This window comes from Podarcis bocagei (assembly GCF_964188305.1).
Source record: "Podarcis bocagei genome assembly, chromosome: 3".
Lineage (NCBI taxonomy): Eukaryota > Metazoa > Chordata > Lepidosauria > Squamata > Lacertidae > Podarcis > Podarcis bocagei.
In genome coordinates, this window is record NC_138127.1 from 40,344,979 (window position 1) to 40,583,679 (window position 238,701).

The 238,701-nt window shown below is 42.9% G+C and overlaps 1 protein-coding gene across 1 annotated transcript; it reads left to right on the top strand.

The window, feature by feature from the left end:
• The first annotated feature begins 12,639 nt into the window (after positions 1-12,639).
• On the top strand, positions 12,640-226,178 carry SLC35F1 (solute carrier family 35 member F1). The gene is made up of 8 exons (XM_081187763.1): positions 12,640-13,386; positions 120,772-120,947; positions 178,707-178,834; positions 193,884-194,043; positions 195,562-195,718; positions 199,224-199,276; positions 202,972-203,126; positions 220,190-226,178. Exons 1-8 carry the CDS (start codon positions 13,232-13,234, stop codon positions 220,412-220,414), a joined length of 1,209 nt encoding a protein of 402 aa, XP_081043889.1. The 5' UTR covers positions 12,640-13,231; the 3' UTR covers positions 220,415-226,178.
• Positions 226,179-238,701: the final 12,523 nt, after the last annotated feature.

Sequence of the window (238,701 nt, forward strand, 5' to 3'; positions counted from 1 at the left end):
CCAGACCATTTGTCCATCTAGCTCAGTATTGTCCATACTGATTGTCAGTGGCTCTCCAGGATTCAGTCAGAAGTCTTTTCCAAGCTTACCTGGAAATGCCAAGGATTGAATCTGAGACCTTCTGCAGGCAAAGTAGATGCTTTGCTACTGAGCTATAGCCCTCCCCTGACAAGTTTTCCTTGGAAACTACAACTAATCCAGAAAGCAGCAGCTAGACTGGTGACTGGGAGCGGCCACCGAGACCACATAACACTGGTCCTGAAAGACCTACATTGGCTCCCAGTACGTTTCCAAGCACTATTCAAAGTATTGGTGCTGACCTTTAAAGCCCTAAACAGCTTTAGCCCAGTATACCTGAAGGAATGTCTCCACCCCCATTGTTTCGCCCGGATACTGAGCTCCAGCACCGAGGGCCTTCTGCCGGTTCCCTCACTGTGAGAAGCAAAGCTACAGGGAACCAGGCAGAGGGTCTTCTCGGTGGTGGTGCCCGCCCTGTGGAATGCCCTCCCATCAGATGTCAAGGAAATAAACTACTACCCGACTTTTAGAAGACATTTGAAGGCAGCCCTGTTCAGGGAAGTTTTTAATGTTTAATGTTTTATCATGTTTTTAATGTTCTGTTGGAAACCCAGCCAGATGGGCGCGGTAGAAATAATAAATTACTACTACTGCTGCTGCTGCTGCTGCCTAGTGTTTTATCTTTCTGGTACTGGTTAACAGAGTGTGTGGCACATGGCTTGGATCCTCTGGCCATTAGGTTGAAGACCTGGGATGGCCAACGTGGTGGCCTCCTGATGCGTTGGACTACAGCTCCCATTCACCCCAGGCAGCAAGATAATGGTCAGAGTCAGGATGATGGGAGTTGTAGTGCAAAATTTCCCCTGTGGTAATGAGTAGACTGTGCATGACCTGGCAAACTATGGTTGCATCCAACAAGTGATGTTGTCTCCATTCCCATCAACAAGTGCATACAGCAACTTGACTCCCACAGCTGATAACCCCATGCCTATAAATGCCCGATAGTCGCATACCTTCCAAGATTCCTCAGATGAAAATAGGGACATACCTCACTCCCCCACAACTGACCCCCCTTTTTGTGTCCCCCCCACTTACTGCAAAACATTTCCTATCAGAAGAAAGGTGAGTGCCACCAATACCTCACCAATGGGACACAGCACGCATACCCTCCGCCATCCGAAGAAAACCCCTCAATCCTGATTTTATTTTATTTTATTCTTTGGTAGGTTTACAAAAAGAAACACCCACAAATCACACTAATAAATACTGCACTTACTCAATTGTAATTCACCCTTTTTTTGGCCGAATTACATCGTGAAAATTAGGGTGTGCATTAGATTTGATGGCGCATTCACATTCGCCAGCAGATACTTTTTGGGTTTCAAGGTTTTGAAATTTGAGGTGCGCATTAGATTCAATGGTGCATTAGATTTGCGTAAATACGGCAGGTTTCAGAAACAAAGCATTTTTAAAATAAAAATAAAGACTCCTTGCGCTCCACAACCCTTTCTTCCCGCCTAGGGTGACCCCGCCCTTTGCTTGCCCCTCAGAACCAGTGCGTCATGCCAGTCTGGGCCTCAGTGATGGCAGCCTCTCGTCCTTTGGTTCCTTTGTCTAGCACATGAGAAAAAGCGAGCTAAGGGTTCTGAGCCTCAGCAATATAATAATCCTATACTACAACACGAACCAGCCCATAGTGCCAGCAGTAGGGTTAGAAATCACTTAACAGTTATTGTCTCATATGTTCCTCTTGTGGTAAGTAAATACTGTACAAGGAAAAATGAAAAAGAACCGTCTTGCAAACTTTCTAGAAAGAAAGGGAACGGGGCATTTTTTTCTGGGAAGAAGTGTTGCTACACTCTCAAGTACACTCTGACATTTACTTGTTTATTTTGAAATGCAAATGCTGCAAACATATGCAGAATTTTTTGTGGTCGCTTACTGTCTTATTAGTGATCGTGCTGATAAGCTGCATTCCTGAAATGTTGTTGCTTAGCAATACAACTTCAGGCGTGTAATGAGGCTTTATAGTGGCTACTTGAAGACGGAGGAAATTATCTCAACTTCACAGGTTCTTTGATCATCAGCCCCATTTATAATGCTTGGGTAATAAAATATTTTTTTCAGCAAGCGCCCCCACCCCCGCCCTTACAGATAATTTTGTTGCTATTCAGCAATTGTGTACAGGTTGCAATGACATCAAAAGCAAAGCAGTGTATGGAAAAGGTTTTCATTTTATTTTACTTTAAAATATGCCTGTCCCACCTCCCATTGAAATAATATCCAGCTGGCATACAATACGACAATTCAGTAGAAAGCAACAATTCAAATCCAAAATATAACAAAAATAAAAACAACAGGGTGTTTCCTAACTACTGCTCTCTGCAGCTGCAGAAGGAACCTCTGTGGTGATGGTGGACCATCTAGTGGACGAGGACTCCATCTTTATAACCAACCTAATTTGCACTTTCCAAAATAATACGAGAACCAAACCATAGCCAGAATTTGTGCCTCTCTGAATTGTGCAATGCAGTTCTCCAGTCCAGTACTGTGAACAAAAATGCATAGACTGGGGTCAAGTGTTCATGAAAACGCATATATCTGGCTTTGAAAAAAAATGTGAGTATTAGACAAACTTGCATAGAAACTTTGTTTTCTGCTTTTTCTGCTTCCATTTATAAATACCTGTAATACCTCTTTCTCTTTACTCCAAAATAAGTCCCATTGATTTCAGTGCTGCTTATTCCCAGGCGAGTGGGCAAATCTACCCCTTCCTTCTGCTATCCCCTTTGCACAGTGATGCAATTTTGATTTAAATAAGGTTTTACTATTATATATTTGCTCTGCCAGGCAATAGGTTTAATATATCCTTTTCAGTCACCCATTTCCAAAATCTAAAGCTCTTTTGTGCATGAATAATACATACTAAGCAGGCATCCTGTTCCTTTTTAAATTAAAAGTGGCTTTCAGTTTTGCTTCTGAAATGTCTCCCCATTAATGGAAGCTTTTCTGTTAATTAGGGTGGCCACTTGTGTGTAGCTGAAAAGAAGGGCACAGATTTGCATACATGCATAGATGGAAATTTTGAAATAATTATTTTTATTTAACATACATCTCACCGCAGTGTGGAAGGCTATGACCAGGTGACCTATGCCTGTATGTGTTGTTGATGGGCCTCTTGTGATCTTCTTGCTTGATTTTATGCCAGACTTGGACTACACAGCCCTCCAATCAGAGGACACCTTCAGAGAGACAGTAATGTATAGTGGTTAGAGTGTCTAGGACCTGGGAGGCAAGGGTTCAAATCCCAACTAACCATGAAGCTCTCAGGGTGACCCTGGGTAAGTCACTGTCTCTCAGCCTAACCTACCTCACAGGGGATTAAAGGAGAAAAACCATGTATGTCACCTTCAGCTCCTTGGAGCAAAAAGGTGCGGTATAAATGCAATAATAAACATTTACTTATTTATTTAAATATTTATAACCCTCACTTTCATAACGTGTATCAAGGCAGGATAAAATATACAAAATATAATGAAATCAGTCCATAAACATACATAAACCATGATTAAAAATGTCAGGAGGTACTGATTTTTGTCCTCTGTAAAATGGGATACTTAGTCACCCAAGTATGCATGTTATTCTGTTTTGTTTTCTTCTTGCAACTGCATAGTAAACAACAACAAATGGGGGTGGGGGACAATGGCCGTAAGTGAAAAATACACTTGCATATATGCCCAAGAGAAACATTCTCTGTCATTTTGTTAAGATTTTAAGTGCACTTCAAACATTATTGTAAGAACACCGAGTGCCTAAACAGAGCGTTTCATTCACGCATCACAAAGGATCCTAAGAAATATAATTGTTTTCTAGTCTTGTCAAAGATCAGAATGAAATTGCTAAAAGTGCCACTTAACTTGGTCTTTGGGAAATGTAACTTTGCAAAATGAGAGGAAGGCACTCATGGATGAAAAGGATCCATGACACAAACACAAACAAAAAAACCCATCTCTCAGTTTGGATCTAAAAACAAGCCTTTTCCCAGATGTATGATGAATTACATATGTGAAGTATATCTTTGAGAGAGAGAGAGATTTTTTTTTCCAGCATTCATAGCTGTTTCACATATTGTTTCTTCTTAGTAATGTTTATAGCAATTCTTCCAGGTTGGTTTGCATTATTCCTTTCCTGTAGCGGATGGGACAGGGGTGGGGAGGCAGGCTTCAGCAGAGGTAATGATTGAACTAGAGATTTCCTCATATACTTTGCAATCCAAGCATCCTTACACACAAGTAAGCTCTGCTGTGTTCAGTGGGACTTACACACAGGTAAACTCAGTTATACCCTTTAAGAAGGACATTGACAATGTGTGCAGAGCACAGCAACCAAGATGATCAAGGGTCTGCTGTGAGTTTGGATACATAATCTTGTGTTGGATGGAACAATGGTCTGATCTAGCACAAGGCAGCTTCCTAATAAGGGGGACTTCTCTATGATAGGATCCAATTCTAATAAATATGAATCTAAATGAAGGAATTGTCATCCACCTTCTTTTAACCATACATTATGATCATGAGGCCTAAAATGCCACTTGAATGAAATGTTTTCATATCTGTTTGGGAAGAATAATCACACCAGCAAAATATTGCTTGTCTTCTGAAGGTAAAAGCTATGAATGAATTACTGTATCACTATAAATACTTGCAGTGGTGCTTACTTTGTATTTTCATTTTCTTTTCCAGACAGAATGAAAGTCACTTAGTCAATGCTTTTCACAGCTTCAGACACAATGTGGTATTCCTTCTATCCGTCGCTGTTCAAAGCATTATTTTAAATGTTATACACTAAACAAATAGTAAGTGCAACTGTGCCCTCCAGAAAGTACCTGCAGAGATAAAGTGTAGTAAAGGAAATAAATAAAAAATGATTTACTTACAAACTGTTCAATGGTCTGGTTCACTGGCGGAGGAAGAGGAGTGTGGAGGGAGCGCACCGCCCATGGCAGCATGATCCCGGTGGGGTGCTATTGCTGCTTCCCTCCCCCCCGCCCGTGCTTGGCACCATGCCCCCGCAGGCGTGCCACACCCTCAGGATGTGTGTCACATCCCTGCGGGCAGCATGTCACGCCCCTGGGATGTGTGCCAGCCCTCCCCCCCCCCCGGTGCCAGAGCATGAAGCTCCACCACTGTTCTGGTTCACATGCTTTTCACTCAGAAAAAGCTGCACAGGTAGTAAAACTTGGTTTAGTTACAGCAATGAAAGTTCCTATCCTATTGGTGTAGGAACTCAAGCATGGCTGATGAGAGCCACGTGGTCTGAGCTGCAACAACCAGCTCAGGCCTCCTCACACACTGAGTTTCTCAGACAGTCTGGGGTAAGGGGGAGACAAAAGTTTGTTTACCTAGTCCCTCCCAAGGTATGCTAGGCCTGGCAAGACAGCTTACTCTATGGCCTTAACCCCTTCATGCATTAATTAGACTAATGTTGGTTATATAAGGGGCTTCATATACAGTATGTAGTCTAAACAGGGAGTTACTGGGTCATGAGTAACTACAGCCAAGCTATCTTAATCTGTTTAAGCAATGATATGCAGCTGTTACGAGTCTTAGATGATAAAAGGCATTTTGAAACACAGTCACTTAAGAACGTAAGAACTACCTGCTGGATCTAGTCCCACATTCTGTTCTCACAGTAGCCAACCAGATGCTTGTGGGAAACCCATCTGAGAGTGAGAGCACCTGTGATTCCTAGGAATTGGTATTCAGAAATGTACTGCCTCCACCAGTGAGATAGAAACACAGCCATCATGACTAGCAGCCACTGATACTGATAGCCGCATCTGCTGTTGAGGCTGATTTGTTTAATCCTCTTCTGCAGCCTTTGACTGGCACTTTTTGGCCAGTGTCTGGGGAGAGCAGCCTTTTCACTCAACATTGTCCTTCTCTAGTGATGAATCTCAGTCAGTATAATTGCTGCTGAAGAACACAAATAGTTACACTACAGCCCTTGACTGAAATGACTCAAGGTGTTTTGTTGCAAAGATTAATCCACATTATCAACAAGGGGGGAAGTGCCAAGGTTATTGATATTATCCCAGGCCAAATCTCAGCAATTAGATGAAATCAGCCAAGGCTTTGCATACTTTCAAACCACGGACTCTGTATGAATGCAAATGCTGGTGGTTTCATCTAAGGCACAAAGCTGGTCCCTATTTCTTGCTTTCAAAGCAAGCCACAACACTGAGTGAGATTCCATGCTGATAATAAATCAGCACAATTCCAAGGAAATTGTCATTCGGTTTCTACCAGCAGAAGCCCCAGCCAAATATTTTTTATACTGTGAGTTAACAGAGAGATCAAAGCTGCTTTTGTGACCAAAACTCTGGTAGCAGCAGATGAACTGCAGAAAACATACTAGGCTGCTCATGTCCTTTTGCAAAGTGTATGTTTTCTATACAACAGGCAGAAGGCTTTGTGCAATGCAACCAGGAGGACAGGCAGGGCAATCTACCAACATGAAGCACAGAAGGCAAATAAAAGTGTCTGGGTCTGCTGTGGAGAGGAGAATCATTAGAGCTTTCAAGTGAGGAAGAAATTGCTGTTCCCTGCTGTGTGTCATAGGAGTAGGATGGCTAAAAAAGGAGGAAATGTACCACCACCACTAAAGAAAGGGGGAAAACAGAGATGGTGCTGATTTGCATACAATTGGCATATGTCAATTTGTACGTACCACTGCAAATTTATAAAATTGAAGGCAACAGTGCATCTCACCATAGTGGGGGAGACTGTGACCAACAGTGTCTTTCTCTCTTAAGAAAGAGTGGAACACCTCTGGCCCTGTCCCTTGCCAGCTCTGCCATATGGCCCCCAACAAATTCCCTCCAAGACAAAGTGGCCCTCAGGAGGGTGATCTGTCAACTCCTGCTTTATAGAAAGAAAAAAGTTCCCCATCCCTTAACCAGGCTATGGCTGTGCCTAGGATTGCCAGATGGCCATAAAAAAACCAGCTTGACCTCACTTGTACTCCTAATAGCTGTTGCCAGGCAGAAACCAGCAGGTGAAGCTTTTCATGCCATGGAGACGTCTGCTTATTGCTGCAGGTCAGTTGGCACTGAAGGCGCAGTTACAGGGGCCAGTCTAAAAGCTACAGTGCCAGTTCCAAGATGGTGCTCTTGTACTCAAGCCAGCTTAGCCCTGTTGGTGTCAGTGGAACCAAATTGGCTTGGAGCACAAGTCCTCTAGCTTAAGTAGCTTGAGTGTTGTTGTTTATTAATTAATTAAATTTGTATACTACCCTTCATCCAAAGATCACAGGGCGGTTCGCAGCATAAAAATACAAAATGAAAATACATTATCATAATTGCAACAACAAAGCCCCATACTCCCTCTCCCACAAACACATTTAAAAGGCCATAGATAATTTTAGATCAGCTGGGTTTTTGGGCCTGTGTTACAGTGCAGGCATAAATACAGATATTAATCTGGAAGACTCTCTTCCTATCAGAGTTGTCCGGAGACCTTTGAATGAGAACCTGCATACAGGGCCTTGTTTTTGGTGAGCTGGAAGAGAAAATCTCTTCCAGCTCAGCATGTAGAATGAGCCATAATGTCGGAGTGGAGCAGGTTCACTGCATGATAGCAGGTGGTGAGCGGTACACATCGTTAATACACCACAGCTAGCAAGAATCAGGCTGACAGTGGAGTCTGGATGATGACACCTTGAGCTACTGCTCCACTATCTCAAGCAACCTTTGGAGTCCCAATTCAGGGGCAGTGAAGTATTAGGAACATATAAAATCCTGCTCCCAGCAATAAGAGAGCTGAAAGAGCTAACATATTCTGCAGGTGTGGGTCCTTAGGTTGCCAAAACAACACCATCCATGCACAAGAGGGGTGTATCAGCAGATTGGAGGAACCCCAGGGTTCACACAAAAACCATTTTTTATATAAAAAGAAACTTTCAAGCAAGTGGGAAGGAGACCCCATTAAGGACTGAGTATGCACAGCGGGTGGTGCTGTGGTCTAAACCACAGAGCCTAGGGCTTGCTGATCAGAAGGTCGGCGGTTCAAATCCCCATGACTGGGTGAGCTCCCATTGCTCCTGCCCACCTAGCAGTTTGAAAGCACATCAAGTGCAAGTAGATAAATAGGTACCGCTCTGGTGGGAAGGTAGACGGCATTTCTGTGCGCTGCTCTGGTTTGCCAGAAGCGGCTTAGTCATGCTGGCCACATAACCCAGAAGCTGTATGCCAGCTCCCTCGTCCAGTAAAGCGAGATGAGCGCCGCAACCCCAGAGTCATCCGCGACTGGACCTAATGGTCAGGGGTCCCTTTACCTTTATGCTCAACAGGAACAGTATGCTGTCTGGCTGTTAACAGGGGGGGGTGGGGGACAGAAAGTCCCAGAAAAGAGGGTGGCTGGCTGACTGATACCCTGAATAAAAGCAACCACCCTCCGCATGGCAACATACTATTACACGGCACACTTGTCTCACGTCTGTCTCCTGACATTGCTAGTAAAGTAGGAAGCAGAGAAGTTTGGCACTGAGAGGGCGTGTCCTTAAAAGCCAGAATGCTGCAGGGAGAGGTACATGGTGTTCCCCTGAGATTCAGCAGCGTCAGAACAGGCTGATAGTGTTTGAGCATTTTGATGGCAGTTCAGCAGTGTAGTTAATCAGTAAGAACTTAAGAAGAGCCCTGTTGGATCAGGCCAATGACCTATCTAGTTCAGCATCCTTTTGTCACAGTAGCCAACCAGAAATCTTTGGGAAGACCCGCAAGCAGCACCTGAGCACAACAGCACTCACCCCACTAGTGATTCCCAGCAAATGGCATTCAGAGGCATGCTGGATAAATTTCTACCATCACCAGAAATTTGGGTTTGTGCAGTTAAAGTGCCCTGTTGCTCAGCTGCATCAAACTTGTTTTTCAAATAATGGACTTTTTGCAGCAAGCACACCAGCAGGGATGCTGAATTGGCTCTACCAGTGTGTTGGTACCACGTTGACCTCCCTGCTGCCTCTCCTTTATCCCATCCCTTCCTGGTAAATAGATGTTCCCCACCTTGGGGGAAGCTAGCACCATGCCTCTGCCCCACCAGACAAGCCAGTTCTAGTGCCAAACCCTGGGTGTGTTCATCATACAACCAGGTGCACTGGGCCTTGGTCTATAATCTGTGACCCATAAGTAGGTGTATTTAAGTGAGTGGGATTTTTGTGGTCTGACCTTGGCTACTGTCTTCTCCCCAGCAAGGCACAATGAGGTAATAGCTATAATATACCTCACATCTTCTGTCTTTCTTCATCACCTAATTAAATGCCAGTCAGAAGAACCTCTTGAGTCAATAACGATTTTGTTGGCGCTTGCTCAGTAATAGTAAGGTGGGTTCTTGTGTTTTTTAACGAAAAAGTAATCAGGCAGCAATAATTCTTCTCAGCTCATCAGTGCTCAGCAATCACAGACAAATGGGAACAATCATAAAACATGCCAGTTAGGAATTAAAGAAATAAATACAGAGGAAATCAATCTGTCTCCCAGGAAGATTACTCCATTTTTAATTATTTATAGACTTTAAAGTTAAAGGCACATGGTGAATAGTCCCTTATGCTGATGTCCCTATTGTGGCTCTTCCATACGCAAGTAGCCCCACTAGGATTGCAAACCTAAACAATTTACCTTGGACAAAGTCTCACAGGGCACAATACTTCTGAGCAAACATTGCACCACATATGTCCATCACTCCATGCTTCACCACTTCAGTTTGAGATACTGCAAGGGGATATAGAACATTCCTGGCTGGAATGTTTTGATCAACAATGTCTGCTTCACACCTGTGAGTCAACACTAGAAGTTGCAGTTGCCGAATGATTAGTCTGCATGTGTAACTTGTGGCAGGTCTTTTCCTTGTACAAAAGCAGAAACAGAGCAAGTGATACCATGGCTTTATTTGGACTAAAGCAATGTCCAGACTTTTGAGTCTCACAGGACTCTTCCTCAAACTTACACATTCAGAGATATAAAAGAAATAATGATGAAATGGATCTTACTTTGTTAGGCTGATACTATCTAACCATGTCTGCTCTCCTCTCATGATAACAAATTCAGAAATTATGTAACACAGATGTCTTTAGATTAAAGCTAAGCTGTGCTGGTAAAATTCAAGCTGCACAATAAATCATTCTGAAAGCAGAGAGAAAAAGAAAATGGAGTTTCTCTGAAATTGTAGCAAAGAAGTGTAAGATACACCTGTAACTCCAGATGATCTTTTTCATGCTGGCTCTAACAGGACAGCAGGGCCTATGTGTGTATCATGTAACACACTCACCCCATAACTGCATCTACCCTGCAATCAACTATGGGAAGGATCCCAATTACTTTTTATATGTTGATATTACATATTGTGGTTTAAAAAAATTATGTTGATGCTACCTGGAAAGATTTGTTTGCCATAGGAAACATTTTAAAAGTGAAAGGCAGAGATGTATCCTTTGGGGTTAATGGTTGTTGTCGTTAATGTGGTAGAGTGTGATTGAGGAGATTTGAATTAAAATCCCTTCTTGAGCCTGAAGCTCATTGAAGGAGTTTGGGACAGTCATTATTTCTCAGCCTAGCCTACCTCACAGGACTGTTGTAAGGACAAAATGTTATGGAGAAACCCTGTACGCTTTCTTGAACTTGTTAGAAGAGAGGCACAATAAAAACATAAAACAAGCATATGCTGGGCATGCTATTTGATGTTTACCTTGCCTCCAGAAACATTTTACTTCTTTCCCTCACACTTTACCTTTATATGCACAGAGAGAGACACCAAGAAACACTGGACAAAACTGCAATTCTAAGAGCAGCTCCACACTTTAACGGAGGAATTCTGTCTGCAGTGCTTACCATAATAAACATTTAAAGTGTGATGGGGAGCTGCCTCCAGTAGTGATGTATGGAAGTGAAAGCTGGACCATAAAGAAGGCTGATCGCCGAAGAATTGATGCTTTTGAATTATGGTGCTGGAGGAGACTCTTGAGAGTCCCATGGACTGCAAGAAGATCAAACTTATCCATTCTTAAGGAAATCAGCCCTGAGTGCTCACTGGAAGGACAGATCGTGAAGCTGAGGCTCCAATACTTTGGCCACCTCATGAAAAGAGAAAACTCCCTGGAAAAGACCCTGATGTTTGGAAAGATGAAGGGCACAAGGAGAAGGGGATGACAGAGGACGAGATGGTTGGACAGTGTTCTCGAAGCTACCAACATGAGTTTGACCAAACTGCAGGAGGCAGTGGAAGACAGGAGTGCCTGGCGTGCTCTGGTCCATGGGGTCACGAAGAGTCGGACACAACTAAATGACTAAACAACAACAAGGGGAGCTGCCTGAAAAGAGACATTTGGGGACCCACAGCAGAAAGCCCTGGACTTCCTTCATGTGTGCCCGTGGCACATTTAGGAAAGTGGGTCTTTCACTCACACTTTTCTGTTCAGGGTGGGAACATGGATGCAGTTGTAACCAACATGGCTGGCATGTTGAGTGCAAGGTTCTCCTGCATATTAGCTTAATGCTTTAGCCAGTCATGGATATAATAATAATAATAGTAATAGTAATAATAATAATATTTTTTTATTTATACCCCGCCCTCCCCAGCCAAGGCCGGGCTCAGCGCGGCTTACAAGCAATAAGCAATATCCATTTGTGGCCCTCCAAGATGTTGCTGGACTACACCTCCCATCATCCCTAACCATTGGCCACGTTGGCTGGAACTGATGGGAATCAGATCCTAACAACCACACATTCTCCATTCCTGGAACACTGTGTCCCACAACCCTCTTGAATTTATACATTATTTGCCACTAATGCATGCTCTGTATTGGCTTGCATTCAGGGAGGACACCAAGGAGTAGGAAGGGGTAGTGGGCACCCCCCCAAAAAAAATCCCTGGTATGTAGGAAAAGGGGCATAGCTCAGTGGCAGAGCACACAGTTTGCATGCACAAAGTCCTAGGCAGTGCTTTTTTTTTTTTTTTTTTGCACCAAAAGGTGCAGGAACGCACTTCAGAAGATCCACCCCAATACGATATCTTTGGGCTGGGGGAGGGTCTCCTCAAGAACCAGAGACGGTATCCTGGCCAGGACAGCTTTCCTTTAAAACCTTCTGGGCTTGATGAGGCACGTGACCCTCACCTGCCCTGAGCCTCCAGCTGAGGAGAATCACACACTTCCTCTTCAAGCTTGCGAGCCCCACCTGGGCTGTGGTTCTTTGTCTTCCCTCAGAACTGACAGCTGTAAATTCTGCAATCCTGAGATCAGGATTATTATTTTTTGCCACTTGAGGCCAGACAGAAAGTGCCACCTTGCTCTGCCACACCACCTTTTCAGAATCAAGTATTTGAGGTGCTGCAGCAAGACATGAGCTTTCCCCTTATTTTTGGCGCCAGATCTGTGGGGTTTGCTCAGCCCGAGTTGCAAGCGAGCTTCCGGTGCTTGCCGCTGTCCAAGGCCGGGTGGTTCTGAAGCTAATCAGGCGTCTGAAGGGAAACACCTGGAAGATGGAGAAACTACAACTCCCGGCAGACAATTGAGAGAGAGAGAGAGAGAGAGAGAGAAGCCGACACGGGGGAGGGGTCGGTGGGCGGATGGATGGCCGGCCTGGGAGAGGCTTGCCAGCACGTGCTCCCTCTGGTGGGCGCGATTCGAGGAGGGGAGGGGGCGTGGGGCTGCTTCGCTTCTCCCCTCGCTCTTTCTCCCTCTCTTCTCCGGCTGCTGCACTTCTGCGTTGCTCAGCGCGCGCGCGCACAGGCAGCCCCCTTGGCCGGACTGGGCGGCCAGCTCGCGGCAGGCGCTGCACCTGACCGCAGCGCTGTGAGGAGAGCAGGCAGAGGCGCCGGACGGGGCTGAGGGGAGACAAAAGAGGAGCCGCGAAGCCACCAACACGAGGCAGCCGCTTCTCCGGGCTGCCTCAGACGGAAGCCCCGCCACCCCCCGCTGCTGGCGGACACTTGCTGCTGCCTGCGAAGGAGGAGGAGGAGTCGGCCCCTCGCTTCATGGCTGAGCAGCACTGAGGAGGCGGCGGCGGCGGCTGGAGCTGGAGCCTCGAGGAGCAGCGCTCAAGCCCGGCGCGCAGCCTCTCCCGCGGCTGCTGCTCCTGGATCCCCCGCGGGATTCTCGCCTGGGCGGCCGGGCGGCGCACGATGCGCCCTGCTGCTCGCTTCTGAGCGCCAGCCCCGCCGCGATGATCTCTCCGGAGCAGCAGCAGCAGCCCAACCATGTCGTGGCCACCATCGAGAACCTGCCGCCCGAGGGCAGCGGCGGCGGCAGCGGCAGAAGCAGCATCTCCGCCCCCTCGGCTTCCAGCGTGCGCCAGAGGATCCGGAAAGTGTTTAACAGGTGAGCTGCTGCTGCCCACGCCCTTCGCCGCCTCTCGCTCGCCCCCCACCCCTCCTCCAGTCGCCTTGCGGGGAGAGCGCAGAGCCAGGCTGCAGGAGCGGGATCTCCTGCGGGAGAGAAAAGGCAAACGCCAACACCCGCCGGCTTAAGATCCCTTCTTCCGGTCCATTGCTGGAGAGCCAGGCGGAACGAAAGAAGGGCGCTCTGCACATGCTCAGCCGGGCTCTTTTTTTTTAAGTCGAAGGTGGATCTCTCTGACCTGAGCGGTCCAGCCACGGTTCTTAAGTCCTGGCTCCGAGTTGCACCCAGAGCCCCAACAGACGCTCCTCATAGGGATCGCTCTAGAAAAGTCTTGCTCGGTTGCCTAGAGTTTCTGCGGGTATAAAGAAAGGGCCATCCATTTTGTTCGATTGGGTGGTTTTGAATGCAGGGGCATCCCGCTCCCATATATGGAGCAGTGGCTAGTGCCATGGGAGACTTCTGAAAGCTTCCCTAGGGCTAATGGTGATTGGGGGGCAAAATGGATGCTTTGCATTTGTAGAGGCGGCAGCAGGTGGTACACTAACATGGTGGGTAGAGGATGCGTTGCCCCAAAACGAGAGAGAACTGCAGCCTGTGTGAGAGATGCAAAATGCTGACCTGCTCTCCTTTGGCATTTCTCACCCACACGCTTAACCTGAGTTAAGGGAGGGAAGAGGTGTAAAAGCCATCTTTTGAAAACTAAACTGCTGCTGCCCCCTCCCTTGCCCTCAGTGACTGCCTGCTTCTCTCATTCAAGCGAGCACATTCATTCCATAAAGTGCCAAATCGGAGGGGATGGCACGGCCCCGATCCAGGAGACAGGGCAGCAAACCACAGAGTTGGAGTTGATGCTCAAGTAGAGCAACCCTTGAGTAGTGGGGGGAGGAGGAGAGCAGTGATGGAGGCAAAGGCAGCCCTTTCACAAAAGGACCCAAGTGTCTTAATTCTGCCACGAGGTTTGGTTGGGGGAGGATGGTGTTTGGGTACCCCTGTCATGGTGCAGTTAACTCTCTAAGAAAGGCCATTTTAAACAATGCTTTGTATAGACCCAGGACTCTCTCCAGCTGCTCTCGCTCTGCGGATCTGGAAGAGGCTGGTTTTTGTTTGCACCTTTTCCTATGGAATTCACCAGCAAGGAGAAACCATTTATACTATGCGGTTTCAAATCTTAATACTGAAATGTTCATACCCAGTGTGGATTCCTTGAATGATGGGCATGAAGTAGGGAGGATTTAGAAATGCAGTTGAGATTAGTCTATTCTTTATTCGCATGAGGAGGTATTGTGTGTGTGTGTGTGTATGTGTGTGTGTTTGCATTTGCAATATTCCCAAACAAACAAAGCCTAAAGTCTCCTGGGATTTTCAGTGGGTTTGGATTAGCACAAGCTTGCCTGCTGGTGATGATAGGGAAAGTTCCCATTGTAAAGATGATACGGCTTCTTCACACAAGGGCTGGGGAATGTTGGCGAGGGGAAATCAGGATTGCCTTTACAGGTGGTCTGTATTTATTTTTTAAAAGATTTGAAAAGGATAAATAAGAGTCTGCCAGAAAAGCCTATGACTCAAAATCCATTTATTTCATAACTGTATTCCTATATAAATGGTAAATCCCTAGTTTTATTTTCTCCAGATCTGATTAACTTGTATACTCTGCTAAATGTGTTGGCAAGCCAGGCTCCTGTAGAGTGAGAAATTGACTTCCGTCTGAGTTTCCTCATGAAAGACCCACTGTGCCTCTTGCTATTGTATGGGTCTGCAACCTTGCTGCTCTCATAAAGAGTACGTGCAGGGCCTCTCACCCTTGAAAAACAGAGGGACCCACCTATTAGTGCTCCCAGGCCAGGGTGCAAGTGTGCCTGTTGAGCGTTTGAGCCATTTGTGAAGAGAGATGCAAACTTGATCAGTGCTTGCTTACTTACTTTTATAAAAGATAACTGAAGCTGCAACTTAGTGCTGTTTGTCATTTTGGCCCAGGAGTCACCAGCATGGAACCTGTGGCTGCACGTACACCCACACAGACCTTTCCTGGGCTTGAAAGAAGCCATCTGTTGTAGCCAGTAGAACAAGGTTGAGGCATGTGCTTGTTTGCGATCTCTACTTGGTCTCTCCACTTTGCAAATGTTCTCACTGAAACCCCCCCACTCCCCCCCTAAAGGTTTGCCTATTGGGAGCATACAGCAGCCTTGTGTGGGATGTCCTCCTCCTCCTCCCCTCTCGTGTGCCAATTCCCTCATCCACTTCATGGTTTATAGTAGCTTTAATTTGCCTCGCTGCCAGAAATGGGTATGTGATAGTCACTAAGCACAGCTTATCTCCAAACCACATAAAATATTCAGTTTGAAGTGGTTTTAAAAAGAAGAACACTGATTTGAACACAGTATTCAACTAAATTTTACTCTGAGTAAGGTAAAGGTAAAGGACGGTTAAGTCCAGTTGAATTTGACTATGGGGTGCAGTGCTCGTCTCCGCTTTCAGGTTGATGGAGCCGGCATTTGTCTGCAGACAGCTTTCTGGGTCATGTGGCCAGCATGACTAAACTGCTGGGGGTGTAACGGGACACCGTGACAGAAGCCAGAGCACACAGAATGCCGTTTACCTTCCCACCACAGCAGTACCTATTTATCTACTTGCACTGGTATGCTGTGTAACTGCTAGTTTGGCAGAGTAAGGCTAATACTCAGAGCAGAGGTTTTCAACCTTTTTGGGTCCATGGCTCCCTTAACCAACTACATTCTTTCTGCAGCACCCTTGTTGCACTCAGGATCCGAGTTATGTCATCCCTTGCCTGCAGCCGCATCAGTGCCCCTGGTCTCTGAGATGCCCCCCCTCCCCCAAAGAGAGGTGCCTGGGAAGCAACCCCTGGTCTGCCCCAGAGGCACCATTCACCTGGGGAGCTTGTAGCCAGGGCTGCTGCAACAAACAGCTGTGCAAGCCTTTGGGAGGCAGAGACACGAGAGGGCATCAGAGGAGGGAGGGAAGGAAAGAGGGACAGAGGCCAGTGTTGCCCACGGCACCCCTGACCATCATTCAAGGAACCCCAGGGTGCCACGCCACACTAGTTGAAAACCACTGACTCAGAGTAAGTCTATTGAAATGAGTGGACCTAACTCAGGCATGCTAATTAATTTCAGTGTGTCTACTCTGAGTAATACTGAGTTGAATGCCACCTAAGATATGGCTGGTGGTTACCATTTGTATGCATGATTTGGCTCTTGTGGCTAATGATAGTAAGCAAGAAGGTGGAAGCAAAAAGGTGTAGAGATAGGAGGATGCAAAGGGTCCCCAGCAGATGAACATTTTGGAGGGGTGGGCAGAGGTGCTTTTGTATATGTTTTTCTTGGTGATTGCTTGACATATTCCAAATCTCAACCATGGAATTTATTTCAAGACAGATCCATAATTAAGCCCTGCTTGTAGATGAAAGGTGGTGAGATATGGGAGTGCATTTTAATTTTTCAAGCTTTTCTGAATTTGGAGCTGATTATTTTAACCACCAACCCTGATGATGTTTTCTGTAATTCTTAGAGCAATGTCACTGCCAGTCCTCAAGTAATGTCACTGCTATCATTTTAATGAGTTCTTCTCACTCCAGGAACATCCTGAAAGCCTGTCGGAGATGGAAAACGTTTTTTACTTAATTGGTCATAGAAACAGATACCCTTGAAGCAACTCTAATGTTATGATGTGAAGCAAATAGCAACTCTTGTCTTGAAGGTGTTGTGGTGAATTCTGTCCAGGATCTCAGCCCCAAATGGCATTCGATATAGGAAGGGCACTTTCCCTTCTTTTTCTCTGTAGATTTGTTTTTGGGGATCAACTCATGAGTGGTGTTAGGTGCTATGAAATGTCAGGAAGAACAAGAAGCACAAATACCTCCTGCTTCTAGTCCATCATTCCTCTCTTAAGTTTCATAACAGCATACGCTGCTTCCATTTCTGAGAGAGAGAGAGAACACTGTTGAGAGACAGTAAAGAATGTCTAGAGAAATGATCCCTTAACCCACCTACAATGCAAGTGCACTAATTGGTGAAGATGGGGGGGGAGCGAGTCAGAGGGGACTTCTAGGACAATGATGACTGTTGGCTTTTGAGTGTGTTGTGAGACTTCCCAGGGAGGCATGGACTTTGGCCACAGCAGGTTCAGAGTGCAGTCTGCACTTCAGCATCCATAAATCAGTGCAAAACAAGAAACTGGATGCTCATCTCTTGGCATGTTCTTAACCTTAGTCAGTTCAGTGCAGGACAAGGCAACTAAGTTGAACCTCCATATGCGGTTCTGTTTCAGGGTTCCATCACCCCATTCCACTCCCCCACCCCCAACATATATCTCCCCTCCAATAGGCATTCAGGACTCAGTGCCCACTGAGCAAGTCTAGTTTGCATTGCACTGTTTTTAGGATTTTAGGTGGGTTGGGTGGACACACCAGTGCTCAGTGCTGGCTATGTTAAAATCTTGGACATCTTCATTGAGTTCTATGGTCCTCTCTTGTCCTAGGATCATTTCTCATTGTGAACCAGAAAATGACCCATCCAAACAATGGGATGGTTGTTCTTTTTATGGGGGGGTGTGTGTATGATTCTCTCTCTCTCTCTCTCTCTCTCTCTCTCTCTCTCTCTCTCTCTCTCTCTCTGCTGCCTTGCTTTCAAACAACTGATGTACCCATTTGTTGGCTCCTAAAGTTCTGTTTCCTTGTTAGAACTATCATTTTTAAATCAAATTTAATAACAAGTAATTTATAAATTTATAAATAAAAGACTCATTCTAAACTCTTCCCTCCTGACGGTGGGGCTTTGAGGAGTGATGGGGTCACCACAGCATCCACTCTCAGGGCTGCTCATGTTGGCCACGGTGGAAGGTGGTGGTGGGGAACAAGTGAACCCACATTGGGGCCAATGCAGTCACATGTTGGCAGTGAGACTGGCTCTAAGCCACTTTAGTCCCTCTCTACCCTCAGAATGCTCCATTTTGGGGCTTTCTGCTGGCTCCTGCTAGTTGGCCTCATAGCTGCCCCATGTTTGGTGGAAAGATAGGAGAGGTCATCAACAATCACTGGAGACTATCCTAGCCAAGATAGTTGAGCAGAAGGACACTTCCACTAACTTCAACCCTCTCCTCTCCTCCTCCTTGCACAAGGGAGGGCAGGATGCTCTGTAAACGGGCTTATAGAAGAAAATATACTGTGAGTCTTCTACACATGAAACTTCTCCAAATTCTCCCATAAGTTGTTTTTAATTTGTTAGCTGCTTTTCAAAATGTAGTATTTCTCCAAGGTATTGGAAATATGACTTCAAAACAAGAAGTCATCTGTTTTAGGGTCCTACAATTTTCTAATTGAAACTACCAAAATACAGAAAGCCCACAACTTAACGTGGGGGGTTGTGCTACAGGGATTGCACCTAAAGCCAAAATTGTGCATAGTCAAAACACACTGGGTTCAGTGGCGGGTGGAATTGCCTAAGTTATTTCCTCCAGAATCCTGCCGTCTTTCTGCCCCCTTTTAATTTAATTTTTTAAAAAAAATTACCATGCGCGTAAAGTTGAATGAACACAAGTTAAATGTGCATAAGTTATGGGCTTACTCTACGCAGCTTAGTTTAAAAATGTAGAGGAAAACCACTTTGAAGTCAGGCCAAATACAAGATGATGATGATGATGTACGGTAAATAAAATAGTTTGAGAAATATTCTGCCACCCTAAACCAGCAGGTTCATCTGAGTTGCATGATTAAAGAGGCAAATTATGGCATTTCTGCTATTAATTAAAATAAACCTGAAGATCCAATGTATTTGACTTTGCAAGTCTTACAGAATGAATTCTCGTAACCTTGAACACTTGAGCTTTCTTGTGCAGAACAAAAGAACTATCCTGTGGGATTTTGTATAAAGAGAAACAAAGAGCTATTTAATTTCTCTTAACATAAGGGCAGTGGAAAAAGTATGAATCCGAAGGTTCTTTTTCACTGCATTACTCCCCCCCGCTTCACCTTTGGGAAGAAAAACAGTGTCATCAAAGGTTATGTTTGTAGTTAAAATATTAATCCATACAGAGTTAATATGACTAAGTGATGGTTCAGTGATTGTGACCTCAGTAGTTGTAGTTGGCAACCATGGTGCAAACTGGAACAATGAGACACAACTCCTGGTTTAGCTTTATGTCTGAACAGGGATCATGGTTTGTTTCTCCTTAAACAAACCATGACATGATGCCTGATTAATTGAGTGAAACAAACCACGACTCCCAATTCTGACATAGAGCTAAGCCAGGGATTGTGGTTTGCCATTTCTGCTCATACTAAATGATAAGCAAAGCAGGAGCCATCTGCATATCAACAATAAACTGTTAACCATGGTTTCCCACAGGGGTGGGAAACCTCAGGCCTGGGTGCCAACTCTGGTCCTCCAGGCCTTTCTGTTAGGAACTCAGGACTCTCCCTAGGCCACTCCCCCTCTCCCTAGGCCACACCTCTCACCAGCTTTGCTTTGTGCCCTCTTTGAGGGCTTTTGATTGCCTGGAATATGTCCTTGATGATGCCTCCTGCATGCCAGGATATATGTGGGCATGGCAATCTCTGTTATCAGGTCTTTATTTAAAGTTTGGGGTTTACTCAATGTTTAGTGGGGTATATTCCCAGCTGAGCATCTGACTCTTGCTCTAGTTTCCTTCTCAGGGTGAAGGACCAGCATCAAAGATTCAAGCTGTTCTATGCTTAGCTGTTTTATCATTGCTGCTTCCCTTCCCTTGTTTTTATGCTATTTTTGTGAAAATGTGCTTGTTGTTATTTATTTTGTTCTACCCCACCCAACCCTGGGATTGTTTAGTGGTGGTGAAGGGACACGCTTAAAATATTCCTAAAGAAATACATATTTGCTCTTCCTGACCTGATGCCCACTAGGCTCCACCCCGGGGTACCAGGCTTAGTTAGGCTCATACCTTGACTGGCCAAGTACTCTCCTCTGGGCTTTCCAGGCACCATTAGGCCCTGCCCTATCTCCACTCCCTGATATGTCAGACATTCCCAGCTACTTTCACCATTGGTGGTAGGATGCCTCTGAATACCAGTTTGTTGGGAAATGCAGGTTGGGAGATTGTGATTGTGCAGGCAATATAAGCCTGCGAGGTTTGCTGAGGTGGATGGCGGTGGCAGGAGTGCAGAGGGTTTCCCGGGAGGCAGCCTGGCCTTTGGCCAGTGATCTCCATGCAGCTCCGGAGTTCCCTTGTGACTTTTCTCCCTTTCCTATCATTTCCCAGGCAAGCTCCAAGCAGGAAGTGGCAATAGAGAGCAGCGGTGCACACATGTGGAACCTGACGCCATGACGTCACATTGCACATGCGCTGCGGGGCACCCGCAGGCCGGGACCCAAGTCGGCACCCTTGGAGGGAATAGCTCTCCAAATTTAATGAAGGCGCTATAAGTTGGATGTATTGAAGCTGCCGAGAAAACAATTGGTGATTGAATCAATGATGCAGACATCCTGGTTGTTGTTTTTTAAAGGAACAGGGAGAAGCAAATGCTGAACTATAGTGTCTGCTTCCAGGGAGCAGCTCCCTTCTCTTCCTAGGATTAGTTGTGATGGTGAATTGGAATCTCCAAATTCATAAGGAGTATTCCTCTGAATATCAGTTGTTGGGGGAATGGCAGGAAAGTATCACAGAATCATAGAACTCTAGAGCTGGAAGGGACCATGAGGGTCCTCTAGTCCAACGCCCTGTAATGCTTTTTGCCCAAGGTGGGCCCAGAACCCTGAGATTGAGTCTCATGCTCTACCAACTGAGCCAGCCAGCCTCTGCAATTGTTTTCTGGGCAGCAAGTTCATGCAGTTGTCTTCTTGCCACTGTGGGGAACAGGATGCCAGAGAAGGTCATAAGATGAGCCTGCTCTCACAGCAGCCCAACAGATGCCTGTGAGAAGCACGTAAACTGGATGTGAGCACAGCAGCCCTCTGCCCACCTGCAATTCCAGGCAACTGGTATTTAGAGCCATGGTGCTTCTGACAGTGGAGATAGAACATGACTGTTGTTGTTTCCAATTGGATGCTCCCCAGATGTTGGACTCCAACTCCCAAGCCAGTCATTATAAATGATGTGGGTTGCAGTTTAAAACATCCTGAGGGCACCAGGTTTGGGGATGTCTGGACTATATGGATTGACAGGTGTCTTCTTTCAAATGGAAGTCTAGTCACAGGACAGGATGAGATAGGGAAACGGGAGAGTATATTTTCCCACACTTGTTGGAGTGGGTTGAGGTAACATATTAAAGTGTAGGGAAAAGCAGAAGAATCATTTCAGAGTGGTGCTGATATGAAGGAAGATTCCCAAGTGATCTTTAAAATGCACCTGCAGTTTGGGTCACAGACTTCAATGCATTTAAACTTGGAGGCTTTTTCCTCCCTTCCCTCTTCCTATATACCTGGCATGCACTTAATTTAGCATATTCAGAAATGAATATTCACAGTACAGTAAATTAATAATGCAAAAGCCTATGTAATGAGCTGCATTCTTAACTTGTGAAAAATCTCACAAATAGAATTGGGGTGAAAGGAGGAGATACATTTTCTCATGAGGCATAAATTGGCAAGTCTCCCCCTGGGAATATATGTATGCCGCTTAACTTGGACATTTGGGAGATCTGTGCTTTCTGGGTACCTGTTGTATGCATAAGATATTACCCCCCCCCCCCCCGTTTGTAACTTGGGCTTTGGGAAAGGGGTTAGCTAGTGCCTCTTGAACTGGGGAGGTTTCCAAAGAGCAGAAGCATAAATGGCTCCATAGACAACTCTGGAGAATGGACAGAGTAGCTCTGATAGAATGGACAGAGCAGCTTTAATGTGCTAATGAGGGGAAGACCAGATGCCAGAAGTGATCAGAGGAGCTCTTTGTGATTCTGTCTCTTTTGAGATGGCTGAAGCCTCTGTCCTTATCACTGCCACTACTGCTCACAGGCAGGGGGGAGACAGTGGTGCTCTTAGAGAGAGGTGTTCGTTTCCTTTAGATCAGCAAGTAACCTTAAAAATCAGCACCCGAATGCTGATTAGGGTAAAATTGCCAGGAGAGATTAGGGGAGGCAAACAGCCTGGATGGGATACTTTAAAAAAATAAAAATAAACTACTCTATTCAGGTTGTGTGTGTTGGATTCTTGCAGCCTCTCAAAAGGTGGCACAGACAATTGCACCTGTCTTTTTTTGTTTTGGAGAATGTTCTCCTTATTTTTGTGTGTGGCTGCTACTTTGCTTCCAGTATCGTAGCCAATTTGCTGAGGTTCATAAATGGGAGAGTGCTATTGCTTGCATATCCTGCTTGTGGGCTTCCTATAGACATTTGGTCGGTCACACTGAGTACGGAATAATGAACTGGACCTGCCCACTGAGCAATGGCTTCAGAGATTCATCTTGCAGCTATGCGGAGGAGGGCTTTCATGGTGGTGGCACCCACCACATAGAATGATCTCCCTTTTGAAGCATGCACTAATTATGTTGTCTTTTTGGCTTAACGCATACTTTTCTTTACTGCATAGGCATTTTCTGGCCATTAACTTTGCTTTCACAGACGGCCAGTTCCTTTGGCTGTTGTGCTATTGTTTTGAGATTTTGTAAAATGTAAAGTGACAGAGCAGTGCATTAAACAAATAAATGCCTGGGTCTTCAGTCTGATGCAGCAGGGCAGGTTTTACATTCCTATGAACCCAATGGCATTATCTGCTGCAAGCCAATTAAGCAGCACATATCTGCTTCAAACAAATTTTAGTTAATTCAAAGGCAGCCATCTATTTTAAGTGGTTTATCAGCAATTACCTCTCATCTGGCTTCATATGTGGTAAATAGGGGAAGGGAATTAAAATGGATAGTATTGGAACTCAATTTACTCCTCAGGAAGTGAGAACATGACATCACCTTGATTTAAATGTATATTGTTCTCTCTGTCCTCTGTTGTCTCCCAGGTATGACTTGATTCAGGGACATTCGTAGACCTGACATGCTTGAGCAGCCTTTTGAGTGGCATCTTTTCACTTCTGAAATGCCTTTTTTGTTCTTCATCTGATATGGGTGCCACAAGGGCTTTTTTTCAGTCAGAACTCACTGGAACCAGTGGCGTAGCGTGGGGGGTGCAGGGGGGCCGGCCGCACCGGCGCAACATCTGGGGGTTAGGGTGCACAAATCCACGGGTTAGGGGGCGCAAATCCACGGGTTAGGGGGTGCAAATTACTTGCCTTGCCCCGGGTGCTGACAACCCACACTACGCCACTGACTGGAACTGAGTTCTGTCACCTCTTCGTTGCATTCCGACATCCCTGTAGTGTTGTGGCATGGCTCCATGGTGCTTGTGGCTACGCAATAGCATGCCAATCTGTGTGGTGCACCGGAGGGCGGCAGCATAAGAGGAGAAGGGCGATCTTTCCTTTAAAAAGCTCAATAACTTTGAGCACTGATTTTTTTAGGAAAAAAGCCGTAGGTGCCACTATGCTGTTTGACAATGTCTTCCAGAAAGGTCTAGTCAGTATTGTTTTTCCTGGAAAAAGAGGTACTGAACTCACCATGAACATCTCCCTTGTTCTCTTATAATGGCCCAAGCGAGTTATTCTGAAGGCGTTGGACAGGTCTGCTTAATGGTCAGGTTGAGCTCAACATGAAGCATCGACTTTGGTGAGCGAGTGCCAATAGGCTCACAAGGCATATCAGACTTTAAGGATTTCATTTACAAAATTGCTCTACAGTGGCAAGTGGATCGCTTTGGCGCTAATGCTGATAAATAGGCTCATTTGTGTCCAATAACAAGACCCTAATTATTGCCTCCCCAGCACCCAAGTTAATTGCAACCTGTAAGGCAATATTGGCTGGTGACAGAGGGAAAGCATTGCTCAAGCCATTTATATCATTGGTCATTAGACCTCGCAGCCTGGATGTTCATTTGTCAAAGGAGGACATTCCTTCAGCTTATCTGGAAACCTGCGTGAGCATGTGTTCTATTGTGCTGCAGGGATTTTCTTTTCTTTTAAATATATATATATATATATATATATATATACATCTCAACAGCCTACACCCCAAAATACAATTCACTATGGAAATAGAAGCCAACAACCAACTTCCCTTCCTTGACGTCCTAATCTACAAAAAACCTGATGGCTCCCTAGGACACACTATCTACCGGAAAAAAACACACACCAACCGCTACTTACATGCACAATCACACCACCACCCTGCACAAATAAACTCCGTAGCCAAGACTCTCATCTCCAGAACCAAACGCCTGGCTGACAAAGACCACTTGACAACTGAGTTACAGAATCTCTCAAATGTGTTAATCGCCAACGGATACCAGCAAAACAGGGTTACGAAGCTAATCCAAAAAGAAACACCCCCCAAAAACCAAGACACAGAAGAAAACAATGGCATGGCCCTCCTTCCTTATATCAAGGGCACTACAGATAAAATTAGCAAAATCCTCCATAAACACAATATCAAAACAGCCTTTTGCACCAACCAAAAAATAGCCAATATCCTCAGAAACCCAAAAGATAAAATCCAGTTAGAAAACCAAGGGGTCTATGAAATACCCTGCAAAGTCTGCCCAGCCACGTACATTGGACAAACAAACAGACGAATAAATGCACGTATCGCAGAACACAAGAATGCCGTCAAAAAAGAAGAAAAAACTTCCTCTCTTTACCAACACATGAAAGAAACAGGACACGAAATTAATTTTGCAGATTCCAAATTGCTCTTTAACATGGAACATCACCACAAGAGAATAATCATGGAAGCCATCGAGATAGAGAAACACCCTCACAACATGAACAAGCGTGACGACACGTCCCGCCTGCCAGACATCTGGAAATTAGCCCTCCCCACAAAAACCGACACCAGAACCAGAGGCACACAGAACGCCATCTCCAATCAACCACACCAGACCCAAACCCAGACCCTCTCCACAGATAAATTACAGACACCATCCAGTAGCCAAACCATAGTGGCACCTCCGGATGCTGCACCCCCCTGCAATCCCTACACAGATCTGGCTGGCACAGGGCACAAAACCACAGCTCGCCCCTATACACGAAGCCAAGCCAGAGCACAACTAAGTGCAGTACAGCCATCTTCTCAGAAAAACTCTTCACAAGGTCAAGAGGTCAAGACACGAAAGCTTTAGCAACTAATCCACACCTAATGACCCTCCTAAGTGGTACTCAGAATATCACTCAAGTAATCACTCAAGATATCCCTCAAGTAATTAATGAACAAAAGAAGAAAAGGCACATTAACCTAGGAACTTCCTCTCTGCCCAGAACGTTGGAGGCTATACACCACACCCCCTCAACAGTATTTATAGGAACTCAAACACTGAGATCCTGCTCTGTTCTAGTAACAAGAAGCCGAAAGCACCAGCCTGAAGATGACGAGTGAGACCTCGTCGAAACGTCGCCTAGACACCCCAACTCTTACACGGGAAGACACCCGAAGACACCAAAACCTACATATATATATATATATATATATATTCATATTCAAAGTTGTATTACTTTTTTGAACCTTCAGCAAAACTGTCTCTCATGGTCCAGGACATGGCCAAGCATATCAGCACAGCAACTTTTCTCTGAATTTACAACACAAGAGTTATATTGGATGTCAAAAGTCCTAAGCATACTGTTGTTTATTCTGTGTTGTGTTACTCCTGCATAACATTTAGGAATGTAATGCAATTTACTACTCCTCTATGGTTGGTGTGACTTTTTGTAAAAAAAAATATAGGGCGGTAGTGTGAGCCATCCTTCACATTCAGTGACATAAATATCCCAGCTCCTGCCTCTTCCTCTTTGGATAGCACCAAATGTGCCTTCGAGAAGGCTAGCAATTAAAATCAGATAACTACGAGTATGTCCATATTTTCCTTAAGCTAAGTTGAATGGGAACACATGCAGCTGGGTTTACAAAACCATATCCATGCAATCTAGTACTGCATACTCTAACTGACAGTCCAATCTCAAAAGAAGCTGTCTTTCCCAGCCATCTGTCAGAGATCCTTTTAAATGGAGATCACAGGGTTTCATCTTGATGCCTTCTGCATGTTAAGCGTGGCTTGGTACCCAATGGCGCTCCAACAGTAGGTGGAGCTCACTCCACAGCCAATGACAGGCAGAGCCAACTAATTTAGTCCCCGTCCCCCCCCCCCCGCCTGCTGAGTTCTACTTGGCAACACCAAGACTCAGGAGGAGGAAGCCAACACAGGCAGCGCCACCTCCTAGACTGGCTGTATGTAAGAAGGCAGGTAGGTGGAGGCTGGCTGAGGGCAGACTGCAGTTGGTGGGGCAAGTGTCCATTTGCAACACTGGATCAGCCTCCACTGTATATCTCTATTACAAATCTGTGGCTCTTCTCCAAAGGCCACACCCGGTGGAATCTTTTCAAGTAGGATTTTAAGGATTGGAAAATGGAAAGATTCCAAGGCATGAATTATTCTGAGTGAGCAATGGAAATCTACACACAGATTGCTTTGCATTGCTGTCTCAATCTTTTTTCAGAACTCCAATGCAGAAAGAGGCCTTTCTTGGTACTACAGCCATGTCCACTCTGTGTTGCGGATGACATGAAGCTGATCGCACTGTGGGAATACAGAGAAATACATGAGTTGCTTGCCAGAATACTGGAACATTTTGCCACTTCCTTTATGACTGGAACATACAAAATGACATACACCCCCCCCCACTCAGAATAACAGAAAGCTTGAAGTATTCTAAGAGATTCATGTCATCAGAAGAGAAACCATACAATTGAAGGAAACCATACCATTTATTTTGTTGTTATCATACAGCTACAGCAACACACCCAACCATTTTTTACTTATTTTTGGGACTCATGCATGTCATCCCCACCTCCAACTCTTTGGTTAGGTGTTGGTTGACACTTGGTTTGAGACAGTGCTGAATGAAGGGATATTCCAAAACCTGGTACTGTGAGGTAACCAAAAGTGCAACAGTTATTTGGCAGGCTTCACAAGAAGGGCTGTATTTATATCCAGCCAATAAAGATATGAAGCTGTAGCTGACTATACTGGAGTGAAACTGACAAAAATGGGACTGAAAGGCTTTGTAGAGCTATATCATCTGTAGCCTTTAGGTTCCTGTTATGAGAAGCTGGCATCCCTTTGGGATGTGTGGGCTTGTGATGGTTTGGTGTCTAGTCCTTTTGTAGGGCGACTGTTGTTCAAAGAGGAGGCATGTGACGGTTGAATCATGTCCTTCCTCTCTCTCTCTGCACAAAAGTCACACGGATCCCTTTTCAAGTGGGCAGGAACTCTTTCCCCTTTTTGGAGAAAAGCCTTGTGTGTTTTCCCTTCTCTGCCCCCCCAGCCCCCAGAATTCCCTGCTATATTGTCTTATTCTTTTGAACCTTGGCTCCATCTGTTGGCACGGCAACACTTCTGCATGGATCTGCAAAATCTTGTGAATAAGCCAGTCATCAGCAGTTCATTAACACAACTTCTGGATAGATTTTTTTTTTTTTTAAGCACAGGGCACATTAAAGGATCATGCAATTCAGATTAAGGTTCCCTGTGGCGTTTCCCATAGTACGTTTTGCATCAGCTTTTGATTGGAATTGCAGCACACAGAGCCTCATTGAAAAAAATATTCTGGACAATTAAACTCCTGCCTGCAGAACCTAAAAGATAATTGGCCTTTGAAAATACTTAGGGTTAGATGTTCAAAATGTGCACTCCACCGTTCTGTATTGTCTAGTTACACCTGTGCAACAGGGGTGTGTCTTTTCAGGTGTACTTTCTTTGTATCAAGGACTGCAGCATATTTTTAAGTGTTACTTATTTGGCTGCTACCTGTTCTATTTATTATTAAATTTATATCCTGTCCTTCCTCCCAAAGATGCTCAGGGCCCCCAAACAGCAAAAGAATTAAATACATCTTTTTAATTTTTTTTACAAAATCCATTACAGATGCAGACTGGGAAAGAGCTCATTTTAAACAGTTTGTTGGGAGACAGAGAACTTCACAGGCTCTGAAAAGACAGCAGGGATGGCACCTGACTAATATTTAAGGGAAGGGGACTCCCAAGGGCAGATGCCACAACTTTAAAGACCCAATTCCTATATTGTGCAGAATGGACCTCCTGATAGGATGGTATCTGCAGGAGGCTTTCACCTGCAAAGTGCAGTGATCAGTTGGCTAAATAAAGGGAGAGGCGATCTTTTAGGTATCCTGATCTCAAGCTGTATAGGGTTGCATACACCTTGAATTTAGCTCAGTAGCTAATTGGCAGACAGGGTTCCAGCAAATGTTGCTGGTATACACAAACAGCCAACTTTGGAGTGGAGGTTCAGGGGTAGGAGAAAGGGAGAAAGTTTGAATGCACAAGTGGAAGACCTTGCACAGGGCTTCCACTGACAGAGTTGGGTGAATCCCACCTGAAGTCTATTTTAGAAGCATAATATAGCTATGGAGAATTCCTTTTTTTCTATTTGGGGGTAACCGGTTGGGGGTTGCATGCCAGTGGCAAGTGTGATTGAAGCCAGTAGTGAATGGGGTCATAGCCAGAGGTAGACAGGTTCCTTGTTGCTCTTTGCCCATTTCCTCAGGTGGGGAGGACTGGAGCTTTGAAGAAAGCTGTTGCTTCAGCTTTGTCTGGAGGCTCCATCCCTTCCTGACTGCCAACCAGACCCCTCATCAGGTCCTGAAGCTCCTGGCTGGCTGTCCATCTCCTCTTCTCCTAGTGGTAGGCGCTGCTCATTGGGCAGAAGGCAGAGTGACCAACAGTAGAGAGAGAGTAGAGAGAGCCAGAGCCAATGACAGGTGAAGCCATCTTCCTCTGAACATAATAATAGCTTGCTGGATCAAGCTAATGACCCAACTAGTCCACCATCCTTTTCTCACAGTGGCCAACTAGATGCCTTTGGGAAGCATGCACATAAGACCTGAGTGCAACTGGCTTCCCTTAAAATACCTGTTGTTATCATCTACTGACTTGAACAGAGAGAGCTGTAGGACTCTCTCTTTATATCATTGCTCAGGTTCATCTGTGTACCAGGCACATGGGAAAAAGATCTATTTCCCTGAGAATCCATCTAGACCAGAACACAGTTAAAGCATAAATATATACAGTATTTAATTAAGGAACATGACGTTCAGAACAAGTAGTTTTCATACACAGAACTATGTAAGCACAGAATCCCACTGCCCATCTAAAGTACGGTAATTGTTTCATAACAGCTATAAATATATACTTTTCCTAACTCCCTTATATCATCCCCCCCCCCAAATATGTCGTGCTCGGAAGGATTGCAGGGGGCTTCTACTTCTATGTACTTGATTACAGGAAGATTCCTCCGTACCGCTAGGATGTGCATTGAAGTGAAAGTGACTTAGAAGCCCCCTGCAGACTGTACAATATGGAGAAGGTCAAGGACTAAGGTGTATGCGAGATGCATACAAGGAAATGTGCACCCCTGTTTCAAGTCCACACTTTGAACATCCACATGTTCTGGCAAAGGTCTGGACATGCCTTCAGTTTCATCCCTTGCCATGTAATATAAGAACATTTATACTGGCTTACAGAGGCTTAGTTCAAAAGAAGTGTGAAGAACTGCTTCTGCTCATGCATGCAGACTTTTTATTCTGTCTTCCACTGGCCGTGCCCACACCTCCAATCTCACTGCCCATGCACCATGAATGGCTGTAGCTGGGTGGCAAATCAGCTGTCTCCATGTGTCTCTGGATCCAACCCATGGTCTTGTAAGTGTTGCCGAGAAAATGCAAGGCACTTTGGCAATCATAATTACGGAGAGAACTATACCAAAGAGAAGCTAGAAGGCCATAGAACTTAATGAATTAAAAGTCTCACATGATTTATTTGGTCACCTAGTCAATTCTCCTCTCATTATTTAATGGTTTCTTATGATGTTATAAGTAGGTTAATCCTTACAAATGTCTCCCTCTCATTTGTATTGTGGTCACAAGAACAAAGTACCTGAACACACCAGGCCTTCATTTTAGAGTTGCTGGAATCTTTTGTGACCTTAGGAAAGGGATGGGGACAAATTAACTTTAGAGCTGCTTTTAAATCTGCCAATGAAAGAGCACACTATGGATTTTCTGAAGGGAATCTGGAGAGGCAGAAAACTGCCAGGAGAATAGACTTTTATGCTAGGGACCTTTGAGGAAAGATGAAACTGCTTTTATCCATTCCTCTTTCCCCCTTCCTCCCCTCCACAAACTTCCACTGCTTTTCTTTTGTTCTTTTTCTAGTGAAAGTTGCTGTATCCTATTCAACACAGCACATTGCAAGCCTAAGCAAAGTGCAATTTGTGCTTGGTGCATTGATTGTTACAGACACTAATTGTAGCTGCAGCTCAGGGTTGGAAGGATCACATTTTTTAAACTGATTTTGTCCTCAACTAGGCTTCTGTTTCACCTCTGAAGTCTTCTTGTGTAGAAAATATGGTGACGCAGTCAAACATGACTTGATCGCATTCTTTAGCCAGGAAGATTCCAAAGATCTAGAACAGTGTTTCCCAACCGGTGTTCCGCGGCACACTAGTGTGCCGCGAGACGTTGCCTGGTGTGCTGTGGGAGGGAGGCGGGCGAGTTGGGCAGCGAGAGGCGGGGCGGTGACGGCGAGGAGAGGCTGCCCAGCGCGGGGCTCTCGCTGTCTGCCTGCCTGGCTGCCTGCGTGGCACTGACGTCACGGGGCTGTAACGTGCCCCACATAGGCACACGCGGGGCGGCGAGCGAGCTCCCTCCCACATCCCATCGCCGCTCGCTTCGGCCGGCCTACTGGGCTGTCGCAGGCGGAAGGCCTGCGCATGCGCGAGGTTTTCGCGCCTTCGGGATTCCCTTCACGCCTTCCTCCTCCCGGGTCCTTGAGAGCGCGGGAAGCGGCAGCGCGAGACCGGCGTTGAGCCTGGTAGGTATTGCGCTTGCCAAGGCAGTCATTTGGGAAATGAAAACTTGCAAAGCAAGCAACCAGTTCAATCTGAAGTACGTGTATGCTTAATATCCTGTATCTGAAACCTGTTCTGCCCCTCCCCCACACTTGGTGCCATTTTCATCTACACATGCAGCAGAGTAAGTTGACCCAGAATAGTACCAATTCAGATGGCAGATGGGAGAATGACAGTGCTGAATGCTTTCCCATGTAGAACAGTCCCTGCAAATAAAAACCTAGCATATTTGGAAGAGGGATGCTAGCCTAACCATTACCTTCTATGCTGTTACTATTTTTTTTTTTTTTTTACATAAGTAAAAAGTGACCTTTCCCCATCTGGCATGGTGGTGTGCCTCGAGATTTTTTTCATGAAACAAGTGTGCCTTTGCCCAAAAAAGGTTGGGAAACACTGATCTAGAAAATGCTGTTGTTTTGTCTTGGTAGTATGCAACATTTCAGTCATAGCAATACAATTTTGATGGGATGTTTTGGAAGCCATGCTGATATGAATGGAAGTGAAGCAGTTCTAATGGTGTACTGCAGGGGTGGCTGACCCATGGTTCCTGTCCCGCATCTAGTCCTTCAAGGACTCTCTGCCAAAAAATTTGTCTCTTTTTTAAAAAAATAAACAAGTTTCTTTTTGTTTTGCTGCACCTATGGATCCCCTGCTATGATGCCAAAAGGTTTTTTTGCTGCCCATTTTTCAATTAAACAAAAGACACAAATGGCACATTCTAATACTCCCCAAATTTAAAATTGACTTCTTAAATCATCATACATTAAAACCCTGAAGTTGTATTCAGCTAAGTCCTACTCAGATTAGATTCACTGAAATTAATGAACCTTAGTCAGGTACATTCACTTCAATGGGTCTACTCTCAATAGGACTGCAGTTGAATACCACCCATAATATATATTGGTGTCCTTTGAAAAATAAATAAAAATTGACCACACCCACCTTTCCACTTTGTCCGTGTCCTCATTGACATGTGTCCCCCCAGAGTGTTGCCACTGGGTCATTGTGGCCCTCAGCCTGAAATAGGTTAACTATCCATAGGGTTCAGGATAGTCTTTTAAAGGTTTATTTCCATTTTTTTTCCCATAGAGAAGACCCTTTAGATCAGATATTAACTTGCTTGTTGGTGCCAGGCATGATGGCAAATGATGGCTAGTTAACTAAAATGATGTCATACGTATTCTTCCACCATTTCCTTCTGCCTACACTCCCACCTGTTTTCTTTATTCCCCTTGTGTCTGTCTTTTAGCTCCTAAGGCCTTTGGGGGCTTGTCAAAATTGTAAAGTGCCATGTGCATACAAACAATAAAGAATAGCATAAAAGCAAGAGGGAAGTGAAGATCTTCAGAAATGCAGAAACATCAAGAGGCCTCCTCTTTGCAGCCGTTTCCTTTGTGCAGGTCCTTGGCTCCTGCTGCTGACCTGTGCAGACCTCTTTGTTTCCAGCTGTGGGACCCCCGTGCCATTTCCCACCCACAACCATGTGCCGCCTCTAAGCTAAAAAGCTTGTGTAGATACGACTCTCCATCTCAGCTATGAGCAACAGAGTTTAAATAAGTGCCTGCCTACACCACCCACAGCCTGTTCAAAACCATCGTGGGCACCTCATCTTTATGACCATTCCTTTCAGTTGGCAGGGAAAAGAAAGCGAGTGAAAATATTTTCCTGCACATTTGCTTTTCTTTTTAAAGCTGGGATCAGAGGCCGCTACCACAGAAGCAAACAAACGAGAAGCACTTGTGACGCACAGCGCAGATGTCAATAACTTCTCAATTCTGGATTGTTGAGCTCTGTGACTCTCAGGTTCTCTTGGTGTAATGGGGAAAAGGGCTGTGGCTCAATGGCAGTGTGTCTGCCTACATACAGAAGATCCCCGTTTCATTCTCCAGGTAAGGCTGAGAATGTTCCCTGTTTGAAACCCTGGAGACTTGGTGCAAGTCAGTGTGAACAGTCCTGAGCTAGGTAGAAGAATGCCCTGACTTGGTGTAAGGCCTCTTTCTGCGTTTCTGTCACCAAGAACACAGTTAGTTCAGCTGAATTTTAGGAAAAAGCCAGAATTTTCAACTGTCGTTTCTAATGGAAGGGCACCACCTGCTCTAGCGCCAATCTAATAGCCTTGCAGCTACGGGTGTCCTGTACTGTTCTTACTCTGCAGTCACCTCCTCACCTTGGGCAAGACATACAGGACTCAGAGTAGGAAAGCAGAGAGCTGAATTCCAAATCTCCTTACTGGCACTGTGCGTCTGTCTCCTCTCTTGTTGTCCCAGTCAGGTTACCAGTAGCATGGCTCAAATGGTCTAAGCCAGCCTTTCTCAACCCTGAGTCCCCAAGTGCAAGTCCTAGTCTGCCAATGGTCAAGGATGATGGGAATCACAAGGGTCTCTCTCTTTTTTTAGAGGGAAGCATTCTAGGGACAGTGACTGGGAGAGTGTCTGTGCTGCTGTTGCAGTTATTCCCAACTTTTAAAGTTTCAATATTTTCCCAAAAGAGACAACGGTTGTGAATCATAGAATTGTAGTGTTGGAAGGACAAGGGTCATCTAGTCCAACCCCCTGCAATGCAGGGATCTTTGGCCCAGTGTGGGGCATGACCCTGATATTATAGCTACCAATTGAGCTATAATATGCCCTCCCTCCACCCCCAATTTGTCTATATTTACTAGGGATTTTGTGCATTAATGTTAGATTCCTTCAGGCTTTCAGCTCTGCTTAAGACCTTCTGCAGCCATGTAAGGAGTTCTTCATACAAAATGACCTATTAAAAATAATTAATTGCTCCCAAGCAATATGGACTCTTAAGCAATTCACACAATCCTTTTGATGTGCACCTTTCCATAAGATGCTGCAGTACACAGTCACTCTTGTATGCAATGTAATGTAGTGGTTCCTAGAGTAATTAATAGATTATTTTTTTTTAATGGAAGAGCATAGAATACCAATTTGTGTAACATTTCCAGAACACTAGCTTGAACTGCCTTCTGCAGATCTTTGTTTTATAATTTATCAACAGAGGTGACTTGGAGGTTCACTTCATTTGATGAAAAGTCAAATTTATATTGTTAATTTGCATTGACAGCAGTGGCAGTGCTGTCCATTTCCTTGCTACCACTTTGCCACCACCTCCTCACTGCCTCTGTGCCTTGCTCTGAAGGAGAGCCAAAGGGGTCCTTCTTCAGAGCAAGGCATTGCAGGTAGCTTCATAGCTGTCAACTTTCAGAAAGTAAGCGATCAGCAGCCTCGAAAATAAGGGATCAGAAGACTCACATGTCCCAGGCACTCCTGTCTTCCACTGCCTCCCGCAGTTTGGTCAAACTCATGCTGGTAGCTTTGAGAACACTGTCCAACCATCTCGTCCTCATGGTTCAATGTTACTAGTGAGCAAAGTTACCCAGTCAGGATTTGAATCTTGGTCCTAACTTTTGGGGTAAAGTTTCTATTTAGCTGTCCATTAATACTGACAAACTGTATCTCCCATTCATCTCTCAGATCCCCTTGTAAATCTAAAGTACTGATCTCACCACATCCTCCAGTAAAAATATCCCCCAAGTTAATTACACATTGTGTGAAGGTAAGTTTGAGAAGCTACAGCATTCCTACTATCAGCTTAAGTGACATGTTCACGCTCACACACACACACACACACACACACACACAGAGAGAGAGAGAGAGAGAGAGAGAGAGTAGAGCCCCTCTGAGCCAAAGGCAGAAAGCCCAGCCAGCAGCCAAACAAAGCCTCAAGCCGTGGTTCCCACAGCGCAGCAACGCGGCAAAGGGATACAGAAGCAAGGAAAACCACACCGTCACCTCTCTGCTGGGAAGCGCTGAAGCAAAGGCGAGTCCCCAGGCAACGCGGCCGATTTGATCAGCACAAGGCATGCAAGCTCCACCCCCCCAGTCGTTCTCAGACTCCTTATTGGTGAGCAATGCAGCTGAGCAACGCAATTGTGGCAGTTGAGCCCAGGGACGCGGACTTATAAAAAATATTGGGGGGGCCCGGGAAAGCTCATGAATAATAAATAAGCTCATGAATATGCAAATAAAGTGGCGCCGCCTCCTCGTGAGCGAATAGGGGAGAGCGTGCTGCGCCTATTAATCAGCACCGGAGCGGAAATTGGGTGGAGCTTTTGCTCGGGAGGGAGGGCAGGAGGCATGCAGCCCGACCCTGTGCATTTTGGGCTGGGGGAGGGGCAGTGATGGCGCTCTGCTGGAGGGGCGCCGGAGATTATTTGGGGGCGGAGCCCCCCCAAACGAATTTTTGAGGGGGCTCGGGCCCCCTCAAGCCCCATGGAGTCGGCGCCTATGGTTGAGCCTCCCTGGCCGTCAGGGAGGAGGGAGAGGAGCTGTTTCCTTTGAAATCCAGGAAATTTACGGGATATCAACAATCCGGGATAGCAGCGGGAAACGGCGCTGGAATAAGGGAGTTTCCTGCCAAATAAGGGAAGGTTGACCGCTATGGGTAGCTTAGCTGATGTTGGAGTTCCTGTGCTGCTGTGGTTTTCCGCTGAAAGTTATTTCACCTTAGGAAAAGATGTAAGCTTGCTTTAACACAGACTTTAAGGCTTTCTAAGTTTCTTAACAGCCCTTCTCTACTGTGGCAAATCAGAGGGTGGCCTAGTCACTGTGCCCAGGAGGAACACTCTTCTGGCCACCATGCCCATAATGCATCAGTCTGAGGATGGACTGTTCTTGGCTGTTCTTCAGATGATGGCACTGAGGCAGAGCAGAGAAGGTGCTTCATTGAGTAAGTGGGTAGTCAGGCAGTAAGTGATGCCAGCAGCAGCAACAGCAACAGCAACCAATAATGGAGTAAGTTGGCGAGGGCAGGGCAGGCCATTTAGCCACTGTTCATGCCCACCATATGAGAATTGTCTCATTGTGCCCCATGATCCGACTGGCCCTGGGGAAAAGGGCATGCAGGTTATATTTGCAGGGAAAGCTCCAGTTTGAATTTTACTTCTGGCTATTACTGCACTGTGGTCTAAACCACAGAGCCTAGAGCTTGCTGATCAGAAGGTCGGCGGTTCGAATCCCCGCGATGGGGTGAGCTCCTGTTGCTCAGTCCCTGCTCCTGCCAACCTAGCAGTTTGAACCCACGCAGTGCAAGTAGATCAATAGGTACCACTCTGGTGGGAAGGTAAACGGTGTTTCCGTGCACTGCTCTGGTTCACCAGAAGCGGCTTAGTCATGCTAGCCACATGACCCAGAAGCTGTACACTGGCTCCCTTGGCCAATAAAGTGAGATGAGCGTGCAACCCCAGAGTCATCCGTGACTGGACGTAATGGTCAGGGGTCCCTTTATCTTTTTATTACTGCACCAGCAAAGCCCCTCATTTGTATTATGGGGATAACGCTATGCTACCTTATGAGTCCATTGCAAGGATTACTGACACAATGTGCGTGGAGCTCTTCAAACACTTGAAATGTGCTAATGCTAAGTATTATTTTTCTCATCATTGGAGAAAAACTAGGATAACAAGACTGTGTTCCACTAGGATATAAAGAATGGCTGCTGGATTGTTGTAACATGATCCTTGATGTAACCTAATCTTCCTCTGAGCAAGGAAATTGCTTATTGGATCACCATCCATGGTGTAGGCTACAAAGGGTGTCTTTTTAAAAGGAGCAAGCAAGATGACTGAATCATGCACAGCATTTTGTTCTTCCCATCTGCTCATGGGAGCCATGGCTATCTTACCGTCTGGGTCCTTCACCTGCTATTCAATAGAGATTGTCCTCGGGCAGAAGGATTGCGCCAGCTAATTACCATAGCTATGTGACTATCCATGGTTTGGCCTTCCTTTTCTGCCCCCCCCCCGCACTGTGCCTAACAGTTGCATAACTTTACAGATGACAATGGAACGAGATTGATGAGGTGTGAGGTGTGTTGTACTTGCCATGCCGAATCTTAAATGCTCTGTATTGATCTGTACCTCCTTACATAACAAGTTGTTCCATGTTGCTGTAGATTCAAGCCCTGATAATTTTCTGTTCTCTTTGCCACTGCTTGCAGGTATGATGCAACATCCATTCCTGTTGAACAACAGTGAAGTGTTTGTGTGTGCGCGCACACACCATTTAATGAAAACCTATTGATTTCAGCTTTAAAGCTGCAGTGCTAATCTACTTACCGAAGAGTAAGACCCACTGAATGCAATAGGACTTACTTCTGAATAGATATGGTTAGGAAGGCACTGTAAATGTGCTTTTAATTCTCCCACTGAAATCTATTGAGTTGTAACATCATGAGATTTGACTGAGTTGTACCATAACTGAATAGATTGGGATAAACATATTAAAAGTAATTCCAGGGGATTTCTTCCAACGTCACTGGGCCAAACAGAAGTACATGTGTCAGTAAGCATCAATACATTAACTGCTCCACCCACTTTTGCATCTGGCCCTGTCCACCATTGGTATGTGGCCCTGGGAAAGCTGCAAAGAAGGGAATGTGTCCCTCTGCCTAAGAAAGATTCCCTACCACTATTCTAAGTCTTAGACTATAAAGGCTAGTTTTTCTTTTTTTTAAAAAAGCACTAATAGATTAACGCCCAGCTTCTTAAAACATGTTAAAGAGTTATGAAGTGGATGTAGCCCAGGCTGTCCACCCAGCATTCCACCAATGTGGTGTTGTATACTCCTGCAGTTCATTTGCCTTTGTTCCATTTTGGTTGGTGGGCACAACAATCTCTCAGTTTTTGCAAATGACTCCGCAGTTCTTCGCAGTGCTGTGCTGCCATGTGTATAAACTTGACTAGGCTTGTTGTAGACGCCTCTGAGAGCACACAAAGTTCCCTGAAGCCAGCCTTCTGTTTCGTATCTGCAGAGGCTCCTTTCCTCAAGCCCCATTTTTAAATGTAGGGGGATCTATAGAAAAGCTTTGCGGGAGGGAATATCTTGTCGTGTCTCCCCCTGGGATTAGCGCACACGAGCGCGCACACAAGGTGCTCCTCTTCTGTTAAAGATGCAGGCGGTGACAGTGAGAGGACTTGCTGAACGGACCATCCCTAAATTTGTCCATTAGATGCGAGGGGGATCTCCTGCTAAGTGGCACTCTCAGGAATGTGGGGAGATTGAATGGAACAGTAAAAGTGCAGCTGCGCCTGAATGCTGCCAGTGAGGTTGCTGCCAGCTGGTGGCCCTGCGTCATGCTGCTCCCTGTCTGCCACGCAGCCATCTGCTGTGGCTTTAATGAATGAATCCTTGCCTTCTCTTTTTTGGACAGAACAATGGCTTTGGAATTGTGATCTGCATTCCAATGGACATGTGCTCCCAGGCGCGCACACACATGCACACACACACACACACACACACACACACACACACAGAGTCTCCTGCATAGGGTGATGGGGGCTGGGTTGGTGTTTAGGACCCAACTTTTCTTCTAATGCCTCGTTAAGTAATGGTAAGCTGTCCTTCCCCCTCTGTTTGGCGTAAATGGACAATGCTTCCATTCCCTGTCCTTTCTGCCCTTTGGGTGGTTTTTATATATATATAAATTAATATTATATTAATTAATATATTTATATATATATAAATATATAAATTAAAAATTCTGGTTTCTCTTCAGATTGTATAAATCTTTACTTTTTTAATTAATTAAAAAAACACCCTTCCCTTGATAGGTCACTCTTTCCCCCTCCCGCTTTCAATATGAACATTGTCCCCACTCTAAGGAATAATGCGTGTAAACCTCTTTCTCATTCAAGAGCAATAAGTGACAAAAATACAGTGGTACCCCTGGTTAAGAACTTAATTCATTCCGGAGGTCCGTTCTTAACCTGAAACTGTTCTTAACCTGAGGTACCACTTTAGCTAATGGGGCCTCCCGCTGCCGCCACACGATTTCTGTTCTCATCCTGAAGCAAAGTTCTTAACCCGAGGTATTATTTCTGGGTTAGTGGAGTCTGTAACCTGAAGCTCCTGTAACCTGAGGCATCACTGTAATGCAATCCACTTTAAGGTGATATTAGCATGATTTTGCTTGGAAGCAAACCCTTTGGGGCTTTATTCCCTGCAGGCATGCAGGCATGCAGCGTTTTGCTTTAATTCTTGGGGTTTTGCTCCATTTCATAATGGGCTGAGGTGGAGCCAAATGGAGTTCAGCACTGTGGTTCAATTTCATTTGGTATGATTAAATGTTTCCGTTTCCAATTAGCTATATTGAGAGGCTGTGTGGCGTTGTTAACACAGTTAAAACTCAGGCATGAAGCTTGCTATGTGACTTTGGGCTAGCTACAGTCTCTCAGCCTAATCTACCCCACAGGTTGTTTTGAGGATAACATGGAATTCGTAGGAGAACCATGTTGAACTCCTCAGAGGAAAAGTGGGGAATGAATGTAAGAATAAAAACGATATATAAAATTGTGTATGTAGAAATACATTTATCAGTACAGATCTGTATTTATTTATATTTTATGTCCTTATATTACTTTTGGAGCATTCGCCACCCCTAAATTCACATAGTTGCTTCCAAACTATTATGGCTTACATGCTTAACTTTTATGTATTAAAATCATGGCAGTAGAAGAGACACTGCAGGCGTAGTGCCAAGGGATGACATGGATCTGTCTAAATGCCAGCATCTCCCACCCACCCACCCACAAGCAGATTTTGGATGTTGGTGTTTGATATCTGAATCTTACTAATTTGAGCCTTTCTGAAGTAACACAGACCATCTTGAAATTCTCTCCATCTGACAATTTAGAAAAAGAAAGGCAGCAGATCACACACAAATCCTACTTACAGTATCTCTAAGCAAACCTCACAGAATGTTAATCACATGTAATTTACTCACGGGAACCAATGAGTCATCTAGGGCAAATTGTGGAATACAAGACTGTAAAGTTACTGCAGGGTCACAGCTAGATTTGAAATACATTAAATAAGCTTTTTATTGGCTTTCGGAATACCAAAGGCTAATTTGGTTCATGCTGGTCTTCAAGCCTGGATAGCTGAAAACTGCCCACAAAACCAATTATGGCTATCAGCCTACAGTCTTCGGTAGGTAAGCCAATTAATCTTTGTGTCAAGATAGCTCTCTTTAGTTCCTTGCAGATGTTGATTTGACTTCATGCATCCAATATTTGCAGTAGTACAATCACTAGCGGACAAAGGTGGGGAGGGGGAGTGGTCCACCCCGGGTGCCATCCCTGGCGGCGTGCCATCGTGGCCGCCCCCTGGGACATGTGTCACGCATCTCCGGGATGCAAGCCATGTCCTCACAGGCGGTGCGCCATGCCCTCGGGACACGTGCCAGCCATGTGCCAGCCTGTTCTCCACTCCCGGTGCCAGAGCATGTAGCTCCATCACTGAGCTCAATGAGAGCGCTTCATGGCTGCAGCCCCCCGGCCATCTCAGGGGGATTTGCTTCCCCTTTCTCCCTTCATGTTGACTCATCGGTTTTGCATCCAGTGTCCCCTTTCTGAGAGCTATAGTGTAGTGACTTTTCAAGGCACACTTCTGCTCCCCTTTTGTTGTATAGCATTTGGCAATCGCAGTAGTACAGATGATGGACAAGACTTGGCATATCAGTGGTGAAGTAATGCAATGCAAAACTGCAAACAGCCTTAAACAAACGCACACGCACAGGTTTTCACATAGAGGAAAAGATGATAGGATGGTTTAACTCTTTCCTAGTTTTGAATTCTACAATTTTTAATAAACCCTTTATCAAAAGGGCTTCGCGGCCATTAAGCTGTGGATGAAGGATTTAAAATCAGGCTCCTGGCTTGTTAACATCATTACACCATGCTACTTTCTAATTGTTTTATTCAATAAAGGGCTATAATTCATCCCACCCTCCATCCTTCTAAACAAATGAGGCATTAGATTATGAGCAGCATGAGGTCCAAGATGGGTCAGTGCAAACCCCTCCCTCCAGCTCTTTATTTCCAATGACAGGAATGAACCCTGGGATGCCTGCTGGTTGTGCCCACGACTGCAGAGGATCTGGATTTCCCAGGAGGAGAGCTGCCCTGATAGCTCAAGAAGAGTTTTGGACACTCCCCCCCCCTTTTTTGCTTTGATGTGCTGCTCAGTTGCTCTGCTCAGGGAAGCATTCCAGAACCTTCCTTTGTAACATGAATGCTGTGATTAAATCCTCAATGAGTGCCCCTTTACTAGGCAACAGGGGAACAGAGGCTGGAATCTGGTCACTTCATTGATAAAACTTGCAGCTGAAAGCATGGCTATTCCTTTGTGTTGAAGCAATCCAGCCCCTTTTAATGGGCTGCAGCCAATCTCTGACCATCTGAGTTGGCTGTCGCCTAACTGGAGGCATTTGAGGCTCACCTTCAAAAGCCCACTATTTGTTTATTTAAAGCATTTTTTAAAAAACACTAGGCTCTTCAGTTAAAAAAAAAGTCTTCTCAGAGTGGCTTACAAGTATCCTTGAATAGGCAGCCATTGCCCTCAGGCTTATATCACAGAAAAGGGAAAGAGTTGGGAGAGAGGCACTAGTTCTTAACTGCATCCTTCTTGGATTGAAAATATTTGGAAATGGGTGAACCAAAAGTTGCTAGTCTTTCAGCAGAGGTGGTGGAAAGTCCATACAGTCCTGTCGCCTGCAGCTGATGGAATGGCTGCTGTCAGGTGACAGTTGAGGAAGGAGCCAGTGGAAGCTGGTCTTTCAGCAAAGCTGATGTAGAGGCCCTGTCGCCCCATCTCTCTCTCTCTCTCTCTCTCTCTCTCTCTCTCTCTCTCTCTCTTTTACAATGGGTGGAATGGGACACTAAGAACCTTCTTAACTCTGGGCAAGATATTTTAGTGCTCAAACCTTGCCTTCATGATGACACACTTGGTTTATGGACCCCTGGTGAACAATCAGGACTAGTGGAATGTTTCCAAGCACAATTTGAAGCAGGACTGGTTCCAGGCAGCATCCTTGGTGGGTCCAAGCTTCCACTAATGGTCCAGCATTCCTAGTAGTGCCAGGTGCCTGGGTTAGGAGCCAGTCCTTCTGCCTTGGCTGGTATGAAAAGCAGGGAGTCAAATGCAGTGGTGGTTCCACCTTGGACCCATTTAGGATTGCTCTGTATGTTGTCTCCAAAGGAAATCCCATATCATTTGGGCCCCATGGGATGCTCAGTGTTATGAGAACATATTTGTGGAATGACATCATAGCTGAAATTTGCATTGCATCCACTGTATTCCTTAACTGGTGATCAGATTGGTTCAGTTCCCTGTTTTGCCTGAGCTAGGTTTGGACAACCTACAACCCCTCACGGAAGAGTCAAGTAGCAATGGTAGCCAGTGTGGTCCAGTGGAAAGAAAGCTGAACTTCACAGAGATCTGAGATAGGAGCTCAGTTTGTACCTCTGCTAGAAACTCATGATGTGGTCTTAAGCAAGGAACATTATCCCACCCAGCTTTGCTATAAAATAGATAATAGTGACCTGCCTTACAGGACTGTTGTGAGGATAAGCATAATACAGCTTGTAGATGTTGTAAATTTAGAGTGCAATATAAAGGGAAAGTGCAGCATTAATGTGTGCTGCACTTGATAACCACCTATGTTGTTTTGAGTTTGGTATGTACACCCCCCCCCCAAGAAGGTTTTGTTAACGCCAGCAACTGAACCCAGGAAATAGTTCTCTAAATGCCCCAATTTTGTGTTTTACATTTTCCTAAAGAAATTGATCTTGACCCCATTACTATAGAATTCTCTTCCAGAATTAGTTGCACTGTCAGTTGATCCCCAAATGTGTGATCTGCCAACACCTATGCAGCCAATTGGCAAAAGAGCAAGAAGAAGATTGGTGCTTTTGTATATGACTATTAACTGCCTTGAATATGTTGTTTTAAATCTGCTTTTTAGAGCCTCCTAATTATCTCTTTGCCGCTAGCAATTATATGAAAGAGACAGCTGTTCAGAAAGGCCTTTAAATGGCAGCGATGCATGTTATGGCTGTATTAGATGCATGGTGTTTGGTTTTCTTTCTTCCCTTTTTAATAGCTGTCAGTTTCCCTCCTGGCCTTGACTCCCTCTTACTACAATTACATCCTCGCCTATTTCTAGTAACTTGTTTATCCCTCCTGACTTAAACATTGCAAAATGTAGCCAGGATTGAAAACAGGAATCCAACCTTCCTAGGGACATAACTGTTGCAAAATCGGTCAGAATGTGGTGGGCCTTGGACACAGCCAGGCAAAATACGGTGCGTCCTTGGGGGAACCTGGCCAATAGCAAAAGAACAACACCTTTGTTAAACAAGCTCTGATATTTACTAGCTCCATATTATCCCATACATAATATGCCTCCGTGCATGGGCTATAAACCAGTGGTGGCCAAACTTGGCCCTCCAGCTGTTTTTGGACTACAACTCCCATCATCCCTATCTAACAGGACCAGTGGTCAGGAATGATGGGGACTGTAGTCCCAAAACAGTTGGCGGGCCAAGTTTGGCCGTCACTGCTATAAACGGTGTGGAAGGAGTAGGACTGTGTCCTGCCACAACATCTGTGCACTGACTGGAACATGGTAAAGGGACTACCTAAGCGTGCTCACTTGTGCATGCTCCATGCAGTTGGGATGCCCCCATTATTGTATAGACTGATTATGCGGAGCATTCATGCACATGCAACTGCATGCCTGTTTGTGTTCTTCTCAAGCCATCCTGCTCTGTGTGTGACTATCTGGGTTATGGGTGTCTCAGTGAGGCGCACTGCTACTCTTCTGAATGGTTATGAGTTTAACATGTAACAGCTTATTTGGTCTACACAGAGAGACATGTGTGTTGAGTAGCTTCACTTCAACAGTAGGAGCTTCTTCTCTGTTTAGCTCTTCTACAAGGACATCGCAGAGCGAAACATTTTATAGAAAATAAGCACAGTGCAGAGCAAGTCTTCTATTGCTAAATGTGCTTAATGGCCTCCTCACCTTTCTGAATACATTTGCGGTTGAGATCTTTTCATTTGCATACATCTGTGGTCCTACCTGTTCATTACGTTCTGTCTTGCAGTGCTTAACCGTAGAAAGTTTATTCCAGTCATATTTTGGATTTGATTCTTCCCTATATTCTTCCCTGGATCGTGTGCATGTGACAAAATTCTAAGCCTTTCTTGACTTTGGATTGCCTGGTGAGATCTTTCTTGCATTCTTAGGCTAATTCTGATAGGCTGCTTTGTCATTTGCATTCAATAGAAGGTGACTAAGCAAAGAGGAGGAGCTATAGGGGAAGCAACAGCCCTGCTGCAGAGGCTTCCTGCAGTTGGCTTGTTCTATAGGCTGGTTTCTTTGGGGGACGCAGGTGGTGCTGTGGGTGCCTAGGGCTTGATGATCAGAATGTCGGTGGTTCGAATTCCCGCAACAGGGTGAGCTCCCGTTGTTCGGTCCCTTCTCCTGCCAACCTAGCAGTTCAAAAGCACATCAAAGTGCAAGTAGATAAATAGGTACTGCTGCAGCGGGAAGGTAAACTGCATTTTCGTGCGCTGCTCTGGTTCGCCAGAAGCGGCTTAGTCATGCTGTCCACATGACCCAGAAGGTGTACGCCGGCTCCCTCGGCCAGTAAAGCGAGATGAGTGCCGCAACCCCAGAGTCGTCCGTGACTGGGCCTAATGGTCAGGGGTCCCTTTGCCTTTTTAAGCAAAGAGGAGGAGCCATAGGGGGAGCCAACAGCCATGCTGCAGAGACATCCTGCTGGTTTCTTTTGGATCTGAGAGGAAATTTCTCATAAATATTGGCCTGTGAGGACCTACTCATGAGCCAGGAAATTAGCATGACTGAATAGCTGTATACCAGGAATGGGCAACCTGTAGTCCTTCAGATGTTTCTGGACAACAACACCCATCACCTATGACCAGCTTTTAACTACAGTTCCATTACTCCTGACCATTGGCCATGCTGGCTGGAGCTTTTGGGAGTTTGTATCCAGTGACATCTGAAGCACCACAGGTCCTGTATCCTTGCCATTGAGACATGAAAAAGTAACATTTATGAATGCTATTTTAATATTTCCTAGCTTTGTGTACGCTGTGTCTTTATAATGTTGCCACTAAGCCAAATATGCTATTATCCCACAAAACCCCATGCAGTCATAGCCATTTTGCAACAAATTATTATACATATTGTGTATATTCACTCCTCATCTCCATTGCATGGAGTTGAAATGGGGTATGGACATATTTGCAAGGAACTTTAATAGAGTGGCCAATTATGCATTGCCAAAACAGAAAATAAAAATCCCCATTTCAGTGACTGAGGTAATCCCCAGAAATCATGCAGAAGTGATTTGATATGCAAGGCGGCCAGTTAGAGGAAAAATGATGGGATGGATTTGCTTAAGATTTACATATGCTGATTTAAATGTATAGATACAAAGTTTTAAATTACCACTCAAAATACAAGGCAACTCACCATAGTGGGGAAAGCTGTGGCCAAGGGACTTGTGTGTCTGCTCAGGCTGTTGTCCGGGTGCTAACTGTGGATGGGCAACTTCAAAGTCTCTTTTTATGGTTCTTTGCCTATAAACTGAACTTGGGATCAGACAGAACTATTCTCAGACAGCCCTTTCAAATACAGCACTGTCCTCTATAAAGCAGCACATGATGTCATCTTATATCACGAGAGCTGACGTTGACTGGTATAGCAGGTAGTGAATGAGGCCACTTTTTTGTGAGTGTTCCACTAATTATTTCAATACATTGTGAATCTCTCCCAACCATTTTCGAATCCTCTTGCTCCCTAATTAGGCTCAATGTGCAAAAGAAGTTATATTCCCAAACTTTCTCATCCAGGAGGTTGTAAAATATGTTTAAGCCCTATGCCTATAAATTCATTATGACTTCCCCTCTCAGCCCCAAAAAGATCTTACAGATTTTGTGTGTGTGAAATGTTTAGCTAAGATGAATGAAGTAAGTATTTTGCAAATAGGACCATGCACACCATTTGCAGAGGGTGCAGCAGCTGTGAGAAAGACCAGTTCCACTCTAGGAATCATTAGGAAAGAAACTGGAAATGAAACTGCCAATATCATAATGTTGTTACACAAATCTATGGTGTGGAAGCATTTGGAATATTGTGTACATACTTCTGGCTCCTCACCTTGACAAGAATGTAGCAGAGTTGGAAGAGGTTCAGAAAAGGGCAAACAAAATTTATTTATTTATTTTCAGAAGGTGTGTATCTACTACTTGATGTAATAAATCCTTAGAGTGGTTTACAAAAAGAATAAAACAACACAACGATCAGTTATAGAAAAAAAGTTACAATGTTCAAGGGGGTGGAAAAACTCCATTCTGAGGAAAGGTTGCAGAATTTGGGACTTTTTAGTTGAGAGAGAGAAGGCAAGTTTGAGGTGACATGGTAGCAGGCATGTATGCCATGGAAAAAGTGGTAAGAGAAAGTTTTTCTCCCTCTCTCATAACGCTAAAACTCAGGGCCATCCACTGAAGCTGAATGTTGAAAAATAAAGAAAAGTACTTTTCCATGCAGGACATAGTTAAACTATGGCATTCATTCCCACAGGAGACAACCAGCTTCGATGGCTTTAAAAGAGGATCAGACAATTCCCATAGTTCCGCGAGGAGAGGAATTATTGTTAAACTATTCTGGGAATGGTAGCTTTGTGAGAGGGAGAGTGGTCTCTCAACAACGCTCAGCATCCTGAACAAACTACATTCCCTAAGGTTATCTGGAGGAAGCCATGACTGTAGTGGCATAATACCGCTTTAAATCTAGAGTACAGATGGGGCCAATATTGTCAATCTGCAGGGAGGGCCTTTGTTTTTCATTTCCATACCAACTTAAATACATTTCTCTACTACAAAAATAAATAATAAGTAGAACCCTGTATTGGAAAGCTGGCATGTGTGATGCCGCCCAAGTCATTTAATCAAACCTGAGAGTGATTTGTTGAGTCACATTGTCTAAAGTGTTGTTGTTGTTTAGTCGTTTAGTCGTGTCCGACTCTTCATGACCCCATGGATCAGAGCACGCCAGGCACTCCTGTCTTCCACTGCCTCCCGCAGTTTGGTCAAACTCATGCTGGTAGCTTTGAGAACACTGTCCAACCATCTCGTCCTCTGTCATCCCCTTCTCCTTGTGCCCTCCATCTTTCCCAACATCAGGGTCTTTTCCAGGGAGTCTTTTCTTCTCATGAGGTGGCCAAAGTATTGGAGCCTCAGCTTCAGGATCTGTCCTTCCAGTGAGCACTCAGAGCTGATTTCTTTCAGAATGGATAGGTTTGATCTTCTTGCAGTCCATGGGACTCTCAAGAGTCTCCTCCAGCACCATAATTCAAAAGCATCAATTCTTTGGCGATCAGCCCCCTTTATGGTCCAGCTCTCACTTCCATACAGTACATCACTACTGGGAAAACCAAAGCTTTAACTATACCGACCTTTGTTGGCAAGGTGATGTCTCTGCTTTTTAAGATGCTGTCTAGGTTTGTCATTGCTTTTCTCCTAAGAAGCAGGCATCTTTTAATTTCATGACTGCTGTCTAAAGTAGGGGTAGCCAAACATGGTGCTCAGCTTGGTCAGTGCTCAGGGATGAAGGGAGTCCAGTAACACCTGGAGGATATGATGTTGGCTACTCCCGGTCTAAAGTTACCACTCTGTGGGGCAGAGGGTTTTTACCCCCTTGGGTAAACCATTTACATAAATTTCAGGAGTAATGCAACATTTGAGAGCTAACCTGGAAGTGTATTACCTGCAAGAAACCTTCAAAACACTGAACTAAATTCTGCTGTAGATCTGGATTTGCATCTGTGTTCCCATCTGAAAACTTACTTATTTGCTTTTATATTAGTAATTCAAGGGAACCAGTAAAAGAGAAATCTGTTCAGAGCTGGTTTCTCATATGTTGCTTTGGAGTAGAACACAAAGGAAGCAGATAGTTTGAAGAGTAACAGCTACATATGCTGGTGGAAAAGTTATCTTAACATGACTAAGCCGTTCTTTAGATATCAGGTCACGTATCTTTATACTCCAGTAGTTTTGCAGTAAACTGTCAGCTACATATTTGATAAATCTTAATGTTAGCAATTATAAGGCTATACCTTGAGGTACATGCACCTCCTTAGCCTGCCATAATTCAGCTAATTCTAATCAGGGTTTGTGAACTTCCCAAATCCATTTAGCAAAGAATTTCCATAGCACATTAAATTCTCTCAATCCAATTAAGTATAGTCATCAATTTGAGAGTAGGATGGTTGGATGGTTTAGCACTATGAAAACGAGCCTCGTTTTCCCCCAGGCTCACGTTCTTCTTCTTCCCTCCCTACTGTATGCCTGAGAGAAAGAGGTGGAGGCTTTTTCCTCTATTTTTTTTATTATTTGCAGCTTGCTGTGTTGTCTGGACTGGGGACTCAGCTAGACTGGTCAAGAAAAAAATAATGTATATGCATTGTCTATGCGATACAACATTGTGCCACCAAATGGCAACGTGGAGTCCCGTTTTTCTCTACCTGTTTTCCCTGTTTAAATATACAACGCTTTAAACTGGAACACTTCTTTGATGTGTCTAGATCCAACCTGGAACAAAATGGTTAAACTTATCTGTTGTCAGTGGAAACCAAACCAACTTCAAATTACGAAGTTGGCTTGCTTCTACTAGCCATAAATTAAGATTAACCACAGTTCAGGATTTTATTGGCACACTAAACTATGGTTAATCTAAAATGGCAAGAGAAGCTTCTGATCGTGTCCTTATGGCCACATTGAAGGAGGAAAACAAGCATGCATGCCTCAGAGGAGGCTGGGTCCATTCTCATAATACTCAAGCATGGATTAGAAATACAGCCAAACAGAGCCAGTATTTTTCTCTTCTCGTCTGTTTTAGAAGCTGTAAACCAAAGTAAATTGTGGGCACGGAAGCTAGGAAATCATATTATGGCTGGCCTGAACTCAGTTCTTCTCTGTCTGGCTTTTTAGAAAATAAATAGTTTTGTACATAGATGTTTAGCAGATAAGCATCTGATGGAGATAGGATGATGTGCCTTTCTGCTTTAACAGCTTTATATTTTCTGGGGAAGAGAAGAAATGTTCCCATATCATATGCAGTACATTGTTATACACTGTAAATTTTGAATTTATGTAGCTTTTGGTAGCCCAGGGTATTTGAGACACATCTTACATTCTGTGCATTTGCATTTATATTCTCTTTGAGGGAAAATGATATCCTTGCTGTGGACAAGGTTGTAAAACTTCCTTAAAATCAGTTGAAATATCTACCTCAGTATTGTCTACTCTACCCTGACTATCCAGGGCAGGCACCCCCAAACTCGGCCCTCCAGCTGTTTTGGGACTACAACTCCCATCATCCCTAGCTAACAGGACCAGTGGTCAGCAATGATGGGAATTGTAGTCCCAAAACATCTGGAGGGCCGAGTTTGGGGATGCCTGGTCCAGGGTATCAGACAAGGGTCTTTCCAAGCCACACTTGGAGATGTTTGGGACTGAAACTTCCACATGCAAGCAATGAGGTAGCATTTGAAATGGAAGACCAGTATGTGGGGCGGGGGGGGCGGGGAGAGATTAGCAACTTCTAACATTTTCCGTTTGCGCTGTTTTTCAATTGAAAATCACTCAAGTGCACAGAAAATAAGAGCCTGGAGACCAAGCATGGATAGGTGGTTCAAGTACTGCTCTTTTTTCAGGCTTAAATATGTTGGATTTTACTCTGCTGTCATGCAGCTGACAAAGTGTGCTCCAGCCCACGAGAGCTTATAGCACAATAAATTTGCTGTTCCTTAAGATTCTGCAGGAGTCTAACTTTCTGCCGTACAGTATTTGTTACAGCAGACGATAATGGCCATATTTCTAGAAGGGATTTCTACTATAACATTTCAACAAGGTACTACATTAATTTCAAGCTATTTGACAGCAACTGTTGGGGAATATTAGCAATGGATTTTTTATTTTATTTTTTGAGAGACAGAATAAAATAACACCTGTCTTTTTATTTCTTCTTCTCTCACTTTGCCATTTTATGTGTTTATTCAGTGTTCTGTATTTCATTGTACATTTTATAGCTGCGTTTGAATGGGAAGGTTTTGAGAAAGATGGGATATATGGAGAGGCACATAAAAGTCAACATTTACTAAAGATCAGATCTGTAGATATGTTATTTCTGTAAAGCAGAATTCTCTTCATTGTACCAGTTCAGTGCCACCTCATTATGAAATTGATCTGGAAAGTTGTATGCTAGGTATGTGTGGGAGGGGACATAAACATATTTTGGTTATTAGATCCAGTCTAAAGGATTTCAAGGAAGCCCCTCCTAAACACACACACACCCACACACCCTGAATTTTTGGCGCACACAGTAAACCAGCACTTTACTCTTCACAGAGATCAGTCCATTTCAAACATTTGCCTGTTTGAACATTTGACTTCCTGGGCACCCACATTCCTTCCATGTGGAGTCTCTCTGACTCTCGGCCTCAGAAGAGTGCTGATCTATTTTTAATTTCACTTTCCTCGGGAAAGCTGCATTCTTTCACAACATAAAATACGTATTGCCAAGAAAGCTTCTCCTAGAACAAAATTTAATTGGTTGTCAGGACCATTTCCTTCAGGCACATATATGATCACAGCTTGGACTTGAATACACCAGAGTCTTCAAGCAGATAAGACAATATTTCCATTTTAATTGGGAAACGGTGTGTCCTATAATTTTTTTTCTTAGGTACATTTTAACATTTATGTTGTTTATCTTCATAACTGTGGTTTGGCTTGCCCATTCCTTTACATGGGTTTTAAAATGTAGCCGTATCATAATTTTTTAATGAATGCTTTTATGCTGGGTGGATGCGGAACAAAACAAGGGAATGGATGGTTTCTTCCTAGAGGAAAAGTTAAATATTTTATGCTGACATCAAAATAACCTGTGCTTCATAAAAGTGATTCAACTGGGGGTGTCTCATCTGGTCTTTCTGTGATTTTCTTGAAGCTTTGGGTAAAAGCAAGGGGTAAAGATTGTGTTTTTATCACTCAAAGTGTCACCTTCCCTTATGGCTAACCTTCCAGGGTCACAAGTCATTGGTGGATGGGACCAAAAAGTTTTTACACACACATAAAGTGTTTTTCCGAGCCTAATTGCCAGTGGTGGGCCATGATCTTTACTGAGATCACAGGACATTGGTGCGTTGGGTTAACCCTTCCCATATGTAAGCGACACAAAGTCTCCCCTGCCCATGGAGTAGAAGTCTAGTTGCAATGCAGGAAGTGATTTTCAGCAAGGGGGAGGTCACAGTGCACAGGGAGGGGAGGGTTAACATTTCCGTCCCCAGCTGTGACACACACACACCCTGAAAATGTTTCCCCACAATAATTAGGCTTTTAAAAGATCTTCTGTCTGGCACCAGTAGAAGCTTTTTCAAAATCAGAAAAATGAGCCTTAAAAACAAACAAACCCCAAGCTGATGGCTGAATCAGCACAGGGGGCAATGTGGACAAGGGGCACATCTGGCCAACTATAGCATTAAAAAAAAAATTGCCAGTAGCTATCCAAGGGTAAAATACAAATGAGCCCAGGGTGCTGAAGATAGCTTTGACTTCATAAATGTGATTTAAGCTGGGTTTTTTGACATAATTTATATTAACGTTTTTATCAAAGCTATTAAAATGTTTGGGTCAAACAATGCAGTAAGCACAGGAGTATAATGGGGTGAAAAACATGCCTGTGGTCACATCCATCTATTTTAGAATTAATTTTAACAAATACGACTATAGAAGAGAGGTATCTTCATTACATTTCCGAAACCGGTGAGCAAGGCTGCCCTATGCTTATTGACTTGGAATTAATCATGTTTTAGGCTGCTGGTGAAATTAGTAGCTCTCACTTGAAGCCTAGAATTACAGAAACATATTCCCTGTAAATATGCACGTAAGGAGGGCTGGTCAACAATATGCTATGAGCATAGTCTAACAACAACAAACCCTGTGACTTAGCATCACCTTTCTATTACCTTTGCCTGCTGCTGTCCCCCCAATGGAAAGTTTCAACTACTTGCTTGCACATGAAAGTCATAGAACCATAGGACTGTAAAGTTGGAAGGGACTATGAGGGTCATCTAGTCCAACTCCCAGCAATGCAGGAATCTTTTGCCCAACGTGGGGCTTGAACCCACAACCCTGAGATTAAGAGGTTCGTGCTCTACTGACTGAGCTATCCAGGATATGATCAAGGACAGGTCTTTTGGTAGTTGTTTGCCCAGGCATGGGCGTGGTTCATATATCACTTTCAAGCCATAGTGATACGGTGGCTTGTATCCTGAGGTAGGCAAGTCACTGATGCTGCATTAACCTACCCAACTGTCCCAAAAAGCTTCCAGGCCATTTGGTCCTGTGATTCTTAAGAGCATCCTGGGAAGCTTCTGGTCTCCTCACAACCATGCTGGAGGAAGAAAGGGAAGTACATGAAGATAGGGCTCACTCACATTATGCTAAACTGTAGTTTAGTGTTACATTCACACAAGGCCACTGTTTTATTTTTAGGTTGATATTCCACTTTGCTGGTTTTGTTGGGTGTGTTTAGATACTGCTTACACTCCCTGAGGGAGGGGGTGGGGAGGTTGCATCATAAAAATAAAGATCAGACGTGTCTAGTTTCTGATGCTGAAAGCTTATTCCTGTCTTGTCTCCATCACAGTCAATTGGAAAAGAATAAGGGCATAAATAATTCCCATCATCTTTAGCAACTGCACCCGGGTCAGATGTTTGCCGCTAGTGTAGTATGATAAATTGACAGTTAACTTGAACAGAACTCATGGAGAGTCGAGGACAATGAGAAGCTCTGAGGAAATAATTATTTTGCTGCCAGGAGTTCATGCATCTCAAATTGTTGGAGCAGCCAGCCAGCCTTCCACTTCTTGGATGTGGTTCAGAGCTGGAACTGCTGACTGCATGATTGCACGAGAGCATAATCATTGAGGTTTTCTCATAGGACTTCACAGAAAGAGTGGAGAGTGGCAAAGGTCAAATTCAAACCATTTCTGTTTGCATGCAAAGAGCAGCAGTAAAGGCTGAAAACCTGAGTTAAGTGATACATTGCTTCCTTTTAGATAAAGTTGAGAAACCTCTGCAGGATCCATTCTTAAGGCCCCATCTGCAATGTACATTTATAGCAGTGCTTTAAACAGTCATGGCTCCCCTCAAAGAAACTGGGGAACTGTAGTCTGTTAAGTATTGTTAAGAGACCAGAGTTCCCCACACAGAGCTACAATTCCCAGAGTTCCAAAGGAAGGATTGACTTCTAAACCACCCTAAAAATTGTAGCTCTGTGAGGGGAATTGGGGCCTCCTAAACATTGCTCAGCACCGTTAACAAATTTCTGTTCCCAAGATTCTTGGGAGGAAGCTCCGACTGTTTAAAGTTGTATGTTACTGCTTTAAATATATAGTATGGATATGACCTAACTTATTACTGCCTTACTGTGTATGGCAACTCTTCTGTAGGCTGACAGACAGTTTAATGGAAGCTACAGTATATTCTATTTCTGGGGTGGGGAATCTCAAGCTCTGGGTCCAAATGTGGCTACCCAGGCCCCTTTGTCTGGCCTTTGGGACTCTACCCTGGTCATGCCTGCTCCTCTTAAGCCACACTCCATCATCACCACCACCCATGGCATGTCCCCTTTTTTTGGCTTGTCTGGATGGAAGATAAAGAGGGATGTGTGTAGAAACCAGCCTACTGTTCAAAAGGTAAAATTCACATTTGTTCCTTCTCTCATGTTTGCCCCTGGCCCCATCCATCCTGGACATGTGTCGTCATCTCCCCCCCCAGTTGCTCAGAAGGAAATGTGGCCCTTGAGCTGTGAAAGGTTCCTCATTCCTTTTGTATTTGGCAGAGTCTAGGGGAGCAATTCAATGTCACACTCTTCTGATTGTTCTGTCAGCACAAGCATTTTGGCTTGACAGACGACAGACTTTCCCTCCCTTCTTTTCCCTGTGTGTGGTGTTCCAGGGGCTCTCCTGACCCACACCTCAGACCCAATTTGGGCAGTGTGGGGGAGAGAGAAGGAGGAACTCCACTGCACAAGCAGAAGACCTTGTGCAGGCCTTCTGATGACAGGACTCATTAGTTGAATCCCACCCTAGGTTTGTCCAGAAAGAATATAACTAGTGTAACCAATTAAGAGAACTTTTGGTTTCTTTTACAGTGGTGCCTCGCAAGACGAAAATAATCCGTTCCGCGAGTCTCTTCGTCTAGCGGTTTTTTCGTCTTGCGAAGCAACCCTATTAGCGGATTAGCGCTATTAGCGGTTTAGCGGCTATTAAAGGCTTAGCGGCTAAAAGGCTATTAGCGGCTTAGTGGCTTAGAAAAAGGGGGGGAAAGCGAAAAAAATCGCAAGACTCGCAAGACGTTTTCGTCTTGTGAAGCAAGCCCATAGGGAAATTCGTCTTGCGAAGTGCATCGAAAAACGGAAAACCCTTTCGTCTAGCGGGTTTTTCGTCTTGTGAGGCATTCGCCTTGCGGGGCACCACTGTATCAGTTCAGTGTGTTTCTTAATGGTTCATATTTTCATTACTAGAGCATAACAACTTTTCTTCCCCATTTTGCAAAGCTACATCTGCTGACAAATTAGCCATATTAGCCTGTACCAGCAGATATAAAAATAAAGCACTGAATTTGTGGCATCTTAAAATGACTAATGATGAAGTGAACTCTACTCCATGATGCTGATGCCACAGTAAATACATTAGTCTTTACAGTGCCATAAGTCTTTGTTTTTATTACTGTGTTTACTGTAACTCCAAAAATTGGCAACTCCAAAAATTGGTTTGGTTTGATTTCCCCATGACTTTTCAACTACATCACCCTGTTGAAGGGGTAAAAGGATTCCCCCACACATCTGGTGCAGCTGTGTGATAGCTCGCCTAGCAATGTAGTTGTGTCCTCTCAGATCACCAGCTTACAAAGTGGATTAATGGGCGCCGCCATTTAGCATAATGCTGGTGAATGAAGTATGAGCACAGGAAAGTTCTCCTAAAAACATGTGACATCTTCTAGCCTAGCAAAAGTACTGCGGAAACTTAACTGATTTGCCTATATGGGGAAGAAGCTTTGAAAAGCAGCTGAGTTGAAGGAGGTGTTTATGCTGGTAGAGAGCCCAAATGTCTCCTTGCATTTGTTCACAACGGTAGCAGCAAAGCTTTATATCAGTGTTTCGACCATTGTCCTCATTGACTTTAGAAGCCAGTTGACTACATACTAAGCAGTACTTTCTATATTAAGTGCTGTGGAAACATCCTGGTGTGCTTTCCAGATCTGGAGAGCACTTTAGTCACAGCAGGAAAATATAAGCAGAGTGAAAATAAGGGCTTTGAGTAATGTGTGGGTACAGCCTGGGCTTTAAAAATAAGCAATAATTAAAATAAGCCATTTACCTTCCTCTTTCCTTTTGGCAGTCACTAGAATAGTGCCTCCACCAAACAGTGGCCAGTTTGCAAAGGAGTGTCTGCAAAAACCTAAAACGAAGAGGTGAATGTGGGCAAACGGTTGTGCATTAGGATGCCTTGCATGTATGTGTGCCTGTCATGTTCTTCATTTGGGTTTTCTGTTTATAAACTGTTCGTATTTGTGGCATTGATGAGGGAGAATAATAGACGTGCCCCTCATTTCTCTCCCATACATTTGAGCTGAGTTTATAACACACACAGATAGACATAGGTCCTTGATGCTTCTCTAAAGAAATGATATTTAGTTAAGGTTATGATAAACATTATCATAAAGAGATCTCCAACTAACCCATACTCAAAGTAGACTGATTAAAATCAACCCGCTTGTTACTTAAACCCGTTGGTTTCAATTGATCTATTCTGAGTATGACTAACATTGGCCATCACCCCTAGTAAGCTATTGTTACTTATTATTTGGCAGCTGTCTATTGTCTCTCGGCACTGTGTAAATCTCCTGACTTGAAATTGCCCCTCGGTCTCACTGAAGACAGCACTATATATGCAATTCCTCCACCATAGTGACCCAGAATACATTAGGGGCTGGGTAGTTCAGAGAATAGCAGATGGCTGATAAAAAGCAGAGTGTACCATTTGACATTTCATTGTTTGTGTCTGAGAGGGTATTAACATGAATACATTGTAATTTTAAAATATCATTCAAGTAAATTTATTATTAATGCAACCTGATCCCCACAGATGGTTTGGCAGATGTGGGCCCTGAATTGGGATTTTTTTTTTGGGGGGGGGTGTCTTAAAAAAACATGAGCTGCTATTCTCTCATTCTACAACTGTGCACATGCAATGAGGAGTTGCTAAGTGTTTTGTGGCATTTTAGCATTTATATTTACATTTTTCACTGGTCACTTACAGAGCCATGTATATTTGAGCATGCTTATATTTCCTATGAATTAAAATAAAATCATACCAGAGAGAGGGAGAAGACAAAGGAGTGTTTTACCTAAAAGATGCTTTAAAAGCAGGTGGCATCTGAAAATATACCTTACATAGCTGGGATTGCATTTGTTTATTGGAACAGGAAGGCAAAAATTAACTGAACATTAAAATTAAATAGTGGCATTGTCAAGGACTGCTATTTGAATTCTAATCTTTGCTGCTGATTGTTAAAAGCAGATTTTAATTCTAGGGGTGCTCCTGAACATGGCTTCACTCCTGGGTGCCCAGGGAGTGGCTGTGCCCAGGAGTGCTTCAGTAACCAAGGCTGGTGTACCAACTGCACCCTTTTCTAGAGAACGCAGATTTAGCCATGGTGACATGTGCCTTCGTTATATCAAGATTGGATTACTACAGCACACTGTGCTTGGGGATGCCTGAGACCAAGAAAACTCAGCTGGTCCAAAATACCAGGGACCAGAACCAGGAGCATGTGGCTCTCTTTTATACTGCCTTTACTGGAATATACACTTAGGTGGGATTATGTCCCATTTGAACTTGGTGAACCTACTTCTGAGTAAACATGCATTAAACTGAGTTATTAATTCATGCATTAGAATGCGTTATACATGCAAATTCAATATTTATTCAAAGTCCTTTGTGCTTGGAAATCTAAAAACGCAATTTGTCTTTATGTGCAAAAACCAGATAAAAGACTGTAAATGATTTTGCCCATTCAAGGTCTTCTACAAGCCATAATTTAGAATAATTAAGCCATGCAGACAGAATATGAATGTGCACAGACAAACACTCATACGCATTTCTGTTAACTTCAGAGCAAACAACACAAACACACACATTCTTTCTTTTGACTTCAGAGTGAACAGAATTGGCAGATAATCACAGCTACTGGCTCAATATTTGTTTAGGCCATATTATAATATCTGCATACAATTAGAATACATTTCAAATTTCTTTTTGCAAGTACAATTTTAAGAGCAGTTTTATGCCTGGTAGTTTAGATCACTATATTTTTTCCTGATAAAAAAATTCAGGGTGTGGGTCAAGATTATTTCTCTAATTGCTGCAGTAAAAATGCCAGAACAGATTAAAAGAAGGGGCAATTTTAATAAGCAATTAATTTTTAATAATTTTATAATAAATTTTTAATGTTCAGACTGTTAAAACTATCTGTCATTGCCAGGTGAAAAGGCTTTGTTGCTGTTGCCTGTATGTTGCAGTCCATCCTGAGGTCCTAATTAAAAAAAAAAAAAGACTTGAAATTAATTTTGCATATGTTTCTGGTCTATGCTTCAGTTCCTTAATTCCAGTGAAGGAATGACCTGTCCATTCAGGAAAAATAACAGGCGCCCAAGAACAGCCATACATTATGATCACCCTGGTTGTATAGGAACATCTTGTTCTACAGTAATTAGACAATGTTGCTTCTGAGGGAGCAGAAGGCCACCTCCTCTTAGTCTGATGAGTTGACATGTAAATTGGTTGTGCATGTGGTTGCTTGGCTTGATTCCAAGATAGCAAGTTGACAGCCATAGCTACAGGATCATAGATAAAACAGTGAAAACAGTTTTGACTTATTAACATCCCAAAATGTTTTGAGAGTCTGCTACCAAAATGTAAGTGGCCCGACATAATGGGTTGTTGTTACTGCTTGGATGGAGGGCGATTTACATGAGCAGGACAACTTCCACAATGGAAATTTCCTCCCCTCTTCACCCCCCCCCCATCAAATCTGCTCCTGGTTTCCCCACAACCCTCTGGCAAAGGATATGGCTGGTTTCATAATGTAGTTCCCCTCTTCATTTTCCTGCTCCACCATCTCGCGGCCATGCAATGTGAAACCCAACAGTGCATCCGTGGGGCTGATTACAGATACGGCATTGTCGGGCCCTGCTGCTGGGTGCCAAAGCACATTGGATGCTTAATTGTGTCAGACTTCTGAGTGAGAACTGTTTGATGAAGCCAGAGTTGGCAATGCAGTTTGAGGTTAGGAAAGAGGAGAAGGACAATGCATTCCCTTATTGCAAGCCAGCAATTATATGTGCCTGCGTGTGTCTACACAACAGTTAATTGTGTACAATAGATCTCATTAGCCTTGTCTTTTTATTGAAAGGTATTTTTTTATCACTATTACTTATTTATTATCTGCCTTTCACCATAAGGTCTCAGGGCAAGTTGCAATGTAAAAAAATAAAAATAAAATCAGTTACAACCATTTATAGTACCCCATTAAGTCACTTTGTGCCTAAAAGGGGAAGGATCCCTCTTACACCTTCTGAAAATCTTATTTGCCAGGAGTCCATGGTCTCTATGGTTGCAGTCCTAGGCACACTTTGTAGAGAGTGGGTCACTTTGGACAAAGAGGAACGTACATTCCAAGAATCCATGCATAGCACAAAAACAGTCCTATTAAATTATTTCAACTTGCTTTATAGACATTTGATGGAAGAAGAACCTGGCTTTCCTCATACAGGTTTCCCTCTTGCACTTTAGCTCAATCCCGCCTTTGTTTTATGGGAAATACCCTTCTCTGAATCATCCCACACTGCCTTGGAAGTAAAGTTAGTAAGAATCCTTATCTGCAGGATAAGTCACAGAGGCTGTTAGCTGACTGCACCTGCAGTTCTTTGTCATTGCTGCACGTTGCCAAGGCATAAGATTTTACTGCCCCTGCAAACTTACCAAGGCACCAGTCTTGTTGCAAATTTGTATATCATCATTGTCTGGGGGGAAAGACAAAAAGCTACTTTGTGCAGGCAATTCCTATTCTCCCTCCTGAATTTATTCCCACTCTTTAGAAAAGCAGTTTGTTATCTCTTTAAGTTCCTTCTCATTTCCGGAGGCATATTTGTGTACTGACACCAGTAGAACAGGGCAAAGCATTATAAGTGTCTGCTCATGCTTATCTCACTCTCTGTTGGCTGGTGCATGCTGCTAAGATAAAACGAAGATCCATGGGAAAGAAACGTACTTCCTCTAGGCTGCAGAGGCTCATGTGTGGTCATAATGAAGCTTTTTAAGAGCAGAAAATAAAACAGTTTGTGCCTCTAAGGGTGCAATGAAGACAGTAAAATGGCACTAGAACTAATGGCATACCAACAAGTTGATTACGTCTCATCAGTTCGGGGGCAAATCCCATTAATGCCAATTGAGCTTCCCTATAAGTAGGAATGTCAAAAAATTCCCAAAGAAAGCAGAAATGGGAGCAGAAATTGCTGGTGTTCATTTATTCATCATATGTGCAGAACGGAAATCAATCCAGCTAATACAATCAGTATTCACTGTTGTTGTCGTTGCTGCTGCTGCTTTCAGTCTGCAAATGAAATGTAATTGATGACATTCCCCTCCCCATTTGCATTATGTTTCATTTACATGGAAATAAGTGTGGTGGAATAAACTAACAACAACATAGCACATGTAATTTTCATAATTAATTATGTAAGCTGTGTAATTTTGGCACAGCGAACAGTGAGACGAATAACATAGTTCGGGGCAGAAGATGAATTGCAGTGGTATGGAAACTGCTTGCAACAAATGCAGAGTATAATGGAAAACAATGCATCTCTACCTACAAGTAAATGGGCTTCCACTTGTTACCTATGGTAGATAGAGGTTACTTCAGCCCTTCTAGTCAGTCACAGTTTTCTCCAGCTGAGAGTACCTAGGCGCCAGGCAAAAGCAACCCTCTTCATCTAGGCCTTTGGCTAATAAAACAATCTATGGCCTTTTAAATGTGTCTGGGGTGTATTTTGTTTGTTATGATGTTACATATTTAGTGTTTTTATACTGTAAACCACCCTGTGGTCTTTGGATGAAATTTAATACATAATAATATCCACTAATATACACTGTGATATCACAACAGCAGTTTTTGATATCTCCCCAACTGTCGTAGAGCAGCTTTGTCTCAGATGGCATGATAGTTGTACAGACACACTCTGAATTTTCTGGAAGCGCTGCCAAACTTTGGACTGCCTACCCTCCAACATTTCTCCAATGAAAATAGGGACATCCCATTCCACAATGATAATTTTACTATTTATACCTCACACATCTTACTGGGTTGCCCCAGCCACTCTGGGTGGCTTTCAACATATGTAAAAGCATAATAAAACAATAAACATAAAAAACCTCCCTATACAGGATTGCCTTCGGACGGTTCAGGGGTTGGTTAGTCTCATACCCACCAACCTTTCTCCAATGAAAATTGTTGTTGTTTAGTCGTGTCCGACTCTTTGTGACTCCATGGACCAGAGCACGCCAGGCACTCCTGTCTTCCACTGCCTCCCGCAGTTTGGTCAAACTCATGCTGGTAGCTTTGAGAACACTGTCCAACCATCTCGTCCTCTGTCATCCCCTTCTCCTTGTTGAAAATAGGAATGCCCTAAGAAAAAGTGGGACATTCTGGGATCAAATCAGAAACTGGGACAGCTTCTCTAAATCCCTGGAAAACAGGGACATTTGGAGGGTCTGGGAAATGGCTATTAAATAGCTGAGGTAAAATAGAGTATTTTACATGGATTTGTGGACAATATACATACGGATTGTGGGCTTCACACACAAGCAGGTGGGAGCACACTGGAGCTGGAATAAATGATAATGTGTGCAGCCTCAGTTCAGACTGGGATGCCACCACCCAGCCTTTCAAGACCATGGCTTTCAGGGTGGTTGTAGAGATCTCTCTAGCTACAATTTCAGACCCGAGCTACAATTTCAAATCTTTCATGTGGGGTTTCTGCATTCCTTGTGTGTATATCTGGTTTTGTTTCTGAGAGACTCCTGCTCAGTATGATTGGAAAGAAATGAACAACAACAACTGAATGCCTCAGGCTAGCTATTCCCTGATGTGGCTTGCAAGTCTAGGCTCATGGATGTATGAATAAGCTTGCATTGTTCCAAGTTTTATTGCGGTAACTAACTGTGTGTACAAGAGATGTTAGCTTATCTAAGTCTCTCTCCCATCTCCTTGGAATTTTCATGGCACATTCTTTTAGGGAACAATTTATTCATTAGCCCAGCAGTAATCATGGAAGTGGGTCACAGCCTTTTTGGAGTTAAATTGTTCAAATCCCCACCGAGAGCAACACTTAAATAGTAATTGTGGAGCTGCAAAACTTAGCAGCTATTTCCCTGTTTTTCTGCAGCTCAGTGAGCAGGATTTTTTGTTTAAAAAAATTCAAATGTGGACCCTAATGCATTTCAGATGAATGGTGGTGATTGTGAGAAAATGATCTCATTTTAACTCGCAGTGCCCTACTTGGAGCAAATAATAGTTTTTGCTATCATTTGATGAGCGCATCCAACTCTGCACTTTTGGAAGACTTTGATGCTTCTCCACGTTCTTCCTCCTGCAATGTAAGACATACCAGATGAGGTGTTAGGAGAAAAAGCTGGGTTGAAAGCCATGTCAAATAAAGCTATGAAATGTGAATATATAGACTCTGTATCCTGAAGTTTTATTGGGTGAAGGCACCATAATGACTTCCATGTATGCATCATTGCTATGTAGACCCTGCCCTCTGCCCTAGGTATTCTTGAACTATCTCAAGGTGATACATCTGCTTTGAGGATTTTTATTGAGTGAAAAGTGTTACAGATTAGTAAAACCTTCTATTCCCCCCCTTATTATTCATTATGTAACTAAGGCTCCATCTGTGGTATGTATTTAAAGCTGTGTCATGCCATTTTAAACAGAAACAGAATCCTGGGAAATGTAGTTTGTTCAGAGTGCTGGCAGGTGTTAGGAGAACCCTGTTTCCCTCCAGAGTTCCCTGATGAGAGGAATCGATTGTTAAACCACTCTGAGAATTGCAGTTCTGTGAGGGGAATCGGGGTCCCCCTTACAAAGTGTGGTTCCTAGAACTCTTTGGGTGTTGGGGCAAATTCATGTCTTCTTAAAGTGGCACAATACTGCTTTAACTTAACTGTACAGTGGTACCTCGGGTTAAGTACTTAATTCGTTCCGGAGGTCCATTCTTAACCTGAAACTGTTCTTAACCTGAAGCACCACTTTAGCTAATGGGGCCTCCTGCTGCTGCCGCACCGCCGGAGCACGATTTCTGTTCTTATCTTGAAGCAAAGTTCTTAACCTGAAGCACTATTTCTGTGTAACCTGAAGCGTATGTAATTTGAGGTACCACTGTATAGTGCAGAAGGAAGATGAACTTCTTTAAAACAGCAGTGCACTATTGATTTATAGGGGCATATAAGTTTATGAAGCATCACTGTCCTTTTGAATGTAAAGAAATAAATAATTGAATGCAGCTTTCTCTAGAATTTTCCCTCATGGATTCTATTTAATCCTGCCTCCCCCCCCCCCATGTTTTAAAGGGGAAACTGGTCAGTGTTGTCCTGTTTAAATGTAAGTCATGGAAGCATCTTGAAGGAAGTTGCAGTGGCAAGTATTGGACTGGGACAGGAAAGGATTTTTGCGGGGCTGGGCTGGGCTCATGATGTGGTGTAGATAAGGTCTTATTATACTTTTATCAGCTGCTTTGTGTTAAGGTAGAGATAAAGGTGAGGTGGCTTTTAGTGTGGCCCTTTTTTGCTTACCCTCCTTCTCCCATCATTATCCATTGACAACATGTCATCTTCTTTTCCTTCTGTGTGCTATGAAAACTCACATCTAGGAAAAGATACACTTGGAAGTGATGGATTCTCCTTCAAAGTTATGCTGGTGCAGTTCAGCAGATTGTGACATTATGCCAGCACACACAGTGGGTGTGGAAAACCACCCTGGGTCCTTATTTGGTGGGTCTTCAGTGTGAGACATTTAGACAGGGGAAAAAATGCCCACAGTAAGAATTCTGTAACACACCTGCATGCCTGTTTTCCTGTTCAAGTGTCAGTTGTGTTTTTTTAAGTGTTGGGAGTCAACACACTGAGGGTTATTTCTAACAAAATGTGTAGCCTGGTGGCACCGGCCATAGATGGTTCTGTTCACCTTTCCCAAATCATATCTTTATTATAGATCTTGAGGTATGTAGTGAACCAATAGCGGTGACAGAATTAAAGCTGCTAAGAAAGAACCCTCTTAACTGAATAGTGGTAATAATAATAATAATAATAATAATAATAATAATAATAATAATAATAATAATAATAATAATCAGGGTCCTTCTTAAAGCAAGTAAGAAAGAAAAATAAAATATTGCTCAGAGATTACTCTTTGCCAGGGTCCACATATACATAAAAAATTCATGGGTGATGTTATCAAAGGCAGCTGACAGATCAGAACGAAACAGCATGGAGACCTGGGTTTTGTCTGCTCCCAACGGGGAATCATTGTTATGATCTTTCATGTTCCAAAGTAAAAAGACTCTGTAGGGAATAGAAAAGGCAACTTTGTGAAGCACAAAGGGATGAAAATATTCAGTGTATATTTTAAGCTTTAGGAAGCTAAGACAAAACAGAATAGTACATACCATGCATATATACTTTAAAAATCAGCAAGTGTGTGTTGTATTTTAAATTACTCTTGAGGATTTTTTTTAAAAAGAAAAGTCTCTCCAATGCTTACCATCATCATCATCGTCATACAGAGTGTTAGTTATATCCTGTTTACTCCTTCCCAATTTAGCCTTGACAAATACTAGTTTGACTTGTTTCTTATTTCTGTAATTAGAATTGCTTTGTAAAGGATCCACAACTTACAAATATTGAATTTGGAACTGTCTTAGGTTTCAGAAAATGGTTCATTTCATGGAAACCTTCCAAGCCGTTTTTGAGTTTTTGGGGCATTCATTTAGTTTTTTACTTGATGCAGAAGGATCTGAGATTAGGGAGCAACTATTGGTTCATTAGCATTGACTGATTCACCAGGTGCAACCTTACCTAGAGAGATAGTTTGGCCACAATTATGCATGTCCTGGCATTTAGACCATTGCAACCCACTGAAATGTGGGCCTGCATTTTGGTTGGTCTGAAATAGGACAGCAAGATTGTTAATTGGGATTGTACTATGACTTTCTCAGCTGCGCTAGCTCCCAGTCAGTTTCTAGACCCATTTTAAACTGCTTGTTTTAACCTTTAAATTGCTTGGGAATAGGTTACTTGAAATACCTTCTTTCATATGTATCCCAAAAAGAAGTGCATATAGCACTCTGCACATGATCCTATGTGCACCTGTGGGAATAAGGTTTTGTAGTGGAAAAACTCACTACTATGTATACATATGAAGGCATGTACATTTGTATATCCACAATGTGCAGACATGTGTACAAACTCTCTAAGCTTGTACTTGCCTCAGGCATGTGGCAAAACAATAAATATTATAATAGCAAATTGGCTAAAGAAGTACATTAATTATGCCCTAACTAATATCTATGGTAGGGTATTATTTTTTTGTTTGACTCTTGTACTTAGCCTGTAGAATGTGCTTATCAGGCAAAGTGCTTGAGATTAAGTTCTTTTCATGTTATTTTGTTAGGACCATTATTGGTAAGAGTTAGGGAGACAGAAAGACTCAATTGACATTGACATTTTGGATGAGATTTGGTGAATATAATCTTGTTCACAGGTGAAATTTGGATCCTCAAGGTACCTCTCTAGAGATGTCAGTAAAAGTTCTCACAAGCCGTATTGTGAGAAGAAGTTGGGGGTGGGGTAATGAAAGCCTGCTTAAAAGGAAGGGTGAGCTTTAAGTGGAGAGGTAGTTTTTTGAACCTTGAATTGTTCTGTGGAATGATTAGAGCTCCTTCCTTAAAATAAAAATGCTTCTGATGATATTCATGTCAATCTCAGGCAAGTAGAGAAAAGTGCCCATCTCCAGGTTTAAAGCATTTCAGAGGCATGGTGTGGGATCTGGTATGGCTTTTTACTACATACAGTAGTTGCAAACAATGCAAACTACAGCCCTCTGTTAGCATCAGATATTGAGTACGGTTGGTCTATATAACCAAGATGTAAGAATGCATCACATCACATGATCAGTTTATAAAATAGGCATTCAACCCGTGTTGTGCATCTCCTGAATTATGAGCCATTTCCCTTAGTTAGAAACATAATATTCATAATATTTCACAGAAGATATGTACTATACTCTAGTATAGCAAAAGTACTGACTTAGGCAATTGCTGACAAATTCTATAGTCTTTATTTTATTTTTATTTTTTCTTTACTAGTATTTGCAGATGCCTAGGATCTGAAAGCTCATTTTAGACAATGGCATAATTTTCTTTCTGGCTTTTGCACTACTTTCATTTGAGCTTGCAAGGCAGTTTTATCAGTAATTCTGTATTTGTTGTGCAACTTAAATAGGTGGTTTCAAATTCTGAGTGGACTGGGGGGATTTCAAATAGTCTCCTACCACTCATTTTACACTTCTTTGCTGTGTATGATTTCTTTCAATGCCTGCTATAGCTATTTGTAGAATATTGACGTAGATAATTCCGTTTTGCTGCTTCTAACCAAATGTTTCAGGTCCCATAGGATTGCTGCAGTATGTGTTCTGTCCTCTCTGCTGTTTTATTTCTCTCTTTTTTTGCTAAGAAGCACAATGAATGTTGTTTATGCAGTAGACAAATCAAACAATTAAATGAAGCAATTCTAAAGCTGCTCAATTTTTTTACTTTGTTCACTGAGTAAGTTTGTAGTTCCCCGCTGTTCGGACGTTTGAGCAAAAAGTATATTAAGAAAATGGAGGACTGTGCAGGATAACAATCCTGTTCAGAAGGAATGTTTTTCACAAATTGACAATGAATTCCTTTTATTGGGACCGGAAGCCATAAACAGTGAATCAGTTTTGTAAGAGTTATGACAAATTTTGCCAGTTCCGAACAAAGAAATAGTTAGTCAAATAAAGCCTTAGACAAATACATTTTTCTGCCTAAGCCTTAACCCTGCTTTCCTGCGAGAGTTAATCCCTGTTGAGCCCCATTATAGACATGCACGGGCTAGTACAAGGTGCAGTGAAGTTTTAAAATGCTGTATACATTTTGACACCCCAGAGAAAACTAATTTTGGCACACACCCTGAAGATGCTGTTACATATGCAGGCATTTTAGACCAAAGCAAAGTTTATTTCTTTATTATGCATATTTATAACCCATATTGCACCTTACAGCCCCAGGATGGGGTGCATACTAAGTCATAGAATCATGGAATTGTATAAATTGGATGCGACCCTGAGGGGCATCTAGTCCAACCCCCTGGAATGCAGGAATCTCCACTAAAGCATCCTTGGCAGGTGGCCACCTAGCCTCTGCTTAAAAGCCTCCAATGAAGGAGAGTCCACCCCAGCCCTTACCTTCAGAAAGTTACTCCTGAACATAGCTGTCAACGTTTCCCTTTTTTAAAGGGAAATTCCCTTATTCCGAATAGGATTCCTCACAAGAAAAGGGAAAAGTTGACAGCTATGTTCCTGAACTTGAAGCCATTAGTTTGGGTCCTACCCTCTGGAGCCGAAGAAAACAAGCTTGCTCCATATTCTATGCCACAGCTCTTTAAATATTTGAAGATGGCTACCATATCTCCTGGGATAGCTCAGTCGGTAGAGCATGAGCTATCTTAATCTCAGGGTTGTGGGTTCAAGCACCATGTTAGGCAAAAGATTTAATGTGACGTGAACCCGGCCAGTTTATAATACAATAATAACAACAATTCTGCTACTAATAGGGCAGGATTTTATTAATGAGTCCCATCAGTGGAAGCCCTTTACAAGGACTTCGGCTTGCACAATGGGGCTTTACCCCTCTCTCTTTCCCCTGTGCCCCCCAAAAATGGGTTCTGAGGGTCCACAGGACAATCCCCAGAACAGTGTGCAGTGGAAGGGGGGGATCGTTCCATCTGGCAAGCAGAAATGTATGCCCTGAGTGCAATGTTGAATTCCTCTCTATGGGTTGCTCATTGCTAACTATGCAATGATAGGTATAGGTACTGGAAAGATGAGGCAATTTCACATGCAGGCTCATATCTTGCAATGTGGGTTTCTAAACTTTAAGGTATCTTGCGTATCAGGTTTAAAAAAACAAAAACAAAATAATAATTGTGCAACTAGAGAAGAGAAGATCGAAGTATAATTCCTCATCTCCATGTACATGTGGGGTTTTTGTTTAGGTGTGTTTGGCATGTTTGGGTTGCTTTTATTGATTTTGTGTGTCACACTGCAATGGAGCTGGATTCAGCCTTCAAAATGCTGACGTGGCCTTTGGGCTTCTGCTCATCTGGGGCATGGGCGGGCTGTGTGTTTCTGCTTGGTTGCTGCATTTAAACACTGAGCAAAGGAGAATAACTGGAGTCAGCACAATGCAGTGCAGTGGTGGCGGCAGAATATCGAAGGAGAGAAAAAACGTTCTCACAGGTGCGCATAAATGTTTGAAGCTGGCTTCCTGGGGAGGGAATAAATTTTTGTAAAGGGAATTGACCAGAAGGTATATAGTTTTGGCAGACGTGTTATTCTGCCCAGTGGGTCGTTATGAAATGCCTATACTAATAGTGACAATAATGTTGATACAAGAAATTGCTTTCCTTCATTAAACTAGGACCCACTATAAACTAGATTAAACTAGTTATGGCCAGCCATATCTATCTTGAGGCTCCAAAACAGGGCCTAAAGATGACCCTCATTCCCCTGTCCTTTGTCTCCAGCACCTGATATTTGGCAGTATAATGCCACGGAATGTGGAGGCTCCATTCCCAGCCATCATAGCTAATAGCTGCTGAAAGGCTTCTGGCATTCTCCATTAATTTATCTAATCTAAATGGTATTGCAACAGGTTATAATTCCATAACAGTCATTGCTAATGTGTTCAGCGCTACCCCCCGATGTCTATTGCTTCAACATCAATCACCCATCCCCAGTCTCATGACTAGTAATTTGATGATAGCCAAAAGTGCCTGGCTTTCCCTTTCTATTATTATTATTATTAGTAGTAGTCGTTGTTGTTATCGTATTAGTAATACACCTCCCATCTGACTGGGTTGCCCCAGCCACTTTGGGCGGCTTCCAGCATAAATCAAAACATAATAAAACAACACATTAAAAAGGTTTCCTCCATCATCAAAAGTCAGAGTATAACATTATTGGGATGAGGTCCTGTCTCTTACTTCCACGTTGAGCGATGGTGCCATATAAATCATAATAAATAGACATAGTGTGCAGCTTGCCATCATGCCTTGCTTGTATGCCTCTCCTGTATGGCCTCCACTTCTCAGTGCAATCCTAGGCAGCCTTCCTATGTCTTTCTAAAACATGGCCAAGATGGGGACAGACTATTTTAGTGCACAAAAAAGGCAGTTGGTACAGCTTGCGGACTGGGTGAAACCAAATTACTGAAAAACACAGAGCTATACTGTAATTTTTGCTGTTCTGTTATGGAGATGTGAAGGCCTGGCAGCAGCGAGTGTATAGGGAACCCACTCTGTTTCCCTTGTTTCCCCCCGCCCCATCTACAAGAAACAGACAATGAAGTGCTGGAAAACACGCAAGGAAGTTTGTCCAGGGCTGTTGTTGAGATAGTGGAAAATACCCATTACTCAATAAAGCATGGAAAGAGAAACAAGGAATTTGATTTTGACAACTCAACATCCTCTGAAGGTTTCCTGCCTACCTTTCGTATTATGCCATAAATTTTATTTTTATTCAAACACATGGCTGGCAATGGTTCCTAAAGCTGTAATGTGTGCTTTTGTTGGGATTCAGGATGACACATTCATATCTTCATTGCTTTGTGCTTTCAGAAATAGATTTGAGGATGAAATGGACCAAATGAACCCTTACAAAAGTGTGTGCATTACCTGTGCTTGCTCCATCACCCATGTATTGTGATCCTGTCTTATTGGATAGGATCCTGTCTTATTTTTATTTTTCTTGAGAACCATTCCCCCATTTTATTATTTTACAAAACAAGCAACATACAATATTGAAATGAAAAATTATGAACAAAAAATAGGGAAGTTAAAAATGTAATTGGAAATATTGAACATTATAACATTTCATATATTTTGGATCTTGTCATGTGAATAAATGGTGTCCAATTCTGTCTAAATATACTAAGTTTCCTCCTTTCATTCTTATATAGCTTGTATGTTTTGCCAAACAACTTGTTCATACAATTTTGCTTCTGTTTCTATTACTGGTGACAATTGAATAATTGTCACAGTATTTAGCAGAATCCAGTATTGCTTCTACAATCCTCTCAGACATCAGTTACTTTGTTGTACAGTCCCTTTTTTGGAATTAGCAAAAATAAAACTCAGTCTGATTGTACTTTTGTTATTATCTCTATTCTGTTCCTTATTTGTTTGGCCAGCATTCCTTTGCTTTGCTACACAGTTGCTGTGTATGAATATAACTTCTAATACTCAGTTCCAGCACTAATCATCCAAATTGCCATTGATCTAATACAGTGTTTCCCAAACACACATCTCCAACTGTTGTTGGACTACAACTCCCATCATCCCTAGCTAGCAAGACCAGTGGTCAAGGATGATGGGAATTGTAGTCCGAAAACAGCTGGAGACCAAAGTTTGGGAAACACTGATCTAATATACAGTTTTTTCAGGGATCATGGATCACCATGACCTTGTAGCAATTTTCATGAATAGCAGCTATTACCAGTTCTCCAGACATACTCTCAGAAACTAAATATTACTGAAGGTCCTGAATCCTGAACCCACTGCAATACAGTATATGCCAGTTGAAAAGAATACTCCAGCAATTTGTATCCTAGCATATCAGGTGTTTCAACTCTCATTGACCCTCCAGGTTGAGCTGGCAGCCCATTCTTTGTTGACTTCTAAATGTGACGTTATAGCAGCAGTGGGGATCCTGTCTCTGGTCCTCCAGCTGTTTTGAACTAGAATTCCTATTAACATTAGCCACTCATGACCAGAGATGTGGTCAGAGATGTTCAGAGCAACATCTGGAGGACCCCAGATTCTCCATTACTGCTTTATACAAATGTAGGTTTCTTGTTTTTGTGTGAGCAAAGGCTCTACTACTCAGTAAAATTAATGGCTCTTACTCAGTTATCTCCTTGAAAAACTTTCTGTTCAGAAAGCAGTTCTCAAGTTTAAGCAAGTTAGCTGAGGCGACACAATCAATTTTCAACATGTGGCAATCTGCAATAGACAGATTTGCCCTAGAAGCTTATATTGATTTTATATCAGTTCAACTATTGTAGCATCCTCCCACCCCACCCCACCCCCCGGATTTGTGGTTGGTTGGGGGTGCTGAGAATTCTTTGTTTAAGATCCCTAGCATTCCTCACAGAACTTAAGTTCCCAGACTTCCATGGGGAGAGGGTATTGACATAAATACCAGCTTCAGTCTGTGGTGTCAGTGAGTTCAGATAGTCATTAATATGTCTGCTTCTTTGTGCCAAGTAACTGCTGATTTCCTATTGTGATTTTCACCATTTGAGGGCATCTGCTTCTTAGAAAATGCTGGCACTGACATGGCTGAGCATTCGGTGCCAGGTAAGGACTTGGTTATTCACCCAGGTGGGACATAATGCCACAGCTGATGCTTTCAGGGTTATAATTATCTGTCATTTTAAAGATGGCGTATACTTTTTAATGTTCAATTTTATGCTAATCTATATGCTATTGTTATCTGCACTGGAATTGCTTTTTGCAATGAAGAGCAGGTGTGAGAAATGCTTTAAAACAAATCAACAAATTAGGTAATGAGTTGAGAAGAAAGAACAAGCCTTGACAGTTGGCTCCATGATCAATCAGTCCACGAGTTGCGTGACAGCTTCATTTCCTAAACCTGAAACTCTTGGCTTCTTCCTCACCAATTGTTTTGAATTCAGCAAGTCCTATCCAGCTGTGGGTTGTGCTGTTCCACAGCATCAGGTTTCCTATTGCTAAACTGAGCCTTGTGTCATTTATGGCTTTCTTTACATTGCCCAATCAGTGGCAAAAATATAATTCCCTGTGGCTAACTCCATACGCAGTGCTTTGTGCCTGCCATATGTGCCAGTTCTCCAGGGCCCATCACTTTCCAGTGTGGATTTCTGAGTCTTACTGTATCATTGTCTCTTGAAGTCCTGAGCTTAAGGAAGCAGAACAGATGGCCTTTTTATGCACAATCTATTCATTTGTTATGAGTCTAGCAATGGTGTGCCACAACTGTTGGCTTTCCTTTATCTCTAGATGATGCTGTGGACTCAGGAGCCACTGTTGTGGTTCGAGGACCCGACCCCCGTGTGGTGAAATAAAGACACAAGGACACGTGATATATGGTTAATGGGCAAGAAAAGGCCACAACTTTATTGGTTACAGCAATGGAAAAGGTATTGGCTTAGGCATTGGACGATGGGTTATTCAACCAGTAGGTGGAGCCTGTCGATGCTGATCCGACTCTAGGCTCACCCCTGTTGTCACCGAGGGTCGTGCCAAGGCCTCCCGCCAAGCAGGCATCGGACGGATACACGACCCCCAGATTCCTTTAACGGAATACCCCTAAAAAATTGAAGGCATAGGCGATGGCCACACCTAGCACTTCGACACACCACAACACATTATTCCAATGCCTAACCTACCCACCAATACCGCAAAAAGTTGTGACGATTGCTACGAGGTAGGCGAAAAAACCAAATAGCCTAGTGCCAAGTGGAAAAACTCCTACCAGGCCCCCCAAGCAACTGGGGCGACCAACCTAAGGTCCATAGCAAGGCCAAAAAACCTAAGCCCTGACTAATAGGGAGTGGAGGGTGGGTGACTTCCCGAAGAGGCGACGACGGAGAATGAGGCCGGGGAAAGGCTGTCGCTGCAGCAAAAGCTGCTGAACACGCCCCCTCAGTGGCACCTGGTTGGGTGGCCCTCCGAGGGGGCGTGAGCGCCAGCCAGGTGAGCTGAAGGCAGGGGGCTACGCCCCCTGCTAGGCGGGGCTCAGGCTCCCGACCACAACCCCTCCCCTCTCTTTCAGGGAGGAGAGTCTTTGTGGTTCGAGGACCCGACCCCCGTGTGGTGAAATAAAGACACAAGGACACGTGATATATGGTTAATGGGCAAGAAAAGGCCACAACTTTATTGGTTACAGCAATGGAAAAGGTATTGGCTTAGGCATTGGACGATGGGTTATTCAACCAGTAGGTGGAGCCTGTCGATGCTGATCCGACTCTAGGCTCACCCCTGTTGTCACCGAGGGTCGTGCCAAGGCCTCCCGCCAAGCAGGCATCGGACGGATACACGACCCCCAGATTCCTTTAACGGAATACCCCTAAAAAATTGAAGGCATAGGCGATGGCCACACCTAGCACTTCGACACACCACAACACATTATTCCAATGCCTAACCGCCACCCGAGCCAAAGGCTCGCCGCCAATACCCTCACTGCTGCAACCAATCCCAGATGCTTTTGCTGACACTAGCTAGCCAAATGTCGCTCCCCAAGTCCGATAAGTGGACACCATCATTCCGGTATAGCGCTTGGTCGCTAATACGAATATGATCATGCCGGATGACACGGCCAGACATAAAGCGCACCCAACGGGCTACCGCCCGATTTACGAGTTTCCTGGTTCTTTCAATGGCCAAACAATTTTGCGCTCCGCGCCACTCGAGTCTTTTCATGCCGGATGACACGGCCAGACATAAAGCGCACCCAACGGGCTACCGCCCGATTTACGAGTTTCCTGGTTCTTTCAATGGCCAAACAATTTTGCGCTCCGCGCCACTCGAGTCTTTTCAGGAAGGAGGACCAGAACACCATCGTTCTGGGGCACAAGGCTGCCAAAGTATTCAAGTCTCTTTTAATGCTCCCCAATAAGTCCACACTCTTTCTGCTGGTTAGGTCATTCCGATGGCGTCGGGAGGGCCACAATTGGCTACTTTCTCCCGGAGCAAGGGCATCAGCTCCTCCCATCGCATGCCTCTTCTCGCAAACCAGGAAACTCATTTGGGAGGCCAAGGTTAGGTGCCAGGCCGCAACTTGCTGCACGTACGCGGGCCCAATGAACAATACTGTGGCCGCAGATCCACACATTTCTTCTGAGCAACACTAGGAGTAAAGACAGAAAGACGGCAGGTGAGTGGGGCCCAGCGACTGGAGGCGTACTAGCGAATGTAAGACTTATAAGCATTTGATCTCCAACGGCCCATTTCTTTGATCCTATCCGCCGGTAGCCCTAAGTGCGCAGCCGTGGTTGCGGCACCAATCCTAAAAGAGTGAGCAGCGTACTCCTGGGCAGATAGCCCACAGGCCTCAATCGCCTTGCGCAGCACCCTGGTGAATTGGTATCTCGACATGGGCAACCCATCCTCATGAATCAAAAACGGACCTGGGCCAGGTGGCCTAAGGTCGAGATACCGCCTAGTGTCCTTTACCGGACATGGGCCCTGCTGTGTTGACGCTGAGAGTTTGACCAGGACACCCTTGCCAGCCTGATCGGTCTTGGACTGTCATATGAGCACTGACACAGAAGAGCTAGACAGCTGCACATCCTCGCACTGGAGTCCGCGGTTTGAACCCCGTGCACTAACTTCAAACACAACCTCCCCAACCCTTAGTGTGCCGAAAAAGGCGATAGAATATGCCGCAGAAAAAAGGCGTGCTTCGAACCTGGACCAGCAAATCAACCTGAGTTTTTTGCGAATTTGGGACAACAACCCGTAGGAAATCGGCTTACGGCCTTCGTCCCTGGGAGGCTGTAACCTGCTCCAACCCTCGATAGCCCTACGTATCATGAAGTCGCTACACGGGTCATGAGCAAATGTAGCTTTTGAAAAGAAACTGATAGCTGCTACATGAATCTTTAAAGTTTTTGGGGCACGTCCCAAGTCGTCGAGATGCGAAAGATACTGTAAAACGTCGTCTGTGGTGGGAGGCACATTATATGAGAGCCCGGATAACCTAAACCTGAAACCCATGAAATCACTCCAGGCCTTCTTGTATGACCTGAGCGTAGAAGGTGCTACGGACGCTAATACTCCCTGTATCACTTCGCGTCTCCAACGTTCCACAGGTACTCCGGAAAGGGTTCGGGCAACCGTTGTGCTCCAGGTGCAAGCGACCGGAAGCGAGGAATCTGGAATCGAGACAAGGCATCGGCTATATCATTATTGGCTCCAGGTACAAATTTGGCTGAAAATATTATATTGTACTCAATGCAACGGAGGACGAAGGCCCGCAAAAGGGAGGAAACCCTCTCAGACCGAGATGACTGCCTGGCAAGAATGTTCACCACCGCCAGGTTGTCGGTCCTGAAGCACACACGGTGGTCCCGGAACTCCTCCGTCCAAATGTGAACGGCCACCACTATAGGAAAGAACTCAAGAAAGGTGAGATCCCGTGTGATGGCCTGGCCTAACCAAGCCGTCGGCCAACGCTGAGCACACCAACGCCCCTTGAAGTACAGGCCGAAGCCTATGGATCCGGCCGCGTCCGATTGTACCTGGAAGTCTGAGGACAGATTTAAAACGTCCTGCCATAGAGATACCCCATTGTAATTTTCTAGGAAGGCCAGGAAGTCACTGCATGGATCGGAGAACGTGACCGTAGCAAAGAAGCTAATGGCGGCTACATGTATTTTTAATGTTTTAGGTGTGCGCCCTAGGTCATCAAGGTGTGAAAGGTATTGCAAAAACGTCATTGGTGGTGGGAGGTGCGCTAGCAGAAAGCCCCGAAGATCCAAACCTGAAGCCCAAGAAATCGCACCAGGCCTTCTTGTAAGACCTGAGGGTGGAGGGTGCGACAGACGCTAATACTCCCTTAATCACCAGCGTCCCCTAAAGAATAAACTGAAGCCCAAGGACCCAGCGGCATCAGTGAACCTGGCAATTTGAGGACAGGTTGAGGATTTCCTGCCATAAGGAGACTACATTGAAGCGTTGCAGAAACGTGATCCAGATCTCAAGGTCTGTCTTAACTGATTTTGGGAGTCTTACCCTGTGGTGCGGTTTGTTTGTTTGTTGTGGCACCTGGTTGGGTGGCCCTCCGAGGGGGCGTGAGCGCCAGCCAGGTGAGCTGAAGGCAGGGGGCTACGCCCCCTGCTAGGCGGGGCTCAGGCTCCCGACCACAACCCCTCCCCTCTCTTTCAGGGAGGAGAGTCTTTGTCAGAAAAAAAAAACTTTCAGTGCCAACCATGGAAAAACTGCACCCTAGCAAATTTCCTTTCTTCTTGTGACTTCCCAGCTTTTATCTTTTAATCACAATCTCAGGGATTGTTTTCAATCCATGTGCTCGTGTTGTCAGAAAAAAAAAACTTTCAGTGCCAACCATGGAAAAACTGCACCCTAGCAAATTTCCTTTCTTCTTGTGACTTCCCAGCTTTTATCTTTTAATCACAATCTCAGGGATTGTTTTCAATCCATGTGCTCCTCCAGATATGAATAATTCATCCCACCCACATATTACAATTTCTTCTGTTTCGTCTGGATAGGAATGGGTGTGGTTACAGTCAATAGAGTTCTCTTGATCACAGTGTGTATATGTATATGTATATGTATATGTATATGTATATGTATATGTATATGTATATGTATGTGTATGTGTATGTGTATATGTATATGTATATGTATATTAAACTTGTTTGGCTGTCTTTATTTGTTCTTGGTTTGAAGCAGTACAAATCTAATACAAACAGCTGTCTTTCATAGTCTCTTAAAACTGAATCCATGACAACTGTCAATCACACTAGGCACTTATAGAATTCGGCTGCAAAAATTTTTTAAACCTAGGTTGTGGTTTTTTAATCATCTTTCCTGTGTGGTATCTGATCAGACAAGACGTTATCCACCAATGCCTTTTTATAAGAGAAATTTCCTGAATTTTGAACTACATGCTCCTCCAGCAAACAGTAATCTATGAAGTTTCTCTTTGTAGTTGTACTTTGAACAGACAGAAAAACAATCTCTTAAAATGTGAGAGAAGTTGTATGAATAGCATGGAACTAGTGATGTTCACATTTTGGCAGCAGTGGCATGTGGGGGGTGGGTGGAAAGCAAAGGCATCCTCCCAGTTGTGATGTTGTGTTTACCAGAAATAGGTGAGGTGTGGCAGCAGCAAGGTTGTGAGTGTAGGGGGGGGGACTCTTGGTTGACAGCATGAGTGCCTCACACATGTGCAGGATGCCAGCAACATGAGCCAAGAGGTCCTCTGAGCTCACCTTGCCCTGCCCGTTTTAGCAAATGCAGTACTCCTGGAAGAAGTACATGTCTGGCCCCTGATGCTCCAATGGTTTCTGGCATGTTATTTGCAGTGCAACACATTTTATCTTCCATATGACAGACAGAATCTGTCTTTTTGCTGGATTGGCATTCATTTTTCATGACAAAGCAATTAAAAAACTCCTTTCAGTGCATACCTTTTCAGTGCACAAATCTACAGGTTTGTTTGTTTACACAGTTTTAGTCACCTTTTCAGTGAATGTTCTCAACATGACATGAATGAAAATGACAATAAAAACAACCTTGGAACTATATGAAATGAACTTACAAAGGCTGCACATGTTTTATTTATTCTCCTCAGAGAAAAGGTTTTTCAACTACAGAGCTCTTTTAGAGCAACATTTTCATGGAAAACAATTATTTTGATTGGTAACTATAAAACTACTTTTATCCTTGTTGATTACAAATCTGGATGGAAAGTAGGCATCATCACATGCATATATGCATGCATACTTTTACATTTTAAAAAATAAAATGATACATTGCAGGCAAGAAGACCTATTGTACTTTCAAAGGAGAATATTAAAACATACCCTATATCTAAAGAACTAGTTTAGTATGCTGGGGGTGGGACTTGACTATGGAGTTGTTTTTCTTAAATTGTACCCCCTTTGCATACAATGCCTTATGGCAAAATTAAGTTTGAAAACAAGTGCTATTCCAAAAGCAGTTGGTAATATGGCTTGCGCAGAAGAAGATAGTCTGCTGAAAAGATTTTTGTAAAAATCCCCAGGGGAGCATGCAAGTCCTTCAGTGTGCTTAAAGTAGTGTGTATTACTATACAAAGCTGAGTTAGGAATAACATGGTGCTTAATGAAGCATAGTGTAAATAATTCTGCTATGAAAATGTACTCGACCTGAGAGACACTGAGTAAGGTCATCACTGCACTTGAGGGTTTTGGCGTTGTTGTTTTGAAACAAATTGATGGAAAACAGGATAGGACATTGTAAAGTGCTCTGAATGCAAGAATAAATTACAAGGGCATTCTAGTTAATTGCTTTCCATTGACATCCATGTTAAACTCCAAATAATGTGTGGGCATTCAGGAACAAAAGTTGCACCTCCAAGAGTGTAGATGTGCTGTAGTGAGAAAGATTTTTTTAAAAAATCTGACCTTCACGTGATTCGGATCTTAATCATTCTTCATGCAAACCATGGATTCTGGGCAATTAGGCCTGCCATTTTCCTCCAGTATTTCTAATGGCCTGCTAGTTGACATTGCATTGTTCTGTTTTAAGAATCAAACAGCTGGGCTCAAATGATGGGCCTTCCAGGTCTTTGGAGGGTATGTATCAGGAAGGTCCACAATAAACTTTTTAGCAATGCCTGATTGATACAGTGAAGTACCGGTAACTCTAGGGGCAGTGAAGGAGAAATGGCACCCTCCCAGCAATAAACAGGCAAATCTGTTACCTCAGAGGAACAACAGTTATTAAAGACCCCGAAGCTTCCTAAAAGTTGGTAACAACAACAACAACAACAACAACAACAACAACAACAACAACAACAACAAGACTTCCACCAGTTGGTTTCTTTTAATTACTCTTGTTTTCTCAGTGCAAAGCCAGAAATCAAGGAGATTGATGTCCATCAGCAAACACACCCAAAATGGTAGGGAAATGCAGCCAAGTTGGGACCTACCATCAATCCAAATGAAGGACAAAGTGATTGAGAACTTAAGGCAAGTGTAAGCAGTTCTAATGTTGTGAGGGAAGAGGTTGCAAGTTGATTCCTTGAAAGAATAGTTCCTCTCTTTGACAGAGTTGGAGTGTACGGAGCATAGGATTGATGATGCTTGTGACATGGCAACAGAGCCTCAAGAGACAGGTGAAACTGCATGAAAGACAGGGGGGAAACCTACTCTTAAAGCTGGATGACTCTGAAAACAGGGACTGCTGAAATAACATTCAACTCAGAATATTTAGGGATCATATAGAAGAATCTAATGTAGAATTATTCTTATGAACCTGGTTAGCTGCAGTGTTGTTTCCTGATATAGAGGCCTATATGCTACCTACTGACAGCACTCAGACTGTGCTGCCCACCAAAATTAAAGTGGAACCCTGAGACAGAGCGCACCAAATACATATTCTCAGGCAGGCAGAAGTTTGCATTTTAGGGAACTAGAATATACCTTTTATTTGATTTATCAGGTGAGACACTGAGGCAGAGGAATTGCAAACAATTGATATTAAGCACTCCTGAGGATTCCCCTTCAAACTCCAGTCGCCAAGGACAGAAAAACACAGCACAAAACACATTGGTGAGAAGGCTTCTAGCTTCTTGAGGAACTGAACAAGCAATTCTGAGGGATGTGACTCAGATTCAGAAAATGGATTGGGAGGGTGGCAGCTCACCGCCAGTGGAGAAACCATGGCAGAAAAGGCAATTCTAAAGAGCAACATGATCTTTGTATCCTTACCCAAAGCTGAAGAAAACAGAGGGAGTGTAAATAAAAAATTCCTTCCAGTAGCACCTTAAAGACCAACTAAGTTAGTTCTTGGTATGAGCTTTCGTGTGCATGCACACTTCTTCAAGTGCATGCACACTTCTTCAGAGGGAGTGTATTTACTCATGCATGGAACACCATGGGTTTAAATCTGAAATGCACTTGTTGACAAGTCATAACAGCAGTAACAGCTTTTGATTCTCACATCATCCTGAGAAGGTTGTGGGGTGTTTGTATACTATAAAATGAAATGGTGTAGGGTGACTGGGAAATACACATGGGGGAGCATAGCATAAGCTCTGGGGTTTCTGCACGCACTTGGTGTGGAAAAAGGGGGAAACGAGGGAAGGTTGGGGAACAAGGATTTATCTGACCTTGAAGAAGGTGGGGCTGCAATTTCTTACCACTGCCGCCCCAGTTTTTCCCCCTTACCTACCTCATTTCACTGGCAGGGATGAAAATCATCCACTGGGGCAGTAATGCCAGTGGATTATGAGAAACTCTTTGATTGTGTGGAATGGGAGTATGCTACCGTCTTTTAAAAATAGGCTTTAGCCCTAATATTTGCAAGGCAATATGTGCAGAATTGAAGCTTCCCAAAGGTAGGGTGGCAGCAGATAATCAACTCTCAAGGCAGGGGAGATTGCACTCCTCTTTGTTTTTCTGCTAGTTATAACACCCAAATAAATGGTCTAAGGGATGAGGGCAAGGTGACCTTGTATGCAGATTATTTTATTATTTGGGCCTTTTCACATTTGGTTTCAGAATTTACCAGCTTTGTGGAAAAACGTAGGCTATAAAATGAATCTCAACAAGACTGAGAATAAACATTTCCACTAAAAATAAAAGGGCGTGGGAGAAATCTAACTTGCAACACACCTTTCCATTGGGCTGCTGTGACAAGCCTTGACTATACCTTAGTCTACTTATGACAGCCAGTCATCGAGAGTTGAATAGAATTAATTGCAGCAAGCTTCCCGTAATTAAAAAAAGATCTAAATAGTTGGTCTCTGAAAACTTCATGCTGATTTTCAATTATAATATCACCAAGGCAACTATCTGTAAACAAACATTAAAAAGGTAAAGGGACCCCTGATCATTAGGTCCAGTCGTGACCGACTTTGCGGTTGGGAGGGAGCCAGCATACAGCCTCCAGGTCATGTGGCCAGCATGACTAAGACACTTCTGGCGAACCAGAGCAATGCACGGAAACACCGTTTACCTTCCCGCCGGAACGGTACCTATTTCTCTACTTGCACTTTGACATGCTTTCGAACTGCTAGGTTGGCAGGAGCAGGGACCGAGCAACGGGAGCTCACACCATCGCAGGGATTCAAACCGCCAACCTTCTGATCGGCAAGTCCTAGGCTCTGTGGTTTAACCCACAGCGCCACCCACGTCCCTAAACAAACATTAAACGTCCATAAAAATGGCAAAAGTAGTTTCTTTCCCAAATAGGTTTTGTATTAAACGATTGCAAACATAGTAAATACAGAGTTCACTTGTCAGTGGTTCAGTGCTCATTTCTTATCTTCTCAAAATAGATTTTATCTTGAACAATTGCAAACGCAGTAATAAAGAATCCACTGGTGATATACCAGTGGTTCAGTGCTCGGACGTCGTTCCGGTAATCAGACGTTTCGTTGCTAAAGAGCTTCATCATCGAGCTTTGTCATAAATAATATACAAGAGAAGAAAGTATGTAAATGACTTCAAGCAGGGGTATATCTGTCCCCATCTGCATGTTTCCATCAGGAAGAGCATAAAAAGAGAATGATTTGTTTATTGTTTGTTTGCCTTGGTGATATTATCTTGTGTCGATTGCAGTAGTCATTGTATCACCACCCTGTTCATTGTTTTATTGATTTTCAATGATGGCAAGAATTGAAATAAACATCTCGTGAATAGTACTGTTTCTTCCTTGTGTGTTGACAGTAAATTAATAAAATGGCAGAAAATGCTGGTATCTTTGGTGTGGGTCCATAAAAAGCTACACTGCAAAGTTCTGAGTTAAAGGAGGATTGGCCAGCCCTGACTTGCAAAGCTCTTATCCGGCTGCCTGACATAGTCAGATACGAACAAAAAAATATGTACATTGGTAGCAAATTGAGCAAGTTGAATTCTGCCCAGAGCCACTGGAGGTTTCTGTAGCCAAGGTATGTTGCTAAGATTAGGCCATAATTGACTACACAACACCCTGTGCTCTTTGATACTTTTTAAATGCATGGAAGAAATGCAGGGGACAAAAACAGCTTCTGATCTTAGTCCTATGAGTATTAGCTTTAATTTAAGGCTCACAGGAGTTCAGAAGATTTCCAAACTGAATATTTCATGACATCTAATAAAGCCCAAGTCAGTGTTGTCATTCAAGGATATCCCCAAAGATCTGGTGAAATTAATGTTCTGTTGTATCAATATGTGTGGTTAAAACCCTTCCTTTAGCAGTCTTATTTCAAATAAGTATCAAAGGACTTCATACAAACTGAATGCTTATTGCAGCGGGACACAGCTAATATAAAAAAGGGTTGTTTCATCAATATATAAGATTTTACTTACCAAAAGTTCTTCTATAAAGCCATCATTCCTCCTAGCTTGAGACCTGGCTCTGAGTGACCAAAAATAAACTGAATCACAAGAGGGTATGGCAAAAAATATTTTTTGATTTGATTTTAACATTTGTGCTCATTTTCAGAACACTCAAATTAATGTCCAGGTGGTACATCACACCAGCCAAAACACACAGAATTAATGCAACATATCCCTCAAAATGCTGGTCAGGTTATAAAAATGCTTGAAGGTGTAGGAACTATGGGGTCACAATATCAGAAAAATGCAGCATTATGTAGTTTAGAAAAAGATACCAAACTCTTCCCTATTTCGAATTATCAAGATGGACAATGTCATCTCTTAACATAGGGACATATCCAGTCTTTACCTTGCTGCTAAAACTGTGTGGGTGAGTTAGCAGAAAAACACAGTGATCCCATCCTGCAGATACTGGGTTAATAAAACAAGAGAGCTCATGGTCCTGTCCAAGTCTGTGGATGCAACTCCCCAAGTGGCTCTGATTGTTTCCACAATATGTGGTTTCCCTTCTTTTTTGTCGAGTCTCTTGGGGCAGGTAAATTGGGCCCAGAGCAGTTGAAATGCCTACCCTTGTACTGAATATGGTGAACTATTTTGTTTTGCTGTTGATTATGTAACCTTTTATATTATGCTATCATTCTCTTTGTGTGCGTCTGTTGCATTTGTTATTTCTAAAAATTGAATAAACCTAATGTTAATGTATTCTTAACATTGGTGATATTCTTAATATTGATGATAGTGTTTCGTTTCTATACTTGTGAGTTACACTGAAATTGAGCCTTGCTTAAAAGATATATGAAAAGGATAAGGCTTCTCTGAGGGAATGCCCTGTTCCTGCACTGTGTGATTTTTGACCTTCTGTTCTAAGAACAGTGTTCCTTCACTCCCCACCAGCACTTCTCAGACATGCTTCACCAAAGAGAGAGCAATTCATTATGGAGAGTTCTTCTGACCTCATTAGTTAGCAAGCCATGGGTGCCTTTGAAACATGGATGCTGCAATACAGTGGGACTATTGTTTTACTTGAGTGCAGAACCAGAAGCCTGACTACGAGGGATTTGACCTTCAGCACCCTTGGGACAGGGTTGCATTGCACACACCAGGAGGATGCCATATGATGGAATCTTAGAGGGCAGTAATGATGGTTGCTTCCCAAATGGCTCTTTTAAGGGGCTTCATTCATTTAGCCATTCCAACACTGCTTTGCTTTTATTCTTCCAACTTGGAATCCTTTTCTCCCCAAAGCCACAGTCAGATGTTGGAATTAGTTGCCTATTTTACCATAGAGCAACTGAGCTTCAGTAAATTCTGTGTTTTCCAGATGTCCCGGAGTGGGGTGGGGTAAATGATATGAAACAGCTTGATGATATTGCCTTAAATGATATTTATGACACTCCAGGGGTTTTTTTAATCCAAAAAGCTGTATTTGTGGTAGTAAAAACAACACGCAACCCAGCTAATCATTACTGTAGAAAAGGGGATTTGCAACAAATCTGCCTTAAGCAGCACAGACACTTTGAAATTCCTGGTCAGTTGTAAACTCCTCAGGTGTCTTTAGTCAAGTTGTCAACCCAACTATGATTTCCCATGTGTAAAGTAAAAGGATAATAGACCTCTGAGGCTTCTAGTGAGAATGAATGCCATGCACAGTGATGGAGGGTTTCTATCCCTTGGCCTAATGAAGGCACACACCAGAGAAGGAGCCCATCAGGTGTCACTGGCCCATGCCATGCAGTTACCTGTTCCAGGAGTCACATTTCCAGCATGCCCACCTCTATGCCAATGTTAAATATTAAATAGGTCACAATATTATTTAAAAGCAAAGGAACATTGAAAATATGGGATGGAGAGGGCTGAGCCAAATGATAGGCAAGCTTAACTGCATCTCATAACAGGCCTGCACCAAATATTCCTACCAAGTGGAAGACTGGAAAATTGGCTGTTGAGTGTGGGGCATCTGATGTGGGCATAGTATTGGATATATACATGGCTTACTTGCACAGGAATCTCTTTCATGCGGAATTCCACCTGGCTTACTATGGGCCTCTAATGTCTTCATATTAGAAATAGACACCTAGAGGACTGCCCATCAAGTTTTCATCTGTACTATGTTCCCATCTGTACTATGCATTGTATCTGTGTCACAGCTTTTGAAATTTGCAGGGTCCTTGTAGCTGCAATTTCATTTCCTTGTACCTGGTTCTCCCCCTTTTTTCCTTTTTTAAGATATGCAGCCCTTGTACCACTCATTCTGCTTCGTTCACCCACTGTACTGCCATGGCTGCAGATTACAGTCATACCTCATGTTATGTTTGCTTCATGATACGTTTTTTCATGTTACGTCCTGCGGCGACCTGGAAGTACCGGAAAGGGTTACTTCCGGGTTTCGCTGCTCGCGCATGCGCAGATACAGGTTGCGTTCTTTTCATGTTGTGAACGGGCCTCCGGAACGGATCCAGTTCACAACCAGAGGTACCACTGTATTGATTAATATTGATAAGTGGTCTGACCCCGGAACTTTCCTCCTATCTGGTTGTTGGACTCACAATTTCCATCAGCCCCAGTCAGCGTGTCCAATAGTCAGAAACACCTATTGGGCACTGTATCAATAAAAGATTGCATGGAATGCTTCCCTAGGCAAGGAGTTCCTCAGGCACACAGAAGGCCCCCTCCTGCATCCCATCCAAATGCTACTTTGATATTGGTGGGGTGTGAAGGAGAGTCTCTTCAGCAGATCTTAATGAGCTGGCAGGCTCATATGCATGGCTGACGTGATGCACAACTTGATGATTAGTGGGTGGCAGTGGTGTTGCCAAGGACACTGTGGAACTGGCTGTTGGTGTTGCTATGTTAGCCCTTGTTTTGACAGCTATTCCCATGCTTTCTGCTCTGCTGATGTCACGTGCATGTGATTGCATCAATACTGTGCTAGTGTTGGTGCCAGTGTAACAACCACCTGGGAAAGTGAGACCAGGAGACCACCTGCCCACAAGCATCACAGCTAAACTTCAAAATGTACCAGTTTGTTTCTGCAGCGATGCTTCCTTCTCTAATCATGTTCTCGCTTTGCTATTTTCCTGCCAGCCTCTGGCCATGTTTCTATTTTGCTCTAAGTGCAAAGGCGGTATCTTAAAATAGAAAGTCATCCTTAGCTAACATTGTGATCAGTTTTCTTTTAATTTTAACTGCAATGAAAATGCATGAGCACCAAAAATATTATTTTTTGTTTTGTTTTTTTTAAAAAGAAACTGTTGATGTACAGAAGCTGGGGTTGAGTCTGTAAGAGCTGTAACTAATAGCAAGCTCTCTGCACACTGTAATAGTTCATGTCAGTTCCAGGTAGGACCTTTGTTTGTGAATCTTACTAAGCCTCCAAATGTAATTTTCAGAAATTTAGTGAGTTTCTGACATTTAAGGTGTATAGTAGATGAATTTGTATTTGTTTATGTATTTATGCAAGTACTTCTGTACTGCCATATCATAAAATATCAAGGCGATGTACACTGCTAAATTTAAAATCTAAAAATGCTGATATGGTGTCTTTCAGCACAGTGGCCCAGTCTGCACATAACACTAAGCCAAACATGAATCAGTAAGATTGAGCAAATGTATGTGTTCCTGGAGAGACAACTAGGGCTGCTTTGCTCCTCTCTGGGCCTTCTACTGCTGTGCTGCTGTGATCTAAGCCATGGTTTGGCTGAGCGTTATGTCCAAACTCAGGCCCATGGTTTATCTCCCTAAGCCAAACCACAAGTGATAAGCCATAGAACAGACTTTCACTGCAGATTGTGGTTTGCCTGGATTGAGACTCCACATTATGTTTGAGCCAGGTCAAAGAAGCAAAGAAGTACAATAATAACAATACAGATCATATAAACGTATATAGCAGATAACCTGTGGTCTTCTAGATGTTGCTGGACTGCAGCTCCCATAATCTTGAGCATTGGCCATATTGGCTGGAGCTCATGGGAGCTGGAGTTCAACAACATATGGAGAGTTGCATGTCTTCCACACTTGTAATTCTTACCTGGATGCACCTGGCCCTCAAGGTGATTGGAGCAGCAAAACCACCACCATTGCTGAAGACTTGCTCAGCTACTGCTAGTAAATTGTAGGACATTATCCCTCCACCACACCATAGTTTTTCCACTGGAGAATTGAGATTCATTTTCTACGTATATGTTACCATTTTCTAGATCAGGCTGTTGTTGATAAAGGTTTTTTTGTTGACTACTGCCCCTGCCATTCGAGGCTAGCAAGAGCCCAAAGATCCAGGAGGGCATTGCATTGACTACCCTGATGTATTAGGTGCACAGGTGCTGTTGCTCAAATTTAGCATTTATTCATTGATTCAGAAACAAAAACAAAAGAACTAGAACAGGCAGTTCAGGGATGGGAAACTTGCATATGGGGAAAGTATTGGATTGGTGATATCCTTTAGGGATAGTGTAGGATGTAAGAATGACTTGAAAAATGTGAGATGAGCACTGATGCAGAATCCTTGCCCAGCAAGCCTTTTTGTATCTCTCTCTCTCTCTTTTGACACAGCCTTAGGTCACTAAAATCCACTTTAATTGCTTTCTGAAAAACAGAATTTTCTCATTCACTCAACTAACCCGATGACTTGCCATGCAAAGGGCACTGTGCATTTGGCTCTTATCGTAATGAACTTCACTGGTTTTATTTTGTCGTTTCGTTTAATTTTAGCTTGTCTATTACTCAGTCCCTTGAACCTGAACAGAAATGTTTTAAGTCTCTCAGGATTTAATCACTGAAGCTTTCAAAAATCTTAATATACTGTTACTACATAAGATGGTTATTAAGATTTTTTTTAGGGAGGGGCGAGCAACTTTTTGGCATTGCTTTATCTTTCTAAGCTTCATCGCTGCGGTGGGTGGATTGTTAGGATCATGGCTGTGCTCTTGATGAAAGTTGCCACCCCCCATGTCTGTAATTAAATTTAAAATGTTGGCATAGCTCATAATGACACCTATAGCATCAAATGTCATTCGGCTCTAACGGAGTCAAAATAAGCAAATTAATGATAAGGCTTGGATTCTGAGAAGCTCCGACAGAAGGACACCTACAGAAGGAGACTTCCCTGTCCTCTTCTCTCCTGTCAGCCAAAAAGCCTGCTCCCAAAAAAGCCTCTCTTGTGGGATAGGGGACCCTTCTGAATGGCATGGGCCATGGCACTCAGGACTGAGAGTGGAAGGAGGTCTTCCAAGATTGGGCACAGGCTCCTTCTGTGAGGAAGCTTTTTGAGGGGAATGCTGGCATGGGGAGGAGAGGGCAGAGAGGCTGCCCAGTGTCAGCCCCTTGTCAGCCCCAGTGTCAGTCCCAGTCAAAATGAACAGCTTGCACAGGGATCCATTGTTTGTGTCGGGCCAGTGGCATATTGCCACTGATGGGCCAGTGCCTCACTCCATGGCCACAGCCATGCAGTGCTTTTTCCTGCTGCCACCACAACCACAATAACAAGACCACCATCCCTCGACGACCCTTCCAGATGACATTTTAGTGTTGTTGGGTGAGTGGCAGCACCATTTTAAAATGGATACCGAGCTTAGCTCCTATCTGTTGTGGCCACTCACCATCATAGTATACCCCAGATGCAATGCCATGGCTTGTAGACCTGTGTAACTTTTTGATCTATAGGTTTTGTAGATCAGTAGGCTTTGGCATTGCACTTTGGGTAAATTAAGATGGCAGATGGCCATTGGCTGGAAACCAAGCTTTGCTTCCATTCAGAAGTGGCACTTCCACCTGGGCTTCAGTGGGGGTGAGGTGGTGAGTGGTGGTCATGGCACAGATGGATCTGGGTCCTTGAAGGGTCCTACTGAGCTCCTGGGGCCCTCAGCAAGTGCCCTACCTGGCTGACTGCTAGCTTCAGGCCTGGATTGTACACAGCAGTGAAAGACAAACATCCTTCAAACAGTCCCATTAAACTTCTAGGCATTCACAACTAGTATGGAGTTTAAAAGGGATGTTACCATCCTATAGATTATTTTCCAAAGCGGAGCATGGAGAGATGAAAGGGAACCAGCCTTGTATTCTACAGTGGCTGGAGGCTTGTATAATTTACATGGAATTGCTTTTCTTCCCATGCATCAACTGAAATTGCCATTGCATAGCAATTAGATTTAATGGAATGGAGCTAGTGATAGCTCAGGCATGCCAACAGCCCTTCAGCTTATTATTTTAAAGGGAATAAATTACACAACCTGGGTGGGTCTTTTTTTAATACTGTTTTTTCATGTTTGTTTGCCGGCTTTCAGAAATAATGTGGATTATTTCTAACACTTGCTGGTTTTCAGACAAACAAAAGCCATTCAAAGAAAACAGAATTTTCCCCCTTTTGATCTTGTGGTTATTTTAAGTCTTGTTACAGTTTTAAGTCCGCAGTCATTACCACCAGTGTAGAAAGAAAAATCTGCTGAAAGTTGAACTCGAAATGTTCTGTTTGCATCAGCGTCTTCTCGTGTACTTTTTAAAATAAAAAGCCCCCATCTTTATACGAGCCTAGCTATTGCTGGAAACGAAGTGGGGGGGAATCAGTGTTCCTCACAGTTCTAATGTTCTAATTCATTAGGCTGCTTAATGGTTTATATTTAGTATCTGAGGCGGGGGGTCTTTTTGCAGTTATTTTTGGAAATCCACAACAATCTGTTGTAGCAGATTCAAGCAAAATTGAATTCTGGCTTCTTGCAGGTGCAGGGGAGAAAACTCTGGCTGCAAGACTAGCAACTGAAACTCTTGCATATACTGTTGAAATACATTTTGCCCATTATGACATTTGAATGAGAGCATCAGTGTACAGTGGTACCTCGGGTTACATATGCTTCAGGTTACATACACTTCAGGTTACAGACTCCGCTAACTCAGAAATAGTACAGTGGTGCCTCGCAAGACGAAAATAATCCGTTCTGCGAGTCTCTTCGTCTAGCGGTTTTTTCGTCTTGCGAAGCAACCCTATTAGCGGCTTAGCGGATTAGTGCTATTAGCGGCTTAGCGGTGTTTAGCGGCTATTAGCGGCTTAGCGGCTAAAAGGCTATTAGCGGCTTGGAAAAAGGGGGGGGAGCGAAAAAAATCGCAAGACTCGCAAGACGTTTTCGTCTTGCGAAGCAAGCCCATAGGGAAATTCGTCTTGCGAAGCGCATCGAAAAACGGAAAACCCTTTCGTCTAGCGGGTTTTTCGTCTTGCGAGGCATTCGTCTTGCGGGGCACCACTGTACCTCGGGTTAAGAACTTTGCTTCAGGATGAGAACAGAAATCGTGCTCCGGTGGTGCGGTGGTAGCAGGAGGCCCCATTAGCTAAAGTGGTGCTTCAGGTTAAGAACAGTTTCAGGTTAAGTACGGACCTCCAGAATGAATTAAGTACTTAACCTGAGGTACCACTGTATTTGCCCCTAGACCAAGGTCCGTCCATGTCTTACAGCCTGTTTATATGCATGTAGTCGAAAGCAAGTGGTGAAGCTTTTCCTGAATTTGCCACTTTACATGGCAAACGGGGTGTCGTGTGTGTTAATGTTCTTTTGCACATGTCTCTTTACACATAGTATATAGGGGGTAACCTTCCCTCATGCAGACATGCAGTTGGAAGTTGTTTAATGTTCAGTCATGCAGCTACTAACAGGTACTGTCTAGGAAAAGTTTGAATGCTTAGCTGCTGTTCAGGTTTAAAAGGCTGATACAATTGTGAGAAATCATAGAATTGCAGAGTTGGAAGGGACCCCAAGAGGCATCTACTCCAAGGCCCTGAAGTGCAAGAATTGCAGCTAAAGAATCCATGACAAATGGCCATCCAACCTCTAGTTTAAACCCCCCAATGAAGGAGAGCCTGAGAGATGCACTAACTGGCCCTACGTGCTCCGCATGCCCATTGCTTGGCTCATTTAGGTTCCCATGTCATTTAGATCCTGGATCATGCAGGTTGCTAAAGTGTGGAGAGCTTGCTGCAGACCTTCTCCAACATGTGGAAGGCAGCAGAGGCTGAGCTAGTCAGTCCTTCTCTTCCTCCCCCTCCCTTGTATTCCTCACACAAATTTGTCCACTTGAAAGCTTTAACACTTGAGGAGGGCTCTCGAGTCTTCCAAAAGAATTAATTGGCCATTACATCCTTGAGAAGATGAGACAATTTATACAGGATAGCTCAGTTGGTAGAGCTTGGTGCTGATAGTGCCAAAGTTGCAGGTTTGATCCCCGTAAGGAGCAGCTGCATACTCCTGCATTGCAGGAGGTTGTACTAGACCAGGCTTCCTCAACCTCGGCCCTCCAGATGTTTTTGGCCTACAACTCCCATGATCCCTAGCTAGCAGGACCAGTGGTCAGGGATGATGGGAATTGTAGTCTCAAAACATCTGGAGGCCCGAGGTTGAGGAAGCCTGTACTAGATAATCCTCAGGGTCCCTTCCAACTCTATGATTCTATGATGTGCCAGAGGGTAACACTGCTAAAGAACTTGTTCGTTGAAATGACTGAGGTGCCTTGAATTAACTGCATGGATCTCTTTGTTATCTGAAAAAGCAGCAGTCCTATTTGCCCAGACGTTCAGAGCTTCTGTAAACCTGACTTACAAAAATCTTACAATCTAATTGAAGATGATAATGCAGCAACACATTTCTTGAATGGATTACAAAAGTCCAATAGGAAGGTTCTGCACTTTCCTTGTATCGTAAGAGAAATGTGTGGCCTGAACAAAATAAATCAACCAATTGTCAGATAATTCACACTAACTTAAAACACACGTTTTGGGATCAGGCTGGAAATGAGGGAGCTGCTGACGATGTCAACGCTTTCTTTGCATAGGGTTAGATTCAGAGAACAGCAAGCGGAATTCCATTCATCAAATAGGTTTTTTTAAGCTCCTCCTACCCCTTAAAGCCCCTCTGTGCTCCTCACAAACTACTCTTGAAGGTCAAGCAGCACTCAGCAACAACATAGGAAGGGGCATGGAGGATGGGTCTGCAGCAGGAAAGAGAAATCCAAAGAATTGGGATGCACTGCCTTGCACAAGCAGAAATTGAACTGCCGCTTTGCAGCTCCATCAGCTTAATGCTTTATTCACCTCAGCCTTATGCTGAGCTTTCTGCAAGTTGTTGCTGAAATAGCTCAAGTATAGCAGCAGTGATGGCTTGAATCCAGAGGTGTCTTGTGCAAGCAGAAAGGCATTCTTTCCTACTATATTTTTAGAAATCAGATGGAATGAATGAATAAGTACCTTCAGAAAAACAGCCTAAGAATCTCAACTGTCTAAGCAATTGAATGAAGGGTAAGCAAAAGCACAGGAATGGTGAAGGAAGGGCAAATGATAGAGTATCTGGAGAAAACAATTACGTTACTTAATGAAAGGAAATGTCTCGGTTTTGGAGGTGTGTGGGAGAGGTTGGAGCAGAATGACTGAATTGCTTTCATCTACTTGGAGCAGTCATTAGAGAAGATTGTGTGGCTAGGCATTCTTCAGATAAAATGGAGATTCTTTTTTTAAGGCTCAAGAAGCCAAAAATGACTGAAATACAAAGTGTGGTTGGAAATCAAGGTAGCTAGAATTGTGCAGGTTTTCTCCAGTTTTCAAACTAGATGGAGAGAAGAGAGGGAAATCTAGAATAAGCTTTCACGTCAGTTTCCAGATAGTGGGAGTGATGCTACTGGAAGGCCCAATAAAAGAGTCAACATGTGTTATGATATAGTCCTTCTAGGATTGTACCAGGTTGGAATGTGGGCTGGGGTGTGGATTGTCTGCCTGAGTTTGCCATATTTTCTATTTCTTTCTCCTTCAAAAAGCAAAACAAAAACCAAACCTTATCCTCCCTGCATGTAGAAAACTGTTAATGAAACAGGAACAAGTCTTGTCCAGAACACTTATCTGACAGGCTACTTTTCTATAGGAAGAAAGGGTGTTCTTACATTAAAGGAGATGTCAGATGTCTCATCTGCATTCTGAAATGATGTAGTCACAGGAACATTGTATCATGTGATTTCCCCCACAAAAGGTAAACATTGCGGGGGTGGGGGGCAGGTTGTTTATTTGGTTTTGCTGTTCCAAGCAGACTGTGCTCACACATCTCCCTTTTAACAGCAGCAGCAGCAACAACAATTATTCTTATTCATATTTTTCATAGTTCAGAGTTGTTGTCCCATCCCTTGATCCCCTTCCCAAAAGCTATTAACCTGTTTCACATTAGCGTTTTCCTTCCTTTCTGTCAATAATCACACATCAAAGGGTGTAATTTAATCAGTGTATGTTAAATAGTTAATTGAGTAAGGATTAGAGAGAACAAGTAGTAACATTGAATTGTGTAGTCAGGTGAGTAAAAGGTGAGTTGGAAATGGTCCAATTTCTGCGCTGGCTTGCTCGAAAGCTTGTATTTTTATTGAGTTTGTTAAAGAAATGAGATTTTCTCATGAACTGCTAGTTGTAAAAGGTCCTACATCCAAGTTTCTGTGATTGGTGCGACTTCAGATTTCTCCCTTTTAAAAGGGAATAAGCTTCATCATCCTAAAGTGGGAAGACATCTTGAGCAATATGATCTAAGAAATTAAATAAAAGGGACGAAATGCTCCCTGTGAACCAAGTATGGCTAACCTGCAAACCTCCAGATGTTGCTGAAGACCAGCTCCCATCATCTGTGGCGTGTCATGGCCATGCTGGCTGGGATCCGGCAACCAACAAGCTCTGGAAGGCTACTGGTTAGTCACCTGCTTTGGTCCGAACATAGAAAGAACCCTGCTAGTTCATGCCAAAGGCCCATCTATCCCAGCATCTTGTTCTCACACGGGATGTCTATGGGAAGCCTTCAAGCAGGGCCCATGTGCAACAGAGAACTTGTGGTTCCCAGAAAAGGGTATTCAGAAGCATTCTGCCTCTGACAGTGGACATAGCCATCAGGGCCAGTAGCTGTTGGCAGGCTTATTCAACATGAATATGACTAATCCTTTTAACAATCCATCCAGGTTGGTGGCCACCACTATAACTTGTAGGAGGACACACCATATTTCAACTATAGGCCAAGTGAGGAAGTACTTTGGTTTGTCCTGAATCTTCCAGTATTCAGCTTCATTGCAATGCCCCCAATTTCTAGTGTTATGAGAGAGGCAGAAAAACAGCCACAGTGGAGCCAGAAGTTTCTTTTGACCTCACATACCATGAGAAGTGAGCCCAATCAATTTCCTTTTGCTTTCTAGTACAAAGAGATGCTTCATTCTGCTGATAGTAATGCAAATAGTTGAAAAATTAGAACTGGCACATTTTCAAATTGATTTTGACTTTAAAGGGGCTATCTATCCATTGTTAATAGTTGCAATTGGTCCTAGAATGGGCTTCCTCATAGCAGCTTTAACAAAGCAGCAATTGCTGTGAAGCAAGTACTTATTCCTGATTGCAAGGGGAAATGGAACGCTACTCAGTTAAAAATTTTATGCAGTGCACTAGAAAATATTATTGAAAGCTATACTCTTAGGAGCTGGTATAGAATTGTATTTAGGAATATGAGAAATGAGCATACAAATCCCTTGCTCAAATTTCAGACTGGTCAGTAACTAATGGGGTGACTTTTACCTGGGCCATTATCTCTGATTCTCAGTTCTCTTTCCATAACATGGGACTAATAATAATGCTCTGTCTTAAAAGATGATTGGGTTTCTCTGTGTAAAGCACTTGGTAGCACTTAAGGGAAGGACTAGATACACTATAATTGTTGATTTCTACACAGGAAACTAGATTTCAAGTTTCATGACTACAGTAGGGACATGTTAGAAAATTCTAATAAAAACATTAAAGTAACTACTGCTGTAATAAAGTATACAAATACTGCCAACAGCAAATGGCCGGTGTATATGCTTGTTTATATATAAGTCTTATTTATTTCCATGTCTGACTGCAGGAAGTCCCAGACTTAAGGTTTTACAACCCAGCATCTTGAATTTGCCATATGGCACCTGCTGTTTGGACCCATTGCATCCCTAGAATGTTGTAGAGTATGACTGACTTGTTTTATATACTCAACCCCACTCCTTGTCCAGTGAGGCTCTAATCTGAATACTTTCTTATTCAGAACACACGATTAAGAATTATTTGGAGAATCTATTTTTTTTGGAAAAAGAAGTACAAAATAGGGGTATTTTTTATACATTTAAATTTGTTGCAACTCATTTGGCCTAAAAAGAAAAAGACCAGTCTACCACAAGCTTCTCCCTCCTTCCTTTGAAGGGGCTGGTGGGAGGAAGGAGACAAAGAAGCCAACTCAGTTCTAGCAACACAGAGGAGGACTGACCTCTGACCTAGGTGTATGTCCCTGACCTGGGAGTAAGAAGTATAAAGAAGGCGTTCTATGTTGGGTGATGGGGAGCTGTCCAGGGTTCTGATGACTTGTACTTAGTAAATAACCAAAAGCTTTGACCAAGTCCCCATTACATCCATATTTAGAATCCACAACTCTCAGGACTGAAAACCCAATTTGTTTTCCAACCAGCCATTCTCTTTTGTTTATTTATTTCTATATAAAAGTATGTAAGTTATCAAGATTGTTTATGCTTACTGTTGGGAGTTAATTAAAACTAAATTCTGCATCAAATACCGGATTATATGCTGGTATTGTGATCCTTTGCATATGGAGTTCAAGTGGCATGTATGTAATCCATAACAAATATATATTCTCTAAAAGGACAGCATTTACCTTTTTGGAATTATCTTCCAGATATTTAAGTGTGGCAGTTTTACAGGCATGTAAACATCAGAAATGAATTCTAATTTTACCATCTAGCTTGGAGCATATTTTACTGTTTGCATTATGAATCACTGGCATTGCTTTAATTGCACGCTCAACATGCTAACTAAGTGAAAGAGCCACAAGGGGATGTATTGGTGGTAGCAATGAGATTTTGAAAGTCTTTGACACTGCTTTTAAGTAAAAGTTATTAAACCTTCTTCCAACACAATAGGGTAAAATCAACACTGGGTGTACTTTTGTTGTTGCTGCAATGTGCTCCTTCTAATATATTGTCACTTGCACAATAGAAAGCAATGACCCCAAATTTCAGCTACTTACTATTTACAGATGTTCCTTCCTTCCTTCTTTTGGGGAAAAAATGCCCAATGAAATCTTAATTTTTGCCCCTGTCCCAACCAATGTTAACATATCAGGGTAAAAAAAAACAACAGCCCAGGGAAGCATCCTTCTGACACAGCCTTTTGGGATATATTAGCTCCCTGAGATATGTCCCCAAAGTTTCCTTGTCAGTTTCTTAGTTTCTGTGTAAGAAATTTATAACCTAAAGGGAAATAGTAGGATCATTTTGACATGGCCTTGTTTGATTCTTTAAAAAGTGTTTAAAGAATTTGTACTCTGCTTTGTGTATTACGGTATATATGTTTGAATATGAGAGTGTTTTACCTAAACTATCAGTGATAAGGTGTTTGCGTTTGTGCGTGCGTGCACGTGCGCACACACACACACACACACACACACACTTGTATGTGAGCAATTTCATATACCTGGACACTAAATGCTTCATTTTCTACATGTGTGCAACACATTGAGTATGTCAGAATTTTGGAACTCATTTTATAGACGATCTTGGCATAATTTTGGATGTGGAGAAGCTACCTAGTCAAAAACCACAGTGAAATTCTGAAGGGATGCATGTGTTGTTTAATTTGTGGGTCTTGGCACAAGTCTTAAGGTATATTACTGTTCATCCAATAACCCGAGGCTAGTTCCTATGAGGCTTAAGTGCGACCACGTGATTTTAAAATTCACAAAGTGTGTGTCGATTATGAACCATACATATGTGTATTTTTAGCCCTGTTCCTCTTTTAATTCCATGTCTTCTGGCACATGTTTTTTAAAGGGGGATAGGGCTAAAATAGGTTTGTAAAAATGATGTGCCTTCACAGTAAAAACCCAGGTGCATATTCATTTCTGAGGGTGTTCAAGAGATAGTGGGAAATTAGAAGTGAAAGTGCTGGTGTGTTTTATATCTTCCCCATCCTCCCTACACAAGATTTTGGATTTCCAGGTGGTGGGGGTGGGGTGATAATATCCCAACTGAGTTCAGTTTTGTGGTGAAGGAGAAACTGGAAATGTTCCAATCTCTAATATTGTTCCACTGGGGTGGCTAGGCTGTGGCTTTCCAGATGTTGTTGGACTTCATCAGCCCTAGCCAGTCAGGGATGATTGGGAGCTGAGTTCCAGCAACATCTCTGACTTCCGGTCGGTGCCAGCGCTTAATGGCGGTCCTACCTCCGAGCTCCGGAGAAGGACTGCTTCGCAAGTTCGGGTCTTACCCGCTACGGCAAGCGGGGGACCCCTAAAATCCCAGGCGCTGAAGCCTGAGAACAAGGAGACTCGGTGGGCACCTTTGCGCCCCCCGGTACCGTGAAAGAGCCTTTTTAAAGGCTACGGATCGACATCGGGAGTGAGCGCGGTGCTGAGAGTCGCTACCCAGCCTGCGAAGTGAAGCCGCGTCGCCATAAGCGGAGAGCGCCGATTCCTTCCTGAAAAGAAATTCGGACTGATTCCCCGTGAGTAAGAACTGAAAAATAACTGGGACTTTTCTTAATTTTAAAAATTGGGCTAAAAACGGGGGAGATTTAAACAAAGGAAGTCTGCCTCCCCCCGACCGCATGAAAGTGAAAGCAACGGAGCTCTAAACCTGCATCCGTTTAAATTCATCCTTTGATCAGCTAAACCGGACATTTAAACCTTTGATCTCCCCTCTAGCAAGCAGGGCAGAGGGGAGGCGAATTTGACCATTAACTGCATGACTTATTTGAAGGAAAAAACCTCTGCTATCTCATCTACTTGAAAGTCTGAAACGGTCTGCCTTCTTAGTACATTGAGCTGACTTTTCCCTGTGAAGTGACACCTTGATACAAAGTTTCCACAGTGCCTGACTTTTGTACATTTTAAGAAGAAACAGTATAAACAGTATACTGGGCAACTGTGGCAATTGGAAGCTATAAGACTTTAGTAACATTGATTTTGACTGGGTTAATCTCCTTTCTTTCTACATCTTGGATGGTCTCCTTTGTTCATGTATTTTGAAATTTCCTTCTATGGCCATTTTGATTTGCTCCCTCTAGAGGATAAAGTGAAGTTCAGCACGGCCTAAGACAGTGGAATTTTCCAAGGGAGAATAAATCCCGTGGGAATTGACCTTGACATGAGTGGGCCACAAGAAGAGATAACTACAAGAGCCAAGACCAAGCAACAACAACAGCAACAGCTGCAGCTGCAACAAGCAAAGAGAAGAGGTTCGATCTTAGGCGTAACAGCCGGACTAGCTGGAACAACAGGACAGGACAAAGGAGCAGCCGTTTCTATGGAAGCTGTGACAGAAGCTTTGCTTAAGATAAACCAGACTCTGGAGTCTTTGACAAAACAGACTTCAGAGAACACACAAAAATTAACAGAAATATCAACAAGATTAAACCAGAATACAGAATCTATAAATAAATTGGTCGAGGAAAATGCCACCACGCGTCAAATTGCCGAAGAGGCCAAAGCCACAGCTGGAGAGACGCAGGAGAAATTAGAGCCACTTGCCAAGAAGGTCTATGAGCATGATGCAACCTTGGCCTTGTGGGAGTTACAGAGGAAAGAGAGAAACTTAAAATTAAGACTGATTCCGGAGAATGAAAGTGACAACCTTGTGGAATATTTGACACGGGAGTTTGCGGATTGCTGGGACCTGGAGGAAGACGATTTTAAAATCACAACTGCCTTTAGACTCGGCAAAAAGCAAGATAGAAAGACACCAAGAGATTGTTTGATCACACTCAGATCTAAGGAGGAAAGAGATAAAATTTTAGGACTACACTTTGGAAAAGCCCTCCAAATTGGAAATTCAGCAGTACAGATCTTTAAAGACATACCAAAATATATCTTGGACTTAAGAAACTTCTACAAGGATTTGGTGCTTTTGTTAAAGAAAAATCAGATCCGCTTCAGGTGGGAATTCCCACAAGGACTGTCATTCGACTACAAGGCAAAGAAAGTGAAAATAAAGACAATTCAAGATAAAGACAAATTTCTGGCAAGATATCAGGAGGACCTACAGAAGGGGACTGTGGACGTACTTGCAGAACAGAGGAGAGCACTGGATATCCTGAATCTCTCGTTTGGACAAAAACCACCACCGTCAGAAGAAGAGCAACAACTTGGAGCTGTTGGAGGAGCCTTAAGAAAATAACAAGATGGCTCTGCAATTCCTCAGTTGGAATTGTAATGGACTGAATGGGCCTTTGAAGAGAAGACAAGTATTTCACATTTTGAACAGAGAACAATTGGATTTGATATGTTTACAAGAAACTCACATAACTAGAGCCCACAGGAGATTACTCACAAATAAAAGGTTAGGACAAGAATTTGTCTCATCAGACAAAGTTAAGAAGAGGGGAGTGGTAATATATGTGAAGGAGAAATGGGCTCCAAAAATGATATTTAAAGATGAACAAGGGAGATATCTGGCTGTGGAGATACAAGTACAAGGAGAAAAACTTTTAGTTGTTGGAATTTATGCACCAAATGAAGGCAAATCTGACTTCTTTAAGGGACTTCATGAAACTTTGACGGACTATCTGGATTATAATATGATAATCATGGGAGACATGAATGGCGTGGTCTCCACTAATATGGACAAGGCACAAAGACTAACAGTCACTAAAGAAGGGAGACTCCCCAAGACTTTTTTCGAAATGACAGAAAACATGGACTTGATAGACATTTGGAGAACAAGGAACCCTCTGGAGAGAGAGGGAACCTTCTTCTCCCAAGCAATGATGACCTGGACCAGAATTGACCAAATCTGGGTTACTAGTGGATTGGCTCCAAAGATTAAGAAAGTGGAAATCTGCCCAAAAACTTGCTCCGACCATAACGCCGTGAAGATGGAGATGAAACTCACAATAACCGGTCAATTTAGATGGAGAATGAATGACACCCTCTTTCGAGATAAGGAGATTCTCACGAAGGCCCAAAAGACCTTAAAAGACTATTTTGAAATAAATTTGAGGACTGACGTGGAGAAAAGAGTGATCTGGGACGCAAGTAAAGCTGTTATGAGAGGATTTTTGATTCAACAAAATTCAATAAAGAGGAAAAAACAAAATGAGAAAAAAGAGAAGATCTTGGAAATGATAAAGGAAGGAGAGAGGAAACTAAGAACAAAACCAAAGTCTCAGGACATTTTAAGAGAGATTAAGTTATATCAAACTCAATATATGGAATTGATGAACCAAGAGATTGAATGGAAGATAAAGCAAATGAAACAAAAGACTTTTGAATCAGCAAATAAATGCGGTAAACTTTTGGCATGGCAATTGAAGAAAAGGCAGAAACTAAATACAGTTACAAGCCTAGAGGTTGATGGAAAGAGTATATTTAAACCTAATGAAATTAGAAATTGCTTTCTAAGTTACTTCAAAAAACTTTACACCCAAGGCCCGCAAAATGAAGAAGATATAGACAAATTCCTTGGAAGATATGGATTACAAAATATCTCTCAGCAAAGTAAGATGGATTTGAACCAGAGAATCTCAGAACAAGAGGTAGAGGCTGCCATTCAGAATATGCAACTGGGCAAATCTCCGGGACCAGATGGACTGACTTCTAGATACTACAAATCGTTGAAGGAATGGTTGATTCAACCATTAAGAGAAGTTTGTAATGAGATCCTTGAAGGAAAAAGGGCACCTGAATCGTGGAAAGAGGCATATATCTCACTCATACCAAAGTCAGAGACTGAAAAGACCCAACTCAAGAACTACCGCCCGATATCACTCCTTAATGTGGATTACAAAATTTTTGCAGACATTTTGGCAAAAAGACTTAAAAGAGTTTTGATGGAGAAGATTCATAAAGACCAAGCAGGCTTTCTCCCTAAAAGACACCTAGCGGACAATGTAAGGAATGTAATAGACATTTTGGAAAAGCTGGAGGTGAATATAAACACTAAAGCAGTATTGATCTTTGTGGACGCGGAGAAAGCCTTTGATAATATCTCTTGGAGTTTTATGAGGAAGAATCTTCATGGGATGGGGGTAGGCCAGGGTTTTGAGAATGGTATGGCTGCAATATATTCCGAACAAAAAGCTAAGCTGATTGTAAATAATGTTGTGACTGAGGAACTTAAGATAGAAAAAGGAACTCGGCAGGGGTGCCCAATTTCCCCATTACTTTTCATTTCGGTTCTGGAGGTGTTGCTGAATATGATAAGAAATGACCAGCAGGTCAAAGGTGTGCAGGTCGGAGCTAAACACTACAAGTTAAGAGCGTATGCAGATGACCTAGTATTGACTTTGCAAGAGCCAAACACTAGTACGAAAAGGGTTTTAGAAATAATTCAACAATTTGGCCAGGTGGCTGGATTTAAGTTGAATAAGCAAAAAACTAAAGTCTTAGGGAAAAACCTAACAGATATGGAAAAGGAGAAGTTTCAGGAGGAAACAGGTTTGACAGTGGTTAAGAAAGTCAAATACCTAGGGGTTTATTTAACACCTAAGAATGTTAATTTGTATAAGGACAATTATGAAAAATGTTGGTCAGAGATTAAAAAAGATCTAGAAATATGGTCAAATCTGAAACTGTCAATGTTAGGCCGAATTGCAGTAATTAAAATGAATGTATTGCCTAGAATGTTATTTTTGTTTCAGACCTTGCAGATTCTTGATAAGATGGAATGTTTTAAGAGGTGGCACAAAGACATTTCGAAATTTGTCTGGCAGGGCAAAAAGCCCCGAATTAAATTCAAAATACTGACTGACGCTAAAGAAAGAGGGGGTTTTGCCCTGCCGGACCTAAAATTGTACTATGAGGCAGCAGCGTTTTGCTGGCTGAAAGAATGGATGCTCCTCGAGAATACAGACATCTTGGATCTGGAAGGCTTCAATAATGCTTTTGGTTGGCATGCATATCTTTGGTATGACAAGGTTAACAGTACCTTTAAAAATCACATTGTTAGAAAAGCATTATTTAATGTCTGGATAAGATACAAAGACTTATTGGAAAATAAAACCCCTAGATGGGTGTCACCAGTGGAGGCTAAAGCAGTGAAGAAACTCAATATGGAGGTCGGATGGCCGAAGTATTGGGAAATTTTAGAACAGGATGGAGACAAGGTTAAACTACAAAGTCAGGAGAAATTGAAGCACAAAGTAGAAAATTGGTTTCAATATCGCCAAATAATGGAAATTTTTAAACAGGATAGGAAAATCGGTTTCCAAGTGGAGAAATCAAAACTAGAGACCGAATTGCTAGAACCCAATACTAAGAATTTATCTAGAATGTATAACTTGCTGTTGAAATGGAACACACAGGATGAAACAGTTAAATCTGCTATGATTAAGTGGGCGCAGGATGTTGGACACAACATTATGTCAGATGACTGGGAATGGTTATGGAACACCGGTATCAAATTTACGGCATGTAATGCCTTAAAGGAAAACATTATGAAAATGGTATACAGGTGGTACATGACCCCAGTCAAGTTGGCAAAAATCTATCATTTGCCCGATAATAAATGTTGGAAATGTAAAGAGACTGAAGGTACTTTTTACCACCTTTGGTGGACATGCCCGAAGATAAAGGCCTTCTGGGAAATGATCTATAATGAAATGAAAAAGGTACTTAAATGTACATTTTCCAAAAAACCAGAGGCCTTTCTCTTGGGCATTGTCGGCCAATTGGTGACAAAGAAAGATAGAAATTTCTTTATGTATGCCACAACAGCAGCAAGAATACTCATCGCAAAGTATTGGAAGACACAAGATTTACCTACTCTGGAAGAATGGCAGATGAAAGTGATGGACTATATGACACTGGCTGAGATGACAGGCAGAATCCGTGACCAACGTAAAGAGATGGTGGAAGAAGAATGGAAAAAATTTAAGAGCTATCTTAAGGACTACTACAAACTCAACGAATGTTAAAATGTTGTGGTTGCTAGAAGTAACAGGGTACAGGGATACAAGGTTAGATAATAAAGGAGGACTAAGATGACAGAGATTAGAAAGTAACAACTGGGAGTTGCTAGTTCAAATATGGACACTGAGATGCAGAGAGGGGGGGTATGGGGAAGTCCAAGAAAAGAGGTTTATGAAAATATCTTTGAAAGTATTTTGTATGTTTGTTTTGTTTTGTGTTTGTTTGTTCCTTTTAAAAAATGCTGTAAAACCAATAAAAATTTATTAAAAAAAAAAATGAGTTCCAGCAACATCTGGAGGGCTGTAGGTTTCCCAAGCCATGGCTTTATATAGCAATCCTTCTTTGCTATCTCAAGATGCAGGCATGTGCACAGGGCAAAAAAAGAATCCTGCTTGCTTGAGGAGTCTTGTTTGCTCACACTGAATTCATGTCACACGGTAGCTTGCAGGGAAATACCAGCCATTACACAAAGCTGTCAAGATGTACAGCTCCTCTGCTGCCTCACTTGCAGTGCCATCTGTTCCCTGGCTTGTTTAATTTCTCTGAAGGCTTTCTTAAAAACAGTGACAAAGCTTTCTTAAGCTTTTGTGTCACTTTGAGGGGAGCTTGATATAGTATTACTCTGATGAGTAGAATGAGCAGCTGACAAACATGAACGCTCATAGTTCTGTTTAATTTAACTCTCTAACCTCATAACTTTGTTACGTGTCATCAGAACAACTGAAACCAAAGAACTCTCATCAGATCCTGTTTCTTCCTTAATACCACCAAGACTGAATTATGAGCACCGCTGCAGGCGTGTGATTTTAAAGAAAAGCAGTATAGTATATACAATTTTCTGTTGTGAAACTGCCATCTTTATAAAAGGAATCATTGTTAGCAAGTGGAAGGAAGTCAAACAACAGTCTCTAATTTGAGATATATTCTTGTGTCATTGCATCATCACTGTGTGTGTGTATGTATATTTTACACACTACGGACTGTGCCCCTGCTCGCTCCACCTGCCCTGTCTTTTATAACCCCCCTCAGTCCTTTATCCTTGAAATTTTGCTCTGTAGAACCTTTCCTTCTACATTAAGTTAATCTTCCAACAGCGTTGATAATTTTCCTTATGGGGTGTGGCACTCTGTAAACAAAGTGTCATGCACAGTTAGATTGACTTATCAAGAAAAGCTTATTAACATACAAAATATCATTTCAGACAGGTATTTGACTGGCAACAGGAAACATCAATAATGCCATGCTAGGAATACTTTAATTAAGCAAAGCGCACCAATCTGGGACAGTTAATTACACCTTTACCAACTGTCTTTGAGCAATCACTGTTTGTCCAATAGTGCTTGCAAGGAGTGTTTCAGGGAACTCTCTGTTCTAGATCTTGTTTCATAGATTATGCTATCTCCAGTGATACTTGGCAAGAAGACGCAAGCCTCACAGTGCATCAGTAGATGTGTATGCTCCCTTTTATCTGCGCATGACCTAGGCCTCATCTGCACTATATATTTAAAGCCGTATTGTACCACTTTAAACACTTTTGGCTTCCTCCAAAGAATCCCCAAAACTATAGTTTGTTAAGGCTGCTTAGAGTTGTAAGGAGACCCCTATTCTCCTCATAGAGCTACAGGGCTCAGAGTTGCCTGGGAAGAGAGATGGATTGTGAGACCACTCTGCAAATTGTAGCTCTGGCTGGATCTACACACATGAAAAAAACACACGCTATATATAAGTCATAAATTAGATCGTTATAACAAAAGGGGGAGGGAACCCCTATGAAAAATTGTACAGACAAAGTTTTTTGCTCTACAGCGCCATTTGGTGTCGCATCTTTACAACAGAATTACAACGATATAACTGACTGAGTATAGCTGAGTCCTCTGTGAGGGGAATAGGACTGGAGTGTGAGGGTGAATGGTAATGCTGTCCTTTACGTTGCACAGATCCTTTGATACAAGGGCCACATTTCCAGTCCTTCTCATCCCAGTGGGGAGGGATGGAGATGCTGAGTGTGTGCGCATGTCCATATTTGTTTGTGTGAAACAGTATATATATGTGTGTACGACTGCATGTGTGAGAGAAGGAGAGAATGCTGGATAGCTGCATGCCTGGTGAGCCTATGCCCTTCTGCCTGTTGAATGTTTGTGCTGTTTACACGTGCACGCACATATATTGGCCTGTGGCCCTCAAAAAATGTGGCATGGGGTCTCTCAAGTGGTCGCTGACCAGCAATTTAGCCCTCGGACTGAAGAAGGTTAGCCATCCCTGTTGCACAATTACCCATGTATACCTTCTGCCCTTTGTTGTAATGCTCAAAAATACTCTCAAGTTGCATTAATTAATCAATTGATTCGGTCTTAAAATAAGACCAGATTCTGAAGATGGAGGCTGTTTAGAGAGGAATTTTGCTTCTGAAGGGTTTTTGTAGCACACACACACACTCCGCCGCCACTTCAGAGAGTCAGCAAAATCTGCTGAACGGACAGAAAATTAGCTTAGCTGGCAGAAGATACACATAGCACCTTTGAGGTGAAACACGATGTGATGAATCGATTCAACAACCATAGATTCAAAATATGAACCTTAATTTGATTTTAGACGTAATGTGAATCTGAAAGTGTTTTCACTCACTACACACACCTTGATTCACATTTCTAGTTGATTTGGCAAACAATGAATGATTTGCCTCTGCTGCTTATTTAACAGACACTCAAAATACTTAACAGAATCTCAGAATATTGACCTGTAACGAGGCAATTTATTGCTTGGTCATTTAATTGATAACCTGTTAAAAAGACAGTGAATCAATTGATGTGGCAGAGCATCTGTTTTCCATGCAGAAGATCCCAGGGTCAGTCCCCAGCATTTTCAGGTAGGGCTGGCATGCGTCCGTTGTCAGAAATCCTGGAGAGCCACTGTCAGTCAGTATAGACAACTTTGAGCTAGATGGACAGGTTCTGACTTGGTATCAGGCAGCTTCCTAAGTTTCTAAGGTATGTTAATCTGTTGTTTCACACACACACACACTTTTTTAAATCAGAGCTTTACCTAGCACAGAACTGCATATTTTGTACATGCTGTCACATTTCACCAGGGGAACATGTGTCACAGCTAGTGCGTTTGACATTTCTGCAGACTGGACACTAGCACAGCTTGAACACCAAGAACAGATAAAACAGTGCTCCCTGGTGGCATCTGCCATGAGTGTCACTGCAGATCACCATGCTCATGGAACTCCATTGCTAGGTGTCTTCCCCATCAAAAAACAAGCAGAAAAGGGCCTGGACTAGCTCCTTGCACATCTCCTTTGTGCATATTACATTTCCAAATGATAGCTACTTATTTAAAAGTTGCATTCTTCTCTGTTCAGTAAATAAGGGGTATGTGTTGATCTCTAAAGCCATAGCAGCTTAAGACCTGAATACCTGAAAGAACACGTCTTCCTGTACCAGCCTGTTGATGCCTTAAGATCCTCAGAGGGGGCTCTTCTCTGCGTTCCACCACTAGAGCAAAAGCACTATATGCACAAAAGAGCCTTTTCTGTAGAATGCCCCCGTCTATGAAATGGCCTCCCAACTTAGTGGCGTGGCTGCCACCAACGTTATTCTCATTTTCTTACAGGTGAAAGCATATTTATGTGTCCAGACATGTTAAGGGTTTCACTCTTAGACCCATTCAGTTTATATTCTTGTTTGTTTTTAGCTGTATCTATTAATTCTGTTTTTTTTTTAAAAAATAATTGTCACTTTATTGCATGGTCCATTGCAATTTTATATTGCACCCTGCCCTGGTGTCTCTGCCATAGGTGTCAATTTTGTATTGTCTTTGAATTCATCTTCTGGGTTGTTGTTTTTGTGCTGTCTTTAATTGCATTGTAGTTTATTTATTGTATTTTGTATAACACCTTGAGATATACATGGAAGGAAATTCACAGTAGCATCAGCAACAGCCATAATATAGATGAATGGCATGTTATACATTTTTAAAGTTTTTTATTGTTTTTTGAAAAATGCAGAGTAAATGATATATAGCCAAAATGTACAAAAAACTGAGGAATTTATAGCAAAAGAAACATAATAGAATAATTCTACTATTAGCAGGTAATATAAAATAAACTAGGATTGTCAGAGTGAACTTGATAAGTTATTTTTAACACATATTGATGAATAATGATGATCCATGAATAAACCCAAGGGGCTAGGATCCCATGTACATGAACAGCCACATGACAAGCTGACATTTCTAAGGGCTTTGATTTTCCACCAATTCTGCCTTCGAAGGCTGTGAAGGAAACGGCAGACAATCTTTTCCCAGCAAGGTGCACGGAATGTCACATAGCCCATGACTCAGTACTGTAGCCATAAAATCTTCTCTCCCACTTCAGAGTGCTGGCTAATGAGCATGGGATTCAAGTGGCACGAGAAGGGAGAAGGGTGCGGAGGGGAGCCTGCCTTGCTGCTAAGCTCCTCAAGCCTCGTCGTATAATTCGGAGTACATTTGCTTAAGGCGAGCTGAAAATGGGAAGCCTGAGATGGAAATTGAAGATAGGTTGTGAATTGTTATGCCTTGAAAATGAGGCAAAGCTAACATGATAAAGTAATCCTGGGCGATATCGTGGTGTGCTTACCCATGTAGGGAGCTCACGTAATTAATTTTAATGGGGACACTGCTGAGCAAATATGCACGCTATGTGTCGGTATTTGCATATTATGTTAAAAGCATGTCTTGTCATATTATTATCCAATGCAGTATTTTCCTGTGTTGTTCCCCCCTTGGGTTTGTTCAAATATTAACATATTTACTCAGCATGCCAAATATGAATATAGAAATTGTAGGCCAGCACACGTTAAAATATTGAAATGCATTTAAATCCACAGTGGGCTTGATAAAGAGCAGAAATATTAACAGTTGACTTCTGTGGGAATAAGGAATGGTGGTATGATCCACTCTCCCAAGTTGTGTCTTGGAGCAAGGGGGTGAACTTTAGGAGTGTCCTGGCCCTTGCCCTAACTGGTAAGCTACAATTCAGAAAGACACAGGAATAGGTAAATAGCAGGTAAGAGAAGGAAAAAGCTTGAATTTTGTTTCAGGTGTTCTGGCACACTTACATAAGCATTTAATCTGTCTGGGAACATGGTACAATCCAGCAAAAATCCCATTTATGTATTTAACCACCAAGTTAGTTCAATGAGATTTAGGTGTGCCTGCTGTTCATTTGATTATTCTCAGGGTATGTAATAATCTGTTGGCCGAAGGAAATGTGCAGTTATCCTGGAATACACTAAAAGGTCACAGAAGACGCTTAATTTTAGATATCCAGTACTCTGGCAATTCAGCTCAGGGGGGAGATTTAAAATGGCTTTCCTCTGTTTTTGCTATGGGGAAGGGGGAAAGAAAAGAAACAGAAAGAATCATTGTTCTCTAAAATTACTAGTTTGTTTCGAGTGAAGTGGAAGCCAAGCCCCATGCATTGATTTCTTTCTTTCTTATATTCTGCTGATCTGTGCCCAGCCTTTAATTTTGCTTCCATTGTGCCAAGTGTGTCAAGTGATGTGCTATAATTAAGAAATAAGGCATGTCAAGCGTCATATTTCTGGGTATTACAGCTTACCCTGGGTGGCGTTATAAAGATTTAGATTTTCACCTCCTCATAATTGTTATGATGTCCTGCCCTGAATGCCTTTAATGGAAGTTACGAAATGGAAATTTCAAGCCAGCTAAGAACAGTGTGTGGAAAGTCACAAGGCAATGTCAGGTGTGGGGTGGAAGCATTTGAAGGAGGGAAGGAGGCATACTAAATGATGGTGAGGTCCCAGTTTGAGGCTGTTTGGAGAAATCCTGATTGTTGGGCAATAAAGATGTTAGAATGGGTGAAATCCAGGCACTTCTGCTCAGGAGCAGCAACAACTCCTTCCATTTCCTGAGCTTGACAAGAAGCTTTTCAGTCGGCTTGTGGTCTCTGCAGGGCACTCATGCAGGCTGGGATCCTGGACAGGTTGGGTACCCTGACATCTGAGCACAGGCATCTCTTAATGCAAAAGAAAAAAGATATACACATAGCTGGGTTATGACAAAGAGTACAATGGAACCAGTATATAATGCAGGCATAGGGGACTTGCGCCTCTCTAGATGTTGTTGGATTAGAACCCCTCTCATCCCTGCCTGTTGTCCAGCTGTGTCGGAGTTGAACAGCACCTGAAGAGCCACAGGTTCCCCATCCCAGCCATAATAGAGCACCTCATTACATACCATCAATGTCAAACTGATCTGGTTTACTAGATCATGCCGGTTAAAGTTCTTGGGTAGGGAGAGGCAAAATTCAGAATCTGGGGGACAGACTGCAGACTTTTAAAAATATATATAGGCCTTGGAACTAGAAATAACAATATAAGAATTCTGTATTTCCTCAGCCACAACTGCTTGCAAGGTATGAGATCCAGGCTCATGTCCTCATAAAACCGTGAAGTGCACTTGGGTATGTCACAGTGGGTCAGCCTAACTTACTTCAAGCGGTTGTTTTCAAGGCTAATTGTGAAACTTAGCACATGGGAAATGCTATATAAATGGCCAAGAATACTCTTTAATTTGCACTTCAGTGGCATGTTTTTGTGGATGTTGCCTATTTTAACAGCTCAATGAGCTTTCATTGTGTGATGGGATTCCACGACAATGACGTTTTGTAGGGACAGCAGCTGCTCTGCATGGGTGGAGCTCTTTCCCCTATTCTCTTCTATGCAACAATGAATACTACATGCCTGCAAAGGGGAACTCTTTGGGCATATGCCGTTTCCATGAACAGAAGAAAATGGGATGCTTCAGTATGAGCTGCTGAATATGCCTCTTAGCTTTTTTTTGTTTGCTACAATTTGCACTTCTTCATCTAGCCACCATGACGTTTGTGCAAGAATGTGTTATGCTGGCTATCTTGAACATCTAGGATGGTTCAAAATGTGCATGTAGTTCAACACTGCACTGCATAAAGCTGCCAAAACCCTCCCTTTGTGGTTGTGGGTGTGTTAGAGAGTGAGATGTACAAAGTGAAAGCCAAATGTACCTTTCATCTTTCCCCAAACATTTAGTAGAAGTGATATCCCCCAGGGTCAATTGCTGTTTCAAGAAAAAATGGGAAAGTATAATTTTCAAGCTGGTGGAAGACAAGATAGTCCAGTTAATTGAGTGCATCATTTATAAACATAGGGCAATCAGGTCTAACAATGTGGCCAGTAGTGTCAGAGTTTATAAACTGTAACAAGGATAATGCACAGTATGTTTAGTTTTCAGTTTATAAATGCACTTTCACTGTCTGTTAACTTTGTATCTTAGGATGACCAGACATGCCATAATTTGCTCATGAGCAATGAGTTTTAGCACTATTTTGATAAACTAGTACATCTTCAGATCCCAATCTAACTGTATCGGGAAGTTTTTAATGTTTGATGTTTTAGTATGTTCTGATATGTGCTGTGAGCTGCCCACAGTGGCTGGGGAAACCCAGTCTGATGGGTGGGGTATTAATAATAATAATAATAATAATAATAATAATAATAATAATAATATTTTGCTTCCTGGATAGAATAAAGACAGGCCAACAAATAGAACCATAATTTCCTCTCCTGTAGCAAGCTGTGTTCTGAGAGTGATCTGGCTGTAACATCTGCCCTCCCATTGATCAGGGTTGCTTTGGCTGATACGACTGTAGAGACAGAAATCCCTTTTGTCCCTCATGTGCTCCATGAAAGCCAAGGGAAGGCTCCATAACTTAATGACCACACACATAATTTGCATACCATATGTTCCAAATTGAATTCCTTGCCTCCTCAGTTATAAGAGTCAGGTAGCAAGGAATGTGAAAGTCTTCTGTCTGAGATCCTGGAAAGCCACGGCCAGTCAGGATAGTCAATATAGAAAGGCAAATACAGTGGTATCTCGGGTTAAGTACTTAGTTCATTCCGGAGGTCCGTTCTTAACCTGAAACTGTTCTTAACCTGAAGCACCACTTTAGCTAATGGGGCCTCCTGCTGCTGCCGCGCCGCCGGAGCACAATTTCTGTTCTCATCCTGAAGCAAAGTTCTTAACATGAAGCACTATTTTTGAGTTAGCGGAGTCTGTAACCTGAAGCGTATGTAACCCAAGGTACCACTGTAGGCTGGTTTCATAAAAGGCAACTTCCTATGTAAGTTCCCGTTATTAGCCAAGGGAATGCAAGGGGATTTTATTTCTCCTTTAAGGGATAGATGGAATTTCAGAGTCCCTTGTATGAGGTTAGGTAATCATCTACAATGCTCATAAATATACATTGCTTATTTAAACCATACATCAGACCCTTCTTCTTTTTTAATTAAAAAGAAATTACTGTTTTTTAACCAGCAAAAAACAACAGCAACAAATTCCCTCTTTTCCAAATCTATGGCAATCACCACTAGCTGGCAATCATAACTAGAAGCAACTTTTTTTTCATTTTTCTACCCCATTCAAACCCAGTGCTAGTGCTATTGTAAACTTGATCACTACCACCACCATTCCACCTCTGTAGCAAAATACAAAATATATATTAAATTCCACAAGGAAGAATTGCTGCAGAACTCTGAGATGCAGATTAAGGAAATTTGTATAATTTCCCTATAACACTGAGCTACAACTTTTCCTCTAGTGGGAGCATCCAGAAATTGAGCTGTCCACAATGTGTTACTAAGCTTTTGCTACAAAATCTGTATTTGATTACAGAATGTGAACCATTTTGTGCATTATTCATTTCATTGTTGTGGCCATTCAGAAATGGAGATACAACAGGCTGGATTTTTCAATAGAAATTCTGCTTGGCATTTGTTTGAGGGCCATTTCACACATGGAATCTCCATAAATATGTATTCCTATTACTTGTAAATCATAGTAGGAGGGGGGGAATGACAACCACAACCGGAGCTTCAAATATAAACACACACACCCCTACTCTGCCCCTCTGGCTATATTCTGAACTGGCTGCAAGGCCTTTGGGAATTAAGCTTTCGCTTCTGTGAAACTGATTTACTGTTCCCATCAGAGCCTGTGAAGAAGAGAAACATTCTATTTCAAAGTAGGTTTTTTCATGTAATAGATAACACTCTAAGGAAATAGCAAAAGCTGATAAACGAGCTCCTTTAAAAATGCTGAAGGGTGACATTTTGCATTGGTTTTACGTCTGAGGAAAAGTTGCGATGCTGCAGCGTTCCAGTATAAAAGAGAAAAAAGTTAATATGGCAGATTTGCTCTCTTGATTACATTGTTTTATAGCTTTTAAAGTCCTTTCTCTCAGTGCCCCCACCCAGTACACAAATTTGAAATGCATCGCTAGGCTGTAATCCTAAACCAATTTTTTAGTCCCATTGAATTACTTCCATGTAGGCTTAGTTAAGAATGTGCTGTAAACTATCATTGTTATTGATGCTATTATTGCCCCTTGTTGTGGAACTGGTTTTACACACAGACCCTTTTTCTGGAAAATTGTATGAATCGTTTATTACCAGGGGAGCAGATTGGAGACTAAGGATGTTTAGCAACTTTTAGGCTCATTATCCTTCATAGTTTTTGGTGCCCTTTGCAGGAGCCAAATCATCCCTTTGGATCCCAACCATTGTTTATAATATACCATTCCTGTGTCCATGTAGCTCCACTGAAATAAAGCTTTTACTGACTGCTTATGGATTTGAGGTTGGGGGGGGCATTTGCAACACTTCTTATGATACCTTTTATCATCAGCTTTTAAGGTGTATCATCAGTCTTTTCTCACCTGATTGATTGCCTCTGGGTAACTTCCTTCCAATTTTGAGGGTGTGAGAGAGGGATCAGAAGAACCTGTTCTGAAAATGTGCAAGATACAGCAGCAGGTGGTTATTCAAGAAAGCAAGTGCGATGTGACCTTGGGCAGTAAAGTTGCATTATAGCAAATAGGTGTCGTCTTCAACTCCATGCGGGCAACACTAGGAAGGAAAATGTACCTTCTGGGTGTGCCAAATAAAAAATTGAATGGTATCTAATTACTTCCTAGTGAAAAACACTAGATGACGTGTGCAAGGGTCAATAGCAAAGTTGTTTCCCTTATCGAAATATTTTCCTGAGGACAATGATGTGGGCTCTTGTGGGAATGCTGGAGTTTGACCTTGCTATGCCTGTCATGGGGTCGTTTGCTTTGGGGCAGGAGCCTGGTAGGAATTTTGTCCATTTGGCGGATTGGCTGGTGCCATTTGGTTTTTGCCTACTGCGTAGCAAATCGTCACAACTTGTAAGGTTGCGGTTAGGCATTGGTTAATTTTTTGGTTGGTGGAGGGGATGTGGTTGCCTGCCCCTCCAATGCTGCTGCTGCAAGGGGATTCCGTTAAAGGAATCCAGGGGCTCGCCATGCTTTCGTCCAAATCCCTGGCGTGGGGCTTAGGCCGCGCAAGCCCCTGGGAGCATGCGGGGAGAGGTGAGGGTCTGGTGCCTGGCTCTATTTTCTCCCCAATATTGTTTTCCCTTACTGGCTTTCGCTGGAATCTGGAAGTCAGTTCTGTCCCTGGCCGGAGACAGATAGTCATAACCAATGCCTAAGCAACCACTCACATTTATGTATTTTAATAAAGTTATGGCCAAAATTATGCCAAAAACCTTAAACAAAAATTCTGTGTGAATTGTGATTTATTTGGGGGGTGGCTTGGGGACCTCAACACGCAATAACATTTGTGCAACCTCTGCTGTTTGCTTCCTGATCCTGACTTGAGGTGTTTGGGTGTTTTCATCTGCTCACCCATATGAGTGTTTAAAACCTGTAACAAGTTGAGTAATTTATGAGGGAGGTTTCCCTTTTACTGCTTTCACGCCATCATAATATAAAAGCATCAAAGTGGTATTTAGCAGTGTAATACTAAACTGGGAATTGGATTGCATCATACTGAAAAGCCGGAATGAGAGATGACAATAAGGCTCTAGTCATAAGCACTCTGAACCAGGGAATATGGCCAACTGGGTACAGTAGAGTTTACTTCCAAGAAAACATGTACAGTATGGGATTGTGCTGCCTGTTAATCTGGGACAGGACATAGCAAATTGGAGAAGACAGGACTCAGTAAAGCAGTAGTGGCGAAGGGGTAGGGGGTCATTAACTGGTAGAACAAAGTAGACAAAATACATTAGTATGTTGGTTGGGATGGATGGGAGTTGTGGTCAAAAACATCCAGAGGGCACCATCTAGCTCAGTGTGGAGAGCAGGGGCTCTCCATTGTTTCACGCTGGGTTCTCTCCCAGCCCTACCTTAAGATGTAGGGGATTGAACCTGGGACCTTGGGCACGTAAGGCGGATTCTCTGCCTCTGAGCTATGATCCTTCCCACAGGAAGATGGCTGCAGGATGGATTAAATTCAGCCATCAGTAGCATCTAGCCCCTGAACCAGGCGCTTCCCAGGTGAGGTCAAACCTAATTAACCAGTTAAACATTGACATTTGTGTGACAGGCCACAACACATGGTTTATGGCTTGCATTTTGATTGATGGGTCACAAGTTCTTCTGGCCTGTCTTCAGTACTTTAAAAAAAAAGTTTTTTATTCGATTAGCATGTCCAAATAGATTACAGGGTGTGTTTTTTTTAAAAAAAGTAAAAAGATCGTTATTTGAATACAAAAGAAAGCACACATAGCAGAAGATTGTACAGTGCTACCTCGGGTTACAGACGCTTCAGGTTACGTGATTTCAGGTTGCGCACCACGCCAAACCTGGAAGTACCGGAACGGGTTACTTCTGGGTTTCGGCGCTTGCGCATGCGAACGCTGCAGGTTGCGAATGTGTCTCCCGCATGGATCATGTTGACAACCCGAGGTTCTACTGTACAGAGGCTGCAATTAAAGGCCAATCTTAGGAACATTTTAAAGATAACCAGCTACTTTTCCTTTATTGCATCCCCCCCCCAAATATTCAAAGGCAGGATTGCTTCCTTTAAAGCGGGAGGTGGAACCATCTGATGTTGCTTCTTTAAGAAGAGGGGGGTGGAGAGCATTTAATTGTGGCATAATTTCCTTCTTTTATACTGAGACAAAGATTCTATGAGTCTACTTGACTTGGAGAAATAATCAGTCCACTTGATTATGGATTGGAACTAAACTGCAATAGAAGATAGGAAGAATGCTGAAAGCCATCCTTCTTGCATATATGTTGACTCAAGGCCCAAATCACATTTTAATCTCCTTGCGGGTATTTAATAAGACTTGAAGCGCCAAATAATATGCATGCCAGTCTTCTGTCAGGGTTGACTCTCCATGTAACAGATTATCCTAGGGATGGAGGCATATAGAACAGCTAAAGTAATCCTAAAAGTCTGCGCAGATGTAATTGTTTCCCTCTTTGTTCCAGCTCACAGCACTGATGAGTTAAACATGGCCTTACAAACTCATTTGTTCCATTAAAATATTGATTTTTGGTAACAAAGGAATCTGGAGTTCCTAGCCTTTATAGCTGAAGAGAACAATTTCAGATGTAATGATGGTGAAACTAGAGGACAGGATAGACTATGAAGCATCCAAGATGAAATTTACATTTTTTAAAAGTAATTTTTATTCATTTTTTAACAAGTACAACAAACACCACAAAGATATATTTACATGATATCATGTAAATATATCATTTTTTGTCCATCTTGTGAAGACACTAGGCTTTTTCTTTTTAAAAAAAGCACCGCACATACTAAATTTTTCATCCTGTGCTAGGCCTCATTGAATGCTGTGGGTTTCCTCAAATGCTGTTTGACTTGTCTCACACTCAGACTTACTTTAGCTGAGGCAAATAAAGTAAACTGTGAGTGCTTTACAATATATTCATATTCATGACCTATTGGCAATAAATCCCATTGAGTACAATGACGCTTCCTCCCAGGTTAGTGGGTATAGGATTGTAGTTATAGGCCTGTCCGCCATCGTAGCACTTTTGAAAAAAACTTAAATTCATGGCATGTTGTTGAATCTGATCTTTAATCAATTTTCTGGCCCTAGCTGTAGAAAGCCACCACTGAGATTTCCTCCTGTCTAAGTCTTAAGCATCTGCGTGTATGGATTTCATCTTTTTGAAAATAATATTTGATCTCTGCATCGGAACACTAAGCAGCAAAATCAACATTTCAATGAGGTTCAGTAAAAGGAGAGTTTCCTTGAGGTGGAAATCCATTGATGACTTTTGGAGGTCAACAGTGTATGCTGTTAGTCTCAACTTCTTTTCAGCATGAATGTTATTCACTCCATGGACTTTTCCCTGCCAGTGTTATGGGGTTAATTCCTGAGTTTTTAAGGAGTGTTGACTTTGAAAAAGAGACACAGAGGCCTGGTTTGCATGCCATGGTAAAGCAAACTATGGTTTCCATCGATATCACAGAGATACTGTACATGGTCTGCCATGTAGAAATGCAGGAGGCTGCTTCCTTGGGGAGGAACCTTTTAATTACTCGGATAATGAATTATCTGTACACTTAATTCTCTTGCAGCACAGTAGCACACTCCTTTGCACAGTTTGGGAATTAACTGTGACAGCCGGCAGGATTTAGTGGAGGGGTAGGCAACCTAAGGCCCATGGGCCGGATGCGGCCCAATCGCCTTCTCAATCCAGCTCGTGGACAGTCCGGGAATAGCGTGCTTTTACATGAGTAGAATGTGTGCTTTTATTTAATATGCATCTCTGGGTTATTTGTGGGACATAGGAATTCGTTCATATATTTTTTTCCAAAATATAATCCGGCCCACCACATGGTCTGAGGAACAGTGGACCGGCTCATGGCTAAAAAAGGTTGCTGACCCCTGATTTATTGCTTAAAAGCTGGACTAGTATTGAGGAGACCTGGTTGATTGTAACAAAACCTCTAAGATATTTTCAAGAAATATTTGCATTATCAATGAAAACAGTTAAAAACAAGAAATCAACAAAGGCTTAGATTCTCCCAGCTGGACTTTACCAGCTCTGATAGGTATATGGATGCAGCTTGAGAGTGGTTGCCCTCATAATCACAAGACTACAGTCCTTCCATCTATGGGCTATGCAGAAATTGTTCTAGATATACACGACAAAACAGGATCTTGAGTTGTTCACCCAGCAGCCCTTAAGTTGATCAGAACGGTTTTCATCTGCAGACAAATGGCAAATTTGAAACTGAAGTCTTGCAGTCTAGCATTTATTTAGCTAAATTTATTGCTTGATTGCTTTTAAAAAATGAAACAAAACCCTAAGTGGCTTTCAAGAAATATTAGAATTGCCAATAAAAACAGTTAAAAACAAATAAAAACCTTTTTAAAACAATTAAAATCAGCACTGAACAAAAACATATCAATATATGTGTGTCTGGACTGACTTGCCTAAACAGAAATGTTTTAAGCAGGCACCAAAATGTGCTTGACTGCAGAGTGAAAGTGTTGTGGCTACATGGAGGATGGCAGGATGGGTTTCAACTCTCAATTTGGTCATGAAATTCATGGAGCCAGTCATCGACTCTCATCCTATTTTACAAGAACACTGTGGGCATAAATGGAAGGTGGGGTTTCTCAGAAAATGCAGGTACACCGCCTTCAGCTTCCTGAAGGAAGTATGATGCGATAATAGTGTAAGGAACAAATAGTAATTATAAGTTGCTGCAGCAATTAGTTTCTAAAACTTTCCACAATTTGTAACATAATAGGCTGACATATAGCTTGTGCAATAATATTTCTAATAAAATTTGCATAAATATGTTTCACAGAATATTGAATGAGTCAGGGATCTTAATCCTGTTTTATTTCCCAGTGGAAATCTTGCCTTTTTGAATTAGAAATTAATGCCATCTGCAGTAACTCCTTAGACATCACTAAAGGATCAAATGGTCCATACTGCCTTTTTCACCATTTACAGTGAGTCGTGTGCTGCAAAGTGGCAACTTCCCTACTGAAACAACTTGAACCACCTACAAGTGTTTCAAAAAGTGTGAGTTGAATCTGGACTTAAACCATATTTAGAATAGACCATTGAAATCAACTGGACTTAAATAAGTTGCTGTTGTTGGCATCCATCTTTCTCGAGAGAGAATGGAGTATGATCTGGGGGTGAAGTCAAACCACTGGGTTAGCAGCACCAAAGTTATCTCCCTGGGGAAGAAGTCTGGGAAGTGTGTGGCGGTCTTGGGCTGCCGTGATGGCAAGACTCAGCCTCACTAATATGATCCAAAGAAAAGTAGAGCAATATGTTTGAGGCCAGCTTAACTGCAGGAGTTGTCAGAAGGAGGCGTATAAGTGTCGTCCAACTGTCTTAAGGACATCCCAAAGATATCCTGCAAGGCAGCAGAGTTTTAGAACCAGAGTTTTCCTTCTAGATGGGCAGCAGTGTTGGGAGTTATATGCAAAATTCTGTTAAAATAAGCAACAGTCATTACATGTTTCCAGTAAGCGTCCTCAAAAGTCTGCTTTGGTTTGAAAAACAGGAGAAAATACAGGTAAATCTTCATAAAACGGTTGCAAAGAAAGTTGAAAGATTCTTGGAAGAATTTAGGATCAATAGGCACAATAATTCCCCAATGCCTGACAAGATTGCACCTTGCAACACAGAGATGGTCACAGGGATGTAGAGTAGAACATTTTCCAAGAATTTATTTTTCCACATAAAATTTTACATTTCATAAGTTCATTAGTAACAACGAATGGATGCAGACTGAAATTAAATATAATGTACGCTTGGTAGTTTCCAAGTTTTTAGTGTTTTTTACTAAATATTTATAAACTAAGCACATAACTCTTCAGGGCATTGGAAAAATTTCTGATACAAATTGGGAAAAAATTCAGTTGCAAATTATCTGGTGCAAATTATTCTAATTTGCATGGGAACATTTTCCATATTTTCCCCCCAACTCAAATATTTCTGGGAAGCCTAGAAACGCCCCCCCCCAGCCTTTCCTCTCTGTTTCCTGTTCTACCATGGTTAGCGCAATTGTAATATGCTTTTGCTCAGGGCTGTATTTTGCATGGAAAAACAACAATAAAGGTCAAAAAATCAGAGTGAATATTCTGTATAAAAGTTGGGGCCCAATATAGCTTCAGTAAGATGAACCATTTCAAACTTATTTATTAAAAGGCTTCATTTTGCTGCTGGTCGATTCGCTGCTGGTAAATTTGAGACATTTGAATATGTGGTGCTGGAACGTGGCTACCCAGACTAGGAGTTACGTCAAGCTAATGGTTGAAGTCTGCATCAGGTACACTCTCACTTCTCCTTTTGAACTTTTTGTTTCCACTAAACATAAACTCATTCAAACACCTTGCAATTTAAAACTCTATTAAAAGCAGGAAAATGAGATCACTGCCCTTGTGGGGTTTTTCTCTCTCTCCTTTTACCTAGTCTGTTTCATCAACATGTGTCAGGCCTGTAATAAATTTGCCGTGCTGTCAAAAGCTGTCACGCTGTCTCGCCGCACTGAAAGCTGGTAGGCAAGGGAAAGATTTATCTTGGAGCCTAAGGGAAAACCAATAAACTGGAACCATCACATTCTTAACTTGTATCTAAAATTGAAAGGCTTTACTTACTGGGAGATCCAAGCTTATCTTTATTGCACTCTGTAAATTTAGTTTTGCTTTCCCTTAACTTAATTTTCCTCCATCTTAATTGACTACAGTAGGAATTCAATGCAAATGCTGGCTAAAGACTCTTGTACGTTCACAGTGGGGATTGTTTCAAAGTAATTCACAGGTTTAATTTGGGCCTTGTTTGTGCACTACATGCCTTGAAGCAACTATGCACATCTGCCTAATCAGTAATGTGTTTATCTTCAGAATTGCAGTGGGTTCTGGGTGTGGAGGTGAGGAAAAAAGACCAAGTGGCAGAATATAAGGGAAGAACATGCCATCAGATACAGCAAGTGCCACTTGATTTGTGTGCTGTGGACAGAAACAGGAGCTCTTTAGGATTGCATCCTGCCTATGGTTACAATTACGTGGGACGTCACCTATGTATTCGTAGCAAATGAGCAATCTGGGAATAGTTGGCAGTTAATGAGCCTTGAACCTGAACAATGTTTAATCGTACATCTGTGTGCAGAAGCATGTCCTGCTTCTCTCACAAGAATGATGTCTTCCCAATGTCACGATTGCTTATGCAAATTGTTATAAGATTGGTACAAGGATTTTAAGTTACATTAAACTGAGTAGAACCTTCCCTTGCTGGGGGGGGGGGGAGAGAAAGACCTGAGATTCCCTGTGGGCTACAAATCCCATCTTCTCATGACCATTGGCCATACTGGCTGGGATTGATGGGAGCTGGAGTTTAGCAACACCTGGACTGCCACAGGTTCTGCATCTCTGATGTAAAATAACTTCGGTATGTAAAGGACATACAGGAGATGTGGTGTTTGGGTTGCATCCAATGAAGCCATCCCATTCATGCAAGGATTTCCACTTGCCCAGCCAAACTTCTCCTCACACTCCTTTCCCTGTGTGTCCCATAAACTCGCTGAGGGAGAGGAAACGAAAGGTGATTTCCATTGCACAAGTGGAAGTCCTTGCACAAACAAGATGTCTTCTTTACACTTCAACTGTTTATGCCCTATCATTTATATAAAAATATCTATCTGTCAAAGCAAATAGCCACACCTGAACTCCATGTGGGTTTTCTATATAACTTAGAAACCTGATCAGGACTGGCAGGGCTGAGCAGTAGGTAAACAGTGAAGGGACAGGGGGAGCTGGCATGACTGCTCTCCCACTCATCTGATTCTGATTGCTTGAGTACATTGATGCCTGAATAGTGCTTGAAGCAGAATTGGGAAGGAGGGCAAGATTTAAAGGAACAGCATGTCCTACAAGGTAATACATGTTACTGATGCAACGTAGGACTCAAATCACACAGGACAGAGGCAGTTGTGTGGTAAAAAAAGAAAAAAGGTAAAGGACCCCTGGACGGTTAAGTCCAGTCAAAGGCGACTATGGGATTGTGGCGCTCATCTTGCTTTCAAGCTGAGGGAGCTGGCGTTTGTCCACAGACAGCTTTCCGGGTCATGACTAAACTGCTTCTGGTGCAATGGAACACCGGGATGGAAACCAGAGTGCACAGAAACACCATTTACCTTCCTGCTACAGCGGTACCTATTTATCTACTTGCACTAGTGTGCTTTCAAACTGCTAGGTTGGCAGGAGCTAGGACAGAGCAACGGGAGCTCACCCTGTTGCAGGGATTTGAACCGCCAACCTTCTTATTGGCAAGCCCCAGAAACTCAATGGTTTAGACCACAGCGCCGCCCACATCCCCAATTGTGTAGTACCAGTTATATCAAAGGTGAACTAGGTCTTTTTCAGGTTTGAGGACCATGTGGAACTTTTTCAGCACAGTCCACGATAAAAAGAAAATCTTGCATTAGAGCCTGCTCTTTCCTTTGCTTATTTGATTCTTTTCATTCCATGATTGGGACTGACACACAACACTTGGAGGCTTCTTGCTGTGAAAGGTGAAAACATGGTTACCAACAAAGCTTTCACCCATGTATCATCCCAGCTGCCAATACAATGATCAGTGGATGGGTTTGTAATGACAACAGTCTATGTGAGCAAGAGCTGTCAAAAAGCAGATTTGTGATATATTAATATCTGAGATGGAAATAAATAAAAATCCCAAGGGAACTGCTCTGTTCACTTGGTTATCTCTGAAATCCTTTCTTCGGTCTTTTAAAGGAAGCTTGCAGGATCTAGATTTAAAAGTGAAGACAGCTAATTGGCAAGAAGAGAAGAAGAGAATGGTGAGGAGGAAGGGAGATCAGAGGAAGGAGGGCAAATGCTGAAAGGGAAAAATAACACAAAATAAAAATGAAGAAACTATGTTTGGCATAAAATGACAGGTGAATGAAATTTGCAATTTGTGCACCCAATTGAATAATCCAGACTATTTCTATTATATTTTCAAACTTATCACTAGGGGCCTGGAGTGAAGGGGTAGGACTATAGAAAACTGCTTTTTCAGACTTGGGCTTATTCTCTTTGTGGGTTGTAGGAATTTCTTGGCTGTTGAGTAATTCTGATTATTCTGTATCTTTTGTCTTCCTTGTTTCTTTTTAGGGAGCTCCTGTTGTCTATAGCTCTTGGGCAGGTTCTGTCCCTGCTTATCTGCGGTATTAGCCTGACCAGCAAGTATCTGTCAGATGATTTTCATGCCAACACTCCAGTCTTTCAGAGTTTCCTGAACTACATTCTCCTATTTTTGGTCTATACCACAACATTAGCTGTTAGACAAGGTAAGTGGCATTCTCTGGATGTAGAATAATTATTGCATTAATAATAATAATAATAATAATAATAATAATAATAATAATAATAATAATAATAATTGCTATAGCTTTTCTCAGTGCTTTTTTTTCTTTAAAAATGTATAGGGGTACTCTCATTTTCCTACTCATGTTGAAATACTGCCACTCAATGAGGCCAAACTTAGATTCACAAAATGTTTAGGAGTATGCATACCCCTGCTCACCCCCAGAAAAGAAAGCACTGGCTTTTCTTTCTCATAGTGGATAATTTCCCCTCTCTTGGAACATATCAAAGCATTTCCTAGTATTTAAAAAGAAAAGAAAACTTGCAGCTCCTCCAGAAAGGTTGATAACTACAAAAGGTTGCAAAATCACTATTAAACATTTGGGGTAAAGGTAAAGGTACCCCTGCCCGTACGGGCCAGTCGTGTCCGACTCTAGGGTTGTGCGCCCATCTCACTTAAGAGGCCGGGGGCCAGCGCTGCCCGGAGACACTTCCGGGTCACGTGGCCAGCGTGACGAAGCTGCTCTGGCGAGCCGGCACCAGCGCAGCGCAGCGCACGGAAACGCCGTTTACCTTCCCGCTATAACGCAGTACCTATTTATCTACTTGCACTTAGGGGTGCTTTCGAACTGCTAGGTGGGCAGGGGCTGGGACCGAAAGACGGGAGCTCACCCCGCCGCGGGGATTCGAACCGCCGACCATACGATCGGCAAGTCCTAGGCACTGAGGTTTTACCCACAGCGCCACCCGCGTCCCGAAATTTGGGGTAGGAGTCACCTAAAAACCCTGGTATGGTAGCACTGCTCAAAGACTTCCCTTCTACCCTTATACCCCCCCTTGCACCTCCCCATCCCTGAAATTGACTCTAGGAAGGTTGGGAGAAGCCCCAGAACAACAGAGAAGGGAAGGAAAGGCAGATCATTTCATCTGCACAGACAGAACTTTCATCAAAGTACAATGTAGAATTTCACCCTTGATATCTTATCAGCATGAAATATTCTAATGAGAAAAGTCTTTGAGGGTTTTCTTTTGTTTTTCCCTTCTCCTGTTGGCATATATGTTCATTTAGAAACCTGTTCTGATTTTGAGTGCATATTAATGAAGATATGGAGACAGCAGACCTAGTCACGGGGGTGGGGGGACATAACTATAAGAGCAAACTTTGACTCTGAAGGCTACAGTGGTAAAGGGAAGAACCTTTCAGTCCCAATGAAACAAAGATAACATTCATTCATTCATTTTATTGGTATGTCAAAATAAATCATGCTGAAAGCAGCTTGCTACAAAGAAACAGGGATACATTTCAGACAAACAGTACAAAAACAATTTCATAATAACATAGCAAAACAAAAATATAGCAAAATACAATAATCATAGTCACACAAAAATCACTTTTAAATTCTATAACTATAACAAGATTACTTAAGGAATATGCAGCATCCAAGAGCAAAAATATCAAGGGAACTTCCCAGTTTCACTTTAGTCCTAGAAACAGCCCTCCCATGATGTTGCTCACAGTCTGTCTCCTGCAGCAACTTCTTATAAGGCCTTCAAGGGTCTTAGCTGCAAACACTCCTTCCTTGATGTTACTCACACATGAGGGGATATTCATCACATTTGCAGATGGCACCAAACTGGAGGGGGTGGCTAATGCCTCTGAAGACAGAATTGGGATTCAAGAAGACCTTAACAGACCGGAGAATTGGGCTGGAACTAACAAAATGAATTTCAAAAGGGACAAATGTAAGGTTCTACACTTAGGCAGGAAGAACCAGATGCACCACTATAAGATGGGGGATACCTGGATTGCCACTAGGACATGTGAAAAGGATCTAAGGGTCTTCATAGAGGACAAGCTTAACATGACAGTTAAAAAAGGATGTTGACAAGCTGGAAGGTGTGCAGATGAGGGCAACCAGAATGATCAAGAGTCTGGAAACCAAGCCTTATGAAGAACAGTAGAGGGAGTTGGGTATGGTAAGCCTAGAGAAGAGGAGACCAAGAGGATATATGATAGCTATATTCAGATATCTTAAGGGGTGTCACATGGAAGATGGAGCAATCTTGTTTTCCTCCTGCTTCATAGCGTATGACCTTCAAGTTACAAGAAAGGAGATTCTGATTAAACCTCAGGAAAAACCTTGGAAGGTGGTGGACTCTCATTTTTTGGAGATTTTAAAGAGGTTGGATGGCTATCTGTCATGTTTGATGTAGCTGAGATTCCTGAATTGCAGGTGGTTGGGCTAGATGACCCCAGGGTCCAGTCCAACTCTACAATTCTATGATTCTATGCCTGGGCAGAATTTGATTTCACCCCCTGCACACATGAATACTACACTTGTCTTAGGGCTGGAGGATCATCCAAAATAGCATGGGAAACTGGCATCAATGAAGACTGTAGTGTGTGATGGAAACTGGGAGAGGCACAGGCAGAAGAACCTTCCGCACTACTGGAGCCCAGTCAAGTATCCATTCTCAAGATGCTATCATCGAACCATCTCTTATTTCAGTCCTTAGATAAAATATACCTTGGACAGGCACATGCTTGAAAAGACAAATAGATGCTATGGTTTCTGAATTAATCTAGGTATCTCTACTCTTCCCCGCCTCTTCCACTTCAAGAGGTTTCCTGTTGAGATTAGGTGTGAGTAGGAAAATGCAGCGGGTTTCATGTCAAAGCCTTATAATTAATTCATGCATTTAAATGAACAAATAAACAACTTCTCTCTCTCAATCAGAAAAGCTTGAGATGAATCGAGGAAGGACCTTAAAATAATATGAACGAAGTACCTATTGAGTTTTGACAAATATTTATTTTGCGATAGGCATAGCTTGCTCTTTTGTGGTCCTCCGAGTGCCCACCCTTATCCAAGTCCAGACCCTCTTGAGCTTCCGTAAAGCTACAGCATCTGGTGCTCTAAGGCTATACACTGGGCTCTCAAGTGCTGGTTAACTTATTGGCCATGTTTTTGTGTGTAGACTTGAAATGTGGTTGTGGTCATCATCATTTCAGATGCTTCCTTTGTTGACATCTGTGAGTGGCTTGGCATCCTGCCTGCTGCTTAAATTATTCAATTTTGAGTCCCAGCCTTGTGGAGCAGACAGCACACCCTGTTGAGGAGAGTAACGTTCTCCTTCCCACTGGGATGGTTGTAATTAAAAGGAAGCTGTTGACTTCCACTGCGGAGGCTTCTAAACAAGGAGTTGTAAGTGTCTGTTAAAACCAAACCTGGCAAAGAATTGTCTCAGAGGCTGCAAAGATGACCTCTTTCAAAGAAAGCTTTTTCTCTCTCTCCTTCTAGTTGGATTGATAGAATGTAGCAGACACAAAAGTCCTATAGGTTTGTTTGCTCCTCTTGCAGAATATGGGAAAGCCTATTAATGGAGGCCTTCTCTCACATCCTTATAAGAACAATTAGAGGCTTCCCAAACCCATCAAAACCGGAACAGGATAATGAATGCGTGCATCATTTCTCCATTTCCCAGCTTAGGTGCCTTGTGGTGAAATATAGAGCAGTTCTCCCGCCGCCCCCATGCCTGTTGCAACTAGGCACTAATGCCACAAAGTTGACTTGCTTCTAAAACCATGTGGCTTGCTAGGATCATAAAAGCCTAGTGTTCTTCTGTTCCCAACAATTAGAGCAAGGAGGGTTAGAGATAAGGCAGTGGTGTCAGAGCAGGGTGACGTGTGGAAAGAAGCAGAGCAAAACTGAAGTAGTGTGAAAAACAGAAGCTAAGATGTGGAGCGAGGAGATAGCCTGTTATACCACTTAATAGCAGATCTTCAGCTATAGTTAATGGGGCAGGCAATGGAGACTTGGCATTAACTACAGGCACTGCAAAGATAAGTAGAACAGCACAGAACCTATTTCAGATAGTGTGACTCCATCCTACGTGTATGAGTTTGTTTTTCTTAACTGGAATTTTGTGCAGAGTTTGCTACATTCTTTGCAGAGAAAGTGTTTCTAGCATGGCTCTCTGCTGATTAGATAATACAGTTACATATAGTTCTTCATTTTTTATTTTCTGTGGACTATTTTTCTTTCATAGTGAAATCCAAACATTTGTCCAACAGTTCTTGTGGTTGTATACAATAATTGCAGGAAAGGCTTCTACTCACACAAGGCAAGGCACCTGAGATTAAGAGTCTCGTGCTCTACTGACTGAGCTATTTTGCCAATCCTTCCTATCTACTGCAACCCTCTATGCCATATCCCTTGTTGTTCCAGAGGGTCCCCCAGTCCCCAGGAGCACTATTTCAAGGAACATAAGGGGGGGGGACTTGGGGAAATTTGGGGCCCTGCCTAGTGCAAGCAGAAGTATCTTCTGTTAGCACAAAGTCTTCACTAGATACAACTCTTATTTATTACCTGTCGGCTTTCCAGCCCTCTTGATGCAAATCTGTTTTTAAAGCATCTCCATTTGCTCAAACTCCCCATTAGCTAATGTTGTGGAGGATCCTGCATAGCCATTGAGATGTTCACTCACCACAGCAGCACAATAAGAGAAAAATTGAGTGCCATTAGCAAAATGTTGCCTCAGTGCTACCTTGAACTCCCTCTTATGTATGTCTTCAGCTCAACATTTGCCTTTACAAATTATTTATGCTTTAGTTTCAAGCATTTGCAGATGCTTCTGTCTTTGTCTGCAGGCAATTAGCACCACTATGGTTGATTTCCTGTGAGTAAATTAGTTTTAATTTCCACTCTGCTCCTTTTGCATGGCTCTATTACACCAAGATTTTGCAAAAGAAAAAGAAAAAGTTTTGCAATGCACTTTACCTCCAATACATAGCTGAAACATTGCAATTGAGACATGCTGCTTGCACCACATAGGTGATACTAATTTCAACAGTCTGGGTTGTTGTTGTTGTTGTTGTTGTTTTAATTAAGCACAGATTAAAGGACTAGTAGTATTGACTGTGCTTAGTGATTGACTCCCATGAAAGGAAGAGAAATGGACAAAAGTCCATTTTAACCCCTTTTATCTGAGGGTAGGCAGCAAAAGTTGTTCCATCTCCATTCTCCCCTTGGGCACCCCAGTATCCCACTTTTGCAGAAGCCAAACAGGATGGAATAGTTTGCCTGAAAAGTGGGGTATCAGCTGACTGGTGGCAGCTCTAAACCCCAGTTCCTTTGGCACAGTAGTTTGATTTCAAACCATGCAGTCAAAGGAAAATGCTTCGCCTGATATCACAGGTGACTAAGAGGTGGTCAGCCCCACCCACCTGCCACAGTAGCCTATACAAGTTAGATGTCTCCCCAAGTATTTAGACTGTGTACACATTGCCATTTACTCTGACTCCAATGCAGTTCCAGCATTGGTGTTTGAAACCAAGTGTACATGATGATAGCCAAAATCCATTTGTATACTGTAATTTCTTGAGGAATACTGCTGATTGATGTATTTCCCCTCGAGCCTGCTTCCAGTGAATTTGAAGAAGAAAAAAAACTAAGGCGTCGTTAAGCTGAGGTGTGTCCATTTTAGACATCCATTGCACATGTGCAGATGACACCACATGCACAGATGATGGCTTTGGTGAGTAGGCATTTGGGGGCTCCAAGTTCAGGGAAACAAATCAGGTAATTGTGCATACAGCAACATAAAATGTTACTTGAAACACAGCAGGGGCAAACTATCTCACTGCATTTTAAGCCACATATGTTCATGCCTCGCCATTTTTCAGGCAGAGGGTCATTGAAAATCCACTTTAGGTAGATTTTATAGAGCTGTGTTTGGGTTGGGTTAATGTCCAAGGCTTGGAAAAAAGCACTTAAACCCTTTAGTTATTCAATTCATTTGCTTCACTTTTTGACGAAAGGTCCTTGCTATTGAGGATGCAAATTTCAGCATAAAAATTGAAATTCACAGAAATGTGGCTCATTTCTACTCATATTGACTTCAAGAAGAATGTCACTGATATTTGCTTTGGGACATTGCAAATGTAGCTGGGGGAAATCAAAGAAACAGAAGTGGTGTAGCTTTAGAGCGAGATGATGATGTGCCTGGGATTCCGCTAACACCATTGTCCAGCCGAGCATGAAACAAGCCTTCAAAGGTTAATAGAAGTCCCAGTACTAGACTATAGCCCTAGGAAAAAGTCTGGATATCATCTGACAACTTTTAAAAAGTTTCCATTGGTACATGATGCTCTCATAGCAATGTCTAAAAATGGAAGTTCATGTGTTGCTTCCATTTTCCAATGCATATGGGTACAGTATTATAAAACTACTATTATTAGTTAGAATTGTGTGTCGGAAATTTGAGCCTGTACAGCGTAAAAGAGATCCAGTGGCTTCTCAGTCAATGTATGATGTGATGGATTCAATCCATCTATTTTTCATACGGCTGCCTTCCTCTTTAATTCCCAGATACAAGGAACATATTTGTCAAGTGTGTCAGGCCTGTTTTACACTTTACACAGGAGCAAATGTAGGTTTGCCAGTAGAAAAACCAGGAACCATCCAATAACTCAAGCAGTAAGTGGCTAGAGGCCTCGCCTTTGGTACAGACTATCCTGCTTCACACATAATGCTAAGCCAAACCATAGCTTGGCATGAATGTTTGAGCAAACACTCTTCTGAAGCTCACAGTTGCTTAGTCTAGACTATGAGCTGCAACAAAGGTTTGTCCTATGGCTTATAGCTCATGGTCTGTCCAGTAGCATTAAACTAAGAAGCTAAATCATGGCTTGACTCAGTGCAGCACAGCAGCAGCAAAACATGGTCCCGGGAGGAGCAAAGCAGCCAAGATTTCATCTCCTGGAGCCTGCATACTTGTATGTTTGGCTTAAGCCATGGTTTGGCTTAGCATGACATGCAAACCAGAGCATTATAGCTTAGTGGTTAAAGTCAACGGACAAGGGATTTCCTGGGAGTTGTTCTTGAAGGAGGATGCTTTTGCTTGCAAATAATATATTCATAATTCATAATATATAGATATAGATCTTGGGATTCTAATATTTTATGTCAGAGCCCAAAATTTCTAAGATATCTATCTATCTATCTATCTATCTATCTATCTATCTATCTATCTATCTATCTATCTATCTATCTCCCCATTATTTGACATAATGCAATTATGGAAGTTCAAATTGAAAGGCTGAGTAACATGGCATCTGTATAAGGTTAGAGCTGAATGGAGATTTGGGGTTTGTGTGATTTTGATGCCTGCTTAATGTTGGGTTTGCATAATATCAGGGTTTACCCAACTTCAATGTCTGCACAATTGGAGTTCTACAACTTTTGCATACCTTCACAGGCATATTTACAGCTTTAAAAAGTGCATGTTTTTAGGTTAGGGGCTATCCTGTGAACTGCTCTGAGACCTGTGGGTATAGGGCGGTATATTAATTAATTAATTGAAATGTGAGTACTTTTTAATACTTGGGACATATGTAACTTGCAGTTAGGTGGTGCATGTTGCATGGTTTTCTCAAAGTTTGTTTGTAGGGCTCTAAGCATTTCGTAAATTCTATAGAAAAAGTCAGCAGTCAGTTAAAATGGAAAACACTTCCCCAACTCTAGAAGATATAAATGAGAATTTATAAATATTTTGGAAGAATTTCCAGAAAAAAATGATACAGAAAACTTATGACATTTAAAATGTGAAAGAATAGTGATTTGATAACGGAGGCTAGTAAGAAGAGATGAATAAGCTGGAATCCTATACACATCTACCAAGTAGGAAGTCCTACTGAATTATCTGAGATTACTTTTGAGTAGAAATGTGTAAATCAGAGAATCTGATTTTTCATACTTTAATACCTCTTATACCTTGTGCTTTTTCATCAACCAGAATACATTTAAAGCACAGTCTTGCTAACTATAAAGAAAGAAAAGTGTAAAGTATGAGGATAGAGTATTTATCTGTGAGCAGGGCTTTTTTCGGCTGGAACTCACTGGAACTCAGTTCTGTCATCTCTCAAGTGGGCACCATTGCCGTTATAAGAGAACAAGGGAAACATTCATGGTAAGTTCCAGCACCTCTTTTTCTAGAAAAATAGGCACTGTGTGTGAAGATTAAAAAGAAACACTCACAGCACACTCCTAACTGTGTCTACTTGGGAGTAAGTTCTATTGAAATTTACCTCCAGACAAGTAAGGCTAGGCTCACAGCCTCAGATAATAAGGGTAGAAAATCGAATTATAAAAGAAAAAGGATTAGAGGGAAAAACTGATGGAAACAATCTATTTGCTTTATTGAATGACTTATTTACAAGAATCTTAGATCGGAATCTGTGGCCAGGTACAATTCTGAAATTGCCAAGAGAAAGATGTTACATGGAGATATCATTTTGTCTTTTCATAAAAGAGGTACTTGTAGTTTTATCTTAAGCACAGCTTGAAGAAGCCCAGTCCCAAAGGGAGACAAAGAAGAAATGAACATCCCCACCTCTTGATTTGACTCACGTCATGCTATAAGCCAGGGGTGGAGAATCTCAGGCCCAACAGGCTTTGTTATCTGGGCCCCAGGGCAACCTCCAGACTGTGATTTATCCCTGGATTACACTCCTTACTGCCCCTGCTTCCCCCCCCCCAAGTGATTTTGAGTGGCTGGAATATGCCCTTGAACTGTGGCAATGTCTGTTGCTTGCCTGGATGTACAAAGTTCAGAATCACTTCCTTTGCCCAGCACAGTTTTGCCTCTGACCCCACCCACCCCTGGTTCCCTGCAAGGTTCCTCATTGTTGTTGTTGTTGTTTAGTCGTGTCCGACTCTTCGTGACCCCATGGGCCAGAGCACGCCAGGCACTCCTGTCTTCCACTGCCTCCCGCAGCTTGGTCAAACTCATGCTGGTAGCTTCGAGAACACTCTCCAACCATCTCGTCCTCTGTCGTCCCCTTCTCCTTGTGCCCTCCATCTTTCCCAACATCAGGGTCTTTTCCAGGGAGTCTTCTCTTCCCATGAGGTGGCCAAAGTATTGGATCTTCCGGATCTGTGCATAATTTGGAATGCATATATGTGCATAATGTGAAATGCACATGTTATGTACAGTGGTACCTCGGGTTACATACGCTTCAGGTTACATGCGCTTCAGGTTACAGACTCCGCTAACCCAGAAATAGTACCTTGGGTTAAGAACTTTGCTTCAGGATGAGAATAGAAATCATGCTCGGGCGGAGCGGCAGCATCAGGAGGCCCCATTAGCTAAAGTGGTGCTTCAGGTTAAGAACAGTTTCAGGTTAAGTACAGACCTCCGGAACAAATTAAGTACTTAACCTGAGGTACCACTGTATTTATAATGTTATACGAGTTCTCTCTTTCTTTCTTTATTCAATTACATGCTTTTTGGGATCCTGGTGGGGAGTGGGGGTGGGGAGAGAAGTAAAATACCCTATCCTTAATATTTCTGTTCTTCTCGGTTTCTTTTTACTTTGTCTGACCATAGAGTCAGTGTTTTTACTCCGAGGGTTCATTGCTGAAACCTGCACTTGTAACTCCAAAGCACTCATGCTCATAGGGACTTGCACTTTGAAGCTCATTTCCACCATTTTCTAACTCACGAGTGGGCCTGAACATAACACAATGCTAGTCAGTTTTCATTGGTTACAGGTTCCTCCTCTCCCCACTCCATTTGACCAGCTGCTTAGTATTTTTAAAACATATCCTTGCAGAGAACAGCATTAGCCTGAATGAGATCCACAGCACCTAGCAGGTTAAATAGCTAGAATCCCCCTTTAACACTTTGATTAGTAAGCCATGCCTCACCCTAAGACTCTATTTGCTTTTTAAAAAAAAGATTATTTACCAGACCTTTGAAAAATAGTCACTATTTTATGTATACTTTGATCTGCAAGATGGCACCATGTTTGTATCCTCTTTCTCTTCCTGTATCAGATGATGATAATAAATTCATGGAGGATAAGGCTATCAGTGACTACTAGCTATGATGGCTATGTTCTGCCTCCACAGTTGGAGGCAGCATGCATCTAAATGCCAGTTGCTAGAAACCACAGGAGGGGAAAGTGCTCTTTTCACTTGCCATTACACAAATAACTACATCCATCTTGACCATACTCTGATATTTCCCAAAGCTGTCAAGATGTTCACCTATATGGGCATATTGCTGAAAGAAGTACTGTTGGAATTACAACAGCAGAGATCATTCAGTTACTAACCTAAAGGTTAATTCTGTTGACAGTCAGCCAACCAAGAGAGAGGTGGTGGTGGTGCTGTTGCCTAGCAACCAGTCAGATTGGCATGATCCTTGCTAAAGTCATGAGTTCTGGTTGATTGGTTAGTTCTGTTTCCCCCCATATGGTTAGTAGTATTTCTCTCTGCTATAGATTAGGCTTGAACAGCTAAGAAGGACAAAATGTCTCTGTTTATTTCTTCTTGTATTGTATACTGTTTTCGATCGATTTACCCTATAAGCTATTATTAGTTTATTTTGTCTCTCAAGTCCGTCTACATTATTTAAGTGATTCTGTTAATAAGTACTTACAGTGAAATCTAACCACTTCTTCAAAACCACCATTAAAGAACTTTCTGGAACAGCTGAGCTTTTGCTTGTGTTCTGGCAGAATGAATAAGAGGACTAATGGAAGGGATGCCATTTAAACAATCATTTATCCTGTGGGAAGAATGTTTGAACACACTTAAACATTGCATTTGTTTATACAAGGAACAGAGTCAATAGTCTCTCCTTAAATCAAGGGCTTGTTGTGTTACAGTTTCTGATGTGGGTTAGTTGCTCATTTGTGCAATAGGAGAGTAATTTTTGATTCGTTGGTTGATTTCATTGATATGCGACTTTTCCACAGCAAACTGTTTCTAAAGTGGTTTACATCAAATGTCCTCTTGTCAAAATACAGAACATGGGATGGAGGAGAGAAACAAGTTTATGGAATGTATCAATAAATTCACAAAGAATAACCATTCAGTATATGTTAAATAAATTCAATAATGCAAAAGATATCATCGATTGAAATGCACAAGTACAGAGGTGTGTGAGCAGTTCCACAGAATTCCCTGTGAACCCTGTTCCATAAATCCACTTACCTCTTTGTCAGTGGCAACAGCCCCTCCCCTGTCTTGGGACTTCCCCATGCCCAGCACAAAGTTCCACTTTGGCCAGAGGAGGCACCACTAGCATTGAAGGGAGAGAATCCACTCCTCTGTTCCTAAATGGACAATTTGGGGGAAGGATAGAAGGAGTGGTTCTCTCCTCTGGACTGGAGCAAAGGTTGAAGCAGCAGCAGCAAGCCAAGGATAAATCCTGGCTACAGCCCTTGGCTTATTTGGAGCAAGACAAACTATGGGCCTGCGTTTAGATGGAATGTAACACCTGAAGTGTAGGTGGGTTCCCACAAGGCAAGACACAGTGATAACAGCAAGATTACCTTTATTCAACTAACAGAGCTAGACAACAAGGACAAAGCAACAGCTTATATACATTTCTGAAGGCCTGGGCCACTCCCACTGCCAATGTGATTGTCTATCTAAACTTCCAAGCTGCAAATCATAACTCAGAGTTTAAGGGCCAATGGCAGAGGCCCAAATCCTGAATTCTTCTGTGATTGGATATCATGTATCGAATCAGAACACAGGAGCTCAGAATCCTCAGTCCAGACTCAAGCTCAGGCAAACACAGACCACTGAATACATAACACCAGCAATCTGTGGCTCAGCTCCCCATAGCAGCAGGAATGTGGGAGGAGCAAAGCAACCATGGTTTTCTCCCTGTGCACCAGCACACTTGTTCATTCACAGTAAACCATAGTTTGGCTTTGCATTACATGTAGTCCAGAGCAGGAGACAATACTGAGCTAGGTGTTCCTATGGTCACACTGCAGAGGAAACGTAAAAGCAAAACTAAAGGGAATAGCAAGATTTTATATCATTGACAGGTTGGTGGCTGGCTAGTTGGCTTGCTTGCAGCAGGCTGCAAACTGCTGGCTCCTGTAAATGAGAGGGAAAGTTATTTTTCCCTCTTCCTCATTCACTGCAATCATGATTTTGGAAAGAGGGCTCATGTCAGCTTCTCTGGGTTGCAACGTGAGTAAACAGGATTCTTTGGCAGCAAAGTGCACTTCATTTATGCTTAACTGTCTCTCAAGACTCTATAGGTGATGCATTCTCCTAATCTCTCATTGGGCATGAGAGCAGCAGGCAGTGTCTGGGAAGATGCTGGAGGAACTACAGTGTGTTCACCAAAGAGCCTTCTTCCATCCTATTCATAGGTACTTGGAAGTGAGCACTACTGAACTCCTTGGCCCTTATTCTGAGAAAGCATTCACAAGCTCGTGCTATTACAACTTGCTCTAGCTAAATACAGTGGGGTTGAGGGAGCTGGGGAAAAAGAGATGGGGAAATTGATGATCGAACTGAAGAGGTCACAAGCAAATTACTAAATGAGTTTTAGCATGAAACAGTGAATTGCCCAACTGGAAATAGAGCTGTAGATCAGAGGTTAAACAACTCAATTCCCTTCAAATGTTGTGGGGCTACAACTCCCCCCATCCCTGACCATTGTCTATGCTGGCTGGAGCAGATGTGAACTGGAGTCCAACAACATATGGAGAGAATTGTATTGACTACTCCTGCTATAGACCTTCGAAATGCCTTTTAAATTGAGCATGTGCAGAGCACATTTTCTTCACTGCTGTGGTCACAACAGCAAGCTCCCCACCTGTTACATACCGCCATTCTACTTCCCCCAAAATACATAATTGTCAGGATTTTTTCCCCTGGGTCAGCAGCTGATTCTGGATATATTGTGCTAAGAAGTTGCTCACAGCTACCTGGAAACAATGGTTGGAAACCAAACCCAGTGAGATGTATTGGTTAAGAGCGGTAGTCTCGTAATCTGGGGAACCGGGTTTGCGTCTCCGCTCTTCCACATGCAGCTGCTGGGTGACCTTGGGCTAGTCACACTTCTTTGAAGTCTCTCAGCCCCACTCACCTCACAGAGTGTTTGTTGTGGGGGAGGAAGGGAAAGGAGAATGTTAGCCGCTTTGAGACTCCTTAAAGGGGGTGAAAGGCAGGATATCAAATCCAAACTACTACTCTTCTTCTTCTTCTTCTTCTTCTTCTTCTTCTTCTTCTTCTTCTTCTTCTTCTTCTTCTTCTTCCCAGCCAGCATTTGTGGAGACCTGTCTGTGAACAACCCAAAGTATGGACCCCCCCACACACACAAAGGAGACTTACACTGACACAATAGACTTCTGCCCATCAGTAACGATGTAAAAGCAGCTTGGAAACTGGCTTATTGCAGAAGGCACCATCTAGGGTTTATCGTGCCCATGAATAACCGAAGAAGCCTTTACAAGTCATCTATGGCATCCCTTCATTCCATTCTAAGGAAATCCATTCAGTTGGAGATGCAGGTTAGGGAATGCAAATTGAAAATTATAAGGAAAATGGTTCTGTACACAAATGCAAACAGGAATAGCCCTCCTGATGGATGCTAGTTCATAAAACCATAGAACTGTAGACTTGGAAGGGACCCTGAGGATCACCTAGTCCAAATGTCTGCAATGCAGGAATCTCAACAAAAGCATTCATTACAGATAACCATCCCACCTTTGTTTAAAAACCTCCAATGAAGGAGTTGTGTTACTGCTTATTATTGTGTTAGGGATAATGTTATTGGTTCATCCATCTTTCTGTGCATCCTGAATTTAATGCAAAGCGAATGCATAAAAAGGTGAGGGAGATCTGTTTGGAGTGGCATTAACATTTAATTCCATTTCTGTCTGATGCATTTCATAAGCCTCTCAAGGTGTTTCTGTTTAGTAAACAGATGCCCCACTTCCTCTACCTGGAGGGTAGTGGATGGATTTATCTTTATTTTATTTTTTCTGTGTGAAAATGCTGTAATTTGAATCCTACCGCCGTAAGCAAAATTCAAGACCAAGGTTGCCTCCCATTTTACCCTACAGCAGCCGTCACCTTCAGTTTATGGAATCTTTAAACGTTCATCAATTCAAGCTGCTAGGAAGCATAGAGGCTTATGCATTCCCTTCACGTAGCCACAGCGTTTATATGGCAGGTTTTGAAGTGTGGTTACAAGATGATAACTGTATTGCCTGAAGGCGCTAAGTCTTGCTTTGCCAGAATTGTGCTTTGTATGCAATTAGTGTAAGAATTCAAAGGAGTGGAGTTTATCCTCACCATCGTCTCTCTCATTATAAATGGATCATAATGGAGGAAGAAAGCAGTCTCTGCAGCGCCTTCCTTAAGTGTTCATTAAATCAAATGCTCTACAACACAGCAGGCTGTGAACTAGGGATAACCGAGGAGTGTGATCTTTGCCCATTCTGATACAAACTGACCTGATCTGCTCCTCTTGAACTAACGTGGATTGGAAGTTAGCAATGCACTGCACTTTGCAGGTGTCAACACAGTGCTGCACTTTTTAAAAAAAAGACATTGGCATGCTTTAAAAATGCATACCTTGAGATAAAATGCATTTAGAAATGCATATCTTAAAAGGGCGTACGTTCAAATATATATTTCAGTGCAAGTTTTTATGAGGATTTTTAATAGTTATATGACAAAAGTGCTTCTAAGCACTTTACAAGCAAAAATAAAAGCAAAAAAACCCCATAAGTTGGGAACCTTTTTCATCCTGAGAGCCACATTCCCTTTTGGGCAACATGCCACTGGTGGTCAGTGCCAGAGACATTTGTACACCCTCCTCAGTGCTCCAGCCAGGGAAGCAAGAGGCATCCTCAGAGTTGAGGGACACATTCCAGCCAAGCAAAAACAACCGGGGTGCAAAGCAAGGCCAGGGATGGTTATGGTCTGGAGAGAAAGGGTTTAGCCTGGGGATTCCTAGAGGGCAACATTTGGGCCCCACACGCCTGTTGTCCCCCCCCCCCATTCTAGGACATGCTTTTGTTTTAAGCAGGGGAAATGGTGAAGGCACCTGTGTGTGCATTTGAGCATGTCTTGGAATCTTCTGCAGTGGCCTTGTGTTCTGTGATAATGAAGTTGATGTCAAAAAGGTTCCATGAAAGTAGAAAGGCTGTACTGTAAGCAATGCTCTGAAGCAAAACACGATAAAATTTAAAACAGCCTACTGTCATTGTTCCTTATGCAAGGGGAAATCTCCTTGCAGAAATGAACGGATGATAGGCCTTCACAGACACACACACACACACACTCTTTTATGCAATATTATTTCTGCTGCAAAACATAAGAACGTCAGAACATTTAAGAAGCCCCACTGGATCAGGCCAAAGACACATGTGGTATAGTATCCTGCTCTCACAGTGGCCAAGCAGATGCCTGTGGGAAGTCCTCAAGCCCTTAAATAGATGGTGGGAATTAGGCTTGATGCAGCATCAGCAAGATTTGAATTCTTAGATGAAGAGCCCATGGTCTGAAGTAAACAATTCAACCTTTCAATTTAAATATAAGCTGTAGTAAGAAAACACAAAAGCTTGAGAGAGGAAATATATACTTTTGTGAAATTAAATTAATTGCATGTAGAAGATTCTTTGTGGTCTAAATCAGGTGAGGATTCTCTCTCATCCTTTTGACTAATAAAACAGTGGGAGGAAATGATAATTTATATAACAATGTGTTAAATATTCCCTCTTGAACAGAGATGCAGCTACTCCAGGTAAGGCAACCTTTTTGGTAGCTGCTGCCATGGAAACCAAGCTACTACTTTCTCGTTGGAAGAATAGCCCCTTGTGGATAATGGATCTCAGTGCAAAATTTCAAGATTTTTTGGAGTTTCATGTGGCACAGTGGTGGCTTTTTAAAAGATCACAGACCTGCACAGTCCAAGGGCAGATGTGTCTGGCAGCAAGTTTGCATGCTCTTCTTCGTATTGAATTTTTCATTTTATTTATCTGAAAGGCCCAATCATTATTTTGTCCTTATTTGAGCTGGCAACAGTACTCCAAATCAGTGGTTAAAACCTTACCCCACACAGTGCTAAGGATGTTATATTATACATTTTCCAATTAGTTTCTGGTTCTCAAGTGACCTGAATGTAAAGAAGAAGAATTGAGAGTTAAGAACTAATGTTACATTTATTTGACAAAATAGTAAATATATTCCATCCATAATATGAATAAAAATATTAAAACAGCACTCTTATAACATTGATAAAGACCAAATGCACATAATTGTGGTTACTACCTCAGAACATTGGATATGTGTTTATTTAATGTTTAAATTGGAATATCAGGCCGCTGAAAAAGACTGTTGAAATGCATTTGGCTGAATGGTTATTAAAGAGGACTCATTTCTACATGTTTCAATGGTGTTTAAACTTCTGAGGGTGGTGAAATTAACAAAAGGGACCCCTCTGCTGATCTTAACACCTGAGAGTTTCTGTACAGAAAGAGGTGGCCTTTCCGATATTTGGGAACTAAGTCTTCAGGGTTTTAAACACTAACATGAGGATTGCATTGCATTGGGACTAGAAATGAACTGGCAACCAATGCAGCTATTTTAAGATAGGATTTATACGAGTTCTCCAAGCTTAAAAGCCTGCTCCTAGGGGTGTGCAACTTGTCCAAAGCAGGCCATCTTCCCATCCCCTGGTCTCGAGAACTTTGCACACATCTCTGCCTTCAGGCAGCAGATAGGAAGGGAAGTGGTGGAAGGGAAGTGGTGATTTATTTATTTATCATCTTCCTTTATTAAATTTATTTATACAGTATTCTTTATTTATTAAATTTCTATGCCGTCCTTCTTCCAAAGATCACAGGATGGTCTACAATATAAAAACACAAAACCCCCACTTATCATAGTTTTACTATGTTGTGTATCTAAACATATAAATTTGCCCCTTACCCGGCTATGTGGTCGCTCTTATATTAATGTTTATATTCACACTATACTGTTTCTGAATCTCAAGGTCATTTTGGTCTCATGTGTACAACATGCTGAAAAATTCAAAATAGTAGTAATTCCTCCATATGATGCCAACTATGTATTCATCACCCAGAATGTGAAATGCAAGTTCCAGTTCAGTCCATAATCCCAATGTTGAACTTTCATTTTTATTTTTCAGAACAGAGTGTGTCTGTGTGGTTGTTTTTTTTAAAAAAATTAAATTATATTAGATTATTTTAGCATTGCTTAAGAAGAAACCACATGCAATCAGTGCAAGCTACCGCATTCAAAATTCAAATTTATTCAGCAAATCAAGTGAAAAACCTGATTTAATCTCACTTTCGGTGAGTTTACTGCTTTAAGAAACTGATCCATCCTTAAAGCTGGTGTGTGTGTGTGTGTGTGCACAGTTTCTATTTAAAGCTAAGCGGCTGTGAAAATTGTCACGAAGCAGCTTGGTTACCTTATTAGCTTTACTGGAAAATGCTAAGGCTAAAATAATTTCAGACTAAAATCCTATGTGTGATCAGGTTGCAGTCCTAGGCTGCTTCCTTGAGAGTCAGCCCCATCGAACTCAGTGGGAATTGTTGACATGCGTCGGATTTTACCGTTAAAGGTCTTGTTTTATTGTCCTCAAAGACAACCATTGATCACCAAGGTGACAAGTAAGCCAAGGACACTGAGATGAGATGGCGTGGCAGGTTGAGCAATGGGTTGGATAGGGATGAGCAACCTGAAATTGAGTCCAAATTTGAATAGGTGGTAAGGACCCAGGAGTATCTGTAACCTGCAAATACCTCTGGATCCAGCCCTGCTCCTGGAATCGTGGGTGGCAGCAATAGTAAAGTCTGCATTTTTACCAGTTGCACCTGACTTGCCAACATTTACTGTTCCTAGAGGAGCTTAACTTCCTCTTCTTCCTACTTTAGTAATCTTAAGGAGCAACTCCGCAATACATTCTACACGAGGAGGCCCTTGAAAGTTGTTCTGTAGCTCTGAAGTGAATGCAAAATGCTCGGGTGTGTGCCCATTTATAAGGCACTGGCTGTTTGTTCCTTTTCAAGATCCTATAGGATTCATTTCCCCACTGATGAGAGGACTCTCCATAACTGCAGCTCCATATGGGGAAACAGACAGAAAAGACAAATGAGGAAACACATTCAAACAAAGGAGAATCTTGACATTTTGACTGGGGCTTATCACAGATATCTTCCAATTGTTGTGGCTTGATCTATTCTGCTAGCTGCTTTGCAATGCGCCTTAAAAACCTATGCTTATTTAATAATAATTTAATAATACAGTGGTACCACAGGTTACAGACGCTTCAGGTTACAGACTCCGCTAACCCAGAAATAGTACCTCGGGTTAAGAACTTTGCTTCAGGGTGAGAACAGAAATCGCGTGGCGGTGGCACGGGGCCCGATTAGCTAAAGTTGTACCTCAGGTTAAGAACAGTTTCAGGTTAAGAGCAGACCTCCAGAACGAATTAAGTTTTTAACATGAGGTACCACTCTAATTAAAGCAAAAGTGTCTTGATGCTTCTAAAGAAGACATTTGTTTATGGTGATGGTTATTGTGGTTGGCAGGAGGGCATGGTGTGGATCTCAGGAAGCCCAAATTGTTATCGGTTGGCTGATATCTTGTTGAGAACTGAAGTGTGAAATGAGGATCCTCAACATGGACAGCTGCAATCCTCTTATTTCCATGTCCCTGCTGGTTATTGGGAGAATTGCTGATCCTGTCCTGGCTGAGGCTGATGGGAGTTGTAGACCAAAACATCTGGAGGGCGGCAGGTTGGTGAAGGCTGCTTTAAGATTTATGACTTGATAATCCCATTCTGCCCTTGGAAGGTTATAAACTTATTATTTTTCTAGTTTGGCATGCTCCTGATTTAGGGTCCTCTTCCCTGGTTTCCATAGCTTATTGAGAAAATTTAAGACAATTTATTTTGCAGGAGGGAAGGCTAGACTGAGAAATACATCTCTCTTGGGCACATTATGAAAGCTTCTTGGTGGATAATTGATGGCTGCTTACCTTGTAACCAAGTAAGGCAAATCTCTCTCAGCTTGTCTTCCATGTATTTATAGTAGCCATTCAGATATCTTGGTTATGGTAGGAACATCACGGCAAATGCCAACATAAAGGGTATCTGCAGAATTCTTCTACACATTCTGTGAAGTTATCCAGTGCAAGAGAATATAGAGGTGAAGGAAGGAGAAAAACCGCTGCTGGATGTCAGAGAAGTCTGACAGAAATGGAAACAGGAGTGGAAATACCCAGTGTTTAGATTCTTACCAGCAACTACACCGTCACAGCTTGTAAAACTAAATAGTAGGTCCGGATGCCTTTCTTCCCCCCTTTACCAAGGCTCTGTTGAAACCAGCCCACCCTCCAAACCCCACAGTCAGCAGAGCCCTATGAAGTCTCACAAGGTAGCATTTGCCAACTTCAACATCAATTTCTATTTCTTATCAATATCCGCCCCTCCCCGCCACCACCATTTCTGTTTTTATTTCTACCAGTCCTGGAATGGCAAATTAATGCCAGTCAACCTGTTTCTTTGTGCTGCACCAGTAAACATAGGTCTCGATAAAATGACGCCAATAAACAACATTTTCTGTTTCTCAGCCCAGTGGTTCATTCGATTTATTCATTCCAGCTGGGCATAATAAGATTCCCCAGGATGATTTTCCGTCAAAGCTGACTGCTCCTTGAATCAGTCAATTAGCCAGACAGACTGCATGCACACTTTGGATGGACATTATGATGATGGATGACAAATTACAAAGGAAAAGTGGGATTATGACTCTTGATGCGTGATCAGAATGGACTTCAGGTTGATGTCTCAGCTTTGAGCTTCCTCTTTTCTGCCTTTGACAGGGATCCCACAAGAGAATGTGGTGCATGTTTATGGACAGATATTTCTTGTATCCTCAGTATCATGGCCACTGGTCCCATCACCTCCTGGCAAATAGAAGGGGAAGAAATGGAGGCAGGGAGAGATTTTACTTTCTTGGGTTCCATGATCACTGCAGGTGGTGACAGCAGTCACGAAATTAAAAGACGCCTGCTTCTTGGGAGAAAAGCAATGACAAACCTAGACAGCATATTAAAAAGCAGAGACACCACCTTGCCGACAAAGTTCTGTATAGTTAAAGCTATGGTTTTCCCAGTAGTGATGCATGGAAGTGAGAGCTGGACCATAAAGAAGGCTGATCGCTGAAGAATTGATGGTGCTTTTGAATTATGGTGCTGGATCAAACCTATCCATTCTGAAGGAAATCAGCCCTGAGTGCTCACTGGAAGGACAGATCGTGAAGCTGAGGCGCCAATACTTTGGCCACCTCATGAGAAGAGAAGACTCCCTGGAAAAGCCCCTGATGTTGGGAAAGATGGAGGGCAGAAGGAGAAGGGGACGACAGAGGACGAGATGGTTGGACAGTGTTCTTGAAGCTACAAACATGAGTCTGACAAAACTGCGGGAGGCAGTGGAAGACAGGAGTGCCTGACGTGCTCTGGTCCAGGGGGTCACAAAGAGTGGACACGACTAAACAACAACAAACAACAAAGTTGTCTAAAGAAGCCCCCCTCTGCTTGCATCCTGCCCATTATAATGATGGCCATTTCACTAGTTCCATAGAACTTAATGTGGATGTTCATCTTATGCTCAGATTATGTTTCATTTTGAGATCTCCTTTGGCAGAAACCTCCCCCCCCCACTACGTCCAATAAAATGTGTTTAAAATGAGTGTTTTAAAAAGCCAATACCAATGGGCCATACTGATGTAATATTCTGCCGCATGTGAACATGGGCTATCATTGTTAGCAAAGAAACCTAAATAGACAGTGTCCAGAGAGAAAAGAAATCCTGGTAAGCATTTTCTGAGAAAACGGAACAAAAGCAGTGCATACCAGAGCTTTTCCAAACTGTGTTGCGTGTGTTGGCTGCAGTGTGTAGGTGTGTCATGCAAACGTTCACCACGCTCCTTCCGGGACTGGGAAGGGGTTAGTTTAACCCAGTGTTTCCCAACCACTGCTCCGCGGCACACTAGTGTGCCGCGAGATGTTGCCTGGTGTGCCGCGAGATGTTGCCTGGAGGGAGGCGGGCGAGTCGGGCGGCGAGAGACGGGGCGGCAGCGGCGAGGAGAGGCCGCCCAGCGCGGGGCTCTCGCCGTCTGCCTGCCTGGCTGCCTGCGAGCTTGGCGGGCAGCGCCTCCGTCCGCAGCGCCCGCCTCGCGGCTCTCATTCCCTGCCCCTGCCAAAGCTCACCCAGCCAAGCCGCGCTCTCCTTCCTGCCTCGCTTTGCTGCCTCCTCCCCCCCCCACCCCCAAAGCTTGGAGGTTCCCCGGCAGGAAGGAGGGAACTTAATCCTCTCCAAGGGCTGCGGAAAACAGACATGCAAATGGGGGCTTGCCAGCTCTTCAAGCGCCGCCAGCTTTCTTCGGGAATTACCGCCCGCCGAGCCCGGTAACGCTGACAGGCCAAGCCGCGGGGCTTGGCAGCGCAGCCGGCAGAGTGTGGGAAAGGGCGGCCGCCACGCGCCGGGCAAGGCGAGACTCGACGGGGAGGACACCGGCAGCAGCGCCCCCCCCCAGAAACCCGCTCCGGGCAGGTAATTCACAGAGAGTGGACAGAAGGAAGCCTTAAAGGGCTTCAGCCTCCCAGAGTGGCGGGGAATAATAATAATAATAATAATAATAATAATAATAATAATAATAACAACAACAACAACAACAACAACAACAACAACAACAACAACAACAACAACAACAACAATAAAATTGACAGGTGGTGTTTTTCTAGGTGAGGGGGTGGGGACTGTAATAACAAAAAAATCAGCTGTATATCAACCGCTGTTTTGCAATGAGGAATTGCAAATAAGGAAGATCAAAAGGAGAATTTTTTTGGGGGGGGATTCTCTTCCTCTTCCTCCTCCTCCTCTCGTTCTTGCTCCTCTTCCTGGCAAAAAGGCTGCTGAGACCCCTTCTCTCTTGGGTGCCGGTGGGTGCTGTGACGTTGACGCTGCTGTGGCAAGTGTCTTTACTTAGCAGAGTGCATTCCCCTTTACACAGGAGGGGAGGGGAAAAAATTGAAACTTACACTTTCGTGCGTCCCTCCCGGCGTGACGCTGCGCGCTGACGTCACGGGGCTGTAATGGTGGTGTGCCTCGAGATTTTTTTCATCAAACAAGTGTGCCTTTGCCCAAAAAAGGTTGGGAAACACTGGTTTAACCTATGGTTTGCTAGTAAAACTGAATTCCTGTGCTGCGAAATGATGCATGTCTAAAAAGTGTGTCATCCATATGAAAAGTTTGGAAAACTCTGGTTTATAATATGAGGTGAAAGAAGCAGAGAGGCTTTGTCTTTCTTACATCAGAATTTATACATAACAGGCAGACATTCAACCAAACATACAGAGGAAAAATTCCCTCAGAACTGCACCACCAGTCAGAGCATGTTCTACCTCAATAAACATCATGCCACTTTGTTTGGTTGGCTAGCTGACTTCAACACTAACAGAATTAATCCTTTATTTGCACATGGAATGTTCTTTGCTTTTGCACTTCTAACTGTCACTTTTGAAGCATGCCATTATTGCTTCTGCTCTCCAATGTAGCACATCTGAATAGTGGGCATGCCTGCAATATGAACAGATCCTTGAAAAGTGCTAGGTTGCAACTTGACATCTTTATATTGTATATGTGTTTTGACATCCTTCACCCTTTGGTTGTTATGTCAAATAATGCACTGAGGTTTGAATTATTTCATTCTCTTTCACATCTCAGTGATTAGTTATAAAACTTAGCAGTAGAAAAATCAGTGCCACTACAAAGCAAAATCCATATGGAGCATGACTGCAAATGTCACAACATTTCTCAACCTGTATTGCTTATGAGACTTAAAATATACTGAAACATTCCCATCAAAGCTGTGCATTTTGGGTGTGTGTGTTTAATATTCTCTGTGTATAGTCAGTTTTGTTGGGTTTCCTGTGAGCAGATTTAAAAGCAAGCTATTTTCTTGCTCATCTTCCTGCAGCTTTCAGAAATAGCTTCTTGCATTGATTTTTTATAGTTGTGCCAGACCGAAGAGTTTTATGTCGACAGCAAGAGTCTCATTTTGTAAGCAAGCTTCCAAGCAAGGCTTCTGTGTAAAATCTCTGCACTTAAATCCCTTTCAAAGGAACAGAACCCTGGAACACAGGGGCCCCTATGTTGTCTCAGTACACAGCAGAGGCCAGGAGCGTATAATGAACCTCTGTGTGCCACTTTCCCATCATCATTTGAATGGCACATGTGACCCAGAATATGTGTTATCACCCCTTGCCTTATTTTATGGTATGTAGCTCTTCCATGTCAAGCATGCCATAGAAACAGAATTGGAGAGTTGGAAGGGATACCCCGTGGGTCATCTAGTCCAACCCCCAGCAATGTATGTGGTCCCCCTTCCAATTTGAAACCATGCTGGACTGCAGTATTATATGTCACGTAGCTTGTTTTGTTGGGTATTTTGTTAAATAGGAGCCTCAGGGGCCCCAATCCAAATCAGGCCCACTGCACAGTGGGGGTGGGGACACTATACTGCAATTCCAACTCCACTTCCCAAAGCTACTGCTTGCAACAGAAGGAAAACTTACTTATTCAGAGGAAGTGAAATAGCAACTTGCGCTCTGATTTTCGTTGTGACTGTAGTGCTTGGGTGGGCAACTCCCCTCCCGACATGCTGCCGTTCCAGTCTTTATCTGCCTGTCCTCCCCAACAAACAACAAGCAAGTAGCTCCAAGTATAGAAAGTGACCGTGCATTTCACGTATCTTGAGTTTGGATCTGTGCCAACTTTTTCCAGCCCAAGGCCCTCACTCCCATTGGGACAACCTTTCAAGGGCCACATGCCGGTGGTGGGTGGGACCAGAGGCAAAAGTGGGTGGAGCAAGGGGTGCAAAATCTACATTTGTATAGCAGTCTTGTTTCCACATGCGTGTATTCTTCTGCCCCCCCCCATCCATGGAAGCAAGAGGCATTACCAGTAAAGAAGATGTCTACGTGTAGGGATTATGTGCAGATCTAGACAAGCTACTATTGCAAACCCCGGGCACTGCACATGTAGGAGGCCCCTACCACACTGCTGTGTTGTGTCATGAAAACCCCGTGCTCTTCTAATTGCTTCTCATTCTTGTCATGCATTCATGACACACACAAAAGTCTGAGCTGTTGTTCTAACAGCCAAGATATTACTGAACTATTGATTTGGGAGGGTTTCCTCCTCGCCCGCAAGGCTCTCACAGACTTGCATCGTGTGCAACTTTTATGATGAACTGTCTGCTGCTTTAGTAAGGGGTTGTGAGGTCATCGTTATTTATGGTTTTTAAACAGATCCTTGGCTGGTATTCATTAGCCATCCATTGTGTCAGTGGACCTGAGCCAGTCAGTTAGAGGATTATTTCCTAAAATGGTTTGGTGTTTTGCTTGAACCAAACTATGCTGCATATTCTGTATTCCTTAAGATGCCACAGGTAGGATGGTGGTATGCTGTTTTAAGAGATAATAATAATAATAATAATAATAATAATAATAATAATAATAATAATAATAATAATAATAATAATATATTATTTATACCCCGCCCATCTGGCTGGGCTTCCCCAGCCACTCTGGGCGGCTTCCAAAAGAATATTAAAATACTATAATACATCAAACATTAAAAGCTTCCCGAAACAGGGCTGCCTTCAGATGTCTTCTAAAAGCCTGGTAGTTGTTGTTCTCTTTGACATCTGGTGGGAGGGCGTTCCACAGGGCGGGCGCCACTACCGAGAAGGCCCTCTGCCTGGTTCCCTGTAACTTGGCTTCTCGCAGTGAGGGAACCGCCAGAAGGCCCTCGGTGCTGGAGCTCAGTGTCCGGGTAGAACAATGGGGGTGGAGACGCTCCTTCAGATATACTGGACCAAGGCCGTTTAGGGCTTTAAAGGTCAGCACCAACACTTTGAATTGTGCTCGGAAACGTACTGGGAGCCAATGTAGGTCTTTCAAGACCGGTATTATGTGGTCTCTGCGGCCGCTCCCAGTCACCAGTCTAGCTGCCGCGTTCTGGATTAGTTGTAGTTTCCAGGTCACCTTCAAAGGTAGCCCCACGTAGAGCGCATTGCAGTAATCCAAGCGGGAGATAACCAGAGCATGCACCACTCTGGCGAGGCAGTCCGCAGGCAGATAGGGTCTCAGCCTGCGTACCAGATGGAGCTGGTAAACAGCTGCCCTGGATACAGATTTGACCTGTGCCTCCATGGACAGCTGTGAGTCCAAAATGACTCCCAGGCTGCGCACCTGGTCCTTCAGGGGCACAGTTACCCCATTCAGGACCAGGGAATCCACACCTGCCCGCCTCCTGTCCCCCAAAAACAGTACTTCTGTCTTGTCAGGATTCAACCTCAATCTGTTAGCCGCCATCCAACCTCCAACCGCCTCCAGGCACTCACACAGGACCTTCACTGCCTTCACTGGTTCTGATTTGAAAGAGAGGTAGAGCTGGGTATCATCCGCATACTGATGAACACCCAGCCCAAATCCCCTGATGATCTCTCCCAGCGGCTTCATGTAGATGTTGAAAAGCATGGGGGAGAGGACAGAACCCTGAGGCACCCCACAAGTGAGGGCCCAGGGGTCTGAACACTCATCCCCCCCACCACTTTCTGAACACAGCCCAGGAGGAAGGAGCGGAACCACTGTATAACAGTGCCCCCAGCTCCCAGCCCCTCAAGACGGTCCAGAAGGATGTTATGGTCGATGGTATCAAACGCCGCTGAGAGATCCAGCAGAACTAGGAAACAGCTCTCACCTTTGTCCCTAGCCCGCCGGAGATCATCAACCAGTGCGACCAAGGCAGTTTCAGTCCCATGATGAGGCCTGAATCCCGACTGGAAGGGATCCAAATGGTCTGCTTCTTCCAGGCGTGCCTGGAGTTGTTCAGCAACCACTCGCTCAATCACCTTGCCCAAGAATGGAAGATTTGAGACTGGGCGATAGTTGGCTATCGTGGCCGCATCTAAAGATGGTTTTTTAAGAAGCGGTTTAATAACCGCCTCTTTCAGCGAGTCTGGGAAGACTCCCTCACGGAGGGAAGCATTCACCACCCCACGAAGCCCATCGCCCAGTCCTTCCCTGCTAGCTTTTATAAGCCAGGATGGGCAAGGATCAAGGAGACAAGTGGTTGGTTTCACTCGTCCAAGCCGCCTGTCCACATCCTCGGGGGTAACAGATTGGAATTGATCCCACACAACTTGACTAGACAGGACTCTAGCACTCTCCCGCCCCGGCCCTGCTCCCACGGTGGAGTCTACCTCTTCTCGAATCTGAGCGACTTTATCTGCAAAAAACTTTGCAAAGTCATTGCAGGAGTTTTAATAGCATATATTAAAAACAATATAAATTTTCTGTCATGTGTTTTCCAGTATAATCCTGTACACGTTTGCTCAGAAGTGAGTTGAGTTATACTTATGCTCAAGTGGATATATAATTGCAGCCTTATTTTAGTTTCATACATATGCAACCCAGGTACTGAGAGCTGCATACCAACAAACTAGGTGTGGTTCAAACCTCGAATTCAAACCTCCAGCCCTCTGCCTAAAGTGCCTGGGATTTTATTCATACGCTTAAGATGTGTGGGGTGGAATTCAACGCCTATTTTGTTTGGAATAATTGTATAAAGTTAATTAGTGCAGAACAAAGAAAGTAAGTTGTTTGAATCAATTATAAGAAAGCAGTGTTAACATACACCTTTACCCTTGAGTTTTTAGAGGAGCGCCATGTGTCTGGACAATAAAAGAAAACCAAATAGGGTGTCTAATAAATTTATGATAAATATGAAGGATGTAAATCCAAAATGGGCTGTGAAAATATCACTGCTACTATGCAACTCCACAGGAAGGGAGGGGTACAATATAATATTCCCTTCCAAGTCTTGACCTAGGTTAGTAGCAGTGTTTACAACCACCTGTTGCCATAGATGCCAACCCCTATAGGTCATATCCAAGCAGCTGAAAGCTTTCCAATTGGTGTTTGGTTATCTGTAGAGGATTGCTGGGTGGGTAGAGGGGGCCTGGAAGAGGTGGAGAGTTCTTGCACACTGGAAAATTTGCCTGCCCACACCAGAACAGGCTAGGGGTTTCCCTCAGTCTTCAGCAATTCTTAGGGAAAGCCATCTCATACAGTTCAATGGTCAACCCCACCTTGAAAATTCCATTCTCTTTTCCCAGTCCCTTTGGATAAATCCTCATCTGGCTGCTTAAAGAGCCTCCCAAATGGGTTTGACCCAAATGAGAGCCATTAATTTGCTTCGTTTTGTGAATACAAATTCTGGTAAAGGTGTACCAGATACCTCCCTTCCTTTCACAAGACTGTACATTCTATGTGAAAGTGGTGGTGAAATTTGTTGGCTTGAGGATGAATTTTAAGAATTTGACGGGGAGGTGTCTTACTCTAAGAGCTGGGATAATGGAAGAGCTTTTATTTCTAAAGAAGCTTTGCTACCACTTCAAGCAGTGATTAGGCTCCCCCTGCTGCTGGTGCTGGGACAGAATACCCCAAGGATTTATGCTGTGTCGTGACATAACATCGTCTCCACAGGTATTCTTTGGGTTGGAGGAGATGGCTGCCTCTATTTGTTGTCGGTGAAGTAGATTGCAGACACCTGGGATTGCTATGAAGTTGCATGTTCACGTGGGCGAAGCACTATGAATTGAAGGGGTGTAGCAGCCTCCCCCAAGCTGGTGCCATCCAGACGTTTTGGACTACTGTACAGTTCTCATCGTGTCTAACCATTGGCTCTGCTGGCTGGGGCTGAAGGGAATGCCTCTAGGAATACAAGGAGGGCACCAGAATGGGAAAAATTGGGGAGAGTTTTTGCTTTAAGTGTGTTCCTTTCCTGTGCTACCAGCATCCTGACCATAACCAATTTTAGCCATTTTACTTTTTTTTATGGTGGAACAGCTTCACCAGTGGCATGTTTCACTGGTATATTTTTCAAGAAGGTATAGCTGGTTTCTGTGCTTCTTCCTGTTCCTGTAGCTCTTGTAGCTGGCAGATACTCCATTTACCTTGACTCCATATTCATTTACAAATAAGTTAATGTAGGCTCCTTAAGCATGGCTTACTTCTTTTGATAGTGAAAATTCTGTCTTCCATCATCCCCTCTGCTTCCTGCTCTATTATTCCTTCCCTCTGCTTCCTATTATTCCCATCATGCAACAACTGATGTTTTTAAAGAATGCAAATTAATTAAGAAAAACTAAGCACAGATGACTTGGTTCTAGTACAGTATGTATGAATTCTCCAATATTAACGAGACAATTAATAAGGGTGCAAATAGAAATTTGGGGCACCATGGAAGAAGCAGAATATGATTTGTGAATTTTAGGCCTGTGCTGCTCAGCAGTATTTAAGTGAAGTTTTGGTATCATTTGCTCTCTGATCTTGGTTTTTCTGTTTAAACTGGGGCGGGAGAACCTATGGTCCTAGAGATGTTGTTGAATTCCAGCTCCCATCAACACCTGCCAACATGGCTAATAGTCAAGGATGATGGGAGTTAGAGAACAGCAAGACCTGGGGGGAGGTGTTACAGGTTCCTCACCACTGATTTATGCTTCTACCATAAGATAGACACAAAACCACACAGTAGTCAGTAGGTTGTCTGCATGTTGAGTGTCACAGAACCATGATACTACAGCAGAAGCCTGTCACATTGATTTTAAGTCATTCCATTCATGTGTTTCTTTAGAATTGGATGGTTTTCTTTATTTTCAGACAGCCTCAGTACTAAGTTGCAATTCACTTTAAATCAGCATATGCTCAAATCAGAGGCACCATCTTCTAAAGCACACTGAGGGGACCCGACATGTCCTGATGTCACTTGCAACATTGCAACATCGCTCTGAGCCCAGCTCCAACAAGAGGGGCAGCCCCCTCAAAAATAAGACTGAGGGGGCCCACATTGCCTTGACTTCCTGGAGCCAGCACCTGTGGCTCAAATGAATTCCAACACATTTCAGTTGAATTCACTTATGCAAGGAATGCATAGTCCTCCCCAGTGGTATGGCAAGTAACACATGTTTGTTGCATGTTAGATACACAATACAACCAAATTCAGCACACTTGACCTTAGTGTAACCTTCAGAAAAATATTGATGATTCTTTGCAGAAGAAGTAATCCATTACACAGTTGTCTCAGTCACAAGCAAACCATCCCAGCAAACACTTGTGGTCTAGTAAACCAGAATATGCATATCAGCCTCCTCCAATTTGTTACCTTCCAGAAGCTTAGAGCTATAACTCCCATTATCCCTATCCATTAGCCATGCTGCTTGGGGTGGAAGGATGTGGGAGTGTGAAACATCTGTAGGATACAGGTTGGGGAAGGCTCTGTAGATTGTATGAGCTCCATGTTTAGGACACCTGCATTCACTTAAGCTGACCTGTTTTCCAGGCATAGTCCTTGAGAATAAACAGTGATCTAGGTTTCTAGATGTTAATGGGTTCGTGGTATGCTTACCAAAATAATAAAGAAACGAAACTACCCTGCCAGAGAGGGCTAAATTTAACTGAAATATTCAGTAACAGTAATCATCGTTCCTCACAACATGTAATCATGCCCCATAATATTTGATGCTGTGCTGGAAACATACTTTGTATATAAACTTCTTTGTCTGTGTGTTTGTGGATTGATGCTCTCGAAATTTTATAAATCCATGCAGGACGAGTATAGCTATGCATGTTGAGTTGTAAAATGCTCATTATCTCACGCCTAAGAGCAGGTGTGCCCAGTTTGAAAAGAGCCTTCTCATTAGTTTGAACTCCTCGTGCACAAAACCAGAAGAGAACAACTTAATGGTTTCAAAACACCATATGAACAGAGAATTGAAAAATAATATATTTGTATTTGTGCATGCATATGATCCATTGGGGGGGGACAGAAAAGAAATTAATCAAATCCAGATTAGTAAAATGCAATATATGGATGACATTTCTGAATTATTTAATTCAGATAAATCCTATTCTGCTGTATTGACTCTTTCCCTCTGCAGGAGGGTAGCATTCAAATAGGGCCACTTTCTGCAAACTTTGACAATACATGTTTTCTCAGAAGTCAATTCCATTGAATTCTCAGGTAGGTATATCTAAGATTGCAGCCTAAGCCAGGAATTTAATATTTTAAAAATCTGATTCCTATAAGGAACTGACAGAAAGATTACAGGTGAAATGTCTCTCTCTCTCTCTGCCCCCCTCCCCCACTTGCAGACTGTGGTTCTGTTATCATGATGGACATTACTCAAAAATGGGCAAATCATAGAAGTAGAGAGTTGGAAGGGACTCTGAGGGTCATCTAGTTCAACCCCCTGCAGTGCAGGAATCAGAAGTATTTGTTCAAAATTATTTCTCTGCCAGGGATACCTGATTTAGAAATGCCTCGATTAAGGCCAATGATGATGCCTTTGTTTCCCAGTTGTTCATCCAGGTGCTTATCAGTTCTTAACCACTTCCTTTCACTTAATCTGAATCCCTGTATTCATTTCTACGGTCTAGGAGTGACGGAGCCAAGAAATGTTAAGCTTCATATCAGACCCTCTCCTGGCACTTGTTTAATAGCTCCATTACCTAGTGACCCAGATTTACAGTGTGTTTCTGTTACGTAGTAGACCTCATAAAAGAACGAACGGTACAGCTGTATTGTGTGGGCTTCTATATACAGGCGCTTGGCTCTTTGAGTCATATGGCTGAGAGCAACTTGGTCCAAGCATGACTCAGGTTGTTGCCATTTTACTATTACCTCAGTACTATTTCTTCAGTACTAGTAGGAGCAACAACAACGGTGAAAACGTAAGGACGCACCCTGCCCTGCAAACATTATACTGATTCAGACAGGCCAAAACAGTGCATTGTACAGGCCTTCCTGAACATGTTGAGATTTTAAAAATTATTCTTCTTAACTTTATTTCTCAGTTAACCTTTTGAGATGTTAACTGCTTGGAGACTTTCGTGAAATATAAATAAGTTCAATTAATAGCAACGACCACTGTACCCAAGGCTTTCTTTGGTTACAAAAAACAAAACAAAAACCTGAGGTGATGCTACTCTTATATTGATAAAAAGTGACATGGATGCCAGCACAAAATGGCTGCTACAGTCACAAGACCTGACTGTACCACTTCAGCTTCCAGGGAAGCGTATGTTAAAGCACTATCCTGTTATTAAAAACTCCCTCCAGGCAGCATGTTGGGAAGAAGTGTTTTACTTTAGGATCTCTTAAAACATATGAGGGGCTGAATCCAGATGTTCCTCTTGAGTAAACACATTGTGATCAGTGGTGCAACTTAATCATAACTAATTTGAACCACATTGATTTAAAGGGTCTAGAATTGGAGGATACACACAACTTAAGCCTATATCCAATCAGCGGATAAAAAACCCTAAAAGTTATTCAGATAACTTTATCATAATAAAGTCAGAATCCCCAGCCTAATCTCTGATAATTTATTTATTTCAACAATTTATGTACCATCTGATTGCAACATCTCTCAGCAATTGTACAAGTAACTCAATACAATAAAGATAAAAATCTGTTAAAACTACATATAAATTATAAAAATGTAAGGTAAGTGCCATTATCAATTCTCTATTGTCTTGGTAGGCAGTGAGCTTACTGCCCTTAGTTAGATTTGTACTGGTAGTCTTGGAGAGCTCAGCAGGAGTCTTATGCTCTTGTAATCTGTATAGTGAAAAATAGGAGTTCCTCATCTTTTGCAGATTTCTCCCCAGGGCTAATGCTATCTTGCTGTGCTTTGCTTGAGGATTCTCTGTGCTTAACAGAAATATTTTGGAGCAGGGTTTTTTCCCCAGCTGGAATTCACCAGAACTCAGTTCTGGCACCTCTCCGGTGGGCGCCATTGCCATTCTAAGAGAACGAGGCAGGTGTTCATGGTGAGTTCTGCCACCTCTTTTTCTAGAAAAATAGCACTGGTTTGGACTGAATGTTTATCTCTGCAGTCTAGTCTAAACTAAAGATCCACTTTGTTGATTTTGTCTTGTCACCAGTTGAAAGAAATTTGATGGGTTTTCTTCTTTTCCCTGCAATGTATAGAAGTAAAACAGGCATTTGTTTTTAATAACACAGCATCTGAAGTCCAGCATACCGACATATTTTTATGTTGCTCTAGAGAAAGATAGTTAGTTGTTCCTGCCGCTCCTTGGAAGCCACATGATTTTTGGCTGGTAGTTTTATAAAGCTTTTATGGTGCCAGTTTTAACTGCCGTCTGCAATGTGTTATAACTTTTATTGCATATTGTCTTCCCAATTTGGTGTCTGCTGCCCTGAGCTCATTTTGGGGGAAGGGTGGGTTAGAATTTTAATAAAAAATAATTAATTAATAACAGTGTGTTACAGTGGTGCCCTGCAAGACGAATGCCTCACAAGACGAAAAACTCGCTAGACGAAAGAGTTTTCCGCTTTTTGAGTCGTTCCGCAAGACGAATTTCCCTATGGGCTTGCTTCGCAAGACGAAACGTCTTGCGAGTTCTTGCGAGTTCGTTTCCTTTTTCTTAAAGCCGCTAAGCCGTTAATAGCCGCTAAGCCGTTAATAGCCGCTAAGCCTCTAATAGCCGCTAATAGCTGTGCTTCGCAAGACGAAAAAACCGCAAGACGAAGAGACTCACGGAATGGATTAATTTCGTCTTGCGAGGCACCACTGTATTTTTATATTGCTTTTATGTGATTTTATTATTGTAAGCTCCCTTTGGGGAAGGAAGGGCAAGGTGATCCATTAGAAATTATGAATAAATAGTATTTTCCTTGCTCAGGGAAAGAACCTTGCTGTATTTTAATAAGGCGGAATCTAAGATCTCATCTAGAGCAAAACCTCTTTTGCAAGGACCTAAATCCACTTTTGCATTATCTCGAATGGTGGGGTGCCTTCTGTTTCCTCTGAACTGTATTATATATTGAAGTAAGAGTAATTAACTGTTCACAAGGGAGCCTTTGAATGATGAGCACTCTGCTCTTTGCCCCGTGCTGACTCAGAAGTGTGAATTGTGAGGAAGGAAACAGAGAAGGGGGGGCTGGAGAAACCCCACACACCATTATCCAGTTAGGGGTTTTGTTCTCTCCCTGCCCCCGCCTCCCGCCAAAAAAACTCAGTCCAGGCTCCTTTCCTTTTGTCTTTCCTTTCTCTTTGCTTGTTTTTTGCTTAACTTGTCCTGAATGGGGTTACATGCTCTTTAAGGAATAACTCAGCTGTAAAAGTTTTCATGTTAAGATTCGGCCCAAATAAGGTGCTGAAAGACAGACGTTATTTCTACTGACAGGCTGGCAGCTTGACAACCTCTCCATTTTCTCAATGAAAGGAGGGCAGCAGCAGGGCACCTCCCTACCCTCTGTCCCTCAGAGCGGAAACAGGCACCCCACTCTGGCAAGCAGCAGTTCCACAGAGTTGGGCATTGAAGAATCTCCAGAGCGAGCAGATGCTGGGAATGTAGCAGAAGGCCCGCTGTCTGTGAGAACTAAATGCAAACAATTGAGGTCCATGCTGTTGGCTTTTTGGAATGGGATGCTTGATCAGAACATCGTGCATTCGCCTCACTTTTCTGGGGGTGAAACAAACCCTGCATCCAGGTGGGGAAAGGTGCGGAAATCCCAGCCACTTCCTCATCCTGACATAAGAACACACGCCCCATTATTACTAGGGTGCATTCACAGCTTTCATGCCATAAAGCACCATGACACCACTTCAAACAGTCCTGCCTTCCCCCCAGAGAGTCCTGGGAGGTGTAGTTTGTTAAGGGTGCTGAGAGCTGTTAGAATACATAGGGATGGAATACCTGTAAAATAAAATTCCCCTGGTGCCACACAGTTCTAATTGTGTTCGTTGTGAAGAAAGTGGGCAGCACAGTATGGTCCCTGTTTCAAGCTAGGCAGGTTGGTCTGTCCTGCTATGCATCATGCCAGGTGCAATCCCTTTCTTACAGCTGTTATTAATATTGGTTAGTGTTAACCAAAAATAATGCCTATTCATTAGTAACAATGAAGCTCATCCTGTTATTACTGAAATATCCATGGGATGCTGTGTAGATGAATTGCTTCCAGTTCTTCTGTATCCTACCCATACCTCAGCCCTGCCTGGTTATGTGACATGTTATGTGAGCATCACAACACACCTGGCTACTTTGAATGCAGGGGGCTCAACTTACCCTTTGTGCATTTAAAATATTTGTACCCCCTCTCTTCAGCCAAAGAAAAAAAAGAGGCTTCCAGAGCAGCTGAAACAATTATCAGTAATAAGTGCCTGTGTTTTCAGGCTTGCAGCCTAAAAGATGACACAGAAGGAAAAGGGATTGGGAGGAGAGAGGAAGAAAGCCAACTCAGTTCTTATTGATGATGTTCTGGCAGGGGGGGGGCAGAGCAAGCTTCCTGTAGCTTCCGATTCTTTCACTGACAGATGAGCAGGGTGTTCTCCCCTTGTGAGAATCTTCATCCTGGGAGACAGGTCTCCCTGTGACCCTTGGCAATGGCAGAGGCCAAAGCATACTGCCCTTCAGGTCTGCAGCCCAGGGCAAGTGGCCTTGTTCTTTCTGGCATGGAGGGAAGAAGAGGAGCCCCCAGCAACTGCTTCTTTAGCCAATGGATGGGCAGGTGCCAGGTTGGTCTTCCCTTGTCTGACAAGGCAGCCTAGTGTCCCAAAGCAGTTTGTTGCCCAGTCTACAATAGTTACAGAACAGTAATACTTAAACAGCAGCCCTTCAGAACAAGCAGAAAAGTCTTAGTGTGGCAGTTTCCAAGTTTGTTTGTTTTTGTTTTTGTCTATGACCGCTTGAAAATTGCTGAAGGTCTTGGTGGACCACAATTGCTGTTCATGCCTCACAGTACCAGCATGAAGCTTGCAGGCCACAATTTGGGAACACCTGTCTTGGAGAACATGGCTGTTTCCACTGCTTTGGAAGATGGCTGGTACGGAGCAAGGAGAATAATGAAGCATTTGTTTGTATTGTACATAAATTGGATCCAAACAAAAGGTGAAAGATGGCATGCTGTTCATTTTTTTAAAGAAAAATATGTGCTGATGAAAAGGAAATATTTGTACCTAGTAGTTAAAGGATTGACTTACCAGCATACAGTAATTTAAAAGGGAAACAACCACAACTACCACCACAGTTTGTTTAAATCAGAATGCAGAAACAAAATAACCCAATAAAACTCAGTATAAAATTGCATCACAGTGGATAAAATCTCAATAAAACCAGTTCATCCAACACACTGCAATGCCTTGGCAAATAAATGAAAGGCTGAAGTTATTAAGTGAGGCTTAATAACAGTTATTATTGCCATATCCAGTTTCAGGGCAAGTAGCAGTCATTTAAAAATGCACAGATGTAAAAATAATAAGTAGTGAGCTTGTATCCAGGGCTCCTCTGAACAAAACTCTACTTACGAGAATCTCCTGCTGGAGGAATCGGGGAGAAGAGATTTTTGCTGATTCTTCCTCCCCATTCCCCAGGTCCTTCGGAAATCTGCTCTGCTCAACAGCTTCCCAGCTGTGCCTTAAATTTGCTCTGCCCTCCCTTTCCCTGCTCTTGGTTCTTGGTTGACTTCCTTCCTGAACCAGCAGCACTACCTGTATCCTATCCTACTCATTGATTGAACTGCATACTTTGTATGCCAAAGGGCTCAAGTTCAAGCCTCAGCATCTCCACATAGGGTTGGAAAAGAGCCCTGTCTTGAAATCCAGGAGGGCTTCTAGCCGTCAGTGTAGATGGGCAACCTATGGACCTGCAGACATTGCTAGAATACAACTCCCGTCATCCCTGACCAATAGCCAGCCTGGCGGGGTCCGATGGGAATTGAAGTCCAACAACCTCTGGAGGGCCACAGGCTCCCTAACCCCTGGTGCAGACAATACTGAACTAGTGGACCAATGGTCTGACTTGGTAGAAGGGAGATTCCTTTGCCCTTGCACATAGAATAAATGTATGCAGATCCACTTCCGGAGGCGGCGCCATCGGTAATGGCGGATTGCCTCTAGCTTAGAGGGAGAAGCTCCGCGGAAATTAGGTCTCACCGCGGCGGCGAAGCGGGGACCCTACCGAAAAGCACAGGCAGACGAAGCCTGTGTCCGTGGGACTCGGCGGGCACCGAAAGCGCCCCCCAACTTGCAAGGGAACCCTGCGAGGGGCTCTGGAGCGTTACGGGGGATGGCGCGGTGCTGAGAGTCGATCGCTACTTCCGTGGAGTGAAGCCGTGCAGCTGTTGCCAGAGAGCGCTGACCTTTTTTCTTCTGACAATTTGGCTGACAAACAACAACCCATGAGTAGGTCAAGTTTTAAGACTGAATACTAAAAGGAAAATAAGGCATAATTCGGTACTGAAGCGGGAAGGTGTAAAGAGGAAGTCCACCTTCCAGTTTGTATAAAGATCAAAGCAAAGATTGTTCAAGCTAATACTGAGAGAGGAGTGCTAAAAAGACTTAAATTCCAAACGTCAAATCAGAGGAATTCCCTCCCTGAGTTGAAGGAGAGGGAGGGAAGAAGAGAAAGTATTTTCTGTTTATATTAAAAATTGAAAGGAGAAGGAAAGAGACTTAAGACCACCACTCAATTCCTGGGAACGGACTGTCAAGACTAAATTGAACTGTTGTATTGAATCTACTTGAAAACAAAACCCCAAGGTGGTTGTCACCGATGGAGGCGAAGGCTCAGAAAAAGCTCAATATGGAGGCCAAGTGGCCGAAATATTGGGAAATTTTGGAGCAGGAAGGAGATAATCTGAAATTGCAGAGAGTTGAGAAACTAAAAGATAAAGTGCGAGATTGGCTTCACTATTACCAAATAAGAGAGACCTTTAATCTAGATTAAAAAATTGGCTTCCAGGTGGAAAAATCAAAGTTGGAAACAGACCTGTTAGATCCTAAAACAAAGATACTTTCATGAATGTATAACTTGCTGTTAAAATGGAACACTCAGGATGAGACGGTTAAATCTGCTATGATTAAATGGGCACAAGATGTTAGACATAACATTATGTTTGCTGACTGGGAACAGTTGTGGACCACAGGTATAAAATTTACGGCATGTAATGCCCTAAGAGAGAATATTATGAAAATGATTTACAGGTGGTACATGACACCAGTCAAGCTTGCAAAAATCTACCATTTGCCCGATAATAAATGTTGGAAATGTAAAGAAACTGAAGGTACCGTATTTTTCGCCCTATAAGACGCACTTTTCCCCCTCCAAAAATGAAGGGGAAATGTGGGTGCGTCTTATGGGGCGAATGCAGGCTTTCGCTGAAGCCTGGAGAGCGAGAGCGGTAGGTGCGCACCGACCCCTCTCGCTCTCCAGGCTTCGCGGACCTCTCCTCAAGCAGCGGGAACGTTCCCACTGCTTGGGGAGAGTTGCCGGCATCCCGAAGGCTGCAAGCGCTGATCCCAGCACGTGCAGGCTTCGCGGATCTCTCCCCAAGCAGCGGGAACGTTCCCACTGCTTGGGGAGAGTTGCCGGCATCCCGAAGCCTGCAAGCGCTGATCCCAGCACGTGCAGGCTTCGCGGATCTCTCCCCAAGCAGCGGGAACGTTCCCACTGCTTGGGGAGAGTTGCAGGCATCCCGAAGCCTGCAAGCGCTGATCCCAGCACGTGCAGGCTTCGCGGATCTCTCCCCAAGCAGCGGGAACGTTCCCACTGCTTGGGGAGAGTTGCCGGCATCCCGAAGCCTGCAAGCGCTGATCCCAGCACGTGCAGGCTTCGCGGATCTCTCCCCAAGCAGCGGGAACGTTCCCACTGCTTGGGGAGAGTTGCCGGCATCCTGAAGCCTGCAAGCGCTGATCCCAGCACGTGCAGGCTTCGCGGATCTCTCCCCAAGCAGCGGGAACGTTCCCACTGCTTGGGGAGAGTTGCCGGCATCCCGAAGCCTGCAAGCGCTGATCCCAGCACGTGCAGGCTTCGCGGATCTCTCCCCAAGCAGCGGGAACGTTCCCACTGCTTGGGGAGAGTTGCAGGCATCCCGAAGCCTGCAAGCGCTGATCCCAGCACGTGCAGGCTTCGCGGATCTCTCCCCAAGCAGCGGGAACGTTCCCACTGCTTGGGGAGAGTTGCAGGCATCCCGAAGCCTGCAAGCGCTGATCCCAGCACGTGCAGGCTTCGCGGATCTCTCCCCAAGCAGCGGGAACGTTCCCACTGCTTGGGGAGAGTTGCCGGCATCCCGAAGCCTGCAAGCGCTGATCCCAGCACGTGCAGGCTTCGCGGATCTCTCCCCAAGCAGCGGGAACGTTCCCACTGCTTGGGGAGAGTTGCCGGCATCCCGAAGCCTGCAAGCGCTGATCCCAGCACGTGCAGGCTTCGCGGATCTCTCCCCAAGCAGCGGGAACGTTCCCACTGCTTGGGGAGAGTTGCAGGCATCCCGAAGCCTGCAAGCGCTGATCCCAGCACGTGCAGGCTTCGCGGATCTCTCCCCAAGCAGCGGGAACGTTCCCACTGCTTGGGGAGAGTTGCCGGCATCCCGAAGCCTGCAAGCGCTGATCCCAGCACGTGCAGGCTTCGCGGATCTCTCCCCAAGCAGCGGGAACGTTCCCACTGCTTGGGGAGAGTTGCCGGCATCCCGAAGCCTGCAAGCGCTGATCCCAGCACGTGCAGGCTTCGCGGATCTCTCCCCAAGCAGCGGGAACGTTCCCACTGCTTGGGGAGAGTTGCAGGCATCCCGAAGCCTGCAAGCGCTGATCCCAGCACGTGCAGGCTTCGCGGATCTCTCCCCAAGCAGCGGGAACGTTCCCACTGCTTGGGGAGAGTTGCAGGCATCCCGAAGCCTGCAAGCGCTGATCCCAGCACGTGCAGGCTTCGCGGATCTCTCCCCAAGCAGCGGGAACGTTCCCACTGCTTGGGGAGAGTTGCCGGCATCCCGAAGCCTGCAAGCGCTGATCCCAGCACGTGCAGGCTTCGCGGATCTCTCCCCAAGCAGCGGGAACGTTCCCACTGCTTGGGGAGAGTTGCAGGCATCCCGAAGCCTGCAAGCGCTGATCCCAGCACGTGCAGGCTTCGCGGATCTCTCCCCAAGCAGCGGGAACGTTCCCACTGCTTGGGGAGAGTTGCAGGCATCCCGAAGCCTGCAAGCGCTGATCCCAGCACGTGCAGGCTTCGCGGATCTCTCCCCAAGCAGCGGGAACGTTCCCACTGCTTGGGGAGAGTTGCCGGCATCCCGAAGCCTGCAAGCGCTGATCCCAGCACGTGCAGGCTTCGCGGATCTCTCCCCAAGCAGCGGGAACGTTCCCACTGCTTGGGGAGAGTTGCAGGCATCCCGAAGCCTGCAAGCGCTGATCCCAGCACGCGCAGGCTTCGCGGATCTCTCCCCAAGCAGCGGGAACGTTCCCACTGCTTGGGGAGAGTTGCAGGCATCCCGAAGCCTGCAAGCGCTGATCCCAGCACGTGCAGGCTTCGCGGATCTCTCCTCAAGCAGCGGGAACCACCGCTGGGCTCCCACGGCTTGCAGAGAGCTGCCTGTTTGGGGGCTGGGGTCGGGGGAAGCTCGGGCTGCCCCAGCCCCACGCCTGGGGGGGAAATAATTTTTTTCCTTTATTTCCCCCCCAAAAAACTAGGTGCGTCTTATGGGCCGGAGCGTCTTATGGGGCGCAAAATACGGTACATTCTTTCACCTTTGGTGGACGTGCCCAAGGATAAAGGCTTTCTGGGAGATGATATATAATGAAATGAAAAGGGTATTTAAATATACCTTCTTGAAGAAACCAGAGGCCTTTCTCCTGGGCATGATCGGCCAATTGGTAGCAAAGAAGGATAGAACTTTTTTTATGTACGCTACAATAGCAGCAAGAATATTCATCGCAAAGTATTGGAAGACACAAGATCTACCCACCCTGGAAGAATGGCAGATGAAGGTGATAGAGTACATGGAACTGGCAGAAATGACTGGCAGAATCCGAGATCAGGGAGAAGAGGTGGTGGAAGAAGAATGGAAAAAATTTAAAGACTACTTGCAGAAATACTGTAAAATTAATGAATGTTAAAGGGATGTTGGATTGAAAATAAGCGGTGTTGGTAAAAAGATTAACAAGAATATGTAAACATGGATTGATAATGGCGGAAAATATATATTTATAATAGGTTAAGATGCTGAGTAAGGACAAATGATAGAGGGTAAGGACTTGCTGAATTAAATACCTGAACTGGAATACAAAAAGGGAGGTGTGAGGAGGTCAGGAAACTAGTAAATGTAGTATAAGATATGAAATTATTGATTTTTTTTCTTTTTCTTTTTTCTCTCTTCTTTTTTCTTAGTGTTAACTGTTTTCTATTTTGTATTTTTGTGTTTTGCTTTTGTATTTTTGTAATTCTTTTGTATTTTACTAGGGTTATTCTTTGTCTTTATTTTTTAAGTTTAAACTTTGAAACTTATTAATGTTTGTAAAACTTCAATAAATATTATTTAAAATAAATAAATAAGTGTATGCAGATCCATTGGGTCTCTTCTCTTTTGGGGCTTTCAGCTGGCGTGTTTATTGCGCATTCACTCTGATTCGTTTTGGGGAAGATTAGACGACATAGTGCCAAGGAAATCCTGCACTTTCCAGTGCATTTCCCAATCACCTGCTTTATTGCAAAAAATCCAATCTTTTGGGGAAGTGGGTTTGCTGTACCGAAGCCCCCAATCAGCTATATTGATTACACTGCCTGAATTTGCCCTTTGCTTCATTCCTTATCCTTGGAGTCCAAGGGGCAGCACAGGCAGGTCTGTGTCGCTAAGCTGGCTTCCCTATGCTGTGTGTCACTGGTGGTTTCTGCAAGGGAGATGGGAAGGGGCAAGGCAGCAGGGACAGTGGGGTGGTGCAGGCATAAGCATCAGAAGCATCAAACTCCCCACTGCCCTGCCCCTCCCCATCTCAGTAACCAGCACTGACACATTTGGGGAAGCCATGCCACTCCTGCAGCCGTAACTGCCAAGGACACCTCTAATGCTTTCTGTGATGGCTGGCTTTTGTAAAAGGTACAGGCTTGCACATAAACTTTGCCTACTACCAGGTAATGAATGAATATCACAGCAGTCCACACATATGCTTATTGCTCAGGGCTTTTACAGACTTGCAAACCAGAAGAGTGAGAGTATGTCAGCTGGGCAACTTTGGAGCAAAGCATCCTTAGCTGTTTCCTGGCCCAGGTCCACTTGTGTAGGAGACACATGCCCTTTTGCTTTCCACACCTTTGGTTGAGATCAGATAATTTCCTTTGTAGTCATGCCACCTGGAAGATGGGCATGATTAGCAATGAGAAGTTTACTTTAGCAGAAACTTTGGCAAGAGCTTTGTGATTGACGGATGGATATTCTGAGACAAGGAGTCTGCTACGATGGTGCTTGAAATGTAATTTCATGCACAGTGGGAGACACGAGCCTTTGCCAAGCATGCCGAGCTCCAGGCATTTTTATATCTCTAGTACTATCCTTCACTTTCAATCACTCCCACCTATGTAAAATACAGACCTAAAACTATCCTATTTTCAAAGTTAACATGTGCAGGTTTGAATCAGAGCAGCCAAGTGAAAGGATAAGTCCTTTTCCTCTCCCTTAAGCGTGGTGGGGAAATGTGGAGGGGGGCAGAAATTAAAAATAGTTCATTGGATCTGGAGCTTTTTAGACTCTTGGCTTGCATATTGCTATGAAAGATTTTCACTGTCTGGTGTGAGTTTCTTTTTAAATAACTCCTTATCAGTCATTACAGAAAGAACTCTCTTTTTTGCTACTGAATCAAAATTGATCTTGACCTGGTTTGCACATAACACTAAGCCTAACCATGGTTTAACACAAATGTGTGAGATCCCAGAAAGGAGATAGTGGGCACTTCTTTCATCCCCTTGTTGTGTTGCTGTACTGCTGTCTGCACCCAGGCTTGTGAGTTATCTTGCTCCAGATAAACTACACGCTATAGCCAAGGTTTTCTGCATGGCTTACCACTCTTGGTTTATTTGGGAAAGATAAACCATGAGCCTCCATCTAGATGACATACTAAACCAAAGCATGGCTTATCCCACAGTCACACAGCAGCAGCAAGACCAAAGAAGGAAAAAAGTGGCTATGACTGTCTTTCTGCAAACCTGTATGCTTGCATGTTCACGCTAAGCCGTCACTTGGCTTAGCATTACTACAGCAAAGGGATGTGGCTTTAGCTTGCCTTCTCCTGGCATAAAATATGATAATACAGTGAGTTGTCTGTAACCATTTGGCCTATGTTTTTGCATTGTTTCAGTAGGGAGGAACTGCATAACTGCACGTCTCCCGTTTTTATCTCCTTTCTGATTTTCTTGTTTTCTTGTTTGTGGTGGGTGGATTTTATCGCTAATATTCTCGGAATGTTAATGTTAAAGTGCTTCTTTCCAATTAGTGGGCAATTTAAAAAGGAGATGGCAGATACAAAGGTGTTGCAAGTTCTACCCAGCAGTGCCGCAGGTGTTTCAGCTGCAGTAAGGTTGCAAAGAACTGCACATTCTCAGGATGTGCTTTTGTGTTGATACAGTTTGAGGAACACATAGATATAGTATGACTACACACTTTTCTTTTTTATATAAATAATATTTATTACTTTTCCAACAATTTAAACACAACAACAAAAAAGACAATACAATACAATACAAAGACACTACATAACACTAACACATTAAACTAACAAAACAAAACAAAAACCGTTTAAAACACATCAAACAATTTCAATATCTTATCTTTCATTCACTTATTTCAACGACCTCCTCACACCTCCCTTTTTGTATTCCACTTCTGTTAATTGTTTCAGCAATTCCTTTCCATCTTCCTCTGTTTTCTATCCTATAATTATCTTGACACATTCTAACCTTATTTTTTCCTTTAATACTCTATTAATCTATTTATACTTAGTTCTTTATAACATTTCTACTAAAGCCATATAACTTCATTCCAACATTTTTATAACATTCATTAATTTTACAGTATTTCTGTAAATAGTCTTTAAACTTTTTCCAGTCTTCTTCCACCGACTCTTCTCCCTTGTCTCGGATTCTGCCAGTCATTTCCGCCAGTTCCATATAGTCCATCAACTTCATCTGCCATTCTTCCCGGGTGGGTAAATCTTGTGTCTTCCAATACTTCGCAATAAGTATTCTTGCTGCTGTTATTGCATACATAAAAAAAGTTCTATCCTTCTTTGGCATAGTATGACTACACACTTAATCAGTCTATTTAATTATTATTTTCTCCAAGGATCTCCATGGTTCCATTCTCCCCATTATAACAACTCCTCCTAACAACTCTGTGAGGTAGGTTAGGCTGAGAGATGATGCTTCAGCATTATTGCAGTTAACAATGGGGGTGGGGGACTTGAAGAACTCAAGCTGCAAAATCATATACTAAGGATTGCAACTCTCTGATGTGCTGACTGGAACATACCACTTGTGTGGCAATGTGGTTTTCAACATTTCAAATGCATCAGAATTTTTGTTTAAGAATAGTTTTTTTTAAAAAAAAATCCACAGATTAATGCTGAAATGGATTGAATTATGCATAAAATCCATGGATTTAAGATTTGAAGGCCTCGGACATAAGATCACCAGGTTAATGTGCCAGACTAATGGGATAAAAAGGACTGACAATCCCGGGACCGGGGGGAGGGGATGCTGGAAGAAGATTGGATTGTTTTTTTTCTCTTTTTTATTATTATAAATGTTTAATGAACGTTGGAAAAATGTTGAAATGAATCTACTTGGCTCTTCTGAAAATGTTTAAAGAATTAGGTAAAAAGGTAATTGTCAGAGCTGCTTCAAGATCCTAGCTCACAGAGGATCACGCTAGCCAGCGGTCATTAAGTAAAAGTCTTTATTGAGTTACAATTTCCATTCCCAAGCTGCTGCGTGCAACTCTACGTCTAATGGCTAGATCGGCGAAGCTCCGTCTGAGTCTCCGCCCCTTGTGCACCAACTTAATATCCTAGCCCTGCTCCACCTTTTCCGCCTGACTGCTCTCCTCTGGGTCCCTCTGCCCCCCGGGGTCTCTTCCTTCCGGGATTCTTCTGACGCCGACCCCCCGGAACTCCCTGTCTCCTTGCGCCGGGCTTTAGGACCTGGCTCCCTTTCCTGGCTGCCTACTGCGTCACTTTCCTGTGCATTTGAACTTGGCGCGCGCGCCCAACCTTCCACTTTCCGTCTGACCGTTTCTTCGCTCCCCGATGGAGGTGTGGCCACTCCTGACTCGTGCCCTCCCCCCTGTTGCGAGCTGCCAGCGCTTGATCTCTGGCGCTCTTCCTCTTCCCTGCCCTCTGGCTGTGACGCTGGTCCCGATTTCCAACTGCTCTCCTCTGAGTCCCCTCTGGCTCTATCTTCCTGGGGTGTCCCCCTAGGCTCCCCCCTTGCCCTGACCACTGGTGCTCCTTTCTGTGAATCTTCTGATTCACTGGAAAGACTCGGAGATCTCGGGTCGTCGTCATCACTCATCTTTTCTTCTGCCTCCTCCCCCTCGCTCTCTGTTTCCTCCCTTGCCCTTGCCTCTGCTCCTGAACCCCTGACAGTAATGGTTATGAGAAGCTGGTAAAAATAAGATTTAAGTTTTAAGTTTTAAGGTTTTATATAAGATAAGATGAAAATAGAGTAAGGTAATGTAATGACAGAATATCATGAATTATGGAAAGGATTTGCTGTGACAATTATTAATCAAGATACAAGAGATGGGAGGAGGAGGAGGTCATGGAAAGAAGGTAATGAAAGTGGAGAATCTGAAAAGGATGGTTTTATTTTTGCTTTTGCTTTTTCTGTTTTTGTCTTTTTTGTAATTTTGTCATTTTTTTCTTTGTAATTTTAAAAAATTCTTTTTTCAATAAATATCATTAAAAAAAATAAAAAAAATCCATGGATTTGATCATGAATAAGGGACTTGGAATCTATCATCAGGACATGGGCAGATAGGTTGGATCCAATGCTATCACTTAAGGCTCAGGTGACCTCGGTGGCTTGGAGGGCATATTTCCAGCTCCAGGCAATTTGCCAGCTATGACGCCTTTTGGACAGAGGTGACTTGGTCATGATACTCAATGCTCTGGTAACTTTGAGACTGGATTATTGCAGTGCACTTCAGTTTGGTCCAAAATGCAGTGGGGCAGATTACTGGCTAGATTTCACTTTAGAAACACACATAACCCTTGTTTTAAAACTTCAGATTTGGTTGCTACAATGGTACCTCGCAAGACGAATGCCTCGCAAGATGAAAAACGCGCAAGATGAAAGAGTTTTCCGTTTTTTGAGTCGTTCTGCAAGACGAATTTCCCTATGGGCTTGCTTCGCAAGACGAAACGTCTTGCGAGTTCTTGCGAGTTTGTTTCCCTTTTCTTAAAGCCGCTAAGCCGTTAATAGCCGCTAAGCCGTTAATAGCTGCTAAGCCGCTAATAGCCGCTAAGCCGCTAATAGCCGTGCTTCGCAAGACGAAAAAACCGCAAGACGAAGAGACTCGCGGAACGGATTAATTTCGTCTTGCGAGGCACCACTGTAGTTGGTTTCCAGACTGAATTGAAGGTGCTTGCATTAGTGTTTAAAGCCGTGAATAACTTAAGCCCGAAATACCGGAAAAGTCTCCTTCCCTACAGACCCCCGTGGGTATTAAGGTGAGCAGAGGGGGGTCCTCTTGTCCGTTCCACCATCCTCAGAATTTCAAGGGGTGACAACCTGGCAGAGAGCCTTTTCTGTGGCAGCTGACAGGTTGTGGAATTCCCTCCCCACAGAGCTGCATCTGCACCTTCATCACATGCTGAAGCTGCATCTTTTTCACCTGGCCTTTGACACCTGAGATATGTGCTTTCGAGGCCCACCCTATTCTTGTGGCTGCGATTTGCTTTAACTGTTTTTAATGCTGAATTTTAGACTGTTATAACCTGCCCTGGGACCTTGTGGCAAAGAGCAGGAAACTACTTTAATGACGATGTTGATAACAGCAACATCATGTGAAATTGACAAGGATCATAAATAGACACCGTGAGGCCAGCAAATGAACTACGGGTGCAGGAGCTGTTTTTCCTTTGCCTTTCTACACCAAATGCCCACTGATGACTCTTTCCTACACAGCAGCTTGTTTTCCTTTCCTGCTGAATGTCATGAAGTGATTTATGGGAATACCATTAACTGCATCCTTAATAGCTCACCACTGGCTCTTCTCGCAAACTGTAGGGCTGCTTTATCACCCTTGGCAAGCATGGCTTCCTACCTATCCATCACTCTGCATGCTGTGACATCTGATTCCTCAGCTCTGAACTTATTATTCTTCCTCTGTGCCAGGCAAGGGGCAGTGTTCCTATTTAAACTGTTTTTGATCTAGCAAAATGTACATTTGTTGATGTTTGCTGGGAGAAAGATTGGCAGAATTTAACTGATTTGCTTTCGCTTTTCCTTTCTTGTGTGTACAAATTGCAAGCAAATAGTAGTTTGAGCCTCAAGGCATCAGCTTACTTATCCACTACTTAAACTATGAAAGCAACACTTTCCCTTTATTTCACTGATGAGCCACACAGCAAGAGCCCATAAAATGGAAGGTGCGTTACTGGCCTGTTTCTCAAGTGCTGAGTAATTGCTGAAGCACTGAACTAATTGCAGGCTTTCGCCACAGTATAGGCAGGTAAACAGGTGGAGAGAAACCCTGATTCCAGCTGATTTGCATAATGGTGGCATCTCTGGGACTGTTGTAAAGCATCAGTAATGAATGAGAACCGATGCACCCTGAGCATTTTCTAAGTATGTCATTGATTGAGCAAAACGTTCGCTGATGATTTGGTTCGCTGATCACACCAGGCAACCCTCTGCCACCCAGATGCTTATAAGAGCAACGTGTGATGGTGAGGGTCTTACGATTTACTAATGAATGTCTGGATTCCTTTGCTGGTTGACTGAATTCAAATACGGTGCAAGTTCAGATTCTCTGAGTATTCACTCTATCACATAACATCTTCCCCCATCCCCACAGCATGCAGAACAGCTTGAGCTATCTGGGTTTTTTACACAAAACTGCTTCTGTATCACACAGGCACCTCTGACATGAGGCCCTTTGGGTTTTGTTGCTCTTTGGGGGTGTCCAGGGTGATGTAATTAGGTGCCACTGCCAGTCAGTGTAGACAATACTGAGGTAGATAGACTGGTGGTCCTACTCAGGCCACTTCCAGACTGCAGTTACTTTGCAAATAAAACTCACTTGCGCACCTACAATTTCAGGCTACACTTGTAAAGTGGATTTCACAGTCTTGTACAATAAGCCTGCTTCCCCCCACCCCACCCCGCCCTCCTGAAATGGGTTTTGCAGTCAGTGAGAAATACACTGGGAAGTGTGGGATAACAGTCACTTGGTGCAACTTCAAATAAATTCCCTGCAAATGAATCAGAATGAATGTTCAATAAACAGCGGGCATATATAACCTCCCTGCAGACTTGTGTACAAGTTCAAGATGAATGCTCAATAAACTCGTCATCAGGAAGCAACACAGCTTCTTGGGAGTTTCCCCCCGTTGAATACTGGGCTGTATGAACAAATAGTCTGAGCAGTTCTTAACTTCCTGTATAGAAACTTCTTACGTTCCTTCACTTCCACCTTGTATTGCGTTCCCAGCGGAGACATCCCAGAGGGTCAAAGAATGACCAGGAAAAAATGGCATTTGCAACCTAGTCTTTGAACTATTGACACTACTACAACTTTATCACTGGGTACCTGTTAGAGGCCATTTCCAGGCTCTCTCCGTTTCTGGAGAAGGTTTATGCATTTTGATGCAACCCCATCTCTGAGGTCTTTTTCTGGTGCTTTGTTCTCCATTTGTCTTGACATAAAGTACAGAAACTGGTATTGGCATCTTAAGCATTTTCGAGGCTTTTTGTTTTCCTAGCACCCTTCAAGGACATCTTTATTTCTACCTTCTTCATTTTTGATGTCAACCTATTAATTTTTTATAAAAATTGTTTCTCTTTATTCTTTCTGTTTTCAGCCTGGCAAAAGTTGTTGCGGTTTCACTTATGCTTACGCTGTGTGAAAATGTATTTTTCGCTATACGTGACTTAATATACTTCCTGCTACCAGGAGCTTCAAGAGAAAGAAAGTGGGACAGGAATCACACAACACGATTACAGTTTGTTCATGCCGTCATCCACATTTATTTTACTACACCCATGTTTCTTTGTTTTTTCTAGCTTGTAAATAGTTTATCCTTTGGCTTTTGCACTCCCTCAGTGCTGCTGTGTGTCACAGTCACTGTATAATCAAATAGCCATCAGATATATTTAATTGTCTGACACTCCTACAAACAGTTGTAAAAGATCAAAAATATGTAAATGTTAAAACAACAGCAGACTGCTCTTATCCTGTGTGTTGGCACAGTTTAAGAGGAGTTCCTTCCTCTTAAACAACAGGAGTGATGGCAACGGGCCCAAACATCATCCAAACGTATAGCAGCCAAATACGACATGCAACTCCCTCCTCGTTCTTGGGGACAGAGGAGAGGAGATGGAACTGGCAGGTTGCTGGGGATCTGTTGCAGTCTCAGTCTCCTCCTTCTCCTCAGTTGCTCAGTCTCACTTAAACCTGTTGCTTGCTCAGCCTCCAGCCTGCCTGCCCTTCTTCTTCCTCTGTCCTCTCTTCTGTATGCCACCATCATTTTTCTGGCTCAGAGCCTTCCCACTCTGATGCTTCCCTGGGGACTGTAGCCTCCCGCCATTCCTCCTTTGATGCTTCTCTGAGGGACTTTCCAGCTGTCGCCTTCCACCATTCTTTGTCATCTAGCCAGTTGCTGACATGTGGTTGTATTTGGAAGTACTGCATTAAGATTCTGTCTCTAGAAAGGCAGTGTGGAATTAGGGAACTTGGGATAAAAACAGCACAAGGCATGACAGCGCGGGAGCCATAAGAAGACTTAAGAACATAAGAAGTGCCTGCTGGATCAGGCCAAGGCCCCATCTAGTCCAGCATCCTGTTCTCACAGTGGCCTGCCAGGTGCCTGTGGGAAGCCCACAAGCAGGATTTGAGCATATGACCACTCTCTGCCTTCCCGTGGTTTCCAGCAACTGGTATTCAGAAACATCACTGCTTCTAACTGTGGAGGCAGAACAGAGCCCTCAAAGCTAGTAGCCATTCAGAGCTTTATCCTCCATGAGTTTGTCTAATCCAGGCATAGGCAAACTCGGCCCTCCAGATGTTTTGGGACTACAACTCCCATCATCCCTAGCTAACAGGACCAGTGGTCAGGGATGATGGGAGTTGTAGTCCCCAAAACATCTGAAGGGCTGAGTTTGCCTATGCCTGGTCTAATCTGCTTTTCGAAGTATAGTTGTATCACCACACACTTTTCTAAAGACCTGCCTGTGTCAATGACCTGTACACAAGACTCTCATTTAAAAATATATTCGTAATAAATTGATGCCTATCCCACCACCCCACCACCCTCCATTTGTATCTACCAAAATGATTTCCTCTATTGGAGAATTTGATCTTGGCTATTACCTTGGGGGCAGTGAGTGAGGAAGCAGGAGAGAACAAAGCTCCGTTGTGCCCTGCAGTCAGTAATCAAGATGTTTTATCAAATTACGAGAGGCTAGAAGGCAAAAGCCTTGAAAAGAAAGCCGATGTCTGCTTTTATTCTGGCAAAGAAAGATCCACGGCAAAACTGAAGTTGCTGGATAAATTTTTATTCTATTTGTTCCATTTTCTTTCCTTTCCCAAGTGGTGGAAGCAAAATATGGCACAGTGGAACAGCAAAATGGCATTAAAAAGTAATGAATTCATGAAGTATAATATACGGAAGTGTTTGGGAAAGCAGAAGAGAACAGCCACAAGGGAATTATTTTTATTTATCCACATAAATTAATAGACACATTGTGCTTTCCTGTGTTCAGTAAAACAAACGGCACTTATTTGTTGTTATACAATCGTTAAATCTGGAGCGGAAGACTCTCCCAGGCTTAAATAAGAGTTCAGGTGACATATGAGCTAGGGATAAAGCATCCCCAAAACTCATTCTGGGCATCTGGCCACCTCCCTTTCAATGAGCACCATGGAAGGTTTTTCACCAATAACCCTCACAAAAGCACTGCTTGGGTTCAGTCACCCGAGGAGACCTACAAAGGTGAAGGAATGAGCTCACATCTACTCATGGGATGATATTTGATAAAGCTTTACTCAGATGAGGCCCATTGAAATTAATGAACACGGCAGCTTAGGTCTATTAAATTCAGTAGTACTTCTCTGAGTAAACCATTGGTGACTACCAGCCACAATTGTTAGCCCTGACTAGTACAGGTGGTCTTTCCAAAGAGCTTGTACTAACACAGGGTGTATGGACACAGGCTTTCTCTGGACAGTCGCAGACCATACCTGTGCAAGGGAGATGATCACCCTAGTTGTTGAGCTTTTTTCGGCAAATCAAGAAGGGCTCAACAACAATCTGCCTCTGATTTCACAGGCGAGAAGTAGTGGCTCCACCCCACTGCAAGCTCAATAAACTGCCCCCGGCAAGCTTCCCTGCCACCCAGAATCCCAACCCCCAATGCACAGCAGCCACTGTGCCGCACTACAGAACCCCATGGCGCCCTACCAACCCCGGCTACCTACGCTACTGAGACTGTGTGTATTTTGCAGATGTATTCTGCAACATTTGATTGATGCAATCATATTGTGTTAGTTGTGGAATCAGAATTAAGGGGAAATGGTATTTTAAAAATGCACTGTTCTTTACCTCGGGTTACATGCACTTCAGGTTACAGACTCCGCTAACCCAGAAATAGCGCTTCAGGTTAAGAACTTTGCTTCAGGATGAGAACAGAAATCATGCTCCGGCAACGCGGTGGCAGCGGGAGACCCCATTAGCTAAAGTGGTGCTTCAGGTTAAGTACGGGCCTCCGGAATGAATTAAGTACTTAACCCGAGGTACCACTGTATAATAAATAGGTATCTAAATGCTCTGATAATAAATCCTTAATAGGCCAAATTCTGTGTATCGTATACCACATGCTGAAATATTCTGCATAGGATTTGTTCTATTACCGGTAATGCTTTTTGTGCCTATTTTCACTACAGCTGTTTTGCAGGATGTTAGTTTGGCAAAAGGAGTGTCAAATCCATTCTTCACCTCTGCATAGCTCTTCCTTGCAGCTTCCTTTAATGTTACCTTTTGTTTGTTTGTTTGTTCTGCAGAGACTTACTACTAAACCGACTCCTTGTGGTTTGTGAATGTGATGAGTCTGAATGGGGCGGTTTCCCATTTGGCATTTCTGCAAATAACTGCTTCAAATGAATGTACAGTGTTATTTCAGTAGGGCAGACCAAGAAAGATAAAAGGATGGAGGCAAAGTGGTGAAAATGTAAATGTCAGATAAATGCATAGCTGATTTCATTTCCATCATAGTCTCAGCGCCATCTATGCAGTTAAGGCTGGCAGATGTCACGACTGTCGATTCATTTTTAGCGCTAACTTACTTCAGCTTGGTTTGATTGAACAGCACTGGAACAGAGTGATTTATGCTTGGAAAAAGTAGCTGGTGATGATAAGTTCTGCCACAGCAAAACTGTCAGGGGATTTCGTCAGAGATATTTCTGGCCTTTTCATCAAGTCATGATGAAAAGAGCAAGTAGCTGGGATGGTTCTGGGATGAGATATTGGGGGGGGGGAGAATGGAGAAATCTTTTTTTTTAAAAAAACCAACCTCCCAAAATAGCATTATTGGGTGTACAATGGAGACAACCAAGGGTTATTATATTAAGGGCAGCTAAAATCTTGATAGCTAGAAATTGGATAGAATCTAAGGGTTTAAATGTATTAAAATGTGTGTGATTTGGGACAAAGCACTTTCTGAAAAACTGAAGCAAAAACTTTGTGTGGCCAGAGGGCAAAAAAAGAGAAAGACTTTTATGGCAGGCTGTTGGCCGTTCAACCAGCACATGATCAAAGACTCCACAGGGCAAACTATACCTTCCACATTCTGTAATATACATCTGTGCTAACATCTTCCTCTATACTGACACCAGCAACTTTCAGGCTCTCTCCACTTCAGTGCTTATGTGAATGTTAGTATTGGGTTAAACCACAGAGCCTAGGACTTGCCGATCAGAAGGTCGGCAGTTTGAATCCCCGCGATGGGGTGAGCTCCCGTTGCTCGGTCCCTGCTCCTGCCAACCTAGCAGTTTGAAAGCACATCAAAGTGCAAGTAGATAAATAGGTGGGAAGGTAAACGGCATTTCCGTGCACTGCTCTGGTTCGCCAGAAGCAACTTAGTCATGCTGGCCACATGACCCGGAAGCTGTACGCCAGCTCCCTTGGCCAATAAAGCGAGATGAGCGCCACAACCCCAGAGTCGATCACGACTGGACCTAATGGTCAGGGGTCCCTTTACCTTTAGCTTTTATTATTGTTTAGATCTGAACTATGCCTTCAGGTGGGGTAAAAGGGGGTATGGGGATGTTAAGTTTGTTAGCTTTTATTGCTTTTCAATATGTAAGAATTAAGTTAATAAATGAAATGTTGAACAGAGGGAGGGAGGGACTGACTCTTCTCAAAATATTTGTGGGAAAAACTTAATTGAATTTTCATAGCATTAGAATAATAAGGGAACGCAGTGGATGTAGCCTACCTTGATTTCAGCAAGGCATTCGACAAGGTGCCCCATGATATTCTTGTAAAGAAGCTGGTAAAATGCGGTCTTGACTATGCTACCACTCAGTAGATTTGTAACTGGCTGACTGACCGAACCCAAAGGGTGCTCATCAATGGTTCCTCTTCATCCTGGAGAAGAGTGACTAGTGGGGTGCCACAGGGTTCTGTCTTGGGCCCGGTCTTATTCAACATCTTTATCAACGACTTGGATGATGGACTCAAGGGCATCCTGATCAAATTTGCAGATGACACTAAACTGGGAGGGGTGGCTAACACCCCAGAGGACAGGATCACACTTCAAAACGACCTTGACAGATTAGAGAACTGGGCCAAAACAAACAAGATGAACTTTAACAGGGAGAAATGTAAAGTATTGCACTTGGGCAAAAAAAATGAGAGGCACAAATACAAGATGGGTGACACCTGGCTTGAGAGCAGTACATGTGAAAAGGATCTAGGAGTCTTGGTTGACCACAAACTTGACATAAGCCAACAGTGTGACGCGGCAGCTAAAAAAGCCAATACAATTCTGGGCTGCATCAATGGGAGTATAGCATCTAGATCAAGGGAAGTAATAGTGCCACTGTATTCTGCTCTGGTCAGACCTCACCTAGAGTACTGTGTCCAGTTCTGGGCACCACAGTTCAAGAAGGACACTGACAAACTGGGACGTGTCCAGAGGAGGGCAACCAAAATGGTCAAAGGCCTGGAAACAATGCCTTATGAGGAACGGCTAAGGGAGCTGGGCATGTTTAGCCTGGAGAAGAGGAGGTTAAGGGGTGATATGATAGCCATGTTCAAATATATAAAAGGATGTCATATAGAGGAGGGAGAAAGGTTGTTTTCTGCTGCTCCAGAGAAGTGGACACAGAGCAATGGATCCAAACTACAAGAAAGAAGATTCCACCTAAACATTAGGAAGAACTTCCTGACAGTAAGAGCTGTTCGGCAGTGGAATTTGCTGCCAAGGAGTGTTGTGGAGTCTCCTTCTTTGGAGGTCTTTAAGCAGAGGCTTGACAACCATATGTCAGGAGTGCTCTGATGGTGTTTCCTGCTTGGCAGGGGGTTGGACTCGATAGCCCTTGTGGTCTATTCCAACTCTATGATTCTATGATTCTATGATTCTATATGTCTTGGGCCACTGACACCGCAGTTTTCATAAAGTTCTATTCCTGGAGCTGTTGGCAGATGCTTATAAGTACTTATGTAATGAAATTGTGTTAGGGCTTGAGCATGGAGGGGAGAGAGGAGGTGATCACTTGGAGTATGGTATGTTAAGGCAAGGAGGGGAAGGATGTGAAGAGAGCTTCGATTGCCAACTGGAGTAGGTGGGGATTTGGACGATTGACAGCTGGGTGAGAGGTTATCTGGGCGGGAGTGCATTTAGGAGATTAACTAATTGCATTCATCCCAGAATTCATTTTTCAGTTAATTTAGTTTCTATTGTTCCTCAGATAAATACTCTCGCCTGTGGTTAGCCCTTACTTTTTCAGTGAAACCCATGATTAACAGATTTGAATACATGCTTTGATACCTGCACCTACGCAGCGCTGTTGGCACAATAAGTCTGTTAACACTTGATTTTATGCCATTATATCCAACAATGTACACTTATTTTAAGTCTGCTGAAGAGGAAGCTGTGACTGACAACAGTGATCTGAACAAGCTACCTGAACCTTTCACACCCACACCAAAAAGTCATATATTCATCTGTTTATGAGATATAATAGTTTTCAGTGAGTAACCTGGCACCTCCTGGTGTTTTTGACCACACTTTCCAGCCACAGCCAGAATGGCAAAGGCTGCAAATAATCTCTTTCTCAGTTTTATGTGTTCCTGAATGCAAGACCAAGAACACAAATTCATGTACTGTGGCACCATATGCTAAGCTGCTTTATTTTTACCCACTTGTCAAAGCACCATGAAAACTTTGAACTTCACAGTTCTAGAGATTCTTGCAAACCTCTGCAGTGTCTGCCATTTTGAAAGTTATCTTCAACCTTATTTGTTCCCACCAGCCTACTTACACATCAAAACATTCATACCTCTCACTACATCTTTACAGACTGGAGGACATTTCTCAATCATTTAATTCATTTAGAGACACATCCTGGGCCCACTATTGTCCAACATCTTTATAAACAACTTAGATGAGGGTATTGAGGGGATACTCATCAAATTTTTAGATGATACGAAACTGGGAGGAGTAGTCAATGCCACAGAAGACAGAATTGGGATTCAAATTGACCCTAACAGATTGGAGAACTGGATCCAAACTCTCAAAATGAATTTCAATAGGGGCAAATGTCAGGTTCTACACATAGGCAGGAAGAACTAGTTGCAGAAATATAAGCTGGGGGACACATGGCTTGCCAGTAGTACACATGAAAAGGATCTAGGGGTCTTAGTAGACCACAAGCTTAACATGAGTCAACAGTGTGATGCAGCAGCAAAAAAAGCTAATGCTATTCTAGGCTGTATCAACAGCCTAGGGAAGTAATAGTACCACTCTATTCTTCCTTGGTCAGACCACACCTGAAGTCCTGGACACTGCAATTTAAGAAGAATATTGACAAGCTGGAATGTGTGCAGAGGAGGATGGCCAAGTTGATAAAGGGTCTGGAAACCAAGCCTTATGAGGAACAGTTGAGGGAGGGTTGCCACATGGAAGATGGAGCAAGTGTGTTTACTCCTGCTCCAGAGGGCAGGACCCGAAACAATGGCATCAAGTTACAAGAACGGAGATTCCGACTAAATATCAGGAAGAACTTTCCGGTAGTAAGAGCTGTCTGATGATGAAGCACACTCCCTTGAGATGTGGTGGACTCTTTCCTTGGAGGTTTTAAAGCAGAGGTTGGGTGGCCATCTGTCAAGTATGATCTTGTTGAAATTCCTGCATTGGAGGGCATTGGACGTGATAACCTTGGGGTCCTTCCAACTCTAAAATCTGTGACTCTATGAAATATATTTCAGTCTGACATTTGGAGTGACGTCAAAAAAAAATAATGAAGAAACGAAGAATATCACTAGCAGGAGTCCTTGTGCTGGCTTCTAGCAGAACAGTGCAGTTAAATTACACCCTATGTTTTCAACCCTTTTATGATACCGAATTTTAAAGTGACTGCAAATACATACATTTTAATATTGCCCCTGCTTTTCATTATTCAGTTGGGATCTTAAAGTTAATAGTATGTTAGGGATGAAATATTACTCAGTTAATAAGCATGATCCAGCCACTTACAGAGTTTCATTGGAGGTTCCTTTGTTTAGTGTTGTTGGCGCTGTAAGCAACCTATGTACATCACCTGACTTAGATGCTGCTGCTTGTGACCGTGGCCGCTTTTATAGTAAAGGGATAATTTCTATCTTATAAAAAAGGCTAATTAGAAAGCAAGAATCAGCTTTGGGCAGGCTTTGAGAACTGCCCAAAGTCCCATGGCATTCTGTGACAACCCATATATGCCACTGGCTCTCGTACAATCCATTGAAATCATAACTACAAGCCTGCCTCAGTTGATTCACCATGGCCAATGTTCTAAGAGGCAATGTTTCATAGTATTGTTAATCTTCCCTAAGTATTCTCCACCCACACACTCACTTGAGCTTTTAAAATGAACCTGCCCATTTCCCTTGCTTTGTTTTTCAGTACTGCAACAGTACTGTAATTTGCCACTTTGGTATGGCAACTCTGGAGAGAATGTTTTTAAACTACCTTCAGGTTATGCATCACCTTTAATAGGCTAAATCCCCAAATGCTTCTGGGAAGTACAGTGCATCCCTTAATTATAATCAATAAGCAAATCCATGTGAAGGTTCCTTGCCTGTGAGCACTGTGAAGTCCTATGAATACTTTTTTGGAAGTAAACCTCATTGAAGGCAGTAAAACGGGTTGCCAAATTAACCATACCTAAGCAGAGTATGCCATGGATGCTTTAGTTGAGATTCCTGCATTGCGAGGGTTTGGACTAGATGTACAATTCTATGATTCTATTATTCTTCTCAAATCTACAGATGCCCAAGTGTATTGTATATTTCAAATATAGCAAGTTATGCAAGAAAAGAATGCTTTTATTCTCATCACTCTTTTAGAGAATAAAAGTTAATGGAATTATATGACAATACAGCAAAACAGTCTGGTTCATTCCAGTGCCTTTATTTTTTTATTTTTAAAGAAATATCAGTTGAATCATTTGGACAGATTAATCTGGACATAGTATTTAATGTAACCATTGTTGCGGCTCCCACTGCTTCTTTTCATTTTGGGAGGAGGAAACAGTGCCTGTTTTTAATTTTGCAATCTCAATGTAGTAAGTAGAACAGGACATAATTAGAATGCAACCTTTATACTTCTAATTGGAAACATTCTGATTCTATTAACTATTGAGAAGGCGGGTGATATTTGCTAATGAACAAATTGCCATTTGAATCACACAATTGGTTTAGGCAATCCAAGTTTTGAAAAGCCAGTGAAATATGCCCCAGCTTCCTTTTGGTGTTTGCACAATATTTCCACTAACATCTGCAAGGTTAGATGTTGTTCCAGTGCTGGAGAAGAGGAATTTCATCCTGAATGTTCAAGTTGGTTTAAGAATCTTCATCTGCAGCAATAGCATATTGTCCATACTGTAACCCTCATGAAATCCTGCTAGATCAGAGGAACAAGGAGGGAGCTTGATACCCAAACTCTGGCTGCATGTTCATTTTCTTTTGTATCAGACATAGTAATAATCCCTGGCCTAGCGTTAAGACAATTTAACCTCTATAAACTGTAGATTTAATCAGTTGTCCTTGTTGTACTGGCAGTCTTCACAAAGTGGAAATCAGGGATTGTGTGATTGATAGGATTCCTCTGCAAGGACATTGAAGAACAATTTTGGCTTTGCACAAAATTGATTCTTGGAAGCCAAGTTACCAGTTATGCAAAAAGAAGGGAGGAAATCCACCTCATTGTGTGTGTGTGTGACCCTCCTGGGCGAGTCCAGTGTGTTTGACTTGATAATTGTACAGATGTTATCCTAGCCACAGGATTAACAGGAGGTGAAGGGGCAAATGAAAAGGCAACTGGGATGCTTTTTTTATTTATTTTTAGCTTAGCCTCAGTGGCTGTCAGTAAGGAATATTTAATTTACTTGTATGTAAATGAGCAGGAGCTTCTTCGACCTTCCCCGGTCATTAGTAATCCTATGTAGCACCTTCTGCAGCACTTTTGTATGAAACCCAGTGGATTATTGTCATGGCTATAAATCTAATTCTTTTAAAACTCTTCCCCCCTCCCTCTTTCCCTGTCCCAATGCAGGAGAAGAAAACTTACTGGCAATCTTGAAACGAAGATGGTGGAAGTACATGATCCTGGGGATAATAGATATAGAAGCAAATTACCTGGTAGTTAAAGCTTATCAGTATACCACTTTTACTAGTGTACAGGTAAGATCTCCAATCAATGCTACTTTGCTTGCATTCTCTTATGCTTCTTCTCAGGCTTCCTTCCACCCAGTCGGTCAACCTGTGGAAAGGAGCAAGGATGTGCCCACTAGACCTACTATGGCTCTCCTTAGGATCACCATTCCTGCTCCTTCGCACTTTGGGCAGAAATGGGCACTACATGTATGTGATGGGGAACATGGTTGTTCAAGAGGTCCTGACTGTGCATACTAGCTCTATGTATGTAAAACTGAAAGCACATTCTCACCTAGTCTGTAGTTGAAGATGGGACTGGCAACCCCACATAGAGATTGGAGGAGGGCCAGTAGCTGCAGTCATGCACCCCTCAACACATTCATTGAACACATGGAAGGGAGCAAGAGATATCAGTTGTAGGTGGTAGTCCACTTCTACCCAAATCCATGTGAATTATGTTGTGTGAAGAGGCCTGAGACTCTTAGAAATAAGAATCTAGACTCAGACTGCGCTTATTAGTTGGTTTATTTTTGAGTTGCTTCCTTGCTTACAGTTGTATGCAGACTGGTGCTCTTCCATCCAGAATTTCTCCTTTTCCCTGCCTGCCTACTGCAAGTCCTGGGTTGGACTAGTCTATCCCTAGCCCAGAGCTGTCTGGTATGGATCAAGGAATTGATACTCCAAAAAACATTACATATCATTCTGGAAAACAAAGTGATTGTGTACATGGCAGTCACTGGGAAGTCACATGGCAAGAAGTTGGGTGGGGATTCACTATCTTCCTACAAGCAAGAGAGGTAGTAGAGAACAGTCAGGTTAGCTAGATAAACCTGCACAAGAGTTACGAGCTTTTTCATTTGATTCTTTCAGTTGTATCAGAGAATGCCTTCCCTTCTTTAAGAAGACCTTCAAATGCTGAAAGCCCACAGCTTCATCTCTAGCAGAAAGGTCACTGAAACTGCCCCTTTTGTCTTGTGTACTTAGCCAAGCCTGATTCACACAAGAACTGGGCCAATTGAGTTGCTACAGGAACCCTCTGAAACAGCTGTTTGTGTGGAGGAACTCCTTCAAAGGTGCATCAGATTTCATCCATGCCAGTATGGACTCTTGGGAGTGGTTGCAATCTGATGACCTGCAGGCAAAATGGCTTCTTAGGCAGGGCAGTGCCTACAGAATTGCATCAGAACTGACAGCTGATGTTAGGTCACTGCGTCAGTGAACCCAGGCAGGGCCTTGCAGCAAAAGGAATATATAAATCTCTGGAATGTGTGGGAGAGCGATCAAGATTTCGGCTTGGCTTTAGCACAGAAACTGCCCCTGTCACCTTATATGATGACCTCAGTTAGGAGACAGACAAAGGCATTGTGCTCTCAGCTGCTTTCAATACCATCAACCACTGCAACCTCCTGGTGAGGCTATCCAAGTTGGGGGTGGGTGGCACTGCTTTGCAGTGGTTCCAGTCCTAATGGTATGGTCATCTTCAGCAGGTGATGTTTGTGGAGTGTTTTTCGGCACAATGGGGCCTCCAGTGTGTGTGTGGGGGGGGGTCCTTCGGAGCTCAGGTTTATCACCATATTGTTTCATATCTATATGAAGCCACTGAGTGGAGTCATCTGGAGTTTCAGAGTGTGTTTTCAGCAGTATGCTGACGAGGCACAGCTCTATTTCTCCTTTTACATCTACATGTGTGGCAGTGAATGTGCTGAACTGGTGTCTTGTCTCCTAATGGACTGGATGACAGATAATCAACTGAAACCTAATCCAGATAACATACAGGCACTGTTAGTGGGTAGTTCCCTAGGCCAGATGGATGGGAGAATGCCTGCTCTTGAGGGGGTTACATTCATTCTTAAGGAGCAAGTGCATAGCTTGGGAGTGTTACTGGATCCATTACTACCAATTATGTCCTTGGTGGTATGGAGTGCCTTCTGTCAGCTTCAGCTGGTGGCCCAGTTATGTCCCTGAATGGACAGGGATAGCCTAACTTCTGTGGCCTATGGTCTGGTAACCTCTAGGTTAGTGCAATGCATTATTTGTGGGGCTGCCTCTAAAGACAGTTTGGAAGCTTCAGCTGGAACAAAATTTGAAACATATGCTTGTGTGGGGACAACAATATATACCACCCAACAGAGAAAATGTCCCTGTTTGTGTGAACTGCCGTCAGTTAGTATGGCACCTGTGACTATGGATCTGTATTTAGCTGATGGCAATGCAATTTCAACAAATGAGAAATCTCATTTACAATACTTTAATGTTAAGTAGTCTATGAACCATTTCAGCAGATAATCTGCTTGCCGCGTTTATCCTTTTTCACATGAAGTGTTTGCTCCATGATGCAAAACCTTATATGCAAATGTACTAAGCTTGTGGTGCTTTCAAGATAGAAATATTAGGCAGCTCTCTGCAAACACCTACACTTAATTATCAAAATACTCTTTAGTGGAATTTGATGCATTATCTTGTTTATAATTTAAAATAGTTCTAAGCCTATTTTGAAGATGTATTGCAAGATAGTACATTTCCTTTGGTAAGCTACCTTTATCAATGCCAGCTGGAAGTCTTCTGCTTGTAGATCTTTCCTGGAGGAAGCATAAAAATTAAGAGCGGCTTTTGTCTAGGAAATACTTCCCACATGACATTTTTGATTATGCATTTAGGGTGTACCTTAAACTGTGAATTTGACAGACACATATATCATACATTTATACTTAGATTATACTTAAATAAACGTAGATAAATCTCTGCAAAATGGACCTAACTTCCATAGTTTTATACCAATTCACAGTCTGCACACAATGCCTCCATGATTTCCCTCTTTTGTCTTAAAACAGAAAATTCACCAAACTGCCCACCCCTGCCTCCAATTTGTTTGGTATGTTTTGACACTCCACTCAGAAAACAGTTGCAACCAAATTTTGTGATGCTTGGCTTTTGAAGCAACATCCTACAGTACAAAGGTGAAATACATCTTCATTGCCTCTGGCTCTCTGCCTAGAAGGTTTCCCAGAAGGGAATGCAGCTCTCAAGCTGAAAGAAGTTTCCTACCTCAGTGAAGAGGAGGCCTAGGTAACTTAGGACACCCTGAAAGTCCTGTGAAATCTCAAATTTCAGGAACAATTGACCAGTCCAGTAGTCTGTTTGGGACTGGAAAACATCATATTGGCACAAGACACCTGCCTAAGCAATGCATGCTTGGAATGACTCCTGGATATTTATTAGAACAAAATGAAAAAAATTCTAAATTAGAGTATCTTTCTGAATTAACCTGCATTGCATATGGACAGAATGTCCTCTATTATTTAATTAGTGTATACCCTCTACACTCATTTTCTTGTCTGCATAAAAACCTTGCTGCTGTTTTGGAGGTCCCTGTTTGATATTATTTAACAAATTTATCCCGGCAGTTGGTGTGTCCCCTGTGTAGGTCCACACAAAGTTCAATAAATGTTTGAGCAAGAAGTCTTAAGTGCATGCAGAATTCTTGCTTATCAGTTGCACAGATGAGGCTCACCCCGCACCCTCCACAAGAAATCAAATGCTGGATTTCTTTTGGTTATCTGTCAGTTAAGCCTTCCTGCAGATGAAATATTTTCCGGGCTTTCAGTTCCTGGTACTGCATTGAGAAGGTGCCAGCATTCTACTTCATTTGATGTTATAGGTTTTCTCTTAAAAATGTCATGCATTATACATCGACTTTTCTAGCTGGGTTTTCTTTCCCATTGTGCTAGAATAGCATTATGGCCCACGTTCTGCCATTGGCACTTGTAATAAGCAGTGATTTAGTCTCTGAATTGATTTTTGAAGGACAGCTTTTGCAGAGAGAAGGTGCAGGATTTTTTCTGCTCCAAGTGATGACTTGAAATGGCCTCGCAATGCAAGCCTAGTCTCTGGACAAGCCTCAGTAATTAATTCCTTTACATATTTATATGCTCCATGCAGCTACTTGCAGGAACAAAATGTTAACATATGTTTTGGCATTTTTTTCTACTCTACTACCAAATATGTCAGCTCAGTTTTGCCTTATCAGCCTTTAAAATGCCATACATGCACTTGGCATTCTAATGCCGGCCAGATCTCTATCTCTGTGTGTAAGTAGGGTGTGGGTGGGTGAGTGGGTGTGGGTGTGGGTGTACATGTATGTGTACATGATTTATATCCTGCTTTTCCTCAAGGGAGTTCAAGACAGCGTAACCAGTCTGTCCCTATTTTTACCTCACATCAACCCAGGGCTTTTTTTCAACTGGAACTCAGTTCCAGCACCTCTCAGGTGGGCGCCATTGCCATTCTAAGAGAACGAGGCAGGTGTTCATGGTGAGTTCCGCCACCTCTTTTTCTAGAAAAATAGCACTGGTTTGGACTGAAGGTTTATCTCTGCAGTCTAGTCTAAACTGAAGATCCGCTTTGTTGATTTTGTCTTGTCACCAGTTGAAAGAAATTTGATGGTTTTCTTCTCTCCCCTGCAATGTATAGAAGTAAAACAGGCTTTTGTTTTTAATAACACAGCAGCTGAAGTCCAGCATACGGACTTATTTTTATGTTGCTCTAGAGAAAGGTAGTTAGTTGCATCAACTCTGCGAGGTAGGTTAGGCAGAGAGAGAGAGAGAGAGAGAGAGAGAGAGAGAGAGAGAGAGAGAGAGATAGAATGAGAATGAGAATGACTGGCTCAAAGCCACTATTTACAAATCCAAATGTGAATCTATAAATACTTGTGAGTGAGTACAAATTACTTAGATGAGTGCCCACATTATTAGCCCACTTGTATGGACTGACAGTCTCCATGGTGTGATCTCACATATCTGTCATCTGTATGTGAAGTAAGTGACCACATGGGTGGAGCTAGTCACATGGCTCATTCCCAGGTCACTGAGACCCTTCTCCATGGCCAGGTCTCTCCTGAGTGAGGATAGGTTAAAACAAACAAACAGCCCACATGTGATCAGTAAAAAAACAACCCTACCATGTGATTATATGGTTGCAACATTCACACAAAGCCAGCAGTCATGGGGAAAGCAATTCAAACCCTCCTCAAATGGTTTGTGAACCCGTATTATGGGTACTGCATCTGAATGATCTGCTTGGCATGTTTGTTTTATGTTGTCCTTGCAGCTCTAAAACTGTTTCATGTGATTTCAGGGCAAGAATGCAAAGTCTATCACTCCAACCGTGTGAAAATCTAAAGAGCCATATTTATTTATTTGATGTCAGTTGCTTCCCATAAGTATCTTGGAAGAGATTTCACAGTTAAAAGGTGAACAATAAAAAGAATTCCATATGTAAAACCAATTCTATATATAAAAACAATATACACTTGTACACAAAAGCAGGCCGGGACTGGATGCTATGAGTAGTTACAGGAATATGTGATTTCAGTCGTACCTAATGCAAATATGATTATCTGCTTGCTACTATGTCTATTGACAAAATAATTCTTTCAGCATAGCTTAAATTGCAATTCAGATAGCTCATTGGCTTTCTATTTCATGGTGGGTCAGGCTATTGTGCATCCATCCCATGCTCTGTAATTGTGAAATGTCTGAACAATGAAGATTACAGCATCCCTAGTGATAACATTTGCATCAGACAACAACCAATACGCAGGTACTAACATGTTATTGAGTAGTTCTTTCTCTGCATTCTTTCCCCACATTCCCTCTTTGGCAAAAACATATTGGCACCTTCACTCATTATTTCTGAAATCGGAAATATGAGCATATGTCTGTCGATGAAGTTTGTGTGTGATAATGTCGTCCACAAAAAGCAAAGCAATATGTTTGCCACTTAGAAGAGAAAAATAAATATGACTGATGCAGTGCTCCCTTCTTCCATAGCACTTGCCATTTTCACAGTGGGAGTTCTTATGTATTTATGCATTTATTTATATCTGATAGGATTCAGTCTCGCAGAGTGAAGATGATCGCTCGTGGATGCATTTAGAAAAAAAATGTTGCAGACCATTTTGGATATTCTTGGCCTCCGAAGGTGTAATTTCAAACAAGAGCTCAGATTGGAAGCTGTTGTGGGTTTCTGAGCCCTGTTTTGTAGTGAATGCCTGGAGTCAGAGAGAGAATAGACAGTTCTGAGATCTGTCACATTAGACAAGAAGACCAGAGGGGAAATTGCCAATTAGAAGAGGTGAGGGTAGCATGGATGATAAATCCCTCTCCGGACGAAATCTTAATCCTTCTTGCAACTGCTGCTACTGTACCTCAGGGCCAGTCACTGTCAAGTGGCAGCTGTGGGGGGCCAGGGGGGCAAGAGCTTCACACAGTTTGCTTGCGGCCAGCACTAATGAGCTGCCCAAATGTGGCGACAGAAGATAGTAATTGGAGTGGGGGCAAATCAATGGCAGAGAAGCAGCTCAGCTGTTTCTTGTTTAATTCCAGCTGGAGTTTGCTGACCAGCACTTTGCTTTGATAGTGGAAGAAACCAGCTCATTCCCCACAGTGTGTCCTATTGATCCCAAAGCTGCTTCCCCCACCCACAAAAGGATGCCAATGTATGAATGCATGCACCATGCATTTTGCAGTATACATTTATTGGATTTCTATTCCACCTTTCCTCCAAGGAACTCAAATCCCCACACTCCCCATTTTATTGTCCTTTCACTATGTGTGCTGAAGTGTGTCTCTCCCCATGCTTTCTGTGTGCTTTCCTTTCTCCCTACTGTTCCACCCAGGCCCTGTATGTATTTGTCTGCTCCCTTTCTTCAGTGCTGCGTGCGTAAAGGGGAAAAATTGGAATTTGATAATTAATGGGGCTGTTGTTTGTAACATCCTTGCACAGATGCAGTGGTTGAATTTTGCTAAACCCAGTGATCCCTGGCTGTAAACTAGAGCTGTCCTCTTCTAGGATGGCCTTTGACTGCTGTGAATGATTAGTTCCCTAACAACCACAATGCACAAGTGTTGCTGGTTTGACTTTTCCTGTAGGCTGTGGTTGGGACCACCCACTTTCACCACGTGCAGTTCTGTTCTGAATGCATTTGTAGTAGTTCCAGCCTTCTGTTTGTATCTCACTTGTAGTTTGCCTTGTGTGAGAAATCAGGTCCTGCCTCCAGAGCCTATCCAGTAATGCACCTCCTTTTGTGTGTGAGAGGATAAGAGGGCATATAAAATAATCTGAGGCAATGCTGGGAACAATCTTGGTCATGGACATATGTTTTATGAATTGCTTTGAACCAGGGAGCCAAAGGCACTTAAGACTCTGCGTACATTCTGCTGAGCTTATGGAGCCTAAAGGATGAGACGGTGGCGAGACATTTTACTAGGAATGGGTTGATTGCATCCAGTTTCAGTCTTGCTTGCACTCAGTCATAGATCTGTTCCATGCCATCCTGTGGCATCACATTGCTTCCCATTCCATCCTGTTGTTTGCCATTCCTTTCCTGTTCCATCCCATTGTATTATTATTATTAATTTGTGTTATTATTGTATGCATTTTTCTTTGCTGTTTCTGTAAAACACAAACTCTGATGCATTCACCAGTGAAATTTGTATTTCATATGCATCTTTTACTACATATACTGTATATCTTTATCTCTATATCTATCTATAGATATCTATAGATATATCTGTATATCTATATCTATATCTATCTATCTATCTATCTATCTATCTATCTATCTATCTATATATACACAGTGGCACCTTGGGCTAAGTACTTAATTCGTTCTGGAGGTCCATTCTTAACCTGAAACTGTTTTTAACCTGAGGTACCACTTTAGCTAATGGGGCCTCCCGCTGCTGCTGTGCCACCGCCGCGCAATTTCTGTTCTCATCCTGAAGCAAAGTTCTTAACCCGAGGTATTATTTCTGGGTTAGTGGAGTCTGTAACCTGAAGCATATGTAACTTGAAGCGTATGTAACCTGAAGCGTATGTAACCCGAGGTACCACTGTATATATAGATATAGATATAATTTTGTACAGTGAAAATGCATTGCAAAATCTGAAGAAGTGCATAATCCAGTTGGGTGCTGCATTCCCATACACAGGCAAGTTCAAGAGCATCAGATCTGGTTGGCCTGCTGTGGAAAGGAGACCTTACAAATTCCTACTTTATTGCCCCCATCCCTACCTTGTCTGGCAAAGAGGTAGCACTGTCCATAGAGATGAGGTAGGAAACCATTTCAGTTCACATTCAAATTTGCACTTCCCCACCAAATAGGGAAACCCAAAACAGAGCCATCCTTCAAAATTCACACTTATCCAAATTTTGTGATGCAGTTATCCAGTGTCTATAAAATTGCATTTACTAAGCGGAAAGTAGGCATAAAAATCAATATATTTGTGAAACAAACCTACAAAACTACAATGCATAAGAAGAAATTGTTTGCAAAAATGTGCAATACACAATTTTGTATGCAAAACTGCATACAAAAATGTGTTAATTTATACTGCAAATTGCCCTGTGATCCTCAGAAGGGCAGCATATACATTTGATAAAATAAATAAATTGCAGACATGCAGAAATGTGGAGAACTGAATATAAGATGGGGGACGAGGATGAGAAACTTGAGGGAACCGAAATTGACAGATTTGCCCATCCCTGTCAGAGGCTTTAAGATGCTGATTGCACTGACCCCTTGTGGTGGGGAGGAAGATGGCAGTATAAATAATTAAAACAAGTGTAGGTGGGTCTTCTAGAAATTCATAGGGGGAGAGTGCAGAGAGGAAGGTGTTATTTTGCTCCACATGCTCTCTGTCCCCTTTCTCTGCCTTTACCCCTCATCGTAACAGTGTATTCTGGGCTTGCAGGATGAATCATACAGCCATCTTAATCAACTGTTTCCCACTCTCCATGTCTGCATGGCAAATGGTATTACCGTATGATAGTAATAATAAATAAAATAATAGCAGGGCTCTGCAGTTCTGCTCTATATGACAAGTGGTCCATCAGTGTCCGTCAGATGGGATTAAACCTCAGCCTTCTGCCCAGTCATGGAGCTGGGGAGAAGGCGGGGTAATTTTTTTGTTTGTGCTGCACTTGGGATGTGCTCAGAGCAGATAAGACCCCTGTCCTTCAGAGGAGTGAGAAACAATGTCCAAGCAATCACAAACCTTTGGCAGTGGCTTATGACAGCCAAAATTTCTGGATTTTTATTTATAACATTGTAACAATTAGGGTCACTTTCTCTCACCTTTCTTGTGGGGTTAGGACAGGCATAGAGACACACCCTTTGTAAATTCAATAACTGACTGCCGCCCCAATCCATGTTAATAATCCTAAATCTGAATATGTGGGATCTAGCATTTACTTACAGGAAGGGACACACATTTTAGCAGACTCCCTTTATTCCCATATTAAGATTCCAAGTTGGAAAACCACTTAATCAACTCCAGAGTTCAAATCCAAGCCTTTTCTTAATATTTCAAGATAAAGCAGTGTGAGAGAAGGCAGAATTGCATCAAAAGGAAAATGAACAGTCGTTTCCAAGTAGTTCTAGATGGATATTAGCCCTCTTCAGTGTGGTGTAGTGGTTAAGAGTGATAGACTCGTAATCTGGGGAACCGGGTTCGCGTCTCCGCTCCTCCACATGCAGCTGCTGGGTGACCTTGGGCTAGTCACACTTCTGTGAAGTCTCTCATCCCCACTCACCTCACAGAGTGTTTGTTGTGGGGGAGGAAGGGAAAGGAGAATGTTAGCCGCTTTGAGACTCCTTAGGGAAGTGATAAAGCGGGATATCAAATCCAAACTCTTCTTCTTCTTCAGGCATTCAGACAATATGTTGCGAGATGGGGCTCTAGAGCAAGCATGCTAGCTCCACTCCCCGTTGTCATTCTTGTCACCTCCCCAAGTTGGAGGGTGGCTGTCAGAAGTGGGCAGCCTCCTGTGCTCAAGCAGATGTGCATTTAAGATTTCCCAGCTTTCTAAAACGTGAACAGAGCCTCAGTGAGTACAGGGTAATAAATGGTTGCTCTCCCATTTCTGGAGAATGATGGGAATGATGATGAGGACTGAGCCAGCACCCTCATTCTTGCATCCGTCCCTGCATGTTTACTGAACTCTGCGTCAGACCACCTGAAGAAGGCTACTGTCTGTAAAGAACATTCAGTAACTTAACAGGCAGATTATATTTAGCTGATGTTCATCCAGGATGAGACTCAGCTTGAAGGAGAGCAGTAGCAATTTCCCAAGCACATGAAGATAAAAGCATGCTCAAACTCTTAATTTTTATACTGCGTTCCAAGGACCAACAATGGGTATGGGGAGGAAGTGATCAGCTGGGAAACATTATGGGGTGTATCAGGATGACAATACTTATCATGTCTCAGGGAAGTGCTTTGTGAAATGTGAAGCTGAGAAGATAATCTCTTTTTAGTATAGTGGTACCTCGGGTTACAGATGCTTTAGGTTACAGACTCCGCTAACCCAGAAATAGTACCTTGGGTTAAGAACTTTGCTTCAGGATGAGAACAGAAATCGCGTGGCAGCAGTGGGAGGCACCATTAGCTAAAGTGGTACCTCATGTTAAGAACAGTTTCAGGTTAAGAGCGGACCTCCAGAACTAATTAAGTTCTTAACCAGAGGTACCACTGTATTTCGGGGAGAAAGATGTTTGGGACATGCCTTCCTCACTCTTCTGTGATAAGTAGGGAGCTTCTGGGTAAAGATGGATTTTTTAAAGGGACAGAAGTGTTGAGGTTTTGGTGTTCATCACAAGTGTTGTCAGTGGACACAGCCCAGGAAACTTTCCTTCCCTCCTATTTCCCCAAACTGTCAGAAGCTGAATTCTAAAGGTCCTGATAGCATGGATCTGCTTTTGGGTGGGCAATGAGACACCTGTCCCCCGCCCCCCGCCCCCTGTCCCCATCTCAATGCTCATTATAGGACTATTATGCATAGAAGCTAGATATGTGCCTTCCTCCCTCCCTCCCCAGTCTGTTTCTTACACTTAATAGCTGATCTGCACAAAGGAAAAGGTCACTTGCATGGGGTTACAATGGTCAGCCAGATTGCTGTATAACAGCTTGGCTCTGTTAAGTAACCAGACATGAACACTATTAATAAGATAAAAAGCAGCCACAAGGCCTTTAGAATAGCTTTATACGCAGCATTATGCACAGACCTAATCAATACAATAGCAGCTCTATTGCTTTAAATGAGCTGTTTCTTAATGGCTAGACAGAACAGCCATTCCACTATGTAAAACAATCATATCACCCTTGTTTTAATCGTATTAAATTTAGCTGTTGAAGAGGAGGACTATATTAGGCAGGACAGGCAGTGACATATGGTGGAAAGAGCTTAATATAATTTGCCGGTTCTCTTTCTCCATAATGGTTAATTGAAAAGCAAATAGACCTGACCAGCCTTTTATTTTTGCATAGCTAGGGTGCGTTCCACATCTTACTGACATTAATGGGGAAATATTCCATTATTTTTCATGGTTACAGATTGCACTTTTTTATATATATAAAAGTATTTCTTTGCAAAAAAAAAAAATGCATTAAAAGAGGTGAACAAATGAACAAGTATTTCTTGCTACCCCTGGAGAGAATAAATAGAAAAACAATGTTTCCATAAATGTTTGGAAATGTGTGTTGAATTATGTTAATGGACATGTTGTGTCTTACACCCTGCAGTTAAGTTACACATTAAAAAACCCCAGCAGTATGTAATGTAAAATTATATTTTGAAAAATCAACTCTAGGGTATTTGCAAGTAGTTTGGTATTGCCTCTGTATGTTAGATTTATACCCTAATATTTTGTGGTGGGGAGGTTATTAGGAAAGAATCCAAGGCTGTTATTTACTGGAGCAAACATATAAAGTAGGAGTCATCAATGCAGTGCTGCTGAGTACCAGAGTGCCCACCAGCACTTCTATGGTACCCACAAACGGTCTTTGTAAATGTCAGTAAATGTTAAATATTTGATACAAATAATTCTGTAAGATGTTTATATGGAGTATCCCCTCTCTCTCACACACAGCCGAAGACAAAACTTCTATGTTATACCACGAGGTTACATAAGATCATTATATTTTTCTTCTCTTCGGTTCACATGTAATAATGCAGTGTTTTTCATGCAGCATTTATACACTTCTCTTGTTTATATCTCTTGGGGCTCTGGGATGAGAAGCTGGACGTTTCTTTTAAATATGAAATTGCCGTACCTCTAAACTGAAAACATAATTTCCCACGTAATGTGACCGTTCCAGAAAAATGACAGTTTGCTTATTGTGCTTTATACGCTCGGTTTTGTAACTTTAAAGGCTTTTTAAAAAAACCCCAAGATGTACAGATGTAAGATAGTTCCTACGCCATGCCTATTAGTAGCTTCTGTTAACTTTTTCCTCATATATTAAGAAATGCGCTGTGAGGGACGCTTGAGGCTATTTTTGTTTGTTATTTTTCCACAGAGTAGCCTAAGTGTGCCTTTTTAAATCAATGCTCTTATTTTAGATGCAGAAGCTGCTTCCAGCCCAGAGCTGCTCCATTAGTAGTTCTCTTCTCCCCTGTGTTTCCGGGGACTGCTTGAGCCCTCACATCCTTGGCATATCTTGTGCCATTTTTGTTATTCATAATGGTGCTTCCATTCACTCTACGGTGGTTCCATCTATACTTTTATTCTGTCAAAAGCTGACACTGTTTCATGCAGTCTGATGGCGTAGGGCTCAAGTGTGAGGGAAGGGAGCTGGCTTTGCTCTGCTATAAACTATTTCTCCCTCCCCATAGAAATGAAAATTCCAGATTTATCTCTGAGAATTTTAACCTGAGCTTCTCTTAGATAAGCACTGGTATATGTTCTAATATGCTGAGCAAAGGTATTAATACCGTTGTTATAATAATGGTATAGGTTTACCCAACTAAGTTTTATTTAGTGTAGACTCATGGAAATTAATGGAGCTAAGTTAGTTGTGCTTATTAATCTCAATGGACTTACTCCTGAGTAGGACTAACATTGGACACAACCTTATGTATGTCGAATTTTTAATGCTCAAACACATCACAAGCTTATTTCAGTTGTTTTTTTACAACCACTGCATGAAATAGGCAGTATTATTTTCCCCATCTTAAAGGCAACTGAGAGACAGTTTGCTGACGATCAAATGGTTAAAAATTGAATTGGGCAGTACCCAGCTAATAGTTCCTGGTCTTAACCACTGGGCTATTTTAACTCTTAACTTTTACTCATGGAAATCTCAAGTGTTAGGAAAAGAGTTCTGACAGAAACAGTTTTTAACTTAGCTACTTTAACTTGCCAGCACACACAGAGAGAGCCTATCTCCTGTGGACATCTCAAACTATGATCCTTATTCTACAGTGTTGGGTCCAACACTCTTTTTTTAGGAATGCCAAGTCGCTGCCAGATGACCTGTTATCACACAGTGTCCAGTACATTTCCTCGTCATTTTCCATACCACAAAAGTCCGCGTTTTTAGAACCAGGTTTGTTAGGCAAGAGCAACAATCTGCTTTGCACCCACCCACTCACACACACCACTTTCTAAGGCCCAGACTGTGAACACAGGAAGACCACTTGCTAGAGTTATAATGTTGGAGGCTTGGTTTTGAGGAAGGAAACAAGAAATATTTTTTCCTGCTTATACAGCCTTTTGTCCAATTAACTTGGTGTGCATCTATAGAATCATAGAACTGTAGAGCTGGAAGGGACTAGGAGTCATTTAGTCCAAGCCCCTGCAATGCAGAAATCACAGCTAGAGAATTCCTGACAGAGAGCCATCCAACATCAGTTTAGGAACCTCCAGTGAAGGAGAGCCCACCACCATTTTAGACAGTCCATTCTAGTGTCGAATAGCTCTTACTGTCAGAACAGTTATTCCTACAGTTCAGTCAGAATCTCTTATCTTGAAATTTTATCTGTGGCTTATATCCAACAGCGCACTAGCAGCATTCCACTCTCACCACAGGACTTCAGTTTCCTCTCCTCCCCCACTTGTTTGCCACAATCTGCACCAGATGACCTCCCAACTCTCCAGAGCCGATTCTGAGAGTACCTGGAAGGGGTGGCTGGAAGGGACAGGAGAAGGGAAGGGACAGGAGAAGGAAAGGAATTTATGTTGTGCATACCATAGTGTGTTTCATGAGCAGAGCTGCAGGGTTGGATACAGCTGATTCTATGTGTATGTAAGTGTATGTGTAGAGAGAGAAAGAGATTAACTGAGCAGGGGGTGAATAGATTCAAGATAGCGTCTTTCATGGTAACGTTCCACTTGCTGGCTTCATTTTTTGCCTGCTAGCATCCAGCTTCATGGGCAGATACTTGAGGTGCAGTTCTCATAGTAGTAGTAAGTAATAGTACCAGCAACAGTAGAAATATCAGCATTTCTGGGTTTTACTTGAAGTGGAGATTCACCTGCTTCATCTCCTCCTGAGTATCCACATTGTGTATTGGATAAAAATGTACAAAAGGAAAGCCACAAATGTTTAGGTTCCATCACATATATGTACTACTTGGTTTTTCCTATAATGTACAAAACTACCTTTATTCTTGTCTACGACTATATTCTTGGACCACCTACTTCTGACTCTCCATACACCCATGCTCACACAGTGCTGTTGTCCAACTTTGTGATATTAACCCTAAAATTATGCTTCTAGAACTATTCCTTTTATTTTATTTTTGCACACCCCTGAGTCCTCATGAAGCAGCAAGAGGAATAACAATGTGGGTGGTAGCATTTGTTTAAATAACTGACAGCCATTCTGCTACTGAAATTGTCAGAATATTTTTAATGGCAATAATACTGATAAAGTGGTGCTGTTATTAAGAAGCAGACATTTTCTGCCAAGGTCGCTGACCCCCATTTGCAAGTGCTCATCGGCCTCAGTTGAGGCCCAGTCCTAAAAGCCTTGTTAGCACCCAGCAGATTCAATCATAACACTGTTGGGTTAAGAAGAGACTGGCAGGGTCTTGAATTTTGCCCCTGAGCCATTTGAACATTTCTTTTAAGGTAAGTATTTCTGTCTGTTTCTTTATGTTTTAACGCTTTTATGGTTTGAGAAGCAGCCTATATTTGTAGCCATATGCACCTCAATGCTTTGTTTTAAAGTTGTTCTCTCTCTCTCTCTCTCTCTCTCTCTCTCTCTTTCTTCCTCTCCCCTACCCTTACAGCTCCTAGACTGTTTTGTGATTCCAGTTGTGATATTATTATCTTGGTTCTTCCTGCTGGTTCGGTACAAGGCAGTGCACTTCATTGGCATTGTGGTCTGCATTCTGGGGATGGGCTGCATGGCAGGAGCCGATGTCCTTGTTGGACGGCAGCAAGGGGCAGGTAAGGGTATGCATACATGTTTCCATGCAGGAAAGAAATGCTGTGCCTGGAATGCTGTTCTCCAGTAATCAGAGAAGTTCAGAAACAAGATTTCCTTGTAGCCTCAAAACGAGTTTGGGAAGGGGATTTTGTAAAGGGAGATCCAACACAAACTGCATCTGTTTTTATTTCAATTCATCTGCTTGTCTGATACATATGTCCTTGCATGTGCAGGGAAAAGAATCCAAGCCAAATGGCGTATGAGACTCTTAAAATAATGTACACTGGTACCTTGGTTTACGAATGTAATCCGTTCCGAAAGTCCGTTCTTAAACCGAAACCATTCTTAAACCAAGGCGCGCTTTCCCTAATGAGGCCTCCCGCCACCGGCGCCCTTCCACCGTTCAGATTCTGTTCTTAGACTGAGGTAAAGTTCGCAAACTGGGACACTACTTCCCCAATTCGAGGAGTTTGTAAACTGAATCGTTCTTAAACAGGACTGTTCTTAAACCATTGTATTAAGGTCCCAAAAAAGCCCTTATTTGCACTAATGCTATATAGAGGCAGGATGACCTTTTGAAAGGTCATCTGTAGCATGTGACTGCCATGTACGGCTGCTGTATACTGATCTGCACATGTGCTAGTGATCATTTTAACTGTACAGTCTGTATACAGTGCATGTCAGGGCTTTCCTGCAACTTGTGCAAGGAGTAAGTTGTGATTAACTAATTTGACAGGAAATCAGGAGAAATCTCTTTTTTAACAGACTAGTGTGTGTGTGTGTGAATTTGGGAAATCTTGAAGAGAAAGTTAACCATAAAGTCTCAATGCTTAAAACACAAACAGCTCCCTCAAACCACTATTTAACATAACAAAGCAAACACTGTACTATTGTTGCGTGACTCCAGCACGTATATAAAGGTGGAGTAAAGTCCTGTGGGAAAGTCCTAGTTTTGTGTCATTTTGGGCTGCCTGCAGGAGATTGATTTTTTATTGCTACCCCATATTTTAAAAACCACTCAAAGTTTCCCACCCACCTTTCTTTCCAGTAGATAGCAGTGATCCCCCCCAAAATACCATTTTCTAAACAACATGGGATGAGGTGTATGGGACTGCTGAAAGTGGAGGAAATTGTTCAAAGCTGAGCCAAGATTTGCCTGAGTTTGGGCAATTCCCCCTTCCCTTAGCTCCCCATCCCACATTGTTCAGAAGGTCCTCTAGAGAGATTTTTTAAAGGGCCAAGGCCAGGTGTAGGGGACAGGTGGGGTGGATATTTCCTTCTGTGAACTTCTTTCTATTCACTTTTCTTTGAATTCACGACATTGCATTGAAGATGTTGCAAAAGCTTTGCCTTTAGTGTCTCCCTGGAGGTATCTGTCCTGCATGTGCAATGAACATGCAGAGATAAATTTACCCTCAAAGGAAAGGTGCAAAAGTCTTTCCAAAAGTGTAAAGAGATTTGATGGAGAGCTCTGATAGCAGATTTTGATCTGCTTTTTCATATATATATATATATATATATTCTTTTTGTGCTCCTAGGAGAAAATAAACTTATAGGGGACCTTCTAGTACTAGGTGGAGCCACTCTCTACGGCATCTCCAATGTTTGTGAAGAGTACATCGTACGGAACCTGAGTCGGGTGGAGTTTCTAGGCATGATTGGACTCTTTGGTTCCTTCTTCAGTGGAATTCAACTGTAAGTAAGGAAAGGCAGCTGCCTGCTACTATTGAAACAAAAACCAGAAAGTCCCATACCATCTCTTCACTTTGTTTCATTGGAAATCTCCCAATCACATGTGCTTTCATGTGTATTGTAGAGGTTGAATGGCCCCCAAACCCCTGGTCCTCCATCCATTCAGCTGCCACTGGCCATACATTCCAAAAAAAAATACCTGCTGATGAAAAAGAAATGCTTGTAGTTTGTAGCCCACCAAGGTATGGTTTGAATGTGACTTACCATAAAAGCCCAAGGCCAAATGAGCTGTTAGGCTGAGTAGAAATGGGATGAATGAACCTATGTTCCAAGATGCTCACAACAGCAGCCCTATGACATCATTTTAGCTGAGGGAGACTAGTTTTCCAAAATGTGTTTCATGGCTCGTGTGTGGGGATCTAATCCTGCATCTCACTGGTTTCAGTCTGACATTCTAATCACATCACCACACTAATCCTCAGTGTGTGCCTTATACTTCTGCTAGTTATGGTTTGGTGTTTTTTAAAAATGAAAATCCATCTCTGGAAGCTGTGATGGAGAGCTGAAGACTGGAGGAAGGCTGTGCTTCACCCTTCCCCATTTGGTTGTTTTTCAAAATCATCTCCCAGCTGTGTCCTCCTTGATGGAAAATATACAGACAACCAAGAATGACATCTAGCTTGGCTAGAGTAAAGAATAACTAACTAAAGAATAATTAACTAATAAAGAATACCTAACTAATATTATAAAATGCATGCATTGTGACTTTCAAAGCCTTTCAGAGTATTAGGGACCTTACTGGTGTTTTGTTTAACATTTTGGACCACTAAACACAATATTCCTTGTTATTGACACATTTGGAGCACCAATCCTTTTATTTTCTAAGGTTGGGCAGGTTTTGCGCACAGTATGGCTCTTTATTACCACTGTTTCTCTTGAGCCTCTGCTTGGTCAGTATTAATATTTCAACTTAATGGATTTCAGTCATGTTCTAAATCAGCACTCTGCAAAGCCTGCACTGGCCCACAGGCAGCAATACTGTGCTTGGACAGCCCCAAAGGGCACGTCATGCTCTGCTTTCCCTGTCAAGCTGAAGAAATAATATTTTCTGCAGAAAATAAAATAGGATCCAAGTTTTGGAAAAGTAAAGTGCCCAAAGGGGCAATCCCTGTAGCCTTGGAACTGATGTAGGCTGTGTGCACACTGCAACATTAAAGCGCAATTGAAGCACATTTCCCCCCTCACAGAATTCTGGCCACTGTAGTTTCTCCTTCACAGAGTTACAACTCCCAGCAAACTACAGCACCCAGAATTTTTTACGGGGGGAAGTGTGCCTCAAATGTGTCTTATAGTGTGTACACAGCTCAGACATGCTGAAAAGGCAATGTGCTTTAGTCATTAGTGAACTTTGCCACTTAAGAGTCAGAAAGGAGGGGAGCATCATAGAATGCTACTTCATATTAAGAAAAACTCACTCCTCAAGGAAAGCTGGCTACTGTGTATAAGCAATTACCAGTCTTTTCCTGGCATAAATACCTCCTGTTCTCAATGGCAAGGATTTCTGAGGATGCATGCACAATGACAGCTTTAAAAGTTTGACTGACAAGAGAATTTATCATTAAAATGTACAAGTCATCACTGAATTATGTTGCTAAATTAGTTGCCGTTCTGATTATTTTCACTTCCAGGAAAGATTAGAATCAAATGGAATCTGGTCTGGGCATTGTCTTGAGACAATTCTACATGGTAATAACAGATTGGGGGGAAATAGATATTTTATGCAAAAACTAGTGTGAGGAAGATGAATTTTATTGGCAAATCCAAAGGATTTCATTGCCTCCAGCTTAATCTTTTTTCTTGGTAGCTTCATCCTGAGAAGCAGGATAAAAATTATGCTGTATTTGTTACTGATGTATTGTTAATCTAATGCTTTACAGAAAATGATGAGATTATCCTGCATATATAAATATGTATGAGACATACATCTGTTTGTCTCTTTTCTCCCAGCATCTGTAGGAAAACGATATGGATTTTTGGTGCTGAACTGAATTAACCCAGCAAGGATAGTATGAAACTTGGGTTCAATCCGTAACATTTAATGTATCTTCCACCTCCACAGCACCATATGCATATGTTTTAATGCTAGATAGCACAGTATGAAAGGGAAAATGATGCCGTGGGGCCACCTTCTCCTTTTTAAACAGATTATCCTCTTAGTTTGGCCAGTACTTTGAAACTATTTGCTCCAGACACTTGCTACCACCAAGAAGTCTTCTTATACTAAGCTCTCCTGCTTTAAAACCTATTTAGTGCTCAGCTGTTGCTGGGTCCTTCTCACACCTCTCTATCCATAATGCTTCTCTTCTACTTTTGACCAATCTCACCCCTGTCTATTTTTTCAAGATGGCAACAGTTTTTTAGATCACTTATCATCAAATGCACATACAAAAACAGAGCCACAAAATGCACATTGCAAAATATTCCCCCCACCCAAGCGCTGCACATGTGAGCTGTCTGCTTTCTTTGTTCCCAAAATAAGCCACAGTCTCAGTCCTTCACCCAGGAACTTGGGTGTCATTCTGCCTCTGTGTGATGTTAATGCTACCTTATTATTATTATTATTATTATTATTATTATTATTATTATTATTAATTGAATTTATATACTGCCCTATACCCGGGGGTCTTAGGGCAATGGAGACACCCAGTTTTCAGGGCTGGCTTACTTGCATGGAAATACCCACTGTTGGTAAATTAGGCAAATTAGGCAGTAACAATGGAGATATGCATAAATAGCCTATTATATTCTAAAACATCTGATTGTCAAGCCTTCAGAAATACAATTTAGTCCTATTCATGTTGGCTAGAAAGAAGTTGCCACTGAGTTCATTAGAACTTAGTCCCAAGCAAGTCCCTCTAATAGAAGGACTTAAGATCAACTTTACATTAGTGTTAATGAACTTATCAAAATATGGTGTACACTGAGAAATCTTGACCGCATCTCAGCTTCATCAGTTTTGATGAACCCTTGCATTATGCTATGTCTCTTCCATGGTATTCATTCCTGTGTGGTCAGTCAGTTCTTGCCTGTGATTTATTTGGATTTTTATTGGCTACAGAGGAGCTTAAAAGAGAATATAATGCACACAAATGCATCATTAATATTTTATTTGCTAGCTCCAAAAAATATCAATACACTGAATAGTTGCCAGTATATCATACAGTGTGGATATGCAGCTTTAGGCAGATAGCCCATTTTCATTAAAGCAGCTCTCATTGGTGTGTTAGTGACTATTATTACTGTGCCATTTACCTTTCAAACTGAGAGGTGTGCAGGGATAAAGACAGAGCTGACTAAACAGACCTGACAGCATTTAACCTGTGCAGGAGTTCTCCCAAATCTATTTCTAAACCTCAGTTATTTGTCTTCATTTCGGGAGCTAATTGGAAATAATGTGATTTCCCATCATGAAATTTTACCTTTACTTTTCTTCTTCTTCTTTTTTCAGTGCCATAATGGAGCACAAGGAGTTGTTAAAAGTTCCCTGGGATTGGCAAATAGGTAAGAGCGCAACTTATCACTTTAGTGGTTGCTGTTGAAAAAAAGAACCGATCTTTTGGATGTGTGCTTGCATTGTTGAACAGGCAGCGTTTGTAACACCCTGTCTAAGACTGGAAACAAGATGCCTTGTAACATTCTCTTCACAGGGAGTAGTGTTTGGAATTGAGCAAGCACTGTAGGGCTTGGAAACATTGACGCTTTTCCATTTGAGCTGTGAAATGGCCAAAGGGCAATTTAATGCCCCTGGCCACCACTGAATAGCAACAGAAACTTTAGAAGAGTTTTCTCCTTTGCACTTCACCTGCTCGCTCCTGTCAGTCAGTTCAATGGAAGGGAGTGACTGAGGTGCACAAGATATTCTGAAGCCTGTTTACACTTTCATGCTGGGAAGATGAGGGCTGAGCCCTAGGCCAGTGTTTCCAGCTAGCTCAAGAGAAAGTGACTGCATTGCATAACCAGAGAGGGGGCACTCCTTGGGTTCACCAGTCCAGTCCCATGGACTACTGGCTCCCTGGACCTACAGTTTTTCCTCTAGTCCAACTATTTGTGCATGATGGCCCATTAGAGCCAGTGTGGTATAGTGCTTAAAAGGTAAAGGTAAGGGACCCCTGACCATTAGGTCCAGTCATGGCTGACTCTGGGGTTGTGCCCTCACCTCGCTTTACTGGCCGAGGGAGCTGGCGTACAGCTTCCGGGTCATGTGGCCAGCATGACTAAGCCGCTTCTGGCGAACCAGAGCAGCTCACGGAAATGCCGTTTACCTTTCTGCCGAAGCAGTACCTATTTATCTACTTGCACTTTGACGTGCTTTCGAACTGCTAGGTTGGCAGGAGCAGGGACCGAGCAACGGGAGCTCACCCTGTTGCGGGGATTCAAACCGCCGACCTTCTGATCGGCAAGTCCTAGGCTCTGTGGTTTAACCCACAGCACCACCCGTGTCCCTTGGTATAGTGCTTAGTGTGTCATAATAGGAACTGGAAGACTACTAAGCCATGAACCTCACTGGGGGACCTTGGGCCAGTCACTGTCTCTCAGCCTACCTATCTCACAGGGCTATTGCGAGGATAAAATTAAAGGAAAGAAAAAGTGGGGTATAAGTGTAATGCAAAATAAAAATCCGATAAAGTATAAGCATCACAATTCCATTAAAAGATTAAAAGATGGAGTGTTCCAAAAGCTAACATGAAAAGGCAGCATTTCACAGCCACTGCCAATGAGAGGAAGAAAAACAAAGCCAGCATTAGATAGCCGAGTTGCTCAAAATCTTACTTCTGTCGTAAACCTATAATTGCTTCAAAGAAAACAAGACGGCGCATGGGCAGTGTCTCCACTATTGAAGGTGCCACACACTATGAAATCTGTGCTGGATTTCATTTTTGCACTTAACTGAATGAGAGGAACTAATTTATGGGGAAAGGCACTGCACTGCTAAGCAAACAATTTTCCACGTAAGAATCAACATTCAGGTGCAATGCTTCCAATAAAGATGGGATTTTCTATTTCTAATGACAGAATGATCTAAGAGGAAGATATGGATGCTGGCTAGCATCAAATGGCAAGTTGAGCACCAATGTGCTCCTATAACAAAGAGCAGAATAATGTGCTGATAATGCATCAGCAACTCCCTGTTCAACCTACTTACAAAATGAACATCAAAAGCAGCAGGTTAAAAAGCAGTCAGAGTCAACTAGTGACAGAGGGAATCCCTGAGCAGTGGCGTTATAATAAGCTACATGGTAAACCGTTGCTCCCCTTGGGCTTTCTCTCATCATTTCCTCTAATTATTGCAAAACCTTAATAGAGAGAGGCACATCTGCCATGAAGCTCTGCCACAAGAAGTCTTAGTAGTTTTGACAGTGTGGCTCAGAAACTAAGCAACAAATCAATATAAAGGATGGTTGCGCTCTTTCTTCAAGCAGTGGAGTGTTTTAAGAGCCTTCTGGGGCTCGTTTCCCTTTTAGTGAGAAGGAGAAGAAAGGGTGTTTTGTGGTGTGAATTTACAAATTTATTGGCTAAGTTGACAGCAGCAGCAGTAGAGGTATCTCAGCCAGAAACCATGTGGCTCCAGTAATCCCCCCCAAATTGTTCTCTCATCAAAAACAGCTTCTCTCAGTATCCCCTTTCTCTTTTGCAAAAGCATATGCCTCACCAAAACAGGCGTTGGGACAGGTTTGTTCATACTACTATCCCGTGGCAGCGATGGGGAAACTCTGACCTGGAGACCAAATGGGATCTATCACCTCTCTCCTGGTTTCTCTGCCTGGCCACAGCCCTAACCAATCCTGCTTTGCATTTCTCTGGAGTGCTTTTTGCCTTGAACTCTGAGAATGCTTCTTGCTTTATGGGATGGAAGACAAAGAGCAATGTACAAGGCAAGTCTGTGTGGAAACTAATCTATGGTGAACAGTAAACTTTGCAATAGTTGCTCTGCCCCCACCTACCATTGGCGTGTGGGACCTGGAAGGTTGTCCAGAAGAAAATGCAGCCCTTGAGCTCTAAAGGGTCCCCACCCCTGTTTTACAACTAGAAAAGGAGACAAAGAAGCCTCAGGGATGCCCTCTAGATTGTTGGCCATGCTATCTAGGTCTGATGGGAGTTTGAGTGCAACCACATCTGGAAGGCACCATGTTGTCCATGTTGAGATAGATTTCATATTGAAACAACAAGTGACGATTTTGTAGCAAATATTGCTAATTATTCAGACATCATTCGCATTGTTGGCTGGCTGTAAAGTGTGCAACCATAGCAGCTATACTTGCTCAGTTACCTGTTCAAGAATACCCAAATTGTGAAGGACAATGACAGACGGTTCTGGAATCTGATACAGAACTGTACAGTGGTACCTCGGGTTACATACACTTCAGGTTACATACGCTTCAGGTTACAGACTCCGCTAACCCAGAAATAGTACCTTGGGTTAAGAACTTTGCTTCAGGATAAGAACAGAAATCGTGCTCCGGCGGCGCGGCGGCAGCAGGAGGCCCCATTAGCTAACGTGGTGCTTCAGGTTAAGAACAGTTTCAGGTTAAGAACGGACCTCCAGAACGAATTAAGTACTTAACCCGAGGTACCACTGTACTTTGGTTATTGCAGTAACTGGAAGGTTTTAATTAAGACTGTGTCAACAGTTACGTTCTCTTAGATTTTAAATTCAGCACATTTATTTCATAGCCAAGGACACAGATCTGAATGCAAGAAACCACCTTGCTGAGTTAGACCCTTGGTCTCTTCCCTTCAAACACCTGTAAGAAGCTCTCAGGCAGATGTCTTTCCCAACCATGCTACCTGAGGATAATTTTAAATGAAGACTGTTTCTTCATGAATCACATGCAGTCTGCCACAGTTATGAACCTTCCATCGAATTGGAGGATGTAGCCTTGCTGCCCTTGAAACAGTAATAGCTGTGGACCTCTGTCCCTAACACAGTTAAATGGTTTCCACTGTTAATGAAAGGAATCAAGCCATATTCATTTTAGAACTTCACAGGTTGATAGGGCTATCTCTTGCCTCTCGTCTCACATTGCATCATTATCCTAAAGGATGTCTTGAGCCTCTTCTGAGTAGTGTGGGGTTCTTAACTTTCCTCTTAGCAGAAATGTGCCTTTTAGAAAAGTTGTGAAGGACAATGCTAACTGTTGTTGTTTTTCTTTCCCTCCCCCACCCACTCCACTTTTTCTGGTTCTTTGTCCTCTCAGGATTACTCTATGTTGGCTTTAGTGCTTGTATGTTTGGCCTCTACAGCTTCATGCCTGTGGTCATTAAGAAGACTAGCGCTACAGCAGTCAACCTCTCCCTGCTTACAGCAGACTTGTACAGCCTTTTCTGTGGATTCTTTCTCTTCTACTACAAGGTAAATGGAGCAGACTTTGCATTTGAATAATTGATTGCTCTCTTGCAGGCAAATTGGTGATGCAGAAAAATCAGTACAGCAAAAACAATGGCAATATCTCCAGACTTCTTTCACTCCAGAATTTATATACTTCATGTCTTGTTGGAAAGGAGTAGCCCATCACACACAAAATTTCTTCTGTAACTGCTGCATCCTATTTGGAGGTGTGACACTATCCTTCCTGACTGTCTCTGTTCAGTTGTGACCAGCGGATGACAGATATCTATGCAGTTACTTGCTGGAGGTGGGGGTAAACTTTCCCTGACCTTGGGGGGGGGGCAAAGCTGAGTAACTAGAATATGAATTAGACCTATGCCAAATATTCTCCTGTTTCAATTTTCAGGTCAAAAATAGCAATTTCAGTGGGGCTGAAATATTTCTGGAAAAGCACAGTACAAATATACATTTCTCTCTCCTTCCTTCCTTCCTTCCTTCCTTCCTTCCTTCCTTCCTTCCTGTATTTAGTTCCATTTTTCTTCTGGTTGATGCTGTATCAGTCCCATTTTTTTCCTTCACCTGAAGCACCTTTCTCTTTCCTGGATTTGTGACATGGGTTATTTTGGCTAATCAGGGATCACATAGTATATAGTGAATCAGATTGTGTTATATGGAACACTGTATAGCTAGTCAGATTTGATTACATGATGGTGTCACTGAGGATAAATGAAGCTGATTGAGAGTGAGAGCAATAAATGTCAGTATAAATGAGCAGGCAGACATTTTCTCAGGAGTGCTCCTCTCCCCACAAAAAAGTCACCAGAAAAATATACAGCTCTTTGGAGCCTTCAACCCAGACAAACAGACAAACAAAAATGTACCCCAAAAATGTGAACAAAAAAGTGAGTAATTTTGGCTTATCCCTAATAAAATTAAAAATAAAGACCTTTGAGTTTATGCAACTCTGAATTGAAGGTAATGAGACTTTTCACTTATTCATTTATTTTAAAATTTAATCCTCCACCTATGCAATTTGAAAACTAAAGCAACTAACATCAGTAAAAACTGTATATAAGTTCCAATGAAGCTAGGTATCCAAAACATTCAAAATCTGAAACTAGATAACATGCTCCCAGTATTTATTATGTGTGGCTGAAATTTAAAAACTTTTCTTTTGTTGTTACAAAAATCCAAATTTGACCAGCTGAAGGAAGCAAGAAATTGAGATCGACAGTTCATTATTTGCATAATAAGCAGTATCAGGATGTGCACACCTGCTTACAATCGTCCAGTGTAGACATGATGCTTAACCATAGTTAGTACTATCCATGGTTTGTTACTTTAACCCTGGTTAAGGTCCTAAATGTACAATGTGACCATGGTGTATGGGGAACTGTGCCTTTCCCCTTATGTAGGGCAAGACTAATAAGACCTGCTTGTTACCTTGCAAGCAGAGTGTCTAGAAAAGCAGGTGAACTGCCTTCAGTGTTTGCTCTGTGCAGATATAAGTCTTAATAATGTTGAACATAAAGCATGGCTTTCAAACCAAGTTCTCAAAGTCTGGTTTTCAGGTAAACATAGTTCAGAAATAATGCTTTAATGACCAAAGAAACCATAGTTATGCAAATACAACTGCATACATAGGTCACTACTTCAGTACTCCAGTTGTTGTATTACTGGTACAACTCTTACTTTGTGCAAAACTAACTTGACATTTACAAGTTATAAATAATAATAATAATAATAATAATAATAATAATTTTTTATTTATACCCCGCCCTCCCCAGCCAAGGCCGGGCTCAGAGCGGCTTACAAGCAATAATAAAAACAAGATGAGTGATTACAACTTAAAAACAAAAATAAAATACAACATTAAAATAATGGAACATTAAAATATTAAAATGGAGCCTCATTGCAGGAGAAGGAAAAGAAAAAAGAAAAAGGGGGCGGAGGGAATCAAATTGGCTCCAATCCAAAGGCCAGGCGGAACAACTCTGTCTTACAGGCCCTGCGGAAAGAGATCAGATCCTGCAGGGCCCTGGTCTCATGAGACAGAGCGTTCCACCAAGTTGGGGCCAGTGCTGAAAAGGCCCTGGCTCTGGTTGAAGCCAATCTAACTTCCTTAGGGCCTGGGACCACTAGGGTGTTGTTATTTATGGACCTTGAGGCTCTCCGTGGGGCATACCAGGCGAGGCGGTCCCGTAGGTACGAGGGTCCTAGGCCGTGAAGGGCTTTAAAGGTCAAAAGCAGCACCTTAAATCTGACCCTGTACTCCACCGGGAGCCAGTGCAGCTTGAAAAGCACTGGATGAATATGCTCCCATGGCAGAGACGCTGTGAGGAGCCTCGCTGCAGCATTCTGTACCCGCTGGAGTTTCTGGGACAGCTTCAAGGGCAGCCCCGCGTAGAGCGAGTTACAGTAGTCAAGCCTGGAGATGACTGTCGCATGGATCACTGTGGCCAGGTCGGGGCGGGAAAGGTAAGGGACCAACTGCTTGATGCGGCGAAGGTGGAAAAATGTCGCCTTGGCTGTTGCTGTGACTTGCGCCTCCATGGAAAGGGAGGCGTCAAGGACTACACCCAAACTCTTAACGGAAGGCAATGGCACTAATTGGGCCCCCGCAAGAGAAGGGAGTTGGTCCCTCATCCCCATGCTATCCCGACCTAGCCATAGGACCTCTGTCTTCGAAGGATTTAGTTTCAATCGGCTCCCACGAAACCATCCAGCCACAGCTTCCAAGCATCTGGTCAGTGTGTAAGGGGCCGAGTTGGTGTGGCCATCCATCAGTAGATAGAGCTGAGTGTCATCAGCATATTGATGACAGCCCAGCCCAAAGCTCCGGATAATCTGGGCAAGGGGGCGCATAAAGATGTTAAAAAGCATTGGGGAGAGAATTGCGCCCTGCGGCACTCCACACACCAAGGAGTGGCGTGACGACATTTCCCTCCCTAGTGCCACCCTCTGTCCCCGACCAGAGATAAAAGAGCACAACCAGTTACGGGCTATGCCCTGTATCCCCACGTCTGCAAGGCGATGGTCCAGAAGATCATGATCGACCATGTCAAAGGCTGCTGACAAATCTAAAAGGATCAGCAGTCCTGACCCGCCTCGATCCAGTTGTCTACGGATATCATCTGTTAGGGCAACCAGAGCCGTCTCCGTCCCAAAACCAGGACGGAAACCGGACTGAAATGGATCTAATGCCGATGTTTCCTCCAGAAACTTACCAAGCTGTTCAGCAACCGCTCTCTCAATTACCTTACCCAGGTATGGAAGATTTGAAACTGGGCGGTAATTGGATAGGTCTAAGGGATCTAATGAAGCTTTCTTTAAGAGTGGACGCACCACTGCTTCCTTCAGTTCCCCTGGGAATGTCCCCGTGTCAAGGGACAAATTGATAATTTCAACCAGGGGGGTCCGCGCAACATCTGGACACTCCCTAATCAGCCAAGACGGGCACGGATCAAGGAGGCAGGTGGTGGGCCTACCAACTTGGAGGAATCTATCCACATCAGTAGGGAGTATCCGATCGAAATGGTCCAACACTGGACCTGAAGTCAGTCGAGGGGCCTCCAGTTCAGTCACTGTATCTAAATTGGCAGGGAGGTCACGGCGGAGCAACAGGACTTTCTCCGCAAAAAAGCTCGCGAATGCCTCACAGCTGTGGGTCGAATTTGTGCTTAAATTTGGTTGTCCTCCTAAGGACGTTATTGACCTAATTATTCTAAAAAGTTGTGCCGGGCGAGAGCTAGCGGATGCAATAGAAGCTGCAAAGTAAGATTTCTTAGCAGCTTTCATAGCCATCTCATAGGCTTTCATAAGCGTCCTATAAGATGTTCTTGAGGCTCCGTCACGAGTCCGTCGCCATACTCGCTCTAGCCGTCTGAGATCCCGCTTCATTTTCCGGAGCTCCTCAGTAAACCAAGGGGCCCGGTTTCGACGGGGTCGCAGAGGGCGCTTAGGCGCGATCTCATCAATGGCTGCCAAGAGCCGGTTATTCCAGTCCTCAACAAGGTCATCTAATGAGTCGCCAGGAGGAGCAGGGTTCCGCAAGGCTTGTCGGAATCTATCAGGATCCATCAGTTTTCGCGGACGAGCCCAAATAGGCTCGCCACCCGAGCCGGGGAGGAGCGGGAAGTCAATCTTGGCTTTTAAAGCGTAGTGATCAGACCATGGCACTTTCACAGCGGGGAGCATGATCACATCTATGCCAGCCCCAAAGATCAGATCCAGCGTGTGGCCTGCTTGATGAGTGGGGCCCAAAACAAACTGGGAGAGCCCTAGTGTTGCCATGGAAGTCACTAGGTCTAGAGCCTGTGAGGAGGGAGCGGCATCGGCATGGACGTTGAAGTCTCCCAAAACCAGTAGGTTTGGGAACTCCAAGGCCCAGCCCGCCACCACCTCCAGCAGATCTGACAGGGTGGCTGCAGATGTGCTGGGTGGTCGGTACACCAGCCAGACAGCCAAGCTCTCCTTGGTGCCCCACACGAGACCAACACATTCAATGCCGGAGATTGCCGGTGATGGCAGAGCTCTGAAAGAGCAATCCTCCCGGAATAACAACGCTACTCCTCCCCCCCGACCTACAGTCCGCGATTGATGGAGGACAGAGAAACCTGGGGGTGTTATCTCATGTAGGGAGACTACTTCGCCTTCCCGTACCCAGGTCTCCGTCACGCAAGCCAGGTCAATCCCCTGCGAGACAAAAAAGTCACGCATGGTGGCAGTTTTGTTGCCTATGGACCTGGCATTGCACAGCACCAATGACGGAGGTGTGTAATCCTTGTTCTCCCTACCCTCATCCCTTGGGATGGGGCGTAGATTGGAAGGGGTTCGAGGATCACTGCATCTCGAAACCCTTCGCCGATAGAGATATCTAGCCCTACCGCCATTCCTCCCTAGCCCTTCAATTGTGGAAATCCTAGATCCCATACTAGCCTCCCCAATAGATGGGTAACATCCCCTCAATAACAAGTCATCCTTGGGCCAGGACTCCTGGGTCAAAATGGTATGAGAAAGAGGTGGAGGTCTGATAGAAGATAAAAGATAAGAGGTGGAGGTCTGATAGAAGATAAAACCCAACCAACCGCACCCCAAGCGGGGGGGACAGTCCCATGGTGTTTCATTAACTGTCAATCCCCCTCTCCCTCCTGGGTTAATTGGAGGATTGTTGGTTCTATCTGTGGCTGTGGAAGTATTAATGAGGTATTCAGTAACTCATGTACTGAATAATGTCAGCTCATCTGATTTGACCTCAGCTTCCTGTTGATCAGAATTTATAATTCTGGCTTTCGGACTATAAATGCAGCCCTGTAATTTTTGTTTGGGTTTTCCTTGTCATTTATAAGAGGAAGGCAAGCTTTTAAGCTCCCCCCAACCACGAAGCATAACACATTAGCCGTAAATGACCTATATTAATTATCCTGCTAAGGTCGGTATACTCTGCATGTTTTCCACCTGTTCTGTTTTTAGCCCAGCTGCAACCCTTCTTAGCTGCACTAATCCCTTTTGTTTTATAGCATATTGACCAATGGGCAAAAGCCTCTCTTCAGTGGAAAGTAAATGACTTTATGCTGAATTAGAATCATCTGAGCATTTTAGTACTTCTTGCAGAACATATTTTTTACAAGGCTTTCAAGTAACTGTTGTGATTTCCCCCTCCCCCTGTGCTGCTACTTTTATCATCTGAAAGCTTTATTGCACCTACAGCAGTAAATCTCTGGAAATCAAAGGGAATGTAGGAAACTAGCTTTACTGAGCTTTAGAGCTTTGGAAACTAAATGGAGGGAAGAGGAGGGAGAGGGAACATCCAGATGTGTTTTGTTAGGATTTCACTTCCCTGTATCAGGAGGTTGTGTTGTCTTGATGACATTTGGAACTGAGGTGCTTTTTGTTTTACATTTTTTATGTTCTCCTCACATGCCAGAGCCATAGTAGGCTATATTGGTACAGACATGATGGGCTCCAGTTAAATCAGCAATATGGCTTTATGACTGGCAATCAGCTCCAATGGGCTGCTTAATGAGTTTATTTCATTTTTATTATTAAAGTATAATGACTTGTGGTTAGCTGTTCCAAACAGGCCAGGGGTAGCCAGTGTCATGCTCTCCATATGTTGTTGCTCTTCAGTTCCCATCAGCCCCAGCCAGCATAGTCAAGAGTCGGAGATAGTAGGAGTTTAATCCAGCAAATGAAACCAAGAGGGCGCCATGTGTGCTACCCATGACATAGACTATTTTTTTTTAAGATGCTCAGAATTCATTGAGTGCAATGAACTTCCATGTAGTGGAGGTATACATTTGCTCTAGAAGCTTACGGCTGGTTTTTGCTAGGACTACCATTGGAAAGGCCTGTACCAGTGATGGATTCCCACTTCATCAGCAGTAATTAGGTGTTTTTGATTCCCAGTGCAAAGTCCAACAGTACCGTAATTCTCAGGATCCCTTGAGCAAAACCTGAGAAGTTGACAGGGCAGACTGTTCAGAGTAACTACCTCTGTCCTTTGGGACACAAATAGGGAAGGTGCTCTTTTCAAATGCAGGCACCTTCATTTTTCTTTCCCTTAAGTCAAGAGAGTGTGAGGTAGCCACTGCTTCCTCCTTGACATGAGGCTAAACCATGGGGAGCTACTAAAATGTCATTCCCACTGAAGCAGCAGCAGCAGCACACATAGAAATGAAGAACTTGGTTGCTGAAATTAGACTACAGCTGTTTGAAAAGGCCAGCGTGGACATAGTTTCCATTCTCTCTCATGGCCTTTCACATTTTAGCCTTTAAGTCACTCATTATTCCTAATGGACTAAATACTGGCATGTCCTGTTTTCAGTGATCCCCTGTTGTTTTCCTTCTTCGGATGGTTGTGTCTCATTACTGTAATGCATGGAATCCTTCAGTTCAGGCAGGATCTTTTATTCACATTTCTGCGGGGCTTTGCAGTTTGGTTGTTTACCTCTCCCCGCAGAGCAAGGGAGGAGCTTCTGGGAGCCAGAGAGAAAGTGAGAATAGAGGTGGGAATGGAAAGAACATACAAACAAGCCCAGTGCCTCAACATAAACTGGGGCAAATTAAGGATATATATTTATGTCAGTGTTTCACATTCAACCTAAAGAGCTTTGAGAATGGCTTTAGCTCTGTGGTAGAGCATCTGCTTTGAATACAGAAGGTTCCAGGTTAAATCCTCAGCATACTTCAAGTAGGGCTGGGGATGTTCCCCCATCTAAAAACCCCAGAGAGCAGCTGCCATTCAGTGTAGACAATACCGAGCTATATGGACCCAGTGATCTATCTCAGCTTCCTATATTCCTATGTTCCACTGCCCCTTCTGCAGCATACATTAACTTTTAACCTTTCCACTGCACCTCTTGCTTATCTGCTAGCAGTGTTAATGTGAGGTCTTGATCAAGTTAGTTGCCATTTTTTCTCAGTATTAATGTTAATTTAGGCTCCTTAGATATTTTTTTTTTCATTTGCAAGCCAAATGCTGAATTTTAGCTTTTCTAAGAAAATTACATTCCCACTAGGTTCTATAAGCAGTTTACATCTCATTCTCTGGTAGCAGAGCCATGCATACTGAGTGTGTTCTGCACCAGCAGCTTCAGTCACACTGTATTATGTCATTAAACCAGCAAGCCAACTACAGTAAATTCTATTCTGCACTGGCAAGATCACTCATTCTGTTTAATCTTAGATGCAGCCATTAGTTGGACTACAACATTATAGTAATTTGCACAATTTGAATGGAATATGTGGAGCTGGAAAAAGCTAGAGTTTATGATTTGAGGAAAGGAGATGAAATAGCTGGGAAAATAACAGGAATGCACAAGCAGGTGAAATATAAACACCCCAAAATATTACAGCACCATGGAGGTTTCAGATGCTGCTCGGGGAGGGAATGAGATGTTACAAAGTTCATGTGAGTATGGATGGAAACAGCAGCCCTGTGTCTAATTTCTCTGCCCTCCCACCACCATAATATTTTGAGCTATGGTTCCCATACAGTGATGCCATCACACTGTGTTTTACTCACACACAATGGGTAAGAGGAGCTTGCAGTATGACACGGGAGAGAGAGGAGGGGGTGCAAAGGATGGCTGGTTTTGGCAGCAGCCCCATGCCATTCATCATGTGTAGACATCGTGTATCTACGCACATTTATACATTAAAATGAGGAAATCCCTAGCAAGTGTAAACACATCAGACTTTCTCTCCTTAAGAAGGTACCATAGAACAAAATCATGTGTTGATACCCAAAGCACGTGGCATTCATTTTTTCATTTTATTCATTTAGAAAATTGTTTTATATACGCATTCACACACAAAAAATGGATTGGTTTACAATAATATATACAAATAATACAAAAACCATATAACATTTTTGAAATCAAATAACTATTGTGGAAAGATGTGTTCTTAATTGCCTGCACAAGCTTGGTGGAATAGAAGTTTTCAGCTGGCTTTAGCAATGGAAACAGAAGGCATCAGCTGAATCTCTATTGATGACGCTAAAGTCTCCGTTTCTTGTTTTGATCAAATAAGCCTTGCGAACTCAGGGAATGACCAATCATGCTCCTGAATATGATCTCAGTGATCAAGCTGGGATAAAGGGGCTCAGGAGATCCCTAAGGTACCCTGGATCTAAGTTGTTTAGGACTTTGTAGGCTGTAGTATTTGTGAAGTGTATTGCCTCTCACACTTTGATGAAAATCCTAGGAAACAATCTAGAAGGTACCAGGTTGCAGAAGGCTGGTCTCTACTTGTGGCCACCAAGTCACTCCCATAGATGCTGCTGGATGTTTTCTAGCTAAATTGACTAAAGGCAAACTACTGTCAAGCATGGGGAGCCAAGTATTTACTATAGTGAACAATGAAGGGGCACTATCCCATACTTTGCATTTAACTTGTGCCACGTTTGCCACCTCTCCTTTAACTTGCAGTAACCACATGGTTCCCTTGGATGTCTGTACCTATTTGTTCTGCAGGCATCCTGACAATGTGCCTTTTATTCACTCCTGGGCTCTGCTTATTCCCCTCATTTGTCCTGATTACAGGTTGGATCCAAACTACGTTTGTCACAGTTTGGTCCCATTGATTTCAATGGGATTAAAGTGTGGCTAACTTAGTATGAATCCTTCTCTCTCTGTGACTTAAACTGTGAAAAGATCTGGGATATATACAGATGCTGCTATTTGATTATTTCGTTGGCCATTCGGTCCTTACAATTTTGATAATGTTTTCAAAGTGATGTCTCATTTACTGCTCAGCATGACTGTGAAATTGTGCTGTGTATGCTCTTGTTCAGCTACAAATGCAAACTAGGCCTTTGAAATGTGTTCAGTCAATTAGAGACCGATTCAGAATGCAGGAAGGGAATCCAATCAAACTTCTAAGCATCATGTCTTAAAGAAAATGGTTTGCAAGCCAGGGGAATTAGATGCACTCTTCAGATGATTTTCATCTTTCCTTTATGAAACAGAGGTGGCAGCTAAGGCTATAACAGGATGTCCTTTTGATCGCTGTGTAGGAACCAAGAGTAGACCTATACCATCATGGTACTGAGTTTGATCCAGTTTATGCCTGAATTCTAAATTTAATTATTTAGAAGTAACTATTTGATCCTTGTGGGTCTCTCTACCTGTTGCACTTCTTTTGGTGCCATTGCTTAATTCTTGTCTGATATCACAATGTGCATATTAGATTCCTTGCAAGAAGTGGTGTCATTGGCTCAGCTGCTCTGATTTCAAGCATTGACCCAAGTTGCTGTGTGCTTAGGGGGAATGGGGAAACCTCAGAACAAGAGTGACTAACCTGTGGTTGTCCAGATGCTCTTGGACTCAAGCTCTCATCAGCCCCAGGGAACATGGCCAGTGCTCAGGGATGATGAGAACTGTCATCCAACAGCATCCATAGAGCCGCATGCTAGTCACCCCTGTCTTAATGCAAAAGTCCATGTGAAGCTAAGGTTCAGAATTATATATATCAGCACAAGAACATGGTACAGCGTCTCCAGTGTAGCTTTTTCTGGTAAATTGGATTGTTTGTCTCTATCTGTCTACCTTTTACTTTTCCAGCCAAGCATATGATTGATGAGAATGAATTAATGGCAACAGTCACATTCTGCCCTTTGACACTGCAATGTGGTATATCAGACCTTAGAGATTTATAATTGCATATACAATGGACTTTACTTTTGAAAATCAATAGGTAATTGGGTTTGTGTGTGTGTGTGTTTTGCTCTCATTGTTACATGGGGGGTGGGGTGGGGATGAGTTCACCAACAAAAGAAAGATGCTACAGAGAACAAAACCAGATTTGTACCAAAAATATTTTACAACCCATGCATGTGCAGTATATTTCGTCTGCCTTTTAATGCGCATTTGTTGATGCACGCCTCTGTTCGGTGGTCTTGTATGTTTAGACCACTGTCATCTCTGACACAAATTATTTAGTTTTTTTATGCAAATGGATCTTCCATGAAACCTTGAAAGCACTCTGCCCTGCAAAGGGATAAGGAACACAGGGAGCTGCCTTAGATCAGATCAGATAATTAGTTCATCTAGTTCAGTATTGCTGGCTCTGTCTGGCAGTGACTCTCCAGGATCTTGGGAAGAGACCTTTCCCATTACCTGCTTGCTGACTCCTTTAACACTTTTAACCAATGGTCATCCAGATGTTGTTGATCTCATCAGCCCCAGCCAAGTTGGTCAATGGCCAGTGATGATGGGAGCTATAATTCAGCAACATGTGGTGTGCCAAAGGTTCCCCACACCTGAATTAAGCCATGATTTTTAACCCACACAATCCAAATAAATTCAGCTGAAACCTGTGAAGAAGAAGAAGAGGAGGAGGAGGAGGAGTTTGGATTTGATATCCCGCTTTATCACTACCCGAAGGAGTCTCAAAGCGGCTAACATTCTCTTTTCCCTTCCTCCCCCACAACAAACACTCTGTGAGGTGAGTGGGGCTGAGAGACTTCAGAGAAGTGTGACTAGCCCAAGGTCACCCAGCAGCTGCATGTGGAGGAGCAGGGAATCGAACCCGGTTCACCAGATTACGAGTCTGTTGCTCTTAACCACTACACCAAACTGGCTCTCAAAGTGAGAGCTTTCTTACCTCTTACAGAATTCCTCTGTGATCTTCCCCAGTTTTGTGTAAGACATTCCACATTAGTTCTGTGGTAAAATCTGTTGCTCTAATGCTGCCAGCTATTATCCACCTTTCAGATATGTTAGCATGAATTTTATAGGATACGAATGTTTCAAAGCAGATGAGATGCCTTGCTCAGGCTCTGCTTCTCAGAATATTTTGCTTCTCAACTGGTAGAGAAGGCAGCAGGAGTGACTGGCTAGGTCTATAAATCTGTGGTTTTTAAATAAATAAAGATACAGTAGTAAAGACACAACAAGAAAGAGGAAAAGTATATTTCTGTGTAAAACCCATGATCTGCTACTTGAAAGAAATTGCAGTCCCTATTTAAGCATGTCTTGAAAACATATTGAACAATGTAAATAACTTCACATTTCTTTTTTTTAATCTGCCTTCTGTCTGTAAGGTACAACACATCTTATCTCATTGTCTGTTGCTGTTACACAAAATATTCCATTGCCTCCAGTTGACCACATTTATACCACTGGCCAGAGGCAGGGAACACTCATAGACCGGCTTGGCATGACACTATCAGTTACCAAGACCAGGAGGGCTCCCAGATCAGGACTGCTTTCCTCCTTCCTGGTCCTCTTTACTGCTATGTTGTGCTAAACTAAGCCAAAGTTTGGCTTAGTGTGTGTGACACCTGAAACAGGTCTTGTTGTTAAGCTCCCTAATCTGAGCTGTAGCCAAGGTTTGTGCATCTATAAGCCATAGTTTAGCTTCCTGTGTCATGCAGACCAGACTAGTGAAATGCTGTCAGGATATGAGATGAGTTATGTAAGGAGACACAGGAGCTGCTTTTAAAGGCAAACATTTTCTTTTTGGGGCAACATCATTTTTTTAACCCAAAGCCTCTGATGAAGAACAGATCTGCAACAAAAACTGTGCACTTGCTCAAAACATCTCTCATTCATTGGGGCTACTTTGGTCCAGTGACTGTAGAATATTTTGGTACAAAACAACGTCTAAGCATAGCAGACCCTCAGAGAAACCTCAGCACTGCAGGCTTGCCAGGTGACTTACGCGATAACTCATACTGAAGTTAATGAGCTTGCAGCTGCAAATAACTTGCTTCTCTCTGTATGGGAATGAGATACTTTTGTATGAGGGAGATAAAAAATATTTTTTTCTGGCAAGTCATACTAGATGCAGACATTGTAAAGCTCAGTGACAAAGAAATAAACAACAGATCCAGGCTCCATCATTTATGGTGGCTTTGCTTTTGAGCGCCATTAGCTTCAAATACAGCAATGCAGAATCAATTACTACTGGCAGCTGACACTTTATTAATTTTTTACACCCACAAACAAAGCAAATCCCCCTCCAAAAAAAACACCTCCTGTCAACTGCTGTCTGATAAATTGAATCACTAGAGAACATTAAAAAGTGAATAATTCAGAATAAATATTAAGCCTTATGTAGAAATGTTCCTGAATTGCCACCTCTTTCACCTTTATGACACTCAAAGACAGCTAATAACTGCTTTAGCATTGACTGTCGTTAGGTCAACACTACCAATATGTATGGAACATTCAAGTATTTTTATCTCTCTCAAAGCCATAGACACCAGGAGGTGCGCTAATAATCCACTCTTAGGAATTTTGAGCGACTGTTGCTTTGCTGTCCCAGAATCCTCAATGTGTAATCCAATCCCTATAGTGCCTGTTAGAGACTCAGTTTGCAGTCTCCATCTTAGAACTGAGTCTAAAAGCTGGTCTTATGGCTGCAACATCCAACTTATTTTTTTGTACTTTTTATGCATTTTCTATTTCTGGTCCTACCTCCCCACCCCACCCCACCCCAGTGCTTTATGTAGCTTTCCACAATTGTGTGGACAGTTGGTTAGCCTTAATAAACATATTGGCCAACTGTCCGAGGCAGTTATATAAAAGGAGGAAGTAAGTTCAGTGGTTTTTACACTTTCATCTTACATGAAGAGCAGCAGTCATGACCCAACAAGCCACCAATCACTTATAAGTCTAGCAGGAGCAAGATAACAAGCCCATCTGGTTCTACAATGTCTAAACAAGCCTAATTGCCACAGTACTGAAGGTCTCATCTCAGACCGTATCACGGAGGCCATTGCCACATGAAAGCTGCCGTTCAGCACTGACTGCTCTTTGACATGATATTTTCAGCTGTCAAGGCAACAAGGCATTTATATTAAGCCATACAGCATGATGAATACTGTGGCTCGGGAAGGCTCTTGCAACAAGCAGAACAAATGTTGCTTACCCTGGATCAACAGTTGGTTTAAATGCCTTTTGAATTAAACTAAGTACTGTTTTCTTAAAGGATTAAAGAAACACAGAAGGATTATCAAAGCACATCCCTCCTAATAACTTCAATCCTGCGGTTCTAACATTTTCCTAAAATGAAAAAAAAGGCATTCTTTGTGCAAAACCAAGTCACTTGGTTATATGAACAGAGGACGAACCTATGAGTAATCTTGTTCAAATTAGTACATGAGGATCCCATGTAATGGCTTATAAATTGCACTTGTCAATCATTGGTGCATATTCTTGAATACAAGTTTTAGGCTGTCTCTCCAAAATTTTGTTTTATCTGAAGCTGAACAAGTTTTCCTTTCAGTTTATCTTTGTTTATTCATACTTCAGTTATTTGTACAGTATATATTTTGACTCCTTTCAGTTTTTATGTGCCTAATGCTGGGTGTGGGTGTGGGGTGGATTGAAGCTCAACTCGTGGTCTGTTGATGGATCTGTGACCAATTTCTGGTGGGCTACCTAGTGCATCCTGTTGATGAAGAGTCATGCCTAGAAGAGTTTCTGAGCATGCACTCTTGCTTTGTTAAATTAAAATACATTGGGCTGTGATTATCATCATGTATTGTTAGTTTATTATTCTACTCCATGCCTAACATAAAGGTGTTGGAGGAAAGTGATAATCTCACCTACCCTTTCTTTGTCCTTCCCACAATGGCCTCAGTTTTATTTGTATAATAATTCATTCTTCTTAAGGTTCTTTTGACCAATGAATGGAATAACATATCAAAGTATGCTCCCCTTTACTTTACTTTACTTTACTTTACTTATTTACTTACTTTATTTATGGAGTGGAGAAAAGGTGGCTCCAAATCCCATTTAAACTTCCCTTTAATGTCAGCATAACAGCAAGTCCGTACCTGTATGGCTCTTTTAATATAGCACTCATTCGTGCTATGGAACTGGGGGACCTGGGGACTTCCGGGTTGACGCGATCTGGAAATGGCGGATTCCCTCCGAGCTGCGGAGGGAATCGGCTCTACCGAGGACGGGTCTTTGCCGCGCCGGCGACGCGGGGACCCTTAAAAACCGCAGGCGCGGATGCCTGCGGACTGAAGACTCGGCGGGTGCCTTAAGCGCCCCCCCTGATCCACGAAGAGCCTTTTTAAAGGCTGCGGAGAGGATACGGGGGTGGCGTGGCACTGAGAGTCGATCGCTACCTCGGTGGAGCGAAGCCGCGAGCCATGACCAGAGAGCGCTGACTTCCTTCCTTGAAAATTTGGACTGAAAGAATCACCCGTGAGTAAGACGGATTGGGACTTTAAAAAAATTTACCCTGAATTGGAGACGACCGGGGGGTGTGCTAAAAGGAAGTCCGCACCCCCCCCTTGCAGACGATCTACGCAACGACATAAGAGCTAAGCTGGAGAGCCTACCCTTGGTGGGGTGAGTTAAAAAGGACATTAACTTTCAAGATTTGGCTAAAGGAAATTTTGGGCTGGAGAGTGGAGTTTTGGAAACCTTCTTTTTGTTTTAAACAACCCCCCCTCCCGGGCTCGGGAAAGTCCTGCCTTTGTGCCTGTGTAAGAGCTGCGGAGTTTGACAGCTGTCAAAGCTGTCAAACGGGCGGTTTAAAGTGGAAAAATCGCTATCTAAGATCCCTCTGGACTAAGACGAGTTATAATTGAGCCAAAATTGTTGGAAACAAAGTAATAATAATTTGTTAAAGGACTGTTGGAGAAAAGACTAATAAGTAACCAGATTCCCTCTAGGGGGAATTCTGTGAAACTACAATGGATACAATGGCTGTGGAAGGAAAGTTACTAGTGGAAATCGAAAGGATGTTTCAATTGGTGGGAACCTTACAAGAGCAGAGCTTGGCCATGAATAAACAACTTGTGACTATGACCTTGGGAACAGGCAACTCTGCTCTCTGTATTGAGGACCTGAATGAGAAAGAATCCACAGCTGAATGGGAAACAATATCTACAGAGGTGGAAGAGACTAAACAACAAGAAAAAGAAGAAGTAACCTTGGGAAGTAACAACCAAAAGCCGACATCTGTGGAACACAAGCAAGGAGACGCTGGGAACTTATCTACCACAAGTCTGCGAAAGACACAGAAGAAGAAGGAGGAGGTCCCGGGACAATATGGAATACAGGAACTTAAAATAAAGAAATATGACTGGGGCCTCAGTTTGGACTTTGATTCTGAAGATACAGGCTTTGTGGAAATTTTTCAGCAGTTACTTTCAAATCTCCTTGTGGGAAGAGAATACACTTTGATGGTTTAAGAACTTTTTCCAGACTCGACGATTGACATAAAGGACTACCAACAAGACAGGCGGAGAGGGACTGAAATAGACTTGAAAGCCTCGGACGTGAGGAACCCAGGCTGAGAATCTCGAATTTGGATTTCTATTGGGAAGGGACAAAAACCGGGGATGGGAGGGAGGGAAGAGGAGATTCTTAAAAACTCTTAAGACTTTTAGGTTTGGTTAATATGACTATTAATTAAGACAAAATGAAAATCGATGGAAGAGAACTTAAGTCCAACTTAGGGAAATCAATTTTTATTATAAAAGAGGTAATAAGATGAATAAGATGGTTAAGAGGAGAAACACCAACTTGCTGATATAATCTTGGGAACTGGGATGCACGAGGGGGGGTGGGGGGAAGTCAGGGAACAAGGTTATGAAATGGGGATTTGCTGATTTTATACATGTTTTTGTTTTGTGTCTTTTCTTTGTGTGTGTTTTGTTTTTATAAAAGCAGAAAACCAAATAAAAATTTTTATTAAAAAAAAAAAAGGAACTGGGGGACCTGATGCAGAAGTGTGGACCTCAAAATTCAACCAACAGCTCACCTCACTTAATTCACAGCAGTTTAGTTCACTTTGTGCTGGTGCCAGAAATTTGGACTTGGTATTTAGCTGGAGTGTCATCAAATTTTTAGCCTGATACTGCTCAGGTGTGGGGGTTTTTGATGCTTTTATGCTGTTTTCATTTAATGTCCTTGAATGGATATGGTAAAATGTTGTTTTTGTTGCTGCTCAGATCTCTCTCTCTCTCTCTCTCTCTCTCTCTCTCTCTCTCTCTCTCTCTCTCTCACACACACACACACACACTATATATTTATCCTTTGTCACTTATTGCTTTTGTATTACCACTTCAAAGAATGTGAATACAGTCTTAGAAATAAATTCCGCACACACGCTGCACTGTGTTCAGGGGCGCTCACTCCTGTATAAGCTTGCATAGGATTGTAGCCTTGGTTCATCTTTGATGTGTTTTTTCACCATGCAGATTTCTCTTGATAGAAATCACATAACCTCTGTTGTGCACTTGTTTCCGAAGCAAGATTTTTTGGGGACATTGTGCATCCTCTTTCCTTATGTGCCTTGATTACCTGTCACTTAACCACATCTATTTTTCTTCCACCACACTGTGTTTCTTGGCAAGAAATTCTAGATTTTTGCAAAGCCTCAGAATAATTTTTTGCAAAAGTCTAATAAGCAAATGTGCATTGTACTGACTTGCATAATTTATCTTTGGTACTGAGTTCTCATTTGACAAGTAAGTGTCCTATTTAAAAGTAAAAACTGCTTTGGAGAGGAAAGATTTCCTGAACACAGGCCATGTCTGCATTTTGCTTTCTGTAATCTTTCATATTGTATTGTTTAACTAGCATGCCTCTTACCAGCTTCTTTCTGTTTAGTTTTCAGGACTATATCTTCTGTCGTTCTTCACAATCCTTGTGGGGCTGGTGCTGTACTCCTCAACGTCCACATATGTTGCCCAAGACCCACGGGTGTACAAGCAGTTTCGAAACCCTTCGGGTCCTGTTGTAGACTTGCCAGCCTCTGGGCAGCTGGAACCGTCAGTAACATACACCAGCCTAGGCCAGGAAACGGAAGAAGAACCTCACGTCCGAGTCGCCTAATCTCAGGCCCTTGCCACCCTCAGTGGAGTTTGTATCTCCATTATCTCTGTATCATTCATAGAGAAAGGTATTTACCGGATGCAGTTACTCAGGTGGGCTGCAAGGTAGCAAATAGGGAAGGCTTATTAAAAATACAAACTATATTGTTTCTATGTGTGTATAGCCAAGAGCAGTAACTCTCCGTCTTTTGCGTAGGGCAGTGCTTTTCAAGCTGGGGCTCCTCACATACTTATCAGGGCTCCTTAATGAAAAGTTCAGCAATGGTGGGCAACTTTCCTGCAGGAGGGCTTGCCTACTGCCAAGTTACCCTTGGGGTGTCCACAGCAGGTATGTTCAAGGGTGCACACTCAGTTCATGGGCAGCAACAGGGAGGTCTAATTGGCCTGGCCAGTGCCATACCTGAACTGAATATGCACCGTAGAACAACCTCCAAGAATGTGATGCAATGTGCTGGAGCTTCCTGGCAAAGGGTCCTTCAGCAGATGAGCTGATGTGAAAAGCAGGGTGGGGTAGGAATTCAAACCAGGGTGCAGGCTGCACTGCTCAAATTCTGGATTGCCTGCTGTGAACAGACCCTCTACCTCAGTTTTGCCAATACTCCTGGTGTGCCCCCCTTTACCACCTCCCCACTCTTCCCCTAGGCAAAATACAGACGAACAAAAACTCTCCCTTGAGGAAGAAGGTGTGGTTAGGAGGTACCAGTGGCGGGTGTTCCCGTCAACATGCAAAGCACTTGACTACAAAATCCCAGGATCCCTAGCAGAAAAAGTTCCTCTGCACATCAGCTCCTCCCAAGGCTGGGCAGCAGTACTCACCAGGAATCCTGAGTGTTGTAAACAAGTCCCAGGTCTCTGGAAAGAAAAGGCCTTGTTCTGTGTATAAATGGGAACTCCCACCATTTTCCTACTTCCTTCCTTTCTTTCTCAGGGTGGGAGCAAGGGTTGCCTTGGGGGAGAGGTGTAGGTGACAGGTGCTCTGCAGGGCTTTGGGTGTTTGATTGGAACACTTGGGTGGGGGAAACCCTTAGCACTTTTAGGGTGAGTGGAAATGCAATGGCCCATCCCTAGTGAAAAGGGTCTGTAGTATTAGGGGTTATAAAAAGTGTTGGCTTTGGTAATTCGCAGCTAATGCAAGAAAGAAAGACTTGAGTCACTCGAAACAACATGTTCAGAATGCAAGATGAGATTCTGTAATGAACAAAGGGATCTTTCTGCACCTCTTGGAGGTTGCTTTGCCAGGGGTTATATAGTGTTTCAGCAAAGCCACAGTTGTACAGTAGGCCCACTTGCACGCAAACACCCGTCAGCTGTTCTCCAATGACCTTGGTTCTGTGCAGGAAAGGGCAGGTTAATCACAGCGCCTCTATACCCCAGTGCCGTTTTGTTCATTCAGCTGTCTTAGCTACCTGGTTGCCCGCTCTCTAAAGAATCATGTGTTCTGGGAAGCCAGGGGATGGACAACTATCAATATCCATCTCTATTCTAGGAATAGGTCAAAAACAAACATTTTTGCCCTTTTTAAAGAAGTACTTGCAATTGCGAAGTAGTGAGACGTTGACCTTTTTAAATTTTTTACAATCGCCTTACTGGTAGCTGAGGTCCTCCATTCAGTGAGAAGGAAATTTTATTTCCTCTTCAGTGTCTTAATCTTGCAGACTAACAAAATGAAACAATCCCCATTTCTTACTCTTTGAAAACTGAATCTGTCCTAAGAAAGTACCTTTTTCTATTTTTTAATTATTTATTGTGGGTCTTCTGGCTAAGGGGAGAAAGAATGGGAGCACAGTTTTATAGACTTCTCTGCATTCAAGGTGAACACAAGGCCAGATGGAGGTGGCTCGGGCAGTGTTGCGAACTCTGCATGTTCCTAGGCCTTGCACTTCACTCCACATTTCTGATGGAGGCACCCTCGTGGAGACTATTCATATAATCTTCAAACTCTTGGTCTGCTGTTTGTGGATTTTTAAAATCCATTCACCTGGATTTAACTGGGACTTGGAATTAAATATTCTCAAGTTTTCAAGCTAAAAATATTTGTGTGCACCGCACCTTTGCCTGCATATCAAGTTGCTGATGCTAGAAGATGCCCGTGTGTTTGGAATCCCTGTGTGTGGCCCAAGCTACACAGTTTATACAAAGATACATAACCAAGTGAAAATGAACTAGTTATTTGAAAGGGGGGGGAGTAAATCAGGCTCAGACTATCTCAGTGTAATCATGGGAGCAGGAGTGGGGAAAGGAAGTACTTGATCAGTTCTCTGCCAGTTGTTTTCTGGTCAAATACATATTTGGCTCCATATACATAGGGTTGTATTCAACAGGGCACTACCACTAAGGTTCTAGCAGCATAAGGATTTTTCTTCCGTGGTGGCGCCTCCTCCCCTGTCCTCTCCCTGTATGTCCCTTAAATCTGTCCTGGAGGTTTCCCCCAACTTCAGAGCAGGTGGCATAAGACACACAGGAGCAGGAGGAGAGAGGGGGAAGCAGAACTCTTTGCAGTGGCTTCCACTAGTACAATGATTTAGTTTAACATGGTCTATATTTGCTTTTTTAAAGGCAATTGTTATTCCTTTCTCCCACAGTAGAATGGGAACTGCTGCTTCCCATGCCGCTCTGGTAATGTAGACACCCCAAAGTCACACAAGAGGAGTGGTTGGCATGCCAGTGTTGCACCAGCTCCCAGGATGGCACAGCTCTCAGTCCAGCACATGGTCTTTAGTCCTCCCAAAGGTTGCTGAAGTTGGCCTGCTGTGTTTATAAAGGGAAAGGGCAGCAAGATCCTCATTCGTCTTCAGACATGTGCAAAGTCAGAACAACCTCCTACCTTTCTGCATGAAGCCAAAACCGCTGCAAATTTCATTTGGCTCACCTTGATTTGCGTGCTTGTTTTCGGCTGAAAACAAAAGAGTCATTGATTTATCTAGAGCTCTCTCTCTTTGAGAGACAGGAAAGGTAGCTGTGCCTGAGTAATAGGAAAGTGTTTCAAGAGATTTCCTTACAATGGAAGAGTCAAATAACTTCAGTTATAGCTTCGCCTCCTCACTGGTGACCGTGAGAAAATGCTATTTTACCTACCTCAAGGGAAGGAGAGTAAAGATATGAGACTTCAAAGTAATTGGATGTTTCCCAAATGAGCTGGGGAGTGCCAAGGAAACACTTTCTTAGATTCTTAGCAGGGTTTGCAGCGCATTTGACGCAAACCACGACATTTCTGTATGTAGAAACCTTGTTGGCTGAAATCTCGTCTTCTGACAAGAAATGGCCTATGGGGAATAGATTGGCATTTGGGGAGGGGTGTTATGGGCCCCAAAATATTATTCCTATAAGAAAACTAAAGAAGAAGAAAAAGTGTCACCTAGTCAATGAAAGAAGAAGGATTTCTGCTAAGGAAATGATTACTCAGGGATGCTTGTGAGCAGGAAGACCCTGTGTGCAACTAATGTTGCATTGAGAAAACTGGTGTGGCACATGGCATTGACCTGAAGGAATGCATTCATAACCTCAGTGAGAGATGGAGAGAGGAAGGTGTCCGCTCCCTTATCCTGTGTAGGACTAATGTGATTCCATGGAGTAAAGTTTACTGGATACCTGCACACAGAAGAACCCACAGGGAGTGATGTCTGGATTAGGACTATTGGCAGTGGGCAACAGTGCTGCAATCAGGCCTTTGCCTAAAGGTTCACTAGTGAATTTTTGCATGCATGAAAAATGCGGCAGTGTGAAAACAGGGTTGCTTCAGGCTAAACCAGTAAGTCAGAGCCATTTATATGACTAATTCCTTCTGTGGCAAAACCGGTAATTTCTGCCTTGCATCCACCAGCAGTCTTCTTCAATTTTACACACACACACCCCCAAAAAAACCCCACACACGTGTTAAGTGGCAAAATTCACTGCAGTGCCAAGGGTCCTCCAAGTTGTATTTTAAAGGACTGGCCTCCCATGTATAAAACAATTATACAAAATTAACTTTCCCGTCATTTGCTTAGGACTGGGGTTTTAATAGGTGATCATTTGCACATTTAGCATGAATATCTTTCCTGAGAGTCTACACAAGGCCTAGGCATTGCTTAAATATTGCTTATATCCTTAAGCTTTGTTTAAGCTTCAGTATTGGATACTTTCTTCTGTTCAAGCCAGTCTTTACAAATACAGGGTTCGATTCTGAACATACTTAGGTGCATCAAAGAACAGGGCTTGGATACGTGCAGGTGTGTTCAGGTGTGGAGCCTTAATTGTTCTCTCAGGTTTCAAATCAGAAGTCTACTGGTGGCCATCACCATCTCCCCCCATTACTTTTGCTACCTTTTATACCAATTAAATACCTTTCTCTGAATCTGTTGTCTCATGTTTGACATAACAATTTCTTGAAGAATTTATGTGTTTGTTTCCTGCTTAAACATTCATTTTGCTTCCTTGTATCTGAGGACTTTTATTTTTTAGTATTTATTTTGTAAGCCAAATGTTCTTGTAGATGGGTTTTTTCCCCCATTTCATTTTTATGACACTAATTTGTAGATTTAAGTCTCAGTAGAAACAAACCATATGGAAGGCATCTATCAGTTCTCTGATGAGAATATTTACCAGAACTAGGCTTTTCAGTCTATAGATGGCTAGAAACTCACCACCTGAAGCTATTTTTCTAGGATAATTCAAATTATTCCACTGTATTGAGGGAAGTGGGAATATTCAGAAATGCACTGTTCAGTTAGCCAAACTGTGTTCTTGCACATGTCGCCGAAACATCATAAGTTATGAAACTGCCTTATTCTGAGTCAGATCATTATACCGTTGAGCCCAATATTGTCTTCTCTGGCAGCAACTCTCCAGGGTCTCAGGCAAAGTCCACCAGCCTTGCTGACCTCCTTTACTTGGAGTTGCTGTGCTTTGAACCCAGCACCTTCTGCGTGCAATTTATGTGTACTACTACTAAGCAATGAGCCTTTCCCAGTCGATACTGTCCAATACTAGAACAATAATTTTTTTCCTGTATCTGATTAAAGAACATTGGGGAGAAAAAAGGAAACACTGGTATAAATTTATAAGCATTATATAATTAAAAATGAGGCCCATCCCATCAGAGAAAGTTACTTTTAAAAAAATAGTTTCATTTCCTACCATTCCAAGAGTTGCAGTGGACACCAGCAAAGGTCTTTCTGTCCAGCAAGTAGCTACACCACCAGCTTAAAAACAATCACTTCACAAGTACTGTATAGGCCAATTCCTGGAATACAAGTCCTGTTGGTGCTGGATGGGTATTAGCAAGATACTGAATGAAAACTAGTGGACAGCTTGGCTTTTCTTCCATGCACAGACTTAAAGGACACAATCACCAACCACAGGAGACCAAGCAATTAACATTTTGCACCACTGTGTCAGATGAAGATGTTTCAATGTATAGTTTAGATATTGCTAACTTGTGCCATTAACATTTTTGACAAGTGTGTAGTATTTCCTCTCTTTTTTTCAAAAAACAAAACAAAAAAAACAACCAACCAATTTAGTATTCTTGAGCTAGCTATAAATACAAATTTTACCCCATGGGTAGGATTTTAATTGTTAAATGCCATAATAAAGCACACTAATTTTGACACTTACAAATGGAAGTAAGAACCAAAAAAACACGAAAGCGAAACAATGTCCAACAACAATGTTCAGAGAAGTTGAACAAATTCTCTTCTGTTTTGATATTTGCATGCTCCAACATGGACTGGCTGTGGCAATGTAATGCCTGTATAATGTTTTCAAATAAAGAAATACATCCTTTATGTAAGCCAAGTTTGTATTTGTTCTGAATCCGGTTCTGAATCCCTGAATCAATGGGACATGGCCCCCCTTTTTTTTCTTCCTCCAAATCTGTCTGTTTTCTTCCTCTGGAGGTCGAGATGTTAATTCCTCATAGCTTTTCTGTTTCTCTGCCTTTCGTCTCATGTGTGCTTCTTTGGTAGCCCTCACGATATTTTCATATTTTTTAACCTCCCAGAGACTCAAGTGTTCCTAATATACAATTAACCTAGGTGCAATGTGCATTCATGGCCATTAGGGGGAGCTGTTGGTTTTGCCGCGCAACACTGTGCAACAGGTTGACGTTCTGCCCACGCAGGAAATGCAGGAACAGGATGTGGGTCTCCTCTTTATCTCCAAGCCTGGAGTTCAAGGCTGCCCGCAGCTGCTCTGGGGAATTGCTGCATGGAAGAACAAAGAAAACCGACCAAAACATTCTGCCATTTTGTTCATTAGCTGACATTTCCTGGGGTTACTGGAAAAGGTCATAATAATTTTGTATCTTCCTCAAAGGCCTATATAGTTTTATTCAGCTTCAGTAATGGACTCCTCCCTCCACCCCCAGCTGGAACCTACCTATCTCAATCCAGGTAATTTGGAAACACTGGTTATCAGGCCAGTATTTGTGGGCTTCTTCATGAAAGCCATTGGGGGGAAACCGACTTACAGATTTTCCATATCTGTCCTGTGTAGCTTACAACAGGTGAAAGAAAATATCATAAACTAAGGAATAATAGTGTGTTCCTATTAATATTTCATTTTTTGCAATTTTTGGAAATGCTAAAATACAACTGCCAAGTATATCCAGTTGAAGATATGTGTGTTTTATTGGACTTTATTTTGGGGGGCAGGAAGGGGGTGGCTTTGAAATGTCTTATGTACAACTCTTTGTTTCATTGGTTTAAAATGGACAACGTAAAGCAAAGGCAGTTTCAATGTCTGCTAAGGCAGAAAGTTTGAAAAACAACCACTTCAAATAATCTCTGATAAAAGGAATCAGCAGCAGGAGTTATTTCAGTTAATTTCATCCATTTCTTTCCTGGTGAGAGGCAGGAATGCAAGTGAACATCCCCTTTGCAAAGCATTTAAAGTTAACTTTCCCTTTGGATCTGTTCTAAGCAACGCTGAGTGAGAGAGAATGCAGAAAACAACAGACCACTTGTATACGCATAAAAAAATCAACACACGCCAATACATTGGAGACACATTGCACATGCATTGCACAATTATCCCACATAAACTGTATCTCAGACGGCTAGAGCGAGTATGGCGACGGACTCGTGACGGAGCCTCAAGAACATCTTATAGGACGCTTATGAAAGCCTATGAGATGGCTATGAAAGCTGCTAAGAAATCTTACTTTGCAGCTTCTATTGCATCCGCTAGCTCTCGCCCGGCACAACTTTTTAGAATAATTAGGTCAATAACGTCCTTAGGAGGACAACCAAATTTAAGCACAAATTCGACCCACAGCTGTGAGGCATTCGCGAGCTTTTTTGCGGAGAAAGTCCTGTTGCTCCGCCGTGACCTCCCTGCCAATTTAGATACAGTGACTGAACTGGAGGCCCCTCGACTGACTTCAGGTCCAGTGTTGGACCATTTCGATCGGATACTCCCTACTGATGTGGATAGATTCCTCCAAGTTGGTAGGCCCACCACCTGCCTCCTTGATCCATGCCCGTCTTGGCTGATTAGGGAGTGTCCAGATGTTGCGCGGACCCCCCTGGTTGAAATTATCAATTTGTCCCTTGACACGGGGACATTCCCAGGGGAACTGAAGGAAGCAGTGGTGCGTCCACTCTTAAAGAAAGCTTCATTAGATCCCTTAGACCTATCCAATTACCGCCCAGTTTCAAATCTTCCATACCTGGGTAAGGTAATTGAGAGAGCGGTTGCTGAACAGCTTGGTAGGTTTCTGGAGGAAACATCGGCATTAGATCCATTTCAGTCCGGTTTCCGTCCTGGTTTTGGGACGGAGACGGCTCTGGTTGCCCTAACAGATGATATCCGTAGACAACTGGATCGAGGCGGGTCAGGACTGCTGATCCTTTTAGATTTGTCAGCAGCCTTTGACATGGTCGATCATGATCTTCTGGACCATCGCCTTGCAGACGTGGGGATACAGGGCATAGCCCGTAACTGGTTGTGCTCTTTTATCTCTGGTCGGGGACAGAGGGTGGCACTAGGGAGGGAAATGTCGTCACGCCACTCCTTGGTGTGTGGAGTGCCGCAGGGCGCAATTCTCTCCCCAATGCTTTTTAACATCTTTATGCGCCCCCTTGCCCAGATTATCCGGAGCTTTGGGCTGGGCTGTCATCAATATGCTGATGACACTCAGCTCTATCTACTGATGGATGGCCACACCAACTCGGCCCCTTACACACTGACCAGATGCTTGGAAGCTGTGGCTGGGTGGTTTCGTGGGAGCCGATTGAAACTAAATCCTTCGAAGATAGAGGTCCTATGGCTAGGTCGGGATAGCATGGGGATGAGGGACCAACTCCCTTCTCTTGCGGGGGCCCAATTAGTGCCATTGCCTTCCGTTAAGAGTTTGGGTGTAATCCTTGACGCCTCCCTTTCCATGGAGGCGCAAGTCACAGCAACAGCCAAGGCGACATTTTTCCACCTTCGCCGCATCAAGCAGTTGGTCCCTTACCTTTCCCGCCCCGACCTGGCCACAGTGATCCATGCGACAGTCATCTCTAGGCTTGACTACTGTAACTCGCTCTACGCGGGGCTGCCCTTGAAGCTGTCCCAGAAACTCCAGCGGGTACAGAATGCTGCAGCGAGGCTCCTCACAGCGTCTCTGCCATGGGAGCATATTCATCCAGTGCTTTTCAAGCTGCACTGGCTCCCGGTGGAGTACAGGGTCAGATTTAAGGTGCTGCTTTTGACCTTTAAAGCCCTTCACGGCCTAGGACCCTCGTACCTACGGGACCGCCTCGCCTGGTATGCCCCACGGAGAGCCTCAAGGTCCATAAATAACAACACCCTAGTGGTCCCAGGCCCTAAGGAAGTTAGATTGGCTTCAACCAGAGCCAGGGCCTTTTCAGCACTGGCCCCAACTTGGTGGAACGCTCTGTCTCATGAGACCAGGGCCCTGCAGGATCTGATCTCTTTCCGCAGGGCCTGTAAGACAGAGTTGTTCCGCCTGGCCTTTGGATTGGAGCCAATTTGATTCCCTCCGCCCCCTTTTTCTTTTTTCTTTTCCTTCTCCTGCAATGAGGCTCCATTTTAATATTTTAATGTTCCATTATTTTAATGTTGTATTTTATTTTTGTTTTTAAGTTGTAATCACTCATCTTGTTTTTATTATTGCTTGTAAGCCGCTCTGAGCCCGGCCTTGGCTGGGGAGGGCGGGGTATAAATAAAAAATTATTATTATTATTATTATTATCTCGCAGGATCTTGCTGTGAATGCATATTGAAAGGGAAAATGAACAACTGAATCCTATGTTGTTTGGTAGAACAAAATAGGTGAACCTATTTCTGTTTGATATTGGCAAATGCTGAAGATACACCATTTTACTCTGCCACCTGAGATGTGTGTTTTCAAGGCAAAGGCTTTTCATGTAATTGCAATCTGTTTTAACTGTTTTTAATTTTTAATTGTTGCAACTCACCCTGGGATCTGCTGGTAAAGGGCAAATAATTATTATTAATTCCTGGACTGTAGTTTGTTTGTAACAGAGTTAAAATTCCCAGTTCTGTTTAAAAACTTCAGTTTCCAGGATTCTTTGGAGGAAGTCCTGATAATTAAAGGGGGATAAGAGTATTTTAAATGTATGGTTGGATGCTCACCTGTTAGTTATGGGTTGTATCCAAAAGTGTCACTCAGTTGATGGTAAGGCAACAAAATGGAGAAGTAAATAATTCCCCCCACCCCCCATAGAAGATTGGAGACTCAGGGTTTCAATCGGAGAAATTTTCCTGTCTTTATAGCACTGATAATATTCTCCTGCCAGTTTCAGCTAGAATTTACCTGAGTGCCTTTGTCAGCCTAAATATAAAGGTTCCCTGGAAGTAATCTATAAATGTATCTTTTCTCAGAATAATTTGTACATGAATAGTATCAGGCAGAAGAATGCTGGCATCTTTTTGTCTGCTCTTTGAAAAATCAAAATGGTTCAGTTGTTACATATTTTAATCACACTCGCAGCCCTGGGCAGTGCTTGAATGATTGAAGCCCACCTCCAAAATTAGCAGTAGCTGAGAAGAGTCATGCCTCACTTAGTCACATTTTGGGTGCATTCGGATTATAGTATGAGTTTTCCTGGTTATAACGGTAGCTACATGTTTATCCTAGATTCTAACGTTCTTTTTATACTACGTTAACTGGTACATTAGGGAACTGTGTCCCTTTTTAATTGATAGACCATCACGTTGCACTAAATTTTAAGTGGCGAGAAAGAACTGTATGCTGGATTACTACCTCAAAGTGTGTCATCTGACAGCTCAAAATTCTCATGATTTCCCCAGTTAACCAGGTTGCAAACTGACTTTTTCTGGATGCAAAGAACACAGAAGTGAACACTAAACTTCTGCTAGATGTGGCTAGTTTTCCAGAAGTGGCTTTTCCATTGTGTGAAAGATCCCATGAAACAAGGAAATGTATCAGGTAAGGAAACATAAGGAAAACTGAATAAAGTGCTCTCTGAATGCAAAGGATTCTGAGGGCCCAAAACAGTCCAGCCCCCATGAGCTGGCGCCCCTGCTTGACCCAAGAAAACTCGTAGGTCATTGGAGCCCTACGTTGGCTGAAATGCACCACATTTCAGCATATGGTTTATCCAGCTGAGCTACTTGGGTATGGGCAGCAGAAATAGATCTGGATCTACTGGTAGAGATCTAGGTGACTTGCAGTTGATTTACAATTATTTCTGACTCCCAGCTGTTTAACAATAGCAGCAATGACCCCCCCCCCCACCAATTATACTGCTAAAATCAATAAAGCCTGTAATAACCAAATGTGGATTTATGTCTGGAATGACTGTGAGCTCAGTTCCATTCAGGTACTCGGAACAAATTATTGGGCTTACCGGTAGCTGCTTGGAAACGCCATGTTATTTAATTCTAAGTGTCTTCTCTAGGTGCATCTTGGGGTTCTAGTGTAAAATAAAGTTGATTCCACAAGCCTGAGGCCTGCCCATCCAATATACACTATGTCCCTTTGGTGATTGGCCCTCCTCAATGCACCCTTTAGCATCAAAAACACTGTGTTGGTAAGGAACAAAGTCAATCTTATTCAAATGCCTTCCCAAAAAGTAGGACTATCCATCATATGCATAACTGCACAATTCCCAGTTATTCCACACCATATAAACTACAGTGCACCACCAGCAGAGAGCTAATCCTGCAGAGCTAATAGTTCCTGGTGACTTGTTACTTTTCAGGAAGAAGAAGCTGATGAAATTCTTCAGTCCCTTCCCCACCCTTCATTCATGGGTGGGTGGGAACAAAACAGAAGTGTTTGTTAGAGATCAGTTGTTTCTGCTCAAACTGTTGCAAGAAATGGAGGTGGATCATAAGTGTCTAGTGAGTTTCCCTGAGTGATATGATAATGATTTAGTTTCCTATGACAAATGTGCAAGGAACAGAATCACACTCATGCTAGGCTGAGGAGCTGAGATTTACAGGTGTGGAATGCTAGCAAATCTCCTCTGTGGCAGTGGATCAGTTCCTAATGGGCTTTGCTTGATTAACCCAGCCCTGCTGCTCCTCCGAAGACCACACAGGCCTGGCTCCTTGTCAATTTCCCCATCTAACTAGCAATCAAATTTGCATGCTCTTTAAAATACCCTTTTCCCAAATGAAATTATCATGGGGATGGAAAGTTGAGACTAAACACGAGAATAATCAAAAGTGTCTTATTATGTGGCACGTGGTTAGCTTTTGTTTCAATTCTCTAATGTAGCTTTTGGCATTAAATACATTTTTAGAAGCTGAAATAGGTCACACATGCGCTGACTGGTGCTGTATCTGTTTTATGTCTCAGACTCCTGACTTTCGCCTACATTACTTAAAAAGCAACGGGAGAAAAAAGAAAAGACAATTTATGAAAGGGGTGACAGCTTGATTCTATTAAAGGTAGTCAAATTCTTATTAGCTGCACTTTCCCTTATGTCAATATTCCTATTCAATTAAAGGAAAAGCTTTCAAGGGAGAAATCCCCCTGTACCACCCCCCACCCCCATGCACATTTCCTGCAAAAATCAGTGCCACTTTCTTCAATGGGGTTTTAATCATGTTGAGAGTATATTGACTAGTTGGATTCCAACTCCCATCACCTCCCGGCCAATTTGTGTGTCACAGGGGCATTACTGCAAGGCAGTCATGGAGAATGGCAGCCTGAAGTTGTGTTGATAGGGTAACTCTGGTGAGATGGCTGCAACTCAGATTCAAGCCCAGCAAAACTCCTTTATGTTTTCATAATTTCAAGTCTAGACTGCTGCAACACACTCTGTGAGGGACTGTCCTTTATGATTATTCAAAAGCAAAAAGGGTTGCTGGTGTTCTGTTAAGTGTAGGTGACCATGATCACCCTACTAAGTGTTTGTTCAACAGAACTAGCTTTCCAGAGACAGTGTGCTGATTTTGATTTTTTGCCTAAAGAGCCACAGAAGGTTTGTGCATTACATATTCAAGAAATGGGAGTTGCAGTTTGCTGAGCTACATTTTCATTTGTCCCTTGCATCTGAGAAAAGAGCATTTTAACCTGATTTTTATTTTATTTTTTTAAATGATATTTATTGGGAATTTAAAGTTACATAAAAAAAAGAAAAAGAAAAAGCAAGAAAAAAGAGATTAAACAATACAAATCAATAAAAGGAGAATAAAAAGTACAAAACATACAGTACACTAAAATAAAAAACGAGCAAAATAATAAATTTAAAAACAAATCCAATATTCCCATATCCTTATCTTCATTAACTTGTTTCATCGACCTCCTCACACCTCCATTTTTTGTATTCTAATTATTAATTATCTCAGCAAATCCTTTCCATCTTTCACTGTATTCTGTCCTTTAGTTGTCTTAATTTATTTTAGCCTTATCTTACCATAAAAAACCTTAGAACTTAAAAACTTATTTATACATAACTCCTTATAACATTTCTACTAAAGCCTAATAGTTTCATTCCAAGATTTTCCTAACAGTCATTAATTTTGCAATATTTCTCTAAATGAATTTTTAAGCTTTCTGCCAATCTTCATCCACCGTCTCTTCTTCCTGGTCTCGGGTTCTGTCAGTCCTTTCTGTCTGTTCCATCTAGTCCATCAACCTGGTGATCTTATGTCCGAGGCTCTTAACTCTTTTCCATGTCCCTTCTGCAGATCTTCTTGATAATTGTACCTGCACTTTACTTTGTCTTCTGCTGGTCTTGTACTTAATTTCCTTCCTTTTTCTCTGAGGAGTAGATCTCGGGGGAACAACCTAAGAATGTCTTTATCCCTTTTTGACCGGTCAACCTGTTCTCCATGGTTAGCACTAAAATCCGAAAAATATTCCAAAGCATACTTCAATGTCCCTCCAAAGTTGAGGGCCTCGACCACTCCAATCTCCTCCTGGCCCAAAACCAAATCCCCAAAGTCAGGACATTCCTGCATAGGAGGATCTGACCAACTTGCCATCTCCAGTCCCGACAGGACTCCGTCTCTCCAAGTCTGACTCACTCCAGATTCAGTCATCAGAAACGACAGCTTATGTTCGTGCAAGGCCGCATCTCTCTCAACTTGTATTACTTGAGGTTCAACAACAACCTCCTCCTTTGTCTTCTCCGCGGCTTGCCCTGTCAGGGCAGATTCCTGGGTTAATTCTTGAGCAGGTTCTATATCAGTGTTCACTGTTTGACTGAAATTATCAATTGCAGTAGTCATCAAATCCATCTTCGCATGAAGCTGCTCCAACAAAGCACTTGTCCTGCACAAAGCAGACACTAAGGCTTCCTGTGTCAACATTCTTGTCCAAGGCCAATGTCTGTTTCTCACGATCCTTAATCTCTACAGCTGTAGAGTTCCCCAGGTCTACTCCAACAACAGTTCAAAAGCTCCCTCTAGAGGAAACAATTTCCATTTGTATCCATCCTTTTACAAGCAGATCCAGCAACAAAATTGCTTTCATTTTTCAAATCTTTGTTCCTTTTTAGTGCAAAAGGAAACATTGGAGTCAATATGTTTCTCTTATTTGACTATCTGTTATTATTCACAGTCAATGAACTTTCCCAAAACGTCTATCTTTGACAGCCCGTTCCCAGGTTCAAGACGATAGAAATTTATCTTTCTTTACTCCCTCTCCTGCAGGCTTGAACAATTTAAGATTTCCCCCCTCTTCTCCTGCTTCCAAGGGGGGTTTTGTAGTTTTAATCGATGGAAATTTAGTCCTTTACAGATAACATTCCAGACTTTAGCTTGCGATGTCTTTGCTTCAAGCTATTTACAAAAGCGGAAGGCGGACTTCCTGTTTAGACCTTCCCGCTCCGGTGCCAAATTACGAAGTTTAATAATCCAATTTTCTGTTCTACTCACAGGTACTTATTTAGGGTCCAATTGTCCACAGGAAAAAAGTCAGCGCTCTCCGACAACAGCAATGCGGCTTCACTCCATGAAAAGAGCAATCGATTCGAAGCACCGTGCTGCTCACCCCACGTCGCTCCGGATCCCCGTAGCCGGGTTTCCCTGTGAGTAGGGGAGGCGCAAAAGGTGCCAGCCGAATCCCAGGTCCACAGGCTTCTCCCGCCTGTGGTTTTGATGGGTCTCCGCCTCGCCGTGGCGGTCCAGACCCTGATTTTCACGGAGCGGATTCCTCCAGATCAGAGGAAATCCGCCATTGCCGGTGGCGCTAACCCGGAAGTCCTCAACCTAACCTGATTTTTAAAAGCCATCTAAACAAGTGTTGATCCCCATATCTTTTAGCAGTGAATTCCACAAGTTCATCCTTGTGCTGTACAAACTTATTTTCTTTTGCCTGCTTTGAATCTAATGCCACTCAGTGGTGCTGAGTTCTGTTATGAGTGAGCAAAAATATATCCTCTATCCAGATTTTCATTTCTCTCTTCAAAACAATTTCTCCCATCAACTAAAAATCTTGTTCATTGAGAAGTGTCCCATCTTCTAGGATTGTTTTAGTTTTCCCTTTCGTGTATGTTTTCCAGCACATAATATTCTAAATGTGTCTGCACCAAGGATTTACATAATGACATTATGATATCATGACATTTTATCTTTATCTCCTTTCCTGAAAATTGCTAACATTGAATGGGCCCTTTGTACTGCTGCAATCTGTTGAGTTGATCTCTTCAGTGAATTTTCCACAGAGTCCAAATCCCTGTCACACACAGTATAGACTTCATTGATATATGTATTATATATAATTTTGTCCCAATGTGCATCATTTTTGCCCTGCACATTAAGACTCAGCCTGCTTCGGATTACACCAACCTGAACCTATTGGTTGCCATTTGTAAATGTAGCTGCATCACTACTTGAATGTTTATGAGTGCAGTAGATGACAATGTAGAGTGTAGATCTTTCCTCCTTTCTCCCTATTGTGTAAACAGTTTGGACTGGTTTTATTTACTGCTAGTAGTTTTATACAGGTCGTACTTTTCATTTGGCCTTCTCTAGAATGTCTAATGATAGAATTAAGCAGACACACATCATTGCATATCACATATCAAATATTCTTTGGGCTTTTTTACAGCCCAATAAAATCACAATTAGGCAATACAGTTAATGATACCGGTTACATCTCAGTGCTCAAACTGTATTTCTGAGGATAGTCTCATGACTTCTTTAGGGTTTGAGAATCACTAATTGTTTGTAGGAATGCAGGTTCAACTTAAAATTGAGAACCTGTTTTGCAGATGACAAGCTCAGAGCAAGCACTTCCTCCTCCTCCTGAAAGGTAGCCAAGAAAAATTGTCAGGGCTGCTGGCCCTCTGCAGTTTATGATTCTAAGGACCCGTATCATATGGTAACCATTTTCAGTGACTGACTGGAAGCTGACATATTAATGTTAATGGAATCTTCTTTGCATTAGATGGATGTGATGTGAGCATCAACTGTTTGTAGACAATTCCATCACAGAGTTTGTCTTTCTAAGAACTCAAAAACTAGGGCTGTTGGTCTTCCTTTTTTCCAACTTGATAGTAACAAATTCTTAACCTATTATAGATGTCTCATTTTTAGACTTTTATTGATTGAACCAAAAAAATTTCCAAGATTCTACCCCTCCCCCGGTTTTGGCCAGTAAAATCTAATGGTATCCACTGTCTCAATCCCTTCCTCTACAAATTTCCATTTTGGGTTTCATTTCTTAAGATCAAGATGGTGCAGTCTGATGGAATCCTGGAGCCTGATTTTAACACTCAATATATATTGATTCTGTAAATGCAACTTTTTTAACAGATGGAGCTTTTCTTGCCATAGAATCAGCTCAAACTTTCTGCAATTATTTTCTGTCTTAAAAAAATAAAATAAGGGTTTTCCTCCCCCACACAATATTTTGTATGCGATGAATACATAATGAAAATGCATTTTCATTTTGTCAATTCTTCTTGTCTCTGTGAGAAGTTATAATTGCATCCATAGAAGTTCAACAAAAGACCATTTAATTGTTTAAGGAAACCGATTTGCATCACAAATGTTCTCTCCCCCTGTGGATTACATATCTGAGTAGGGCTGTGTGTTTCATTTTTCTAATGGTGAGTACATTAGCCCATGTCCTTCAGTGAAAACGTAGATTGCCAACAAATGTAGGACTTAGTTTTTCATTTGAGATTATTCAAGCAGAGGCTTTATCTCTTAAGAAGCTTGTGAATAGAATGATTGGTTGCCCAGTGGCCATTGCTGATTTTAGTGGAAATTCAGATGAAGGCTTAAATATGTCTCAAGTCTTTTAATAAAATTAATAGCGAGGGCCACTCTGAATGTCATTGTTGAACTAACATAGCAAGCAAACAGAAAACGATTAAGCTGGATTTTTAAATGTCATTTCTCACAACTGTTTTCAAAACCTTAATCCGTTGTGTTACATTCTGGGCTTTTCTCGTCGTAACTGAAAAGATAGCTCAACCTCTTTGAATGCAAAGTTTAAAATGTAGGAGTAATGGTGTTAATGCAGCAGATGGAAGTAAATGGGAGATTGCTTTCTGGCTTTTTGTTGCTAGGTTGAGACATCTGTTGGCATGATAATGCAAATCTGACCTGTCAAAATTTTGGAAATCCTACTATTCTATTTTTATAGAAATGGGACAGTAATTTTGGGCAGTGATCAGTGCAAAGAAGCTCTGAGTTGTCTCCAGTGTTGCACAAGTGAAATTCTGCTTCTGCAAGGGGGCTTCCCTTCTGCACCCCAACCCCCTGAAGCAGATTCTGTGGGTGCACGAGGGGGGGCTGCAGCAGAGGGGGGAGGGGTTCCATTGCACAAGTGGAAGTGGCAACATTGGAAACAAGCCACTGCATGGAAGCGAACAGTAATGCAATGCCATTTCTTTCAAAACGGACATAAGCCCTATTAGAGCATTCCCCATGAAGTCTTGAAGGAAAGGAATGAGGCTTGTTGGCCTTACCCCCAGTGTCATGCCCCTGCTAGTGTTGCTGTTCCACTGCCCATGCATTGGGGGAAGGTCTGAAGATAAAGTGTTTGATTTATGAATATAGGCTCTGTTTAGAACACTGATGGTGTGTGGATCTAAATCACGAGGAAAGTCTAGACTTCCTTAAAACTCTAGTTTAATAGAGCCCCGCCTCACACCATCCCAGCCTTGGGTGTTGATGAATTATAGAATGATTGTGCCAATATGGCATCATCAGCTCATTTGGCTGGTTATGTGCCAGAGTCTTGTGACTTGCTTGCTGGGATACCATGCCAAGTGTGCAACTGTTCTGCTTTTACAAGATAAGTAAGGATAGCTAAGCTATGAGGGGAGGGGAGGGATAGTGCCTGGAAACCTCTGCTCAGCTGGAAGAGCTGGGGGTGGATGGGAATTACTCATAAGAAGCAAAGCCAGATCTCTCCATCAGGTGGAAATGAGCTGGTAAGGGCTGACCCAAAGCGTTTTTTGGGTGCCTGATGTTAAGGACAAGATGGCACCGACTCCCATTCCATGTATAGAAGTCAACCAGACGGTCAGTCGAATCTTCAATGCCAAGAGTGGCGGACTAGTTTAAGGTGTTTAGGGCAGGACATGCAGCACACACCATTGTTTCCATGGCACCTGGCTACCATTCCACACACCCCCCCCCAGCAGCCACACTGCCTGAAGCAGCTGCTTCACACTTCCTAATGGAATGACGGCCCCTGTCTCCACAGGTGCAGCGGAATGAAGTAGGCGCTCAGAATGAAGTAGGCACTCAAGGCAATAGAATTTTATTTTGTTTGTTACCCCCATCCTTCCTCTTAAAGGGGCCCATGTTGGTGTAGATATATTCCAGCATCAGTAACAGAACAAAGCATTAAAAACCTTTGTATTTTAAAAACCTGCTACCCTGAACTTTGGGAGAAAGAGC

What these genes read in the sequence shown, in the direction of transcription:
- SLC35F1 (XM_081187763.1), top strand. Translation starts at nt 13,232, where the DNA reads ATGATCTCTCCGGAGCAGCAGCAGCAGCCCAACCATGTCGTGGCCACC. An exon ending in CCACTTTTACTAGTGTACAG is followed by an intron (nt 178,835 to 193,883) that starts GTAAGATCTCCA and finishes CTACCCTTACAG; the next exon opens with CTCCTAGACTGTTTTGTGAT. An exon ending in TGGACGGCAGCAAGGGGCAG is followed by an intron (nt 194,044 to 195,561) that starts GTAAGGGTATGC and finishes TTGTGCTCCTAG; the next exon opens with GAGAAAATAAACTTATAGGG.